Source organism: Rhinoraja longicauda, chromosome 6 (assembly GCF_053455715.1).
Source record: "Rhinoraja longicauda isolate Sanriku21f chromosome 6, sRhiLon1.1, whole genome shotgun sequence".
NCBI classification, from domain to species: Eukaryota; Metazoa; Chordata; class Chondrichthyes; order Rajiformes; family Arhynchobatidae; genus Rhinoraja; species Rhinoraja longicauda.
In genome coordinates this window covers 61,062,428-61,288,128 of record NC_135958.1, presented here as the reverse complement: position 1 = coordinate 61,288,128, position 225,701 = coordinate 61,062,428, and the positions used below count along the sequence as shown (strand labels likewise).

Below are 225,701 nucleotides of genomic sequence, written 5' to 3'. Positions count from 1 at the left end.
TTTATACTTAGAACCAAGAAAATTTGAATTGGTGAATTGATTAGTTAAAAACCCTTGACAGCCACCAAAATGACCAATGCTGCCTGACGTGGTACCTATGTGAATCCAATTCAAATAGACAGTGTTGGAGTAGATGACCGGATCAGGCAGCATCTCTGGAGAAAAAGGATGGGTGATGTTTCAGGTTGGGACCCAATGTAAGGGTTAATTCTGTAGAAATTCACCATTTTGTGCTAACTCTGGCAGACATTTTAAGCTGAATATGCTCTTTAAGCTGAATATGTTCCCGTGGGAAGTCGGCCTTCACGGTACCAGACACCTGCAGATAAGAAGTTGTTTCTCAGGGTTTAGAAGTTGTTTCTCATGGTTTATTGAGGACTGGACATTCCAATGTTCTGAACTAGATCCTATGGTGTCTCCTTATCGCACAACGGTGCCTCTCTAATCATCTTAGCTATGCAATTCCTCTTTACTCCTGTTTGATTCCCTAACAATTAAAAGAACTATACTATGGGAACTCTACTATGTTATTGTTAAGACTGGCTGATGTTATGTAACTGTTGAAAATTACTGAACTGTGGAAAATTACTGGATGTGCTTTTTGTGCTGCTTTGAGCTGTATAAATATTGCCTGTATTCGGGGTATTCTTTGAGAGGACAGAAGCAGGTGCTTGAGTGAACAACAGTGCACTCAGGTCTCTGTGTCTTCTCCCACCTTGGTGTTAAAGTAAAAAGTTTTAAACTGAGTCTTGTGTTCTTTGAATTATTTCATAGATAAGTCTAGGCGACTTTCACACCTTCTTCAGACAAGGGGGGGGGGGAGGTGAAGAGCTGGTATAAATCAGGACCTGATCTTTTCATTGGTTAGCTGATATGTGAAACAATGCAACCCTGTATATCGCACACAAAATGATGTAAATCTTACCATGAATGATAGAAATAAAAAGTGTTATCCTTGTTTATAAAGTTCATTTTTGAATGATGTAAAATTGAAGGGGGTTGATGCAATATACTGCTAACCCACAAATGTATCGTTACGAGATATTCACATTTGAAAAATCCATAAATCACAAAAAAAACAAGAAGGTGCCTATGTTACTTAACCAACTTATCGGTTGAATTTAAATATGACATTTTTACAGGTTGTAGGGTAGTGGGTAAGGATCGTGTTATTGCATGTAACTCATTTTTCACAAAAGTCAGGGTTAGCACTATATTGCACCGACCCCCTCAATTATATGCTAAATTCAAAACTAAACTATGGTAGCAATGTACATTATTAATGTCTAAAGCTAGCACTTCTGTATCAGTGTAGGTATATGCATTACATTTTATGACACTAATATAGAATGAAAAAATATTTTGACATGTGTTCATAGTTTTTTTTCTCCCAATATTAGGATTTCTGGAAATGTTTAATGTCACTGATTGGGTAGGCCCTAATGAAATGTATGCGAGAGAACAGTGATCGTGATAGGAACCATGTGCTGAGAAGTGTGTGCATGACTGATATTTGAGAGAGAAATAGAAAGAAAAAGGTTGTTAAACAAATAATTAGAGTAAATCACAAGAAACTAGAGATATATATATAGATGTGTGGATATATATATATATATATGGTTTATATGCATATATATATATATGCATATAAACCATAACGGTCGAATCACTTTTATGGTTTATGTACATCATATGAAAAATAAGACAAAGAGAGAAATAGAGCGTTGCTTTAAATAAAAATTGCTTCTGATCCAGAAGGAACTTTTGAGATCTATTTATCTCTATCTTGCCTCTCACACACAAACACACATTCATATATATTGTAGCGACCATAGGGATTGGTCCTGAGAGTCGAACCCTCGGATTGGCCAGCAAGGTCAGGTGGTGGTTTTGGCGCCCAAAACCAGTCAGTGGGAAGAGAACTTCGATGTGAACAGTTTGAGTTAATGGTTGTCTGTAATCTCGTTTGTTATCCTTTGTAATTGAATATTGCTGCCGCAATAAACTTCTTTAACAAAGTACAAGCCTCCAGACTCGCCATATTGGTGACCCCGACGTGATCTAGCCGATCATCTACCATGGAGGGACAAGACACCCCTGCTTTGGTTCTAACGCCCGGCGTACCGCAGCTAAACACGGTCAGCGTTCATCTTCCTCCGTTTTGGGCGCATCAACCACACCTTTGGTTTGCCCATGCTGAAGCACAGTTCCACCTGAAAAACATATCGGTGGATGAGACAAAGTATTATTACCTGGTCAGCGCCCTACTGCCGGAGACGTCCGCACGGGTGATGCAGTTCATCACCGCCACTCCGGCAGAGGGCAAGTACGAGGCGCTGAAGGTACTCATACTTCGAGCCTTCGGGTTTAGCAGGCATGATCGAGCTGAGAGGCTTATGCACCTACCGGATCTCGGAGATCGGCTGCCGTCCGCCCTCATGGCCGAAATGTTGGCGCTGGCAGGTGAGCACAAGGATTGCCTCATGTTCGAGCAGGCATTCCGAGAGCAACTTCCAGATGTTAGGCTTGTGCTCACGGATTGTTCTTTTAAGGACCCCGTGGCATACGCGGAGAAAGCTGATGTGCTCACGGCGGCGAAATCGAAAAAACACAGTTCGATCAACAGGGTCTCGGCACCATTGGGCAGCCCGCAGCGGCACCAAAATGGCGCCGCGACTCCCACCATTTCTCCGAAACTCCGCCAAAAAGATCCGCACAAGCGCGGCTGGTGTTATTATCATCTGAGATGGGGTGGAGAAGCCCGCAACTGCCGCTCGCCTTGCACTTTCTCGGGAAATGCCTCGGCCGATCGTACATAGAGGCAGTTGCGATTGGCCAGAACCGACGCCTCTACGTCAGAGATCGATTCACAGACACAGAGTTCTTGGTTGACACGGGAGCCATAGTCAGCATCGTACCGCCGACCGACCTCGAAACTCGATCGGGTAAGAGAGGGCCTACCCTCATCGCGGTTAACGGTAGCCCCATCCGCACGTATGGTGCGCGGGCAATGTCTCTGTCTTTCGGCACCCGCACGTACAAATGGTCGTTTATCGTCGCGGAAGTCGGTCAGGCGATCCTGGGCGCAGATTTCCTTTGGGCCTTTTCGCTAGTAGCCGATGTCCGAGGCAAAGGCCTTCGACCCTCCGCTAGCAGCGATGAGCCCGCTGCTCCACCGCCTGCCACCCCGCCCAGCCCGACTGTCCAGGCCGTTGTTGCGGCCTCCGACCCGTATGCTGCGGTCCTGGCTGAGTTTCCGGAGCTGCTCGTTCAGCGTTTCGACGCCCCTTCTGCAAAGCACGGCATTGTCCAGGAAGTTGCCGCCGGACAAACTGATGGTAGCGCGTGAAGAATTTCAGAAGATGGAACAAATGGGCATTGTCCGTCGGTCCGACAGCCCGTGGGCCTCTCCGTTGCATGCGTCTGCTCTTCCAGTGTCTCGCAGGCAAACCTGTCGAGTTGGAGTGGTCCGCGGCCGCTGAGTCGGCCTTTGAGGCAGCTAAAGTGTCTCTGGCAGACGCCACCATGCTCGTCCACCCAAGCGCCTCCGCCCACACGGCCCTGACGGTCGATGCGTCGGACGTGGCGGTGGGAGGGGTTTTGGAACAGCATGTAGATGGCAGTTGGCAGCCCTTGGTGTTTTTCAGCCGACAGCTTAATCCGGCTGAGCTGAAATATAGCGCCTTTGACCGAGAGCTTCTGGCTCTCTATTTAGCTGTCCGCCACTTTAGGTATTTTCTAGAAGGCCGCCCATTTGTGGCCTTTACTGACCACAAACCATTGACTTTTGCTTTTTCGAAAGTGGCCGACCCATGGTCGGCCCGTCAGCAGCGGCACCTGACTGCCATCTCAGAGTTTACCACCGATGTCCGTCACGTCGCGGGTAAGCTTAATGCCGTTGCTGATGCCCTGTCCAGGCCAGCCATTTCCCCAATTTCAGCGGTGGAATGCGAGGTGGATTTCCAGGAGCTTGCGGAGGCACAGCGCCTGGCAGACACTGCCTCAGCATACCAATCCACCACTTCGGGGTTGAAGTTGGCCCAAGTGGCTTGCGGGCCTGCGGGTACCAAAGTTTGGTGTGATGTTTCCCTTCCCCGCCCTAGGCCGGTGGTGCCGGCCGCCCTTCAGCGCCGGGTGTTTGATGCCATTCATGGGCTGGCGCACCCGTCCATTCGCTCCACCTCTGCCTTAGTAGCCGCTAGGTTTGTGTGGCATGGCCTGCGGAAGCAAGTAGCCGCTTGGGCCCGATCCTGTGTTCCCTGCCAGACCGCTAAAGTTCACCGACATGTCCAACCTCCGGTGCAGGAGTTTGCGGTCCCTGCGGTCCATTTTTTCCATATCCATGTTGATTTAGTTGGGCCTTTACCTTCCTCCAGGGGCTACACTCACCTACTCACGGTGGTTGACCGATTTACCCGTTGGCCGGAGGCCTTCCCGTTGTCCGACACCTCTTGTGCCCGGGCCCTCCATTGGGTGGCCCGTTTCGGTGTTCCGTCCGCCATTACCACCGACCGGGGGTCCCAGTTCACCTCTGCCCTTTGGGCTACGCTAGCGGAGCTGTACGGTTCCCGGTTGCAGCAGACCACGGCGTACCACCCACAGGCTAATGGGCTCGTGGAGAGGTTTCACAGGCAACTTAAGGCGGCCCTCAGTGCACGGCTGGGCGGCCCTGACTGGGTAGACCAGCTCCCCTGGGTCCTTTTGGGCATCCGTACTGCTCCTAAGCAGGATCTCGGAACTTCGTCCGCAGAACTGGTATATGGCTCGCCTCTCAGAGTGCCCGGGGATTTCCTTCCGGAGTCCTCTGGTCAGCAGCCCTCGGTTCCGTCGGTTTTAGCATCCCTCCGGGCGCGAGTGGGTTCCCTGGCTCTGGTTCCTACTTCGCGTCACGGGTGTTCCATGGTGCATGAACCGCCTGCCTTGAAGGACTGTGAATTTGTGTTTCTGCGTAGAGATGCCCATCGTTCCCCGTTGCACAGGGTCTATGAGGGACCGTTCCGCGTGCTGCGTAAAGGGACGGTCACCTTCACCTTGGATGTTGGGGGCAGGAGTGAGCTCGTCTCTGTGTCCAGGCTCAAACCTGCATACTTGGATCAGGACCGCCCTGTCCTGGTCGGTCAACCCCCTCGACGGGACCGTCCTCCTGCAATTCCCCATGATCCGGGACCCCCTGCTCCTGTGGTTCCTGCAGCCCCTCTCCTTACTCGTTCTGGTCGCGAAATCCGGCTCCCTACTAGGTTCCGTACCTCGGGTTCTGGGGGGGTCATGTAGCGACCATAGGGGTTGGTCCTGAGAGTCGAACCCTCGGATTGGCCAGCAATGTCAGGTGGTGGTTTTGGCGCCCAAAACCAGTCAGTGGGAAGAGAACTTCGATGTGAAGTTTGAGTTAATGGTTGTCTGTAATCTCGTTTGTTATCCTTTGTAATTGAATATTGCTGCCGCAATAAACTTCTTTAACAAAGTACAAGCCTCCAGACTCGCCATAATATATATATAATGTTAAATTTGTGCAGAGTGTGTGTTTGAGCAATACAAGAGAAACTGCACAAAAGAGGGGGCTGGGGAGGAAGGAGAAGGGAAATGGGCAGAAACAGTAAGAAATAATAAAATCAGAGAAATTAAGCAGGGGGGAAATATTTTAAAATAAAAATAACAAAAAAATGTGAGTTGATAGATGAGATATTTTCTGCATTTTAATGGTATATTATACTATATTAAATGGTATTTAATGGTATCATCACACATACTGTTCCAACACTGATTACACTGCGAGCCATGGCATAGCGACCGGCGGGTTTGCCTACTAAAATGGTGGCCGTTCCGGTCCTTTGCGTACTACACCAGTATCGGCCATTTTGACGGAGTGGTCCATCTTGCTCCTCTAATATCTTTGGGCACAACTGGGTTTACACAACCTTCATCGTGTTCTAGCGGAGCTCCCTGCGAGTGGCTGCCGGGCCACGAGGTGCCGCTGGGAGCCGCAGTTGTCGGCGGACGTCGCTGCCGGGGGTGGGAGCGGGAGCGGGGCCGGGTGTGAGGCGCCGCTGGCGGAACGAGCCCGGGAGAGGCGGCAGTGGGTCGGGGACTGGGCGGGTCTGGGTCGGCTTGACAGACGGCGGGCGGAGCGGGGCGGGGCTGAGTTGAGCTGAGGCGGGGCTGAGCTGAGCGGGGCGGGCTGGGCAGGGCCTGGTTGACAGGCTGCGCTCATCCAGCGGGCGGAGCCTTCAGCGAGGGGCGCTCTCCTAACGCCGGTGAACCGATCCCCGCCGCTCATGCAGACGGACACTGCGGCCGCGACCTGTGGCATGAGCCGGGCTGGGAGCTCGGTCCCGGCGCTGGGGTAACGGGGGCAGCCGCCCTCTCCTTTCACCCTCACCCCCTCCACAATCACATCGCAGCCCCCGCGGGCACGGCCACGGAATTACCGTCTCACTCTGCCCGGGAAACCTTTAGTTTTATTTTTGTTTTGGAACAATCAACAAGATGGGGAGAATACAGAGAGACGCAGCAATTTGGCAGCAGACCAAAGCACTTCTCTACAGAAACTTCCTCATCAAGTGGCGGAACAAGGATCAGACCTTGCAGGTAAAGTACATGTTCTCCAGGGATGCTGACCGGCTCGCTGTGGGTTACTCCAGCACTTTGTATCTTTCATTCTGTGAACCAGTATCTGCAGTTGCTTGTACCTACAGGTAAAGTGCTCGTCAAGTCAAGTCAAGTCAATTTTATTTGTATAGCACATTTAAAAACAACCCACCCACATGTGTTTGCATTTGTTGGCGTTGGATTCGCTTGATGTTACCCAGTTTATATCCCAAGGAGTGTTTACACCGATTGCCCATGTAACATATAGAATCAGAGGCTGCGGCTGGTGTCAACAGCTTCGTCAAGGAGTCGATGTCTTGTTTGTAAATTTCTGGAGATTACGGTGATAATATTAAAGTGTTATTGCATCTTGGACCCGGCTGCTCTCAAATAGTCTAAAATTACAGAGACTGTAGAAACTGGAGTCGTGAGCAAAACACAAAGTGTTGGGGGATCTCCAGTGGGCCAGGCAGCATTTGTGGAGGGAATGGACAGACGATATTTCGGGTAGGGAGCCTTTTTCAAACTGACCCGAAACGTCATTAGCCCATCCAATCCCTCCTCTCCCCCCCTCCTCCTCCTCCTCCAGCACTTTGTTTTGCTCAAACTATTGAAGAGCCCAATGTTCCTACTTTCAGGAGTAAGGCTTGACTAAGGCTAATAGGTGCAAAGTGACAGACATTTGAACGCCAAAGGAATGATTTGGAGGGGTAGATGAAGATTCCTTTTGAAAATTCAGAAAATGTGTAGCAATAATACTTGATAAAATAATTAGCAACATGCTGAGGGGAGATCGAGTGGAGGTGTGTAAATTAAGAGGTTTGGTAGGTGGGGCTTGTTTCCTTTGGCATTGAGTTTATGGTCTTAGATGGAGATTGAAACCACCAAAAAGACGATTGGAATTTGAAACTCGCTTCCCAGATGAATGACAGAAACCAATATTGTGTTTAAGGTTTGCCAGAACGAGGACCTCATGTTCAAATCAACGATTCAGTGGAAACTGGAAATGGGGTTAGTCTCAATAGGTATTCTTGTTGGAAGTATGGAGATAGTGGGTGGATTCTGATGCTGCAAATGTTAAACATTTCTATCTTGTTTGATCCGACTGGAATGGGTGTCTGTTCCTCTGTCCCGGCCTTTGCTCCCAGCATCCCTCCCTCCCCCACCCACGTAGATTAATGCTCTTGTGCTTATACCATTACTCAGCCTTGCTCACCACATCCTGGCCTGTTGGCTCAATCAGCAAATGGCTATCTTGGGTTATGTATGTTGCTGTTGAATATTTAATTCAACTTTGAATATTTGGCGCACGTGATTCCCAAGTGTAATCTGACCATATATTGCACTGTAAAAACAGTGCTTGTTATCAAAATGTAGTGTTTTGAACACTATAACTATGTCTTTTTACTTGGGGTCCAAAGAGTATTCTACTATCTTGATATCTCTAAACTGTCATGGCTTGATGTCTAGAATCATAGTCATCCAACACGGAAACAGGCCCTTCAGCCTAACTCATGCGCACCGACCGAGAGGCCCCATCTATGCTGGTCCCATTTGCCCACGTTTGACTCATATCTCTCTAAATCTTTCCTATCCACGTACCTGTCTAAATATGCTTTAAATATTGTTATTCTTCTAAAAGTTGTTGTTTCATAGACTTGAAACAGACTTAGGAATGATTACTGACATTTCCCAAAATCTGGAGGTACTCAGATTTGAAGATTGCAAAGGAGGGTAGGAAGAAATATTCCCATTTGACCCATGTGAGCCTTCTCCAATATTAATGCAAGAGCCAAGCTAATCTATTTAATCCTTGCTCCTTTAAACACTGGCTTCTGTGGATAGGTTTGATTATACCTGTCAGCATTTTGCACCTGACACATTTCATCTGTTGAACTCTGTCCCCTTGACTCCATGTAGAGTTCCCTTCAAATCAGCCATTTGAATACAGTATCCTTAAACAAAAGACGTTTTATAACAAAGGAACCTAACCAAATGAGACCAAGCCTGAGGAGGAAATATTAAGATGTATAGTCTGTGCTAGTTTCCAGGAAATGGCCATCATTACAGCAGGTGGCTCAAGCTTTTAGCTGCTTTAATAGCATTATTGAATGATGGTGGGAAAGCATTTGGGCCCAGCACTCCAGCACCGTCCTTGACTGAAGTGTTCAGTAGGTAGCAGGTGGCCTGCCCTATGCCCTTGTAAAGTTTCATGTTGAAATATTTATCCAACATCCTTATTGAAAATTATTGTTGAACTGTGTCCTGCCATCCCATCCGCAGTGTGTTCCAGATTGTTGTAACATGTTGTGGAAATTAGTTTCCTCCTTCCTGTTTCCTTTATTTATTTAACTGAAATCTGTAAATTCTGATAGTGACACTATGCAACGACAATAGTTTTTTCCGTATTTACTTCATTAAGATAATTTATGATTTTCGAACAGCTCTATCAATTCTTCTGTGCCCTGTAGAGAACACATAGGTCGTCTGTATAATTGATGTATTTCTTTCTTGGCATCTTTCAAGTAAATCTTCTAAGTGCCTTTTCTAAAGGCCTTACCATCCTAAAGTGTGGTTCTTAGCACTGAAGCCAAAAGTACAAGTGTGGCATAAAAAGTGTTTTCAAATGTTTTGGCACAGACCTAATGTTATATTCCACTTTCCTGCATTCATTGAACAACACCAGTTATTGATAATCTATTAAGTGCATATATTGGACTTGTTTTATAAAAATAGCATGTTTTTCTATTATGCTCTTTGATTCTGTGATCTTGAGTGGTAATTAACTGGTGAAATTATTATCCTTTACTGAACTATCTATGCTTTAGTTAGGTATACAGGTAGAAAGAAACAAACCAAACAGGTATACCTATTAACCTATTACCTGTCAGCTTTGGCCAACCCATCCTCCCTTCCAGCTTTCTTCACTTCTCCCTCACCACCACAATCAGTCTGAAGAAGGGTCCTGACCCACAACACCATCTATCCATATTCTCCAGCACTTTGTGTCTACTTAGGTATACAGGTAGTCCTGCCAGAATTTATGTTTTCATACCCAGAATTAGATATAACACCATTAATGAATCAAGGAACATCATTTGTATATAAGGCGATTTCCGTCGTGATTTAGAGAACCAATTAAAAGTAAGTTGGAAAATTGACAAGCAGAAAATGACATGTCTTGGAGGAAAAACAGTTTGGGGGGGGGGGGGTGGGGCGGACCTGTTTCCATGTAAACTGCTCTGTAACCATGTCTCTGGGGTGCAGTGGTCCTGGCATGGATTGGCAGTTTCACTGTAGCTGGCCATTGAATCTGACAATTTCTGAAAATCCTGCAGGGAAATTTTTTTAATTTTTATTGTGAGTCTGAAACACTCCGATCCCTAAATGCTTTTTCTCATCGGCTCATTTGTTTTTATAACACTATTTTCTTTAGCGTGACGTTTCTTAGGAACACAACTATCGTGTTATAACAGAACTACCTGTAATGCAAATATGTCCGAGGACATTGTGGGAAACCGAGAGCCCTGGTTGAAATTTACGAGTCGTCCTCAAATACAGGGGAGATGCCGGAAGACATTGCCGGTGGCAAATGTGCGTCTTTTCAGGAAGGGCTGCAGGGAAAATGCTGGGAACTATAGGCCGGTGAGCTTAACATCTGTGGTTGGAAAGTTACTAGAGGGTATTCTGAGGGATAGGTTATACAGGCATTTGGACGGGCAAGGGCTGATTAGGGATAGTCAGCATGGTTTTGTACGTGGGAGGTCGTGTCTCACAAATCTGATTGATTTTTTTGAAGACGTGACCAAAAAGGTCGATGGGGGCAGAGCTGTAGATATTGTATACATGGATTTCAGTAAGGCATTTGACAAGGTTCTGCATGGTAGGCCACTCTGGAAGGTTAGATCGTATGGGATCCAAGGAGAGATAGCTGAATTGATAGCAAATTGGCTCCATGGAAGAAAGTAGAGGGTGATGGTGGAAGTTTGCTTCTCGGACTGGATGCCTGTGACTAGTGGTGTGCCTCAGGGTTCGGTGCTGGGCCCGTTACTGTTTGTTATCTACATCAATGATTTGGATGAGAACATACAGGCTCAAGATTAGCAAATTTGCTGACGATACAAAAGTGGGTGATTTTGCAGGAAAGAACTGCAGTTGCTGGTTTAAATCGAAGGTAGACATCTGAAGAAGGGTCTTGACCTGAAACATCACGCATTCCTCTCCAGAGATGCTGCCTGTCCCGCTGAGTTACTCCAGCATTTTGTGTCTACCTTGGGTGGTTTTGCAGATAGTGAAGATGGTTGTGAAAGATTGCAGCAGGATCTGGATAGATTGGCCAGGTGGGTTGAGGAATGGTTGATGGAATTTAATGCCGAGAAGTGTGAGGTGTTGCATTTTGTAACACAGTAAATGGTAGGCCTTTGGGGAGTGTTGTACAGCAGAGGGATATAGGAGTGCAGGTGCATGGTTACTTGAAGGTCGAGTCGCAGGTAGATAAGGTGGTCAAAAAGGCTTTTGACACATTGGTCTTCATCAGTCAGAGTATAGAAGTTGGGAGGTCATGTTGCAGTTGTATAAGACGTTGATGCGTCCGCATTTAGAATATTGTGTTCAGTTCTGGGCACCATGTTATAGGAAAGATATTGTCACGCTTGAAATTGTTCAGAGAAGATTTACGAAGATGTTGCCAGGACTAGAGGGTGTGAGCTATAGGGAGAGGTTGAGTAGGCTGGGTCTCTATTCCTTGGATCACAGGAGAATGAGGGGTAATCTTATAGAGATGTATAAAACCATGAGAGGAATAGATCTGGTAGATGCACAGAGTCTCTTGCCCAGAGTAGGGAAATCGAGGACCAGAGGATATAGGTTCAAGGTGAAGGGGAAAAGGTGAATAGGAATCTGTGGGGTAACCTTTTCACACAAAGGGTGGTGGGCGTATGGAACAAGCTGCCAGATGAGGTAGTTGAGGCTGGGACTATCCCAACGTTTAAGAAACAGACAGGTACATGGATAGGACAGGTTTGGAGGGATAATAAGCGCAGGCAAGTGGGACTAATGTAGCTGGGACATGTTGGCCGGTATGGGCAAGTTGGGCCGAAGGGCTTGTTTCCACACTGTATTTCTCTATGACTCTATGTTCTTTGAACCTAAAAAGTGTGAAATGTGAATTGAAAATGTTAATGTAATGTCACTGTCAATTTAAATGTTAATCACATTGGCAGAATTCAATTTTTATTTTTAATCTGACAGATAAAATCAATTTTAGACTTCTTTGCATTGATCTAAATTTTCAGGATTGCATGAAATTAGAGGGCTGGCAGTTTGTTAATGATGGTATGCAATGAAAATCAACTGGCCAAATATGAAAAGCAAATGTAAATCAATATTGTAAACTTTGCCAAATTAACACTGGTTTAAAGGTATTGTGTTGTGTTCCTAGTTGAAAAGTACAAGTCTAACCCCCTGCTGTTGTGTGCTCTATTTTAAAAGACCAATTTATGATTGATTTTAATTTCTGATGGAAATCTTTTCACCAGTCTATGCAAGGTTAAATTGTTTGATGCTTGAATGTGAGCCGACGTTGATTCATTGAGCCACGATTAATGCTTCCTCCTTAGTCTGATATTTGACCGTAAAATCAGCTTTTGGAACTGTTTTTTTTTTCAAATGTCTTTTTATTTAATTTCCTTTCCAATTCCATACTTAAAAGTGGCCTCTTAAAACATAATAAGGTTGACAAATTGTTATTTCAGTTGTGCAATCTTCAAGCAATTCATTTTTTATTGAACTTTACCATCAGGAGGCACGAGGATAGCGGCAGTTAAGACGCCACCACCTGTATATTACCCTGCAAACTGCACACCATCCTGCCTTAGAAACGTGTTGTTGTTCTTGTGTCGCCTGTGAGTCAAAATCCTCGAACTTCCCCTCAGCTTCACTTCAAGTGCCTTCACCAGGACTGCAAGTGTTCTGTAGAAGGATGATACTGATCTTGCTCTCGACAGCCAAATCCCAAACTTGACTTTTGAAGAAAATTTGCTTGAGTTCAACAAATATTGCTTGATTCCCTCTAAAAATGTGGCAGGGAGAGAAAAGGGATCCTAGTAAAAGTACAGCGTCCATGGCAGACACAACATTTAACTGGGGGTGACTGTGGACTGACAAAGGCTCTGACACCATGGCAGAAAATCTGAACAGTGCCGAAGTAGGATTGGATGACTTTATGTATATGGAACCTGTCTCTTGCTGTCAAACGAAGGCATGTTTGCCATGCAAATCAAGTGTAAATTGGGTGGAAAGTTTCCCTCCGTTGACATGGTAATGCACTACTTTGACAATACCTGCTGGATTTCATGTATTTTTCTGGTACCTGCAAACAATTCCGCAACAATTAGTTCTGTGGTGCAGTGAAAGTATGTACTTCTGAATCAAATCCATACCACCATCATTTTACAGTCAGATCCATAGTTGAACCCATATTCAGGTTTGAATCTCAGTTTTCCCCATTACCAATCCACCGTCATGCCGTCATCCATTTGCCCAGCCACCTGCCTTTGCCTTTGCTCTGAGTACCAGCTCAGCGCTGCCTGTGGCAGTGACTGCTGGGCACTCTGTTGCAACATGCCAGTGCGAGAAACATCAGGCACAAACATGTTTGAAATGGGACCTTTGGCAAACTCTTCTTCATTCCGAGTATATACTTGGAACACTTCTGGCGGCTATTTCAGTTGTTCTATTCCTTCTGTTGATTGTAAGTAAATAGGAGCTTCATAAATTTAAGCAATAGAGTTTGAATGAAGCCTGGGTTGGAAGGTTTAACCAGAGTTGCACATAAGCTCAGAGAGGATGTTTCCTTTGGTGCAGAGTCTAAAATATGTATTATTGCAGCTATTTATGTTCTCTGAAAGGTGTGAATCTTGAGTTCTTGCAGTATACTGTATCTGAATTAATTATGTACTGGATATGCACATGGCTGAAATAGATTTAGATTTGCAAGGGAATCGAGGGTTAAGGCGATTGGACAGGGAGTGAAGCAGAGGCGAAAACTCGGATCAGCTGTGACTTTATTGAATAGCAAATATTATGCCAGCTCTACTCCTACTGAAAGCGAGTCTTGAGCTGACAGCAAGACATTGCATCTCTAAAACCTGTGATCTTTCTGTTATAGACCAATGAAGATTAGGAGAAGGGCCACAGGTGTAAACTCCTCAATGTGATTGCCCCCATATATCCTCTATACTCATGTTCTTACCAGCCAGTTCCTTTGGTGCCCACCACTGTTCTATGGCCTGGGCATGCACCCACTAGTGTAAGTGGACTGCTGACCCGTAACCTGCAGGCCAAAATCATAGTCATCCAGTTATAACACGATGGAAACAGGCCTTTCGGCCTAACTCGGCTATGCTGACCAAGATGCCCCATCTAGGTTGGTCCCATTTACCAGGTCCATATCCCTCTAAACTTTCCTATTCATGAATCTGTCTAAATGTCTTTTAAATGTTGTTATTGTATCTGCCTCAACTACTTCCTCTAATTCCTTGTTCCATAAACCCACTGCCCTCTGTGTGAAAAAGTTTGCCCGAATGTTCCTATTAAATCTTTCTCCTCTCACCTTAAACCTTTGCCCTCTAGATTTTAATTCCAACTACCTTGGGGAAAGAAAAAAACCTGTGCATTTACCCTTTCAAGTCAAGTCAAGTCAAGTCAAGTCAAATTTATTTGTCACATACACATACTCGATGTGCAGTGAAATGAAAGTGGCAATGCCTGCGGGTTGTGCACAAAAATAATTACAGTTACAGCATATAAATAAAGTTAATAAGTTACTAAACATAGCACAAAAAGTGTCGACAAAAATTTAGTCTCTGGGGTTATCAAAGTTGACAGTCCTGATGGCCTGTGGGAAGAAGCTCCGTCTCATCCTCTCCGTTTTCACAGCGTGACAGCGGAGGCGTTTGCCTGACCGTAGCATCTGGAACAGTCCGTTACTGGGGTGGCAGGGGTCCCTCATGATCTTGCTTGCTCTGGATCTGCACCTCCTGATGTATAGGTCCTGCAGGGGGACGAGTGTAGTTCCCATGGTGCGTTCTGCCGAACGCACTATTCTCTGCAGGGCCATCCTGTCCTGGGCAGAGCTGTTCCCAAACCAGACTGTAATGTTGCCGGACAGGATGCTCTCTACAGCCCCAGAGTAGAAGCAATGGAGGATCCTCAGCGACACTCTGAATTTCCTCAGTTGTCTAAGGTGGTAAAGGCGCTGCTTAGCCTTACCCACCAGTGCGGCAATGTGCGTTGCCCACGTCAGATCCTCTGAGATGCGGACTCCCAAGTATTTGAAATTGCTCACCCTATCCACAATAGACCCATTTATCTCCAGTGGCGTGTACGTCCTTGGATGTTTAGCCCTTCTGAAGTCCACAATCAGTTCCTTTGTTTTAGTGACATTCAAGAGGAGGCTATTGTCCTGACACCAGAGTGCCAGATCAGCCACCTCCTCCCGGTAGGCCTTCTCATCGTTGTTGGAGATCCGGCCCACCACCACAGTGTCATCAGCAAACTTGATGATGGAGTTTGAGCTGAACCTGGCCCTACAGTCATGTGTGTACAGGGAGTACAGTAGGGGGCTAAGGACGCAGCCCTGGGGGGATCCTATGTTCCTATATTCCTCTCATGATTTTACATACTTTTATAAAATTACCCCGCAGTCTCCTGTGTTCGAAGAAATACATTCCTTGCCTGATGAAGGCCAGCATTTTTCCATGTGCAAAACCATTTTCAGGGAACTATGTACTTGTAGTTCTGGATCACTCTGCTCTAAAGTGTCCCATGTGCATTCTTGTACCTGTTTTAACAATGAAAGGCTGCTGCTGGTTAAAATTCTCTCTTTGTCCACTCTTCTACAGGCATTTGTTGCTGTCTTAACAGGTTTGTGACAACCGTAATTCTAAAAAAAAGTCCACTTGCAAATTTGAAGTAGTAATTTTTAATTTTTTTCTTTTCAGGAGTTGCTGTTGCCGCTCTTTTTAGTTTTTGCCCTGGTTTGTTTAAGTGTACTGGTACCTCCACAATGGTTCCTAAAGACACGGATGAGTGAACCAGAAGATCTGGATGACTTTGTACCCCACAAGTACAGACTTGGATATACACCAGTGAACAACCGCACCACTGAAATCATGGCAGAAGTTGCCAGACTCCTTGGTGAGCATTAAATAAATTTCATGCCAAGAGGTATTTTTTTACTATATGTATTGAAAGTAGGGAGGCAAAATTGTATCTAATCTATCTCATGATTAAATAAATTGATGCTTAATCAAAAATGTAGTCTGTAGAGAACCTTTAACTGAGTTAATTCCTTTCTGAATTAATCCACCAGTTTGAATCCATTTCTCTGCAACAACTGTTGTACTTTTGGTAACAAATGTCTACCCAATGTGGTTAAAGGCAATGTGTTCCCACTGCTTTTGGTTGATCTTGTAGAAGTACTTTATTTGCCTCAATTAAAATTTATATCTATCTGAATTTTATTTTTGTACACAGTGATGAGCATGAATTATTGGGTAGGAAAATAACTGCAGATGCTGGTACAAATCGAAGGTATCATAAAATGCTGGAGTAACTCAGCAGGTCATGCAGCATCTAGGAGAGAGTGAATGGGTGACGTTTCGGGTCAAGACCCTTCTTCAGATTTATGTGAGTCTGAAGAATGGTCTTGACCCAAAACGTCACCCATTCCCTCTCTCCTAGATGCTGCCTGACCTGCTGAGTTACTCCAGCATTTTATGAATTATTGGGGATAACTGTAGGGGGGGGGGGGGGGGGGCGCAAACTCTCATCAGGAATTTTACTGTTAAAATATTTCTGGAGAGGAATGGCACTTTTGAATCTTTTAGTTGTACTTAGTTCGTTGTCAAAACTTTCTTGAGAATATAGTAATTTTGCTGACACAAGATTCTTCGACAGTGAGGACCCTATTGATTATTGTTCTTTGCAATCTGTTTGAAATATCGTTAATTGATTAAAAAGTAAAAGCTTCTCATTGCAGATACGATACCTCTTGGCTTCAGTAATGAGCAGAAAATGGAGGATGCTTGCTGTTCGCATGACTTAAGACCACTTGTGGGTGTTTCTTTCATCGGTCCTTTGTCGTATCAACTTCGTTTTCCCTATTATGTTGTTCCAAGTACTACAGAAAAGATTGACTACATTGATGAGAAAGGTAAAATGATTTAATCTATTTGTTTAGGGTGCTTAAAACTAAAATCTGAAACGAAGAACTATCTGCAGTTTACTCTAGTCACATTGCTATTTTCCAAATATTTCAGCTGCTTTACCATTGTTCTGAAGAGTGTAGATTTCTGGAAATGTTGTGGTCGCCTTTCTGTGAAATGTCTTTTGACATTTTCTTATGTTAAAGGCATCAAATAAAGTCTGGCTGTTGTAGAAGGATATGTCTTGAGGATCCAACTGTGACCTGTTCTACTACATCGAGGCAATGGCAAAGAATGATGAACTGGAGCAGACCTCCGTTATAAAAGTGTATGTGCATGGGAGATGAAACTGGAAATTGTAATAAAATCAAGAGGAAATAATTACCATGGATAACAGTAGAAAATGTTTAAGGTCACTGATGTGTAATGTTGAGAGATATGTTTGTTCTGGCATCATTCTGTAACCCGAATTACTCATAACCATCTTTTTCAGACTTATTCTGACTAGCATTATTTGTAGGTCATGATATGTAGCTGAAGCCTGCTTTTAATGTGCAAACCTAATAATTTTTGTTTGAAAGATATGTTTTTCCTGATATTTCCTTGGCTTTCTTTCATTACATAAGCATGGACTCCAACTAGTCCAAGTCTCCTGATGATGTTTGACCCATTTTGATTGATATGTTATTTCTGTACCTCTGTGTTTGCTTATGCTGTACACAACGGATGCTTTAAACTTTTTTTCCCCTGGGCTTTGGTATGGCTTCGCCTTATTTTTTAAAATAATTTACAGTGTTCTATTCGCATTGAAAGACATTATTCAAAATTAATGCAAAACACTCTTAAGATAGATGACAGCAGTATGACTATTACACTGCATAAAGATACCTTTCTGTTGTTAGGTTTATCAAACATCCTTATAGTGAAGTGTGATCTAGTTTGTTGCCAGATGTTCTTTGTGGTGTATATTCTGACTGAGTTCTGCTCTATGGGACGGTAGGGGCAGTTGATGGAAGCCGCTTGCTTGCTCCGTGAAAGAATGGCAGAATGACTTTTTTTTAAATCAGAATAATATCTATAAATAGCAGCATAAATACACCTGCAGTGGAGCATTAAATGCAAAGATGTACACAGGAACTCGGGTGCTTAGAAATGCATATTCCTTTCAGTTCACATTATGTGTACTGTGTTCAGTAGTTAAGCATTGTTGCGTTTGAAGAAATGTAATACCTGTAATCTCCTATGGTTAAAGTTGTTGGTTAAGTGCAGCCTGTTGTGACTGTCCTAACTCCAGCCAGATGGTATTATGTAGTATAGTTATCACAATAAGTAGAAAATTAATGATGGATTGATAGAGAAGCAGATTAGAGGACTGATTAAAACCGCTCCAGTTTGGCGTGAATCCATGACTTGTGTCACTGCATCAAATAAATTGTGAGCACAATTGGTTATGCCATGAACATGTCATTAAAGATTGGAAACACCATAAATATTAAACTTACCACTGAATAGGGAAATCTATGTTCAACATTTCTACTCGTGTGCTGTGTTACTTAAATTTTATCCACAATTTCTCTAGCTTAATTTGATTTTAAAGTGATAATTTTATGTTTTAATGTCTCAGGTCAGAGGGTTCATGTTTTCAGGAGATGTGCAGGCCAAGTTATTTTTACACAGTATGGTGGATGCCTTGAACACGCTAGCAGGAGCGGTGGTGGAGGCAGATATGATTGTGGCATTAAAGAGATTTTTAAACGCAGGGAATGGAGGGGTATAGAACACGTGCAGGCAGAGGAGATTAATTTTTCTTGGCATCATGTTCGGCACAGACATTGTGGGCAGAAGAGCCTGTTCATGTTCAATTAAATGCTCAGTGGAGTGAATCCCAGGAAAGCTGCAGGCCCCGATGGTGTGACGGGAAGAGTGCTGAGGGAATGTGCAGACCAATTATCTGAGGTCTTCACAAAAATCTTCAACCTGTCCCTTTTAAAATCCACCATCCCTCCCTGCCTGAAGTCCGCCACAATCATCCCACTGCCAAAAAAGTCTGTCATCAGCGGCCTTAACGACTACCGTCATCACAAAGTGCTTCGAGAGACTGGTCCTGCAGCACATCAAAGCCAGCCTCCCACCCACCTTCGACCCATACCAGTTTGCCTACAGAGCAAATAGGTCTACAGGGGATGCCATCGACACTGCTCTTCACACTGCACTGACCCACCTTGAACACCAGGGGAGCTATGTGAGGATGCTCTTCCTCGACTTCAGCTCTGCCTTTAACACGGTCATCCCGAGCAGACTGGTCACCAAACTTTCTGACCTTGGATTTTCCCAAACCATCTGCCAATGGATCAAGGACTTCCTGACCAACCGCCCCCAGACCGTCAAAATAGGCCCTCACCTCTCCTCCACCATTACACTGAGTGTTGAGCCCCATCCTTTACTCCCTCTACACTCACGACTGCGCCCCCACCCATCCCACCAACACCATCATCAAGTTCGCGGATGACACAACTGTGGTTGGACTCATCTCAGGAGGAGATGAGACAGCCTACAGGGATGAAATCCAAAGGCTGGCAGCATGGTGTTCAGTGAACAATCTTGTCCTGAACTCCTCCAAAACAAAGGAACTTATAATTGACTTCAGGAAAACCAGTGCAGAACACGACCCACTCTACATCAATGGGGTCTGTGTGGAAAGGGTACCCGCTTTCAGGTTCCTGGGTACGCACATCGCAGAGGATCTTACCTGGTCTACCAACACCATCACCACAGTGAAGAAGGCACAGCAGAGACTCCACTTCCTGAGGATCCTCAGGAAGACCAACCTGTAGGAGAAGCTCATGATGTCCTTCTATCGCTGCTCCATCGAGAGTGTGCTGGCATACTGTATAACCACATGGTATGCCAGCTGCTCAGAAAAGGACAGGAAGGCCCTTCAGAGGGTCATCACGACGGCCCAGAAGATCATCGGCTGCTCACTGCCCTCCCTGGAGCACCTGTTCAGCCTACGCTGCCTCAGTAGAGCAGGCAAAATAATAAAAGATTCATCCCACCCCGGCCACCGTCTGTTTGTTCATCTGCCCTCTGGTCGACGTTTCAGGTCGATCAAATCCCGAACAAACAGACTTAAGAACAGTTTTTACCCCAGGGCCATACGAGAACTGAACACTACTTTCTGCACTAGGCAACACTGTTAAAACTTTTGTACTTAATATAATTGTATTTATTTGTTTTTGCATTTATTGCATATATGTTTTTACGCACCGTCAGGATTGGCTATTTTTTTAATTTCGTTGTACTCGTTGCAATGACAATAAATGAATATTATTATTATTATTATTATTATTATTATGTTGTAATATTTTGCCAATATCCATGAAAAAAATCTAATCACTATGAAAAGTTCCACATTTCTGTAGTCTATATGTTGTATTTTTATATTTAATTTGTTATGGCTTAATTTCCCACAACCATTTGTTGATAACCATTTCTTGTGGTTAGTAATAGTTTCGAACTGACAGAATTCTCATTCTACAACCTTTAATGAAGTGCAGTGAAACAAATGCTGTGAGAACAATGTTCTTGTACTTGTACATCTCTGATCATTTTCAAATTCATTTATCTCAGCAAGTTGTCGTTTGGATTCTGCCTCATTGGGTCAGCTGACAGACTGCCCTGGCGCCATGTACCTGTTGTCAGGATTTGCCACCATTCAAAAATATATTGATGTCGCTATTATTAAGGTATGTCTAAAATAGATGATTTATGTCAAATGCTTTGTACACATCACATCTAGCCAGAATAATCTATCCTTCAGAGCTGTAGAAAGTAATCATATCCTTTTAGGGAGAAAAATGTTCATTCCTAGTTCTATATTGATTTTAAGTAGCAGGAGTCAAAAGCCTTCCATGTTTGGCTACATGTAATAGGTGTTACTGACTGTACTGTTCCAAACGGCCCGAGCTTGCAATGGGCTATTAATCTGAAAACTCGTTCAATCATTCTGTTAATATGTTTATCTATTTATTTTTTAATCATAATTACAGACCCTCAAACAGGCTTAGAAAACCATTTTAAAAAACCAAGTAGCAGCCTGAACTGCCAAATATCTTCAGTATTTTCAACTTTTTTTATCAGTTTACTTTATCTCGAGATTCTTTTGCTATTTGGTCAAAAGGTATTTATCATGGTGTGACAAAAAAATTATTTTTCGTTTTTAAGTATGTAGACCATGTTCCTGGAAATGATTTATGTGTTGTTTTCTGCTTGGAGCCAACTGTATGTAATAGTGTATTAATATTTCCATAATATGATGTCCCTAAGTGCTTCAATGATGCATTGTGAAACAATTTTGACATTGAGCAGCATAAACTGTTTGAGCATATGGGCAAATGTTTGGTCTAAGATAACTTTTTCAAAAGACTATCCAAAACATGGAATAATGGAGATTCTGAAAGCAAACAAAATGTGTAGGAAGATAGACACAAAATGCTGGAGTAACACAGAAGGACAGGTAGCATCTCTGGAGAGAAGGAATGGGTGACGTTTCAGGTTGAGATGCTTCTTCAGACTGAACCAATCCAAAACGTCACCCATCTCTCCAGAGATGCTGCCTGTCCCGCTGAGTTTTTCCAGCAGTGTCTATCTTCTGAAAGCAAACTTCAGACTTTGGCACGCTTGAGAGCTATAGGAATGACTGTCAGTGGTGTAGTGTTTATAATCGGAGGCATTGTGGCCAGAATTACAAGAGTCGATGTTTCAGCTTTGCAGGGTTGGAATAAATGACAAAGATGGCAATTAAAGTTTGGGATTGTAAGTGGTTGGAGATTGTTGATGTAGGTATTTGTGTTGGGTGATTGGAATGGTGTGATTAGATTGTGGAGTGGAAGAGGGAATTTTGTACTTTACCCGTGTTCTATATCTGACTTACTCAGATGGGCACAGATACAAAATAAACCAACTCATAGATCTGGTGAGTCTATCGAACAAGTCGGTTTAATAAAGGCCTCAGCGATGTACATCAGGAAGCAGTGTGAGCAAGCTCAAACTACCTCAAAATCCTACATTAACTGTAGGATTCTTATAATTTTTTTACAACAACGTGAAAGTTAGGCATATCGGTGACATGGTTGAGAATTTCAGTGCTGGATAATGTTAAATTTACACTCTTAGAGTCGTGGTATGGATAAGTTGGTTAGGCTTAGGTCAGGAACAGACATGACTTTGAGGTTGCGCAGTTTGGTCAGACAACAAGTGGTTTAAAGTAGTGACTGGAGAACATGTTTTATGGCAAGGATCAAATACGATGGTTTTTATTTGGAGGAAATTTCTGCCCACCAGCATTGAATAAGTGGCGTGCGGTATAACGATTTAAAGTCTATGAGAGGATTGAGAGAACTAGATGGATGTGAGATCTGATGCTGTGGTTTTGGGTCTCATGAAATCCAGGATGTTTGTTAAGTTCAAACTAATATGTTATTGGAATTTGTTGATGTGAGAGTTTGCAAATTTATAAGAAATAGGAGGGGGCAAAGGATGGATTATTTGATGCAGGAGTAATGATGTGATACATGGAAGTGGACCACTGGCAAGTGATTCTCTGAACATATTGGGTACTTGTGATTGTAACTGGGTGAGTGTAAACCAGCTGGGCAATGACTGAAGGCACCTCGGCAAGTCCAGAGTCAAGGATCAAGAAGGACAAGGGCATCTAGTTTATTGTTGCCAGAATCAAATAGGTGTTTCATAACGAGCAAGGCAAGCATTCTGATCAAACATTGAGATGCTCTGTCCTTCCAAAAGGGTAAGTTTGTGAACTCAAACTGGTGTCGTAGAGAATCAACCAAAGCTGTTATGTGCAATCAGAATTATTATTGCCATTATTGAACACGGAATGCCTTTTTAATATTGGTATCAGTGATCATTATTTGGAATTTGTCTTGATGATAGAACTTGGAGGTTTGAAGTTTAAAAAAAACTTTTGTGGTTGCAAGTAGACTTTTGACAATTTTTCATTTTGTTCTGACAAATCTTTGGAAAAAACATCAGTGTGAATGTTGTTTCTCAGCAATGGAAATGTTCCCACGCAGTCCTTGTAACTTAAAGCCTCCAAACTGATCCAATGTGGTATTATGATACTAGCTGTTCTTACAAAATAAATAATACTCCCATGTTTGGATATGTTTTTTTAGACTTAATAATGAAACATAGCATACCTGTGTAAATTAAGACATCATTATTATTTTGCTTTCATTAAACATTATTGTAGAAAAAGATGTGAAATAAAAGTAATATGTTGCTGAAATAAATTCCAGTTCTTTCACATGATGTTATTCAGCATTGCTCTGTTGGCTGAGATATACGCAGGTTATTAAGCAATCAGCTTTTGACCATTGTGTAGATTAACCATAGGTTAACCGTGGAAAATGCGGTGATGTATTTACCTCATCATATCTTGCTGGGATGTACAGTGATTTACAAAAAAACAACTCTTGATATTTGCCACATTATTATTAATTGCATTTTAGCAGCTTCAAATGTAATCAGGAATCTTATCTAATAGAGATTTCTGCTTTCAGACACAAACCAACTACTCTGTGTGGAAGGATATCATGCCTCTGCAAGTACAGATGATGGGGTTACCAAGTCACATTGGTGCAGACATCTTTTCCCATCTTGTCACTTCACTCTACTTTGTTATTGCTTTTGTGCCATTTGTCAATTTTCTGCTGATTAATCTTGTAACAGAAAAAAAGGAGGTGAAAGAGGTGATGAAGGTGATGGGCCTATATGACTCTGCTTTCTGGTGAGCCTAAATATTGAATTCTTTTACCGGCTAGTTAAAGAAAATGTTATGTAAACTCAGTCACTGTCTTACAATGCATTGTCCTTGATATAATTATGTTTTTTATCAAATAAAAATAAAATAGTCACAAGTGTTCACCGAGGCAAGTCTGTATCAATTCTTACTAATCCAGAGTTCAGCCAGTGATAACTTAAGTAATCTTCACGGTAGGACTCTTGTGACCTTTGTAGGCAAGTTGATTTTGTTTTATGCAGATGTAAAAATGTAGAGATGCAGAAGACTTGCCAGGATCGAGGGCCTGAGGTGTAGGGAGAGGTTGGGCAGGCTAGGACTTTATTCCTTGCTGCTAAGAAGGCTGAGGAATCATCTTATAGACGCGCATAAAATTATGAGGACCACAGATAAGGTAAATGCACAGAGACCTTTATCTAGGGTAGGGGAATTAAGAACGAGATGGCATAGATTTAAGGTGAGAGGATTTAAGAGGAACCTGAAGGACTACTTTTTCACATGCAAGTTAGTGAGTATATGGAGCGAGCTGCCAAAGGAAATAGTTGAAGCAGGTAGAATAATAACACTTAAAATATGTTTGGATGGGTGCATGGATAGGCAAGGTTTGGAGGGATATGGGTCAAACAAGGGTAAATGGGACTAGCTGAGATGGACCATTCTGGTTGTTATGGACGAGTTGGGTCGAAGCCCCAAAGCTGTGTGACTGTTTGATTCAATGATTCTCTGCAGAATGAAATTTGTGGCAAAGCTCTGAATTAAAATTGAAACTCAAGAATTTTGAGAAAAACAAACCTCCAAGTTGAGTTTTGCAAAATGTATGGATGAAGAATATTTTTGGCAATGACCTTTTGCGAAGAACGTCTGGGGACAAGCTCTTTCCCATTTGCTGACTAACCGTACTTCTCTTCCATCAGGCTATCGTGGGGCTTCTTGTACATGATTTTAATCTTCATCCTGTCTTTGGTGATGGCAATCATAGCTACTCTGACATCTCTGTTTCCAAGAAGCAGCATACTGGTCATCTTTCCTTTGTTGTTTCTCTTTGGAATATCTATTGTAAGTTGCACTCTGGATATATACTGTTCAGTTTCCAAGTTTAAAGCAATAGCTAGGATTTAAATAAATGTCCACTCTTAATTTCCATACCATGTGCTAAAGTAATTTTAAAAGTTGCAAGATTCTATAGATATTCTGTCTTTCGCTGATTATTTCCAGCCACGAGATTCTTTGATGTTCAATTAATTTCCTGGTTGGTCTGTAGCTGTGTTTTGAATATTTCATTATCTATTATGAATAGATTTTTTTTTGATAATTATTTATAAGGCTCAAACTTAGTAAATAAAAATATGGTATTTTTGTGTTTATTAATACAAGATAGGAAACTGATAATGAATTATGAAGAATTTACAGGATATAAGCAGGCCTTTCAACTCAATATATCTCTGCCGATATTTATGCTGTAACATAACATCTTAATATCCTCTCAAGCGTGTCTATTATGCTTCCTTCAAATGCTCTGTGACATGAAGTTCAATATTCTAACTATAGCTTCAATAACATTTCTTCTGACTTCCTTCGTTCCATTTATTACTAATTCTGTATTTATGACCCTTGACTTTTTGATTTTTAAGAGGTTTACTACTTTGCTTAGAATATAGTAAAATGGGAATAGTAATCCATCCAGCCCCTCAGGATTGCCTCCTATGGCCAATACTCTATCTCAACACTGCAACGTCTGTCGTTCCACAGGCGACTTTGACACCGATAGTGCCCGGCCGATCCCTCTGCACTAAAAGCTAATTTTCTGAGTGGTTTGTGGCCTGCCTGGTCACCCTACCGACTGACCAACTGCTCCACACATGTACTGAAATGCATTTGCTATTCAAGCACTCATTCAGCAAGTTTATCAGATAATGAGTGGGAGATAACTCATTATTTGTCATTGAAAGCACTGCATACAACAAAATTATTATTGCCATTCCATTGGTGGCATTTAATTGTAATCATTCTCGATAATGAATATAATTGCCTCGTCTTTTCCCATTTTAAACTTTTGTTATTGGAATTGTTTTTGGAATTGGAAATTATTATTTCTTGAGTCTTGTGTCTGCATTGAATGTTGTGAATCATCACTTCCACCAGTGCGAGCCTGCACCATCATTTGATACTGTCCTATTACCTGTTTTGGAGTCACCTTACTATCCGTTCAATTGTTTGTCTCCCACTCATTATCAAAGCCCATTTGAAAATCAAATTATATTGTATTATTGTTTTTATTTTTTAAGTCATTTGGAATCATTGATCAAATGTTTACTCTTTTGATATCCTTGTTGACTATTTATATTCTGAATTTCTGTACGTTTGCATCTTTTAAGTGAAAAATTTATTATCCTTACAATATTCAATGTTAAGCATTTTGTTCTTAAGTTCTCTGTACCTGTTTAGCCTTTCTTATAAAAATATAGGAAACGTGTTGGTTGTTTTCTGTCATTCTTATATGTATTACCTCTTTCCTAGTTTTCTTTTGGTATATGTAACCATTTTCTATCTGTGGAAGATTTAATAGTTTATCAGCAAATGCATTGAAAGGGATAGAATCTATAGAATATGTAGCACGTTTTGTCTCTGCATATGCAACTATTTGTTAAACAAATCAATGTGATACAAAGAAAGTTACATATGAGAAGATGTCGCATCTAATAATTTGGACTTTTTTTTCCTCCCACAGATTCCCTTTTCATTCCTGCTGACTCCACTTTTTAAGAACCAGAAGGTTGCTGGCTTGGTTGGATCCCTGCTGCTGATGGGGTTTGGGTTATTTAGCCTGCTCACTGTGCTGGTCAGAGATTTTCCCGTGTCTGCAGTGTGGCTGCTTTGTCTGTTCTCCCCGAGTGCCTTAGGCATTGGAATCTCACAGGTACTCAGAAACACAGAAGTAGTTTATTTGGGAGGATGTAATTATTCTGCATTTGTTCTGTTGTTTTCTGCCTGTGGCCCATTGCATTATCCCGCTGCTTACACTAGAAATCAGATATAAATATTTAAGATGAGGCAAGCCCGTTAATGTGCTCTGTGTCATGTTGGTGCATTTATACAAGAGTTTGTTGTCTGCTTCATCTCCTGCACACCAGGCACATCGAAGGAGGTGCATTGGTATTGGTTTACTATTGTCACGTATGTATGAGATACAATGATAACGTTTGTGTTATCCAGGCAGATGAAACCATACATGAGTACACCAGGTAGTGAAACAGAAAAAATAAACAGAATGCAGAACGTACAGCTTTGGAGAAAGTGCAGATAGAACTAAGTGCAAGGGCTGCCACAAGGTAGTTTGGACCATTGGGATATTTATCCTTAGCATATGAGAGGGCGTTCAAGAGTCTGATAATAACGGGGATGAAACTGTTCCTGAATCTGATGGTAGACATTTTGAAGCTTTTGCATGTTCTGCCCAGTGGGAGAGGGGAGAAGAGAGAATATCTGAGGTGCAAGTTGTCCTTGATTATGTTAGCTGTTTTCCCACGGCAGCGCCAAGTATAGATGGAGTCTATTTTGGGGAGGGTGGTGGGGAAAGACTGGTTTGTGTGATGAGCTGTGGTGCATTCACAACTCTGGGCAAAGCAGTTGCCAAACCAAACCATGATGCGACCTCTCATTCTTCCCAGCCTGGAGAGTACAGACTTCAACTGCTTAATCTCTTTTCTTGACACATCCATCACCCCAAGATTCAATCCATAACCTGTCAGCACCAGTAGATGTTGCCCATAGAAAGTGAAGCCAAGTGGCCAGAGTGCATCAAATATTTCCTCCTAGTGAAGCTAATGACAATTATTCACTTGCATTTGTACAGTATCGGTTGTACCAGCAAGGTATTTATCTTTAATCTCCCCTGATGACTTGCTGGGAATTGATGTAGATGCAGATATTTCGCTCTCCGGCTGTGATTTGTGTTACATGTTGCATACTAATTTCTTCCTGGATTATATTTTAATGATCTTGTTTTGCCAGGTTGTTCTTCTTGAAGCCCTTGGTGAAGGTGCTCAGTTCTCGAATCTGTCAGCCAGCCCATTTCCCTTGTACATCCCTTTCTTCATGCTAATCCTCGACAGTTTCCTGTATATGGTTATTGCGGTATACCTTGATCAAGTCCTCCCGGGTATGTAAAATGAGATGAGGTAATATTTTGTTTGCTGACATGACTTGTAGAAATTGCTAAGAGAAAGTTAACATGTGAATAATTCACTTGTTGGTATATCGTTACTTGAGGTAAGTGGAGATCTTTGCTATTTATAGAAGAGAATCATACAGCACAGAAACTGACCCTTTCTAGTGACCATGATGACTATCTATGCTAATCCATTGCTTGCATTAGGCCCATACTGCTTTATGCCTTTCCTACCTAAGCAACCAACTTTTAAACATAATAATTGTATCTACCTCTGGTACCTCTTAGAAAACCACCACCTTCTATGTGGAAAAGCTTACCCCTCATATCTCCTTTATACCTTCCCTCTCATCTATGCGGGGGTAAAAGGCTGACATTTATCCCATATATGCCCCTTATAATTTTATAAACTTATTATGTCACCCCACAGCCTCCTATATTGTCATGAGTAAACAGGCAGCCTATCCAATCACTCCTGATAAACAGCAGCCTTTCATTTCAGGTGAAGTTCTTTTGCTCTCTATCCTTACTGAAGTGTTGATCAGAGCTGTGCACAAGACTCCATGCACTGTTTAACCAATGCTCTGTGCAGCTGCAACGTGACATCCAACTCTTAAACTCAATGCCTCAACCCGTGAAGGCAAAGCATATCAAATGTCTTCTTCACTACCCTATCCACCTATGTCAGCACTTTCAGTAGCCAACAGACTTATAACCCATGGTCCCTCAGCACATTGATGCTCCTTGGGCCCCAGCCATTTATTCCATATGTCCTATCCGAATTTCATTATGTCTCACTTGTCTGGACCATATTCTACCTGCCGTTCTTTTGCCCAACTTTCCAGTTAATATGTACCCCATAATATCCTCAGACAATCTTCTTTGCTATCCCTGTCTCCACAAATGTTCGTGTTGTCTGCATTGTTTACTCTACTCAGACCACCTACATTCTCATCCCAGCACTAATTTCCTGTATCTGACGTAAGATTCCTTTTTCCTGATCAAACCTTCAATATACTTCATTTATCAAGGTTCCATAAACTTTCCATTTTTGCTGCTTAGCTTCTTGCTGTGCTCAAGGATAATTGATTAAAGTTTGAAGCAAGAGAAATGTAACATCTCTAAGTTTACGGATGTAATGTAGCATCTCTAAATTTGTGTGCGACACAAAGCTGGGTGGCAGTGTGAGCTGCGAGGAGGATGCTATGTGGCTGCAAGGTGACTTGGATAGGTTGGGTGAGTGGGCAGAAGCATGGCAGATGCAGTATAATATGGATAAATGTGAGGTTATCCACTTTGGTCGCAAGAACACGAATGGTGTCAGATTAGGAGAAGGGGAGGTGCAACGAGACCTGGGTGTGTTTGTACATCAGTCACTGAAAGGAAGCATGCAGGTACAGCAGGCAGTGAACAAAGCCAATGGCATGTTGGTCTTCATTGCGAGAGGATTTGAGTTTAGGAGCAAGGAGGTCCTACTGCAGTTGTACATGGCCCTGATGAGACCGCACCAGGAGTATTGTGTGCAATTTTGGTCTCCTAATTTGAGGAAGGACATTATTGCTATTGAGGGAGTGCAGCGTAGGTTCACCAGGATGGCGGGACTGACATCTGATGAAAGAATGGTTCGACTGGGCTTATATTCACTGGAATTTAGAAGGATGCGAGGGAATCTTAAAGAAACACATAAAATTCTTCAGAGACTGGACAGGCTAGATGCAGGAAAAATGTTCCCGATGTTGGGGGAGTTCAGAACCAGGGGTCACAGTTTAATAATAAGGGGTAGGCCGTTTAGGACTGAGATGAGGAAAAACATTTTCAGCCTGAGTTGTAAATCAATGGAATTCTCTGTCACAGAAGGCAGTGGAAGCCAATTCACTGGATGTATTCAAGAGAGATATATACCTCTTAAGGCTAACAGAATCAAGGGATATGGGGAAAAAGCAGGAACTGGGTACTGATTCTGGATGATCAGCCAGGATCATATTGAATGGTGGTGCTGGCTCGAATGGCCTACTCCTGCACCTACTTTCTATATTTCAATGAGAAGCCTATTGCTGAAATCATTGTCCCTGCACAATCACCCTGGTATCTTGTAGGCCCTACCTCCACCTGGGTGTACTGGGAGAATGAAATGTGTTGTCCTACCATATTGAGTGCTGTACCAATAGCAGACTAACTGTCTCCATTTCCACATTCCTTGCAAGAATCCCACAGTAGTCTCTGCTACATTTGTTGTAAACTCCAGGATCCTGCACAACCTCAATCCTGATTGTTCATTGTCATGGGATTAATTTCCATTATACTCTTACACTAATTGAGTCAACTGAGTGTCAAACTATATCGCCAAATATTTTTTCAGGGATTTAAGGGTTTGCATAGTCTTCCCAGTCTCTGTCAATCATCCTATTTATCTTCCTACAGACTCAGACTAATTGCAAATTAACTAAAAGCAGGAACATTTGCCTTTATATCTGCAATAATTAATCCTCAATGAGACTCATTCTATTATTTTTGCTGCTCGTTCTCTGCAATCCCCACTTTGGGGTCAGTAAGGGGTCAGTCTGTTTGCTCACTTGGGGTTTCATTGAACTTCACCAACATTCTTGGGAGCAACTTGGCCGGTCTCCTGGATGCCCATGAAAGTGGTGCCACAGGTGGTCAGGGCAGTGAACAAGGTGATGGCACACTTGCCTTCATTGCCCAGGGACGTCATGTTACCGTTGTACATGTGGAGTACTGTATACAGTTCTGGTCGCCCTTCTATAGGAAGGATGTCATTAAACTGGAAAGTTTGCCATAAAGATTTATAAGGATATTACTATGTGTGGGATGGTTTGGATTATAAGGAGAGGTGATTTTCACGACAGGAGGCTGAGGAGTGATCGTATAGAGGTTTGTAAAATCATGAGGGGCATAGTAAGATGAATTGTCAGTTTTTCCCCTGGGTAGGGGAGACTAAAATTAGAAGGCAGGTTTAAGATGAGATGGGAATGAATTAAAAGAGACCTTGGGGACAATATTTTGACACAGAGGGTGGTGTGAGCATGGAACAAGCTGCCAGAGGAAGTGGAAGAAGTAGCTATGCTTATGATATATAAAAGAATTTGGCTAGGCGCAGGCAAGTGGGATGAGCTTGGTCAGGGAACTTGGCTGGCATGAATGAGTTGGGCTGCAGGGCCTGTTTCTCTGCTGTGTAGCTCTATAATTAGTTCAAAATTCCTCCTTCAGACGGTTTATATTCTTTGTAGAAATTAACAAATAGTCAGGACTGCAATTTTCAAACAGCTAATTTTCAGTGTTGGTGACCGATCCTGAAAAAAAATTGCAGATACCTTTTAAAGACATGATCTCACATCAAAAACAGATTAACCAGATAATATGTAAACATACTTCCACATAAACTGACTGGATTTACTTAGTTTATGAATACGCAAACGGTCCATTGGTTTTGGGAATCTGTTCCAAAAGGCCCAGGCTAATAACCCCTCAGGCCCTCACTGCAGGACCCCTGCTTCTGCCACAGTTACTCGCCTGAATGGCACTGAAAGGCCAAAGCTTTCATTTGCCAGAGTCTACGCTTGGATCTCCCATTACTGTTCATCTTCTGCGATTGCATTTGATTTTCTGGCTACCATCCACTTAAAAAGCTGTACAATGTAAATCCAATTGTACAAAAGAATCAATTCTATTAGTACACTCTCTTAAATCAAATCTCAAGTAAAACATGCAATCTGAAATTGCAAGCCTAAAAATGTAATTTTGAAAAGATACATTTGTCAAGAGTTTAATTGTCATGTGTACCAGCAACGGAACAATAAAATTCTTGCTTGCTGCAGTTTAATTGATCAGTTAATGCAAAAAAACATAAATATAATATAAAAAATACAATAAATTAATAATCCTACTGTTAAGTAACCACAATAATGCTAAAGTCTAGTACAATCAAAGACAGTCCATAGGAGATTGTAGATGCTGAGGTAGTGGTTAGGTGCTGTGCATTGTTCAAGAGCCTGATGGTTGTTGGAAAGAAGCTGTTTTTGAACTTGGCATTCATAGTTATCAGGCTCCTTCCTGTTCCTTCTCCCCATGGATTTTGAAGATTTGAGGAGCCCTTTTTTTGTTATCTTGATACCTCAAGTTTTGTTTGTAATCTTGTATTTCAGGATAGCTAAACATGAATAGGATAACTATATTTTCTAATCTATTGTACTGTTGTGTTTAGCTGTTGGTTTAATTCCTGTTTAACTAAGGGAACTGATCATTTCTAGAGGCAGCTGTTGAATACTGCAGAAATGGAATGTGCCACACGCATTGGGGAAATTACATTTTCAAATTTAATACTGGGACCTTTATTTTTCAGGTTCATCTTGTATTGTACTCTTTATTAAAATCTATGAAATCTTTAGAGAGACAATTGTGTTGTGTAGATGGTTAATCTTCCATGCTTGATATTGGAGAATAATAATTTATTCTGTCGGATTGGTAAACCAAGCTGCGAATCAACCCCAATGGATGCTTTGCATGGTGCATCTGCAGAAGTTGGTAAGAGTTGTTGCAGACATGCCTAACTTCCACAGTCTCCTGAATAAGTAAAGTATGCTTTTGGCTGTAGTTGGTCCAGGATAAATTGTTGATGATATTTACCTTCCAGATTTTGAAACTCTCGACCATCTCCACTTCATTGAATGTTTGCCGTTGTCATTTACAGAGGAAAAGTGTGGAATAACTTTTTAAAGAGGATACGCATATGATTAAATAGTGCTGGATTTCAAGATCTGTCATTTTCCTTGAAGTCCTCTGTTGCCTCAGAGATATTTAACGTTCTTTTTTGCTTAGGATTGCTTTATTATTGCTTTGTCACTCAGCAAGGCTTATCGTGTACTTAAGATTTTGTTGAGCATGTTTGTTGAGCATGTTGAATAGTATTTCCTACACAATATTTTTGTATTGCATTCAGTATTTATCATTAAAAATTCTCCTCCGTTCACTTTCTAGGTGAATATGGGCAACGCCAGCCTTTTTTCTATTTCCTTCGGCCTTCTTACTGGCTCCGTAAAGAGAAACATTACGATCAAATTGATTGTGAAAATGAATTTGGCCAAGGATCTGCATTCAGTGAGGTGGTGGAAGCAGTGCCTGCAGAGTTTAAAGGAAAAGAAGCAATCAGGTATGGACAGCAACCCACAGATGAGAGAGAATGAACAGTTAGCCGAGCTGGAGACAGCAGGAACATTTCTAGCTCTAAACATGCAATGTAATGGGTCAGCAGTGTATAGACTACACTTAAGCCATGTGATTCTATTTAGCACCAATGATTGAGAAATAATTCCTTCTGTTCTCTTCAACATATTGGGTTTCTGGGTTCAGATTGAACTGTGGCAGTCTGATGGTCATCAAGTCAGCACTGCTTGTTGTAGCTTCTACTGGGCATGGAAATGTGTTCAAAAATTAATACTAATTGTGGTATCATATATTCACTGGGAAATAAAAAAGCCAAGGTGTGGTCCACAAAAGATTGAAGTGACTATTTTAGATTGAGTTGTAAAACAAGACTTGGATGAATCAAATGTGATTGTTGTTTGAGTGATGGCAAATTCTCGCGGTGGGTTCAAGCAGCACCCACCTGTGGTGCAGAAGAATGAAAAAGTTAGTTAGATGTTAATTTCAAAGACTAAGTGGAATATCTAACACACTCGCTGGATAACGGATCAAGTAAACCCATTAGATAAACTGGTCATGTTATCATTTGACCTATAACTTTAGGAGAAAGAAACAAATTGACTTCCATTTAAATTCTTCAACAGTTTTAGGAAACCACCTTGAGCCAGTGGGTGAAATAAGCAGTTGAAAGTTAGATTTATGATAATCTGACGGAGAGGGGACGTGGGGTTAGGTGAGGTGAGGAGAGAGGAGGCTGCAGTGGCAACACTTGCTTCAGCCATTTGTATCGCAGGCTGTTTCTTTATATTTTTTTCATGTTTAGTTGATTGGTTGTTGCTCAGACATAAGAACAAAAAGGACTCTTTCAGCTTTGGCAAGGAAAAAATATATTTTTGATTAAATTGTACAGCACCTCAAAAATGTTGCTGTTGGTGCAGCCTCAGCCTTTATTGTACCATGCTCGAACCAATGTGCTTGTCTGCAGTAGAATGCTAGAACTGTTTTTCCAGGACTGCTTAGATTGTGCATGCAGCATTCGTGGAAATCTGGCATTCTGAATCACTATCTGGTATGTTTTTTGAAAAGGAAACTAATAGTTTGGCTAATAATTGTTGTAACATGATTTATTCTGTTATTATTATTCAAATATTGCCCAATGAGGTTGGAACCATCACATTAGTCATATCAATAACTGCATTGCAACTTGGAGACCAGTCTGGGACAGAGCTCCAATGACTCTTTAAGAATTAGCAATGCATCATTCAAATTCATTGGCATGCACAAGCACAATGAAAAATCTTGCTTGCAGCACCATCACAGACACACAGACTCGGACAAGCACTCAAAAAACAGATTATACATAAATTACACAAATTCTGAAAGAAAAGGGGACTGCAAAGAAAAAACAGTACATTTGTTCAACATAATTAAAAAATAAAATAAAAACAATTCCTCAGCAGTGCAAGAAGAGGGCAGCAGTATTCCATTGAATGAGGAATCGGTGTATTCTGTAGTCCAATAAGGAAATTATGTGTAGTAGCCGGTTGAAATATTGATGAGTGTGTGATGCTTTTCAGGTTGAATGATGTGCACAAGTGGTACAAGGGAAAGGAGAAGAAGGTGGAAGCTCTGAAAGGTCTGTGCTCCCATTGGCTTCCATGCTCTATATATTATTTCACTTGCTGATTCACTGCCCGTGTTGCTTCTGTTGAGGGATAACAATTATATAAAGTGGCATGTTTTTATATATCTTTGGGTGTGGCAATGTTTGTCAATGTATTTTCTGTAAAGATCATTGTTGCTTTTAACACTTGGTCAATTAAATTTAACATTTTACTTTGGATCCTCGGAGAAAATTTGATTAACAACTTTTTCCATCACTAATGGGGTGTGGTGTGGGTAACTTTTGTTTTTTAGCAAATTCAAGATGACTTTGTGAGACATTGAATTGCTCTAATTCAGTGGTGTGAAGAATATGCTTTTAAATTTAGATTTGAAGTTGAAATTTCCTCTTGCAATGTTTATATTGTCCACATTGCCATTGGATTCCTGTGTTGTGTGTCCCAAATAAGCAACAGTAGGTGAGTTGGCCTGGGGATGCAGTAATACAACTTTGCTGCTACAGTAGTCTGTAGCAGCAGCCATTGGTAACAATGAAGACGCAAGAATCTGCAGATGCTGGAACTTTAAACAAAGCACGAAGTGCCGGTGGAATTCACAGTGGGTCAGGCAGCGTCTATGGAGGGAATGGTCAGGCGAGATTTCGGGTTGGGTCCCTTGTCAATCTGAAGCCGAGTCCTGGCCTAAACTGCCATTTGTCCACGCTCTGCAAAGATGCTCCCTGACCCATTGAGTTCCCCCATGGTGACCAGATCCTTCTGGTATTAGTGCTTTTCTCAGTTAATGGCAAAATTAGTGTGGGGTAGGGAACTGCTTTTACATGGATTATGATGTGAAATGCACTGTCTGAGGGGGTGAAGACTGTGAATTTGAACAGAATGAGAGGAGAAAGAATGGGTCAATGAAACATAACAGTTAGATCTTGTAAAGAGTAGGATCTGGCAAGCTGGGAGAATTGGCCTCTGTGATGTCTTATTCTGCGAAATCCAAACATTGTGATTATCTGCTCAGTTGCCCTTTTTCAGGATCAGTGGGATGTGGGTTTCACGGACACAACCCGTGCCTTTGAGAAGTGGGGGGGAATCTACCTTATTCACCTGCTGCAATCCTTCTGCTAAACGTGTCCCCAAGTGTTGGATGGGGAGTCACAGGATTGGAACTCTGATAAAGGAATACTGATATAGTAACAAGTCAGGATGATATTTGACTTGGAGCGGAAGCCATGGTAAAGGTGTTTCCATGTTCCTGTTGCCCGTGCGAATGGATAGGAAAGGTTTAGAGGGCGATTGGCCAAATGCAGGCAGGTGGGATTGGCCCGATATGCCAACTTGGACATTGTAGGTCGAAGGGCCTGTTTCCTTTTTCTACGGCTCTATGCTTTCTTGATCGCAGTGGCAATGGGTTTGGGAAGTGCTGCAAACGTAGCCTTGCTGAGCAATGGCAATGATTTGGAAGTGGAGGGAAGAAATGTGCAGAGGAGTGAATCGTGATCTTGCTTATCTCATGGCTGGAAACTGAACAAAAGACTGGAAACATTGATTTTCTTTTAAGGCTACGAAGAAAAATCATTCCATTAGCATTCATGAGATGCATGCATTTTACATTTTATTTGCAGGTTTGTCGTTTGATATCTATCAAGATCAGATTACGGCACTGTTGGGCCACAGCGGAACTGGAAAGACAACATTAATTAACATTCTCGCGGGGCTGCGTCCTCTCTCAGATGGTAAGAAAGCAGTTGTGCATCACCAAGGGCGGCTTCAGAATCAATCAATCACCCGGTCGTTGTGTCTATGTCTGTGGAAATTAATAAAAGCATAACAGCTGTTAAGGCACAAGAAACTGCAGATGCTGGTTTCTTGAGCAAAATGCAAAGTGCTGGAGGAACTTAACAGGTCAGGCAGCCTCTGGAAGGCATGGACATTTCAGGTCGGGATCTTTCTTCAGACTGATATCTTAAGATGCATTCTCTACAATTGAACTGCATTTAATTAAGAGGAATGGGTTAAATGGTGTCATGGAAAAAATGTTTGGCTAATTGTCATACAATGCATTTCACAACCATGCTGCACAACTGTTCACTCTGCACAAACCTGTGTGAAGAAGTATTCCGACTTGAAACGTTGCGTGACCTGCTGAGTTACTCCAGCACTTTGTTTACTGCTCCGTTATCTTAGGAATGCTGATCTGGTTGAAAGTGAACAAGGGTGTGGGATGTGACTTAAACTGCAGGAGAAAAGCAAGTTGAGGAGTGACAAAGTGGACCCATTGGGCCCAGTCCTCATAGGGTTTCCATTGTGACTTGGGAAAATCGCGTTTCTTCTTTAATATAAATTGTTTTTTAAAAATAAATAAATAAATCTCAATGAAATAAATATGCTCTGTAAAATAAAGAGGCCGAGATGGATCCGAGGTGTTTTCCCAAAATGGGCGGCCAGGCGTGGAATGTCTCCCGGGGACGTGGGTGGGGGAGGGGGGACAGGGAAGGGGAGAGGGTGCTACTCACCTCGGCTCCGTGGCGCCAGCGCTGCAGCCAGAGCGAGCTGGGGACTCAAAGCCTCTCCTGTATTGGTCTAGAACCCTCCCCCATTCAATCCCCCTGATCCCCCCTCCTCTCCCCCCACTCACCCACTACATCCTCCCCTACCCCACCCCCATTGCCCTCCCCACCCCTACTCCCCCCCCCACGACTCCCCTTCCCACCCCTAGTACTCCCTCCCCTCCACCCGCCCCACTCCCCCCTCCCCCTCCACTGCTCCCCTCCCACCCCAACCCTCCCCCACTCACCAACCCCATCCCCTCTCAACATAAACGGGCCTCAACTGCGGAGGCGCGGAGCAACAACCGCGCACACAGCAACCCTAACAATCCGTGGACTCATTGGCGGCGAAAGCCACTTACCTGTGCCCCATGCGCGCAGCGTTGAGCGGCGGGAACGACGACGATCGGCGTAGACGGCGAAGGCAAACGGGAAGCGCCGCATTTTTTCCATCCAACTCAACGCCCATTCCTCGTTGGGTTCCCATCGTGACATGGGAAAATCGCGTTTGTTCTTTGAAATAAATGCCGTTTTATTCTTAAAATTAAAATAAATCCTACCTGGAATGTTTTTGCTTTTTATGGATAAAATCCTCTCTTGGAGATCCTTGAGACTGTGCCCCCGTTTAGCAGCAGCGCCAGCTCGACTGCAACAGCAGTTGCTTTGAGCGGGAAGAAACCACTGCCCCCCCCCCCCCCATGTGGGACCCGGACCAATTGGCGGTTGAGCGGGAGGTCGGAGCCAATCATTCAACCCGACATGAGGACCCGGGCCAATCGGGCATCGAGCGTGAAGTTGTAGCCAATCAATGGACTCCACGTGGGGTGACCGGCAGGAGCAAATCAGGACTTGCCGGCGAGCAATCAGAGTGGGGAGCGTTGGCGCTCCCCCCACGTGGGACCTGGAACAATCGGGCATCGAGCGGGAGGTTGGAGCCAATCAATGGACCCCACGTGTGCGTGAGCGGCAGGAGCAAATCGGGATGCGCCGATGACCAATCAGAGCGGGGAGTGTTGGCACTCCCCCCACATGGGCACCCGGGCCAATCGGGCGTCAAGCGTGAGGTCGGAGTTGAACACAAAATGGCAACCCTCCCCCAACTGCGCATGCGCCAGAGCTGAAGACAACATGGCAATCCTCCCCCAATTTCTAAATTTGCATGCAATAGAAAACTTGGAACTGGAGTGAATTGAGAGGATAGTGATCGCCTGAAAAGAGGATATGGACAGGCTGGAGACACAAAGAACTGCAGATGGTGGAATGTTGAGTAAAAAAACAAGAGTGTTGGAGGAACTCAGCGGTTCAGGCAGCGTCTGTGGAGGGAATGGACAGGCCTTATCCAGCACTGTTTTTCCAACTAAAGACAGGCTGATTGGGCAGTAGGTGGCATGTAGAAAAATACAAAATGTTACAATTTAGTAGAACGAATGGGCAAATGCAATAATAATCAGGCTTCATATCTGCATAAATAGTTACAAGTGGCAGAGCAGGATGAGAATGTGGTTAAAAAGAAAGCAGTCGTCATGGACCTTGATTTGTAACAAAACTGATTTGACTGCCTTGCCTGTTGTAAATGTAAGCACGGCATACAACGGAGAGATTTGCAAGCTCCTCTTCTGTCACGTCTCTATACGTTCCACGAGCTGTCCCATCCATGGGATGGCCAATAGGTCTTGAGCATCCCCAGGCCTGTTCTCAAAAGGATTGGTGTGTGTAATCATTCAGATGCAGATTATGGGATCACTGTCGGGGTTCAGGCTGCTGACCAGCGGCGGCACAGACCTCCTCTGTCTTATCCACTTGATTCCCACGGTGTGCTCCACTGGTTCTTGGCACTAACCCTGGGTTCCGAAACCAGGAACTCAAAGTCAGGCCTGTAACTCATCGAGGATCGAAGGATGGAAGGTTCTGTAGTCTGTGTCGTAGCGCTTTTTGAAACTGCTAGATATTTAATGGTTAAGTGCCTTCTTAGAAAGCTATGTTGGAGTGTCTAAAAGGCATTTAGACAGGTACATGGGGAGAAAAGGTTTAGAGGGATAAAGGGTCAAACGTGGGCTAATGGGACGAGCTCAAGTAGGCAACTTGGTGTAGATGAGGCAGGTTGAAGGGCCTGTTTCCATGTTATAAGACTGTCTCTATGGCTCCTGTTCTCATTCCATTTCCATAGTGATAAGCACTGTGCAATCTTACACTGGGATCTTTCCCCTCTCACTCCGTTGAGGGAGGGGGAGACTACAGTATAGAATCTATAGTAGAGTGAATAGTGGGTGGAGGATCCACAAGAGATGAGGTGTCAGGGAGTGGTGATGATCAGCTGCTGGGGGAGAGTGGGACAAGTGGTGTGGCAGCCACGATGATTACTCCAGGAATTACATTGTTTCAATGAAGACCAGAGCACGTTCAACAACTGGATCTCCCTACAGCAACTAAATAAAAGGCCGTCCATTAAACTGATGCAAATGCTGGCCTGAACCTTGCGGTTAAATCTTACTACATTGAAGCCTAGGCCTTGCATTTGTTCTTGAAAAATTAATTAGACAATTAAGGCCAGTTTTGTGTTGTCCATTGTTCAAAGCCACTGCATGTCCAACCTCTCTACGTGCCTCATAATCACGGAGGACTTGTAGTGTGCTTCTGTAGATAGTAGTCGGGTTTAAAATTTAAATTCTTTGATGTATAGTATGAAAAATATGGCTGGTGCAATTGAATGTCAAGGCCAATGTATTTATAGCTCCAAAATTATGAGTTATTAATTAGAATGCATTGAGAATTTGTTCACGTCCATATTATGTGCATTTTTCTTCCAATCTCGTAGGAAGTGCAACCGTTTATGGATACAGAGTTTCTGAATTGGATGAAATAATTCAAATCAGAAAGATGATTGGTGTTTGCCCACAATTTGATGTCCTGTTCTACAGTCTTACAGTGAAGGAACATTTGAAAATAGTTGCGATGATAAAGGGAATTGCAGCAAAAGAGATTGATAAAGAGGCAAGTCTTCAAAACACCATTTTTGATGCTTTTTCTTTTGTCAGCTGCATATATTCATTTTTTAATTATATGACCACGAATGTAAGGAATTAACCTAGTGAGTACATTTATACTTATTCTTGATAATGTAGTAATATTGGCTAGATACTTGTTTGAAATTAAAATCTGTATTTCAGAAGCATGGTGGGGAGGGGTGAGAAGAAATGTTGAATATACCACTGGAAAGACGATTGTCAAATTACTCCAAATTACAGTTCTCTGTCCTACACGGGTTTCTGAGTTGAATGATGTGCACAAAACAAAATATTGTCAGTCAGCAAAAATCAATGTCTTCAAAGTTTGTGTGTGCCTTTACAAATACCTAATTCTTTTGACTTTGAATTTCTTGTCCATGTTGAGGATTTAATTTCGTGAATTGAAACTTGTCATGACGTAACATGATGTAATTGTAAGGAAAAGATACTCTTCGACCAATTGGAAACTGGACACACAACATGCACAAACAAACATTTCCGTCACCTACAACGGGACCCCACTACTGGCCAAATCTTCCCATCCCCTCCCCTTTCTGCGTTCCGCAGAGACCGTTCCCTCCGTAACTCCCTGGTCCACTTGTCGCTTCCTACCCAAACCACCCCATCCCCGGGCACTTTCCCCTGCAACCGCAGGAGATGCAACACCTGTCCCTTTACCTCCCCTCTCAACTCCGAAACCACCCCATCCCCGGGCACTTTCCCCTGCAACCGCAGGAGATGCAACACCTGTCCCTTTACCTCCCCTCTCAACTCCGTCCAAGGACCCAAACAGTCTTTCCAGGTGAGACAGAGGTTCACCTGCACCTCCTCCAACCTCATCTATTGTATCCGCTGCTCTAGATGTCAACTTCTTTACATCGGCGAAACCAAGCGCAGGCTCGGCGATCGCTTCGCTCAACACCTTCGCTCAGTCCACCTTAACCAACCTGATCTCCCGGTGGCCGAGCACTTCAACTCCCCCTCCCACTTCCAGTATGACCTTTCTGTCATGGGCCTCCTCCAGTGCCATAGTGAGACCCACCGGAAATTGGAGGAACAGCACCTCATATTTCGCTTGGGCAGCTTGCAGCCCAGCGGTATGAACATTGACTTCTCCAACTTTAGATAGTTCCTCTGTCCCTCTCTTCCCCTCCCCCTTCCCAGTTCTCCCTCTATCTTCCTGTCTCTACCTATATCTGTCCTTTGTCCCGCCCCCCTGACATCAGTCTGAAGAAGGGTCTCGACCTGAAACGTCACCCATTCCTTCTCTCCTGAGGTGCCGCCTGACCTGCTGAGTTACTCCAGCATTTTGTGAAATAAATACCTTCGATTTGTACCAGCATCTGCAGTTATTTTCTTGCACAAACAAATGAATACTTTCCCAAACTTGAAATTTGTTTAGTTGTAGAAACAAAGAACTGTTATGTTGGTTTACACCAAAGATAGACACGAAGTGCTGGAGTAACTCAGCGGGTCAGGCAGCCTCTCTGGAGAAAAGGGATAGGTGATGTTTCGAGTCAGGACCCTTCTTCAGACTGAAAGTAGGTGGAGGAGGTGGGGCGGGGGAGGAAGTTGGAGGCGAGGGAAAAAAATATTTTAAAAAACTAAACTTGTTTAGTTGTTCATTTATAGTTGTGTGTATTTTACAGGGATTTTAAATATGGTGCAAGCCATGGATAATGCCAGTGTGAGACAACAGTGCTCCTCAGCAGTGATTGAGTGCCGTATCTTGTGTAGTTTTTTATGAATACATGCCTTCAAATAGGATTAGTTCTGTTGAAATGTAATCTTTACATGATTGCTTCAATCAGGTGTTGAATGTCATTAAAGAACTGGATATGGAAGCAATTATGGATGTCCGTGCAGAAAAACTCAGCGGTGGACAAAAGAGGAAGCTCTCAATGGGAATCGCCATTTTGGGGGATCCTAAGGTGAGGCACTGATGCAATCTGACTTTTATTTTGATAAGTGAGAAACTTCTGCATTGTGGTTTAGAAGTCGGTACAGTATTGTGTAAAATTGCTGCAAAATATTAGTTTTACAAAAAACTCCTCAAACCTATCACACACCTATTGTTCTTATCTCTGGCCTTTGTTCCAACCATCTGCCAATCTAAAAAGCCCTTGCCTGTGTCAACCTGTAACCTATCACGCTTTGCCGTGTCTCTCCCCTTTTCCCGTATTCTTAGCCTTCCCCCCTACAATTAGTCTGAAGAAATGTCCCAATGCAAACGTCACCGATCCATGTTCTCCAGAGATGCTGAATAATTATATTATTAATGGTAAAGATATTGCAATTTATTTTCTCATCAGTGCTTAAACATTTGTAATCATGAGGCAGAGCCCTGCTTCAGTTAGCTAATCCATTTTATATTTTTTTAGGTTTGGTAAAAGAGAATATCAAGTTATTAAGGTATTAAGCCCCTGTACAAAGTATTGTTCCTACATAGCAAAGTATTAATTTTACTCAGTCATACATCTTCAAAAGGCATTTGATAGTTGCTAAAATTGTGAATAACCATTCCAAAATTATATGCACAGCAGTTTCTTTTACCAGAATGTATATCATTGTTATTTGCTGAGAGGGAAGAATAGAGCTGTAAGGCAGCAAAACACCAGGTCCTTCATCACAACTTGTCTATGCCAATCAAATTGGCGGGCTGGGCCAGCTCCATTTACCTTCATTTGGCCCATATACCTCTAAACCCTTCCTTTGCATATATGTTGACTTCATCATAATCATACTTTATTAATCAAGTATGTTTTGCAACATACGAGGAATTTGATTTGCCATACAGTCATACCAATAAAAAGCAACAAGACACACAAAATACATTTTAACATAAACATCCACCACAGTGACTCCTCCACATTCCACACTGTGATGGAAAACGAAAGAAAAGTTCAATCTCTTCCCTTCTTTGTTCTCCCACGGTCGGGGGCCTCGAGCCTTCCGTTGATGGAACGATCTTGGCTCCCATAGCCAACGGTCAGGCCCTCTGCGTCGGGGCGATCAAGCTCCCACATCGGGGGATCTCAGCTCCCCAATGCCGGGCGATCGGAGCCCGGGTTGGGGCTAGTTGTGCTGCCCGGTGCCACCCGGTGAACTTCTGATTTAGTTTTAGGATATTAATTTCAGAAATTGAATTATAACCTTTTTATTTTGACTAATTTTCTGTACATTTTGTTTGGCAGTAAAATATTAACCTTAATGATCCTATTCATTTTTTTAAAAACGCATTGCAAAGTGAAACTTGTTTGTCTGCCAATTATTCACTTTATATAAAGAAGGTTAAATCCCTTGTGTCTGCGTGGCAGAGGCTAGGAATCCTCATCCTCAGAATAAATGGACGTGCCCTTAGAATGAAGACAAGGTGGAATTTCTTTAGTCAAAGGGTGGTGAATCTGTGGAATTCATTGTCACAAATGGCTTTGGAAGCCAGGTCATTTGGGTATTTTTACGGCGGGGATTGATAGTTTTGTGATTAATAAGGGCGTCAAAGACTACGGAGAGAAGGCAAGAGAATGGGGTTGAGAGGGAAAATAGATCAGCCATGATCAAATGGTGGAGCAGACTCGATAAACTGCAGGGCCTAACACTGCACCTGTGTCTTACGGTCTTATTTGAGCAAAGTTCTCGATAGGAATTTAAACCCAAAAAAATTAGGGCTTCGAAACGTGCAGCTTTATCTCTTCTGGAATACCTGGTGTGATATTTTAATTCAGTGTTCACCTTCTGTTTACCTAAAAGGTTTTAATTCTTGACGAACCAACTGCGGGGATGGACCCGTGTTCTCGGCAGCAGGTCTGGGACTTGCTGAAGAAAAGGAAAGCAGGAAGAGTGATACTACTGACCACTCATTTCATTGATGAAGCTGATATTCTGGCAGGTTTGTCATAGTGATACGGTTTGGTAAAGATCAGCTCACCAGCAAATTGATATTTTGCACTGCTTTGCAAAAAAAACTTTACTGAGAAATGAATTTTAACTCCCTACTTCCATTGTATTGAGAAAAAATTTGAAAACATAGTCAAGTCAAGTCTACTTTATTTGTCACATACAAGATGTGCAGTGAAATGAAAGTGGCAATGCCTGCGGAATGTGCTAAAACTACAAAACAGAATAGAATTTTTTTTATCACAAAAAATAAATTAATACAGTAAATTAGTCCCTGGTGATATGAGTTAACAGTCCTGATGGCCTGTGGGAAGAAACTCCGTCTCATCCTCTCTGTTTTCACAGCGTGACAGCGGAGGCGTTTGCCTGACCGTAGCAGCTGGAACAGTCCGTTGCTGGGGTGGTAGGGATCCCCCATAATGTTGCTGGCTCTGGATCTGCACCTCCTGATGTATAAGTCCTACAGGGGGGCGAGTGTAATTCCCATAGTGCGTTCAGCCGAACGCACTACTCTCCGCAGAGCTTTCCTGTCCTGGGCAGAGCTGTTCCCAAACCAGATTGAGATGTTGCCGGACAAGATGCTTTCTACAGCCCCAGAGTAGAAGCACTGAAGGATCCTCAGAGAAACTCTGAATTTCCTCAGCTGTCTGAGGTGGTAAAGGCACTGCCTTGCCTTACTCACCAGTGCGGCAATGTGTGTTGTCCATGGCAGATCCTCTGTGATGTGGACTCCCAGATATTTAAAGCTGCTCACCCTATCCACAGTAGACCCATTTATCTCCAGTGGCATGTACGTCCTCGGATGTTGAGCCCTTCTAAAGTCCACAATCAGCTCCTTCGTTTTTGTGACATTCAAGAGGAGGCTGCTGTCCTGACACCAGAGTGCCAGATCAGCCACCTCCTCCCAGTAGGCCTTCTCATCGTTATCGGAGATCAGGCCCACCACCACAGTGTCATCAGCAAACTTGATGATGGAGTTGGAGCTGAACCTGGCCACACAGTCATGTGTGTACAGGGAGTACAGTAGGGGGCTAAGGACGCAACCCTCGGGGGATCCTGTGTTCAGGGTGAGGGGGTTAGATATATGTCTCCCCATCTTGACCACTTGGGGCCTGGCGGTGAGAAAGTCCAGGACCCAGGCACACAGGGGAGTGTTAAGCCCCAGTTTCAGCAGCTTCTCAGCAAGTCTGTTGGGGACTATTGTATTGAAAGCTGAACTAAAATCAATGAACAGCCTCCTCACATAGCCCCCCTTCTGGCTGTCAAGATGAGAGAGAGAGGGGTGTGCAGAACCTGGGAGACCGCATCATCCGAGGTTCTGTTCGGACGGTATGCGAACTGCAGCGGGTCCATATTGCAAGGGAGGAAGGCATAGATGTGGTTCTTGATCAGCCTCTCGAAGCATTTCATGACCACTGAGGTGAGGGCCACCGGTCCGTAGTCATTCAAACAAGCTGGAGAGCCATTATTTGGCACTGGTACGATGATGGATCTTTTGGAGCATACAGGGACCACGGACTTGGCCAAGGAGAGGTTGAATATTGTGGTGAGCACTGGAGCAAGCTGAGTAGCACAAGACTTTAGTACTCGCCCAGATATACCATCTGGGCCCACAGCTTTCCTCGTATTCACACGCGTCAGAGCCCTCCTCACGTCGTGCTCGGACACCGAAAATGTATGCACGTCCCCAGCGGTGGATCCCCCTCCAGCCTCGCTAGCCAGCGCGCTGGCGGTGTTGTTTTTAGACGGCGAGCTAGGGGTAATGTTTCCTGTCTCGAATCGTGCGTAGAAGGAGTTCAAGTCATCAGCTAGGGAGGTGCCAGCACTTCCGGTTGAGGGGTGGCTGCACCGGTAGTTAGGTATAGTCCGTAGCCCCTGCCAAAGGCGTCTGGTGTCCTGCTGCTCCATCTGCAACTCCATCCTGTCCCTGTACGTAATTTTTGCGTCCTTCACCATCCTTCGCAGTCAGTAGGACTCTACCTTGTAGTCGTCCATATTGCCGGATGCCAGGCCGGAGTTGTAAGCAGCGGTGCGAGCATTCAAGGCAACGTGAATGTCCACCCAGAATTTTTGATTAGGAAAGATACTAACCCTTACCGTGGGGACGATGTTATTGGCTATTGTTGCAATGAAGTCTGTAACCGCTTCCGCGAACTCACTGACGTCTCTGGAACTTGCTTGGAATATATTCCAGTCGACATCGCTCAGTGCATCTTGCATCATGGCCTCTGAATGGTCAGCCCACCGCTTTACGTCCCTCGTCACTGCCGTTTCCCGTACTATCCGTTGTTTATACTCCGGCAGCAGGAAAATGGCAGTGTGGCCAGATTTTCCAAAAGGAGGGAGAGAAACGGCCGTATAGCCTTTCCTGAACGGCGTGTAGCAGTGGTCCAAAGTTCTTTCCCCCCTGGTGACACACGTGATGTGTTGGCAGAAGTTAGGCATGACCTTTTTGAGATTTGCCCTCTTAAAATCTCCAGCCACCACCACAGCCGCATCAGGGTTCTTGTTTTGGTGTCGACACAACACATCGTGTAGGGCCGATAGTGCCACGTCGGTGTCCGCATGCGGTGGAATATAGACAGCTGTGATGATCACCGAGCTGAACTCCTGGGGAAGGTAAAATGGATGGCATGAGATAGTCAGATGCTCCAGATCCGGCAAGCAGGAAGAAGAAAGCGTCTTAATATTCCTTGGGTTGCACCAGTTATTGTTGGTCATGAAGCAAACTCCTCCACCCTTGGATTTCCCGGATTCTTCCGTTCTGTCCGCACGGAAAACAGTGAAAGACTCGGTTGGGCAGATCACCTGATCCAGCACCAGGGGGGTCAGCCATGTCTCGGTCAGACCGAAGATGTTGCAGTCTCTTGTGTCCCGCTGGAATCCGATCCTCGCCCTGAAGTCATCCAGCTTGTTCTCCAGGGACTAGACGTTCACCAGAAGGATGCTGGGCAGAGGTGGACGGAAGGCTTGGGCTCTCAGCCTATTCCGAATCCCCCCCCCCCCCCCCGCCTGCCTCGATGTTTTCTCCGACTTGTTCTCGGAGCCACGCTCCCATTGTTTTTGCTGCGGCGCGCTCTCTTGATCTCTATCGGCCACGCTGGATCGTTGAGTAGTGTCTAATAAATCTTCGGTTACGCTAAAGTTTAGTTTTATGAGAGTTTTCCAGTCGTACGTTATTAGTGCTAATGTGTTAGTAATTTAAAGTAAATGTAAAATGAACATACAAGTTAAAAAAACGCACAGTCTCCGCGGAGCTACCACGACGGCGACTGGACTCGGCCGCACCATCTTCCTCTCATAGTGTACCTTGAGAAATGGAAAAAAGCACAAGGAACTGCAGAAGCTGGAATCATGAGCTAAACACAAAGTGCTAGAGGAACTTGGGATCGGGCCAGGCAGTGTCTGTGGACGGAAAAGGTGGATCAATCTGAAGGGTCCCGACCTGAAACGTCCCCTGTCCATTCCCTCCACAGATGCCGTCTGACCCGCTGAGTTCCTCCAGCACTTTGCTGTTTACTTTTAGAAATGGTTTGGCAGCACATTTCTTAAACTCATGTATGTGTCGGTTAAACTCTTCATGATAGCTCCCTATTTATTTTTATTTAAATACTAATTTATTGTTAGCTCTGGTGAGACACACTGTGACCTTGTATTATTAATTCTTCTAAAAGGAAAGATTCATCGTAAAGCAAGCAATTCATTTTTATTTTGAGCAGTACAAAATTACTATCATATAAACCGATAGAAATTACATTTGTTTGTCTTTGTGCAGATCGTAAAGCTGTCATCTCACAAGGGCAACTTAAATGTGTTGGCTCCTCGCTGTTCCTAAAAGCAAAGTTTGGTGTGGGTTACAATCTCAGGTAATATAATTTGGGTGTAATTGTACGGCATTCGATCAAAAGTATCCTCCATTATTAACATTTAGAATTAAACTCTGATGCTTTTAGGCAACACCATTGAGTGAACAAATCATCATTTCCTTCTGAAGTGTTGTTTCGATGTATTAGTGTGTCAGAGATTTAGACAATATCGTGTTACACGACCGTAAAGCTGCCAATTGGAAAATTGTTAACAAAAATGGAGCTATCTTTTTTTGTGCCAAATCTGTTTTTCAGCTCGAGGCTGTACATTTTAGTAATTGATTGCACTTTTAAGTTTCATATTAGGATCAAAAACAAGGAAAATGTGATTATGTGTGTATAATAACATTGGACTCAAGTTTAAAAGTAGATGCGACTGGTTTGAGATACAGCGAGGTCCACAGTCTCAGTGAACTTTATGGTTGGAATGCAAATGCATATGGGTTTTTGTAAAAAAAAAAAAAGGTGATGAAACAAAACAAAGTTTTAAAAAATCAGTTTGTGTAGAAGGGGGAACTTTGTGCCATAGATGTTTTTGCTGATACTGGTATCTCGAATGGAATAATTCCTTCATGGATCACTTCACTGTCAGACACAAAGAGTACAGAACTTTATTGTCGTTCGGTACCGAGATACCGAACGAAATTACATTTCCAGCAGTCACAGAACACAGCAAAAAAGAAAAGAACACAGGACACACGCCCCCAACACAAACATCCATCACAGTGACTCCAAACACCCCCTCACTGTGATGGAAGGCAACAAAACTTCCACTCTCTTCCCCCCACGCCCACGGACAGGCAGCTGCTCAAAATCAAAGCTTCCTGGCTTGACTGAAGTGGGAAAAGCATGATCTGTAACTTCAGGCAGCTGAAGTTGCTTTGAAGTTGCCACACTCCAAGAATGGTCATTAGATCAGGGTCAGAGTTTCAATTTCCCATCATGCTCTGTGGTATCAGGGAGCTTTAAATTCGGCAATGCAATTGTTCACGGTCTCTCCAGTTGTTAATGTCACCAAAACAAAACTAGTAGAAAGGGAAATCCTCTCGAAGGACATCAGAGAATTATGAAAGATGTATATGGAATACTGTCTTCACGAACTGGGGAATTTTGAAGAACGCATAGTTTTCCTGGATTTTCCTTGCATTTTGTTTCCATTTTCTGATGAACACCATCACTATAGCTTATTTAAAGTGAGTATAGGTCATTCAGCTCCTGCATCTGCTCCACAGTTCAATAAGACCATGGCTGGTGGTTTAGTGACACACGCCTGCACCAACCACATATCCCTTGATTAAAATCAGGATATGCAAGTCATCACAATTAGGAACTGGGATATCATAAAGTGGTATGGCTGGAGGCAACCGAGGGGGGAGGAGCCACGCAAGTCCTCCTATGTGCAGGGAATAAGCAAACTGGATTCATGCTTAGTATAGCTGGAAAAACTAGGCCTTTGTGGCCTTGTAGGGTCGAAAATAACAAAGGTTCAGTATCTGTGTGAGGAAGTGTCTCTCGTTTCCTCCATGAACGACCAATCAATTATTTTGAGATTGTGACTCCAGTTCTTGACCCCTTGGAGAGGAACACACTGTCCCTTCACCTGCTCTTCAAGGCTTTAAGCATTTTATGCTTCAATAAAACACTTCTCATTCTTCAAAATAACGTGAACCTAGTCTGCTTAATCCCTGCACATAGTTGGATGTGCCATCCCTGGTTAATATCCTCAAACTGACACCTTCGACTTGCGTTGCCACCCATTCCATGGCGGAGTCAGGAGGGGACGTTGCAATCACTTTGCTGTGTTCCTTACAAAAGTGGCAATCCCGTGGGTGTCGCTCTCGATGTAGGCGGCCAGGGTATCACCAGGGATCTTCAGGTGGGAGCTGTCACTTTCGTGAGTCTCTTGGAGCAGGATTACAGTGACTTTGTGGGTCTGTAGCAGATGTTCAATGATGGTGGTCTTTGCCTTGGTGAGGCCTTCCGCATTCAGCTGCAGCAGGGTGATGCCATCCGGTTCAACATCCATAGGTGCCCGCCCTAAGAAGGGCGCATGCTCCGGGTTGGCGCCAAGCTGCAGCGACTGAGGTTGCATTTGGGCTGCAATGTATCAATGTCATCAATGTATACAAGCCACCTTCTACTGTTAATCCGAGTTCTTTACCTTCAGCGTGAATAACATGCATATACTGGATGAGTACAACAGATTTATTCCACAATGGGGTTCTTCCCGTTAGTATCTCCAGATAAAATGCTAGTGTCTGAAAAGATCTCAACTGGGGAGAGGGAATGAACAACTTTTCCACGATTGTTTACTTTTTATACAGAAAGGAAAAAGGGGTGTAACAGATAAAATCAAGGACCAATTACAATTCTAATACAATTCCCATGGTTACAGAGAAAACAAACCATTAATACAAGTCACATGCTTAGAAAACAAACCATTAATATAGGTCGCATGCTTTCGGGGAAACGCATCAATTTACCTAGAGTGGATTCGAAACTTTTCCTACTTTCACATGCACCCATATAAGGAGTTATTGAGAAATAAACTTTTAATCTACTCCCGCAGCTGCACGACCTTGCTCTAACTGTTTTAATACACAAGCTAACACTATCAGACAAGGGAGTAATTTAAGAACAAAGAACCCCTATACGCCTCTGCCAACTCCCTATCACTCCTAGAGGGACAAACACATTCCATTCCCAATGATAACATTTCTGCCACAAGCATCCATCTTACTGCTTTCTACTGAAAATAAGCATTCATTTTATATTAGCTAAAACAACAACAAAAGAAACCATCTACAACAAAATATCAATATCTCTAATTAACTATATCAGCTAATAGCATAGATTCTCACTACCAGGCTTCACAAGGACTCCATCCCCGCCTTTGGCTGGCCCTGCGTGTACGCTGGAGACTTTAATTGCCACAGCACCACCTGGGGCTACTGTTCAACTAACCCAGATGGCGCTGCACTAGAAGACTGGGCCTCAGCTACTGGTGTTCAACTCCTGTACGACCCAAAACAACCGGACAGCTTCTGCTCTGGCAGGTGGAACACCACTACCAACCCTGACTTGGCTTTTGCAAACCTGAATGGACCATCCCCACACCGTATCACCCTGGATCACTTCCCGAAATCACAACATCGTCCATCTCTGAATATTCCGGACAACCCCAACCAAACCTGCGAAGAGGTGGAATTTTTGCAAAGGCCAGGTGGGACCAGTTCACAAGTCTGGTGGACCTCTCGATCGATAGCCTTCCCACCCCCACCAACCCGAACAATGCCTACTCAGCCCTCTGCAAACTCCTCATCAGGGCAGCAAAGAGTTCCATTCCTCGTGGCTATCATCGCCGGTACATCCCCACATGGGACGAAGAGTGTGACGCATGCTACCACGCATTCCTGTACGCTGAACCTGGCGAAGAGGCTGCCTCCAAGGCTGCGGAACTGACACACTGCCTTGACAAGAAGCGCAGAGAGCGGTGGGAAGAGACAATCCAAGGAATCGACTTCACACACTCCAGTAGGGTGGCGTGGAAGACCTTCAATCGCCTCACCGGTCAAAGTACCCAGCTAAAGCATTGCCCTGTCACGGCCAACTCCATCGCCCACCAGTTCCTGGCCAATGGCCACTCCAAAGACGCGGACAAGAACCATACTCGTTTTGTCAAACAGGAATCCACTAATCTTTGGAAAGCTCCAGGCACTGATGGGCACCTGTCAGCACCCTTTTCCTCTGCAGAACTTTCTGTCATCTCTCAACTGAAATGAGGAAAAGCTCAGGGTCCTGATAACATCCCCCCAGAATTCCTGAAACACTGTGGTCCTAAATGCCTGGCCTGACTCCGTGAGTTTTACTCCTCTTGCCTCATTGGTCAGTCCATTCTGAAGATCTGGCGGAAAGCCACCGTCATTGCGCTACCAAAACCGAACAAGCCTGTGGACAACCCAAGGAAATATCGGACCATCTCTCTCCTCTGTGTCCCGTACAAGCTCCTCGAACGGTTTCTCCTGGCCCGGCTCGATCCAATCGTTTACCCTCAACTACCTGCTGAACAAGTCGGATTTCGGCGTGGACGCTGCACCACCCACCAAATAGTCAAGCTGACCAATAACATCGAAGACAGTTTCGAAAAGGGTGACAAGGCGGGCATCACACTGGTGGACCTCACCGCCACCTATGATGCTGTGTGGCACCAGGGCTTGATCTTGAAGCTCCTCCAAACCATCCCTGATCGTCATTTAGTGCAGTTCCTTGCCAACATCCTTGCCAACCGCAGTTTTGTACTCAAGACCATCGACAGACAATCTAGCCGACTGCGACGCCTAAGAAACGGAGTCCCCCAAGGCTCGGTACTGGTCCCCATGCTCTTCAATCTCTATATCAGCGATCTGCCACGCACGACCTCGCGCTAGTATGGATACGCAGATGACTTGACCCTACTGCGCTCGGACAAGAGTTGGTCAAATGTTGAGGATTTGCTCTCGGCGGATATGGAACTTGTCGCGGGCTACCTTAAGACCTGGAGACTAAAACTGAGTATGGCAAAAACCACCACAACGGCCTTTCACCTGAACAACAAGGAAGCTCAACGCCAGCTAACCGTCACCCTCAATGGGTCACCCCTACCCTACAACCCATTTCCTACATACCTCAGGGTGAAACTAGATCGGCAGCTGACCTACAAGCAACACCTTGAAGCTCTCCGTGCTAAAGTCTCGGCACGGAACAACCTCCTGCGTTGCTTGGCCGGATCGTCATGGGGCCCCAGGACATCTACTCTTCGAACCAGTGCTCTTGCACTCGTGTACAGCGCCAGCATGGTGCCGCAGCGCTCATACCAGCAAGCTAGACGCCACCCTCAACGACACCATGCGGATCATCACTGGCTGCCTACACCCTACTCCGATGGATATCCTGCCGGTGCTCACAGGTATCGCACCCGCCAAGCTTCGCAGAGAGTTCTTCACTCATAGGCTGGTGTGCAAGGCCCCATCGGACGCCAAACATCCTTTGCACTACCTTGCCCTGGATTCACAGCAACTGGGACCTCAACGCCTGTCATCTCGTCACCCTTTCTCCCGTCATACAGCGATCCTGTGTGGCACCGGTTTCAACATACTAGGAGCATGGAGAACCAGCTGGGAACAGACATCGCGACCTCCTCAATTCACTGTCGCACCGAACTCCACAGCCCCACCCGGCTTGGTCATGCCTCGCAAAGAGTGGGTCGCCCTGAACCGGCTCCACACGGGGGTCGGCCGGTTCAATGCCAACATGCATCGTTGGGGGTTGCGTTCATCAGCAGCCTGCGTGTGTGGAGCAGACCAGCAAACAGCGCAGCATGTCATTTTGACTGCACTGTCCTCCGTCCCCCTGGTGGAGGGGTAGACCTCACGGCCCTTGACAACAGCACATTGCACTGGCTACTGCGCCTGGAGGCCGTTACATAATTTCTGCTGCCTCAAACGCAAGAAGAAGAAGAAGCTCCTCAAACTCATTATGTACCACGTCTAAGGGATTTACAACTTTTCTGTTGTGCGATGCCTAGAATTGTTGACAATAATCTAAGGGATGCCTAATTAATAAAAAAGTAGCATTGCCTCTTTATTCCTGAAATCATGATTGTTCTTCTTGCTATGTTTTCAAATTAATTTTATAGGGATTAATTTTCATTAGTTGGTACAATTAGTCATCATCAAAGAGTAGGAAAGAACTGCAGATGCTGATTTAAATTGAAGGTAGACACAAAATGCTGGAATAACTCAGCGGGACAGGCAGCATTTCTGGAGAGGAACAGATGATGTTTCGGGTTGAGATCAATCTGAAGAAGGGTCTCGACCCGAAACGTCACCCATTACTTCTCTCCAGAGATGCTGCCTGTCCCGCTGAGTTACTCCAGCATTTTGTGTCTACCTAGTCATCAATCACTGTTCCAGAAAATCTTGCCAATAAATTTGAATGCATCCACATCTCGATCTTGGATCAAATTACCTGTAACACTTCTTACTTTGAACAGAATGTCTGTGAATGAATCCTGCTATTCTGATAAAGTGACGTCGTTAATTAAGCACCACATCCCTAAAGCCGAGTTTTCACAGCTGCATGATCTGGAACTAGCCTATGTCCTACCTCTTCAGGATGTTAACAAGTTTGCAGGTATAGTGGAACCATGTCACTTTCATTCTTTGATCTGTAAAATCTGCTATCTTTAACAAATAGTGATTCACCAGGATGTTGCTGTTTTATAGGGAGAGGTTGGATAGGGTGGGACGTTTGTCTTTGGTGCTTAGGAGACTGAGAGGTGACGTTAATGAGGTGTACAACATCACAAGGGGCATGGATAAAGTGAAAGTGCTCAGTCTTTTTCCCAGGATAGAGGATTCTTAAGCTAGAGGGCATTAACAAGAGGGGATCTGTATGTCGAATGAGCTGCTAGAGGAAGCTATAGAAGTGGATACATTTACAACTTTTGGGCAGATATATGAATAGCAAAGGTATGGGCCAAATGCAGGCAAATGTGATTTGCCCAGAATGCCAACTTGGTCAGCATGGACAGGATGGGCCAATAGGCCTGTTTCCAACTCTTGGAGAAGACTGTTCCATATTGACTTGGTAGCTCTCCTCCCAAGCTTCAAAGGCATGATTTTATACTGCAGTACTGCACCCTTGCTTAGACTACTCATTGTGAGCATTTTTCTTCAGGGCTATTTGAAGATTTGGACAGCCGTACCAATTTGGGAATCAACAGCTATGGCGTGTCCATGACTTCTTTAGAAGAGGTTTTCCTGAAATTAGAATCGGAATCTGAAATGGATCAAACAGGTAAATAAAATCTTGCGGTAGCATGAGGAACTCTAACCGGCCATAGTGTAATCTCCAAAATACCTTTCAAACACTTTGTACTTTCAAACACTTTCCACTGACAATAAATATTGCAAGAGATTGTTTTCATGTTCTTTGGTGTATAGTGTTTGAGTTTACTTGTATTTTTTCAGATTACACTGTTTTTACCAGGGATCCAGCACCTGATGTGATGCCTGAAGAGGATGTTTGCATTGATTCAATTGATCATCAACTCCTGACCTTTCCAGAAACTAATTCAGCAATGTTGTCCGGCACTGCTCTGTGGGAACAGCAGTTCCGTACTGTAACCTGGTTACGATTTATGAATTTTCGTCGAGAACGCAGCACACTTCTTTACATGTAAGCACCTTCCTCCTGGTAGTCACAAAATCAAGGATGATTTACGCCCATATTGGTTTTATGGGTTCTGAGGTGAATGTAGGAACTGCAGACTATTACACAAACGTCTGACCAATCGGTTAGGCAGGTGGGTGGTTGGGGACACGGTGTACATCATCTGGGAAGTTTTGAGCCCCTCTCTTTTCCAGCATTTTCCTCCCCTTCCCCCACCCTGAAGAAGGGTCCCGACTCGAATCTTAGCTTGTCCATTCCCTCCACATGTGCGGACTGACCTGCTGAGTTCCTCCAGAACTTTGTTATTACTCAAAATTCCAGCATCTGCAGTATCTTACGTCTCCAATAATTCAGCATCCGTGGCACTGTGGTAGCGCTGGAGTAACAGATAGTACCCAAAGACACGTGTTTCAGATTTTTAACATGTTAACCTGGTGATTTTAAAAGGAATGGGAAACATAGAAGCACTCCAGACTCTGGCACTGACTACAAACCTCCCCATGTTCCTGGCCCCCGGTGTTCCAGACTCACAACCCTGGCACTGGCTGCACACCAGGCTCACCATCTGGTCCATGCTCCGATCTCTGACCCCCCCACCCTCCACACTCCCTTCCCCCCCACCACACACCCCGACTCTCCCACTCCAGCTCTAGTTCCAGACCAATGTGAGAGTGAGATGAAGCAAGATCTCCAAACCATTGGATCTTGGACTGCCAGAGTTTGACTGTACCATTCTTTGTCTCCTCTGTAAACTGCTCTGTAGGGCACATTTATTAGTGTTTTCCTTCCACCTGTTTTTGATTGAGACACGTCACTGATGTTCCATCAGCATTTATGATCTTGCAAATAGGATGCTCAATTTCCCAGCCTCATGTCTGTTTAATAGTCTTAGAAGTGTCATGTTGTGACTTGGTGTGGCATTGAAACCGTCAGCGTAATGTTTATTGTCATAAACATTCTGAGATTTCGGAAATGAGTTCGTTTCTCCAGTGTGGAGATTTACTTTTAAAATAATTTTAGAAGTAAAATTTAAAATAAATAGGAACTGCTTTAGACCTAGCATGTATTGGAAAGAGTTGAATAATGTCTTTCAATACTTTTGCAGCCTTTACATTATTGGCCTTCTAATATCCATCGTGGTTATGATGGCGTTAATAAATGGTACACTTAGTCGGAAGGATATTGCAGTGGAGCTCTCCCCGGAGTTGATTCTTCTACAACGAGGACATAAACAGCAGAAGCATACCACAAGCCTCCTCCTGAAAAACTCCACAGGTGAGATGTAGGCAGTAGTAATATCTCTTGCACAAAACTTTCAGTAAGCAAATCATTAGTTGAATTGATTCCTGGCCACAAAATTCTAAATGTTCTACCTTATCAATAAACTTTATTGTAAATGCACCCTTTTAAAAATGTTTTTTAGCCTTTGCACATTATCACAATTAAACTCCAATAAGCTGCAATCCAACCATTTGGAAATCTATTGGTTTGATATCTGGTTACCTGGTAATGTTTGCTGCTCTCCTTCCACCTACCTGCTCTCCTTCCACTCCCCTTTAACCTACCGTTTCACTGGAAATTTTATTTTAATCCTGTATGATATCTTAAAACAAAAGTGAATTTAAAGATGTACAGGGGTATTATTAGGGAATAACAACCAATAGACTGGAAAAAATGCTAATTCAAACAGCACCAAAGACCAGGACTTGCAGGGTTGCCAGAGCTTTCTGTAACTAGCCTCCAATGCAGCTGAGCACAACTGCTCAAAATAATCTTAGATTGTTTAACTTGTCTCTGCTTAAATTTACATCACTATTCTAGTACCTTGGGCTTCACGTTTAGATGCATAGTGGTTATAAAGGAGTAAAGATCAAATTGTAATCTCTGAATATAATGAAAGAAAATTGTGACAAAATGTTGAAATATTTAAAGGTATTTTGAGGTAGCAGGTATCTGTTTAAAGTATCCAAGGAACAATCAAACAAAAACTTGGGATCTTTGTTTTTTTTTTAAATACCCCTTTATTATATTTCTATGCCCATAATTAATACTAAATAATCATTTTACTTTGTTTTTATTTTAATTCAGACAGTGGTATTGATAAACTTATCCATGGTTTGGAAGCTCAGAAAGTGACGGTGGAGTTGTTCAATAATTTCACAGACGCCACTCCACACAATGCAGCATTAAATGTGTCGTATCCAGAAGAGGTAATCAACTTCAAAATAACTCGTCAATGGGTTTGTTGCATTTGAGCCATGACGTAACTGTACTGAATGGGAATGTTGTTGAAAGACTTCCTTGAGGTGACACATATGTATTTTATGGTTGTTGCCCCTCAATTTGAACAAGACAAATTAAACCAGGTTTAAATATGCACAGCATGCGTTTCCGTTGAAATTGTACTGAAACAGGTCATGTTATAATGAAAAATAATCTCTTCCCTTGCATTCCTTCTATGACATGCCACTTGTGAAATTCGTCAGATCAACTTTATTGCACAGGTACAGTGAGGTACAGGTAGAATAAAAAGCTAGCTTGCAGATGCCTCACTGCCACAAACACACAAAAATATAAATTATACATAAATGATACAAATTCTGCAAGACCGTAAAAAGAAAAAGACTGCAAAAGCAACATGTTGGTGCAAAACTCATTTAGAAAATGTGTTAATGCACTAGGTGGTCTGTGGTGTTTATTTCACAAAATGCTGAAGTAACTCAGCAGGTCAGGCAGCATCTCAGGAGAGAAGGAATGGGTGACGTTTCGGGTCGAGACCCTTCTTCAGACTGTGGTCTGTGGTGTTCTGTTGAGGTAGTTTAGGATTATGGAGGGCAGTTCAAGAACGTGATGGTTGTAGGAAGTGGTGTAGGGCTTCAGGCTTCTGTACCTCCTGCCTGATGCGAGAAGAGGGCACGGCCTGGATGGTGGGGATCCTTGTTGATAGATGCCGCCTTCTTGAGGCACCGCCTCGTGTAGATGCTTTTGATGGTGGGGTGAGCTTTGCCTGATCTGAGTCCTCCACTCACTGCAGCCACTTGTGTTCCTGTGAATTGGAATTGCTGTACCAGGCCACGATGCAACCAGTCAAGATACTTTCTGCACTGCATCGGTATAAGTCCATGAGAGAATTCGGTGATATGCCAAATCTCTTAAAACGTCTAAGAAAGAGGAAGTGCTGGCACGCCTAATTCATGATTACATCTGTGTGACGGGCTCAGGACAGGTCATCCAAGATGGTAATGCCCATGAACTTGAAGCTGCTAACTCTCCACCACCAACCAGCCGATGAAAGCTGGCACGTGGCCTCCCAATTTCCCATTTTGGAGTCAATGATAAGTTCCATGGTTTTGTTGTCACTGAGTGAGAGGTTATTGTTGCAGCACCACTCAACCAGGTGAGTTATCTCTCTTCATCACCACACTGGCTCAACATCTCCCATGACTTGGCCAGCACTAAAGGTGTTGGCGGTAAATGTATGGATGGTATTGGTTCTGCGCTTAGTCACACTGTCATGGGTGTACAGTGAGTAGAGCAAGGGACAAAGTATGTGGCATTGAGGTGCTCTTGTGTTGATGGTTAGAGAGGAGGAGATGTTGTGAATCCGCTCTGAGATCTGCTGATGAGGAGGTCAAGGATCTAGTTAGACACAAAAAGCTGGAGTAACTCAGTGGGTCAGACAGCTCCCTCTGGAGAAAAGGAATAGGTGATGTTTTGGGTCGAGACCCTTCTTCAGATCTAGTTACAGAGGAAGATACAGAGACCCAGGTCTTGGAGGTTGGTAATGATATTGGAGTGATGATGGTGTTAAACTGATTGTAGTCGATGAACAGCAGCCTGACGTATGTATTCCTGTTATTCACATGGTCCAGAGCAGAGCAAGTATTTTGACTAAGGCTATCACAAAATGTTGGAGTAACTCAGCGGGTCAAGCAGCATCTCTGGAGAGAAGGAATGGGCGACGTTTCGGGTCGAGACCCTTCTTCAGACTGATGTCGGGGGGGAGGAACAAAGAAAGGATATAGGTGGAGACAGGAAGACAGAGGGGAAGGGGAAGAGAGGGACAGAGGAGCTATCTAAAGTTAGAGAAGTCAATGTTCATACTGCTGGGCTGTAAGCTGCTCAAGCGAAATATGAGGTGCTGTTCCTCCAATTTGCGGTGGGCCTCACTATGACACTGGAGGAGACCCATGACAGAAAGGTCAGACTGGGAGTGGGAGGGGGAGTTGAAATGCTCAGCCACCGGGAGATCAGGTTGATTAAGGCAGACTGAGCAAACGTGTTGAGCGAAACGATCACCGAACCTGCGTTTGGTCTCGCCGATGTAGAGAAGTTGACATCTGGAACAGCGGCTGCAATAGATGAGGTTGGAGGAGGTGCAGGTGAACCTCTGCCTCACCTGGAAACTGTTTGGGTCCTTGGATGGAGTCGAGGGGGGATGTAAAGGGACAGGTGTTGCATCTCCTGCGGTTGCAGGGGAAAGTGCCTGGGGAGAGGGTGGTTTGGGTAGGAAGGGACGAGTGGACCAGGGAGTTACGGAGGGAACGGTCTCTACGGAAAGCAGAAAGGGGAGGAGATGGGAAGATGTGGTCAGTAGTGTGATCCCGTTGGAGGTAACGGAAATGTTGGAGGATAATTTGTTGTATACGCTGGCTGATGGGGTGGAAGGTGAGGACAAGGGGGACTCTATCCTTGTCACGAATGAGGGGAGGGGGAGCACGAGTGGAGCTGCGGAATATAGAGGAGGCCCTAGTGAGAGCCTCATCTATAATGGAAGAGGGGAAGCCCTATTTCCTAAAGAATGAGGACATCTCTGATGCCCTAGTGTGAAACACCTCATCCTGGGCGCAGATGTGACATTAGCGGAGGAATTGGGAGTAGGGGTTAGACTTTTTGCAGGAGACAGGGTGGGAAGAAGTGTAGTCCAGAAAGCTGTGGGAGTCAGTGGGTTTGTAGTAGATGTCGGTCACTAGTCTGTCTCCTGTGATGGAGATGGTGAGATCCAGAAACGGTAGGGAGATGTCGGAGATAGTCGAAGTGTATTTAAGAGCAGGATGGAAATTAGTGGTGAAATGTATGAAGTCAGTGAGTTCTGCATGGGTACAAGAGGTAGCACCAATGCAGTCGTCAATGTAGCGGAGGTAGAGTTTGGGGATGGGGCCGGTGTACATCTGGAACAGGGATTATTCAATGTACCCGACAGAGGCAGGCATAGCTAGGGCCCATGCGAGTGCCCATAGCTATGCCTCGGGTTTGAAGGAAGTGGGAGGAGTCAAAGGAGAAGTTGTTGAGGGTAAGAACCAGATCTGCTAGGCGGAGGAGAGTGTTAGTAGATAGAGATTGGCTGGTTCTACGGTTGAGGAAGAAACGGAGGGCTTCAAGATCATCCTTGTGGGGGACGGAGGTGTAGTGACTGGACATCCATGGTAAAGATGAGGGAGTGGGGGCCTGGGAACCGGAAGTTATTGAGGAGATGGAGAGCAAGTGAGGTGTCTTGGACATAGGTGGGGAGGGATTTGACCAGGGGAGGATAGGATGTAATCAAGGTAGGTGGAAATTAACTCGGACTTGACTGAGGCTAATAATTTTGAGTTTTCCCATTGTGATTAAAGTACACATTTGCTTGTCATCTTTGTCTATATTGGATCTGTGGATAATACGTAAGAGAGCAGGTAAAATTGGTATTTCTTCTCAACAGGTGTGTAGGTATATCGTTCACATATGTGGCAGTGGGGTAAATGGAGGGGAGAGAAGGTGCAGCACTGACTCGTCACTTTGTCACTTGTGTGATTGGAAAATGTTCTTGCAATTTATTCCTTTTTTAAAATGACTGTGTAAAGGTTAAAATTGACTGCTGAATGAATCGGAGAAATAATTATAAATAATGGCCCAGAATTTGCTCTTCACGTTGCTTTTGATATTTAATTTGTTTTGTGAGTCACCATGTGCTGTCTGTATAAATAACAGTGGGGTGTTCACACATGAGGTCCATATGACATGATAGTCAGGTTTTCCTGATAACCGCCCCACATTGAAACTGGTGCCAAGTACAGGCGGTCACTGATGGCCAGTGTGGGCACAGGCACACAATAACGACACAAGCGATTACTGCTGGTCTGGGCACGAGCAGTCACTGTGGGCACGGGCGGTTAAGGATGGTCTGGGCACGAGCAGTCACGGTGGGCAAGGGTGGTTTTGGCTGGTCTGGGCACGAGCAGTCACGGTGGGCAAGGGGGGTTACGGCTAGTCTGGGCACGAGCAGTCACGGTGGGCACGGGCGGTTACGGCTGGTCTGGGCATGAGAGGACCACTGTGGGCACAGGTGGTTTCGGCTGGTCTGGGCACGAGCAGTCACGGTGGGTACGGGCGGTGACGGCTGGTCTGGGCACGAGCAGTCACGGTGGGCACGGGCGGTTACGGCTAGTTGGTCATGAGCAGTCATGGTGGGCACGGGCGGTTACGGCTGGTCTGGGCAAAGGTGCTGACAAAGGGCACAGGTGGTTACTGCCGGTCACTGTGGGCACAGGCAGTCACTGGTAGTCTGGGCATGAGGGGGCCACTGTGGGCACGGGCGGTCACTGCCTGTCTCAGTACAGTGCAGGTTCTTGCATTTGTTACAGCTAAAACAGCAGGATTGTTCCAGGCATCTCTATAGGGGCATGGTGCTGTGTACCCAACACTCCCAGTTACTGGTGGGTATAGATTGCATGCTGTGGTGATCGGGTTTGGCCTGGTGGAGGTGGATCCAGGAAGGTCTGAGGGACCTAATTGGTGAAGGAGCATGTGTGAAGGAGGTGTGCTCGCTATGCAGAACACCACCAGGTTTAGAGCTGCCATCCCTTGGCAGGAAATTGCTCAGGAGGTCTCGGGAAGAGCAGTGTAAGAATGCTTGCACGGGCCAATTCTTGTGGCCACTCAGTCTGCCGTTGCCACTTTCAGTGTCCACTGTTACGTGGGAAATCGTGGCTGCCGTGTCACAAGAATGTCTCGAGTGTGGGATCCTGGTTGACCTATCTAACGAATGAGATGCAGCAAAGATCAGCAGCAGCAGCTGAAATGATCCTAAGGTTTGGAAATTAGAACCCATCAGGGGGAAAATCTCACCACAAAATATATTTCGCTTGTTGCACTGCCTTTTGTTATTTTAGAGGAGAGATACACAGAGATACACATTCATGCAAATCCATCAAAACGTTAATTCATCAATTGGTTCTAACACAACGTGTGCATCATTGCTCTGCGCTGGCTGGATCAACTGGTCAACTGCATTGTGTTTTGGGAGAGAGGGACAGATAATGGTATATTGAGCCATGTTTTTATAATAATCTTCTTTTGTTTCCTGTTCAGGGGCAATATGCATTCACTGCAGTGTTCAACAGCACCATGGTCCATTCGCTGCCTGTCTTGATTAACTTGATCAGTAACGCTGTCCTCATTAGTGTGAATGGATCTGGGGGGATTCGAACCTGGAGCAAGCCATTCCACTTAGTAAGTTAAACACAGCAGTTAGGAGCATGTAGCTCCTCGACTCAGCTCTGTCATTCATTCAGCTCTCAGCTAATCTAATCTTCCTTCAATGCTACTTTCCTTTCTGTTTCGACATAACCCTTGATGCACCTGGAATTTGATTATCTTTATGACCCTTGAATACGTTCACTGACGTAGACTTCACAGCACCCTGGGGTATTCAAAGGGTATGACTGTGATAGAAGAGATTCCTCTTTGTGTTTGTCATCAATGGATAACCTATTACCTTGAAACAATGCCCCCTTGTTCTGGATAACCCCATGACTGGTAACTGCCTCTCGGCAGATGTTTCCCCTGCCCAGCTGATGTGACCGTGCATTCACCTCTGACCGCGCGGTCATCAGATGAGGCTCAGCTGCCCTTGCACACTGGTTTATTTAAACAGATGCATGGAAACATGCAGGTACAGAGTCTGGGATGATGGAAAGCACAGAAATCTCTGATAAGTTTATCCGAACCATAGTTACCTATGACTATCATCTAATTCTGAAGGTGCACCTGATTGAAGAGCGTTTTCTTGATCAATGCAGAAATGTTGATCGAGGTAAGACCCCTGCCTCCAGTCAGTATTCAATCATAGCAAATAATCTGCTGGATTCAATCAATGTTTTATTTATCCAGAGGTTATTTGCATTCAACTTTTAGTTGCTGTGTTTTGTCTGGTGAGCATTTGCCCTTAAAAACTGATCACCTTGTCTTGCATTCCTGCCCTGCTTACTTGCTTTAAGAATACGTTTGTGCTGCTTCATCTTCTCTTATACATCCTGTACATATTCCATAGTCTGGCCATCTAGAGACAACAGGTCATCGCCATGGACGTTACTATCAAGTAAGCTACAACTTTGTGGCAATGTTATTTTTAAGAGAACATTCTTAAACTGCCATGCTTGTTAGCTCAATTGTAGAAACTGGATCTAACTTGTTTAATAGGACAGGGACAACATATTTTACACCAATTGTATTACTACCCTAAGCACCATAACATTTTCTATAACTCTACACGAGTTCCCATCATGTTATGTTTCAGTAAAGTCATTTCTAAATCCCTCTGAGTTAGGGTCTAACCTGCTGAATTTGTTTTCAGAAGACAATTCTTCATCCTTAGGCTCAGCTTAGTGAACCTTAACTGTGCTTCCAATGTAAGAGTATCCTTTAATAAGGATTGTCTCCTTTCAAACTCCATCCCCTGTGCAATAAAGTTCAATTGTTCTACTTCTATTCCCCGTTGCTTGCTGTGTCCCCATTTTAACCTGATGTTACATAAACGAGAACACCAGATCCATCGATACAACCACATTCTCATCTCTTCCATGTAAGTAATGTCTTGTTTTCCTATGCTGTTGATGTGGATAGCACCTTGCAGTTCTCCATATTGTACAGCAAACCTTGCACTTAATCTCTCTGTATTACCTTGCTAGCCCTTTGTGGCCTCCTCATAACCATGTTCCCATCTACCTTTGCATTGTTGGCTAAATTACCTTGCTTTTATTTATCAGTCGTGTAAATAGTTGAGGCCCCAACACAGAACCTAGTGACCCCACCAGCTATAACTTGCCAAGATGGATGGAGAGAAATAGAGACTCTCTTTTACCTTGATTCTTTCCTCGTTTTCTAGCCAGTCTTTGAGGCACATTCATATTTGTTGATGTGTTACCCCCAATATGTCATGTGTTGTACACTAATTTTCTATGTGGCACCTTATTGAATGCCTTTTGGAAATCCAAATACACATGTCAACTGTTTCCTCTTTATCTACCCAACTAATTATATCTACAAAGAACCCAAACAGTTTGTCAAATGTTTCTTTTTCATGAAGCCATGATAACTCTGCTAGATTTTCTACATGTCCTTCTACAGTACATATAATAATAATAATAATAATAATAATATAATAAGCATTTATTTTATATAGCGCCTTATCAGGTGCTCAAAGCGCTTTACAAAAACAATCAACATAAAAACAAACAGACAAACTATCCTAACGGAAAAGCGGCGAATAAACAACGCCAGCGTCCTCTCACGTCAGGGTCCGGCAGTAGACAACAAAAAGCACAGGACACACAGATACAATTTTTACACAAACAGCCATCACAGTGATTGCTCTAGGCACACCCTCACTGTGATGGAAGGCAAAGAAAAGTCTTATCTCCTCCTCATTCTTCTCCCGTGGTGCCACGAGGTGATCGAGGCTCCCAACTTTTTGAAGCCCCCACCGGGCGATGGAAAGTCCCAGGGCCGAGCCGAGCAGGCCGATGAAAGTCATGAGCCCCCACTGGGCGATGGAAAGTCCCAGGGCCGAGCCGAGCAGGCCGATGAAGGTCCTGAGCCCCCACTGGGCGATGGAAAGTGCTGCGGCCGGGCCACGCAGGGCGATGAAGGGCCTGCGAGCGGGTCAATCAAACCTCGCGCTTCGGGGCGGTCGAAGCTGCTACGGCTGGAGCTCCCAAAAACCGGTCGCCAGCCAGGGACCTGCGAACTCCCGATGTTGCGGTCTGCAGGGCCCACGGCCGAAGCCTCCGAGATGGTAAGTCCAGGCCTGCGACCGGAGTCTTCAAGGTCGATCCCAGCTGGAGGCCGCCGACTCCACGATGTTAGGCCGTAGCGCGAACGGAGATACGACACGGTAAAGGTCGCATCTCCGTTGAGGAAGAGATTAGAAAAAAGGTTTCCCCCAACCCCCCCACCACCCCCCCACATACACAGAGTTAAAAATAGAACAAAACGTACATTAAACGATGACAATAGACAAAAAACAAAAAAAAGACAGAGAGACTGCCGGTGAGCTGCAGCTGCAGAACACAGCCACGCCCCTATCTTTGAGTAAAAGGTCTATATTTCTCTCCTTTCGTGAATGGGCACATTCCAAAACTCTGGGGTAAGCCAAACAGTTGTCGCCCTTGATTCCTGCTCCTGGGACGTTTCCTTCAGCAATAATCATTTAAAATCACTCTCCTTTTTTTGCCCTCTGATTTTTCTGCTAATACTGTAATACCTTCAGTGTATTTGAAGGTCTATGCCAAGTCTGTCATCTCTTTATTTCCTTTTACTGGTTCATGTCCTCTCAGGGAACATTTTCACTATAGTCAGTCTATTTTTATATATTTAGAGAATTTGTTAATGTTTTTCATTTCTTGCTAGTTTTGTTTAGTCTCTTCCTTTTTTTTTGGTCATTCTTTGCTATCCTTGTGTGCTACATCAATTTTCTCTTGAATCTAACAAGAAAATAAAACAAAAAGGGAACTATTTCCTGTATTCTGTACTGTCGTGTCGGTGCCTCTCTTTTCCAAGTCCACTTTAACTGTTTTAGCCTGCACATCTTATTCATTAGTTTCAAGTTTAGGACACTTGTTCATGATTATGAAGTGGATGTTAAGATGTTGATTTGCAGTAAATGTCTGCATTGGTTTTTTTGCAGACATTTGTGCAGCCGATACACGGCGCTATTAGCTGCTCTACATCATTCTAGTTTTTTACTTTTCCGAGGTGCCATTACACCATTTCAGAGCACATCATCTCAGAGAAAGTCTGTATAACTAGAACTGCTGGTCAAGTAGTTTCTGTAGATAAATTATTGATCATATCCTTTGAAGCATACCTACGTATTGTATTTCTGGCTAATAATTGTGGCATAAGTTCTCCTTGAACTAAGTGTGAATGCTTTACTTTTGCTTGCTATTTTAGACGCTGACTGACGCTGACTTTAAAGAGAAGGTTTATATGGCCTTGGCAGTGTTGGGATTCCTTTCAGTGGCATTGCCTGGGTGTTACACCATGGATAATTCACGAGACCGTGAGGTAAACTGCTGATTCCTTTGGTTACAAAATGTATTAGTTTGCACTGTTGAAACATGGGAATGTAATTCCAAACTCTGAGAAAATATTGCTGGGGGGGGGCAGGAAACTGAAGTAATTGTAGAAGCCGTTGGTGAACTTGCATCAATTTGACTTCCTCAGTCAAGTACTCGTACATTTTATTATTGAGTTAATTGCATTATTGATCTAGGAGTCAAAGTCCCAAAATAAAGGCCAGGCATGCAGTATAGTCAGTCATGCAGCACGGAAACAGCCCAACTCGTTCATGCCAACCAAGATGCTCCATCTAAGTTAGTCCCATTTGGCCCATATCTTTCTAAACTTTTTCCAATGATATACCTGTCTAAATGTCTTAGAAATGTTGTTATTGTACCTGTCTCAACTATTTCCTCTGGCAACTCATTCCATATACCCACCAGCCTCTGTGTGAATACGTTGCCCCTCATGTTCCTATTAAATCTTTCCCCTCTCACCTTAAACCTGCATCCTTTGGTTCTTGATTCCCCTGTCCTGTGTTTGGATATAAGGACAGTCAATGAATATGACATTTGCGCAGGGATGTGTGGCCAAGATAAAAGATCAACTGTGTTCTCAATACCTTGTGAAGAACGCGAGGTGCCAAATGGTGCACTGCTTCTACCTCTTATGTTCAGCACTGTGATGCAGTGGGTAGTGCTGTGGTTTCTTTCGGCTGCACCAATTTTCCTCAACTCCCAAAGATAGGCAGGCTAATGGCTTAATTGGCAAATATCAATCACTCCGATGTTGATGGCTGGTGAGAGAATTATGCAGGGGGTGCTGATTGACATGGGTGAAGGCTGAGGTTTCCGAGGTGGATTGTTTGGGGAGCTGGCGTAGCTGCAAATGTCACAAGAAATTAGCACATGATGCTGACAGGAAGTTGTATCATTTGATCAAAAACAATGGGGCCATGTTACTGTCAAACATTTTTCATGTTGATACAGTTACAAGACATTTATCTTTGTACTTTGTTCTCAGTGTAGCAATGAAACCCAGGCTGAAGCTGTATTGTTTATGAATCAATAGGGTGTGGTTTGATGGTGAAGATACATAGGTGGTGAAGAGGAGGGGAGGGCGGGAGTGGGGGGAAAGGGGGGTAGGGCGGGAGTCGGGGGGAAAGGGGGAGTAGGGGGGAGTCGGGAGTGGGAGTGGAGGGAGGAGGGTTGGAGTGGGGGGGAGGGCAGTGGGGGTGGTGTGGAGGGTAGTGGGGGGTGGGGGGGCATGGACTGTTGTGATTTGCTGTTGAAGATCACTGGAGCAAGTATGTCTTCATTGAATTTAGGTCTGTGCAGTTTTAAATGAAACTCTTCATATCTTAGTCATACATTTTGTGTAAGGAAAAAGCAAAATAGAGAAAACAAAAAAAAACAATTTTTTCTTTGTGTTGTGAAAAGTATCTCTGTTCAATAACCTTTCTATAAATAGCAGAATATACCCATGATAGGCCTGACATTGTACACGTAGTCCAAGAACTACAGACTGTTGGAAATAATAGTCGTTTTTCACACATGAAGAGTAGCGCAACGCGTATGCGCATTTGCCCTGCATACTTTTTTTTGCTGAAAAGTTGCATTACGCGCCATATTATGTATTTTGGTGTAAAATTCTGAATTTTGGACATCACAATTCTGAATTTGTAAAATCAAATGTTGGGAGGTCTGCATTACAGTCAAGGTGTTTGCTCGGTGATTAAATTAAATAAATAATGAAGTCACAATGAAAGAAATTGAGAACCAAACTAGAGACCATTGGAGAGATGACACACTTGTGCAAGATCCATCCAGTTAGAATAACTTTAGGAAGAAAAAAACAGCAATGATTGGGTTCAGGTGAATATTGTGAGTGATTTATGAAAAGAATTGGTCTGATGACTGCCACTTTGAATTTAAGTTACATGTGGAGAAACTCAAGCTGGTTTCTATTTGCAGATTAAATCTCGCTCTCTGCTCCGGATATCTGGTCTGTTTCCTTCTGCCTATTGGTGTGGTTATGCGTTGGTGGATATCCCCGCGTATTTCATCTTACTTGTGTTCATGCTTGGCTTTGTGATTGCATTTAATTCCACGTTCTTGTTTCATCTGGGTGCTATAATTTCAATGGTAAGTAATATCATTAGTACGGTCATTTTAGTTTTGTAAATTAACTAATAAATTGAACAGGCCAAATAGTCATATCAAATGTAATATTATTGAAAACTGAAATGTTCACTTAAAATGAGTTAAAATTAAAATAAGCAATTTATGTGGATTGGACATAACTCAATAGGTAATGAGTTGAGAGTTTGCAGTGGGAAAATGGATGAGGCATTTGGTTAAATCAATAAACTCTTTAAAGTTTTGCATTAATATAAAAATTGATACTGAAACAAATTAATGTATTGTTCACACAATGGATTGTGCTCACGGAGATTGATAACACCTGTAAATGGGATGTGTGCTTTATTATTACTGGAGAGTGACAGGTATTGACATAAAATAGTATTAGACTAAATATATTTTCAATTTTAAAGTTAAAACATCCAATAATCTAAATTAACCAATAATAAATTAATTAGGCAACCTGATTGATTTATGGATATCCATAAGGAAACTTGCTGTCCCCTTTCATTTTCACATCCCCGAGCCCATGGTGCAAAATGAACATAGAAACATAGAAAATAGTTGGAGGAGGAGGCCATTCGGCCCTTCGAGCCAGCACTGCCATTCATTGTGATCATGGCTGATCATCCACAATCAGTAACCTGCGCCCAACTTCTCCCCATATCCCTTGATTCCAATAGCCCCCAGAGCTCTATCTAACATGATGCCTAGGCCAGTGACAGAGAGCATTTGAAAGCAGGGTGTGGGCAGGGAAGGGCAGTGGTTGTAGAGGTGAATGGTGCAGTCCTTCAAGGGGCAACGTTCAAGGCCAGTTCACATCTCACTAACCCCTGCAGACAGCCCTGTGGGAGTCAAATCTGAAGGGTGTATAGGGACAGTATTGGCTGCCAAAAGAGATGCATGGAAATTATAAATACAAGGATCTGCAGATGCTGGTTTACAAAAAAAGACAAAGTGCTGGAGTAACTTAGCGGGTCAAGCAGCATCTCTGGAGCATCTCTGGATAGGTGACGTTTTGGGTTGGGACCCATCTTCAGACTGAAAAATCACCTATCCATGTTCTCCAGAGATCTGCCTGATCCGCTGAATTACCCCAGCACTTTGTATTGCATGGAAATTGGCCCAGGCAAAATGCATAGGTGAGATAAGGGACAAGTTAGAGTCCACAGTCAGGAGGTTGGACATTGACAAAGGTTTATACAGTAGAGGCCCCTGATATCCCCGTTGCTGTAAGTAAGCATTTCATTTGTTCCATTTTGAGTCACATGGCAATAAAACACTCCTGATACTCAGAGGACTATACTGGGATGAAGCTGGCACACAACCAGCTTGTTTGACAGGAATTATTTAAAACTACCAGGTGCCCAGTGTGGTTAATATGGTGTAAGGAGGCTGACAAAATGGTTCTCCCATTCAAAATTCATGCCCTTGCTGGAAACATTTCTGGTTGGAACAGTACTAATATTCTCACACAGGCAAAACATCACTGCTGCTAATTTCTCCATTAACCCATATGATTTGGTCTCACCATATCACAGAGTTGTTCCTTCCATTCCTCCCACCACTACTGCAACATAAAATTACTTTCATCTCTATCCCAGTTCTGATCTGAAACGTCCACTCTGTTGTTCTTTTCGTACATGCTGTCTCATACTGAAGAAGGGTCCCGACCCAAAATATCGTCTGTCCATTCCCCCCTGAAATGCTGCATGACCTGCAGAGTTCCTCCAGCACTTTGTGTTTTGCTCTGGTTTCCAGCGTCTGCAGTTCCTTGTGTTTCCATCTGTTTGACTGCCTGGTATCCAGTGTTTTTTGTTTTTATTTCATTGTAAATGATCAATATTCTCTGAAAGGCCACTGCTAATCTCTCAGAGAAATTCAGTTTCCAGTAGTACAATGAGATGCACTTAAGTAATATAGAAATTCCATAATATAATTTTGTGAGTTTTATTTCTGGTGACTCAAGTCCATCAGGGTATTAGATGTCTCTTGGGTTCACTTTGACGCTAATTGAATTGTCTGGGAGAGTCTGACCTTGCATGGACTTGGATATTGATGCATAGATGAACACTGGCCTGCACGGCACACCGAGCCACTGTCTCCGCTTCTCTGATCTCTCTTGTTTTCCAGATGCTGTGTCTGATTGGCTGGGCCCCAGCGATGACCCTCTTCTGCTATGCTTATTCCTTCAGGTTTGATCGGATACAGTCTTCTCGAGACTTTTTTATGATCTCGTCAGTCATGGTAAGTTCAGCCTTGGAACAAAACAAGAACAGTGGCTGGGAGCGTGTTGCTTCTGGTGAAAGAAGAAAGTCTCCCTTAAAGAGTAATGATCTCAGGATAGGTGTCTGTCTAATTCAATGATATCTGAGGTGTCCAGCAGTAATTATGTCTGCAAGCTGCAGGTCACATGAAAGAATCACCACAATCACCAAACACGAAGCAAAATATTCAGTTATTATTTTAAACATGATTCAAAGATGGAAAATATATGTTTGACACAGCACGTAGCTTAATTTGCCATGGCAAGCGTGTAGTACAGAGTGGAGGCAAATAGTCTGCTCGGCAATTGTAATCAGCTAGAAATTGATCCCCTTCACTCCCCCATTTGCCTACATTTATTTTTTCTCTTGTGTATCCAGCTATCATCCACCTGCCTGTCCCTCAACCATCTCCCTCCAACACCTGGCTCCGTCAGCCGACATTCCCCACCCCCCACCAAACTTGGTCCCACCCATCACCCTCCAGCCTCTGTCTCACCCCTTGCTCTCACTTACATAGACTGAATGTCTCCCCTCTACACTCTCAGTCCTGATGCAGGGTCTTGAGTTGAAACACTGATCATTCCTTAGTCTCCACAGATGCTGCTTGACCCGCTGAGTTCTTCCAAAAGTTTATCTTTTGCTCCAGATTCCAGCATCTGCCACCTCTTGTTTCTCCAGTTAACTTCAGCTTACTGACTTAAAATATTTGGGTGCAGAGTAAACAAGTCTGTGGGTTCTACTAATGCATGGCACATGACTGAGAAATGTGGAACTTGGTGGTGGAGGCACTACTATTAATAATTAAGGCCGGCCAGGCAATATGTTGCAACAGCTGTTTGTGGGAACTGATGGTAGCCGTTATGTTCCACAATAAGGATACCCCAGTAAATGTCCTACAGTTTGGGTCATTGATTGTAGAGAAATAGAGCTATGGAGCATAGAAATGGGCCCTACGACCCAGCTGGTCCATGCTGTAGAGAACACTGCTGGAGTAACTCAGTAGATCAGGCTGCGTCTCTGGAGAACATGGATAGATGACGCTGGACAAATTGTCATTCTTATTTGGTCCCAAGATTCTGTTGCTGAGATGCATCACCAAGGTGTGGTAGACAATTGCCTCGGGGCCCTTGGTCCAGGAGATTATCAACTTGCGTTGAGTGTTGTAAAATTGGCCAGTCATGAGGGATTGGAGAATGTGACTCCAAATAAGGCGAGGTGGTGGGAAGGTTGAGCCTCGTGGTGTTCGAGCATCCGCCGTCCCTCCACCTGCTTTGCGGACTGTGTGGATGAGAAACCACTTCACCCAGAAGGCTGTGAATCATTAGATACCTCTTCCTTCTAGGTTCAGTTTGCTCAGTCGTTTCAAGGCTGAGGTCATTAGATGTTTGGATATGAAGGGAATTAAGTGAAAAACCCTCTTTTGGTCAAGTACAAGGCTTCTGGCTATACGTTAAAACATTACCCGAAAAGTCATCTGCCTATTCTGTGAATGCAGACACGATTCTGAATCTCCCTACGGAAATTTCTCCTCCTGCCTGAATCGCCAATGCCTTACTTTAGGAGTTATCCCTAGTTTTAGAAACCCTAGTCAGGAGAAGCAGCAATTCTACGTCCTCCTTGACAAGTTGCTTAAAAAGCTGCACATTTCAAAGAAAGCAACCTCATTCCTCTAAATGTAAGAAATCATAGGCTGAGTCAGTACGTACACAAAGCCCGTCACTTCAGGAATCCATCCAGTGACTCTCTCACCTTCCCACATCAGAGTCTGAGAGTTTGTGAAGCAATAATGCCAACAGTAGGCAATTTAAAATCCCTCTCAGAATACGCAATAAAGCAAACATTTTCAGGACTGTTTGGAGCACGATAATAAAGATGTCAAGTTCATGAATTTGGCTTATTTCCTTGATCAGGTGAACAGGGTGCAAAATATAGCCTGAACCAGGGGTCTGAATCACTGTTAGCAACGATGAGATTTACAAGTTACAGTCGGTTTCGATATTTAGATTTAGATTTTTGCTATTATTAAAACCACAAAATCCAGGCCAAAATTTGACACCAATTTTATCATTTCCGATGTTTCAATAAAACTATGTTTATTAATCTTTCTTTGGGGTTTCAAAGTTGTATGTTGACCTTTTATTAATTGGATAGTGACCGAACTTATCAAAAATATATTTTCATGCTGTTTTGTTACTCTGCATTTGTGTTTTCTTGTAGATCAATATAGCTTCAGTCAGTCTGGTGTTCATAGTCCGGCTCATACTGAAAGAGACTGCTGCCACTATACTGCACTGCATATTCTCCGTCTTTATTCCTCCTTATGTAATTACAGGATGCTTATACTTCACAGCCAAAGTAAGAGTTATTTTACGTGACCTATGTCAATGTGTAATAGAACTGTTACTTATTAAATATGTGCTCTCTCCCTGCAATGCCAAGGTTCTGCTGATATTCCCTCATTGTGCAGAAAGCATAACTTCCCCACAATGAGGGAAGACTCACAATACCTCTGTCCATCGCACCATCAGCAAGGACTCAAAATATCTAGGCACGCTTCTGACCTTGGCCATCGGGAAGATTAATCATGTTCATTGTTTTGTGTTGCACAAGCCCATTGAGTGGAACCACCCTTGGGGAGAGAAACTGGCCTTCTGAATGACGAGGCAGGTGCAAGGGAAACAATGCCAAGTGCTGCACTCTGGACTGTTACAAATTACACTGTCTAGCAGGCTTTCCTTTCTTCAGTGAGAGCATTGGTGTTCCCCACCTGTGACTGATCCCAGCTGATGATAATGATACTTTATTGTTACTTGTACCTAGCAGTAAAATTCTTTGCATGCAAAGTGCACAAAGACACCGACACAGTTACAAAAAATACTCATCCCTTCTTCCCCCCCTCCCCCCGCGCCAGGCCCCCCGTAGCTCGGTGGCTTCCCCACGCCGGGTCCCACTTTGTTCCCGGCGACGTGGCCCCTCGTCCTCGACCCTGAGGCTCCGTCCTCGGTTCGACTCCATTCGAGACTCTGATCCGACCTCGAGGCACCGACCCGACCTCATCCTCAGCCCAACCTCGGGGCACTGACTCGTCCTTGGCCTGACCCGACCTCATCCTCAGCCCAACCTCAGGGCAGTGACTCGTCCTTGGCCTGACCCGACCTCATCCTCAGCCCAACCTCAGGGCAGTGACTCGTCCTTGGCCTGACCCGACCTCATCCTCAGCCCAACCTCGGGGCACTGACTCGTCCTTGGCCTGACCCGACCTCATCCTCAGCCCAACCTCAGGGCAGTGACTCGTCCTTGGCCTGACCCGACCTCATCCTCAGCCCAACCTCAGGGCAGTGACTCGTCCTTGGCCTGACCCGACCTCATCCTCAGCTCAACTTGACCTCTGGGCTTCAAGTCAATTTCAGGGCTCCGACCCGACCACTTCGCTTCAACCACTTCACTCCGCGCTGGCTTCTCCATCAGCTGCAGCGCCCTGTGAGGCGAGTCCTCCGTGGTCTGACCGCGGCGGGCGTGGTGGCCTGCTCATAGGGAAATTGAAAACACCATTAGAGCCACCTCCTTCAAACTGAGCTCATTGGACCTAGACAGGGAAAATATAAATAGAAAATGTGTCTTTTGAGAAACTGGTTCTGACCATAGATAGAAGGAGTGGTGTGAGAATTATCACAATGTTCTAGTTTTATAGAAGTTGATGTCATGATGTTAAAACAGTGATAAGTACTTGGGAAGAAAGTCCTTTCAAAATAGCCCTGTAGGAAAAGAGCAGGATCTTTTCAAGATGAAGGAAAATGGTTTGTACATTTTGCTTTTTGTGTTCCTCAATCTACATTTTAAAGAATGAAACAGAACTTGCATCATAAATTTTAAAAATGGTGCATTAAGATGTACATCACGAGAACCAAGTGGTAAAACTAAAGTGCAAGGGCCCTTATAACCTGCATTCAAATTAATGATTTGATTTTGCCTTCAATTACAAAATTAGGTATGTTTTTAAATCGTTGACAGCAGTATTGCAATTGTACATTTTTTTTAAACCCTCATGCTTGATAGTCAATAGTCAATTTATTTGTCACATACACATAAACGTGCAGTGAAATGAAAAATTACCCGCAGTTCAACAATAAGACCAATAAGAATAATCAATAAAAATGCAATAACACATACAATCATAAATCAACACCAAACAAAAGAAACATCCATCACAGTGAGTCTCCTCCAGTCCCCTCCTCACTGTGATGGAAGGCCAGAATGTATTTTTCTATTCCCCTGCCGTCTTCTCCCGCGGTCAGGCTGTTGGAGTTGCCACGTCGGGGCTCCCGACATTGAAGCCCCCGCCAGGCGGAGAAAAACCCGCGACCTATTTCAGGCCGCGCCAGACGGTGAAAGGTCCGCTGCGGGCCGACCCAAGCCCCACGATTCGGGGCGGGCGAAGACGCTGTCGCTGCCGCTGCCGGAGTGATAGTGTTAGAAGCAGGAAATAATAATTGAAACATGGCTGACAGAAACTTTATTTGGACCTGGGCGAAAAGATCTTTGTTGTGTATAAATGATAAAGATGAGCTGTGAAAATGAGCGCTAGATAAGCTTGGGAACAGTGTTTTGGTAAAGCCCAAAATGGCTTGTTGCTGAATGGTCTTTCTATTAGTCTCTTTTATTGTGCAGTATCTGATGACTACACTTAATAAACAATTGGATTTTAACCTTTGCATTTAGTTTTGGTGCATGTATTGAATTATTGATTCCAGTTATGCTACACGTCTTTAAATTGCCAACCTCAACGTTCTCTGATGCAACTTGAATACACAGGTATTTCTGGATCATAAGGATGAGCCCAACCCAACATTAGGAACATACCTGCAATGGGAAAATAATATCCTGATAACTATCATCTCAGTAGGTATTACTTTCTAACCATTGATATGAATACAATTGTCAAATACAAGTTTGTTTTTTACAAGTTGGGTAGAAGTGTAGAGTAATTCAGCATGAAAACAAGTTCTTCGGCCCCAAGTTCTTCTGACCAAGACGCCCATGTAAGCTCGTCCCTGTTTCCACATTTGGCCCATATCGCACTAAACCTTTCCCTATCCATGTACCTGCCCAAGTGTCTTCTTAATGTTGTTATTGTACATGTCTCAACTACTCCCTCTGGCAGGCTGCATACTCACCATTTTCTGAGAAAACATTGCCCCTCAAGTTCCCCTCTCATCTTAAGCCTATGCCCTCTAGTTCTTGATTCCCCTACCCTGAGAAAAAGTCTCTGTGATTCAACTCTCTCTATTTCCCTCGTGATTCTGTACACCTCTAACTTAATATACCTGTAAATATATAATGAAAATGAGAGAGAGTGCTGGGAATTCTTGCTTTCAGAAACATGGATATTTAAAGGGAGAGTTATTTTAGATAGTTTACCAGCACACTAGTAATGGGAGAGACCGTGTAATTTGAGCAAGTGTGGTCTCCTTTGAATAATCCTGTGACTTTCTTCCCTACTGTAATTCATAAGTGAAGGCTTTTGTGTGGAGATTGATCCTTGCTTAGATCATTGGACAGTGGTTTCTGGTTGGGAGTGATAAGGTAATGTTAGCTCCAGGAAGATAGACAATAGTCATACTGACAAGGCTCACCTGATGCATATATCACTATGACATGAATATTAATCAGTGCAGCTATGTACTATTTTCTCCAAGCTTATGTTTTTGCATCGTTACAAAATCAATGAGATAATACAACAAATTGTGGTTTTACTTACTGTTTAGATTAAACCATTTTGTTTTGTGTTTTAGCCATACATTCAGTGTATAGTTCTACTATTTGTACTACGGCGACTGGAACAGATTCATGGAGGAAAGGCAATTCGAGCAGATAAATGTTGCAGGTTTGTCAACTTCATGGACTTAATAAATAGCCAAATCAAAACTGGTGACCAATCTGTTCCTGAAATACAAAAGACCTGATCTAGATATGAACCATATGGATGGCAAGTGAATCAGGGCTTGGGTGAGACCAGAATATTGTTTGGAATGGGAATCTGTGTGACATCCATGGAATGGGAATCTGAATTGGTTTGACACCAATGGAATGGGAATCTGTGGCCATGAGGCAGAGGTTTCAATTGGACCCTTCGTTTTCATGGACCTCTGGAGGGTGGAAAGCAAAATTTAGCTTGAACGTATTTTTTGTGAAAATTAAAAATATGGTAGTCTAATGTCTCCAAATGTTTAAATATTTATTTTGGTTTCTGGAAAACATGTGATCACAGTTCAATTTGGATTCTATTCCTTTTTCAAGGTAAAATTAATTTAGCATCATTCTTATTTTTTAAAGAAGAAAATGTTTCTTTCATTTTAGAATTCTTCCTTCAAAAAGGAAATTCAAACTCAACACAGAAGAACCCGAGAATGAGGATGATGATGTCAAAGTGGAGAGGGCGAGGGTTCGAGAGGCTTTAACCTGTCAGAGCTGCGAGGAGGTATTATGCCCATTACACCGTGAGGTAACATGGTTGTCTTTCTGAGAAAGGATCCCAAACCGAAATATCCCCTAGCCATTCCCTCCAGTGATGCTGCCTGACCCGCTGTGTTTCTCCGGCACTTTGTGTTTTGCTCGAAATATCATCATCTGCACTTTCTTGTGTCTCCTTGGTTTTGTTTTAGATGCTCAAACTCACATTTGTTTGTGGATTTTGAAAATTAGATATTATTGTTCAGAATATCCTTTTTTGTAAATGTTTTTGCTGGAGAATTACAACAACTATTTGCAACCAGCTTTGATTAGCACAGACAGAAACAGAGTCCCACTTTGCAGTCGCCACTTCAGTCACAGCTGTGTTTCAGAAAGCATGCTGCAACCGAAACCACATTACTTTTGAGAATTTTATTTTGACTCAAATATATTTACAGGCTGCAGAATGTCAAATCTGCCAGGAAACAGCAAGTTTTGCTTTATGAAACATGTGTAGGTTGATGATTTTATGGTATCGTGTTGCAGTCTTTATGAATGCAGCTGAAAATATGTATCACAAAATATAAACATTATTTGGTGTCACAAACTAAAGAATCTGACTTTTGACAAAATGACAAATTCAATTGTTATCTACTACTCGGTACATTAATAAATTAAAATTAGATATTCAAAACCTTTTAAGATATTTCATTTACTTACAAAAAATTCTTCATTTTAATAGCATCTTTAAAGTTTCAGTTAGTGTAAAGTCCAGAAATATAATTAATTTGCCCGTTTGTAGGATAGTTTTTAATCTGGCAAAATTGATTTGTTTTTAAATTCTTTCTGTGCTGGAAGTAATTTACATTGATTATTTTGTGGATTTAATTTTGCATCATTTTGACCATACCTAAAATATGTGATGGGCAAGATTAAAATGCCAGTGAATTTCTGAATGGCTTACTCATCTCGGATTTAGCGACAGATTTTCTTACTGTGCTGTGAACAATAATTTTGCTTTTACAAGAGAACTTTTTTTTAAACTCCTTTAGTGATGCATCCTTCCCTGGTTTTAACCCTATTCCAGAAATCCACCTTTTGATCTCATTCATAATAAGTATTCATGACCCTTTGTTAACCACTTTATGATATAGTTTTACATGAATATAACAACACAAATATAGTAACATTTGCACTTAGATAAAATTCAAAGTTTTGCTACAAGTAGTTTTTCTACCATTGATGTCAAATATAAGTTGTGCCTTGACACTTGTGGTGATAAAATACCTCAAGGCAAAACATTTTTTGTTGTGTCAATCAGGGATTTGAAGTAACATTACCATCTGGTTTAGATAAAGCGAGGTGCTGATACTTTGACTGTGTCTCGTTGCTGGCTTAATCGAGTGCATGCTTCACTCCAGTCATAGCACAGGAACCAGTGCTACTTCCTCAAAGACAGTGCGGTCGGCTGTATCACAAGAAAATGTCCCCATCAGACGTAGCTCCATTCATCACTCAAAAACTGCTTGTTTCAAACTTATAACTTTCCCTTTTGACCAGTGTGTGTCTGATGCAGGATCTGTAAATGGTCATGAGAGCTGTCAGTAAAGCTCTCACTGGCAAGCTGTCAGGCCTTGTTCTATTGCAGATGTAAAATTGGAGATAGTGCAGAATAATTAAAAATTGACAAATGCTATTTATAATTGGCAGGAGAAGCCAGGATTGGCCTTTAACTTTCTTTCAACTATCACATTGCCAAAAGAGCAACATGTTGATAGGTATTGTCATCTGTTGGATGAGTAATCTCCCCACCTGCGTAAAGCCGCTTTCAGCATCACAAGGTGGAACTAATTCTGACCATCGTGCTTGTTGATTTATTGGGATGTCCACAGCTGGTTTTTTAAAAAAGATTATTTTTATTGCTTTTTCGAATAGCATACAAAAACAGCTGTTTAATATGTAATATTCTCATTCAGGTGTTTGCATCAATCCAAGGACTGCCCCACCTTATTTTTGCAAACAACCCTTTGAGAATTTAACAGTCCGAGGCCTTTTTGGTTCCTTACTGTCTTCATTCAATCCCCATTGGCACTGGACCTTCCAGATGACCGGTGCTCAATTTAGGGATTTTCTCCTTAATACCAACCACCCTTGGTTCTTGTTCCCACCCAGTCTTTCCATCCTGCCATAAACTTTCCTTCTATCTTAGCAATTTTGTCTTATTGCACTAAAGCAAAGTTTATTTATACAAGCAACATTCTCTAAATGTTAATTGGTGTTGACAACGACAGAGGCAATTGGCAATGTCAGAGACAATTGGCAATGTCAGAGAAAATGTTTTTGTTGCAATGAATGTGAAAATGTTGATATGAAGATGCTTATGTCCTGATTTTCTTAAGTGGCTGATGGATTTACTCCAGTGACAGTTTGGAATGTGGGTGGCAAGGGATGTCTGTTTGCAAGTATAAGCAGGACATTTTAATTAAGAAATTTATGAAATTTTCTCCTTTTTTAATTATGTAGAAACCAGCGATTGTGGTCAATAACATGCGTAAAGTTTACTCGGGAAAGCTGCCGACCTGCAAATGGTTTTCAAAGAAGAAAAGTAAAAACACTGTGGCAATCAAAAATGTTTCCTTTTGTGTAAGGAAAGGTAAATATATTTTATTGGCCATGATGGTTTAAATGGTCAAATATAGATGGCAAACAGCAAAACATAATAACACAATTGAATGAAATGCATGTAGTTGGCAGATTACAGACCAATTGGATTTATCTTACCTCTTCCCGCCACACCTCGCACCCAGGTTTTTAACCTTTTATATAACCTGACGTGTTTGTTATTCAATTAAATAACTTGTCTTTATCTCTCCCTCCCCTGTATCCATCTATCACTTGCCAGGCTCTACCCCATCTCCACCTCTTTTCCAGCTTCGTCCTCCCTACCATTTCAGTCTGAAGAAGGGTCCTGACCCGAAAGGTCATCTGTCCATTTCCCTCCACAGATGCTGCCTGACCTGCTGAGTTCCTCCAGCACATTGTGGGTTACTTGTCTGTATCTCTCCCTTGTCGCAGAGGAGTGGTTACTTTGCCCACTGAAACCCTCATTACTCATTTCTGTATTTGCATAACGTGACCACAGATTCTAATTATGAAAGAATGAAAAATACTGCTTATTTTTTGCCATCTCTAACTGTTTGAAAGTGCATAAGGATTACTCCACACATGCTGTCACACTACAGCAGCTGCAAAAAGTGTTTTGGCATCTCTTCCAAAATACTCAGTACTTGTATCAATAGTTAAATAAAGTACTGCAGTAAAAGTTTCCCTTGCATGAAAGACTTTCTGCTTGATGTATTTTTATCCAGGTGAGGTTCTGGGATTACTGGGCCCAAATGGTGCTGGGAAAAGCACGACTATATCCGTGTTAACGGGAGACCTGGAACCATCCGCCGGCCAGGTATGTTGTTGACTACAACATGACGTGTATAAAATATGCTGAGCACATTACAACCCTGCAGTTTCTTTTTCATTTGTAGTTTTAACGCTCCAAAATAAAGTGGATCAGTATTGCCACAAAGGTAAAGAACCCCGGTTTTGCCGCACTGCTCAATGACTAATTGAAACAATGAATATCAATCATTGGACTGGGAGAGGCATTGCTTGCCACCAGCACCTAACGAGACAGACCTTCCGTTGTTCTGACACTGTGGCCTGCCTACCTCAGACCATTTAGTTTGTCCCAGCTAGGTGTGCCATCCAAGCTGCCTCATCGGCAGCTGCAGTCACAGGTCAGCATTGAAACTAAACATAGCCATGGACAAGGAAAGGCAATTTATTAACACTTTTCATTAAAGAATGTCCGAATGTGTTTAACAGCTAATGGACTGTACTCGTTCTTGGAGATCAATCTGCAACAAATATCTGAGAGAAGAATGCTTTAGTCTTTCTTCCCCGGCTAAGTTGAGCCTTTTCGCTAATCCTTCCCCTATTCGTGCATCTGTGCGCTGCAGTTGAATTACTGACAGTGCTGCACCTCTTCCTTCGTCATTCCCCAGTATTTACTAGTGGTAAGGTACCTTTCCCAGTAATCATATTATTGTACATCCTACCAGAGCAACATCCTTTATTCAGGATATTCATTCTGCAGACTTGTGACGAAGGAGATTACCAATTAAAACTTCAGTAGCGACTTGCTGCATTTATGTAAAGTGACCGCAAGCAATCCTTCAGACCCGAAACGTCACCCATTCCTTCTCTCCAAAGATGCTGCCTGTCCCGCTGAGTACATTTTGTGCCTATCTTTGGGTCAAATATATCTTCTGATGTATGATCATCTGGCGTCTCGAGCATCTCACAACAAATTATCCATTACCACAACCACGAGCCAGTCTCTTCCCATCCCCTTCCACCCCACCATCCTCTCCGCTACCAACCAAAATCATCAAAAGTCTTTCAAAGTGTATTAATCAGTGACTTAATGGTATAACTCATCAAGTAGAATTTTAGCAAAATACAAAGTGCTGGAGGAACTCAGAGGGTCAGCTGGCATCTCTGGAGGGATCCCAACTCAAAACGTCCAAAGAATGGTCCTGACCCAAAATGTCGTCCATCCATTCCTTCCTCAAATGCTGCCTGACCCGCTGAGTTCCTCTAGCAATTTGTGTTGTGCTCAAGATTCCAGCATCTGCAGTTGCTTGTGTCTCCAAACAGAACTTTAGGTCAGTTACACTTCAGAGCAACATTAGTTCCATGTCAGAACATAACTTTAACATGGTTCTTTTATAGGTGTTGATGGGTGATTATTCAGCTGATGGTTTGCAGAGAGAAAGCTCTGCAGAGACCATTGGCTACTGTGCACAGGTAAACCCACTCTGGTCTAAGATTACTGTGCAAGAACATATGGAGATATATGCAGCTATCAAGGGACTTACTAAAAAAGATGCAGCAAGTGCTATTAAACGGTAAGGAAACATCAGAAGATCAAAGTGAACCTGTGACTCATTTCAAGAATTAATCATCGGTGATTGTTTTTCAATATACTTTTTAGAGTTTGCTGCAGTAGGTTGTATGTGAATTACAAATGAAGCAGTGATGAAGATAGAACCTAGGTAAGGATGTTGTGTTTGAGTTGCTATTCAACATATTTGAAAGCAGGAATAATTTTGTCTTTTAATTGCTGGCAGCATTGTAAAAGCACTTGAACTGAAGGAGCATCTTCAGAAACCAACGAAGCAAGTCTCCACTGGAATAAAGAGAAAAGTATGTGTGTGCTGGTGGTTTGAATGTGCCTTATCTTGAATGAATGTGACCTTGTCCTGTATCAAGGTGGCTGAGTCTGGAACACACTGCCATCTGGACAAATACTACACCAATGGGTTCCCTACTTCACCAATGGAGGAATTGGCCATCTTTAGAACGTTTTTTTAAAGAAACTTATTAAAAAGCTGTTTAACAATGTAGTTTGTTGTGAGATGTTAGAGGAATTCTCAGAGCTGCAGGTTACTCTCCAGGCCAGAGAGAATATCCACGTGAGAATCACACCAGTGATACAAACGATATCTGAGGGGTTTGAAGGAGAAACATTGCACGTTCCTGTTGAACATGTTTCTGACTGAATGGGAACTAAATAAATTAGTTTTCAGTTTGAGAGATTTCACCTGAATTTTTACAATGTAAATTTAAAACCTTGGCACTTTTCTACATGTAAGGCAGTGTCTGGTGAGTGGAAAGTAGGATGACTATTTTGAGTTAATGACATTCGTTATTTGAACCCTGCTACATCTATATTCCTACATTGCATTGACTTCTAATCCACTTTTTGATTTTTTCAACGTGTTTATTTTACATTTCCTCGCATCTGCTATGTTTTCTTTCATTCTCTGAGACTGGGCGTCAAATGCAAAACAATGCATTTCATTACCCATGCTCACATAGATTCCCAATAAAACAATGAGGGGTTCCCTAAATCACTTAAAATATGTGCTTTGTGTAAGTTTGTGAAATTGTGACCCATTTAGTTAGCTGTTGTACCTCTTTGAGATCTTAGATATAGGAGCACATTCAGCGTTATGACTATTGCCACCGATAATTAAATTGCCCATTAATAAGAATGTGCTCTAAATTAACGTGTTTTTTTTCTTATTTTGAAGTTGTGCTTTGCACTGTGTATGCTGGGCAATCCTCAGATTGTGTTAATGGATGAACCATCCACCGGTATGGATCCTAAAGCTAAACAGTTCATGTGGTAAGTAACAAAATGATTCTACTTTAAAAGTAATCTAGTGCACTTTGTTGGCAATGGAGACCGACTATGTAGGGCTGGTCCAGCTGTTCCAGGAACAACTGCTGATCCTTGCCTTTACCTCAGGACAGCTGACCAAAGCAGCACATTAAACGCTGGCCTTCCACCAGCTGCCAAATCAGCTCTTCCACACCCAGAGCTTAATTTCCTGGCCACTGAAGCAGGGACCACCTCCCTCTTCAGCAGTTCCCCTAGATGTTTTAAGGAACTTGGAACATTTGCTAGTGAGGGGCCTCTGCTGGAGGAGCTCAGTGGCTCAGGCAGCATCGGTTGAGGGAAATGGATGGCCGATGTTTTAAGTTGAGACCCCTCCTCTGGACTGAAAAGAAAGCAAACCAGTATAACGAGGATTGGTGGGCAAGATCTGGTGCATGGTAGGTGGATCCAGCTATTTGGCCCACACCTCTTCCCATCTTTTCTCCTGTCGTCCCCTTCCTCGTCTCCCTGCTGCATCTGTTCTCGAGATGAGGCCTTCCACTCCAGGACAGCACTTATTTGAGATGGAGTTGGTTAACTCCTCAGCTCAGAGATGGACAATGAGAGGACCAGATGGACATCTGACACAGGTTCCCCAGTGCACCAACCATCTGCTGACACTGGGACCACGGGCTTGCCCCAAGAACGCTCCAGCAGGCTAGTCGTAAACAATGAGTGATACCTGTTGCATCTCCAGTGCACTTTGCTGGTCGTCCTGCCTTTAATATTTATTGCACATCATTTGATACTCTTGAAACAATTTACTGCTGCCCTTGAGATTATGGATATAGCTAGATTTCCCATAATTTGAAAGTGGAATCTGTTGCAACAATTTCAAATTCTTGCCTTTTTAAATCTTTACTTTAACTTATTTTAGTTCTGGTAAATTTGTACAAAAAATTCAAAATAGTACTAAAGGCACAATATACAAATACAGGAACTGGTGTAGATGTATGTTATAAAGCTATAGGTAGAAAGTACAAATTCACAGATAAACATGATAAGTGAATTGTGAGAAATAACATTTTATACATGTTATATTGCTGATTAGTACCAGTTTATGATGTGTTTATAGGTAGCTGAGATTGCCTGAATTTTACTCGTTGCTACGTACTGAAACTGAATAGAGTGAAGATGCGATAATGTTGCTTCAGAATCAGCATTAAAACGTATACAGTTTTAAAACAAAAGCGTTAGTAAGACAGTGAAATATGGATTATCTTAGGTGTACATGGGTGCATTGGCTTTATTCAGCACCTAAGGAGCAGATATGGAGGGGATAATCACTGGAAATGAAACTGCCATTTTCTTCCTGGTTTGTTGGATTCTTAAAGAAAATTAATTTTTATGGAATTTTTTAATAAAAATTAATTAATTTTCTAACTAACACAATTTTATGACTTGCACAATGTGTCCGGTGAATGCTGAATTTGTAAGTGAAGTTAAATATGAGACTATTTTTGTATGTATTTCAGGAGAGCAATTCGTGCTGCGTTTAAGGACCGACAGCGCGGCGCCATTCTCACCACCCACTACATGGAGGAAGCTGAGGCTCTCTGTGATCGCGTGGCGATCATGGTGTCGGGACAACTGAGGTACTTCCTTTGTGAAACAGTCTTTCTAGTGTAGACGATAGATCACGCGTTAAGTAATGTATGTAGAATCTGCAGGTGTTTAATGGCATCAGTCGTGCAGTTTTTATTTTAATTTGGTTTTGGTGCCAATCTGATTACAAAATTGCACCGGAAAGGTGGCAAATGAGTATTGATGTTGGTGTTCATTGCGTGCTTGGACAATGTAGAGAGCTGTTCTCTTTCAAGTAGCTTGACAAAAGATGCTTGATATTGTAGTGGGTGCGATCACCGCGGAAATCAGGCCAGACGCCAGGTGAGTAGTAGATAACTTTATTTCCTAAGGCACACAAACACCGCACTCAAGAACTCGTGAGTCAACACACCCAAAACCTTTTATAGTCCCAGACCACCTGACCCAAGGGAACTGACCCAGGAAGTGACCTAATCCCTCCCGTCCACTGAATGCCGAGTGGAATGACCAAGGGAGTGGCCTAGCCCCCGGGCGCCCCCACAGGACCCCCCCCCCCAAGAAACGAAGGCACGAAACGGACGGAGGACGGACGAAACGGCCAGCCCCCGTGCGCGCCACGGCGGGCGCAGGAACCGGAACCACCCCGCCAGGGGAAGGCACCCGCGGGAACTCCGGTGGTGAGGGCCGGGACGCGGGACGACCCCGAGGGCGAGTGCGCCAGTAGAACCGGCTGGCTAACGTCCACGTGCGCTGGCTTCAGCCGCGAAAGAGAGACCGTCTCAGGACGACCCCCCAAGTCCAACACGAAGGTGGCAGAGCCCCGCTCAAGCACTTTGAACGGTCCCTCATAAGGCCGCTGAAGGGGTGTCCGGTGGGCATCCCGACGCAGGAAAACAAAAGGACAGTCCTGCAGGGCGGAAGGGACATGTGACCGCACCGAACCGTGGCGAGACGTCGGCACTGGCGCCAGCGAGCCCACCGTCTCCCGAAGGCGTTGCAGGGCGGCCGAGGGCTGTTCTGCCTGACCCTGGGCGGAGGGAACGAACTCCCCGGGCACCGTCAGCGGAGCCCCGTACACCAATTCCGCCGAGGAGGTGGCCAAGTCCTCCTTGGGGGCGGTGCGGACACCCAGTAAAACCCACGGCAACGCGTCAACCCAGTCCAGGCCAACGAGCCGGGCCTTCAGAGCGGCCTTGAGCTGGCGGTGGAAACGCTCCACCTGGCCGTTCACCTGCGGATGGTACGCTGTGATGCGGTGCAGGTTAACCCCCAGCAGTTGGGCCATGGATGACCACAGCTCGGAGGTGAATTGCGGCCCCCTGTCGGACGTAATGTCGAGCGGAACCCCAAACCTGGCAATCCAATTTGCCGCCAAGGCACGGGCATAAGTAGAGGCACACGTGTCCGGCAGTGGAACTGCCTCCGGCCACCGCGTGAAACGGTCCACCATTGTCAGGAGGTAGGTGAATCCCCGAGAAGGCGGCAGCGGCCCCACGATGTCCACATGGATGTGGTCAAAACGGTGGCGAGGGACGGGGAATTCCTGGAGCGGCGCACGCACATGCCGCTGTACTTTTGCAGTTTGGCACGGGATGCAGGTGCGCGCCCAATGTCCAACCTGCTTGCGTAACCCGTGCCAAACGAAACGGGAAGCCACGAGGGTCGTCGTCGCCCGAATGGAAGGGTGGGACAGCCCATGGAGCACCTCGAACACCCGGCGCCGCCAGGCAGCCGGCACGATTGGGCGTGGCTGCCCGGTGGACACATCGCAAAGCAGCGTCGCGCCCCCAGTGCCACAGGGAACGTCCTCCAACCTCAGGCCCGAAACGGCGGTACGGTAGGCGGACATCTCATTATCGGACAACTGTGCCGCCGCCAGGGCTGAGTAGTCGATGCCATCGGCCACTTGCCGGACGCCGTGGACCGCGGGTCGAGACAAGGCGTCGGCCACCCGGTTGTCTTTACCCCCGATGAAACGGATGGAGGTAGTGTATTCCGAGACGTAAGCCAGCTGCCGCTGCTGGCGAGCTGACCACGGGTCGGACACCTTGGCGAACGCAAAGGTGAGGGGCTTGTGGTCCGTGTACGCGGTGAAAGTCCGCCCCTCGAGAAAATAGCGGAAGTGGCGGACCGCAAGGTAAAGGGCAAGGAGCTCGCGGTCAAAAGCACTGTAGTTCCGTTGTGCGCCGCTGAGGTGCCTACTGAAAAAAGCGAGAGGCTTCCAACACCCATCCGTGTGCTGTTCGAGCACCGCCCCAACCGCTACTTCCGAAGCGTCGACCGTCAGGCTGGTTGGTGCATCAGCCCGTGGATGCACGAGCATCGTGGCCGCAGCCAAGGCTTCCTTGGCGTGTTGGAACGCCGCCACCGCATCGTCGGTCTATTCGTCCTCCCTGCGCTTGCCCGCCATGAGGTGGAACAGCGGGCGCATGATCTGGGCTGCAGACGGCACAAATCGGTGGTAAAAGGCCACCATCCCCACGAACTCCTGGAGGCCCCGCACGGTGGTCGGGCGTGGAAACTGGCGCACCGCGTCTACCTTGTTCAGGAGCGGCAGCGCCTCGTGCGGGGTCACGTGGTAGCCCAGGAACTCGTTGGATGACACCCCGAAACGGCATTTGGTGATGTTGATGGCAAGCCCATGATCGCTAAGGCGGTGGCATAGCTGGCGGAGATGGGCAAAATGCTCCAGTCTCGAGCGGCTCGCCACCAAAATGTCATCAAGGTACACGAACACGAATTCCAGGCCACGGCACACACAGTCCATAAGCCGCTGAAAGGCTTGCGCAGCGTTCTTGAGTCCAAACGGCATGCGGAGGAATTCGAAAAGGCCAAATGGCGTCACGATTGCCGTCTTGGGGACGTCGTCGGGGTGGACTGGAATCTGGTTATAGCCACGCACCAGGTCGACCTTGGAAAATACCGTGGCGCCAGCCAGGTGTGCATTAAAATCCTGAATGTGAGGGACCGGATACCTGTCAGCGATTGTGGCATCGTTAAGCCGGCGGTAATCCCCACAAGGACGCCAACCACCGTCTGCCTTGGGGACCATATGGAGCGGGGACGCCCACGGGCTGTCTGAGCGGCGCACGACCCCCAGTGACTCCATAAGGCGGAACTCCTCCCGAGCGAGACGGAGCTTGTCCGGTGGAAGACGCCGCGCCCGGGCGTACAAGGGCGGGCCAGCAGTGGTTATATGGTGCGGAGTGGAACCGGGGGTCCAGAATATCGGGGAATTCGGCCAGAATTCGTGAGAACGCGGCGTCCACGGACGACAGGGGCCCATCAGGACGCACGACCGGGTCACCCAAGCGGAGGAAAATGGGATGCAGAGTGACAGAGTGCACTAAACGCTGCCGCTTAATGTCCACGAGCAGGGAATGTGCCCGTAGGAAATCCGCGCCCAGCAGCGGCTGGGACACATCCGCGATCACGAATGGCCACGAGAAGCTGCTGGCCCCGAAGTTGAGGGAGATCGTGCGCACCCCATACAATCGGATCAAAGTCCCGTTGGCTGCGGCGAGGAGGGGACCGCGGTTGCCACTGCAAAGGTCAGCACGCGAAGGGGGAACAACGCTCACCTCCGCCCCGGTGTCCACAAAGAAACGAGCCCCGGAGCAGCGGTCCCACGCAAACACACGATGAATCTGGCCAGCCGCCGAAGCAATCACTGACGGCCGGCCTCTGCGTTTCCCGGGAACGAACAGGGCTGCTGGCATTGACGGGCCAAAGGGCCCCACCGCCGATGGAAGTAGCACCAGCCCCCTCTGCTGGCTTCCGTGAAAACGGGCGGCTGTGCGGGCCGATCCGACCACCAGCGACCTCCGGTGGCGTATGGAGGAACTGCCGGCAGGCTGCGCGCGGCCCCTGGGTCCGACCACCAGCGACCTCCGGTGGCGGGTGGGGGAACTGCAGGCGGGCCGTGCGAAAAAGACGTGCCGCCGGCTGGGTGAGCTGCTGAAGCCGGATACCGTCGGGAAGGCTGTCGGGGAGCGGTAGTGATGCGGGCGATCGAGGCTCCTACCTGCGGGTAGTCGTCGGCCGTCGGATTGGCTTCCAACGCGTCGAGGGCCAGGTGACGGGCCATCAAGAGCTCATCGGCGCGCCTGCCCAATGCCTGCATGTTGGTGAACGGGTCGTGGAGGAGCTGCTGGCGGAGATCGGACGGCAGCAGCATCAGGTAAACATGTTTGAAGAGGAAACCGGGCTCGTAGTCACCCAGCAGTGCCAGCATGTCGGCCAGTAGTACCGACGGGCGGCGGTCACCCAGGCCCGGCATTCGGAGGATCCGGGTTGCCCGCTCGGCCTCGCAGAGGCCGAACTGCTGATGGAGGAAGGCCTTAAGGGCCACGTACTTATCGGTCGCCGGGGGGTCGCGGAGGAAGGGTCGGACCAGGCGCGCGGTGGCCGGGTCGAGGGCGCTGACCACATGAAAGTACTTAGTAGCGTCGGCAGTTATGCCCCGCAGGGCGAACTGTGCCTGGGCCTGGTCAAACCAGAAGTCGGGGTCCTCGGTCCACAATGGAGGCAGCCACACCGACACGGCGTGGAGAGCGGCGCAGGCGGCAGGGTCCAGAGGGGGCTGACTGGAAGAGTCGGGTAGTAGCACGTTCGGGTCCATCGCGACTTGCGAAGGAAAATCGGGGTCACCAGTGTAGTGGGTGCGGTCACCGCGGAAATCAGGCCAGACGCCAGGTGAGTAGTAGATAACTTTATTTCCTAAGGCACACAAACACCGCACTCAAGAACTCGTGAGTCGACACACCCAAAACCTTTTATAGTCCCAGACCACCTGACCCAAGGGAACTGACCCAGGAAGTGACCTAATCCCTCCCGTCCACTGAATGCCGAGTGGAATGACCAAGGGAGTGGCCTAGCCCCCGGGCGCCGCCACAATATTAGACTATTATTATTGTCCATCTTTTAATAATTTCTGATTCTGGTAGTTGTCATAAATCTCACCTTAAATTGATAAAGCGCTTATAGTTGGTCATGTTCTTGCAAGCACTATAATTTGTCGGTTAACATTTATGTACCTTTATTTACTTGAAATTTATAAATTGCTAAAACATAGATAGCAACATTGAATACTGGTAATTGTATGTGTACATAACTAACTGTAAAAAAAAGATTACTGCTGAACCTGAATTTGTGGTGTCAGTTGGTGGATGCTATGGGGTGTGAAAGTATTTGAAGAGATGTTATATTGCTGATTAGTGCTGGTTTATAATGTGTTTCTATGTAGCTGAGATTGCCTTAATTCTACTAGCTCTAACTTGTACCAAAACTGAACTGAATGAAGATGTGATGCTGCTATTGCGTCAAAATCAGTGTTTAGTAGTGTTAAAACATATACAAGAGTTGGTAGGACAAGTGAAATGTGGATTATCTTGTTTGCAAACAGGTGTATTGGCTCCATTCAGCATTTAAAGAGCAAATATGGTGGCGGATATACACTGGAAATGAAACTGAAAGATGAGACAAACGAATCGCAACAAAAATCTCAGATTCATGCAAAAATAATGCAGATCTTTCCCCATGCTTCTCAACAAGAAAGGTAAAATGATCATTGTGTCTTATTTGCTTTGTTACATCCTGCTACTTTCTGAGTTTAATGATACAACTTTATTGCACTATTGTATTACATTTTAATGCAATGTTATGTATTGAAAGCTGTAAATTGGATATAATTTTAAATTGGTACCAGTGAACAGGGGTTTGCATCGCACGGCAACATTATCTATTTGAATCGCACTGGTGGCAGAAATTTGTAACATTTTAATACTCTTGCAAAGTATACACTTATAAAATTAAGATTCAGAGTTAAAATGTCACAAGATCCAAAATTATATGTATGTATTAACTGAGTTTATCTGTGTTAGTGTTTATGGACATTTCTTGATGTTAATGGGAGTAAGTTACTGAGGAATAATATCAGAAGATAAAAATATGTCTGGTCCTATTTAAAGTTAAAGATACTGGTTTTGGAGAATTATTTTTACACCATCTATTGTGCACGTCACAACACTTGCCTGAGAATATAAATATTCTACTTTTCCCACATACCACCGAAATGTTTTGTTAAATTTAGTTGCAGTTGTTAATTTGGTTTGTTTATTCTGCAGCATTCCAAAACCAGGAACAAATTACTTGATATATGTTTATACTTAATGGTGAACATCTACCTCCCAGTTGTTTAGTGGGTCAGAATGATTAACTTAACCTCTGATCATCATTTGATGTGGAAAACAAAAAAGTTTTTATATTTGGATGTGATTCTCAAATATGTTTTCATGTTTATTGTGATGACCCAAATTAAGCTTTTAGTTACCTTGTATCCCAATTTATTTGGCTGTTGTATATTACATTATGCTGTTTGCCATTTGTAAGCAATACAGTGTTTATATCTACGTAGTATCCCAATGCAATTTGTGACATTGAACTGGTTTTGGAATGCTCCAACTACCTAGCTGTGGTCTAGAGACTATCTTCCCTCTGCTCTCTCAGTCCTGATGCAGAGACTCAACATCATCCATCCCTTTGCCTCCACAGATGCTGCTCTACCTGCCAAGTTCTTCCAGCAGTTTGTTTATTGAAGCACTGGAATTAGTCCTTCCTTTCAGTAATGCTGGACCTTTTTAGAAAGCATTAGACAATGAATAGTCACAGAGAGGAAGGAAATATACACCATAGTGTGAGAATGTTAAATTGCAAATACACTTGCACACAATGATAACTCTTCCAAAATGTTAAATATATTCAACATAGTTTGGCTAGGATGAAAATTGTAATCATTCACTTACTGTTAAATATCCATCTGTCCAGAACACTTCTGTAGAATTCACATTTTCTCTTCTAAATACTTGCATTTCAGTTTTGTTGCAATGATGGCGTACAAAATTCCCAAAGGCGATGTAAGCTCTCTGTCAAAAGCATTTTCTCAACTTGAAGAAGGTAAAACCCATTTATTTGCCTTTAGTGATGACATGTTAGCAATAACTTTGAAATGAGTGCAAGAAATGGATCCATTGAATAAAGATGGCCGGTATATCTTCAAATTCTAGGTGTGCTCAGTTACTTTGTCAAAATCGCCTGGGGGGGTTGTTAGAAAAGAATGGAAATGTAAAGGAGGAATTGTCCTCATTCTTCTGGGGTGTTTGGTTAAATTTTGTTGCAGTTGCCAATTTGGTTTGTGAATTAGCCTAAAAGGGACTTTTGCTTTGGCTGAGAGGATTGAGATCCAACTAGATGTTATTTTGCAAGGAGAGTAGTTTCTCTCAGTTGATGACTTGAAGGAGGATTCTTGGATCTGATTCTTTATTAGAATGAGTAAGAGTTGGGTTAAGACTTGTTTTTTGTTTCCTTTTTGAGGTGGAGGGTTGATTTGGCGATGGATTTTTGCTGGAACAATTTATGGGAAAGTTTTCAAAAGGCAAATGTGGATTCACATATGAAATATATTTCAGATGATTCCATATGAAACATATGATGTTTTCCCCTTGTGATGATTCTTAAGTTGTTTCAGATCCTGGGTATTTACTGGTGAGGTGCAGTGTAGTGGGATAGAGAAAGACAGAAAGCAAAGAGCAAATCCTGATATATTTGAGGTCTCCAGGCAACCACATCAATTTAATAGTATTTTCTAATGAAGTTGAAACTTTGTCATGAAATTTTACATGTTGTTAGAAAAACAGAAAAGGGCCATTAAAATTACAAGGATTTTTATAGAGTTAACAACAATCTTGGATATTTTGCTTTGTGTCTGTTTTTAGTGTGGTTAATAAATACCATAAATTAAAATGTTTTAAATGACCATGTATCAATCTTCCTTCGCAGATTCACATTCCAATTCCTATTATAGTAGCACTTCAGAAATTATTACAATTAACTTCTGATAGCTCTAAAACTCATTTGAAGTTTCTCACTGTTAATAGTTTATAGTATCTTTGAATGTTGTGTCTGGATAACGTATCCCCAAAAAATGTGATAATTATGTTTAGTGTCTGTCTTACTTTCTGTGTAACTGTTACTAATTGCTCTATCTCATTAATTATGCATTGGTTTTTACACTAAATGCCCTTCAGGTACTTTACACAAATGTGTAACATCGCCTTTCATGGGAGCCATTTTTCATTTGGATTACTTTATAAACTTGAATTTCTTGCACCTCTGTGTTGTAAGACACAAAGTTGACCAATCTCTTCAGGTATTTCCTTCAACATCCACTTTAACACTATCTTTACCAGGGATAGGATCAGAGGAGACCAGTTTAACTTGGCATAGTGTTAGGCACGGATACTGTGGGCCAAAGGGCCTGTTCCTGTGCTGAACTGTTCTATGTTCTTAATCTTCTTAAAATCGGATCTTTCAATTGATCTAAATGGATAAATGCCTTCCTACAGTTTTAGCTGAGAAAAATATTGATATCTTTACTCATTCTACCATTCTAACGCACATCTTCCGCAAAACAATTTATAAACATTTCCTTGTCCAATTGCCATCGAGTTGGGGTTGCGTTTGGAGATTGAGAGAGATGTTTTTCTCAGTCTCAGCAAGCACTGGTCAGGCCATGCAACTCTCAGTCTTTAATCATTTTGTTTGTTGAAGGTCAGGCACTTTGCTTATTTGCCTGAAATGTACTTGTCATTTTTTTCAAATTAAATTATTTATAAATTTGGCCTTGCATGTATTTTGCATTATTTTGTTTGAAATAATCTGTCAGATGACAACATATCAAATTGCCCTGTTTCTGGTAACTTAAGATGCACTGCCTTTTGCTAGCTATGATTAAATGCCCTTTTTAATATAACTTATTCATAGTAAATGCACTAGGTGACTGTTATATAATTTTGAAATGGTAAATGTGAGTGCTAATATTATTCTACAGCTGATTGTCTGTTTTGCATGTAAAGCAAAAAAGAATGTAAAGCTGAAAGGATTGTTTTGAGTTGTTTAATGAAAATATGACAAAAAACTGGGATCTTTATTATAAATTTGGCATGTACTCGAGCATAGATGCAAGCATTTCAGATGTTATTAAAACAAAAACTGTTCACAGAGAGATTGCAGCTTTTCTCCTTTGTTGATTTGAAATACTATACTTCGACATGACTGCAGCTAGAATTTCACTGAGGTCCACTTAAACTTATCTTTAGTGATTAATTCATAAACAAAGTATGAAAAATTGAACACTCTCTCATTGAATGTGCATGTCCAACAATTTAAAAATATGTAAAAGTGCGGGAGTAACTCAGCGGGTCAGGCAGTAGCTCTGGAGAAGGTTTGGGTCCCTCCATGTTGTCCAAAGATGCTACCTGACCCACTGAGTTAGTCCAACACTTTGTGTCTTTTATTATAAACCAGCATCTGCAGTTCCTTGTGTGTCCAATAACAAATATATCTTTGTTTGCAGCTAAACACAGTTATAACATCGTAGAATATAGTTTCTCACAGTCAACACTGGAACAGGTAAAGTGAATTTGTCCCACATTATACATAAAGGTTACAAGATCATTTTACAATTTCTGCTTTCACAAATAATCTGAATCATTTTCCTATTAAGTTATGAATTGTGAGCACAGGGAGAGCTAATGGGGAGAAAAATACACAGCTCTTAATGGAAGAGTGAAATTACATTGCTTTGTATGTCTTACATGTTCTTGCTATTGAGGGCGTGCAGCGTAGGTTCACTAGGTTAATTCCTGGAATGGCGGGACTGTCGTATGTTGAAAGACTGGAGCGACTAGACTTGTATACGCTGGAATTTAGAAGGATGAGAGGGGATCTTATTGAAACATATAAGATTATTAAGGGATTGGACACAGAGGCAGGAAACATGTTCCCAATGTTGGGGGAGTCCAGAACCAGGGGCCACAGTTTAAGAATAACGGGTAGGCCATTTAGAATGGAGATGAGGAAAGACTTTTTCAGTCAGAGAGTTGTAAATCTGTGGAATTCTCTGCCTCAGAAGGCAGTAGAGGCCAATTCTCTGGATACTTTCAAGAGACTGTTAGAGAGAGCTCTTAAAGATAGCAGAGTCAGGGGGTTTGGGGAGAAGGCAGGAACGGGGTACTGATTGTGAATGATCAGCCATGATCACATTGAATGGCGGTGCTGGCTCGAAGGGCCGAATGGCCTACTCCTGCACCTATTGTCTATTGTCCCTTATGTGTCATGTAATACTGAAAAAAATTCCTTGTATGGCTTTAGGTTTTTATGCAGTTTGCTAAAGAACAAGAAAATAATGAAGAGGATTATAAAGTACTGAATACAAGCTTTCGGTGGCAGCAACTTCAACAAAACGAGTGTTAAAAATGATTCAGAGTTGCTCTTCTGCCTTATGACAAGAAAACCTCTTTATGGTATTAGGTTGATGTTTATTAAATTAAATTTCCTGATTGTTGAAGCCAAGAATATTTGGGATGAGAATACTTCACCAACTAAGGCGTGCGATTAAAACAATCGTTTCAGATGTCTGGCAAGTAATATTCATTCTGTCCAAGTGATGTAATCAGAAGGTGACCGCAAAGGAAAGTACACTGCGACATCAAAAAACTCTGAACCTGGAAGTGCTTTATTTATTTTCATTTAAGTGTTGTTACGATCTTAATACATTTATATATGACAACCTGCATGTTTATTGTGCCAGAGATGTTCTCTCATATGATAAAATAATATTTTCTAATATACAAGCCTTTGCTGTTTGTACCCTTTGCTGCAGCAATAATTCTCCACAAGGTGCATTGCACGAGGTACTTTTTTCTCAGAATTACCTTTGGCTGATACTCCCACATTTCAAATCCAAATCAGACGAATCATCATGAATTTGTTTTTATTACTTTGCGTGGTCTAAAGTTGACATAGATCTAACTTGGCATACAACAAACAAAAGTGATATTTCATTTCATTTTTTTAACTATAAATTAGAACATTTGTTTCTAGGGTAATATTAATAATCGCAGATAATATTGTGTACATAATACCTCTCGGTAATTCTTCAACAAACTTTCTAGGTTAAAAAGGAATGGATATTGGTCTGCATTATTATACATAAATTCAAATTTTACAGGTCAAATTTGTAACAATTTTACAATGTATTTTTTCTACACCACATAGCTACGAAGCAAATCATTCAGACCAAATTTAAGTGTACGTACTTTCATAAATTATAACTTTTATTATTTCTGCTTTAGTTAGTATGTAGAAACTTAACCTGCTCGGCCAAAGGTGTATGAAAAAAAATCTTGTTTAGTGATGGTTAGATATTGATGAATTATTGATCTCAATCCATCTACCAGAATGTACGTACAACAAGGCAAGGCTGTGTAGCAGTGTATAATGTGTTGTAATCGCAAGTTGAATGAGGGGTTTTAAAACGCAAAGCCATGCTGCCCATCCTATTTTGTTAATACAAACAGTTAGTGTTCACAGTCAGATGGTGAAAAGATTCATTGCTGTTTACCAAAACAGTTGATACTCCTTTAGTGACAGCTTTAAGCAACCATCCTGATGTTAACTTCACAAAAAATACAGCACAATATAAATTATGGCTGTTGATTCATTTAGAAAAGAACAATGTTTTAGCTTCAGCAATCATACCTGAATTTGGAGTATTCAGCTATAATTTTTTTTTAATAAGGACCAACTGATACATCACAGATCATTAAGATTTTGTGATCACCTTGCACACACCTTTTGTATTTTGGTGTTTTATGCCTTTTGTAATTTATAATTTTAATTTTTAAGTTAATTCAAATGAGCAGTGTTTTGTGAAACTTTGGTTTTAATTTTGTAATTGAATGTGCAGCTATTTCTTTCTTGCTAATAGCTGCCGGCTGATATGGAAAATATTAAACATAAATGTTTCAAGCCAATTGAGCCTGAGAACACCAAGGTGTTTCTGAACAATGTGATTAAAGTTAGTGCTACGAAGGAACAGTGTGTACTGTAATTGTTCATTCTTAAAAGATGGTAATATAATGAGGGGTTGCATTCTTCTAAACTAATATAAGCTATTGAGTTTTATATGCCTTAAAATATTTGGACGGTACCAGTTCTATGACTTGGCTAACTTGTTGAATGGATTGAACACATACCTGAAAAAATAGCTGAATTTACTTTTTTAAGTACACCATTTTAGTATTTTTGTTCCTGCTGACAAATAGTTTCAAAGTGATGCCATCAACTTTATTTCGCAGAATATTAGGTTGAATTTATAATTGGAAAGGTTTGGATCTCGTTGTAGTACCTGGATTTGTGGAAGTTGTCAGAATTGGATAGGCATTGATTTTCTGTGTCAATCTATGATGTTCAAATAGTTGCAATATGATTTTCCAGTAGGTGCAGCGGGATAGGCCTCACTTTGTAGTTTTATCTTTATATGTTGTGCAGGTTATAGATTTGGCCTCATTCTCGTTGCCTCCATTTACCGATAGCAGTTGTTTTTTGTTTGTAAACAAATCTGAAATAAAAACAGAAAATGCTGTAAAAGCAGCAGGTTAGGCAGCATCTGTGGAGAGATAAGCAGCATTAAAATTTAAAGTCATAGACTTAACTGCAATTTTACAGCATTTCTGTTTTCCTTGTTTTGATATTATGTTAGTTTTTATGATATTTCTAGCTCTATTTGGTTTACTACTCTTCCATTATGAATCGAGGTTACCGCTGTGTGATTTTATTTAAAGAGAGAGAGATCGGATCTTAAGATGTTTGAATTTCAAGTACGAGGAAAAGACAGGTGAAGGAATGGGCATACTTAATATAGTTAACAAATCTTGAGGTTTAATGTTAAATTTATCAGCAAACCTGATGGAGGTTGTTTTTATTGATGTCTTATTGCAAATGGGTTTCATGCATATAAATAGTTCTGCTTATTTCCATGTTCAGAGTACTATTTTCAGCTTTTATTGCAGATTCTTAGAATTCCAATGGATGAATTTAATTCTTTATAGTGTGGAATGTGATAGTTTAGGATTCACAGTTTGCGATCTATCCATTTTTCTGTATTTAAAGTGGTATCAGGGCCATCAAGATAAGATAATTTTAGACTTTGTTAGTACCTGGTGATAATCAAAAATCACATTTAATTTTGATACCTCATTTTAATCATTGTGTTTATTATAAAGCTATTTGACAGGTAAACAATTTGGGTTTTTTTGCAGTTGTACTTGCAGAATTCGATCTTATGTCATTTAAAAGTTGAACAGTGTTTAAACAGCAGGTGTCACATAATTTAAAATATTCCAGGTATAATAACAAAATTGACTTTTTTCAAAATAGGTCATCGCAAAAGTTAGATAATATGCAAGATAGGTTTTTATTAAAGTATTGAGTGTTAAAAGAAGGTTCATATCAAAGATGAATTCAAGAAGTACAGGGAATGGGGAAAGTATGTAGTGTTTGCTTAACTGAGGGAACTACACCAGAGTATGTTGCAATTGTGCATCTATGGAACAAGAGCATGTTGCAAACAACTAAACCTGATATTCAGATCTACAATTTGGAACATTCATTATCTAGAACAATTAATTCAGCTGTATGTATTTGTATTGCATGTTGTTAAATAATTGTAAATAAAATAACAGCACTCAAATGTTGCACAATACATTTTTATTGACCACCTGAGCACCAGCGTCACAGAACAAGATACAAGGTGCTGCCAGTGTTAGTGAAAACAAACCACTCTCCCTATTCTGTCCGAAGCGTGCTAATCTGAAAGCTACTCTCTCTACAGATTTTTCCAAGAGTTTGTGAGTGGGGGAAAAAGGCCATCGGTTGTGAAGAGAAAACTGCTCCCCTTGTTATAACTTACTGTTGCATTGCTGGCATGGACGCCGCTCGATCATACTCATGCAGAGTAGGAACTGTGCCTTAGGGCCACCATGCCAAGAGCAACAGGCAGAACCCACCTACACTTATCCCATTTATCAATGTTAATGCCCTCGCTTTCTGTGCCTTTGTCTGATATTTCACTGTTGTGAGAATACCTATTACCAACTTGGGCAGTGTGTTTCACCTTTCTCTGATCCCTTCTTTTACCCCATACCCTAAACCTATCTACTTTTTAGACATTCCTACTATGGGGAATGTTTCAAACAATCTGTAAATAGGCCTTTCACTAATTAGTATGCATATAAATATCAATCCTCTGCTTCCTCCACGCCAAAGAAAATGACCAACCTATCCAGATCTCCTCACATCTGAGATCTCCCAGCACAGGCTTCCATCCAGTAAAATAAAAACAGAAAAACGCTGCAAGCACCCAATAGATCATCTATGTGAATCTCCACAGCACCCTCTTGAGACCAATTACATTCATATCATTTGGCAGCCAGAACTGCATACACTACTCCAGCTGTGGCCTAACCAATGTTTTATAAAGATAAGCCATATCTGCCCTGGCCTTGTGACCAGAATTCTATTAGCTTTAAAATAGTTATGGAGATAGGATTAATCCTAAAAATCTGAAAATATGGCAAGGCTAATTTTGATTAATCAAAATTAATCAGTAAGCGGCGTACTAATTCAAACCATGCTAGGCTGGGAGAGTTGCAGGACCAGAGGCCCGGGGGAGTTAGAGGACCGAGGGAGTTGCAGGACCAGAGAGCGAGACCTGAGAGTTTTAACTGCATTTATAAAATTACATTTACAAGCTTTGGGATGACATTAATCAAATATACATGGAGCAATTCACAAAAGGGATTAGAAAATTACACCATTTAAACTAACATTTGCAGAATAGGCTGCTCAGTTATGAATCAACACCTTGAATTATCGACTCACTCTCCCCACTGCCCCTATCAACCTCCCTCATGTGGTTCCATTGCACAACTTCCTGTCTTATCAGATTCCATAACCTGTAGCTGCCTCCAGTTATCACCTTCCAGCCTCTGTTGCTATCTGCACACTTCCCTCTGCTACCCGACCCCATCTGCTAATCAAACCCTTCTCACCTAAATCCATCTGTTTTGCATGCCAGCTCTTGTTCTACCCTTAGTCCTCTTATTCTGACTATATCCCCTCTACACTTTAAGACCAGATGAAAGGTCTCGAGCCGAAACATCAACTGTCCATTTTCTCCACGGATGCTGCCTGTTCTGCTGAGTTCTTCCAACAGCTTTTGTTTTTTGCTTCACATTTTCACTCCTCCCCTCTGCTGCCTCAACATAGTCATAGTGATACAGTGTGGAAACAGGCCCAACTCGCCCACACCGGCCAACAATGTCCCAGCTACCCTAGTCCCACTTGCCAGCGCTTGGTCCATATCCCTCAAACTATCATGTCTATATATCTGTCTGTTTCTTAAACGATGGGATAGTCCCAGCCTCAACTACCTCCTCTGGTAGTTTGTTCCATACACCTACGACCCGTTGTGTGAAAAAGTTACCCCTCAGATTCCTATTAAATCTTTTCCCCTTCACCTTGAACCTACGACCTCTGGTCCTCTACTCTGGGCAAAAGACTGTGCATCTACCCGATCTATTCCTCTCATGATTTTGTATACCTCTATATCTCCTCATCCTCCCGCGCTCCATGGAATAGAGACCCAACTTACTCAACCTCTCCCTGTAGCTCACACCCTCTAGTCCTGGCAACATCCTCGTAATACTTTTCTGAACGCTTTCAAGCTTCACAATATCTTTCCCATAACATGGTGACGAGAACTGAACACAATATTCTAAATGCATTCTCACCAACTTCTTGTTAGGTCTAAACATATTTTAGCTTGTCATGTACTTAAAACATATATTTTCACAATATAGTTTGTATTTTGCCTTGCCAACAGTCTGTCCTTTCTATTTGTTATTTGTAGTACGTGTTAAAAGGAATGTTTTTGTGTTCCTTGGTTTGTTTTATGTGGGGGTTGGGGAAAACGTTTTTTTCAATCTCACCTCGACGGAGATGCAATTTTTTTCCGTATCGTATCTCCGTCCCCACTGCGGCCTAACATCGAGGAGTTGGCGGCCCTTCCTGGAGACCGATGGGTGCTCCAAGCCGCGGGACAAACATCGCGGAGCTTGCGATCCCTTTGCCGGGGATCGCAGCTCCAACAGCAGGGCATGTGGACTTTAACATTATGAAGCCCGCGGTCTCTGGTTAGAAGAGGCCGAATCAGGAGCTCCATGCCGCGGAGAGTCTCAACCGCCCCGACGCTGGAGTTTCGATCATCCTGACGGGGGCTTTGATCATCCCGACTGCGGATGTTTGACTGACCCAACCGCGGGAGAACAGAGAGGAAGAAGCTTGAACTTTATTGCCTTCCATCACAGTGCGGAATGTAGAATCCACTGTGATGGATGTTTATGTTAATTTTTATGTGGTTGTGTGCCTTGTTGCTTTTCACTTAGTATGGCTGTATGGTAACTCAACTTTCACTGTATCTTAATTGGTACTTGTGACAATAAACTGACCTTGAAACCTTGTATTTAAAAGAGAAAGTGAATTGCCTTGAAAAGGCCATCAATCACATTAGTGAAGTTTCAACTACAGACGCCACTGGTGTTACCATCTGTTGAAGGGCAAAGTGTAATGAGAAACGTTGTCCACTCCAACTTCCAAAGTCATCTGACAAATGACAGATCAATACAGAGCCCTCGTTCGAACAAACCCTGTTTGAAAGCGGGTCCATTGAGATCTTTAACTGCATCCATTCAAGTAGGGGCACCTATGCTGCTGGGCCTCCATGATTCAACCATTGGTCCATCACCCACCACCACTTTCCTATTCTTCACTCGTGCTCAGCGATTCACGGTTCTCATTCTCAGTCTTTATGCCTCCCAGAGATGTTTGTGTGTTGCTTATTGCTTCATCTGGGGTTGTTTATAATTGATATTGTGCTCTTCCCCTGACAGAAAATGCAATTCATTGTGATCTCTTTATACTTAGAAGAAAGAAGAAAGAAAGATGATGCATTATGACTACTTGAATGCTACACCATCACATATACTAAACCTGGCTGCACTCAAGGGAAAAAGATATGTTAATTTTAGATTCTGTACAAAATTTTTTAATTACTAATGTTTCTTGGAATTGTACCATTGTCCGCAGGTGATGATCTTCACGACTCTTTTCCCAATATAACTTATAATTTTCAAATTATGTCAATATTTTGACAGCTGGGGTTTATTACCTGTCCCCTGGAAAGCGTTTTCCCGTAACAAAAATCAATCTAAGACAATATTAACTAGGAAACTACAATGTTTTGGTCATTAATAACACGGAAAGAACTGGCAATTAACCCCATGTGTGTGTTCTGACATTCAAGGAAGACTGGAAAAAAAAGTCAAAATGTTTATCAATTGCTGTACGCCATTAAAATCTATTACAGTTACCTGTCAAAAGACTAAAGGTCAATGACATAGGAGATTAGTGGGCAAAATTAGAGCACATAGTATTGGGGGTAGGGTACTGACATGGATAGAAAATTGGTTGACAGACAGAAACCAAAGAGTGGGGATAAATGGGTCCCTTTCAGAATAGCAGGCAGTGACTAGTGGGGTACCGCAAGGCTCAGTGCTGGGACCGCAGCTATTTACAATATACATTAATGACTTGGATGAAGGGATTAAAAGTACCATTAGCAATGATACAAAGCTGGGTGGTAGTGTGAACTGTGAGGCAGATGCTATGAGGTTGCAGGGTGACTTGGACAGGTTGTGTGAATGGGCGGATGCATGGCAGATGTAGTTTAATGTGGATAAGTGTGAGGTTATCCACTTTGGTGGTAAGAATAGGAAGGCAGATTATTATCTGAATGGTGTCAAGTTAGGAAAAGGGGACGTACAACGAGATCTGGGTGTCCTAGTGCATCAGTCACTGAAAGGAAGCATGCAGGTACAGCAGGCAGTGAAGAAAGCCAATGGAATATTGGCCTTCATAACAAGAGGAGTTTAGTATAGGAGCAAAGAGGTCCTTCTGCAGTTGTACAGGGCCCTATTGAGACCGCACCTGGAGTACTGTGTGCAGTTTTGGTCTCCAAATTTGAGGAAGGATATTCTTGCTATTGAGGGCGTGCAGTGTAGGTTTACTAGGTTAATTCCTGGAATGGCGGGACTGTCATATGTTGAAAGACTGGAGCGACTAGGCTTGTATACACTGGAATTTAGAAGGATGAGAGGGGATCTTATCGAAACATATAAGATTATTAAGGGGTTGGGCACGTTAGAGGAAACATGTTCCCAATGTTGGGGGAGTCCAGAACCAGAGGCCACAGTTTAAGAATAAGGGGTAGGCCATTTAGAACGGAGATGAGGAAAACCTTTTTCAGTCAGAGTTGTAAATCTGTGGATTCTCTGCCTCAGAAGGCAGTGGAGGCCAATTCTCTGAATGCATTCAAGAGAGAGCTAGATAGAGCTCTTAAGGATAGTGGAGTCAGGGGGTATGGGGAGAAGGCAGGAACGGGATACCGATTGAGAATGATCAGCCATGATCACATTGAATGGTGGTGCTGGCTCGAAGGGCCGAATGTCCTTCTCCTGCACCTATTGTCTATTCAGCAGCTACATTTCATACAAAGGAAATTAAAGCATGCAAATACACTCTCGGGCTGGTTGCTCTGTTTTAAATATTAGTTTCAAGTCAATTTACAAATGAATTCCAATTATTAATGATGGGATTTAAAAAAAATCAATATAGGAGTAGACAGCAACATTGGGCAATATAAATGTGCATTATGCCAAGCCTACGCATATTGAAGCGGTAATCAAATTGCCCCTTGGCCTTTCAGCTTCCGAGAGAATACACCTTATCTTATTTAATCTCTTGTGGAGCCCTCTACATATTGTCAAAGGAAGCTCTCCAGAATAAATTTGATAATATCCACCCCATCTAGACCTTTTGCACTATGACATTCCCAGTTAAAAAAGTTAAAATATTCTACTATGACAACCTTATCAGACCTGTAGCTGCATGCAATCTCTTGGCATATTTGCTCTTCTAATTCCGATTGTACACCCCCAACAAGGTGATCATTCCCTTTCTTCTTCCTCAGCTCCACCCGTATAGCCTCACTAGGCGAACCTTCTGTAATGTCACCTCTGACCTCTGTCAAAGTCTCTGGGCGTTGGAGCCAATGCTCCAGCCTGCCAAGCTATTCGATGGGCACTACAGTCAGGTTGACTTGAGGCAACCAGCGCAGTGCAGACCAGGTGTTGTCTTCCTGCCTCCATCCCACACCATTCCAAGCTGCACGATGGGCACAACATGTTGCTGAGGGAAACTCCTGAACACATTTGACAAAATCCACCCCATCTAAACTTTTTGCACTTTAACATTCCTAGTCAATATTGGGTTGACTGAGCCAGCAGCGTGGTGCATGCCGGGTGTTGTAGTCCATGTTCCAACTGGCCATTCTAAGTTGCTCGATGGACAGTACAGTTGTGTAGGAAGGAACGACAGACGCTGGTTTACACTGAAGATAGATAAAATGCTGGAGTAACTCAGCGGGACAGGCAGCATCAATGGAGAGAAGGAATGGGTGACGTTTAGGGTCGAGACCCTTCAGACAGAGCCAGGGGAGAGGGAGGCTAGAAATATGGTGGGGTAAACAGTGAAAGCGACAGATCACAGCAGACGATAAGAAAAATGTGTAGAATGATTCATTATTGGCTGAGGGGAAAGTGACAAGGGCGCATACAAACAGTAACATTCAGAAAGACAGTGAAACTAGTGTGGGGGAGTGAGGGGAAGCAGGGGTTACTTGAAATTGGAGAAATCAATGTTGATACCGCTGGGTTTTAAGCTGCCCAAGCAAAATATGAGGCACTCTTTGGGTTGATTCGGAGTGGCCAGCGTGGTGCAGGCCAGGTGGTGTAGTCCTGCCTCCATGCAGCAGCGTTCCAAGCTACACGATGGGTACCACATATTGCCGATGGAAACTCTCCTGAACATATTTGACAACATCCACTCATCTAAACTTGTTGCACTGTCGCATTCCTAGTCAATATTAGGTTGACTCTGAGCGGGCAGCGCGGTGCAGGCCGGGTGTTGTAGTCCTCGATCCTATTGGCGTCGTTCTAAGCTGCACGATGGGCACTACAGTTGCGTGGCTCGGAGCGACCAGCGCGGTGCAGGCCGGGTGTTGTAGTCCCCATTCCTATTGGCGCCGTTCTAAGCTGCACGATGAACACTACAGTTGCGTAGCTCGGAGCGACCATCGCGGTGCAGGCCGGGTATTGTAGTCCCAGTTTCCATCCAACACCATTCTCAGTGGCATGAAGCACACTACAGCCACCAGAATGCCTTTCGCCATCGGCCGACTGTCGAAACCGCCCCGCGGTGCTGCTGCGCTGCCTGGAGACGGCGGCTGTGTGGAGGCGAGCGGCGGGGGTCAGGAAAGCCCGGGGTAAATGCACATTATCCTGATCACAAACACTCGCTGACAGCCCTCTCCCCCTCCCCCTCACCTACCTGAGACAAAAGCAACACAGGTCGCCGGCGAGTGAATTGATGCCCAGTGACGGCGGAGGCGATGGGCTGCATTGAGGCGCTGCCCCGCACTCGGGTCCTGACCCGCCGGCCCATGGCCTCCTGCTGAAGCTGCCCGCATCGTGCTGCTCGCCGTGCCGTGCGGCTGTTCAGAACCAGTGTGTGAGGGTAAAGTATCCGTGACCGTGTGCGCCGACCGGCCTCGGCTCCCCAGGCGCGGGCAAACTTGTTCTGGATACTCACAAAATACTGGAGTAACTCAGCGGGTCAGGCAACATCTCTGGAGAACATGGAATAGGTGACTAAAGTCAGTCTGCAGAAGGGAAGGGTTCCGACCCGAAACATCACCTATTCCTTTCCTCCAGAGATGCTGCCTGACCCCCTGGGTGGGATACTCCAGCGCTATTTTCGGTATAAACCAGCATCTGTAGTTCCTGATTTTTTTTTTATCTGATTTTTTTTTCTGGATCCGGTTATTTGATGTATTTACTTGATTCAATTGTTGGGTAGTTTTTTATCAATGTGAAAATGGGTTTCGTCCCAAAAAGTCGCCTCACCACGTTCTCCAGATATGCTGCCTGACCTTTATGTCGGTTTGGGATAGTTTTTAAACCATAGGCTGTTGTGCCTAGTCTGCTTGTGACAAGTAGACTTTGCGTTGACAGATCTTCTCTTTTCTCCCAACTGATGAAACAAACTCTGAACTATTTTCATCTGATCTGCTGCCTGGGGCTTCCAATGTCCACGTGACTTTGCATTTCTTATTCTTTATTGATCATAAATTAGTTTCCTCTTCATTACGGTGTGTGTTTGCCTTTGGGTTTTTTTTTGGCGCCGTTAAGACCGCTATTATCAGCTCAAAAGCCACACAACTTAACCCATTGCGTCCTGGTTCAATTCAACCTATACCATTCGATCCCGTGTACGTGAAGTACGAAAGAAACCGAAGATTAAAAATCTGTATTCCTTCAAAATGTGTGAAAGGTGCGTGTCGTTATATTGGCACGGGGGCGTATTCAGGAAAGGTTAAATATACTAAAGGGTTTAACAATTCATATTTTGACGATTGGAGTTGCAATTGTCAGGCTTTCTTTTGTGTCCTTAACTGGAGTAAATATTTCCTCGCTTCATCCCTTCCATACACCCTATCCACCGATCCGACCCTTTCCCAAGCAACGGAACTCGATTGTTAATAAATCTGTTGTTACATTTCATAAAGAAATTCATTTTAGAGGTCACATCCATAACATAACGAAGTGCACCTCTTCCAACCTTTAGTGTAAGAAACTAACTGCAGATGCTGGTACAAATCGAAGGTATTTATTCACAAAATGCTGGAGTAACTCAGCAGGTCAGGCAGCATCTCAGGAGAGAAGGAAAGGGTCTCGACCTTCCAACCTTTTGATCACTATTGTTACAATGCCAACGGATATATTAGATCCTGATTAAATAACACCTTGATTTTAACATGTTCAGCCTAGTCTTCATGTTCTCGTATGTTCTCTTTTCCTTTCTCTGTATGCACTTCCTTTCTCAGTAATTTTCTCTAACCCGATGATTATCTGTATGATCCTCCAATCACTCCTCCTGCAAAGCACCTTGGTATAATTTGAATACATTATAGATATTAAATACCACAAGTATATGTTCAAGATATTCCTCACTAGAGCCCTATACAATTCCAGTAACATGTCTTTACAAGTAGTTCCTAATTACTTGCTAAATCAATGAACTTTAAATGATTTGTGCATAAGAACAGCCACATTTCTCTGACAGCTCACCCCTTTCAACCTCTCATCACTTAGAACATATGTTGCCAGTTTTTTTCTAAAGTGGATAACCTGACATTTCTATGCACGTTATATTCCATCCATCATGTCAGCTCCATATTAACCCATTAATTTTATTTTCTACATATTAACCAATCTTCAATCAACTTCACTTTATTACCTACAACAATTGTTTTTGTAATTTTGATTCATAAGATCATGTGGCACCTTATTTGAAGGCATCCTGGAAGTCCAAATATAACTATGCACTGTTTCCTGTGTTCTGCTTGTTACAACCTTAAACAAACTAACTGATCAAACATAATTTCGTTTTTATAAGTCTGTCTTAATTCTGCACATTCTTAATGCTTTGAAAGATCTCCATCTCTGCTTCCTATATAATAAATTCAGGCATTGGTACCTAAAAAAGTAAGAAGATGATTAAGGAAAAGGTTCATACGTGGAAGCATAGGATATCAGGAAGATTCTTAACATTTTTGTGACGGTCTCCACAGAAGAAAGAGATGCTCCCAGTACTGCCATTTCCTGCATAACGTTCCTGAGAATTCTCCGTAAACTTTTTTTTCCGTAAATCAGAAACAAACAATTTCAATCGTGTCAGCCTAACATGAACATTTATGTATTGTATAGAACAGAAGGTGCTGGAGTAAGTCAGTGGGTCAGGCAGCATCTCTGGAGAACATGGATAGGTGACATTTTGATTTGGAGCACTTATTCAGACCTGAAACGTCACCTATTCATGTCCTGCAGAGACCTGCTGAGTTACTCCAGCACTTTGTGTTCTACGCAAGGTTCCAGCATCTGCAATTATTGGTGTCAATACTTATTTATTGTCTTCCCCTGCGGTTACAATAGTGCAGAATCAGAAAGTCCCACATCCAGTGGGTAGTTTCAATAACCTGAAAGTATCAATGAATGTTAATTGATTGATAAAGTATTTTACAAGTCAAAGTAGACGAGATTGCTTTGTCAGTTGACAAAGCAAATTTCTTAAGTGGCCTCCCAATGTGAACCAAAAGCTGTGTTCTTAAAGGCAATGGTGTCTGTCTGATTACTGTGGGGAGGTTAACAGTTTTATTTTTAAAGACTAGTTGTTTTTTGAATTAACTAGCTGCTACCCCATTCCATAATTGCTGAAAATATTTGTATTTCTGTGACAAATTTTCCCATTTTGAAAAATTCTTTAAACATTTATAGGGGAATTTGCCTACAGTCAGGTGTACTGTGATGTGGAAGTTTTGTTATCAGTAGAGTTTCATAAGGCTTGTTATTTGATCTCTTGATTTATTTAAAATATGATTTAGACTAAAATGTAGGAGTGTGATAAAGAGGTTTGGAGGTGTTACATAATGCTATGCGTTGAAGGGCAAATACTTTGATTACAGGACGATGCAGATGGTCACTTGGACAGAAAAAAATGGCAATAAAATCTTAATTCAGAGAAATGAAGTAATGGACGGGAATGCAATGAAGCAAGGCAATAAATGGATGAATATTGAATTTTGTTTAAAAATAAGAGTCTTTCTCCATGTTAAATGCAGCTGCACCTTGTTGAATGATCATTCTATCCATAAAGCCTATCAATAAAGTTTGTTCATTTGGATATTTTCTGCCTTTTGTGAAGTTCATCAGTTATTTATAAACCAGTTTGTCCACAAATTTTGAACAATTGCACATACACGATCTGACCCATGAGACAAATGGTCAGATTCTACGGCACAAGTAGTTGGATAATGACAGAAGTATTCTGTGGCACTTTTGCCATTCCAAAGACACAGGTCTGCAGGTTAATTGGCTTGGTTAAATTGTCCCTAGTGTCTGTAGGGTAGTGTTCATGTGCGGGGATCACTGGTCGGCCCGGACTTGGTAGGCCGAAGGGCCTGTTTCCGACGCTGTATCTGTAAACTAAACTAAACTATTACACAGAAATATGCAAGGCATGTGATGATTATTTTGCCCAGCCAATTTAGATTTTTTGGTTCTACCCTCTAGTGCTAAGAATTGTTTAATTTTCCCCTTTTCTTACGATGATGAAAAATCTGCATGAGATGGAACTAATTCTAGTCATCTCTATCCTACTGATAATATCCTTGTATTGTTTGTCTTTTTTTACAGAAGAATGTTATATTGAAGAAGCAATTTCCACGGACAGATTTCCACAATGGAAGATTTCAAGAGAACTTATCTTCGCCTCTGTAAAGAATGTTGTATTGAACCCCTGGACTGCATTTTGAATCAGTTGAACGAAACTTGTGATGGAAACGTAAAAAAAAGGCTGGATCTTTCCACACAGTCTCTCTCTGTTGACACCTGTGCAGTACTGGGAAAGGTTTTAATGAATGACATAGTGTTCACAGAAATAATGCTTTGTGACTGCATGATGAATGAAGAAGGTATGACGTTTAACTAACCAAATCGGGGAGGGCGGAGCAAGATTGTACATATTTTCTAATCTGGAAATTCATTCAAAATATAGCAATATTGAAATCTAGTTTATCAATAACAAATGTGTTTCATTAAAGTTTAGGCATTACAATATTTGGGTTATTTCTTTAATCTCTTGTGTGTTATTAATTTGTCCAGAAGTAACATGCATTATTCCTGTGTGCCTGATGTATTTGGCACATTCTTTCTACTAAAAAGGTACAGGAATTCAAATAGTTCCTTATCAAACCTGTGAATACCACCACGGTGCTTGAAACCATTTCCTGGGAGCAGGGAGTTCACTATGTAAGATGTGAATTTGCCTGAAGAGGACCCTCTTGCAGCAACTTCCGGAGGGAATGTGGTTGACAGGCCCTTTTGCATATGGCATGGCGTCACTGTCATTAATTGTGTGGCGGAGATATACTTGCACATCCACATATGTTTTTGACAACTGGCAAAGATATACATCTAGTATTAACTAGCTAACAATATAGTATCATCATCATCGAAAGCTCTGAAAGAATTAGAATGTTTCTGAAGTTGACAACATTCAAAAACTATTAGGAATCACATTGTTTAACTTTTTTTTTTTTAAATTTTAAAGTCAAAAGAGAATATAAATCAGCCCGATTTTACCTCTCACAGCCATCCTCCTTGTAGAAATGAATGGAGACTTTGAACCTACACCAAATGCAGCAGACAGATTCAACTAAACTTTTTAAAAATTAAAGTAATTACTATGTAGAAATGTAATAACCTTATCTATAGAACAAATTTACAAATAATAAAATGTGTGGAAACATAAACAGAGTTAACTTTTCGGATCAAGTTCTGATGAAAAGACTTAGACCCAAATTGTTATTTTGTTTCTGTCACCAACAGATGCCTGAAATTCCAGTATTTAATATTGAAATGCAGATTTATTATAATCTAAAGGGGTGATGGAACAAACTGTGTCCTCTGGTTGCTTATTTGCTCTATGGTAGGACTACTGGCGTGAGAGCCCTGTTTCCCAACAACTATATGCCATCAAGGCTACCATTTATATTGCCTGGCAGTATCCTACCCCTTGCAGCTTTTAACATTAATTCTGCACTGATGTTATAGAGGATTGAGGTTATGTAAATGGTCATTCAATAAAGGTGACCATTAAAAACCCTTTTAATATTTAGTATGCTGTATGTGGAATAATAATTTTAAAAGTAAATATTAGAAAATTAATTGATGAGCCCTAAAACCATCTCAACTTTTCATTATTGGTAAAGAGTGAAATCGCTGTTAATTAACTTTTTGGAATCTGACGTTTTATGCTTGGATATTGTACTCCCTGGTTCATGGAAGTGGCTAAATATATTAAAATAATTATGTTTTTCCCTTTCTTGGTAATATTTTCCATCTGCATGTAAAATACCTAGTGGAAAATCGTGACATCATAATGAAAGAGAAGTAGAAGAACGTTTTCCACCCGACGCATTTAAGTTTTGTTCCAGCAGTGACTTGTCTACTTGCTCCCATTAGTTACTGGAGGTACATTACCCATGAAAGTGTGAGGAGGAATGGCACATTTTCTTTTTTTGAAAAGTTACAACTTTCCACAATCATTAGAGATGTATGGTAAATGGGCAATTTATATGAATAGATATATTCACCAAGAGAATGGTCAAATGTTTTTCTTTTGTAGACATGTAATAGTGATACTAAGCATCTCTCGAGAGATTTTTAATAATCTTTGTTTTCTCAGGTGCTAGGCATCTGTTGTGTGGACTATCTGCGAACACAGTGATTCAAACCTTAGACCTTAAGGTAGAGTAATAGACATTGAAGTTCACACTTAGTCAATTCAAAAGTGAAATATAGACACTTTTTGATCAAAAATACATTTAATGATAATGGTGTTTTAATGATGCATTATCTTATCTTTTTCTTAATCCCCAGAATAGTAAATGTTCAGTGATAAATTTCAACAAATAATTTAATTGCCCTATTTCACCTTCTGATTTTGTTTAATTCTTTCCTTGTAACAAAAAAAGATGTTTATTATGATGCAGTTTTGATGTGAGCAGCTAAATGGAACAAAATGAAGAAGGATTTAATAAAGCAATAAACTTTTAAATTCTGTAAATTTGGTGAGTTCTAAAGGTCTTTGTAAAGGCAAGACTAGCTTCCCCCTAGGTTATTGTTAACCGCATGCTTGGTTATGTCCATTTTCCAAGATTCAGTTCTGCTGAAATTAAAATTCTTTTTGTTGTGTCATTCATGAAATTTAAATTTCAGTTACTCTAATGAACAAGTTTATTTAAAAAGAAAAAGTAGTCATATAGTCTATCAGACGTTTATTAGTTTAAACCTTCAATCAAAGAACATTGTTAACCTGCTCTGAACGCAACTTGTAAAATTTCAATTTTTATCAAATACATTATATGTACTTTGATGTTGAACACTTCAAAATATGTTCCAGAATTTGAATCAAAGTAGTGTTTTTAATATAAAGCAGTGCCTGCATTTTTCCACGTGTTCATTCTTAAAATTCATTGCCGTAACACTACAACACATGTCTGCAAGCCATGCCTGTTGTGTCTTGGTTTGCTTGGTTCTTGTTGCATATAATTCAGTTGAGAGCTTTACTCTACATTTTATCTCCAAGGGTAATAATCTGCGAGCAGCTGCGGCTGAAGCACTGGGAAAGCTGTTGCGACAAAACAAGTCTCTCAAGAGGTAAGAATGGCTTTTCAGATCAGCAGCAAACAGGTGCTTTCCAAATCAAATGGTTATATGAAAGCCTTGGTATTAATCAGTGTTCTGTAGTTTTTGCAAGTCCAATCTAGTTTTAATGAAGTCCTTCCCCTCACCCACTACAAGTACTGAGTGTGTAGGAAAGAACTGCAGATGCTGGTTTAAATCGAAGGTGGACACAAAATGCTGGAGTAACTCAGCGAGTCAGGTAGCATCTCTGGAGAGAAGGAATGGGTGACGTTTCGGGTCGAGACCCTTCTTCAGACTGATGTCGGGGCAAGTACTGAGTGCGCGTCCTAATCAACCAAGGCCAGGTTTTCTTTCATGAAAATGAGTTACAGAAGCAGATGAATAATACGATACGATAGAACTTTATTCAACAGTCACAACACACAACAAGGTACCCGAAAACTTGAAATTAAACATGAAAACAAGAAGAAAAAGACAAGCAACTATTGGCTGGCTGCTGTGTGCACAGCGCCTTAACCCGAACTAACAAATAAGCAACAAACGCAGGCTTATCCCCAGGGCAAAGAATTCTAAAACTAGAGTAGCCCTCCCCCACGGTCCCTCCACGCCGGGTCCTCCATTGTTCTTCACGGCGGTACCCCCACGCCAGGTCCCCATTGTCTTCCCCCCCCTTCACGCTCATCGACAGCTGATTGCAGATCAATAGTGAGGCTCCACCACCACCGAGGCTCTTGTTGCCGCCGAGGCCCCACCGCTGTCCAGGTCGCGGCTCACGCTGCCACCAAGGCTCCCATCACCATCCTTCGACCCAGACAGGCCTCACCACCCAGCTTCACCGCAGTCCCCTTGGAGGCCTGTGGGGCGAGTCGGGTCTACCGGGGTGCGTTCCGGTCGGCGGCGCAGTTGTTTACATACGTTCCCTTTTACTATACAGATGACCCCCCCCCCTTATAATATGGCCATTTGGGTAATGGAAATTCACCCTTAAAGGGTTCTCAAATCACAGCCCAAAATTTTTGAGACACGGAATTTACATGAATAGAAAATAAATAAATTGATGGATTTTTTTCAATTCTCATTTCTTGATACATGTGCAGATTATGCAGGGAAATTGTGGTATGGCCTGTTTTCTAGGAACATGAAACCTTCCTCCCACCCCACGTGTTTTCTAATAGAATATGGTTATAAAAGTGTTAACAGAAGCAATTGTTTGTTATTTTCAATAGCCACCCACTGTGAAACTGACGACTATTGTCTAAAGGGTCAGTGGTGTCAGGGAGGTTATATGGAAACAATATTTTTTCCCGAGACTTTTTTACACCACATATTTTTTTTATGCATGACAATTTCTAAAGTAGCCATTAAGTGATTTTCTAGTTTCCAATCAAAATCCCATTATAACCAATTCGGCCACGTAATAAAAATAGTTTTTGCCTAATTCATCAATTGTGTTATATTGCGGTATGAAAACACATTATGGCAGAACTACCGTGCTTGTGGCTGGAGATATAATTACCTCCATATGTCAGGTGTAAGGTCTTTTCGAGTCCAATTGCCATTTTAAAGACTTCTTTCGTATATGGTATTCCTGTTAGGTTGATATTGGAATGGAATGCTATTGGAATGTGGGAAGAAGGATTTGGCAACTTCTGTGAAGGAGTGAAAGCCACCAAGCACCTTAAACATGTAGACCTACGCAATAATCAGATCAACCACCAGGGTGCGGGAGAGTTAGCACTGGCCTTAAGACACAATGATACACTGGAGGAGCTGGGTGAGTAAGGGAATACTTGACAAAATAATTTTAACTAGTTAAAACATTGTAACGCTTGTTGGAGCACTTGTAAATTTAGATTACATTTGTGTTCAAAACCATTAACCTACATGTTTACCAATTCATAACTTAGTTGTCCAATACTTGGAATACTTTCTCTGGGGTGTAGCTGAGGGGAGACTAGATAGAATTTTATAAAATTATGAGAGGCGTAGATAGGGTAAACAGTCAGAACCTGTTTCCCAGGATAGAAATGTCACTAGAGGAGATCGCTACATGGTCAGAGGGAGAAAGTTTAAAGGAGATGTGCAAGGGCTGTACACAGACAGTGGTGGGTGCCTGGAAAGCTTTGCCTGGGGTGGTGGTGGAAGCCCACTAGATAGTGTCATTTACGAAGCTTTTAGATTGACATTTGGATTTGCAGGGAATGGAGGGATGGGGAGCACATACAGGCAGAATGGATTCATTTACAGTGCCCTCCATAATGTTTGGGACAAAGACCCATCATTTATTTATTTGCCTCTGTACTCCACAATTTGAGATTTGTAATAGAAAACATCACATGTGGTTAAAGTCCACATTGTCAGATTTTAATAAAAAACATTTTTATACATTTTGGTTTCACCATGTAGAAATTACAGCAGTGTCTATACATAGTCCCCCTCCCCATCATGTTCGGCTTTGACATTGTGAGCGGTCGGGTGTGTTCCTGTGCTGCACTGGTGCGTGTTCTATGTTCTGCTAGCCCCCTTCCCAGACAAGTTAATAAACTCTGCAAGCTGCCGATAGCCCTCACACTGACGTCATTATCCGATTAAATGTTAGGGCTGCCAAAGTTTGCCAATTATTTATGTATTACTTTCCTGCAGATCTTCGGTGGAATAATGTTGGCCTAATAGGTGGGCGAGCATTACTCAGTGCATTGCAACAAAACAAATCCTTGGTGCGGCTAGAGCTTGCTGGAAACAATATTCCCAGTGACGTCTTGAAAGCCATAGGTAAGATGAAATTGGATTTTACGATTTTACTGCAGAAATATATGAATGCTGGAGAGTTGTAAATCACTTGAGTGCAAAATAAGTGATTTAACGCATTTAATTATTAGATGGTTAAGTCATTAGTGTGGTACATTGGCATGTGCTTTGATACCAAGCATAAAGTGAAGAAATAATTAAAAATCAGCAAGAGCTTTAGATCATTTTAACTTAATTCTCTCTTGCACGAAATGGAAGGTGCTGTGTTATAACTTCACTTTTAATGCTTCATTTGGAAAATTGTCAGGCCTTTTCAAGCTAACGCATTGTGTGCTCAGGAAATAGGTTATATTTGGAATCATCTTGTTCTATTTGTGTAAATTAGCCATGCATTAGCACAGTTACTGTTGAGTTTGTCAAAAACTGACAAATGATGTATATCAGAACATTATCAAGAGCAGGAGTAAGGACGGCACTTGAGCTTGTTTCACTATTCAGTATTTCTTCACACTTGCTAATCATGGTGGATGTACAATCATGGTGCACAAGTGAGATACTCTGCAGCATCTGTCATTTGGAGATTGTCTGATGCACTGTATCTTTGACATAGGTTTGCGTTTAGACTTATTCTTGCCATGTGAAAATTGGAGGTAACTAAACTGAACACAGGAAGAATGTAAGGGAGGTTTTCACATCGCCATTTAAACCATGTGTGGACTCCAGTGGCAGAAGTTTCAGTTATAAAAATAAGATGGGTGTAGTGGATCAGCAATCATTACACTCCTGTTCTGACAACTTTTTTAATATGTTTTCTATATATTGATCAGGGATAAATACATGTGCACATGCGTATTTCTTTCGAGTCGTGCATTCACATAGAGATCAATGAGAAGGAAAATGGGACACGACCTATATTGGGTTGATCCATTGTAAGCTGATTCACACCTCCAGTTAACTTGGAAAATTCTTCTAAATATCCTACACTATATTACATTTGTACTGCAAAAGGGAAAATTGATATTCCTTTGTTGTGCATTTCATAAATTTGGGATATCCCAAATGTAGTGTAGTTTAGTTGTCACGTGTACCAGGTACAGTGAAAAACATTTTTTGTTTGTGCTATCCAGTTAGCGAAAAGACTATATATGATTACAGACAAAACATGATTACAATCATTCCGTTCACAGTGTACAGATACAATTATTTTGAAATGTTAAACTATACTTGATGTAGTCTGTTTGAATTTGCTGCCTAATGATGTTTGTGTGAACTAACAGAGCAAGCAATAGATCACACCTCGGAATGCAAGACAACCAAGAGGGAAAACAGAGTTCGGTCAAAAGTCCTCAGCAATGAGATCCAGTGCCTGAAAACAGAAAAAAATAAACAGGTATATCTATCATATTGCACTCCTTTATCTATATTAATGGCACAATTTGAATTTAAATTCAGGTGAACAACTAATTTTAGATTTGCCACATGTCAGAGCTTCCTGCACTTCAAACAACTGTAAATTAGAGTGAAAGTGAGAGATACAGTTAGATGTTATGGTTGGACAGAACAAGTAGCCTTTGTTGCATCCTTAAGCACCAACAACTAGAGTGTTATCATATCATATCATATATATACAGCCGGAAACAGGCCTTTTCGGCCCACCAAGTCCGCGCCGCCCAGCGATCCCCGTACATTAACACTATCCTACACCCACTAGGGACAATTTTTACATTTACCCAGCCAATTAACCTACATACCTGTACGTCTTTGGAGTGTGGGAGGAAACCGAAGATCTCGGAGAAAACCCACGCAGGTCACGGGGAGAACGTACAAACTCCTTACAGTGCAGCACCCGTAGTCAGGATCGAACCTGAGTCTCCGGCGCTGCATTCGCTGTAAAGCAGCAACTCTACCGCTGCGCCACCGTTCTGTGACTAATGAATTTTACTTATTGCAACAAAAGTAATTTGAGTTTGTTAGGTTTTAAGTGTGTATCATTGGCCTTGTTCCTTGAAACTGAAATGCTCTCAGGGGTTGAGTGAAGTACCCTTATAATCTTTTGTGAGTTTGACATAGCTCTTGTGTATTAATATTTGAATAGCAAAAAGTCAGCATTTTATGATTTCATGCTGTTTGAACAAATAATGTGACTTATTTTGGTTGGAGAAAGTCCATGTAACAGATTCAACTTAGATACAAATCATTTAAATACATTTTGGGTATAAAAGTAATACAGATTGGAACAATAACGTCTGCAAAATGGAATGTTTTCATCAGACAATTGGCAAACTACCCAAAACACATGTACCTGGGGGCTTCGGTGTTGTAAGGCAAATAATTGTTTGTCTTTGAAAATCAAACTGATATGTCAGTCTTTCCCATTTGAACAAATCTTGTTGGGGTGGGCACAGTGGCATCGTAAGTGGTACAGCTGCCACACAGCTCCAGTGATCCAGGTTTGATTCTGATCTCCGGTGCTGTCAGTATGAAGTTTGTGTATTCTCCGTGTGAGCCTGGTTCCCGATGCTAACCAAGCTCCTGCCAGAAAGTCAGGCTCACGTTTCCCACCAGATGTCAAATGGCCCCGAAATGGATTAAACCTATTTTTGATTCCAAAGATTTTTCTTTTTCAGCATTGTTCTTGATCAAGGTTTTGTTTTATTTTTTGTGGTTTAATTTGAATCTTTAAGTAAATCTATCCAAAACCATAGTGTAATATTTACTGCTTCTTTCACTGAACTGAGAATTTCATTGAAATTGCCACGTTAATTTGAATTGTAGAAAGTGAAAATTTTCCTTCAATCTATTAAAATGCTTTTGTTCAAAGACTATATGAACAAATGTGCACTGTGTTACATAGCTTTCAAGAATAGTGGGAAGCTTCTGATAGATTTTGCTTGATTGGAAATTAATCTGGATGAGTCAACATTCTAAAGGGCAGGTGTGTTTGGGACTGTGAATTCAGGATGTCAAGTGCATACTTATTAGTTTGTGAGTAATGAATGGAATCAAAAAGAAATTCGCTTTCCATTGACCCAGATCCTCTGTTATTAACATGTCATTGTGGCTATCTGGTGGTTGGATCCTACTGTGTTAATAAAGATGTATTTCTATTTTGGGGCTTTCAAAGCACTGGGATTGAACTTTCTTTTTAAAATGTTGGCATGTATTTATACATGTATGGTATACAAGAATTGGCAGTTAAAAAATTAAGCTGCCCTAATAATCTTGTGACATTGGGATTGCTGAATAGCTGTATTTAAAGTTACAGATGACTTTTATATTTAACAGTGATAGATAAGTAAATAACTTATTGTATCTAATTAATTATTCACAATATCCCTCTGAAAATTTCAGAAAATAAAGAAAATGTTATAGCCTTATAACACACAACATATAAAGAAAATCACATTGATTGCATTTGGAATGTGTTTCGAGCAACACATTTTCTGGTCCCAGCGGCTTTTCAGAACCAGCAACTGTTGAGAAATAAAACTATCAAGTCAGTCTATCAAACCAGCCCTAGAAATATTAGTAGTAATTCTAATACTCCCTGGTAACAGCTTGTGGGGAGTCTGTGGTCTTATTTATAAAGCAAAACTTGGACACCTATGATTTAATTTGGTATTTATATTTTTGAAGAATTGGGATTGACAGTCATTGTTTAATTGTTGCTGCTGATCAATTAAATTAATAGACAATAGACAATAGGCCATTCATCCTTTCGAGCCAGCACCACCATTCAATGTGATCATGGCTAATCATTCTTAATCAGTACCCCGTTCCTGCCTTCTCCCCATACCCCCTGACTCCGCTATCCTTAAGAGCTCTATCTAGCTCTCCCTTGAATGCATTCAGAGAATTGGTCTCCACTGCCTTCTGAGGCAGTGAATTCCACAGATTTACAACTCTCTGACTGAAAATGTTTTTCCTCATCTCCGTTCTAAATGGCCTACCCCTTATTCTTAAACTGTGGCCCCTGGTTCTGGCCCCCCAACATTGGGCACATGTTTCCTGCCTCTAATGTGTCCAACCCCTTAATCTTATATGTTTTGATAAGATCCCCTCTCATCCTTCTAAATTCCAGTGTATACAAGCCTAACCGCTCCAGTCTTTCAACATATGACAGTCCCGCCATTCCAGGAATTAACCTAGTAAACCTACGCTGCACGCCCTAAATTGTGCAATTTAGAGGATTAAACCCATCAACCTTATGATTTTATTTTGACCATGATGACCAGGGCAGCACTGAAGAACAGTGGGTGGCCTTCAGAGATGCAATCTACTCCATCGCCCTCGAACACCTCGGGCCAGCATCCTGCAGAAACCAGGACTGGTTCAACGAGAACGATGAAGAGATACAGGCACTGCTATCAGAGAAACACCACCTGTTCAGAGCACACCAGAACGACCTCACGTCACAAGGGAAGAAAGATGCCTTTGCCAGCGCAAGACAAAAAGTACAGAAGAAACTCCGTGAGATGCAGGAACTGTCGACATGATATTTGCTGCACGCCAACTCCAGGAAAAATGCCAAGAGCAGCACAGCGACCTGTTCGTGACCTTCGTCGATCTGACAAAGGCCTTCGACACTGTCAGCAGAGATGGCTTGTGGAAGATAATGCAGAAGTTTGGCTGTCCCAGCAAGTTCATCACGATTGTCCAGCAGTTCCATGATGGCATGATGGCGAAAGTGCTAGATGATGGAGTCGAGTCGGAAGCCTTTCCAGTGACAAACGGCGTGAAGCAAGGTTGTGTTCTTGCCTCTACACTCTTCAGCATGGTCTTCTCTGCCATGCTGACTAATGCCTTCCGTGACTGCCAGGATGGAATACACATCATGTACAGGACTGACAGCAGGCTGTTCAACCTCAGGCGCCTGCAAGCTGTTACGAAGGTGAAGGAGACCATCATCAAAGATGTCTTGTTTGCTGATGACTGCGACCTTAACGCCAGCACAGAGCAGAAGATGCAGCATGAAATGGACTGCTTCTCACAGGCCTGTGACAGCTTTGGTCTCTCCATAAGCACCAAAAAGACTGAGGTTATGTACCAGCCCGCGCCTGGAAAGCCCTACCAGGAACCACACATCACGGTGAGGGGGCAGAATCTACAGGCAGCCGACAGCTTTACCTATCTGGGTAGTACACTCTCGCGAGTGGTGAACATTGACGCTGAGGTCAACAACAGGATTGCCAAGGCCAGCACTGCCTTAGGGTGACTCCGTGAGAATGTTTGGAAGCGGAGTGGACTCAGCCTTACCACCAAGCTGATGGTCTACCGTGCAGTGGTACTCACCACTCTTCTCTATGCCAGTGAGACCTGGACTGTCTACAGCAGACATGCCAAACAGCTCAACCATTTTCACTTGAGCTGCCTACGCAGACTCCTTCTCATCAGGTGGCAGGCCAAAATTCCCGTCACAGAGGTCTTGGAACGGGCCGGAATCCCCAGCGTCCACACCCTCCTACGGAAAGCCCAAGCCAGATGGGCAGGCCATGTCGTCAGAATGCCCGAGAGTCGACTGCCAAAACAGCTTCTGTATGGAGAACTGTGTCAGGGCAAGCGCTCAGTAGGAGGACAGAGGAAACGGTTTAAGAACTGCCTCAAAGTGTCCCTCAAAGACTTGGACATCAACCTCAGCACTTGGGAGACTCTTGCTCTGGACCGTCCAACCTGGCCCGGGCTACCTCCACTTCAGCTGCAGCACCCATCCACTTGTGTCCTACGTGTGGGCGTGCCTTCCGGGCCCGGATTGGCCTCACCAGTCACTTCCGGACCCACAGTCACCAATCCTCCAACTGAAAAGTGAAGTCATGGTCATCTTCGAACCCAAAGGACGAACAACAACATTTTGTGTATATCTGACAGTGCATACGGATTATATAATCAATCATCTCTGGCTAATCATTATTCAATATATTTTGGCAGAACCATGGAGAAAGACTCACAATAACAGCATCCACCTGTCTGTTACTTATATGATTCCAATGTTTTTCTGTCACCAACATACCCAGAAGTCTATTTCAGTTCATTAAGAAGATTATGAACTTTGTTATCTCTAACGTAAATTGCCCTTTCACTAGTCAGCTACCTTGTGGACTTGTCCTTCTAAGATTTATTTTCTTTTGGAATTCCAATCTACCTTCTCAGCACTGCACCACCTGATTTATCTCTGTAATGCAACCTGTCAAGTTGCCTTTTTCAAGTATTTCTTCAAAATGCATTGCATCAATGCATTGCATCAAAGCTTGACATATTTCTGAATTGCATAACCAGCTTTGTGCGTGAAAGAGTATATTTAAAGATGCAAAGTTGCTTTATTAAGATTTGTATGCATCAGGGTTTACAAAATTCAGTTTTTTAAAGTTTGATTTGATCTTCTGAGTAAGTGCTTCATTTAGATTGTAATTAGTACTACAATTTTGTTCTCTAACTTGTTTGTAGTACCTCAACTTGATGGGTGTAATTGATCAACAAAAGGATGAATTGTGCCGAACCAACAGGTTAGTGAGATCTTGGTGTGAACTGTTAATTAAGTATTCTTGATATTTGGGTTTTCACTTGTTGTCCTTCCGAATGGGCATAATTATATCAGAGAATTCTCATTTTGTGCAAAAGTGGGGGAGAAAATGAAACACAAAAAAGGTTGTCTTTTGTGTTAAAGTTAGCTTTAAAAAAAGTCAGACTTCACATTTCTTTCGGTGTAAATTTCTGTACCAAGCTATGCTTTTAAAAAAAGATAATTAAAGTTGAAATGGAATATGGGTTAATATTAAGCACATATACCTATTAACAAAATAGAAAGCAATGAAGTTTTATTATTTTGATAAGAAAGGCATGGAAATTATCTTTTTTTTGCATAGTGTCTGAAGTGGGGTTTTTAAATAATAGTTTTGCATTGCTTATCACAATCTGAAATTCACAGGGTAGGGGAAAACATTATCAGGCATGGGTTTAAGGTGAGAGGGGAAAGATTTAATAAAAATCTGAGGGGTAACTTTTTGACACAGAAGGTGGTGGGTATATGAAACAGGCTGCCAGAGGAAGTAGTTGAGTCAAGTACAATAACAACATTTAAAAGACATTAGGACAGGTACGTGGATTGGAAAGGTTTAGAGGGATATGAGCTAAACGTGGGCAAATGGAACTAGCTTAGATGAGGCACCTTGTTTGGTATGGATAATTTGGGCCTTCTTCCATGTTGCATGGCTCCATGGGTCTGAAATAACATCTAAATCTCGCAGGCTTTTATAAATATTCATTGGGGGATGAAGAGATGTTCACTAAATGTCAATTAATATCTTTGAGTAATCTTACAATAAAGTTTGGTCACCCTTTAAATCTGCCGCTGATGTTTAGATTCAGAATTTTTGGGTGTTCATTTTGTGATTTTTAAAATTAACTTTCTCTTCAGGACTTCCACTGTACAAGTTGGACATTTACAAGAAGCATTAAATGAGAGGAGTTCTATCGTCAATTCTTTGCGGGCAAAGTAAAAATTGCTTTTTATTTCTTTCTGGAAACCCATGCAGTTGAGATTTTAAGTTTTCCAAATTTAGATTGTAACCCAGCAGTGTAAAATGTAATTGCATTTTATGAATTTAGTCATTATTGGACATGTTGTTCCTGTTCAGCCTTTCCCTGGAACTCGGTGTGTTGCTTTTGATGTGAAAGGACCAAATATAGATACAGACCTTCTCCATTCTGTCTGAAAGTGTATGTTTGGGTTACCCAGCTCCATTTTCACAACCTGTCTAACAAGTAGTTTGTTTCAATCATTGCAATAAAATTCCTTTATAAAATTTAAGTTTTAATATTTTTGAAATTTAAAAATAATTCTGCTCTCAATTTGCTTCCCTTTTGGATTAGTTCACTGTGTTGTTGCATATGACTTTCAGACTTCTACATTCAGTTAGGTTAATGACATTTTTAGTTATCCAATCTAATTTTTGTTTTGACTAATAATTAGCAAACTCTGAAAGGAAAATCAAATATTGCTTTAAAATACAAAGACCGAGAATGAGAAAGGCCATTCTAGCATGGAATATCTTTCTGTACATTACTTTTCACACCACGACATTTGAGATTAATTTAAGTAACATAACTGTTTTGTTTTGGTTGTCTTACTTGGATGATTGCATTCCTCGAATAAGATATTTTCAGATGCTCCCTACATTTATTTTGCATTGAATTTCTCTCTTACCTTCAATTCCTAATTTGTTAAACATTCATGATTGGAACTGGAATTCACTTTTACATAATTTTGTAACTTTGAGGCCTTTTCCTTCTCCATCCCCATTACTTAGTCAGTCTTGCTTGTAAAACTTAAGCTGTGAATAATGATTATAAAATCTTCTTTTATTACACTTGGGATTAGTTTTGTTGCTATTTTCTTTACGCATTGTCGTGCATGTGATGAAATCTGAACATGTTTTTGTGCAGAGTGATGGCTGCAATGTGCTGAATCTACATCAGCGATGTTGATGGCCTGGCTACAAACACCCATATAAAATACTCGTGTTTATAGTGTCTATTAAAATTTCCACCAAGATGTCCCAAGGTGCATTTGAAGTATCATTAACGTAATGTGTGTGTTCATTTACTCATAACATCTACCACAGTGACCAATTCATCTGCTTTTGTGACTTGGTGAAGGATGAATATTGATATGGTGACATGAGATGTTTTATGTCTAAATTGCCAATGTGGTCTCGGTTTAAAATTCAATCCAAAAGATTTTTAATTTGGATCGAATTTTAAACTGTGATCCCACTTATACCCTAAGAGTATCCAACACATACAATGTCACCATATCAAGTTTCCAAAAGAGACTGCTGAAGTACATCAGTCCTCCTATATGGTATTTTTATGCACCTGTTTCGTGACTAGAAAGAGAACTCGGAAGCTTCTGATTCCAAGATTGCAGGACGCCAATTGAGCGGCAGCTATCAATTATCTGTAGCATTCCCACCCTTTTTACAATTGATATGCTCCATTGTTGGGACATGGAAAGGAATTTGTCTACAATTGCTGCTAGAATATTTTTTTGCATAGCAAATTGAGTTCCAAACATTTATATTCTTTAATTATCATTTGTCTTGTGCCTGTCGGCTGCTAACTAATTGCATTCATTTTACCATCCCCTCTTTTGTTTCTGTTTCCATAAGGATTTTGTTTTCTTCTGTTCTAGACTACAAATGTCAGAAGCAGCTTTAACATTGTCAGAACAAAAGACAAATACCCTGAAAGAATTCTTGGAGAAGGCAAGATTGGAAAATTTTGAGTTGAAAGAAAAGCATACAAAGGAGCTTAAAAATGAGCAAGAGGTAATAATGGATTTTGTCTTCACAAAAATCATTCAATGATACGCATTGCCTCACTGGACAATGGGTCCTCTGCATCAAGGGTGGATCAATGCAGGCCGCCAGGAGCCCTGGGGAATGTTCTCTGTGGGGTTTTGTGTATTAACTAACATCTGCAGTTCCTTGGTTCTACAGTCTAAGTACAGGGATGGGCTCCTCAGTGTAACGCTGATGTATCATGCAATCCAGTTCTCAGCATGAGTCACTTGGATCCATACAATTCTGGGACTGGTACCTGCGAACTTCTGAGTGCACAGACTTCCTTCCTATCTTGTGTAGGAAGGAACTGCAGATGCTGGTTTACATCAGTCTGAAGAAAGGTCTCAACCTGAAACATCACCCATTCCTTCCTTCCAGAGATGCCGCCTGTCCCCGCTGAGTTACCCCAGTATTTTGTGTCTATCCATCTTGCATCCTTAATTTAAGATTTTATATTTTGGGTGTCCATTAATGTCATACCGGTTCTGTCTTGATGATCTGGTCAAAACTGCTACATCACTGCAGTCATGTTGTTGAAATAATTAACCACCTTGTAGCGCTACTGTTTAGTTTGGTTTACTTTAGTTTATTATTGTCACGTGTACCGAGGTACAGTGGAAAGCTTTTTCTTGCGTACTCTTCGTCTTCTGCATTTTAAATTGCATTGTACTTAGACAGCCTGAGCAAAGCTGAAGACTGCAGCTTGAAAACTACTTTGAATTTGTTGTTTAGGAATGTACACAACATTTATCATTGGGCAGTGTGAGTTCTTCGTGTTCTGTCAATGACACCAGATGTTGAGTATCCTTACGGTTGTAATGATGACAAGTAAAAAAAAAAAAACTATGAATGTATTTGTGCTTACAGAATTATTCATGTACTGAACAAAAAATGTTTTTCCCCCCATCAGGTATTGTGTAATCGAGAGGCAAAGTTGACCAGAGAACTAAATACAACAAACCTTAAAACCATGGAACTCAAAAACAAGGTAGTTCTGGTATCTTCATTAATTAGGTGCCATCTCTAGGCACAGACAATGATTCCACTCACACATTGTCTCCAACTGAAATGTTTAGTTTTTTTTAAAACAGTGTCTTCGGCACAACAAATCCTCGCCAACCAATGATCACCCATACACTAGTTCTATTCTATATACTGGGGATAATTTGCAGGGAACAGTCAACTTACAACCCTGCATGTCTTTGGAATGTGAGACGAAACCAAAGCACCTGCTTTAAAGTGTTAAACAACTGAAACCATTGTAAAATTATGTTCTCATTTGCCTCTAAGTACAGAGTTGTACATTTTAACAACAGGATTTGGTAACACTTAATCACCAAAATGCAGATGTATTACCTGCTACACTACTCAACAAAATGTCCTCTTTAGGATGTAAACTGTGCTATCAATTTGGCCTTGTTGGATTTGTTTAATTTGTCACATGTACCGAAGTACAGTGAAAAGCTTTAGTTTGTGTGCTATCCAGTCAAATAAATGACTTTATATGATTACAATCAAGCCGTCCACCATGTATAGATAAAGGGAACATATGGTGCAAGATAATTCAAAGGTCTCCAAGATAATTCAAAGGTCTCCAATAAGGTAGATCAGAAGTCAGGACTGCACTCTAGCTGATGAGAGGATGGGTTAGTTGCCTGATAACAGCTGGGAAGAAACTCTCGCTAAATCTGGAAGTATACATTTTTCAAACTTCTGTACTTCTTGCCTGATGGGAGAGAGGAGAAGAGGGAATGACCGGGATGAGACTGGTTCTTGATTATGCTGGTAGCCTTGCCGAGGCAGCGTGAAGTGTAGATGGAGTCAATGGAAGGGAGGTTAGTTTGCGTGATGGTCTGGGATAGGTCCACAACTCCCTGCAATGGATGGAGCTATTCCCAAACCAGGCTGTTAACCTCTACAGGTTTGGCATACCTCCCAAGGAAATAGAGTTGATGTGCTTTCTTTTTCATAGCTACGATGTGGCTGATCCAGAACAAATTACTGGTGATAATTATTCCTAGGAACTTGAAGCTTTCAACCATTTCTACTTCGGCGCTATCAATGTAGACTGGGGAGTGTGTACTGCATTTCAGAGTTCCAATGGCTTCCTGCTCTTTGACCTCACCCTCACGGGTGCTTTGAGTTATTGACCATTATGTTCAACTTTATAAAATCAGGTAACATGGACACTAATTCATGCTTTGTATTTAGTTGCATTTCAATCTTGTCTAATATGAACGTATGCATGTCATGTGAATTGATTGTTATGTGTAGCATTATAAAATGCTTCCCAGAAGTCCAGGTTGGTAATATCTACTGCCTCAATCTGTTGCTACAAATTTGTAACCTTCTCAAAGAAGCACGGGGGAGGCTGTTCTGAATTAGGTTGCTTGTCATGTGGGTAATATTGTGATTAAGGTGGTCATTGCTAAAACGATATTAATTTCTCGGTTTATAGTTTAGTTTTGTTTATCTAATTTAAGAATAGGTTTTTAATTACATTTATGAGCAATTCCAGTATGCAGTGATGGTATGTCAATTGTCTATTTCCTAAACATGTACCAGATGCTATTTTCTGCATGTGTCAAATAGATAGATGAATTGGAACGACGGAGTAAAGGCCAGCAAGATCAGATCTGCCATCTGAAACAAGAATTGACCAACGTGACTGCAGACATGAAACAGAAAGTAGCGCAAACTGAAGGTAATATAACAGTCACTTTTCTTGTGAAATAAATAATAGCAGGTCCTGGTGGACATCGAGTAGCCATCCCAGACAGCATTTTCTTACTGGCTTTTGGGATTCCTTCCCTTTCCTCCCATAATGGGGAAGGAGCAGTCAGGGTGCTGTTGAGAGCTCGAGCACATGTCAGGAGCATACCCAGGCAGAAGGGATGCATACACTATCCACCTGCCCTTCCAGTCAGTCACCTGCTCCATTTGAGAAAGAGTGTTTAGTTCTTACATTGACTTCCTCTACCATCTCAGAACTACAAAACCAACGTGGAGAAAAGTCATCCTGAATGGTCGGGACTGCCTAAAGAAGAACATAAGATTGTCAGATGTGATCTGTATTCAGTCCTTGATTTAGTATCCAAGTTCTCCACTGCTGGATTGAATGGTGAATCCAGAGGAGATCAGTTCTGCCAACATCTGACTTCCAGCTTGCGTGACTTGTGCAGTTCAAAGCGCAGGGCAGAAAGTGAGCTCAATTTGGCCCCATATTCAGCAATTGCATTTTATTTTATGTCATCTTTACTTGTACAATAGCATTAGCTTGAAGAATGGGGGGGGGGGGGGGGGGGGGGGAATCATCTCCAAACGTTTTAGTGATCTCTTGCAGGTTTAGTTGAAAGTTTTGTTGCTCAGTGGTTGCACTTCAATGCAATTACTTATTCATGGTTTTACAGTGGCATAAGGAATGTAAATTGCTGAACTAGAAGTGCAAGTATTGCAAAACTGGTTCAAGGTTAATAAGTGGTTGAAATCTATGGATAATACCTTCACAAACGGCAATTAAATGTGAATTTAACAGATTCTTGAAATCTGTCTGAATATCGTTTGAAAGCTAACACAGTGTTTACAAGCAATGGACCATTTTTTTTTAAAGTCCAAGATGAAAATGTAATAATGGAAAAGGAGGATATTCTTACACACAAATATTTCTAGAATCTGCTTGAGTTTATTTCTACAACTTTGCTCTCAATCCTTAAAAGTTGGTTACTGATTGCTGTTTTATTTCCGTTTTGAACTGTCAGAGCGCCTAGAAGCTGAGAAGAAGAGATATAAACAGGTGCTGGATGATGCAGATGCAATACGGCAGAAAGAGGTAATGTGGCTCTGAGCCCTTTGCAATTTAACAAAAAATCCATCGTATCCTCCTTGTATCTTTACCCCAACTTTTTGCACTATTCTCCCAGAACTTGAACATTCATTAATGAAAATGGTTGATTCGTGTTCTCACATCTAATCTGGTGACAATCTTACCTCTAAAATCCTCTCTCAACTTTTGTCTTTTGGAAACAAACTTAGTTTCTCCATTGACCTTTCTGGCTTAAATCCCTCATCCCCTGAAGCATATCTTTTCTGCTCCTTCTCGAAAGCCTTCAAATCCTGCCTATGATATGATGAATAGAGCCAGTTGGGGCCAAATGAGCATTTTGGACAGTGTAATTTCCCTGCTTTTGTACTCTGCATCTTTCTTCTGGAAGCCCAGGGCCCCAAAATATAACTTGCCACTTGCACGGATTTATACAGATGTATACACCCAGACCCCCCCCCTCCCCGTTACAGCACTTGCATCAGAAATGTCTATTTATTGTTTTTCCTTTATCCTTCAGCTAAAGTGCATCACATCACACTGCTCTAGACTGCATTTCATGTCAATTACCTGCTCATTCTGCCAAACTTATCCATTTTATCTTGCATGCTGCTGTTGTGATCCTCCCTATTTGCCACACCTTCCAAGCTTTGAATCACCCACTGATTTGAAATTTTTAACCTGAATACGGTACACTTTTTCGGTGACTGCATGGGCCAGTACAGTGTACCAGCACCTGAAAAAAAGTATAAAAAGGAAATGTTCACATTTTTAATATTACATAATGATTATTAAAGTTTAAAAATAAAATATATTAATTAAATTAGGTGGTCAGGCCTTTAAGCAGCTTACAGGATGGCAATCTGCCATGAACATCACAGCAAGGAACGATGTGCCTCGTGGCACCTTTCTGTTTACAAAAATGCACTGTATACCCATATCTAAAAAAATCTCTGGTGTCAGTCCAGTTTTCTGTCCATGATGTTACTGATCCTTGAATTCCATGGGCTGCAATTTTGCTAATCAACCTTTAGTCTGGGATTATACCAAAGCCACACAACCTCCTTGAGTACTGAGGAGAGGGGTGGAAAGTGGAGGAGAGTGAGAATTGAGATGATTATCATTTGCATTCAGTTTGGGATAAGACGCACTTTGTAGAAAAACAAACTTTGTTCCAAATTAAAATGACTGCATTTTATTTCAATTCAGTGTGACTAGATTGTTGTAGTGTACTAGTAGTCACTCCTATCAAGGTCCAAGCAGCAGAGCATGGTCTCCAAGCATATTAGACTTTTTTGTCATTGAACTAAGACCTTACTCTGCTAAGACCATATGATAACAGGCATGCAATGTCCACGTCATATTGAAATAATTCGTCCAATTGGTCTTGCATTCCTTAAAACGGCATGAAAGAAAAAGCCCTGAAGGGCTGCCTAAGCGTTTTGTGTGTCAAGTGCTGAGATTGAGTATGGCGTCCAGCAGATGGCAGCAGAAAGCAATTACTAGCTAAAACTGGTCAATGGGTTCAAACTTAAAAGGGAATCGCAAATGTTAAAATTCTAAAACTTCTTATGCCCATGAAGTGAAAATAAGAAACCTTGAGAACAACGATAATTGTCCTGGGGAATAGAGGTGAAAAATAAGAGTTAGGCAGACAATTGTTGAAGTATGATGAAAGAATGGGTCGACTGGGCTTGTATTCGCTGGAATTTAGAAGGATGAGAGGGGATCTTTTTGGAACATGGAAAATTCTTAGAGGTTTGGACAGGGTAGATGCAGGAAAAATGTTCCCGATGTTGGGGGAGTCCAGAATCAGGGGCCACAGTTTAAAAATAAGGGGTAGGCCATTTAAGACTGAGATGAGGAAAAACGTTTTCACCCAGAGTTGTGAATCTGTGGAATTCTCTGCCACAGAAGGCAGTAGAGGCCAATTCAATTGATGTTTTCAAGAGAAAGTTAGATTTAGGTCTTAGGGCTAAAGGAATCGAGGGATTTGGGGAAAAAGCCGGAACGGAGTACTGATTTTGGATAATCAGCCATGATCATATTGAATGATGCTGTTGACTCGAAGGGCTGAATGGCCTACTCCTAGCACATTTTTATGTTTGTTTCTATGTAAATCTTGCTCAGAAATCCATAAAATACCTAAAAACAAGGTCGTCTCTGAAAGTTTACGTTCTGGGTTTTTAATTTTCCATGTTCTGCCAAATATGAGCTGAAGTACAGTTCATTAATTCCCTTTCAAAGTTTGAAGTAGTTGTATAACTTTAGATAATATATACATTTTTTATATTAGACATTATTTAGAAGGAAGTGAAAAATATGACATTGTTTACACTCTAGATGTTTGACTATTGCAAAACTTAAAATATGGAGCAGGACTGTTTTTTTTGTATTCAACAAAGTGTACATGTACACGATCAATATGTCATCTTGCCAGAAAACAACATAATGACGTTTAACATTTTTGTGGTGCCAGTACGCACAGAAAATGGGTATAAAATTCATCGTTGGTCAGCGATACGAAACAGGTGCTCGATTAGCACCCACCTCTTGCGTTCCAACGGTGAGAGGCAGGAACACGGGAAGGAATTGAATTGAATATTGGTAGAGGAGTACAAAGCGCGGCAGATACTCTGGAACCTGTTAAAGTTTAGCAAACAAAGACAAATGATAACCCCAAAACATCTGATCAGGGAATATTTAATTGTGTTTATTTTAATCTGACCAGATGAACCACATGAAACAACACCTGGATGAGACACAGCGGTCGCTGCAGGAAAGGATTCACAAACTTGAAGAAGTTAAACTTCAGCTGGAAGAAGTGAGTGAACACACTGGCTGAGTATTAGAGTTGGTACAATTATAACATAGCAATACCTCACCTCATCAGCTTTAGACTAGAAATACAGTGCAGAAACAGTCCCTTTGGCCGACCGCGTTTGCGCCAACCAGCGATTACCCTGTGCACTAGCACTATCCTATGCACGAGGGACAATTTAGATTTTTTTTACTGAAGCCAATTAACCTACAAACCTGCACGGCTTTGGAATGTGGGAGGAAAACGGCGCATCCGGAGAAAACCCACGCGGTCACAGGGAGAACGTGCAAACTCCGTACTGATAGCACCTGTAGTCACGATCAAACCCGGGTCTGTGGCAGCAACTCCACTGCTGCGCCACTGTGCCGCCCCAAACAACGGAAATTGTGACGCCATGAAATGTATTGTATGGTTGCAAATAATTCACTGGGGTGCAACAGATGGGGTTATCAATGATTATAAGCCTTTCCTTCAGCTTTGTAACTCTTTAAGACATATGTTAGATCTTCGTCTGGAAGTTAAAACTACATGTAAAAACTATCTTTTGCACATCTTGAGCTTAGGAAGCAATTAAGATATTTCTGTGTGCATACTTTGCAAATTAATTGAGCTATTAAAATTGTTCTAATAATAATTTATAGGTGCTGTTTCCCAACTAGCCAGGTGGATGGATAACAGTGTGATTTAAATAGGCCTTTGTAACATGGTGAATTGGCCTATTTCTCCTGTAAGCTCACAACCTTATGAGATGACTCTACTCCAGTCGTTACCATTTGAATTTAATCATTCCAAGCTCTGATGAACTTGGAATTGCAGAATCATTTTAGGAAAATTCGGTTGGCATTTTAAAATAAAACAAGACACAAAGTGCTGGAGTAACTCAGCAGGCCAGGCAACATCTCTGGAGAACATAGATAGGTGACGTTTTGGGTCGGCACCTTTCTTCAAACTGGTATTATTAAATGTCGGCTATGATTATCAAAGATCACTTCAAAATATAGTTTTGTGTAATAATTCTTGAATGTCTAACTTTTTGTTTTCTTTGTGGTGACAGGAGTTAAGCCGGACAAAGGCAGCTGCGATAACTGACCGGGCACAAGCTGAAGAGGAGCAGATAAAAGTACGGAACCACGCACGATTGGAAGAGGTAATGAATGTGAAAAATATTCTTTATTTGAAAACTCTGAGGATTTTCTACATTTTATTTGTAATCTCCATTCCCACCCCATTTCCTCTGACCACTCTGACCCTGTTCATCTGCACCGCCAGGCTGAGTATGCTGATAATAGACAATAGGTGCAGGAGTAGGCCATTCGGCCCTTCGAGCCAGCACCACCATTCAATGTGATCATGGCTGATCATTCTCAATCAGTACCCCGTTCCTGCCTTCTCCCCATACCTCCTGACTCCACTATCCTTAAGAACTCTCTCTTGAATGCATTCAGAGAATTGGCCTCCACTGCCTTCTGAGGCAGAGAATTCCACAGATTCCACTGAAAATGTTTTTCCTCGTCTCCGTTCTAAATGGCCTACCCCTTATTCTTAAACTGCGGCCCCTGGTTCTGGACTCCCCCAACATTGGGAACATGTTTCCTGCCTCTAACATGTTCAACCCCTTAATAATCTTATATGTTTCGATAAGATCCCCTCTCATCCTTCTAAATTCCAGTGTATACAAGCCTAGTCGCTCCATTCTTTCAACTTAGCAATAACTTAATTTCAAGTGTTTATATTTCATACCAGGGAAACGACTATACAGTGTTCTCCATCATAGAAACATAGAAAATAGGTGTAGGAGGAGGCCATTCGGCCCTTCGAGCCAGCACCGCCATTCATTGTGATCATGGCTGATCATCCATAATCAGTAACCCGTGCCTGCCTTCTCCACATATCCCTTGGTTCCACTAGCCCCTAGAGCTCTATCTAGCTCTCTCTTAAATCCATCCAGTGATTTGGTCTCCACTGCCCTCTGTAGCAGAGAATTCCACAAATTCACAACTCTCTGGATGAAAAAGTTCCTTCTCATCTCAGGTTTAAATGGCCTCCCCTTTATTCTAAGACTGTGGCCCCTGATTCTGGACTCCCCCAACATTGGGAACATTTTTACTGCATCTAGCTTTTATAATTTTATATGTCTCTACAAGATCCCCTCTCATCCTTCTAAACTCCAGTGAATACAAGCCTAGTCTTTTCAATCTTTCCTCGTATGACAGTCCTGCCATCCCAAGGATCAATCTCGTGAGCCTTCGCTGCACTCTCAATTACAAGGATGTCCTTCCTCAAATTAGGAGACCAAAACTGTACACAATACTCCAGATGTGGTCTTACCAGGGCCCTATACAATAAATAAATTATGTTTGGGACATAATTTATTTATTTGGCTCTGTACCCCACAATTTGAGATTTGTAATAGAAAAGAATTACATGTGGTTAAAGTGCAAATTGTCAGATTTTATTAAAGGGTAGTTTTTATACATTTTGGTTTCACCATGTAGAAATTACAGCTATGTTTATAAATAGTCCCATTCCCCCCCCCCCCCAATTTCAGAGTACCATAATGTTTGGGACACATGGCTTCACAGGTGTTTGTAATTGCTCAGGTGTGTTTAAATGCCTCCTTAATGCAGGTATTAAGCACCTTGTCTTTCCTCCAGTCTTTCCATCACCTTTGGAAACTTTTATTGCTGTTTATCAACATGAGGACCAAAGTTGTGCCAATGAAAGGCAAAGAAGCCATCATGAGACTGAGAAACAAGAATGAAACTGTTAGAGACATCAGCCAAACCTTAGGCATACCAAAATCAACTGTTTGGAACATCATTAAGAAGAAAACGAGCACTGGTGAGCTTACTAATCGCAAAGGGACTGGCAGGCCAAGGAAGACCTCCACAGAAGAATTCTCTCGATAATAAAGGAAAATCCCCAAACAGCTGTCCGACAGATCAGAAACACTTTTCAGGAGTCAGGTGTGGATTTGTCAATGACCACTGTTCTCAGAAGACTTCATGAACAGAAATACAGAGGCTACACTGCAAGATGTAAACCACTGGTTAGCGGCAAAAATAGGATGGCCAGATCACAGTTTGCAAAGAAGTACTTAAAAGAGCAATCACAGTTCTGGAAAAAGGTCTTGTGGGCAGATGAGACGAAGATTAACTTATATCAGAGTGATGGCAAGAGCAAAGTATAGAGGAGAGAAGGAACTGCCCAAGATCCAAAGCATACCATCTCATCTGTGAAACACAATGGTGGGGGTGTTATGACTTGGGCATGTATGGCTGCTGAAGGTACTGGCCTCACTTATCTTCATTGATGTTACAACTGCTGATGGTAGGGGCATAATGAATTCTGAAGTGTCTAGACACATCCTATCTGCTCACGTTCAAACAAATACCTCAAAACTCATTGGCTGGCGGTTCATTCTACAGCAAGACAATGATCCAAACAGACTGCTAAAGCAACAAAGGAGTATTTCAAAGCTAAAAAATGGTCAATTCTTGAGTGGCCAAGTCAACTCTCTGTTAGGAGTAGAGGTCCTTCTGCAGTTGTATAAGGCCCTGGTAAGACCACATGTGGAGTATTGTGTACAGTTTTGGTCTCCTAATTTGAGGAAGGACATCCTTGTAACTGAGGCAGTGCAGCATAAGTTCACGAGATTGATCCCTGGGATGGCGGGACTGTCATATGAGGAAAGATTGAAAAGACTAGGCATGTATTCACTGGAGTTTAGAAGGATGAGAGGGGATTTTGGGGAGGCCATTTAAAACTGAGGTGAGAAGGAACTTTTTCACCCAGAGAGTTGTGAATTTGTGGAATTCTTTGCCACAGAGGGCAGTGGAGGCCAAATCACTGGATGAATTTAAGAGAGAGTTAGATAGAGCTCTGGGGGCTAGTGGAATCTAGGGATATGGCGAGAAGTTCTATTTCATAAAGTTAAAGAATGGAGCTTTTACATACATATTATGTGTCCCACAAAACAAGCATAAGCTAAAGATGGCTGCAATACAGGCCTGGCAGAGCATTACCAGAGAAGACACCCAGCAACTGGTGATCTCCATGAATCACAGACTTCAAGCAGTCATTGCATGCAAAGGATATGCAACAAAATATTAAACATAACTACTTTCATTTACAAGACATTGCTGTGTCCCAAACATTATGGTGCCCTGAAATGGGGGGGACTATATATAAACCCTGCTGTCATTTCTACTTGGTGAAACCAAAATGTATAAAAATACCCTTTATTAAAATCTGACATTTTGCACTTTGACCACATTTGATTTTTTTTTCTATTACAAATCTCAAATTATGGAATACAGAGGCAAATAAATAAATGATGGGTCTTTGGTCCAAACATTATGGAGGGCACTGTAAATGCATTACGTTTGTTCAAACCAAATCTCTAGGTCTCGGGGTATGTATGTGGGTTTGGATAAATAACTAGTTAAGAATCGAGAATCTAATTGTCATATGTACTGCTAACAGAACAATTACATTTTTGGTTGCTAAAGCGCAATGTAATAACAGACAAAGAAATATATAATAATTAGTCAGTTAATTCAGCATACCCTCAGTTCCACATTGTTGGATTAAGCTTGTTATTTAACTGGCACAGTACATGTAAGATAAGCCATGAAAGTGCACTGTATCTGCTCTGCATCTGGATTTAAACTCCAATACGTCATCCTACAGTAGTATAATTTAGTGCAATGAACCCAAAGGAAGGAAGCAAAGGCATTATTTTATAAAAATCCATTTCTGCCGTTAATGCCTTTATTAAGTTATAGGAAAATAATTAATATTATCTGTTGGTAAGAAGAACAATTAATTTCTGTGAGGCAACAACAAAGTTCAAGGGCAACACTGGCTATAATTAATTAATATCTAAAAGAAAGATGTATAATGCTATAAGTATGTGGATTGGAATTTTTTTTATTGCTCATCAATTTTGTTTCATTTATTCAGCAACAGAAATTAGTTCACTTGGAAGAGAAGCTACATCACCTTAATCAGTCGCGTGATGAATTCCAAAATCGTTGTACTGCCCAGAAGCAAACCATCACTGAGCTACAAGGAAAGAACAATAAGTATACATTTGAAATTGAAAGTTTAAAGCGCCGAATCGAAGAACTAAATCAGGTACTTAGAATCCTGATTCAATGGCACATACTGATTCCTTCCGCCAGGTGCCACTGAAAAGTAATTTAAGGTTATCGTTTCTTTTTCACGTAATGATAACTAAAACACGTTTACTCAAAGGGATTATTTAAAGCTGAAGAAATTTCAATTTCTCATTTAATCACTTCCTAATATCCACCTAATATTTTGATGTTAATTTTATGACTTAATTGCAAAGCCACTTCATACATTATGATTTTTTTTTTTTAATTATAAAATATTTTTATTAAGCTTGCAATAATGAGTGGATGTGGAAAGGTTGTTTCTCCTGGTGGGAGAGTCTAGGACCAGAGTTCATAGCCTCTGAATTAAAGGGCGCTCTTTTAGAAAGGAGGTGAGGAAGAACTTCTTTAGTCAGAGGGAGTTAATCTGTGGAACTCATTGCCACAGAGGGTTGTGGAGGTCAAGTCAGTGGATATTTTTAAGGCAGAGATAGACAAATTCTTGATTAGAACAGCTGAGAAGGGTTATGGAGAGATGGCAGGAAAATGGGATTAGGAGGCAGAGATCAGCCTTGATTGAATGGCGGAGTAGACTCAATGGGCCAAATGGCCTAATTCTACTCCTAAAACGTGTGAACTTGTGCAATGCATTTGTCCCTTAACAAATTTACATTTTCAAGAAATCAATTTAAGCTTTTTTAGCTATTGAAGGATTGTTTTATTCCATTGACGACAACTGCCCAATCTGTAATTACCATATGAATTTCTGTGACAAGGATAAATTACACAAAACTTTGGAGAAAATTTAATTTACCAATCTAGAAAGAAACAATTGGGGGTAATTTGATTCAATTTAAATTAAAGTATACTAGAAAAGATGAAGTTAGTTATTATTTCATAAGTGATAAGGGAAGCAGCAAAATGAAACTGAAATGTGAAAGGGCACAAAGGTATTATAGTTTTTAAAAAGCTGATTTTTTTTGTGCTCAAAATCTATGAGTATGAACCAGTTAGTGGCTAATTGGAGTGCTATTTTTAGCTACTGAAAGCCATGCTGTGTTTTTAGCTGAAGGGTCCTGAAAAAATACAGTACCACATAAATAATGAAAAGAACGGGGTAAAATATTTTGAGTAGATAACTGAAACAGGAAACAATTAAAGATTGAATAAAGACCAGTATACAAAATGACAATTCTAGGCCAATTGTTGTCTTTGGTGTAAAGACTTAAAATACATAACAAGGTATCATAACCCCCTAGAAGGTGCAGAAAGTGGTAGTAGCTGCTGCTGCACAGCTCCATTAATCAGGTTTAATCCTGACCTGTGTAGCATTTATATGTTCTCCCAACGACCTGTTTGATCTCCTATATTCCAAAGAAATTACCCCTACTGTAGGTTGGTGGCAGGAAATTCAGGAGGAGTTACAAAGTCATATAGCACAGAGACAGCCCCTTTGCCCAACTTGTCCATGCCAACCAACATGTCCCTTCTAAGTTAGTCCCATTTGGCCCATATCCCTCCAAACCTTTCCTATTCATCTACCTGTCCAAATGCCTTTTAAATGTTGTCATTGGACCTACCTCAACTACTTTATCTGACAATTTATTCCATATACCCACCACCTTCTGTGCAAAATTAATATTTTGAAGTGGTGCTGCTGAATTGCTTTTAAGTTCTATCTACACATGTTTTTGTCTGAGATTGAGATGAATGGAGATAACTGTAGGCATTCAGTACATCTCGATCTCTTCCACCCATCAGTCCATTTCCTGTCTATTTTAATATTATTTCAGTCTACCCTATGAATAATTAACTCTCTGCAGAGAAAGCATGTTATGTGTCCAGTATGTAAAAGCTCCATTCTTTAACTTTATGAAATAGAACTTGAATGTTAAAGTTTTAACACTCACACCCCAATACTCAGGAGCTATCCGGCAAGGATCAAGTGAAGGTTGCAGAGGTAAATAATGTACGAGTGGAGCTCCAAGAACAAATTGGCCATCTACAGGCAGAGAGAGCAGCAAGGGAAGGACTCAAAGAGAAGATTTCTGCCTTAGAGAGGCAATTGAAAGGTATGTGAGTAGGTATTAACTGAGCAACGTGTCAAACTACTTCCTGTTCTTGTAAATTGTCTCTGGTAAACAGTTCAGAATGTCTCTTAACATAGAGAAATACAGGACAGGAAGAGACCTTTTGGCTCACGATGACTGTGAACATGATGCCAAGATAAACTAATCTCATTCATGCACAATCCATTTCCTGCATATCCATGTGCCTTTCTAAAAGCATATCTTAATTTACCCTAAAATCACTTTTTTGATCAAAGCAAATTGTTTTCAGCTACTTGGATGGATTGAGTTTATTTTAAGGTGATTAAATAATTAATGTCAACTGTCTGAAGACAATGAAGATAAAATAGACTCTGGCAATATGCAATAATGGCAACCCTGTACCTGGATCAGAGGGTTTCAGCTAAAGGGAGAGGTAGGATAGTCTTGGATTGTTTTCTCTGGAATGTCAGAGGTTGAGAGGAGACTTAATAGAAGTATATAAAATTATGAGAGGCATAGATAGGGTAGACAGTCAGAACCTTTTTCCCCCAGCGTGGAAATGTCCAACACTAGAGGGCATAGATATAAGGTGAGAGGGGGGGAAGTCTATGAGAGATGTGTGGAGCAAGTTTTTTCCCTGAGAATGGTGAGTGTCTGGAAGGCATTTACTAAAGGTGGTGGTGGAGGCAGATACAAGAGTGGCATTTAAGAGGCTTTTAGATAGGCACATGGAAGTGCAGGGAATGGAGAGATATGGATCATGTGCAGACAGATGAGATCAGTTTAACTATGCATCATGTTTGGCACAAACATTGTGGGCTGATGGGACTGCTCCTGTTCTAAATTGATCAATTATTTCAACTTTGCTAAGTTGATCTTTTATCTTTTTAATATGAACAAGTAAATCTCAGAATAGAAACAAAATATTTTAACCCACTATCAATACTAAAACAAGGATGTCTAATACAGGGCTGAATATTTTAATAAATAGCAGCCGTTATTTTAAACTAGCCCCAAAGTTTGGCCTTACTAGGGGCCCAACCCCAATTTAATTAAACACAAAATTCTCCTGTTTCATTACAGTACAGTCAAGTAACCATCGAGAAACCTTGCTGGATAAAGATGGTGAAATTTCCTGCCTATTCGAAAAAATCCGTCTGAAAGACAACGAGATAATTCGGATGAAGGAAGATGAAGCACAACGAGCCAGCTACCTACACAATGCCATCCTCTCCTATGTGCAAGGTTCTCCCCTCGGCACCCAGTGTACAAAGAAATGAAATGTTACAGCAGGAGAAACAGAAATGTGGGCAACTTGTACAGAGAGCCAGATGGTTTTTTTTCAAATTTTGGATTGTAAATTGATGCATAGTTGCAAATCCTTTGGAGAAATATTTACATTTTTGGTACAGACTAACTCAATCCACATGGAGAGAGATGGCAGATGATGTTTTCAATGCTGTGTGTCAACAGAAGAAAGGTTCTAAATGAGATGATTTAAGGTGTAAAACAAATTTTGCTGGTAGACAATCAAGTCTGAGAAAAGATACAAGCCTGAAAAATTATAGCCTTTATTTGATTAATGTAATTGTAAATATGTTTGTGGTGATTCATGTATAGATTATCAGAGATTAGTTTGCTTCATGGAAGATTTAAGTAATTGGCTTGCTAAAAATGATGTGCAATGTCTGTTTTGGGGTTCTTTTATGTTTACGTTGGATAATGCTGCAGTTTGCTTCTTTCACTAAACCTTTATTTTATATTTTGACATCTTGAAGTCAGAATTTGAAATTCTTAACACTATTAATGTTCACTGAATCTCTGGTGGATGATGAATATTCTATCCAAGCATCTTGGACTGAACAGAAACTGATATAATGTTGAACTTTACAAATTCTGTGCCTTCATCCATAAAAATCTCCTACGGACATTATTTGCACGAAGTGGAATTTTGAAAACTGGTGTAAAACTAGTTCCACGTGCAGATGTGACCGTGAATGTACAAGAGAATGGATTGGTACCTCACCTTTGAAGTCTCTTGCATCGGCTGTTGTTACTCCATAATTATGTAGAACCAGGGCATCCCCTATGGTAAATTTAATTTGTCCTGTTGAGAGGAGTGGTGAGGTCGAAAACGTTACTGGTGTACTACAACGTACGGTCATTTGGGCAAGTGAGAAAGTGGGTGCACATTTTGATGAGAACATTTCCAAAGAAAATTATGTAAAATGTTACATCAACATCTGATAACATTGAGTTGTAAAGTTTCTCAATGTCTGGACCTTAATCTACATGAGTCAATGCATATAGTCTGTTTTGCTTGGTGTAATTATATGGAAGAGAACAGGGCCATGGCTAGATGCTTGAAGGTTTCCTCAATTAATAGCAAGGAGTTGGAAAGAAAACCCAAAAGGGAGATGTTCTGAGTACATCTGGAGAGTTAAATAAGAATGGACCCAAGTGAGAGCAAAAAAAATTCAGCAGGTCAAGCAACGTTTGTGAAGGCAAAAGATGTAAGTCAATGTTTTGGGTCAATCCCCTGCATCAAGGCTAAGACAGAAGAAGAAAGGTTGGCAGACTACACCAGCACACAAGGGGATGGGACAAAGGATGGTAGGTGATTCATGGAAACTCTTGGGAAGGGATGATGGGTAGAGGGAACCAGATAGGGTGGGACGGAGACTGGTAGGTAATGGATAGAATCAGATAGGGCGGGATGATGGCCAGATGGAATCAGGTGAGGGGAGGGGGTAGCAAAGATGAAAAAAGGAAGACAAAAACTAGATGGACAAGTGAGTGTGTGAGTGGAGGGCACAGGGGGTAATTATGGGCACTCACAAGGGCCTGTCTTGTTGACTCCGGAGCAATCCATATTCCAAAACTATTCAAGCACCACCCCCCACAGCATCGGTAATTACATAAGTAATGCTTCCTGTACTTGTACCAAACTTGTCGATTTCATCACCTTTGTCACCAATTTCCACACTCAAATTCACCTGGATCATTTCTGATACTTTTTCTAAATCTCTCGCTCTCCATCTCAGGAGACAGACCTGCCACCAAACACCTCTATGAACCGACCGATTCCCAAAGCTACTTCAACTATACCTCCTCCCACCCTGCCTCCTGTAAGGATGCCATCCATATTTTCCTTCAGAGTCTCTATCTCCGGCAATATCTGTTCTCGAGATGAAAATGCGTTATTGTTCTTAAAGCTGCTTGGGCTATCGACCTACTCGTGAAAACAGGATATATTTTTTCATATCCATGTTAGACCTTCTTTTGGTGGTCTGAGTTGCAATCCCAAATGACACAAGGTGTTTTTTGTGCCAATGGTGTACGGTGTCAAAACTTTGTGCAGCATCTGATCCCAGGAGGCTGCTGCTTGCACTTCGAGAGGGTTGTTGTTTACCCGGTACTCCCTTCTACGTTGCTGCCTATGCTTATGTCCAGAGTAACCTTCCGTGGACATTAAGAGGAGATATTTGGGCCGTTTTACCTTATTGGTCCAGAAAGAGAATGTCGATAGTGAGACCCCCCCCCCCCCCACATGATAAAGCTGGAAATATATTTTCCAAATGTTTTATAACAAATTATTTTCAGATACTTCATTGTCATCATTCTCTTTGATCCATTTACCTCTGGCACCGATGACAAAGCCAAAGTATTCTTTGATTTTGCCCTTTGTTTCTGTTAATATCTGGTCTGTTAGGTGTTGGTATAGGTGGGTATATGGAACGAGCTGCGAGAGGAAGTGGAGAGGTGATTACAATGACAACGTTTCAAGGGCATTTAGAAAGGTACATGAATAGGAAAGCTTTTAGAGGCATTTGGGCTAAACAGTCAAATTGGACTACTTGTAGTGGACACGGTGCTGTCCCGTCCAAGAACGAGGCAGCAGACCCAGTTTATCCGACACCACTTTATTTCACTGCACCACTTACTCTCTCTCCACTCACTCTTGTATCTGCCGCCCGCGCAAAAAACACCCATACCCCCCACCCCTCGGGGCACCTCGTGACCTCTGACGAGCCGAAGGTTATGTACCTCGTATGGCTCACCACCAGGAGCCGCTACATGACCCCCCACCAGAACCAGAGACCAAAAACGGACGGGCAGCTGAACGAGGCGGCCGGACCTTGTACGCATGTCCCCGCGCAAAAGGGGCCTGCCCTGTAAGGACAAATTAAGTTGGACCCGAGATGGCGGATGCCCCCGACTACGAGGCTGGGCCTCCCGTACTGGCTCGCTCAGGTACAAATGGGCCAGTTTCAAGCGAGCCACCGATACCGTCATGTGCAGACCCCCCATGTCCAATACAAAAGTCGTGGGCCCATGTCGCAGCACCTGAAAAGGACCTTCATACGGGGGCGGCAAGGGCGACCAGTGTGCATCGCGCCGAAGGAAAACATACGAGCTGTCGGCGAGAGCCGGAGGCACATATGATGGAGTGACCCCAAGCTGAGACCTTGGGACAGGGGACAGGGCGCCGATCCTCTCCCGCAGACGGTCCAACATGGAGGACGGTGACTCCTGGGGGCCGCCCATGGTTGGAATAAATTCCCCGGGCACGGTAAACGGAAAGCCGTAAACCAATTCAGCCGATGAAGATTGCAAGTCTTCCTTAGGGGCGGTGCGGATCCCCAACAGGACCCACGGCAACTCGTCCATCCAGCCGGGACCGGTGAGGCAAGCCTTCAAAGCATCCTTAAGACGGCGGTGGAAACGTTCCACCAACCCATTGGACTGAGGATGGTAAGCCGTCGAGTGGTGGAGCCGAGTCCCCAACAGGCGAGCCCTTGCGGACCACAGTTCTGACGTGAACTGGGCACCCCAGTTGGACGAGATGTCGAGCGGTACCCCGAAACGGGCAATCCAATAGGCCACCAGGGCACATGCACAGGACAAGGCCGAGGTGTCAATGAGCGGGATGGCCTCTGGCCACCGCGTGAAGCGGTCCACCACCGTAAGTAGATGTGAGATGCCACGGGACGAAGGCAGCGGCCTCACGATATCCACGTGAATATGATCGAAACGCCGGCGAGGCACTGCGAAGTCTTGAACCGGCACCCGGATGTGCCGCTGAACCTTCGATGTTTGACATGCATTGCACGTCCGGGCCCAATGACCGACCTGCTTCCTCGACCCATGCCACACGGATTTGGCAGCAACCAACGCCACCGTCACCCGAATAGATGGGTGGGCCAAACCGTGAATGGTGTCGAAAACCCGACGGCGCCAGGCCGCCTGAACAACAGGCCACGGCTACCCTGTGGCGGTGTCACCGGCGAGACCCAAAGGAACGTCCTCGAGCACCAGACCCGTGATGGCAGTTCGGTACGCCTTCATCTCCTCGTCTGCCAGCTGCGCTGCCGCCAAAGCAGAATAATCAATTCCCGGGGCCATGTCGAGAGCGGCTACCACCGCCGGGCGGGACAAGGCGACCGCGACCAGGTTACTTTTCCCGGCGATGTGGCGGATGTCCGTGGTAAACTCCGAGATTGCCGTGAGTTGGCGCTGCTGTCGAGCGGATCAGGGATCCGCAACCATAGCGAAAGTGAGGGGCTTATGGTCGGTAAAGGCGATGAAGTCTCAGCCCTCCAGGAAATACCGAAAATGCCTAACCGCCAGGTGTAAGGCGAGCAGCTCCCGGCCGAATGTGCTGTACTTACACTCTGCCGGGCTAAGCTGGCGGCTGAAAAAGGCAAGAGGCCACCAATGACCATCAAAAGACTGCTCCAACACGCCACCGACCGCAGAGTCCGAGGCATCCACGGTTAGTGCTGTAGGGGGGTCAACACGTGGATGCACTAACATCGTCGCCTGAGCCAATGCTTCTTTCGCCCCTTCAAAAGCCGCCACGGTGACGTCGGTCCACTGCACGTCCCGCCCGCCGCTTACCCGACAACAGCTGGAATAGGGGCCGCAGTATCCTTGCCGCCGACGCCACAAATCGGTGGTAAAATTGAACCGTGCCCACAAACTCCTGCAGGCCCCGCACTGTGGACGGCCGTGGAAACCGGCGAAAGGCCTCCGCACCGCACCATGCTGGTAAGGGCACCGCACCGTGCTGCGTCGCACGGTGGCCCAGGAAATCGACAGCTCGGAGGCCAAACCGGCACTTATCTGGGTTGCTCACAAGCCCAAATTCGTTGAGTCGCTGACTCAATAGACGGAGGTGGGTGCAATGCTCCTGCCGTGAACGACTCGCCACCAGGATGTCACCCATGTAAATGAAGATGAAATCGAGCCCCCCGCCCCACGGTGTCCATCAGGCGTTGGAATGCCTGCGTGGCGTTCTTAAGGCCAAAGGGCGTACACAGGAATTCGAACAATCCGAAAGGGGTGATGATGGTGGTCTTCTGTACATCCTCCGGTCGCACGGGGATCTGATGGTAACCCCTGACCAAGTCGATCAGCGCCAGCCAGATGGGCAGAGGTCCTGAATGTGCGGGATGGGATACAATTGTGGCGTCATTCAGGCGGCGGTAGTTGCCACAAGGCCTCCAACCGCTGTTGAGCGTTGAACAATTCCCACGGCTTCCATCTTTCGAAACTCTGCTTTGGCAATCTGGAGTTTGTCGGGGGCCAGTCTGCGGGCATGAAGCGGTGGCCCCGAAGTGAGAATATGGTGATGAACCCCATGCTTCGGGTTGGTTGAGTTGAATTGAGGGGTCAGGATTGCTGGGAAGTCGGCCAAAATCTGGGCGTAGATGTTATCCACCGCAGCCACCGGGTTGCGGACTCGCACAGCGGACGCAGGAGGGCATAAGGGGATTGCTTCAAGCGTAGAAGCATGGACAAGGTGTTGACCCCTCGCGTCCACCAACAGAGATTGCGCCCGGAGGAAATCCGCGCCCAACAGTGGCTGGGATACGTCCACCACGTCAAATGTCCAGGAAAAGTGGCAAGCGCCAAAGATCAGGGGAATGGTGCGGACGCTATACGACGGTATGGGGCTGCCATTAGCGGCGGTCAACGAGGGCCCCCGCTTGCCAGCAGATGTGTCCATCTCGGACGGGGGCACAACGCTGACTTCGGCCCCTGTATCCACTAGAAATCTTTGGCCCGACCGCCGGTCCCAGGCGTAAAGGCGGTGAATCTTGCCGACCGCCGCGGTGATCACCGGCAGCCGGCCCCAGCTTTTCCAGGAAACGAACAAGGCAGGCGGCATTGGCGGGCCGCCGAGCCCCAGCGCTGATGGTAGAAACACCATGCTCCTCCACGGGCTTCTCCGGTAGGCTCAGAGGGCTCCGTGGATCCTGCTTTCCAGAGTCGCTGCCAGACATTTGAACTTGGTTGGATCAAATACCTTTACATTGTTCAAAACTTGTTCTCCCCCTGCCACTCCCTCTCAGCCTGTTCTCTCCATTCAAATGAATTATATCAACTCTTATCAACAAAATCACCGGAAAAAAATCCCCGATAAAAAAAGATGGAGAATTTGTTCTAAATTCACAAACTGCTGTTGGCTCCTTTTTGAGTCCAATGTCACAACACAGTCTGGAAATTAGTGAAAAGCTGCAACTAAGTTCATAATCTCTGTATTTGCATGGAAACCTTAAACACGATAGAGAATTGCTGGTGCTTCCATTGAACTGCTAGCATTTCCACAATCCAACCCATATACTTAAGTAGGAATTTAATTAAATGGACTGAGTCCTACTTTTTTTTGCCCTGTGAAAACTCAATGTTTTGAGTTCAGTTTTTAATATTTTAAAGCATAGAAATTACTAATTTAAAAGTTAACAATTCCTTCCCAAACTGAAATAAGATTCACTTGAGGAAAATACAAGTTACAGCATTTATTTTAATTTAAATGATTCCAATATGCAGTAGTTTTTTTCTGCAGGTGTGTTGTAAGCTGTTTAAAACATCTTTGCCCATGGCAGTCAATTACATCTAATGTATGATTATTAATTTCTATAATTATCCATTTTAGCATAAATATAGGTTGGACGTAATGTTATCCTCACTTTTCAAATATCCTTGTATTCAACACAGGATAGAAAATTGTACTTTTAATCAAGGATCCTTTTCATGCCCCCGGCCCAACTGGTTTTACTGTGCAGTTTGGTTTTGTTGACCTTTGCAGTTTGAGTACTTGTGTTGTTGCAGTTAGTAGTTTATTTCCGCTCGTGGTTGCTCATTTATTACCCTCTGAGAAGTACTAATATAAAACTGGCAGATGTGTTTCATATATATCTGCTATGAATAGTGTTGAGTACAAGGTGAGATATCACTCACTATTTTGCAAAAAACTGCTCTAATTCTTCTGTCGCTGTTCTCTAAGACGCCTTGCTATGAGCGGTCTGATATTTTTAATTTATCTCAGGCAGTGACTCTGTGTTGCATCATGAAATCCTTGCTGTAAACACTGGACCTGTACCGAGACTGTCATGACCAGGTGCATCTGCCCTGGGTATACAAGGTTGGCTTCCAGCTCATTACAAGTGATCCCTTTTCAGACACCAAAAGGGAACATCGTCTATTCTATCAATGTCCCCCCCCCCCCCCCCCCCAACCTCTTATTGGCATCTTAAAATGTATATGAATGACCTGAAATAGATGTTTCTCTCTGAAGATCCTGTCTGACTTGCTGAGTATTTTATTTTCTGAAGTTAGTATGTTAACTTTACTAACATGGGTAAAGTTACTGCTAGTTCAGTAATAACAGGTATAACAGGTATAACAGAGCTTTATTTGTCGTTCGGTACCGAAGTACCGAACGAAACTACATAGCAGTCATAGAAAAAAAGAAAAAAAAGAACACAAGACACATAACCCCAACACAAACGTCCATCACAGTGACTCCAAACACCCCCTCACTGTGATGGAGGCAACAAAACTTCCACTCTCTTCCCCACGCCCACGGACAGACAGCTCGTCCCCGACCGACCCGCACAGTCCCTGCACCGGGCGCTGAAACGTCTCGCGGCCGAACCGGGCGATGAAAGGCCCGCGACCAATTGGTATAAAACAATTTGCAAATGAAATGAAATAAAGGATGCAATCACCACATTGATGTAAGCCGGCAGTGCCGGTATGTGATGGGAAAATGTATTTGCTATTCTTCACTTTGTTTTAAATCCCTTTGTTGAAGTTTTTATTCTGCTGCAGATTTTGCTGTTAGATGCGTTTGTGAATTTTAGTAGGAAATCTCTTCACTTTCAATGCTCGTCGAGAGATTTTGAGGGTACTAATGACATTGTTTCAATGTGCAGGAATCCATATACCTGAAAGTGAAGCACGTAACAGATAATTAAGCATTTGTACTAACCTCTAATCTTGATGCATCTCTAGTTTACATCCATAGTCAAACGTCACGGCAAGCAAGGAGAAGCGACAGGAGTTACAATTAGCTTTATAGGTGGAGACATTTCCTCTATCTTTTATAGGAAGCCTGTGACCGACTTTATGCCCATTTTTCATTTATTTTTGGAACATTTATAGTCTCGCATATATATGTTTTATCACCATGGGACAGAAGCTTTATGTGAAATACAATCAACTCTCCTTGAAAAGATATTAATGCTGAAAGGACTGCTTTGCAACTGAATAACCTTTAAGCCAAAAGATGTCTGAACAGAGTAAGATTTGCTGGAAGTAAATGCTGATTTATTTGATGGGTTGACTAAAACAATGGACATTTGTTAGTAAATGATTCAGCTGAATCTTATGTTCACTATTTTATTACTCATGTTTTTTATACGTCAGACCACAGTGGGAACAAATGTTTTCTAAACCAAAGTTTAATCTAATTATTGATTCAAATTTATTGAAATCAAAACTATTGTGCACAGCGTTAGAAAAGAAATTGGCCTTAATGACTTTTTCAATTCATCACCTAATTTCATATATAATTAAAGGAACCTTAGTAAAAATAAATAAGGCCATTTTTTTACAGCATCAAACTAAGTTTTCTATCTACAACCTGGGCCTGAAACATTGGGTGACTCACTGATACCCCTTTGTGACATTATTTGTGTTCAGCCCCATGTACTGAGGCATATTCAGGGTGTAAACTTATTTCAGACCCCAAGTCAATAGTCACTCATCATTCCAATCCTTCATGACGGTAATGAAGCTGTTTTTATATATAAAACTAAATTTACATTAATTTTGTGGTTTTAATATTTATTTTATGCAATATATTTACTGTGTTTTGTAATTTATTTTGAGAAAAAATTAAAGTATATTTTTGTTTTGCTTAAAGCATTGTCTTTTTTTTAAATGGGACACTTAGCTGACCTTGAAAGTGACCCTCGCTGCCTTACAAAAGATCCTAATTCTCTGCTGATGCAAATGGTGAAAAAAATCTCATCACTTTCAGCTAACAATGTAAAAGGTTAAGATTAAAGCTGTTTACACAATAGTTTCCTCTTTTAATTAGATAAACTCTCTTTATCCAGTACAAAATCTGAACTGGTCGGCAGTGTGTCTCCCAATGGAACGCACACAAATATTGTAATAGAATAAATGCTTGATTAAACTATTAGAAGTTTTAGCTGAGCAATCAGCTCTGCATATACTTTATTAAATCTCCACATTTTGTGCAGTAATTTCCCCTTGCAGCACACTGCATTTGCACATGACTCCAGCAATGTGGCTTTTGTGCAAAGCTTATGCTTAGAACTGCACAAGGACCTCTTGAAGACAAATATACTCTTCATAGCTGAGTTCACAATGACTGGACAGGTAAGGTTTATAGAGATGAGTGTCACATGTGGGCAAATGGGACTGGCCTAGATGGGCATCTTGGCTGGCAGGGACGAGTTGGGCGGTTTCTGTGCTCTATGACTCTTTGACTTGCTTATTTCTGAGTAAACCATTATCACAATTTGGATTATATGAAGGTGGAGTGTCTGAAGAAGGGTCTCGACCCGAAACGTCACCCGTTCCTTCTCTCCAGAGATGCTGCCTGTCCCGCTGAGTTACTCCAGCTTTTTGTGTCTATCTGAAGGTGCTTTTCCTCTTGTTTATTACTTAAACCAATAATGCTATAGTCTGAATTATTAGTTGATACAGTGAAAGTTTGTCTGTGAGTGATGGAACAACTGACTTTAATTAACAGAAACACATTGAATTTAATGTACACATTTCAATTAAAGTTTATTTTCCCAAATAAATTCTGCACAAACTTGAACAACTTGAATCTGTTGGCTCAAATTTTATGCAAGACTGCTGCCAAATTTTCCATATTGAGTGTAACTATTGTTTGCAATGTTGGACAGCTGCACATTTTTATTATGTTCAAATATGCTGTGTTGATATAAATCAGATCAATGGTGAGTGTTACAAAGAGTTGCAAGTAAATCAAGACTCAAAGATTCTGTGTGGAGAGAGCAAAAGCAATAAGGTTGTTATGTTGCTAAGCTCTTGCAAAGTTAATGTATTGTTAAATACATTCCAAAACATGTTTATGCAGTAAGACAAAATTTGCTACGAGTCACTGTGAAAGGGGGTTGCTGACTATAAAACCTTGTCACAAGGAGATTTTAAAGAGGGCTGGAGGATTCACTACCCCTGCCAAAGGAATCAATAGGTAGACAGACTGTGATTTATAGACTGAATTACAGGATTAAAACTGGTGTTTGGAGTGTAGTTATCTAGATTGAGAGGGAGATGGAGATGACAACATTCATTCAAGCAATGGGTGGGATCAAGGGTGTGGAAGAAATTGAATACAAGGATGAGAATTTTGAAATAGTAATATTACTAAACTGGGAGATGTAGGTCAACAAATTATCTGAAGAAAGGTCCTGACCAAAAATGTCATCTGTTAATTTCCCTCCACAGATGCTGCCTGACCCGCTAAGCTACTCCAACACTTGGTCTTGTGTCTCCACAAACACACGCAATGGATACAAGGGACTTGATGTTAGTTCAAATACAAGCAGCAGAGTTTTGAGTGAGCTTCAGTCTATAAAGAACAAAACCAACTGTAAATTGGAATAGCCAAGTCTGGAGGTATCCAGGCATTGATAAGGGTTTTGGCAAAATAAGAGTGTTGTGTAAATGGACAGCCTGGGTGATGGCAGAGATAGGTCATCAGAAGGGGCTGAAATGCAACACTATGCTTACAAACCTGCTCATCCTTGCAGTTGCTGGGGGGAACAGTTTGTGTTATTAATTGAAGACTCAATTTAATCCTTCCAATGTTCAGTTGGAAGAAATTTTTGCTCATCATTACTGTCTGTAAGACAAATGGTTTCTAGATGATCAAATTGGTCGAGTGTTGGGAGCTGGTTTGGGCATCAGTTCTTCTGCAAGGTCTGGGGGCGGGTTTGGAAGTAACTCTGGTCTCGGTTATCCAGCTCTGCATGGGCAGGGACATTTTGCAACAATACAGAGTGCGAACATTCAGATTAGAGTTGAGAAAAAGAAATCTGCAAATATTTCATTGTTTAAGATTTCTTTAAACATTTAAAATGCAGTGAAGTAGGAGTTTGACATAATAGATAAATATTTTAACTTGAATTGAGAAAAGGAACACCCTTTCTATCCAGTTTATAAAACTTGAATATCGAGACGTCGGTACCATAAGATAATATCAACATTGGTGGAAACCCTTCATTAGAAATTCATCATCCCTGTTGTAATTTCAGATATGAAACCTGATACATTCAACAATGACGGAGCAAGAGTTGGCAAACCGCCATCTAGATAACTTAAACGCTGTTTCCCAGAAGTAGTAAAGTTTAGCGGCAACAAGGTGCTCGTCCCTCACTGAACAGGAGGTTGTAACTTGAAATCAAATTCTAAACTGCGCACTACCTATCCCTCTAACAAAGGCGTATAGAAAAGCAGATCACCTTGTGTACATCAGTAATGAATCTGAATACGTTTGAAAAGGTTTAACGTGTGATACCAAACTTGAGTGGTGCTTTGATAAGCCCTGCAAGTATCATGAAGTCGTTAATACATTTGCAATGCTGAACATGGGAACATTCCAAGGCACACACAGTGTCTTTGACACCAGGCCAACAGCTGCAATGTTATGGCTCCATCAGATACAGCAACACTCACAATCATACTTGGCAATACAACTCCTTGGGAATGCTTTTTTTCACCAAAGGAAGGAATAATTTGATATGTTGTAAACGTAAGTTACTTATCAAGTCCCTTTGGTCTGTTCAGCTATTTAATTAGATTGTTGTTGATCAATGTTTCAATAGACAATAGACAATAGGTGCAGGAGTAGGCCATTCAGCCCTTCAAGCCAGCACCGCCATTCAATGCGATCATGGCTGATCACTCTCAATCAGTACCCCGTTCCTGCCTTCTCCCCATACCCCCTCACTCCGCTATCCTTAAGAGCTCTATCCAGCTCTCTCTTGAAAGCATCCAACGAACTGGCCTCCACTGCCTTCTGAGGCAGAGAATTCCACACCTTCACCACTCTCTGACTGAAAAAGTTCTTCCTCATCTCCGTTCTAAATGGCCTACCCCTTATTCTTAAACTGTGGCCCCTTGTTCTGGACTCCCCCAACATTGGGAACATGTTTCCTGCCTCTAATGTGTCCAATCCCCTAATTATCTTATATGTTTCAATAAGATCCCCCCTCATCCTTCTAAATTCCAGTGTATACAAGCCCAATCGCTCCAGCCTTTCAACATACGACAGTCCCGCCATTCCGGGAATTAACCTAGTGAACCTATGCTGCACGCCCTCCATAGCAAGAATATCCTTCCTCAAATTTGGAGACCAAAACAGCACACAGTACTCCAGGTGCGGTCTCACCAGGGCCCGGTACAACTGTAGAAGGACCTCTTTGCTCCTATACTCAACTCCTCTTGTTATGAAGGCCAACATTCCATTGGCTTTCTTCACTGCCTGCTGTATCTGCATGCTTCCTTTCATTGACTGATGCACTAGGACACCCAGATCTCGTTGAACTCCCCCTCCTCCTAACTTGACACCATTCAGATAATAATCTGCCTTTCTATTCTTACTTCCAAAGTGAATAACCTCACACTTATCTACATTAAACTGCATCTGCCATGTATCCGCCCACTCACACAACCTGTCCAAGTCACCCTGCAGCCTTATTGCATCTTCCTCACAATTCACACTACCCCCCAGCTTAGTATCATCTGCAAATTTGCTAATGGTACTTTTAATCCCTTCGTCTAAGTCATTAATGTATATCGTAAATAGCTGGGGTCCCAGCACCGAACCTTGCGGTACCCCACTGGTCACTGCTTGCCATTCCGAAAGGGACCCATTTATCCCCACTCTTTGCTTTCTGTCTGTCAACCAATTTTCTATCCATGTCAGTACCCTACCCCCAATACCATGTGCCCTAATTTTGCCCACTAATCTCCTATGTGGGACCTTGTCGAAGGCTTTCTGAAAGTCGAGGTACACCACATCCACTGACTCTCCCCTGTCAATTTTCCTAGTTACATCCTCAAAAAATTCCAGTAGATTTGTCAAGCATGATTTCCCCTTCGTAAATCCATGCTGACTCGGAATGATCCTGTTACTGATATCCAAATGCTCAGCAATTTCGTCTTTTATAATTGACTCCAGTATCTTCCCCACCACTGATGTCAGACTAACTGGTCTATAATTACCCGTTTTCTCTCTCCCTCCTTTCTTAAAAAGTGGGATAACATTTGCTATCCTCCAATCCACAGGAACTGATCCTGAATCTATAGAACATTGAAAAATGATCTCCAATGCTTCCACTATTTCTAGAGCCACCTCCTTAAGTACCCTGGGATGCAGACCATCAGGCCCTGGGGATTTATCAGCCTTCAGTCCCATCAGTCTACCCAAAGCCATTTCCTGCCTAATGTGGATTTCCTTCAGTTCCTCCATCATCCTAGGTTCTCCGGCCCCTAGAACATTTGGGAGATTGTGTGTATCTTCCTCAGTGAAGACAGATCCAAAGTAACGGTTTAACTCGTCTGCCATTTCTTTGTTCCCCATAATAAATTCCCCTGCTTCTGTCTTCAAGGGACCCACATTTGCCTTGACTATTTTTTTCCTCTTCACGTACCTAAAAAAACTTTTGCTATCCTCCTTTATATTATTGGCTAGTTTACCCTCGTACCTCATCTTTTCTCCCCGTATTGCCTTTTTAGTTAACTTTTGTTGCTCTTTAAAAGAGTCCCAATCCTCTGTCTTCCCACTCTTCTTTGCTATGTTATACTTCCTCTCCTTAATTTTTATGCTGTCCCTGACTTCCCTTGTCAGCCACAGGTGTCTCTTACTCCCCTTAGAGTCTTTCCACCTCTTTGGAATAAATTGATCCTGCAACCTCTGCATTATTCCCAAGAATACCTGCCATTGCTGTTCTACCGTCTTCCCTGCTAGGGCCTCCTTCCAGTCAATTTTGGCCAGCTCATGCCTCTGTAATCCCCTTTGCTATACTGTAATACTGACACTTCCGATTTTCCCTTCTGCCTTTCCATTTGCAGAGTAAAACTTATCATGTTGTGATCATTGCCTCCTAATGGCTCTTTTACCTCTAGTCCCCTTATCAGATCAGGATCATTACACAACACTAAATCCAGAATTGCCTTCTCCCTGGTAGGCTCCAGTACAAGCTGTTCTAAGAATCCATCTTGAAGGCACTCTACAAACTCTCTTTCCTGGGGTCCATTTCCAACCTGATTTTCCCAGTCTACCTGCATGTTGAAATCTCCCATAACCACCGTAGTAAACTTCATTTACTTTCAAAGCTTTCTTTAGCAAAAGGTAAATCTTTCTTGATAATGTCCTAAACCCTTTAGTGCAGAAAACTCCAAACTTTACTCTCCTTTGAGGGGAAAAAAACTTTTCTGCATTTATTCCTGAGAGTCCTGCAATTAGCCTTTCTTGGTCTTGATTTACCCAACCAGAGGAAATAACATCACTGTATCTACCCTGCTGAATCTTGCCATGAACAATTAAATCACTTGCAATTTTCTAGCCTACTCCACCCAGCTATCTGCCAGTTAACCCTCGCCCCCCCCTCATCTGTATCCACCTATCACTTGCCAGGCTTCGTCCCACCCCTACCTCTCTTTTCTATTTTTTCTTCCCCCTACTCCATCCTTCTGAAGGATCCTGACCTGAAACATCGTCTGTCCATTCCCTCCACAGATGCTGCCTGAACCATTGAGATCCTTCAGGACATTTTGCTTTGCTCACGATTCCACCATTTCTAGCCTCTTGTGGCAAATCTGTGCAGTTGGCTCTACCAGGGACAGTGCAACCATTCTTGAGTCACAGTGCCCTTCAATTGAGTTTTAATGTTAAAATTAGACCAAGTGGACCCGTTGGGCCCAAACCTCTCCTGCATTGGTGCAGCACCCTCTCCTCCCCCCTCTTCCCCCTCTCTCCTTCCCCCCTCCCCCTTCCATCTCCCCCCATTCCATCCCCTTCAAGCCCCCTTATTCTCCCTCCTCTCCCCTTCCCTCTCTCCCCCTCCATCCCTCCCTCTCTCCCCCATCCCTCCCTCTCTCCCCCATCCCTCCCTCCTCTCTCCTCCCTCTCCCCATCCCTCCCTCCTCTCCCCCCTCTCCCTCCCTCTCTCCCCCCTCCCTCTCTCCCCCTCCCTCTCTCCCCCTCCCTCTCTCCCCCTCCCTCTCTCCCCCTCCCTCTCTCCCCCTCCCTCTCTCCCCCTCCCTCTCTCCCCCTCCCTCTCTCCCCCCTCCCTCTCTCCCCCCTCCCTCTCCCCCCCTCCCCCCTCCCTCTCTCCCCCCTCCCTCTCTCCCCCCTCCCTCTCTCCCCCCTCCCTCCTTCCCCCCCTCCCTCCTCCCCCCCCCTCCCTCCTCGATTGTATTTACTGATGGTATATCGGATGTTTGGATAGCATGCAAAACAAAGCTTTTCACTGTACCTCAGTGCATGTGACAATAATAAACCTAAACCTTTTGCTGCCCTTCTAGCTGGTAGAGGGTGTAGATTTGGATGGTGCTGTCGGAGGAGTTGCTGCAGTATTCCTGTGGAAGTTACAAGCTGCAGCATTGTTATAGATGAGGTGCAGGACTGATGGTTTATCGGGCCGGGATCCTTCTTCAGATTAAATGGGGTGGGGGAGAGAGCTGTGGGGGAAAAAAGGTGGGTCGGGACAAAGCCTGGCAAGTGATAGCTGGACATGGGTGAGGACGGGCCAAACGCAAGCAAATGGGACCAGCTTTCCTAGAGTCATAGAGAGTGGAACTAACTTCCCCACAACATTTTGGTCAGCAGGTTGGGCCGAAGGGCCTGTTTCTGTGCTGTGGGACTCTACGACCTGGCCCTTGCACTTGTCTCCGCAGGTGTCCAGGAGATCTCAGACAGTAGGCGCATTCCCAATCTCGTTGAACCCCTTGTACAATGACAATAAAGACGTATTGTATTGTAGAGCTGCAGCATTCCATGAGCTGGCATTGTATCTACACAGACGCTGTCTGACCCGCTGAATAATCCCACACCCTTTATTATTTTGTACTTGCAGCGCCTCGGCTTTGCAAAGGTCACGATGCAACTAGGTTTCAGTGAAGCCCCAGCGGGGGACTCCCTCGGGGGCGGGTTTGTCCCCATTCCGTATCGCGGGGGAGGTTCCGTATCGCGGGGGTGGTGCCCAGCCCGGGCCCGCCCGCCCGCTCGGTGATTTCCGTGGCTCCGGCGGAGATTGCCGAAGCGGCGCTCGGGTGCCTCGCTACATCTCTGCAGACTCGCTACATCGCTGCAGCAGATACAGTGTAGCGAGGCTCGGAGCCTGGTGCACCCGCGGCCGCAGACTCACTCCCTCCCTCCCTCCCCGGCCGCCGTCTCCTTTCTCCCCCCTCAATTTAAAAAAAAACTCCCAACTTGATCTACAGGAGAGGCATTCGCTGCAAATCTCTCCCGATGCAAGCCATCAAGTGCGTGGTGGTGGGGGACGGGTAAGTGAAGATGGGGCTCATGATGTGTCTGAATGCACCACCGGGAGAATCTGTTGTGTAAAAATATTTATTGCAGGGATGGAGGTTCGCTGCATTTGTCTTTGCGCTGTCCCAGTCTGGAGAGGTGTGATTTAAAGCGACGCGACGGGGTGTCTTTTATATTTCATTTCTGCATGAGGTCGCGTATCTCTCAACAGAGGGAGTTTCCCTCGCTCGGGGCGAGGGGGCTCTGGCTCGGACCTCTAACCTCGCCCGCTCCTACCCCCTCCCCACCCCCCCCCCCCCCCTGAACCTCTCCCCTCTCCCCTCCCCACACACACCGCGGTTTATTCATCAGGTCATATAAGTGGGGCAAACCTCTCACTGACGACAGCCTACACATATAAAATATATATATTTATATTAAAGAATGGAGAGAGGGGGGTTAAAATGGATGAACAGGTCGAAAGTTTTATTGTGGCACAGAAAAAATGCATTCCTCTCGGCCGCATAATGAACAAGTGAGGTTGTGAGTGATTGCTGGTGGGTGTAATGAAAGCACAATGGGCAGAGCTGGCTGCTGGGAGGCTGGGTACACAAGGCACAGGCAGCAGGCAGGGAGCTCTACTGACAAGATGGCTGGTGATATGATACTGGCATACCTCTCTTGTACAGCACTCTGTGCCAGACCAGCTTATCTGAGATGGGTGCACCCACTGCCCAGTCGGCCGATGCCAGTGTGATCAAGTTGTTGGGTGTTTTACGCAGGGTGTTGCACCAGGTTATCACTCTGCACTGATGAGATGCTGTGGTAATGTGCAGGTCACTGGGCAGAGTCCTGAATTGTATCCTTGCCTCGTACCACCGGATGGCAGTTAGAGTATTGTTGGTACATTAAGCACAGCTTGGCTGGCAGATAGTTCAGGAAATGATGGTAAACACTGCAAAGGCTGAGTGAGTTCATTATTCGACAATGATTTTGATTTTTAAAAAGAAGCAAATCATCGGCATAAGATGGACACAGCAATGAATATTTCAAAGATGTTAAGATTTCTGAATATAAATCTTCAGATTTAATTTTCATTTGCTGGGTGGAATGACTGCCACGCTAATCTCATCGTCTCACCAGGCCGTCAACTGGAACAGTTTACGTGCAGACAAGGATACGGGAATTTATTCCATGCCTTATCTCATTTAAAGGTGTGTACGTAATAAAATTTCAGCAACTTTTGTTCTGCAGCTGAATGTGGCTGGCTGGCATTTTGTGCCGACAGAGGTGTTGTGAGCAGCAATGGGAACAAGGCCGTCTGATTAGATGGATAAGAAGGAAATGTAGATGCTGGTTTACACTGAAGGTGACAAAAAATGCTAGAGTAACTCAACTCTGGCAGCCTGGCAGCATCTCTGGATACCTCGATTTTCTCTCTCCACTTACTCTCAGTATGAAGAAGAGTTTCAACTCGAAAAGTCGCCTATCCCATTTCTCCAGAGATGCTGCCTGACCCGCTGAGTTCCTCCTGCATTTTGTGTCTATCTTGTGTTTGATTAGATTGTGCTGCCAGTGGTTGAATACAGCCACTGCTCGCTTCAAACCATAGCCGTAGGATCTCCAACATTAGTCTGGAAAGCCAAAACAGGAAGACCTTCCACCAACCAAACCAGATGACAGATGGAAAAAAAACATGCAAAGAATTGGGTTTGAGGATGTTGCAGGGAGCCATGGAAATTTCAGGATTTGCCTAGAACAGTGCTGGATGATGAAACCTATGATTATGGGTGATCACTTGCTTGTTCCCGTAGCCTCCAGTCGTTGAGCTTCTGGCAGAGTAATTGCAGCCTGTCGAACCTTGGAGACCAGAGGGCTGGTAAAGACTTCTTGGATTCTGCAAATTATTGGCTGCTAAATGTATGCTGTCGGGTTTTGCTTTGAACGGTGAACAATGACTGGATTTTCAGAATGTAGGTCATTTTCTTTTATTATCTGCATCATAATGTACAAATAATTCATTTTATGCATTTGGACATCTGCGTTTGTGTTATGGGATTGGACTGAGCTCCGGTTTAAGTTGTTATAGGTTGCAGGTATGTCTTAAGTGTGGGGAAGGATTGTAAAATATCCAGTAGTAATAAGCACAGTAGTAATTTTTCAGAAACTGTTCTGGTGTTGAGATCAGTGGTGGTGGGGTAGATGGCTTTCAACAGTATTGGAAGAAAAAGAGACAAGGAGCTGGAGTAACTCAGCAGGTTAGGCAGCACCTCCGGAGAACATGGATAGGTAATGTTTCGGGTGTGGAACCTTTCTCAAACTGTTTATTGAAATTGTGTGCGTCTCCCAACAAGTTGTTACCAACCAAGTAGTCACACGTAATCTGTTGATCTGGTCAGCACAGGGAAAGACTGACAAACTTGAGTTAAGTTCTTGTTTTATTTTATGCACCTTCTGACAAATGTCAGTCCTTTGGTGTTTCAGAAACTGCAAGTTTTATTTTAAGGGTACCTTGCACTATTCAGCCAGGTTATTCCTGTTATGACGCAGTTTGTGAACTAAAGTTTTATTGCCCAGCAGTTTCAATCACTGAGGTGCCTTCATGTTGGACATTGACTTCAGTTTTTCACACTCTTTGTTGTAATGGGTCAAATATTACCCCCGACATCTCTCTCAACAACCCTCTGCAGGAATGAATTTTTTTTTTTTAAAGTCCAAATTCCTGCAATCCCACTCCTTGCGGAGAGTTTTAGCAACTAATACTTGAAACAAGTTTTGCATGACTGCCATCACTGATGTACATCATGTCCCTCACTTAGTTTAGATTAGAGATAAAGAGCAGAAACGGGCACTTCAGCCCACCGAGTCCATGCCCACCTGTATACTAGCTCTATCCTACACACCTGGGACAAATTACAGAAGCCAATTAACCTACAAATCTGCACGTCTTTGGAAACCCGTGTCTCTGACATTGTAAGGCATCATCTTTATTGCTGCGCCATTGTGCTGCCCAAATGTCACAGAGAAGTTTGCCGATGTTGGGCGGTACAGCGGGAAATGGATGAATGAGTCATAAGAATGTGTATTACTGTGGCTGCTGGTTGTAAAATGGTAGCAAGGGAGCAGGTCCCGTGGGGGCCAATGCACGTGCATCTTGGACTTGTTCCAGAAATAGCGTCCAGCTGTGATGACAACATTTTGCTCTTCCTTTGCATAGTTGAGTCGTACATGGGTTAGACATCATGACATTGGATACGGTACAAGGAAACAAATGTTCTAATTTAATTAAGTTTCGAGATACAGGTCCTTCGGCACACCGAGTCTGTGCCGACCTAGCAATCGCCCCTTATATTAACACTATCGTACACACTAGGGACAATTTACAATTTTTACCAAAGCTAATTAACCTACAAACCTGCAAGTTTTTGGAGTGTGGGAGGAAACTGGAGCACCTGGAGAAACCCTGCACAGTCACATGGAGAATGTACAAATTCTATGCAGACACTACCCATAGCCTATACATTCAAAATAAATGTAAAATATTCCGTTAGATGATATGTCATTCGTACTCCACATGGTGAAAGTTTGAGGAAGTATTTAATCCAGTGTTGGAAAATGATAAGACTTGTAATCCATTTCAAATCCTTATTTCCTAGTATAGTATATTAAGTACATGTGTTCTGTAATGTATAGAATATAATCTCTGGAGTGATTGTGTTGTACATAGTTTCTGCCGTCAGTCTGGGATGCTGTGTTAGTCCAGTGATTCTGATTTAAGATGCACCTGTGTCATTTTGAGTATCTGACGGGAGGTGATTCCTGTAATGCAACGTGGCATTCTATGTCCACTTCACCCTGAAGCACCACACTGCATTATACAATATTGCAAACTGATGAGTAATATGTAAATTTTGCAAGACAGAAATTGTAAATGTCTTGTGCACATCTTTATAAGTCGAGATACAAACGGACATGTTCCACAGTCCGTGAACATTTCCAAATTCCACGGCTCATTGCCCTGTCATTTAGTAGATCTTTGGGAAGTGCACCATGATGGTACAACAACAAGCAGCCGCTGTACTGAGGCTAGGGCATCACTGGAAGTACGGGGAGTCTGAAATGGAAGCTGAAATGTGAGCAGTGGGTCTGCCAAATATTGAAGGGGAGTAGGCAAGGGAATGTTTAAGTTAGAAAAGTCATTGGAATTTATCAACTGTATGCATCTCATACATTATTATCAAATAGACGCCTGCATAAGTAGGTACAAAGTGTTGGAGTAACTCAGCGGGTCAGGCAGCATCTCTGGAGAATATGGATCGGTGACATTTCGAGTCAAGACCCTTCTTCATTCAGACTGATGGTCACATCCCGAAACATCACCTATCCACCTTCTCCTGAGATGCTGTGGGACCTGCTAAATTACTTCTGCACCTTGAGTCTTTTGTAAACCAGAGCTTGCTGTTACTTGTTTCTGCGTAAGTAGGTATTGTGGAAAAATTCTCTTGCTGATGTTAGTAGGTTTTCAATGTTCATCGTACCGAGTGTGTAACCTGCACACCCAGAAAGTTTGTGGACACCTGTTTGATTTGCCAGATTACATGACTGAACTTTGAACTGGGTCAGTCCGAGGCTTTCGCTGTTGGCTGAATGAATGGTCCAACAAATGCAAGTTCCTTATCATGAGCATAGACAGTTTTGGGCGGAAGGTGCTGGCTGTGATTTTGTGACTGGTTAGGGCTCTATCAACATTATACCTGCAGGATATAGTTCACTGAAGTCAATGGATGCCACCTGTCTTGCTGGAGAATTTATAAACATGTTGGATCTTAAAGAATAAGATTATAAATATGTTGGATCTTGGAGAATAAGAAGAATTTCCGTCATGTTGTAAATACCCCACAGGAGGCTATTCGACTCAATGAGTTCAGACTCTTAGAGAAACACCATGGAAACAGACCCTTTGACCCACCAGGTTCACGCCGACCATTGATCACCCGTTCACACTAATTTTACGTTATCCCACTTTCTCTATCCACTCCCTACACATTACAGGCAATTTACAGAGGCAAATTAACCTACAAACCCGCACGTCTTTGGGATGTGGGAGGAAACCAGAGCACCCGGAGGAAACCAATGAGGTTACAGGGAGAAAGTGCAAACTCCGCGCATACAGCACCCAAGGTCAGGATCGAACCTGGGTCTCTGGCACTGTGATGTTCGTATTCCGTTTAGCTTATTTTCCTTAATGTCTATCCAGTTTTGTTTTGAAATCATTGGTCATCTATGCCTCTGCCTCTCTCGAAGACTACAGGTGTCTGATATTGCTGCTCATTTCAGGTTCATGAATCTGAAGACGGGTCCCAAACTGAAATGTCACATATCCATGTTCTCCAGAGATGCTGCCCTACCCACTGAGTTTTTGTTTGTAAACCAGCATCTCCAGCTCCGTGTGTCTCTGGTTTTCACTGCTCATTGCCTTTCTCCCCACACCTAACCATTACCATTTGGCCATAGCCTTGTATCTTTGTATCATCGGCTAAAGAGGACAGTTTCTCTTTGCCCATTTTATCTAAAGCTGTCATAAATCTGACCACCTTTATTATTTCCCTCAACCTTTACAAAAACCAAGAGAACTCCAGCTTCCTTAATCTAAACCTTTGGTTCCAACCCTTCATTCTGCTGTATCTCTGGACCCTCTCGTGAACTATCTTGATGTGTGGTAACGCAATATGGATGCTGTTCTCTAGATGGGACCCAGTGAGAGATTTAAATAATGCCTATATCTTCCTTATTATTGTACGCACTTCCTCTAACAAAGAAGCACATGGTCCAAATGTTTTCCCATTAACATCAGTGTGTTCTGCCCCTTTCAAACCGCACTGCACATGAATTCTAACAACTGTTGTGCATTTGTTCAGAACTGTCATTAAATCCATCCTCCTGCCCATTGCCAAAATACATCACCTTGCACTTCTCAGTACTAAGTTTCATCTGTTACTTGTATGCACAGTTGTTAGTCTATCTTTTGCCCTTTTGTTGGTTGATTTCATTATTTGCCTTCCATCCACGTTTGATGCCACAGCGATTTCAAATCTTTCCTCTATATTCCAACATACGTTCTTTGCATCAATAAAAGCACATAATAGTTGTCCTAACCCTTGGGAAAATCACCTTCCAGTCTGATAGAACATTTGGAGATGCAAGGAACTGCAGATGTTAGAATCTTGAACAGAACACCAAGTACTGGAATGGCACTCAGCTGGGCAGGCAGCATCTGTGCAAGACATGGATAGGCAACATTTTGGATCGGAATCCTTCTTCAGACTGATTGTAGAGGGGGGGGGGGGGAGAGAAACAAACTGGCTGCAGTAGGGATAGAGATTTCTCTTCACCCCGCCATTGCAATCAGTATAGATAGGTAGGTTCTAACCAGAAACGCCGCCTATCCAAGTCCTCCGCTGATGCTGCCTGACCTGTTGGGTTACTCCAGCACTTGGTGTTCCACTCTGATGAATCATTGGCCTCTGTTCACTGCCTTGTACCTTTGTCTTTCTGTGGTGTTCTGGAATGTCCGGGCAAGCCTTGTACTGACTCACTACAAAGGCACGGCATGTGTTGGACCCTGTGTGATGGGGTCTGTGTCCCGCAAATGTCAACATGTCACGTACGTGATTCAAAAATTGAATTTCTATCCAATTTGATTAGTGGCTGCCTCATCTCTGCAGTTCACTGGCCATGCGCCCTGCCATCTCAGTAATCTGAGATCAGAATCACGGTTTCTGCCTTACTGCAATCAGCTCTGTGCTAAATTGAATTCTATTTGTAGAGTTTGCCTCCTGTATCCTTGCGCTGGGCCATGAGGGTTGTTGTAAACTAAACCCGGTATGGATACCCAACTACAAGCAAACTGGGTTACTTGAAAACCTTAGTTGGCAATTTTATCCATTGGTTGCCATAATTCATACACGACTTGTTCATCTAAATCTGCATGTGTGCTTAACAACCCTTCCAGCTACTGCTTGCTTGGTTTATTCCTCGTCAAACCATCTGTGCTGTATTCACTGTTGCCACATTTCCTGCAGCAATCGAGAACCGAGCAGAAAAAAATCTCTGTTGAATCCCAGCCACCTCACCAATCAGTCGTGCCTACACTACCGGGCCATGCAGAACTGACCATAACTCTGGGTGGGGAATTGTCTGTGATGTAGCTACTCTCTACTGTGTGGGATTACTCTTCATTGTGTCACCAATTATATTGGCCACCACTTCTCATGTAAGAGAAAAGGATTACGTGAAGACTAAATGGCACACAATTTGCATTCCATTTCAATTCATTGAGAGGGTCAGTGGTATTATGTTTCTTGTGCTTAGCAAGGTAAAAGGGGTAGCTGTTAAAATGATAAACGTGCCTGGGAAGAAACAAGGTTAGATGCTGGCAACAAGGGTAGTACAGAATTCACAGAGAGAGAGAGAGATTCAGCCAGGATCTGTGCTTCTGATCATTAACTGGTGACATGATGTAGTTTGTGGAGAATTATTGTCTGAGGAGTGATGGCCATTTGATTCAATACCTTGCTAACGTCAAGTGCCTGGGCTGATGCAGAGAGAATTTCTATGTATGCCTGTCATACAAAGCCCAGCATTCGTAAAATAAGAATGTCCCTCTAAAGTGTTCGAGTTCAAGCTGAGAATTATGTGTGCCTCACAGCTCGTGAAATATATTTGTGTCACATTGACTCGATGGAGGAAAATGTATCAGTCTTGCTCGGGATATACATTTTTAAATGATGCCTTGCCAGGAGAGCAAATTCAAAGGGAATTTTTATTGCCTACTGCAGTGGGCTTGGCGATGAAGCTGGGAAATGTGCTTTAGTTTTGTCTGCAGGTTTCCTGCTTTGTCATTACATCATCGGCAGCCAATGAGCGGCGTGGTGTGAGATAGCCCCTCTCTGCCGGAGATGTGTCGTCCGCACCAAGCAGGGCAGCATGCAGCTTCCCGACAAAGAGCTAGGGCTTGCAGTTACTTAGCAACCTGCAAGTGGCTGATGTTTCACATTGTTCAGGGTTTGGGTTGTTAAATTCCTACATGACGGGCACGTTATTTAAGATGTTGTAATTGAGGTCATTGTAAAATTTTGCTGTGAAACGAATGGAACTGCAGAATTAATTCACAGGACGTATCGAAATATATTGTCTTCCTTACAGGGATAAAAAAATAACAAGATCTTTTTAACAACAATTTTATGTTTAGGAATTTGATGTGAACTGCATTGTGTTCTTTTAAATAAAGATTTGGCCATCTTTACAAAATTACCTGAACACACAATAACAATAATGAAGCCTGCTTCTTATGTCCATTGTGCCTTCATGCCAAATTCCTAAATTTTATGTTACAGTTATGAGATGGAGCTGTCATTTAAGCAATTCCACCATGTATGGATAATTTGCAACATTTAGAAGTAGTTGAGGTGCATTTCCTTTTAAAATGGCATTTTGATTGTTATTTCCTTTGAATTGCTTGATTTTAATAACAGTAATATACGATCACATTCTGATGGTGTATTACCCAATGATCATTAAAGCAATGATCTGTTTTATGCTTCAAAGGCTATCAACAAATCCCCCATCTCTGGCAACCCGCAAGCTGCATTTACCCAGTAATATTCTGAAAGACAAAAGAGAATGCAGGAGTTTATTTTTATTCCATCTATTTATGTATATATTTGCTAGCCAATTATCTCACAGAAAGAGGAATGATGCAGTGCCATTTTATGATATTCTGGTGTTGGAGAGGTGGAAGATCTGTGTGCTGTGGATTCTTGTGGAATTATAAAGTAATGGGGGGGAGATCCAATTTGCATTGTTAATTCTGCTCCCAGCTTGCTGGAATTTATGTTCTGTTCAGGACTGAGCTGTACATCTTCCTCGTAACTTGACCAGACCCTACATGAGCTGGTAGCTGTTGTCTACCGTTTTATTTTGGCAATAGCATCCTTAGAGTGGTCAGATCGCCAATAAACCACTGTGGTTGCTGTGTTATGGGTATCGGGTGAATATTCTTTAATTGCAGGCAATGTTAGAGGAGTTGCCATTTTGCAGAATCTACAACATAACGCCTGCTTCTTAATCAGTCTTTGGTTCTTTTCAAATTGGAATTGAAGTCGAGGAATGGATTGGAATATTGCCCTTTAACCCTGAGGATGTGGTGTGAAACCTGTCCAATAGGGTGAGATTAAAGTGGTCTGCATTTATTGATCCTTGGGTGGTGTGAGTTTGCAGCGATTAATGCAGTTCCCTTGGTTATTAATCTCGTACATTGTCAGAAATTGAGCACTAATTGATCGTAATCCTCACTGGACGTGAGGGTAGGGGCTCGAGTCTCCATGGCTGGTGATTCAGCAGAGGACAGGGGAACTTGGCGTTGTTCAGTCTGCCCTTGAATACAGAGAGGGTGTACATTTGAGCATCGTCTACCAACAACAGTCGACACCCTGGTCACACTCCCATCTCAGGAAGAAAGTACAAGGAACCTGACCTCCATGTCCAACAACAGCTTGTGCCCAGCAACCACCAGGCTCCTGAACACTGCACAACACCAACCTCAGCAAATATGATCTTCTGTGGTCTGTGTCTATGGTTGTGCTTTTCATTAATATGGTCTGGTTACCCAGTATTACCGATGATTAATCCATAAATGTTTGTATATTTGTTTGTTATTGTATTTATAGGACTATTAAGTTGCTGCAAGTATGAATTTCATTGTTCCATTGCCACCACATATGACAATTAAATACTCTTGACTCTTGATCCCGGTTCTAATTAGCCTCCATGTACTGACCAAGAGAAATGCACGTGTTGGTCGGGGTGTGTGCGTGTGTGTGTGTAGAGCAAGAAAATACTTTGTGTTGAGATGACACTGATGCCCAATGACCATCTTCTTCCAATGAATTCAAGAAAACTGTCTGTGATGTTACTGAATATCCAGTTTGCTGTAACCTCCTTTGGGGGAGAGGGATGAGTGATCAACTCCCATGACCATAACACGTAAATAAAGCCTGCCCCTCTGCTGCCCGGCACAAACTAATGGAACTGAGGTGCCACAATGCTGGGAACTGTTTTCTGCACTCTGTATCTTCCCCTTTGCTCTACCTATTGCACATGAGTTTGACAAGATTGGATTGATGTTTAGTATATCTGATCGGTTTGGGTAGCATGCAAAACAAAGCTTTTCACTGTACCTCAGTACACATGACAATAATAATAAACCTAAACCTTAAACAGGTGCTGTCATGTTTGACAGTTTGGTCATTCCAGACCTTATAGTTGTAGGAATAAAAAGGGTAAATGCACAGTCTTTTACCCAGAATAGGGGAATCAAGAACCAGAGTCTCAACCAAGACATAGGTTTAAGGTGAGAGGGGAAATATTTAATAGGGACCGGAGGGGCAACTTTTTCACACAGAGGGTGATGGGTATATGGAACGAGCTGCCAGAGGACATAGTTGAGGTGGGTACTATAACAACATTCAATAGACATTAGAACAGGTGCATGGATAGGAAAGGTTTAGAGGGCAATGGGCCAAATGCACACAGGTAGGACTAGTGTAGATGGAACATCTTGGTCGACATTGGATGAGTTGGACCGGGGGGCCTGTTTCTGTGCTGTATGCCTATGACATCAATGGTGTGACTTCATGTACGCTGGAGAACCAGCATTCCTGACGATCCCGTCAGGCTGCGCGGTCAGAACCTTCCAACTGGCCGTTGCCACACCCCAGCAGCAAGCCTGGCTCACCCGCCATGGAACCCAGGTACCCCCTGGAGTGGGAGCCTTGTCCGAGGCTCGTCTCCTGCTCGTCCCTGAGGACCGGGAATCAGAAAGGAGGGTGGAGGAAGTCTGTAACAGCAGCAGACACTGGGACAAAGGGCTGGTCAGAAGATACAGGATCTTACCTTCCACGTTCTCATGGTCGGCTGCGGGCGGCGCCCTCACGGCAGAAAAGGTTGAAGGTGGCTGGCAAGGAGAGGGACGATGGTTTGCAGGACGTCCCGGCAAAGGCGATGGCTGCAACGGGCCTTTAAGGCCAGCTGTAGCTGGGACATTGGAAATGGTGCCAAAGCTTGACGACTCTTGCATATGGTCTCAGTGGGCTGTTTCTATACACTGTGTACTTCATCTGTGATTGTACTTATGTATGGCGCTAATTTTACTGAACTGAGTGCAAAAAAGGAATTTCACTGTAACTTGGTACACCTGATAAAAAGGAACCATTGAACCATTGTGTTGTCTGATAGTGCAGTGCAGTCGCCTTCAGGGCTGGACATCAAAGGCATTCAGATAATCGGCCACTTCCACATCAGCCACGTCTCATTTCCAGCACCTCTTTTTAATGTTCCTTTTCTCAACTAGCCATTCAATAGTACAGCCCGGAAACAGGCCATTCAGCCCACCATGTTGATGCTGTCCATCAAGCAGCCATCTATACAGTATAACAGTATAACAGTATAACAGAACTTTATTGTCATTTGGTATAAATACCGAACGAAATTTCAGCAGTCACAAGACACCGCAAAAAAGAAAAGAACACAGGACACACGACCCCAACACAAACATCCATCACAGTGACTCCAAACACCCCCTCACTGTGATGGAAGGCAACAAAACTTCCACTCTCTTCCCCCCCGCGCCCACGGACAGGCAGCTCGACCCCTACCGAGGCAACCGACACGCACAGCCCCCGCAAGGGGATGGAAGGCCCCGCGGCCGAGCCGCACCGGGCACTGAAACGTCCCGCGGCCGAGCCGCGCCGGCGATGTTAAGTCCAGCGGCCGAGCACTACCAAACTCTCTCCGCTTCTGGTTTTTCAGACGGGTCATCTCCTCCTTTCGACCTTCCCTGGTGCCACCACTCTCAATCTCGTCGTGTCTCCATCCTGTCACACACCACCCCCTCCTTTCCTGCTCGCCCCACCACCCTGACTTCCTCTTTCTCTCTGATTTAAGACTTATTTCATTTCCTGTTTATCTTCCTAGTACTGATGAAAGATTATCATCGAGTCACAGTCATACAGTATAGGAACAGGCCCTTCAGCCCAACTTGTCCATGTTAACCAAGATGTCCCACCAATAATATTAGCTGTTTCTGCCAATGAAGATGTGGTCAGCATTTTCTGTTTGATTTCAGATATTTAACATCTGCATAATTTTAATTTTGGTGACCATTTCTAGCCCTTCAAGTCTGAATGTCCCAAACAATATTTATGAATATTTAACGCCTTGCTCGGGGTAACAAGCCAGTCTTTTCCCACGATTTATCTTTTCCCATTTGCTGTGTTCTGTATCTACAATGCAATGTTTTTGTAAAGAAATATCTATTTCTTTCTTCAAACATTCAGTGGATTCATGGGCCTTTTATCTTTAGTGTTTGAGCAGGACTAGAATGTAGAATCTGCCACTGTGGACTGCTCTGGGTAATGTAAAAATGATCATACAAAGCTTCAACATTTAGAGTCATAACGCTGTACAGCATGGAAACAAGCCCATCGGCACACTTTGTCCATGCCATCCAAGTTGGCATACTGGACTAGTCCCTTTTGCTTACATTTGGCCCATAGCCCTCAACTCTTCCTATCCATATATATGTCCAAATTTCTTTCAAAAGTCATAATTATATTTGCTTATTTAGCTTCCACTGGCAGCTCATTCCAGAAACAGACTACCCCAAAGGTTGTCCCTGAGGTCCCTCTTACATCTCTCTCCTCTCACCTTTGCTAGTTTTAGAATCCTCTACCCTGAAAACAAAACTGTGAGTGTTCACTTTATCCATGTCCCTCACGATCTTGTGCACCTCAATAAGGTCACCCCTCAGCCTTCCACGCTCCAAAGAAAATAGTCCCAATCTATCCAACATCTATATACTAAAACTCGTTTGTTTGTTTGATCCTGAACTACAGCCAAACCGTTTCACGATAGTGCGACAATTTTAGGCCCACTTTACTCACCGTCGTCCCTTTGATGCTAATGGAAGAAGTTTCATTGAAATTGGTGTTATATCTTTTAAGTTGTTCACATTTTAAAGTTTAAAGCTATCTCCTAGGGAGAGGGGTGGAGGGAGGGGGAGAAGGGAGGATAAGGGGGGATGAGGGGGGTGGAATGGGGGAGGGGGATAGGGTGGAGGGGGTGGAGGGAGTGGGGGAGGGGGAGGGGGGAAGAGAGGGGAGGGGGAAGAGAGGGGAGGGGGGGAGGAGAGGGTGCTGCACCAATGCAGGAGAGGTTTGGGCCCATTTGGTCTAGTCTCCCTATAAATTAGAAATAGAAATAAGGAACTGCAGATACTGGTTTAGAAAAAAAAAGTGCTGGAGTAACTCAGGCAGCATCTCTGGAGAAAGTGGACAGGTGATGTTTCAAGTTGAGACCCTTCTTCAGACTGATCCATATAACACAAGCCCAGGCAACATGTTGATGAATCTCTTCTGCATCCATTCCAACTTAATGACATCCTTCCTGTAGTTGGGCGACCAGAACTCAGTACTCCCAAGTGTGGCCTTGTCCAGCTGCATCCTGATACCCCACCTTTTGGAGTCCACACCTTTCCCATTGAAGGCCAGCGTGCCAAACGCCTTCTTAACCGCCCTTCCATTTCATGCAGTTGATTTGACTGATGACTAATTTCCAAAATGAGTTGACTTGCTTAGGCTTGGAATGCAGTTGATAGTAAATGACATCACATTCAGCTTAATTTTCAATGATCAGACATACTTCTTTGGGATCACAGGTGTTGGAAATCTGAACTCTCAATGCAACTAATCCTTGCTTCTTTGGGATAGTGCAGGAGAAATTCAGGTTGCATATTAATAATAAAGTAAATGATCGACTGAATTGTCTATAGTTTATGTACTAAATGCAAACTGGAAATGTAGTGCAGCAGCTTTTAAATTTGAGCAGTCAAGCACACAGAACAGGGACAGGATTCATTTGTACAGGTACACAGATAGGAAAGGTTTAGAGGGCTATGGGCCAAATGTGGGCAGGTGGAACTAGTGTAGATTGAGCATCTTGGTCCGCATTAGCAAGTTGGGCTGAAGGGGCTGTTTCCGTGCTGTATGACTCTCTAAGCAGCTTCCGAGTCAGCATGGATTTACGAAGGGGAAATCATGCTTGACAAATCTACTGGAATTTTTTGAGGATGTAACTAGGAAAATTGACAAGGATGTGGTGTACCTCGACTTTCAGAAAGCCTTCGACAAGGTCCCACATAGGAGATTAGTGGGCAAAATTAGGGCACATGGTATTGGGGGTAGGGTACTGACATGGATAGAAAATTGGTTGACAGACAGAAAGCAAAGAGTGGGGATAAATGGGTCCCTTTCGGAATGGCCGGCAGTGACCAGTGGGGTACCGCAAGGTTCGGTGCTGGGACCCCAGCTATTTACGATATACATTAATGACTTAGACGAAGGGATTAAAAGTACCATTAGCAAATTTGCAGATGATACTAAGTTGGGGGGTAGTGTGAATTGTGAGGAAAATGCAATAAGGCTGCAGGGTGACTTGGACAGGTTGTGTGAGTGGGCGGATACATGGCAGATGCAGTTTAATGTAGATAAGTGTGAGGTTATTCACTTTGGAAGTAAGAATAGAAAGGCAGATTATTATCTGAATGGTGTCAAGTTAGGAGGAGGGGGAGTTCAACGAGATCTGGGTGTCCTAGTGCATCAGTCAATGAAAGGAAGCATGCAGGTACAGCAGGCAGTGAAGAAAGCCAATGGAATGTTGGCCTTCGTAACAAGAGGAGTTGAGTATAGGAGCAAAGAGGTCCTTCTACAGTTGTACCGGGCCCTGGTGAGACCGCACCTGGAGTACTGTGTGCAGTTTTGGTCTCCAAATTTGAGGAAGGATATTCTTGCTATGGAGGGCGTGCAGCGTAGGTTCACTAGGTTAATTCCCGGAATGGCGGGAATGTCATATGTTGAAAGGCTGAAGCGATTGGGCTTGTATACACTGGAATTTAGAAGGATGAGGGGGGATCTTATTGAAACATATAAGATAATTAGGGGATTGGACACATTAGAGGCAGATAACATGTTCCCAATGTTGGGGGAGTCCAGAACAAGGGGCCACAGTTTAAGAATAAGGGGTAGGCCATTTAGAACGGAGATGAGGAAGAACTTTTTCAGTCAGAGGGTGGTGAAGGTGTGGAATTCTCTGCCTCAGAAGGCAGTGGAGGCCAGTTCGTTGGATGCTTTCAAGAGAGAGCTGGATAGAGCTCTTAAGGATAGGGGAGTGAGGGGGTATGGGGAGAAGGCAGGAACGGGGTACTGATTGAGAGTGATCAGCCATGATCGCATTGAATGGCGGTGCTGGCTCGAAGGGCTGAATGGCCTACTCCTGCACCTATTGTCTATTGTCTATTGTCAGAAAGCAGTCTCTGAATGAACAGGATGACTTGATGTTGGTCATAGATGTGATGGGTTACTAAATGTGGAAGATGACTTATCAGAAGAGTCCCAACCCGAAACATCACCTGATGTTCTCCAGAAATGCTGCCTGACTCGCTGAGTTATTGCAGCACTTTGAGTCCTTTTGTGTAAACCAGCATCTGCGGTTCCTTCTTTCTGAATTATCAGCCTGTATGTTTGATTAGTTTAGTTTATTATCGTCATGTGTACCGAGGTACAGTGAAAAGCTTTTGTTTGTGTTCTATCCAAAGAAGACTATACATGATTACTATCAAACCGTCCAAAGTGTACAGATAAAGAATAAAGAGTACAACATATAGTGCAGGATAAAGGCTGATTAAGTCAAGTCAAGTCAATTTTATTTGTATAGCACATTTAAAAACAACCCACGTTGACCAAAGTGCTGTACATCAGATCAGGTACTAAGGAAACGAACATACAATGGCACACAAACATAACAGCACATAAACAGTTTACAGCGCCCCCTCAGAGGGCCTCAAACGCTAGGGAGTAGAAATAGGTTTTGATTAAAGATAGTTTGAATGGATTTCTAACTGTTTGCAATTATTGGTCTAGGACCAGAGGGATGTTTCTATTAGTGGGAGAGTGTAGGACCAGAGGTCAGCCTCAGAATAAAAGGATGTATCTTTAGAAAGGAGATGGGGCATTTCTTTAGTCAGAGAGTGGTGACTGTGGAATTCATTGCCACAGAAGGCTGTGGAGGCCAAGTCAATGGATATTTTTAAGGCAGAGATTGAGAGATTCTTGATTAGTACGGGTGTCAGGGGTTATGGGGAGGAGGCAAGGGAATGAAGTTGAGACGGAAAGATAGATCAGCCATGATTGAATGGTGGAGTAGACTTGATGGGCCGAATGGCCTAATTCTGCTGCTATAACTAATGGATTTAAGTCTTTCATTTTTTTTATCTTAAGGCAGTGTCTTTGCTGTTTTGCAGGGCTGTAGGTAAGACATGCCTCCTCATCAGCTACACCACCAATGCATTCCCTGGAGAGTACATCCCAACAGTGTAAGTAACCAATCCAGTGCTCTGTCTCCGTGGTGCCTCCACTGTCCCTGCTTTAAATTCTAATGCTTTAATTTTGTAGATTCGACAACTATTCGGCGAATGTAATGGTAGATGGGAAACCAGTGAATCTGGGACTGTGGGACACAGCAGGTCAGGAGGACTACGATCGACTGCGACCTCTCTCTTATCCACAAACGGTATGCTGGCTTTCTTTGTAACGCACTTTACATTCTATTGCTGAGATTTGTTCCTTTTGTTGGACTTTATAAATTACAAATCCTCCTTTACTATCCAAATGAGGGGAATTGATAGGGTGAATGCACAGTCATTTACCCAGGGTGGGGGAATCAAGAAGCAGTGGACAGGGGTTTAAGGTGAGAGGGTACAGATTTAATAGGAAGCTGAGGGGCAACTTTTTCACACAGAGGGTGGTGGGTATATTGGAACGAGCTGCCAGAGGAAAGCACAAAATGCTGGTGTAACTCAGTGGGTCAGGCAGCATCTCTGGAGAAGGACCCTTCTTCAAACTGATTGTAAGTGGTGGTGGGGGGAGAGAAAGCTGGAAGAGAGGAGGAGCAGGACAAAGCCTGGCAGGTAACAGGTAGCTACAGGTGAGGGGAGTTTTTTTTTATGGTTGGACAAAGGCCAGAGATGAAAAGGTGAAGGTGTGAGACAAAAAGATTGAGGAGTTGTGAATTGTGAGGCTAGAGGAAAGAATGTAGGTGGAATGGGAGGGAGAGGGGAGAAATAGATGTGTCTCGTTGGGGCATGGGGGGGGGGGAGAAAGTGGTGATGGGGAAGTGGGGGAACTGTCAGAGGAGGTAGTTGAGGCATGTACAATATATTTTTTAAGACACTTTGGACGGGGACGTGGATAGGAAAGGTTTAGAGGGATATGAGCCATGGGTGGGCAAATGCTTAGATGGAGCATGGGGACTAGCATAAATGAGTTGGCCAAAGGGCCTGTTTCCATGCTGCATGATCTAGGGATTCTAAATGACACTGTCTACTGCCTTTACAAAATTTAGTTTATGAACCCTAATTAGCCATCTCCCTGAAGGAGATGTTAACATCTGCACTTCTCAAATTCTTAAAGACCACCATAGAATTCACTAATTTACACAATAAAGGACACTTCTCTAGACCCTCCCCCCCCACCTCCTGTAGTAATTCTACACACAGTGCACACGCTACACACACACGTGCACACATGTACGCGTTTATTGATTTATCACAAATCTTTTGCAAATCCATATATTGCGTGTACTGCATTTGTCATTCCAAGAATTTATGTATGCGTGTGTGTGTGTGTCTGTGTGTCTGTCTCTGCGTTTGATGTTTTCAGTCTCTTCCCTGACCTTTAATGTATTTTGCAGTTACCCAATCACATCCTGGGAACTGGCTTGCATAAATGTGATGAGTTTCACACCTGCTTCCATATCCCTGTCCCTTTCTATTAAAAAAATGTCTTTAATCTCTGCTAACCATGTCACCTTCTGTGTCAATTTCATTAATAACGAGTTGTGTAAATGTCTGGGTAATGGTGACATGGCCTCAAGTAACCTGTTCCTTCCCTCCATCTTGTTCACAGGATGTATTTTTGATCTGCTTTTCACTCGTGAGTCCAGCGTCCTTTGAAAACGTCAGAGCAAAGGTAATATTCGCTTTTGGAATTGTTAGGTCTGCACAGTGGTGCAGCGGGTAGAGCTGCTGCCTCACAGTGCCAGAGACCCGGGTTTGATCCAGACCTTGGGTGCTGTCTATGTGGAGTTTGCACATTCTCCCTGTGAGTGCATGGGTTTCCTCCGGGTGCTCCGGATTCGGTCCACACCCCAAACACGTGCGGGTTTGTAGCTTAATTGGCCGTTGAAAATTGGCCCTAATGTTTAGGCAGTGGATGCAAAAGTGGGATAACATAGGACTAGTGTGAAAGGGTGGTCGATGGTAAACATGGACTGGAAGGACCAAAGGGCCTATTTCCGTGCTGTATCTCTAAACTAAACTCGGACAAAGCTAGCACAAGCGATATCTCTGCTGGTACACGGCCTATTCAGGCTGGCCTGGACTCCCAGATTGTGAGGGATGTTGTGGGTGGCGGTGGTAGGGACCTACACAAACTTTGTTCTCTTCACTAATTCTCTCTTATACTTTTTGCAGCAGTTCATTGTGCAGGGTTAATATTTTTAGGTTTTCCAAAACTTGCAAAAGGAAACTGTTCATAGAGTAAAGCCTCGTTATAACAGATCCGTTATTGCCGATTGACCACTACAACCGAATAAGTGATTCTCAATGTATAAGAGTGGCATGGTAGTGCAGCGGTAGAGTTGCTGCCTTGCAGCGCCAGAGACCTAGTTCGATCTCGACTACGGGTGCTGTCTGTACGGAATTTGTACGTTCTCTCCATGACCGCATGGGTTTTCCCTGAGATCTTCGGTTTCCTCCCACACTCCAAAGACCTACAGGTTTGTAGGTTAGTTGGCTTGGTGTATGTTTAAATTGTCACTAATGTCTGGGATAGTGTTAATGTGCGGGGATTGCTGGTCGGCATGGACTCGGTGGGCCAAAGGGCCTATTTCCGCGCTGTATCTGTAAACTAAACTAAAAGTAGTGGAAACAAATAACTGCAGTTGCTGGTTAATACACAAAAGGACACAAAGTGCTGGAGTAACTCAGCAGATCGGCCAGCATCTCTCGAGAATACGGATAGGTGACTTTTCGGGTCGAGACCATTCTTCAGACTCTCAGTCCGAAACTGGTCCTTGTTAGTTGATGGCCCCAGCCTGCTGGTGGCCGGGGGAGAGGTGGGGGATTGGCAGAGTCAATGGTTGTGGGCTGCGGGCAGCCAGAGTGCAGGTAAGTGTCGGTGGTAGCGGCTGCAGGCGTGGCCTGGAAGCAGCGGTGGAAGCGATGTGGACAGGTGTTGGCGTCAGCAGATGTCGGTAAGTCCGTCTGCTGCAACCAAAATCCATTAAAAAGACTGTTAAAACAAGGGTTTACTGTATCTTCTCCCAATGCCTATCCATGATGTCTTGACCAAGATGGTGCTCAGTTGATTGGTAGCACAGATTTCTTCCTCCTTAGGGAAGGTAAAGCCTTTTATCCCTACCATTGTAATGTTGGTTGAAATCTGGAACCAAAATGTTGCGGGTTGAGGGACAGAACTACTTTGGTCTTGACATCTGGAAAAGTCCACACAGAGAGCAGCCGAGGTCGGGGTCGAACCTGGGTATCTGGCACTGTGAGGCAGCAGCTCTACCATCTGTGCCACCCTCGGACAGATTTTGGTGTATTCTCCACGAGTGGCTCCACAAAGCACAAAGTTGATATTTGCAATGAAATAGCAATTAGATTGAGTTGCATATGTGAAAGCCCAGAATAGAAAATGTGTTTGAAGTGTCTGTCCTCCAAATAATTGGTCTCTGTTAACTTCCCCGCAGTGGTACCCAGAGGTTCGTCATCACTGTCCCAACACGCCGATAATCCTGGTGGGAACAAAGCTGGATCTGCGAGATGACAAGGACACCATTGAGCGGCTGCGGGATAAAAAGCTGGCTCCCATCACGTACCCACAGGGGCTGGCCATGGCCAGGGAGATCGGTAAGTGGTGCTGAGGGCCCCGAGAGGTGTGGGGCACCATGAGAACATTGCCAGTTCAACACACACCTTGGGCTAATGTTGACCTCATGGGGTCAATGCACTGGCCACATTGACACAATCTAGTGGTCACACTGACACAATCTAGTGGCCACACTGACACAATCTAGTGGCCACACTGACACAATCTAGAGGCCACACTGACAAAATCTAGCGGTCACACTGACACAATCTAGTGGCCACACTGGCACAATCTAGTGGCCACACTGGCACAATCTAGCGGCCAGACTGACAAAATCTAGCGGCCACACTGACACAATCTAGCGGTCACACTGACACAATCTAGCGGTCACATTGGGTCAATGCACTGGCCACATTGACACAATGCACTGGCCACATTGAAATGAAAATGTTGCCTCAAGACCATTACACACAAAGATGTTTCCTTCCAGATTGATAAATGCCTTCATCTTTTGATGCCATTCTGTCCAGCCCTCTGACTGTGACCATTAACAAACCAAAGCAGTGGAAATGAATCAGGGGACTGATGCTAAAAAACATTCAATCTTTACAAAATCTGAGCTATAATCTTGTTATCAAAAATCTAACGTGGTGTGATATCTAACTTAGTCCTTCTGCTGTTATTTTTGTTTATTCTCAGCAGTCTCTGCAGCAATACGATCAACTTTCCTGTGTATTGATCAAGGAATTCTTCGAAAAGGTTTTGCAGGGATATTCAGATGATGTGTTTGATTGTTTCGTTGTCTTTTTATTATGTATAGGCTGTGATTGCATTGCCTGTTTTAAGAGGAAGGTATATATCAGTGCAGATAAACTTCTGCACGGGTGATAAGACACATAAAGCTGGAGTAACTCAGCGGGACAGGCAGCATCTCTGGAGAGAAGGAATGGGTGACGTTTCGGGTCGAGACCCTTCTTCAGGCTTTTTGTGTCTATCTTCGGTTTAAACCAGCATCTGCAGTTCCTCCCCACACATTCTGTAAGGATGATCCAGTTTAGTGGATAAACAGTGTGGTTGCTACAATTAGCACCCACCTATCAAGGCTTTTAAGATATCTTTGTTATTCAGGGGAACAGAATTATCAATTATGGGATGGTAAATCTCTATAAACAATCAAGCAACTCAATTAATTCTACAGCCATTCACCCATTGCTTATACCTGAGATATTAAGTCTTTGCCAATGGATGTACTGAACATTTCTATCATATTCCACTCTTATTTCCAGTATTGGTGCAGCGGCTCTCTTTTCACTGTAACAAAAAAGTTATCAGGCAAATATCAAAGGAAAATTGCCTGATTATGTAGAGATTTCCAATTCCTGAATTGATAATTCTGTTCCCCTGTCAAACAAAATATCTCAAAAGCCTTGACAGATGAGTGCTATTTGTAATAAACCGACCGTTCATCCACTAAACTGGATCAAAGGATTTGATTATTTTTTTTAAACGCTCTACTCTTTCAGAACTTGGCCAACTAATGAAGAACGGTGTGTGACCTGAAGTCTCCTGCATCAAAAATTCCAGTTTAATAACTATTTTTAATATTTAGAAATGTAGCCATAATAAAAATAATTCATCAGTCCGAAGAAGGGTCTCGACCCAAAACGTCACCCATTCCTTCTCTCCTAGATGCTGCCTGACCTGCTGAGTTACTCCAGCATTTTGTGTGCCTTAAAATAATTCAAAGTTGGCATCTGATTTAAAAAAAACGTTGATTATCTTGAACCCATTTTGTGTTTATTATTGAGGCAAGACTCAGAGGGAATGGCTTTGTTGCAGAAGTGTTTCTGTATATTGATGTTCCAACGAGCTGCTGTGCCAATTGCTGTTTTCTCAGCTTACACACGGGGTTTTGTTTTCCTGCAACGCACTTGGATGCAAGTCTGCAGTTCTTTTGTTGCGTGACTGTCTTGCAGCTTTAGCCAATCGGATGCAATGCTCAAACTTCCAGCTAAGTAAGGATTAACAAAAATCAGGAGCTGTACCACGACTGTGGGAGCCACGGTGAAATGGCCTTTCATGTCACAGCTCAATGATATCAATGCAAACTGCAGCATTAGGATGGCCAGGCTCTGTCCCATTTACCAGGTAGAAGCAGGTGGCAGCCAAACAATGGGTGGCACAGTGGTGCAACGGGTAGAGTCCCTGCCTCACAGCGCCAGAGACCAGGTTCGATCCAGACTCGGTGGTGGGAAGGAAGTGTACATGCTGTAGATCTCTAGCTGTACTGTTCCACCGGGCTGGTGAGATGTTGATCTTATCACCAGGGCTGCCGTAGCCAGAGAGGTTGCAGTATTGACTGCTGGCAGTAATCTGTGACCACATGGTAGCAGCAGGATATCCTTGCCCAGTCTCAGACTAAGTATTAATGTCAGCACATTGTACTCTGGCTCAGGCCATTGATTGCAAAGACTATATTCAAGATTGTCTTGAGTTGGTGCAACGCCATCTAGCTCCAATACGTATGTCAGATGTCAATACGTAAGTCTGAAGAAGGGTCACGACCTGAAACGTCACCCAGCCTTTTCTCCAGAGATGCTGCCTGAGCCGCTGAATTACTCCAGCACTTTGTGTCTGTCTTTGGTATAAGCCAGCTTCTGCAGTTCTTTGTTTCTCCAATACATATGTAACAGACAAAAGGTAAGTTAGTAAGGGACTAGAATACCAGGCCTCGACACTGTTGCATCGAGAAAGAAAAGGTGAGGGTGTGAAATAACCCACATTCTTATTTGTGTAAACGATCTTTTGCGATGAATTATCAGGGATGTATCGTTTGTCACTGCCTTTAATGACTAGTATTGGGTTCCTGCCGTGACAATAAGGACTGTGCTTTCTGCTGGAGGAGGTCTGTCAGGCTGAAAGAAGCCTTTGTTGCAGTGGCTGGGAGAATGCCGTGTGCCCTCCATTCTGCTCCGTGTGCAGTGTTGACTTTTATTGTCAGTTCGTGAGAAAATGAAGAAATCTTCCACGTCCAAACCCCCTGGGAGAGGCTGCCAGAACCGAGCGACTTTGTGTTTTCTTGTTTGTGTCAGCTACTACCCTCATTAAATTCACCCTCCCCCACCTAAACCAAGCCCAAATAATACTCTCACCGCCGCCTTTTGAGCATCAGCCTATGTGTGTGAAAGGCATTTAGATGAAATGGATAGTTTGACATCACCTGTCAAGACCCATGCAGTGAAGGCTACCAGCCCTCGAGTCACTTCACCATTTTAGTTTAGTTTATTGTCACGTGTACCGAGGCACAATGAAAAGCTTTTATTGTGTGCTAACGTCAGCGGAAAGATTATACATGATTACAATCGAGCCATCCATTGTGTATAGATATATGATAAGGTTTAGTGCAAGATAAAGTCCAGTAAAGTGCGATTAAAGATAGTCTGAGGATCTCCAATGAAGTAACTAGTAGCTTGGGACTGCTCTCTAGTTGTTGATAGAATAGTGCAGTTGCCTGATAACAGCTGGGAAGAAACTGTCCCTGAATATGGGGCTCTGCGTTTTCACATTTCTGATGGATTGGCCTGGGTGACACTCGTCCTTGATTATGCTGGAGGCCTTGCCGAGGCAGTGTGAAGTGTAGATAGAGCCAATGGAAGGGAGGTTGGTTTGGGTGATGGGTCTGCGCTGCGTCCACAATTCTCTGCAATTTCCTGTGGTCTTGGACGGAGCTGTTCCTAAACCATGCTGTGATGCATCCTGATAAAAATGCTTTCTACGGAGCAACTGTAGAAGTTGGTGAGAGTTGTTTGGGGCGTTATGCTGAACTTCCTAAGCCTTCTCAGGAAGTAGAGGCATTGGTGTGCTTTATTGGCCATTGCTTCATTATGGGTGAAGGTGGTGATATTTACTCCTAGTGATTTTTGCCCGCACCGTGTGTCCAAACTTGTTCTGAATTTAAAATCAACAACTTGGCAGAAGTTATCATTTTGGCATTTCAAACTTTTATCCTCCTTTGAAAAAAGCTTACAACCCTACCGTATGAGCATTGAATTCTCCAACTTTAACCCCCCACCGCTCTTCTCTGTGCCCTACCCAGGTACATACTCATTTCACCCACTAACCCACTCCTCTCCCACCTATATCCCTCCACCTGGCTTCACATTTCACTTCTCTCCTTATTTGTCTCCTAGGTGGGTTTCCTCCTAAGTCCCAGAGATGTGTGGGTCTGTAGGTTAATTGACCTCTAAATTGTCCCTAGTGCTGGGAGCGGATGCAAAAGTGGTATAAAAGAACTAGTGGCAACTGGTGATCAACGGTCAGCATGAATTCGGTCGGCCGAAGGGCCTATTTCCCCTTCAATCATTCAAAAGCAAACAAAAAAACTAAACTTTAAAAGAAATTCACTGGTATCTGCTCTGAGGGTTAGAAGGACTGTAATTTATCGTGACTTGTTTGTACATGACCTTGCCCACCTGGAAACTGACCAATAGGACTCGCCAATGAATAACTGGCACAGTGAGTTTGGACAGCTGATAGAGGGCGGCATGGTGGCGCAGCGGTAGAGTTACTGCCATACAGCGCCAGAGACCCGGGTTCAATCCTGACTACAGCTGCTGTCTGTATGGAGTGTGTATGTTCTCCCGGTGACCATGTGGGTTTTCTCCGGGTGCTCCAGTTTCCTTCCTCATTCCAATAATGTATAGATTTGTAGGTTAATTGGCTTTGGTAACAGTGTAAATTGTCCCTAGTGTGCAGGATAGTGCGAGTGTGCGGGGTGATCGCTGGTTGGTATGTTCAGCTGTGTTTCTCGCCTGCAGGTGCTGTGAAGTACCTGGAATGCTCCGCTCTCACACAGCGGGGTCTCAAGACGGTCTTCGATGAAGCCATTCGTGCCGTGCTGTGTCCACCACCCGTGAAAAAACGTCGAAAGAAGTGCACCGTCTTCTAGAGAGAGGCTGTCCAAGAACCATACCTTCATGGCAACGCAATCTGCTGGTACTTTATCCAAATCGTGGTCCTGTGTGGAATGAGACTGCAGGAGAGAGTTTTCTTGTCGCCTCTTGTCGGAACAGCTAGCCTTGAGCGTCAAGTCCTGAAGTCAGTAATTACTCTCTTAGCAATGTGTTGGATTTTTATGTGAGGCAATGTGACTGTCTTCATGAGTGGACTCCATTTTGTTTTCAGCTGCAGTATCCCCACTTTTGGTAGTTTTATCCAACTCAACGCAGTGATTGCCAAATTTCTTCTTCCATTGTGGAAACAGTATTAATGGGTCATTTCATCTTTGTGAGCTTAACTTTCTGATTTGTAATGTGAAGCTGTGGACTGCTTGCAGGGTTATGCTTCAGACTCTGTCTCTTGTCCATCTACTTTGTCTACTCCTTCACTGACAGGCAGTGTGATCCCTCATCAGTAGCTCCTTACATGTTAACTGCCAATATTGGGACTGTCCAGTACTGTGGGACAGTGGTTCTGAGCATTGTTCTCTGCCCCTTCACATCACACTGACAAATATCGATGTCTGCATTGCCATTTATCATGCTGACATTTTAAACAATTTGTTTTGGATGAATATTTAATATTTGAGCCCCTCTGAGCACACAGAAGTCCGTGAATATTTCAGTGTAAGTGAACATTTTTGCACATAATTTTTGGCTTTTGTTTGTAACCATACCTCTCATTACAGGAAATCAAAACGAGGGATACTGCGGTGTTAATTATTGTAGACATACTTTTGACCTTCCTGTAAGAAGCTCTGGTTAATATGGGATCACTGAATGCAGCATGGGTAACAAAGGGTGGTGGGAGGGGGTGGGGTAAAAGCTTGTGTATGTGAAAGACTTGTGTGATAAAGGCTTTCTGCTGGTTATGTAAAGTCGGTGTTTAACTGTTGTATTCATTAACTGTATGGCCACCCGAGCAGACTGTGTTAAGACCGATACCAAGGAGGGTTTCTCCATTGTACGTGGAAAGTGCAGATGCTGTTTCCAGCCACACACGTGGCCACCACTTGCTGCAGCTGGCACTAACAAACCTGTTCTGCCAAAATCCATCTTCTCTTCATTTGTGTATTACTGGCCTGCATGATTTCAACCCCAATATTTTATTCTAATATAACATCCTAGCCTCAGGAGAGATCTGGGTCTCCTGGCAATGTCTGTTTTTATTTTTGTCTTGTTTTCTGTGATTTCTTAAATGCATTCATACAAGTCTGAGAATTTCTAATGATACATTCTCAAGGTGCAACCTCTTGAACTAAAATTGTGTTTTAAAATGAATTTCATTAAATATTGTAGTATCCTCATTACTTTGATTGTTTTATTTATGACAAGTGTAATAATTGTGTTTTGATGTTTTAAGAATCACCTAAGCCATCCCTTGATACTTTGGTCTTGGTTCTAAAGGGCACACAATAGATGAACACAGCATGAGACCCAGCTTTGATCCTGGCTATGGGTGGTGTCAGTGTGAAGCTTGTATGTTCTCCCTGTGACTGCATGGGTTTTCTCCAGGTGCTCGAATTTCTCCCACACTCCAAAGATGTACAGGTTAATTGGTTTCAGTAAAAAAAAAGTTGTAAATTGACCCTAGTGTGCAGAATAGTACTAGTGTACAGGGTGATCACAAGTTGGTGGGCCGAAGGGCCTGTTTCTGCTCAGTATCGCTAAAGTCTAAACACGGCACAGAATGAATGCCCTTTGACCCATGTGTATGCTATCAAGTACAGGTTAAAAAAAAGACACAAAGTACTGGAGTAGCTCAGCAGGTCAGGCAGCATCTCTGCAGAACATGGATAGGCAATGTTTTGGGTGGGAGAGGGCAGGACAAAGCGTGGTAGGTAATATGTGGATACCGGCGATGGTTTCTTTTGATAGGCAGGTGGATGGATGAGGGCTAGAGATGATTAAAAAGAAGGTATGAGACAAAATTATAGAAGAGTTGCAAATTTTGAAGCTCTTTTCTAAACTAAGCTAACTCAACCCTGTAGAATTGCCTTTAGTTAGCCAAAGATAAACGCACCAAAGTGCCTTGTATTCTGGTTTGTCCTTCAGTCTCCACTTTCCACATCTCACCACACGTATCAATTTAATTAAAATTGGCGAATTTAATGTTGCATCATGACGTTGCCCTGGAGACACAAGGAACTGCAGATGCTGGCTTCTTGAGCAAAACACCAAAGTGCGAGAGCAAACCAGCGGGTCAGTCAGCATCTGCGGAGGGAATAGACACGTGACATTTTGGTTTGGGACCCTTCAGACTTTGACTTTACCATAGTGGTGTAGGATGGTACAGTGTGGAACAATGGAAAAAGTCAACTAATCCTTCCCAACTTCCCAACATTGCTTTATAATTTGTGCTTGTGTCAGCAATGGAGATTTTTGCAAATATCAATGAATTAAAAAGTAAAAGATAATGCTACTTGTCCTGAATAGTGAAAGAAATAGATGACCCAAAAGTCTGGGAAGATTTAAGAAAGTAACATTATTATAAATGTAACACTTTCTTCTTTTACGTTATCTGATAACAGAGAGGAAAGAGCACATAAGCAAGTGATTGGGGCTAGAAATCTATGAGTCAGGAAAATTAATGAAGACCAGTTCGGTGGCCAGAAATGCAAGTCAAGGCACTAAAAATGCAAAGATGAGCTCAGCATTGATAGATGAAAGGGGTGTTAAGTGGATGCAAGAACTGGATTTATGAGAAGTGTGTAGAGAGCAGGGGCAAGTAATCAATGTAAAATGGTAGCACAGCAATAAATCAAAGTATGTGGATGAAAGACTCAGGTAAATTGAAACGTGGGAAAAGGAGCCTGAAGAGCAAACCAGAATACAAGGCATTTGGGTTAGAATAATTAAAAGCTATGCTACAGGGTTGAGTTCGCTTAGTTTAAAAAAGGGATTCATTTGACTCTTGGAACCAATTAGTGTGCTGGAGATGAGGCTTCTGCATTACAGATTTTTAAAAAACAAGTGAATCTCCAGTAAAACAAAAAACACAAAGTGCTGGAGTAACATAGCGGGCCAGGCAGCAGCACTGGAGAACATCAGTCCCTTACAGGTCCCGACCCTAAACGTCACCCATCCATCTTCTCCAGAGAAGCTGTCAGTCCAGCACCGTGTCTTTTATTGTAAACCAGCACCTGCAGTTCCTTGTTTCTGAATCTCCTGTAAACCCCTTGCTCCTTACCTTTAACTGGTGCCTCTGATGTGACACATCTCTGCCACTGCGATAGTTTCTTACCGTTCAGAATTTGTATATCTCACGTCCCTCTGCTCCAAACAAGGGAAGCTGATTCAGATCCCCACATGAAGGATTTTTAACAATGAGTATAAGCAAAGGTAAGGACAATTGAGATAAATGTAAATGCAGCAATTCAAGGTCAGAAAGCAGGTGCTGGAATTTTAAAAATCTGTTGTGTTCTGGTATAAGTCTGCTCATTATACACGTAGAACATGGAACAGCACCGATCAGGCCCTTCTGCCCACAATGTCAGTGCCAAACATGATGCCAAGACCATCACTTATCTACCTGCACATAACCCATACTGCTCCATTCTCTGCAATATCCATGGGCCTATCCAAAAGCCTTTCAAATGCCACAAACATATCTGCCTCAAACACCACCCTAGCAGCACATTCCAGGCACTCACCACGCGCCATGTAATAAACATGACCCACACCTTTAAACTTTGTCCCTCTCACCTTAAAGCTACACCCTCTAGTATTTCAATTTCTATCCTCAGAAAAACACCTGACTGCCAACACTATCTATGCATTCTCATAATCTTATATACTTGTATCAAGTCTACCCACAGAAAACAACACAAATCTGTTCCTCCCCCTGTAGCTAATGCTCCCTAATCCAAGCATCATTCTGGTAAACCTCTGCACCATCTCCATTGCTTCCACGTCCTTCATGTAATGGGGCGACCAGAACTGCACGTAATACTCCAAATGCAGCCTAAGCAATGTCCTATAAAGGCATCATGTCTTCCTGACTCTTATGCTCAATGCCCTGATCTATGAAAGCAAGCATACCATGTGCCTTCTTTACTATTAGGTACATGTTAAAACATTACCCGAAACATGGTCTGTCCATTCCCTCCAGATTATGTGTGACCTGCTGAGTTCCTCTTGCACTTAGTTCTGAACATATCTCGCACTAGTCTTTATCCCATTCTCGTAAATCAACAAAATAAATGTTTACTACCATTTTTGTGCTGTATTGGGTGTCATTTTACTACTGATTTTAACAGACATTAAAAATTTCACAGAAATATCATGCAACAAATTAAGCTGTTTATTTCCTTCTGCTAAAGAGCTCCCACTGTGCCTGAACTGCCCGGATCTCTCTCTACTCCCCAGCATTATTTAGATTCTTAGTTCCAGCATGGCTTTTATCTTCCTTGTCAAGAGTCATACAGCATGAAAACATGTCCTTCGGCCCAACTTGCCCATGCCGACTAATATATAGCATCTCCACTGGTCCCACCTGCCTGCGTTTGGCCCTCTAACCCTATCCTATCTAGGTACTTGTCCAAATGCTTTTTAAACGTTGTGATAGTACCTGCCTCAATGACCTCCACAGGCAGCTCATTCCATATACGTACCACACTTTGTGTGAAAAAGTTGCCCCTCAGGTTCCTATTAAATCTTTCCCCCCTCACCTTAAACCTGTCCTTTGGTTCTGGAATCCACTAAGCTGGGTAAACGCCTGTGCATTTACCTTATCTATTTCCCTCGTGATTTTATACACCTCTAAGATCACCCCTCATCCTCTGCGCTCCAAGGAATAAAATCCTAGCCTGCTCAACCTCTCCCTGTAGCTCAGGCCCTCGAGTCCTGGCAACATCCTCGTAAATTTCAGCACAACTTTCCAGCTTGACTATCCAATTCATGTCTATATGCCCTTATCTATCACTACTCCTCTGCTCACGATCACACTGCCAGCTCTTATGTGCAGTGACTGGAAACTCCAGCGCTCTCACCATACATTGTCTGACCCAGGTATCTGCTGCAGTCTTCCCTCAGAATCCCAGCATCTGCAGTTTGCTTTCAGACAACGCCCGCTATTAGAACCGTATTCGGAACAAAACTGCATCAGACAAGTTCACCAACAGTTTATTTATCAACATGTTTAATTAACTTTTTATAAACGATACCTACTGCTAACACTTTATAGAATCACAAATCCTTCACCAAAGACAGAGACGGGACATTAACCCAGCAGTAACTATACACGAGGAAACGCCACGTTCTGAAGCCCATGCCGACTAATACTATAGATTCCCCAGGAAGAATCAGTTGATTGCAAAGAATAGGCTTCATATAATTCGAGACCAATTACAACCGGCTTTTACAAACCCTTCATTTACCCAAATCACCTCAGGAGGCAAGAAACCCGCCGTCCACAGGTAGAGCGGTTCCTGTGATCATAGCGCTCTTGTCACTGAGGAGGAAGATTATTGTGTTCACCACATCTTCAACTTCTGCAAAAGAGGAATGAGGAGGCAGCTGAGCGTCAGTCTAGAATATATGTAGAGTGGCACGTATACACTCAACATGCGCCCATCGAGTGGAGATGGGCTGGGGCAGAGTCTACCATCTACCTCATTGGAGACCCTTGGACTATATTTAATCGGACTTTATCTTGCACTAAACATTATTCCCTACATCCTGTATCTACAGTGTGGTCCAGTGTAATCATGTGTAGTCTTTCTGCTGACTGGATAACATGCAACAAAAGAGCTTTTCACTGTATCTCGGTACATGTGCCAATAAACTAAACATAAAAAGAGATTCTACAGGGAAGAACTAAACAATTCTGTGCCATGCGAGTGTTACTGTGTGCAAAGGGAAGGGAGCCATTGACTGACTCCCCACAGCAGTGAGAATGTGTGCCCCAAACACAAGGTGGCGATCTCTACCTCACCTCCCAACAGTTGCATGTTGGCCATAACCAGTGTCTGCACTGTTCCTTCTCATTTCTTTTTGTTGCAGTCATTGCAATGTTTCTCCTCATCTTGCTGTCCTGAATAGGTTTAGGTTTAGTATTGTCATGTGTACTGAGGTACAGTGAAGAGCATTGTTTTACATGCTGTCCAATCGGATCAGGCAATACTATACATAAATACAATCAAGTCAAAGTACAATGGGTAGAGCAGAGGTCACTGGAATCGGTGCACTACAGTGCTGAGCATAATAGTTCTCGGCAGTGTAATGGACCAGTTCCAGAGACAAAGTCCAATATCTGCAATGGGGCTGAGGTGAATCGGACAGTGCCCTCGCTTATGGAAGGACCATTCAAAAGCCTAATAACAGAAGGGAAGAAGCTGTTCCTGAGTCTGGTGGTGCACACTTTCAAGCTTCTGTATCTACTGCCTGATGGGAGTGGGGAGAGGGGGAATCGGTTTATTATTGTCACATATGCTGAGATACAGTGAAAAATTGTAGGTTGATTGGCTACAGTAAAAAAAATTATAAATTGTCCCTAGTGTGTAGGATAGTATTAGTGCATGGGGTGATCGTTGGTTGGCGCGGACCAAAGGGCATGTTTCACGCTGTATCTTTAAAGTCTTAACGGTGGGCGGAAGGGCCTGGTTCCACGCCTCACCTGCAAACCTGCCCAGTGGGATGCGGGACAACATTCCTGACGCCTTTGCCGGGTCACTCCACCCGATCCGGCCCATGGCCGTCATCACCACAGTGGGGTTCACTGTGTTCACTCGTATCTGTGCCAAGTACAAACAAACATGCCGCTCCATTACTACAAACGGTAGGTGTTTTGGCAACATCCTCACTGTTAACACTCCACAAACCTGTTTACACCAAGTCAGCCCAGACACTAATTGTACTGGCCAAACAAAGCAGTCTGAAGCCAAGTCTGTGTAGTTCAATAACATTGCTACATCACCCGTTTATCAGTGCAGCCAATTATTATAAGTAGGCCATGCAAAGTTGGTGCCGTTACTATTAATCCTCCTCGTCACTTCAAAAGAAAAATCAATTCTAAGACAGATGTAGTCCCACATGCCATCTGCTGGTGAATGCTTGCTAAAGTACATCCCAAACTGGTGCACTAATACAGCTCAACGGCACCAACAAGAATGGTGCAATATTTATGCATATTGCCTACATCATATTTTCATCTGGATCCCAACATAGTACGAAACACTTTAAAAGTAATTTCAGTGAAACCTAAAGTAATAAAGCATTAGATACAAGGAACTGGAGATGCTGGTTTATAAAAAAGATCCAAAGTGCTGGAGCAATTCAGACGGTCAGACAGCATCTGTGGAGAACACGGGTTGGTGATGCTTCGGATCAGACGAAGGGTCCCGATCCCAAACGTAGCCTATCCATGTTCTCCAGAGATGCTGCCTGACCCACTGAGTTACTTCAGCACTTGGTGTCATTTTTTGTAAAGGAGCATCTGCAGTTCCTTATGTTTCCAAATGCTGGAAGAACGCAGCAGGTCAGGAAGCACCTGTGGAGGGAATGGACAGATGACGTTTCAGGTCGGGACCCTTCTTCTGAAGAAGGATCTCAAATCAAGTGTGTGTTCATACTGTTAATCAATTCTGGTTGGATTTTACTTCATCTTTTGAAGAACTATTGATGGCATCAAAGGGTCAATCCCATGTTCAGTGTGGGTGTGTGGACATGAAGTGCTTACCTTGTGTGGTCCCAGTTCAAGTGCCATCACTTTAGTCAGCATGTCCACAGCAGCTTTCGTGGCACCTGATAAAGCCAAGACAAACAAGAAACATGAGAGGTGACGAGTGTGCAATCAATACACCAATGAGGAACTGCATTCAGTTTCTGAAGGTATGGCATTGTTTTATAGTAGTTTAGAGATACACTATGGAAACAGGCCCTTCGGCCCACTGAGTCTGTGCCGACTTGTGATCACCCATCACCCATACACTAGTTCTATCCTACACACAAGGGACAATTTACAGAGGCCAATTAACCTAGAAACCTGCACATTTTTGGAATGCGAGAGAAAACTTCGTCTGTAGGGAGTTTGTACATTCTCCCCGTGACTTGCTTGGTTTTCTTCGAGATCTTCGGTTTCCTCCCACACTCCAAAGACGTACAGGTATGTAGGTTCATTGGCTGTGCAAATGTAAAAATTGTCCCTAGTGGGTGTAGGATAGTGTTAGTGTGCGGGGATCGCTGGGCGGCGCGGACCCGGTGGGCCGAAGGGCCTGTTTCTGCGCTGTATCTCTAAATCTAAAACAAAATCTAAAACTGGAGCAACTGGAAGAAACCCACATGGTCACTGGGAGAGTGTACAAACAAACAGCGCAGAGACAGCACCTGCAGTCAGGATCGAACCCAGGTCTCTGGCGCTGAGAGTCAGCAACTCTACTGCTGCCCACTGTGCCATCCTTGAGGGTACCACAACTGAGAAACACCATGGCCAAAGTCTGTGGCCAATTGTATACGGTATACGACTACGGTCAAGCTTGGAAATATTGAAAGGCCATTTAATGGAAAAGAAGATTTATCAAAATTCTCAAGTTCACCCATGGAATGTCATTCGGGTCTGAAAGCTGCCTCTATCAAACTGTATTTAGTAGATGGCAACACTTCATTGGAAAGTCAAAAACTGATATAAAGCTTAAGTAATGATTGCTGGCAATAGTTAAATAGATCACCGTAGGTTCCTGAACTGCACTTTGGAAACACTTGGATTTGTGTTAAGATCACGAGCCAGGTGGAGGTTGCAGAAGAATGCTTTTGCACACAGGGGATCAGGAGAAGCAAGGAGCAGATCATATTGTTTAGTTTAATTTATTAACGCAGGGTGGAAACAGGCCTTTCGGCCCATCAAGTCCAGGTCGACCATCGATTGCCCTTTCACACTAGTTCTGTTATCCTATTTTATCATCCACTTGCTACACTAGGGGCAATTTACAGATGCCAATTAACCTACAAACCTGCACTGCTTTGGGATGTGGGATAAAAGCAGAGCACACAGAGAAAACCCACAGTGAGAACGTGCAAACTCCGCACAGACAACACCCGAGGTCAGGATCGATCCCGGGGTCTCTGGCGCTGTAAGGCAGCAGCTCTACCAGCTGTGCCACTGTGCTGCCCACTTAGTTATTGGGCACCAGCATAATCATTGAAGGCCTGTCGTGAAGATGCTCTTCAAATCATTTTAATAAGCAAAGTGAGAAATCTATTTCCACGCAAGGTTTATTGACGAGGACACAGACCTCATTGTCATGCGTTTTTACTTATCTTCCTTATCGCACACTATTCCACATCGACTGACAACAGAAGGCAGCATTGCAACATCTGTGCTACCACACATTACTCAATGCAACACAATTTCTAGAATGCTCATCCTCAACAATGGTGGAGACAAGAAACTGCAGATACTGGAATTGAGCAAAACTCCCAGTGCTGGAAGAACTCAGCGGGTCAGGCAGCATATGTGGAGGAAATTAGATGATGTTTTGGATTGGGACCCTTCATACCGATGGTGTGGAATGGGAGGGGAAGGTAGCGCCTCTCTCATCCAGCTTTCTTCCCCATGTCCATCAGTCTGAGGAAGGGTCCCGACCCGAAGTGTTGTCTGTCTGTTCCCTCCACAGATGCTGCCTGACCCACTGAGTTCCTCCAGTAACCACAGGAATATCCAAAATTTAAAAAAACACAGAAAGTATGAATATAGAATGGGCAAGAACACAAGGTACTTTACATTGGACTTGTACATCAAACAATCACCCAGAACATGAGTATAAGGTGAACTCACAGTACACGGTGTGATCTTTCAGCGCACACTGGGAGGCCTGACTGGAGAGATTCACAATGGCCCCGCCGGCCCCACGGCACTTCATCCCTTTTGCAATCATCTTAAAAACATTACAAAATGATTACTGAACTTATCACTATCAATAAATCTTTGCTTCAATGTAGCAAAGGTTCGCCTGAAGGCAACTTGCTAATAACAATCAGTGATCTGCTAAAACTAAGTGCCCTGGATACAGGGTGTAAATGGGATTAGTGTTGGTTTATTATTGCCTGGTGCACCAAGACACAGGGAAAAGCTTTTGTTGGTGCGTTATCCAGTCAAATCAGATCATATTGTACCCAAGTACAGTCAAACAATGCACAGGTACAAGGTGGTGAAAAGACAGATACCAAAGTGCAGAATACAGTGTCGACCAACGTCAACCTGCCACTGATTCAGACCCACAGGCCGCAAATCCCTCATACATCAAGGATAGGTCACTTGCTTTGCAGACAACATTTTAGAATGGCACAGATTATGCATTTAAGTAGTTAACCATGGTGGTAAAACAATTTTCACTTCAAATTAGGCAACACCAATCATTCAAGATCCAACTGTATAAAAGTTGGGATGTGTAGGAAGGAACTGCAGATGCTGGTTTACACAAAATGCTGGAGTAACTCAGCGGGACAGGCAGCATCCCTGGAGAGAAGGAATGAGTGACGTTTTGGGTCGAGCCCCCTTGTTATGTTACAGGTGTACAAGACGTTGAGAAGCCACATTTGACGGTGAACGGTGTTCAGTTTTGGTCACCCTGTCAAAGGAAGGATGTTGTTAAGCTGGAAAGAGTGCAGAGAGGATTTACAAGGATGTTGCCAGGATTTGAGGGCCCGAACTATAGGGAGAGGTTGGGTAGAATAGGACTTTATTCCTTGGAGCGCAGGAGGATGAGGGGTGATCTTACAGTGTGACTTTTTTTCTACAGAGTGGGAAATCAAGAACAAGATTACATAGATTTAAGGTGAGAGGGAAAAGATTTAACAGGAAACTGAGACATAAACCTTTTTCACATGGAGTGTGTTGTGTGTATGGAATGAGCTGCCATAGGAGGTAATTGAGGCAGGTACTATAACATTTAAAAGACATTTAAACAGGTATACAGAGAGGAAGGTTTAGAGGGATCCGGACCAGGTGTGGGAAAATGGACCTGGATTAGATGGGACATCTTGGTTGGTATGGACAAATTGGGCGCCAAGGCCATTGCTGTATAATTCCATGCTGTTCCAAGCTGTATTATTCTAAATGAATGCATGCCCAGTGATATTCTTACCTGTGAAACATGCAGCATAGCTTTCACATTAATGTCAAATGATCTGCAAAGTCAAAGCAAAACAAAGTAATTAACGAGATAATGAAGCAATCAGCCTAATATTCTACACCGACTGTGGGCTCCGCAGAGCTGCAGGGTCCCTGTTCTACTCTCCCCACTAATCTTGTCAGTTGTCGCCACATTTGGAAAGTTTGTTGTTGAAACGGAGCTCCCAGGAGGGACAGCACGCACGCTGACGACTGCTCCTCGATGCTCATTCCGTTTGCAACCCTCAAGTTGGCGGTGAGTGGCCTGGAGGCTCTTGTCCTGCCCCCTGGTGTACAAAGGCTGAACGGTGGCCGTGTGAGGCAAAGCATGAGGCATTCATGGGCCAAAGTCGAGGAGGCATGGGAGTGGGTTGGTTGGAGGAGTGGGCCGCTGGAGGCCCAGCAGCAGCCTGGGGCTCCATTAGATCGGACGCGGCCTGCAGTGGCACGGAGCAGCAGAGCATCGGTGGAGAACATCAATAACATCACCAGGCCATGCCGACCACTGCAACTCAGACCCAGTGCCGCCGCGAGGACAATGGACCTTTAAGACCAAGATAAGTTTCTAATATTTTATTGTTTAGGAAGGAACTACAGATGCTGGTTTACACACAAAGATAGACACAAAATGCTGGAGTAACTCAGCAAGACAGGCAGCATCTCTGGAGAGATGGAGTCTGAAGGGTCTTGACCCGCAATGTCACCCATTCCTTCCCTACAGAGATGCTGCCTGTCCTGCTGAGTTACTTCAGCATCTTGTTTCTAGCATTTTATTACTCACTTATCAATTGCGCACTGGGTTATCTCCAGGAACGGCTCCAACAAGGCACAGGCTGCATTGTTCACCAGGAGGTCAACACGGCCGATGTCCTTCAGTGCCTTCTCTGTGGCCTCCCAGTTACTCAGGTCAGCACAGATTGTCAGTATCTTGGGACACTAAAAGATAAACAAACACCTTTGCTTTATATAAACTGTGATAACATTCTTGATAACAGAACCCAGAACAGTACAGCACAGGAAAAGGCCCTTCGGCCCAGTGTCCATGCCAGACACCTTGCTAAGGTAAATTAATCTCCTCTGCGTGCACATGATCCATGCCCCTCCATACCTGGCATATCTGTGTGCTTATCTAAAACCCTCAAACGCCACTATTGTATCTGCCACTACTTAAACTCCACTATTTAGTTTAGCTCAACAACAGAAAATGCAGGAATGTTCAGGGTATAAAGCGACAAAGATAAAAAGAGGAAGGAGAAAACTAAAATTGCAAGTTAATCATTTGTAGACCCAAATCTAAACTATGGTTATTAATTTATTGTATTATTGCTTATTCTATATTATCTACGTATTATTGCATTTACAGGCCTGTAAAGTTGCAGCAATTAAGAATTTAATTGTTCCATTGCTGATACATATGACAATTAAACTTGATTGTAAGAAGGAACTGCAGATGCTGGTTTAAACCAAAGATAAGACACAAAAAGCTGGAGTAACTCAGCGGGACAGGCAGCATCTCTGGAGAGAAGGAATGGGTGACGTTTTGGGTCAAGCCCAGACTCATTTGAAGAAGGGTCTCGACCCGAAACATCACCAATTCCTTCCCTCCAGAGATGCTGCCTGTTCCGCTGAGTTACTCCAGCTTTTTGTGTCTATCTTCTGACAATTAAACTCTCTTTAATTGAACTGGGTTCCTGGCTGTGCTGATGTCTCGTAGTTTCCATGAGTGGCTCAGGTGGTCAAACACTTCATGCATGCATAGGAGGTGGTAAAAAGTCGCTTACGGGGCTGCAGGCTCACAGCGCTAGATACTTGGGTTCAATCCTGACCTTGGGTGTTGGCTGTGTGCAGTTTGCACGTTCTCCCAGGTGCTCCGTTTTCCTCCCTTAACCCAAAGACGTGCGGGTTTGTAGATTAACAGGACTTTATATTTCTCCTTATATGCAAGGAATGGATGCAAAAGTGGGATAACATAGTGTGAAAGGGTGATCAATGGTTCACATGGACTCGGTGGGCCGAAGGCCCGGTTTCCACCTGTACTTTTAATCAATCAATCAATCAATCAAGTATCTTGCCTGTAGTTAAATTCTGTTTTACATTCAGGCTAATTCACAGCACTATTTTAATAAAAAAATGAACTGCAAATGCTGGTTTGTACCAAAGATAGACACCAAATGCTGGGGTAACTCAGCGGGTCAGGCAGCATCTCTGGAGAAAATGAATAGGTGAAATTTTGGTTTGGGACCCTTCTGAAAAAGAAGTGTGTTTTCGACCCGAAACATCATCTATCCATGTTCTCCAGAGATGCTACATGACCCGCTGAGTTACTCCAGCGCTTTGAGCCTATAATTCACAGCATTATTCAATTCATCAGGATTCAGAAACTGTTCTGGGCAGAAGGTCAGGAGAAACACTGTACAGGAAGGAAATGCAGATGCTGAATTACACTGAAGATAAACACAAAATGCTGGAATAACTCAGCGGGTCAGGCAGGATCTCTGGAGAAAAGGAATAGGTGACATTCAAGGTCGAGACCCTTCCTCTGACTGGTGTTCTGAAGAAGGGTCTCAACCCGAAATATCACCTATTCATGTTTTTCTGAGATGCTGCCTGACCCTCGGAGTTACTCCAGCATTTTGTGTCTATGTAAGAGGAAACACTCTTGGAATTGACCAACCTCTTGCACAAGGCTGTCCAGATCAGACTGTGTCCTGGTCAATGCAACCACTTCAGCTCCACATGCCAGCAGAGCTTTGGCAGTCGCTCTCCCGATCCCTGCAGCACAAACATGGACTTTAGCCTCTGTTCCCCACTTCAGGACCCAAAGTCCAAGTGTTCCATCAACCTTACCCTCTCAGAACGAGAAAGAGGACTTTAAAGTTCAATGCAGTCCCTCCTCCACACCCCCAACAACAGCCCACCCCCTCTCGAGGCAACTAACCCCCTCCCCACAGACCACCGTCACTCCATAGGTTACCTCCCACCCTCCATTCCCCACCCTTTCCCGCCTCCCACTCCTTCCAATTGACACGCTAAACCCCCACCCAAAGCACAACCCCCCCACCCCCACCCAAAGCACATCCCCCCCACCCTCACCCCCACCCAAAGCACAACCCCCCCACCCTCACCCAAAGCACAACCCCCCCCCCACCCTCACACAAAGCACAACCCCCCCCCCACCAGACACTTCCCACCCAAAGAACCACCCCTCCCCACTCAACCAAAGGACAACCTCTTCCCCTCCCGCCCCCTTAGTCTAAAGCACCCTCTTACCCCCCCACACCCAGCACCCAAAAGCCACCCTTCTCTCCTCCCTCACCCAAGGCCCCTCTCTCCCCACCCATAAGAACACCTCCACAGACACCACCCTCTCCCCACCCCCCCCCCCGGGACTCCGCACCTTTGCCGGCGCCTGTCACCAGGGCCCGTTTGCCGGCCAGACTGATCTCCATGACACGGGGCCGCAGCTCGCAGCTCGCAGCTCCCGCTCCCGCCCGGAGTGACCTCCCCTCAACCCTCCCCCTGCAGGCGGCGTCGGCCCGCCCCGGGAGTGACCGGGACACCTCACTGCCGGCCCCCTCCCACTACTCGCCCCCCCCCCTCCCCACCACTCGCCCCCCCCCCTCCACTCGCCCCCCCCTCCCCACTACTCGCCCCCCCCCTCCACTCGCCCCCCCCCTCCACTCGCCCCCCCCTCCCCACCACTCGCCCCCCCCTCCCCACCACTCGCCCCCCCCTCCCCACCACTCGCCCCCCCCACCACTCGTGCCCCACTCCACTCGCCCCTCCCCCCTCCCCACCACTCGCCCCTCCCCCCTCCCCACCACTCGCCCCCCCTCCCCACCACTCGCCCCCCCCTCCCCACCACTCCCCCTCCCCACCACTCGCCCCCCCCACCACTCGCCCCCCCCACCACTCGCGCCCCACCACTCGCCCCCCCCCCCCCCACCACTCGCCCCCCCCTCCCCACCACTCGCCCCCCCCCCCTCCCCACCACTCGCGCCCCACCACTCGCTAAACCGAGTGACCTCAGCTCCAAGAGGCTGATCTCTGATCCTGAAACCCACGTCCTCAGGGTTCTCTAGCTAAGGGAAGGTCACTTTGCAAATATCCTACCAATCAGATGTTTTGAACCATGCGGCCCCACGCAGAGTGGTACCACATCACTGAGGCAACCTTTTTTTCTGAAGTTGAAAATAATGTTAAAAGTTTCAGTAATCTTTGTTTTGTATTGGGTAAATGTCTGTAGGAGTCATTCCTAACATTCCTAGTATGTAATTGGACTAGGCCAATGGAAATGACAGGTGTATAACTAATTATGACAGAAATACCAAAAATGGTTTAATTCAATCATTTCTTTATTTTTTTTCCTTTTAACAAATGGTGTACATCTTAGACAGAGAGATACCTGGACAAAGCAGTCAAGACATCTGTATATTAAATGGAGACACGAGAAGGGTCCCGACCCGAAACATCGTTTGTCCATTCCCTCCACAGATGCTGCCTGATCTGCTGAGTTCCCCCAGTATTTCATGCCCACATTTTCATTAAAGTTTGCATTAGTGTGAATTTATAAAATTTAAAAATCTCCAGTTTTTAATTATTGGAATTAATATTATGATAGATAAAAATAATTTTGGCCTTTGCAGCTGTAAACATGCATGGTTGCAGGAGAGTAATTTTACATTTAGACAGTAATACTGAGCGTTGGCAAGTATTTCTGAAACCACACTGAATATTTCCACATTATACAAAGAGAGTCAAAATGATCAACGGCAAGACTCCTCAATCCAACGGCCAGAGACAACTTCACCTGTGGGAGCTGTGGGAGGTCTGTCAAGGATAGGCCTAGTCAGTCACAGCAGGGAATGCAACCACAGATTAAACATTTCCCTCTCCAACAGGACATCAAAACCACACCATCATCTCTCGCAGACGGATGAATGCTAACCACCTGTACTTCATAAAGGAACAGCACATGTTGAGGTGAACCTTTGCTAAACCAATCCAAGTCAGTGCTTTTCTCCAGAATTGTTTGGTTTACCAGGTTCACCATCTTGGTGAATAACTGTGTATCCAGTTTCATTGTTAATTCCTGTAGTGAGATTGTGTCACATTGCTGGCCATCATTAATTACTACATCACACAGCCCTGCTTATCCCAGTGATTCATTCTGCAGACAGTCCATTGAAATACGTTGATCAATAGACTCTGTTTCACTGGGGCTGGTTTCCAGTTAAAGTCTGCATAATGTTTTCAGACATTAAAAAGTGATGACAATTTTTTGTTTTGTTTTTATTCAACTCTGGGAAGATACAGCATTGTAGAAAACTCCCAAACTATTATTTTTCTAATTTATAAACTACAATGATACTTTGATTTGAATAGCTGAACCCAGATCAACATTAAAAATTGCAATCCTAAAAGCAAGCTGCAGATTAAGAAAAGCGTGTAATGTGCTTTGCATTGCAAAATGCACTTTCATTTCTCAAAGCATCTGATTTCTTCACAGTCATTCTAATATTACAAATATTTATTTACAAAGCCAAAGAACTCAGAACTCCTGGAGACCCAATCCTGGTGGCTACGTTGGAGTTATGTTCCCTGGAGTTATCCAAACCTTCTATGCAGGGAATTGAGAGATGTGAATCAAGTAGACAGATGAGTTGAGTTTAATTTGACATTATGCTCAGCACAGATATTGTGGGCTGAAGGGGCCTGTTCCTGTGCTGTACCATTCTATGTTCTGTAAGCTTCAAAATTCGTGCCAAGAAGCTCCATCACTTCACTGTCCGTCTCTGTTCCTCAAGAACATCCACCATGGAATATCAGCACCCTTAATTGGGTTTTGTCCCATGTAGAGATTTTGATCATTAAACTCAATTCTTTGCAAATGGCACAGAACCTCTGGAACAAGATCTCCATAATTTCCTTGGAAAGTCCACCAGGAGACTGAGATTCAGGCCTCCTCCTCAATGTTCCCTTTTATAATTTTCCCCTTTTATTTAAATGTAAACACAGTGTACATTCATTACATCCTCAGTCAAACTTTACAATGGCCCTCGAAACTGGAACTGGACATTAGAATCTCTAGTGTCAATCAGACTTTATCAGAACGTACTGCTGTTGGAATTAAACATTAATCTCATAATTGTATGTTAATGATAATCTTTAGTAATTGACAAGTCCACCACATAAATATCTTGGTAGAAGAATTCTGGGGTTCGGAAGATGTAGTGTTTAGGACAGCTCAGAGAGTAAAGCATACAGACTGTTCATTTTTCTCCAATTAACTTCCTGATCGGCAGACCTTGGTCGATTAGAATTGGTCAGAACATTTCCTCCACCCTGGCCCTCCACATTGGTGCTTCTCAGGGTTGTGTGCTCAGTCCCTGCTCGGCTCCTTGTACACCGATGGGCGTGCAGCCAAGTACAACGCCAACTCTATCTTTAAGCCTGCCGACGACACCACTGTTGTCAACCAGACTTACACCAGTGATGGGACAAAGTACAGGAAAGAGATCGAGAGCCTAGTGTCAGGGTGATAACCTAGCCCTTAACTTTAGCAAGCCGAAAGAGTTGGTTGTTGACCTCAGGAAGCAAAGGGGGTGAACCCACCCCTACCCTCAGCAACAGGGCTGCTATAGAGATGGTCAACAGCTGTACGTTCCTGGGCATCCACATCACCAGCAACCAAACCTGGTCCCTTCACACTGGAGCGGTGATCAAGAAAGTACATCCGTACGTTCACTCTTTGGAGCCTGAGAAGATTTGACATGTCCACAAGGATTCTCTCGAAAATCTCCAGATGCACTTGAGAGAGTATTCTAATAAGAATAAAGAGTATTTTGGATGCTTTAGTGTATCTACAACAAAGTACACTTTAGAAAGTGTTCTGACAAGATGCATCTCAGCCCTGGTTTGGCAACTGCTCATATCTGGACCGCCTGAATGTGCAGAGAGTGGTGAGCATAGTCCAGTCTCGGCACTTCCTTCCATATTCACGGTGCGGGTCATCAGGCAGGCTGGAAGTATCGTCAAGGATGCTGCCACCCTGGCCATTCCCCCTTCTCAGGTGTACCCCCTGGGAGAAGATACAGGAGCTAGAAAACTTGGACATCCAGACAAGAACAGCCTCTTTCCCACTGCCATCCGACTCCTGAAGCATTCACGTCTTTCACACCCTCTTCCCTGAGGTTCTGCCACATACTCTTACTCTTAACTCCACCTCATTCAGTTATCCCGTTATTACACTTTAATATTCTTTTAAACCTCAGATTTTGCACTACAATCTTGCCTCATTCTGCTGTTTTGTACTTCATCATTAGTATTTATTGTTATATTTATTACTAGTTTGCTTTGTGTGGTTCATGTCAATGAGGAATTTGATTGCACCCGAGTGTACATGAGAATAAACTAATGTAACCACATTTTTTGGAATCAGTGATAACACTGTAATTAACATACAAAAGGTTAAATTTGTTTCAACACACCTGTTAGGAGCACAAATAAAAGTGAGATTCGGATGCACAGACACTGAAGGGATTACAACACTCTCCAGCTACATGTGGCATCAGTTTCTCGTTTGTGTATTCAATGCAAATATTTCCAGTGTTTCCAGCTGCACCATAATCACATTTATAGGATTACGTAATGCAGGCAAATGCCAGAATATGAAATGTTCCCTTTATTCAAAATGAAGCTGTTTAACACAGCGGCAGCTTTCTAGCCCAAGCTGTGAACTCCGGCCTAGTACTTTACTGAAACCGAGTAGACGCTGCAATCCCCAAGCATTGAAGTCCGTATATTTGTGGGCTACAGCTGGGGAAGAGGTGTACTTACTGATGGTACAGGCTCGCAGCAGGGGTGTAGCATTCAAGGAGAGTCACTGTCAGAGTCAGACATAAGTGGACTTCTACTCGTGGTTGGAAAGTGGAAGTCAATATTGCTCCATCAAGATGCTCTTCGACCCAGAGGTGGAAGTTCTGGTTCGATGACAGTGGACTGATGCCAGGAGTGGTGCGATTAAACTACCCGCATCGTGAAGGAACAAGGGTGGTCAGATGACCAAACAACTGTGATTGAAGGCACAAAAGACTGCAGAAATTTGGAGCAAAAAAACAAACTGCTGGAGCAACTCAGTGGATCAGGCAACAACTATGAGGGCAAAGGAGGAAGGGTCCCAATCCAAAATATCACCAACCCATGTTCTCCAGAGATGCTGCCTGACCTGCTGAGTTACTCCAGCACTTTACCTTTTTCTGATTAACTGATATAACCACTGGAGATGAGAATTTAAAAACTGGAGAAACCTCTGAAAAATTTAGAATATTATCATTCCGCATACATAGTCCTTTCTCTTAATCATTTCAAGGTGGAAAGTAAGCAATTACTTTACTTGCAATTTCAGAAATCATAGTATATCCAAAAAAGAAATTCAGTTTGAACAATTCCACCCTCACTGAACTGAAGTCATTCCAGAGGGAAATAATTGTTCAGTGTGGATTAGTCATACTTTGTTTTAAACAGATAATTAAAAAAAAGGTTTTGTCTTTGGCTCGACAGGTAAAACAGAGAACTAAACAAGTTATTTAGGATTGCAGTGGTAACGTAATACTGTACTGGTAGTGTGAACACATTTAATTAGGAAGCAAGACTATTTTTTTCCCAGAGTAATCACATCATTTTACCTGACCATTCAGTAACTAAAATCATGTTTGGCTCAGTACAAATTTAGGTCCACATTTGAACTGAATGCTACCTTGTCATTCTGCTCATTTCAGCGACTCAGTGGCAAATGTCCCTCAAATTATGACACTGTTTGGCCCCGTGAAGCCACAGTGATCTGCACCACTAGGAAACCACCATCTCATGGAGATGTAACTGCTACAACAATGCATCCCTGCAAATACAGAGTTTGACTGCTGACTGCAGAGTACTGCATAACCAAGACTGCAGAGAACCGCATAAACAACATAGCCAACTTGAAATTCTTGAACATATTGCACACAGCAAACACACAGAGCGAACAGTCTACATTTCCAATGTGACCAGGTTGGCAAAGTTCTTCGTCATATTGCTGCAGATATCTGTGTACCCAGCAAACAGAAATGTGAAGAGTGGTGATCTTTAGTGACTCCAAGTTATTGCATGAGATCAAATTTCAAGACATCACACACAGAAGAGTAGGTTCGGTTTTGATGCGATATCTTTCACACTTTGGCACTCAGCTTTCTCACGATTCATTTCGGAGACAGTCCACATATCCAATGGACAGAAATGACATTTTGCCTCTGGCAGTTCAAGATTTGTTTGTTTTTTTAAAGTTATTTTGCAGAACATGTGCAGCTCATCCAGGAATGATCTCTGGTCTAATCACTGCATTACATCTGCCGCAGCGTCACACCTTTCCTTCCCATTAAAAGGAGGCCCTTTATTCCCCCTCCCCGGAGGTTTCTCCGAAAGAAAACCAGCTGATGGAAAAAAAGAGGCACAACTCTTTCTGTTGATCACTGTCCATCTTCTGGGGGACACCAGACATCGTGATAGAGAAGACAATGTATAGATTTGAACCTGGAGCAAAACAAGTAAATCAAGAGTTAGGAGTATTTTCAAGTCAAGTCAAGTCAAATTTATTTGTCACATACACATACTCGATGTGCAGTGAAATGAAAGTGGCAATGCCTGCGGGTTGTGCACAAAAATAATTACAGTTACAATAAATAAAGTTAATAAGTTACTAAACATAGCACCAAAAAGAGTCGACAAAAATTTAGTCTCTGGGGTTATCAAAGTTGACAGTCCTGATGGCCTGTGGGAAGAAGCTCCGTCTCATCCTCTCCGTTTTCACAGCGTGACAGCGGAGGCGTTTGCCTGACCGTAGCATCTGGAACAGTCCGTTACTGGGGTGGCAGGGGTCCCTCATGATCTTGCTTGCTCTGGATCTGCACCTCCTGATGTATAGGTCCTGCAGGGGGACGAGTGTAGTTCCCATGGTGCGTTCTGCCGAACGCACTACTCTCTGCAGGGCCATCCTGTCCTGGGCAGAGCTGTTCCCAAACCAGACTGTAATGTTGCCGGACAGGATGCTCTCTACAGCCCCAGAGAAGAAGCAATGAAGGATCCTCTGCGACACTCTGAATTTCCTCAGTTGTCTAAGGTGGTAAAGGCGCTGCTTAGCCTTACCCACCAGTGCGGCAATGTGCGTTGCCCACGTCAGATCCTCTGCGATGCGGACTCCCAAGTATTTGAAACTGCTCACCCTATCCACAATAGACCCATTTATCTCCAGTGGCGTGTACGTCCTTGGATGTTTAGCCCTTCTGAAGTCCACAATCAGCTCCTTTGTTTTAGTGACATTCAAGAGGAGGCTATTGTCCTGACACCAGAGTGCCAGATCAGCCACCTCCTCCCGGTAGGCCTTCTCATCGTTGTTGGAGATCCGGCCCACCACCACAGTGTCATCAGCAAACTTGATGATGGAGTTTGAGCTGAACCTGGCCCTACAGTCATGTGTGTACAGGGAGTACAATAGGGGGCTAAGGACACAGCCCTGGGGGGATCCTATGTTCAGGGTGAGGGAGCTAGATGTGTGTTCCCCCATCCTGACCACTTGGGGCCTGGCAGTGAGAAAGTCCAGGACCCAGGCACACAGAGGGGTGCTAAGCCCCAGTTCCAGCAGCTTCTCAACCAGTCTGCTGGGGACTATTGTGTTGAATGCTGAACTAAAGTCAATGAACAGCATCCTCACATAGCCCCCCTGGCATATCTACCTAAACGGAACAATGAAATTCTTACTTGCAGGCCCACTTATAACTGGATTCTAATTGGAGACAGACTTTTTTCTTTATGCACACACACTAAGAGCAGATAGTAAAGTTGTGGAGCTGCACACGGCCAAATGGCTTCATATACTGACTGTAATTGGAAAGTCCCTTAACAGAAAGCACACTATTATAATTCTATTATATTAAAAGAAAGCAGAGCTGGGTTGCATCACAGCTTGGTTTGGAAACAGCTTTGCCCAAGACCGTTAGAAATTGTAGGGAGTTGTGGGTGTTGCTCAGTCCATCACACAGACCAGACTCCCCACCACTAACTCCATCCACACTTCCCGCTGCCCAAAGAAAGCAACCAACATAATCAAAGACTTGTCCCGCCCCAGTCATTCCTTCTTCAAGGCAAAAGATACAGAAGCTTGAAAGCACACACCACCAGTCTCAGGATATAAGAGGAGTCACGGTACCTTGAAGGGTCCTCGACCAGGCTGAAGGGGCCCTGGACTCTCAGCACGTTCCGCTTCATGTCTGAATTCCCGTAACTCAAGGTAACCTGAAACAGTTATGATTAACAAGTTAGGTATCATGTACAGAAACCTTGGAAAAGGGAATTAAGATTATCTTTGGTCATAAGAAATTATCTTTGGTTATTAGGTGGTAGAGCCGTTGCCTCCCAACACCAGAGACCTGGGTTCAATCCTGACCTTGGGTGCTGTCTATTTGGAGTCTGCACGTTCTCACTGTGACCTTGTGGATTTCCTCCGAGTGCTCCGGTATACTCCCACATCCCAGGGCTGTAGGTTAATTGGCCTCTGACCTGAAACGTCACCTGTCCATGTTTTCCAGGGATGCTGCCTGATCTGCTGAGTTACTCCAGCAGTTTGTGCTTTTCCTTTGTATGTTTAGACTTGCTTCTGAAACTGTCATTAGTCAAATCATCTGTTGTCATTTACTGCTTGGGCTCGTGATGACTGCCCACGTGAGTGAAAGTCTGGTGCCACATGCAAAACCCAGAGCATTTTTTGACAAAAGCATCTTTTTGGCTTTGCAGTGCACATATCCTTCCTTGCTGTTGGTGTCAATGCAGCTTATTGAACGAGCATTTGCATCCTGACCAACAGCAAGGAAGGCCTGACCGCCTAATTTAATTCATACATCTCGTTTTTTTAAACTTTATTAATCTTTTTGCAACATTAAAAATTTGAAAAACTATTTTTTAAACTTTTAAGAGGTGTCAAGTCAGCATGTTGTATCATCACAAAAAAAGGTACTGCCAACACCTACAATTGCTTTTATAGTTTAATTTAATTTATTGTCACGTGTACTCAGTTAATTTTAGGTTAATTTAGTTTAGTTTAGCGATACAGCGCGGAAACAGGCCCTTCGGCCCACCAGCAATCCCCGCACACTAATACTATCCTACACACACTAGGGACAATTTGCATTTATACCAAGCTAATTAACCTACAAACCTGTACGTCTTTGGAGCGTGGAAGGAAACCTGTGCACCCGGAGAAAACCCACGCAGATCACGGGGAGAATGTACAAACTCCGTACAGATAGCACCCGTAGTCAGGATCGAACCCGGGTCTCTGGTGCTGTAAAGCAACAACTCTACAGCTGTGCCACCATGCTGCTCTGTTTTGTGCTAACCAGTCACCAGTGGAAAGAAAATACATGATTGTAATCGTGGAGGAAAGAGGAAGGTAGGGTGAAATTCGGGTAACTAACCTGTTTGAGGATGGTGGGAGCAGGGAGCTGCTGCAGGTTTTCCAGGTGGGAGTGGAACAGGTCACTGTGGATCATCTTCACCTCCAACAGACCCTCGACGATGTAGCCGATCGTACAGTCGTCTGGCAAGCGGATCTTCTCCGCTGTGCTGATAAAGTTCCCAAAACTGTTAAACAAAACGGAAATGTGGTTTTTATACCAATTGTGACTTTCATCCACACTTACAATCAAAACACATTGATTTTTAGAACCAAGAGAATCAGCTCAAATTTAGCTTTGAAGAGTGTATCTCAAATCAGATGACAGTACAGTAATACCCATTATCGTTTCTTATTTCTAAACTAATATTGGTAATTTGCGTAGAAGTCATCCATTTTGACCAGTTCTAATGATGGCAGGAGAAAAGATGAGAGAACATAGAACAGTACCGCACCGGAACAGGCCCTTCGGCCCGCAATGTCTGTGCTGAACGTGATGCCAGGGCAAATTCTTATCAGCCTGCACTTAATCCATATCCCTCTACTCCCTTTAAATCCACGTGCCTATCCAAAAGCCTCTTAAACACCACTATATCTTCTGTGAATAGGTTAGATGCAAAGTCTTTTGAGTTGAACACATTCCCTGTTATATGGCTTCCTGGATTTGAAGTTAATTGCTAATAATGAACGTTACAATAGTAAATGGTTTGGGTTAGATGTCATTGTGTACCAATCGATTTGTGAACATAAATCAGCTTCTGATGGTAAAAAAAATAACACCATGACTGGTCCGCTGGAAGGAGATGTGAATCAGTCAGCTGCAGAATTCAAGAAGGAACCTGGTCCAGCAAAGTTCAACAATCCAGAGAAAATGCTTGGATGTGGTTAACTGGATACCAAATAACATGGATGTGACTGTCGTCAGCAGACAAAAAAGATCTATATTAGTTTATTTTTAGGGCACACACAGTCTACAGGCCAACAGAATACAGCTGTGAATTTGAAGGGGGGGGAGAGAGGAGGTGTGCGTGCGGGGAGGTGTGCGTGCGTGTGTGCAGGCAACATGTTTTTCAGCTGATTTTGAGTCAGCATTGAGCCAAGCAATATCTGCTTCAACGCTCAGTGGTGTGGGAGAAGCTTGGCTTTTATACAATCAAACTCTGCACCTCAAGACCAAATAGTAAACAGCTTTCATACCTTTTAGTCTGACTGAAATTTATCAATTCATTAATCCAGATGATTTTTTTTAATTTCATGTCAATCAGATATAGAAAACATTTAGTGATCATCGACGTGCAATGTTCACAGAAATGTTCAAGGAGCTGCAGATACAGGAATCCTGAGTAAAACGCAAAGTACTGGAGGAACTCAGCGGGTCAGGCAGCATCTGTGGAGGGAATGGACATACGACGTTTTGGATCAGTCTGAAGAAGGTCCACTGGAGATAAATGGGTCTATTGTGGATAGGGTGAGCAGTTTCAAATACTTGGGAGTCCGCATCGCAGAGGATCTGACGTGGGCAACGCACATTGCCGCACTGGTGGGTAAGGCTAAGCAGCGCCTTTACCACCTTAGACAACTGAGGAAATTCAGAGTGTCGCTGAAGATCCTTCATTGCTTCTACTCTGGGGCTGTAGAGAGCATCCTGTCCGGCAACATTACAGTCTGGTTTGGGAACAGCTCTGCCCAGGACAGGATGGCCCTGCAGAGTAGTGCGTTCGGCAGAACGCACCATGGGAACTACACTCATCCCCCTGCAGGACCTATACATCAGGAGGTGCAGATCCAGAGCAAGCAAGATCATGAGGGACCCCTGCCACCCCAGTAACGGACTGTTCCAGATGCTACGGTCAGGCAAACGCCTCCGCTGTCACGCTGTGAAAACGGAGAGGATGAGACGGAGCTTCTTCCCACAGGCCATCAGGACTGTCAACTTTGATAACCCCAGAGACTAAATTTTTGTCGACACTTTTTGTGCTATGTTTAGTAACTTATTAACTTTATTTATATGCTGTAACTGTAATTCTTTTTGTGCACAACCCGCAGGCATTGCCACTTTCATTTCACTGCACATCGAGTATGTGTATGTGACAAATAAATTTGACTTGACTTGACTTGACTTGGCCGAAATGTCGTCTGTATATTCCCTCCACAGATGCTGCCTGACTTGCTGAGTTCCTCCAGCATGTTACTTTTTTGTTGACGCAAGTCATTTACTGAGATAAAGATCTATAAATGTTGAAAATCATGGTTGTAAGTGATGTATTTTTGATGTGTCACAAGTAGTTATTCAGTTTCAGTTTCATCCTTAGTTCCTGAGAAAATCTACACTTGAAGTGTGTGTGCAGAATGCACAAATGGTGCAATGGAATTAATTGAGTGTGTACTTGGGGAGTTCAACTCAGTCCACTTCCCAGCAAGTTTGCAAAAGGTTCAGTAACAAGAGGAATTAACGTTTAATATATAAACTAAACTTACCAATGCCATAATAAAATACAGTACCAGGTCATTCAGCCTTTTAAACCCATCCTATCCTGAAGAGATTGAGCAAGCAGTGGGGAATTTGTGGAATTCATTGCCACAGAAGGCTGTGAAGGCCAAGTCAATTAACACTTTTAAGGCAAACTGATAGATTCTTGATTAGTAAGGGTGTCACGGGTTATGGGGGAGAAGGCCGGAGAATGGGGTTGACAGCGAAAGAGAGATCAGCCATGATTGAATGATGGAGTAGACTTGATGGGCTGAATGACTTAATTTTGCTCCTATCACATGAGCTTATGAAGCAGGGACTTGAGATTTTACATTCCATCTGAAGGATATAACATTAACCAACAGGCCAGTTGTTTTTTTTTTTGCACTGCACAGGAATCTGATTCAAAACAAGTGTTTAGAATCTGAAGTCAGTTGGAACCAGGGCGTTTGGAAACAGAGCCGGGTCCAATATCAATGAGTTTATCTGGCACAGTCACAATAGAGTGTTTCTTCAGCTGCAATCAGATTGGCCCCATTAATTATAAGAAGATTTACATTTTACATTGTGCGTCTGAGTATCCAGAGTAATTACCAGTGGCATTATGACCATAGAGTATCCAGAGTAATTACCAGTGGCACTAAACAGATAGATACTGGCCTTAAAATTACAATTTTAAACACAAGTAAAGGAAATGGCTACTGGGAATCGAGGGAAAACTTGGCAGATAAAGCAGAACGACTGATGCATGCACCAAACTAAATAGTCAATGGATAAACAGTTAAAGACAGTACCTGGCCCAGGGACTCATTTTCAATGCCAGCCCACGGCTGATGCAGAAGCCAGCACCGCCTGTAGCAAACCAAAACTTCACAGAGGTCTAAAGGACACAAAGACCATGACTAGTCCATGCCATTCATAAAAATAGCCAAAGAAATGATCACATTATGTCATATTCTCATGAAACCATCCAGTCGCACATAAGGGGATTAGACATGATGAACACACAGAGTTTTTTTGCCCAGAGTTTGGGAATCAAGAAGCTATGGGCATAGGAACCTGAGGGGCAACTTTTTTTACACAGTAAATGCTGGGCATATGGAATGAGCTGCCAGAGGAAGTAGTTGAGGCAACACGTAGAAGCAACAGCAACATTTAGAAGACATAGGAAAGGATTAGAGAGATGTGGGCTAAATGCAGGTGGGTGGGACAAGTGTAGATGGAGCATCTTGGTTGTCATGTGAAAGTTAGGCCGATGGGCCTGTTTCCATGCTGTATGATGCTATGACTCCCTATGACTCTAAATGGAACTGGCTTACATGAGGCATCTTGGTCGTCATGGGCAAGTTGAGCTGAAGTTGTTTCCGTGCTGCATAACTATGACTCGAAATGTGGTTATCTCCCGTGCCAGAATCATAGGTGGAATGATCAGGACATCCCTGACAATCCAACTTTTCAAAACTTGGAGAAAAAAATGATAAGATAAACAGTACTGCTTGTAAACACGGATATCTGGGTCACTGCCCTTCCCCAAAGGAAATATCTTGGGTATGTGAGCATGTTGGAATGAGAAAGAAGATGCTGGAAGAAATAAATGCCAGTAAATAATGTAATACTGGAGATATTGGTGAGCTGAACAACCGATAAATCCCAACGACGGGCCACAATGGCACAGCGGTAGAGTTGCCACCTTACAGTGCCAGAGACCCAGGTTTGATCCTGACCATGAGTGCTGTCTGTACCGAGTTTGCATGTTCTTGTTGTAACCGCCTGAGTTTTCTCCAAATGCTTCGGTCCCCTCCCTCGTTCCGAAGGCGTGCGGGTTTGTAAGTTAATTGGCTTCTGCAAATTGTCCCTAGTGTGTATCTTCATCCCACCGAGTTCATGCTGACCATCAACTACCCAGACACAGGGGGAAGGTGTAAACTCCAGAGACAGCACCCGAGATCAGGTTCAAACCCTGGTCTCTGGTGTTGTGATGCAGCAGCTCTATCAGTTGCACCACGGTGCCGCCCTTATGTCTTCTGCTGTTAGGTTTCATTAATTCTTCACATTGGTGTAAATTAGGAACACTTACCGACCCACCACTCCTTACCCTCTCCAAAGCTTCAACAGGGTGATCGAGGCTTGGTCTGCCAATATAAACATCTTGGGTGTGCGAATATGTGGACAACAGGTGGACCAGATTGCGAATATTTACATAATTATCATCATCAAAGTGGCAAAACCATCTAGAAAACAAATCATATAACAGAAAATTAATATTTTAGTCAACGCCAAACTAAATGGAAATCTTTCGCATGACCGCATGATGGTGCTGTGTCCAACAACTCCAGCGACCTGGGTTCATCCTGATGTCTGTTGTTGTCCGCATGGGGTTTGCATGTTCACCGTGACCGCGTGAATGGATGTTCCAATCTTCTCCCACATCCCAAAATATACTAGTTGGTCGTACACCAGGGACATTTAAACATTATTACATGGCTGCCAATAAACTGCATTCACAAAAATACACTTACAAACATAAATATTACATTTGACGATTTTCTGAAACTGATGCTCATTATATTCCTAAAATATGTTGAATGCACCTTCCTACTGAAGGAGCCTTTCCAATCATCAGTCTTGTATCAAATTGAAATCTTTAACTTTTTATAAAGGATGTGGTTAGTTTAGTTTAGAGACACAGCATGGAAACAGGCCCTTCGGCCCACCGAGTCCACAACGACCATCCATCATTCATTCACATTAGTTCTATGTTATCCCACTTCCTTATTCATTCCCTACACCCAGGGGCAATTTACAGAGTGCAATTAACCTACAAATCTGCATATCACTGGGACGTGGGAGGAAACTGGAGCACCCGGAGGAAACCTGGTCACAGGGAGAACGTGCAAACTCCACATAAACAGCACCCAAGGTCAGGATCGAATCCAGGGTCTCTGGTGCTGCGAGGCAGCAGCTCTACCTGCTGCGCCACTGTGCTGCCCTAACGTCTCAATTTCAGAAACACTGCAGTAATGCAATCTGCCATGCTGATAAGCAGATCTTTGGAATAAAGACGTTAATTGTTTTCTTTTGGATAGGAAATAGCCAAGCCACCCAAAACATTGCAGAGAATTGATATTGCTGTAAAAACAATCCTGAGATAAAAAGGAAGTTAAAAATTACAGGAAAAAAATGTCAATATAGAAGAGAACTTATGGAATCTGGGACCGCAGACTCAAAACTAATAAATGGTCAATTAGATATAAAAGACATATAAAAGTCAGAACATAATGATGCAGCTGTACAAGTTGTTAGTGAGTCCATACTGGGAGTGCAGTTGTGGTCGTCCACATATAGAGAGAGTGTGTGATTAATGGAAAAGAGCAGAGAAGAGATTCACTGTGATGTTACCTGGGTTGCAAGCTTGTTAAAGGGAAAGGTTGGATAGGCTGGGACTTCTTTCTTTGGAGCATAGGAGGCTGAGGGGTGACCTTATTGAGGTGTACAAGATCATGAGGGGGCATGGATAAAGTGAATGCTCACAGTATTTTTCTGAGGATAGAGGATTCTAAAATTAAAGGGCATGGGCTTAAGGTGTGAGGGGAGAGATTTAACAGGGACCGTAAATGCAACTTTTTCACCCAGAGGGTAGTCTATTTCTGGAATAAGCTGTCGGAAGCTGAAGAAGTGAATACAATTAGGAGTCTTAAAAGACATTTGGACAGATATGTGGATGGAAAGGGATTGGAGGCCTATGGACCAAACACAGCAAAATGGGATGTCCAATATGCCAATTTGGTCAGCATGGACGATGCGGGCCGAAAGGCCTATGTCCGTACTGTATAACTCCATGACTCTATAAATACACAATTATATATTAATAACTTTCTCAGCATGCTTACTTTTTTTTAGATTCAATGAATTTGTCATACTCCACAGACATCTTACAGCAAAGTGCTTGGCGTGTATATGCAGCAGAGCAGTTAGTATTGATCATGTTGCATCCTAAACAAAGAGAAAGAAGAGCAGAGTTGGTTTTGCATTTGAAAAACATCCATAACATCTATTTACTTGCAGACACAAGAAACTGCAGATGCTGCAATCTTGAGCAAAAAAAGTGCTGGAGAAACTCAGCAGGTTAGGCAGCATCTGTGAAGGAATGGGAGATGATAACCCTTCTTCAGACCCTTCAATTACCTATGCAGAGAGTCTGAAGAGGAGCCCCAACCAGAAACATTGTATATTCATTTGCTCCTCATATGCTGCCTGACCTGCTGAGTTCCTCTAGCATTTTGCTCAAGAGAGTCTGAAGAAGGATCCTGACCAGAAACATTGCCTGTCCATTCCCTCCACAGCAAAATATTGGCATACTTAAGCACATCCCCGATTAGAAAAGGTCTCCTGAGCCCGCATGGAAGAGGCATTATGTTTTGGCGCCAATTTCAAAGTCCAATCTGTGCTCTAGGTCTTTGAGCTGTGCCTGATCCAGGCAAGCCCAAGGCTGCTGCGGGCGTCCAGCCATTGCTGTCCTTAGGCGTGACACCCCTCTTCTCACCCGCCCACTTTTGTGCCCCAGAACAGCCTCCCGCAGCTGATCTTGAGGGCGTGGTAGGCCAGACTCCAGTCTCCTTTCCTACCAGCCTCGCTCCTCGCATCCACTATCATTACTGGCTCCATCCTCCCAGCTCTGGTCTTTGGGGGAACCAGCATGGGCCACTCAGCGGGCTTCCCTCTGCAGGCTGCAGTCCACTGGGTCCTCCTCACACTAGTTGTATGTTATACAAACATACAAACTCTGTACAGACACCACCCATGGTCAGGATCAAACCTGCCTCTTGCATGCGGGCTCAGTAGACTATGTACACTTTGCTAATCGGGGATACGCTTAGGTATGCCAATACTTCACTGGACTATATGTAAGAAAAAGATTTCACTGTGCGTTTACACATGTGACACTAAAAACATTGAATCATTGAACGGGTGATCGATGGTCGGCATCAAAGAGCCTGTTTCCATGCTGTATCTTTTGATCAATTCAATTTCAATCAAATATCATAATTTCATGTTACAAGGCATTACCCAAATTAAATGCACAAATTCAGATCCGTCACAAAATAATTTGCTTATTGTATTTTGCCAGTGGCAGTCATGGAATACAAACTGTAATGGTGCATGAAGAGTTTCTGGAGAATTCTAACTAATTTGTTGATAAACTCAATGATTGGGTCTATTGAATCACTCAGTGCAACCGAGCACAAGGCTGGGGGGCATCCACTCTCCTTCCAAGTGGAGTAAGCCACATCAGGACCTCCAGGACTTGGTTAATGTCCGCACAATACTTTTACTTCTGTACTCACCAGCCTTTGCCCGCAACTCTTTGTCCTCACCATCCGTGAATATAAATGTCTGGCGAAAAGAAAGAAGAGTATTAAAGGAAGACAGACTCAAAATTCTGGAGTAGCTCAGCGGGACAGGCAGCATCTCTTGTAAGAGTATTAATACACTTAAGAGTATTAAGGGGCTGTCTCGTATATTTAATTCAACCTTGGTTAATTAGTTTGCACCACCAAATTCAACTGTTTCATGGTATGGATAAGTTTATATTTTAAATATAAAACTTACTGAAATGTGTAATTTGTCTGTTTGAACATCGATTAGAAAAACTACAAGTAAAATACATTTGGAGACAAGAGACTGCATTCGCTGGAAACTTGAGCAAAACACAACGTACAAAACAAACTGTCCACCACACAAGTGATTATCTAGAGGCTACAGGAAAGCTATGGAACTGATGTGCTACAATGTTGAGAACTATTCTGCACTCTGTATCTTCCCCTTTGCTCTACCTATTGTACTTGAGTTTGACTTGATGGTATTTCTGTATAGTATATTTGATCTGTTTGGATAGCATGCAAAACAAAGCTTTTCACTGCACCTTGGTACACATGGTAACTTTAGCTGAAACCTAAATGTTTGAAGGATGCCTTCTTGAAGAAGCACAGTGCATTAACGAACTGGACTCCTTGGCCCATGACTGCTTGAAATTGAGAAGGGCCGATAAGGATGGATTGGGAACAGTATGTCCATTAATCAATCCACACAGAAACCAAATGTAAATAGCAGAATGTTGCAAGACAATGTCCCCCTGTACCTGCCCCAACAAGACACCTCCTCTGGCATAGTCTGTGGATCCCATATTACCCCCATCCGACCCCGCAGAGCTGGAGTGGAAGTAAGCCATCCTTGACACATAGGGACACATAGGGGACAAGAACAAAGACATCACAATTTCCAGGAGTCATAAAAACTTGATTCCAGAAAAAAAGTAGAAAACGTAATTACAGATGAATTTTGCATATTGCACTTCAGTCAATGACATTTCAGGGAGTTTTATATAAAACATTGCTGGGGAGAATTAAAATCCTGCCCACGTACAAGGAGGATTTCCCATCAGGATGGCACAGTGGTGCAGTGGTATTGTTGGCTTATAGCACCACAGACCCAGGTTCGATCCTGACTATGGGTGCTGTCTGTACGGAGCTTGTACGTTCTCCCTGTGACCATGTGGGTTTTCGTCGGGTGTTGTTGTTTCCTCCCACACTCCAAAGATGTACAGCTTTGTAGGTTAATTGGCTTTAGTAAAAAAAAAATGTAAATTGTCCCTGGTGTGTAGGATAGTGTTAGCGTACGGGGTGATCGCTAGTCGGTACGGACTCGGTGGGCCAAAAGGCCTGGTTCCGTGCTGTATCTCTAAAGTCTAAAGCCAAAGCGTCTGTAGATGCGTGCAAACATGGTTTACCCTAAATTAATCCAATGTTCAACAGCACATTTACAGCGTGACTGTGCAAACAGATTCCTAGCCCTTCATTCCCACAGCATGTGTAACCGAAGAATAGCTCCAAAGATTAATGGGTGGCACAGCAGATGTACGAGTGTATACGCTAGATCAAACAGATGCTTGGCTCATTCCTTTCCGGAGATAAAACACAGCCTCTAAATTATAATTAATACAAATTCAAACCAGGTCAACACCTCAAGTAAACCACCAGTCTCTTCTGACCTGTTTCAAACAATTTGTTAATCACACTGCGGGAAAAAAAACCCATCTCTTCGAACATAATTAAAATCTTGATATGCTGAAACATGAGATTTTGATGGGGGTTTGACAAGAAAAATACTAAGAGAATGTAGGTGAATCTAAAATTGAGGGCATTGTCTTCAATTAAGGAGTAGGTCCTTTAAGACTGAGAAGAGAAGGAATTTCTTCTCTCAGAAGGCCCTGAATCTTTGGAATTTTCTACCCCAGAGACTCTTGAAAACACAAGTTCTGAATATACTCAAGGTTTAAGTGTTTACACTGCGGGATTATGAAAAAACAGGGAGGAAAATGGCACTGGAGCCAAGATCAGACAAGCATGTTCTTATTGAATGGCAGAGAAGGAAGGAGGGACCAAATGGCTTACTATTTCTACTTATTATGTGCAATACATCAACATGAATGACTCCCATAAGAAGGCAAGTGCAGTGTGAACTGGATACCTGAGAAACACAAAGAAAAGCATTTGTTCATAAAAGAATAATTACTCAGAGCTAATATTAAATTGGAATATTATGAACTGTGAAGTATAGTTAAAACATGATTAACCAAATCTATCCATTCCCATAACAAATGATTTTACAACACAGTGGCGCAGCAGTAGAGTTGCTGCCTCAGTGCCAGAGACCCGAGTTCAATGCTGAGTACGGGTGCGACGGAGGTTGTACGTTCTCCCCATGATCTGCGTGGGTTTTCTCCAGATGCTCCATTTTCCTCCCATATTCCAAAAATGTTCAGGTTTGTAGATTAATTGGCTTCTGTAAATTGTCCCTAGTATGTAGGATAGAACTATTGTGAACGGGTGATCGTGGATGGCACAGACTCAGAGGGCCTGTTTCCACGATGTATCTCAAAAATAAAATAAAATAAAGCCCGAGAGTCAATCTACCACCACCATTTTAGAATTAAACAAAGCTTTGGTGGGAACATGCACGAATGTATTCTGAAGAAGGGTCTCGACCCAAAACGTCACCCATTTCTTCTCTCTAGAGATACTGCCTGACCTGCTGAGTTAATCCAGCTTTTTGTGTCTACCTGAACGTATTTATCTTCTGTGGTGGCGTGGTGGTTCTGACACTATATTGCTTTGACATGACTTACATCGTAGTCATGTAGCACAGGAACAGGCCCTTTGATCCAACTTGTCCATGCCAACCAAGGTGCCCCATCTAAGCTAGTCCCATTTGCCTGTATTTGGCCTATATAGACAATAGGTGCAGGAGTAGGCCATTCAGCCCTTCGAGCCAGCACCGCCATTCAATGCGATCATGGCTGATCACTCTCAATCAGTACCCCGTTCCTGCCTTCTCCCCATACCCCCTCACTCCGCTATCCTTAAGAGCTCTATCCAGCTCTCTCTTGAAAGCATCCACCGAACTGGCCTCCACTGCCTTCTGAGGCAGAGAATTCAACACCTTCACCACTCTCTGACTGAAAAAGTTCTTCCTCATCTCCGTTCTAAATGGCCTACCCCTTATTCTTAAACTGTGGCCCCTTGTTCTGGACTCCCCCAACATTGGGAACATGTTTCCTGCCTCTAATGTGTCCAATCCCCTAATTATCTTATAAGTTTCAATAAGATCCCCCCTCATCCTTCTAAATTCCAGTGTATACAAGCCTAATTGCTCCAGCCTTTCAACATACGACAGTCCCGGCATTCCGGGAATCAACCTAGTGAACCTACGCTGCACGCCCTCAATAGCAAGAATATCCTTCCTCAAATTTGGAGACCAAAACTGCACACAGTACTCCAGGTGCGGTCTCACCAGGGCCCGGTACAACTGTAGAAGGACCTCTTTGCTCCTATACTCAACTCCTCTTGTTACGAAGGCCAACATTCCATTGGCTTTCTTCACTGCCTGCTGTACCTGCATGCTTCCTTTCAGTGACTGATGCACTAGGACACCCAGATCTCGTTGAACATCCCCTCTTCCTAACTTGACACCATTCAGATAATAATCTGCCTTTCTATTCTCACTTCCAAAGTGAATAACCTCACACTTATCTACATTAAACTGCATCTGCCATGTATCCGTCCACTCACACAACCTGTCCAAGTCACCCTGCAGCCTTATTGCATCTTCCTCACAATTCACACTACCCCCCAGCTTAGTATCATCTGCAAATTTGCTAATGGTACTTTTAATCCCTTCATCTAAGTCATTAATGTATATCGTAAATAGCTGGGGTCCCAGCACCGAACCTTGCGGTACCCCACTGGTCACTGCCTGCCATTCCGAAAGGGCCCCATTTATCCCCACTCTTTGCTTTCTGTCTGTCAACCAATTTTCTATCCATGTCAGTACCCTACCCCCAATACCATGTGCTCTAATTTTGCCCACTAATCTCCTATGTGGGACCTTGTCGAAGGCTTTCTGAAAGTCGAGGTACACCACATCCACTGACTCTCCCCTGTCAATTTTCCTAGTTACATCCTTCTAAACCTTTCCTATCCATCATTCCTATCCTCTTTAGTAATTTCGGACTCCAGTGCATTACAGACTGTGACGATTCTAAAATGCCGTGCGAGCCATTTGCCTTGAAGGCAGCGAGAAGCTGGCAAGGAACATCAACTATTCCCTGTACCCGTTCACAAAAGTCTGACTGCAGCCAGGACTGCCCATTCCCTGGTCCTTCAGCAGCGCAAATCTGTTTGTTGCTTTTTAATTTTTGGTGCAGTTTGATGACATCTAGTTTGTTTCTTTCTTTCCTTTCAGCTGGCGCTGGATATTTTGGGGGCTTGAAGATTATTTACAGGCTATAAAAAGCACAATTAACTGAAATTAGTCATTTCTCTCTCTCTATCTCCCCCTCTCTCACAACTTCCCTCTCTCTCTCACAATCTACTCTCTCTCTCTCTCTCTCTCTCTCTCTCTCACAATCTCCCCCTTTTGCTTTCATTTGGCTTTTTTAAACAGCTAAAACTTTATGGAAATCAAAGAAAAACTGAAGATGCTAGAATTCTGGAATAAAAGCAGAAAATGGTGGAAATAGAAGATCCAGCGATATTTGTGGAATGAGAAACTGGTCTTAGCCCCATTGCAGGCCTAAGAACCTTCGTCAGAGATGTCACTGAAATGGCAGAGAGTAAGTCAGTGATATCTCCTTTAATTTACAGATCACACATTGGGATAAAAGTGCCTTGCTGCTGATCGAGTGTGTGATTCACTAGAATTCACATGACATCAAAATCTGGCACAGGATAAATGTGTTGTTTATTTGGTGTTTATTTTCCTCAGTTCCTTGAACTTTGTCAAGAGTTTCAGTGTCATGTCAATGGATGCAGGGGCAATATTTGCCATTGCCATGGCCAATCTACAGTGAAGATTTCTGCCAGATTGCGTTAACACACAATTACATTAATATTAACAGTTTATGAAGGAAACACAAGAAACTGCAGATGCTGGAATCTTCAGCAAAGCACAGAGTGCTGGAGCAACTTCCTGTGGAGGGAGAGGACAGGTGATGTTTCAGGTCAGGAACCTTCTTCAGACTGATTTCAGGTTGGGTCTCCTTCAGACTGACAAACATTGCCTGTCAATTCCCTCCACAGATGCTGTCTGACTCACTGAGTTCCTCCAGCGCTTTGTGTTTTTGGAACTATTTATGAAGATTGGTGATAATGTTACGCAGTTTTCTTTCACTCCCTCACTGTTTAAGTTGCATCACAGCTTGGTTTGGGAACAGCTCCATCCAAGGCCACAAGAAATTGCAACAAATTGTGGACACAGCCCAGACCATCACACAAACCACCCTCCCTTCCATTGACTCCATTTATACCTCGTGTTGCCTTGGCAAGGCCAGCAGCATATTCAAGGACGAGTCACATCCTGGCCACTCCCTATTCTCCCATCAGGCAAGTGTGAAAACGTGCACCTCCAGATTTAGAGACAGTTTCTTCCCAGCTGTTATCAGGCAACTGAACAATCCAACCCTTGACGAGAGAGCAGTCCTGAACTACTATCCACCTCATTGGAGACTCTTGGCCTATCTTTCATCGGATTTTATTGGTTTTACCTTGCACTAAACGTTATTCCCTTATCATGTATCTGTACACTGTGAATGGCTCGATTGTAATCATGTGTTGTCTTTCCGCTGTCTGTTTAGCACACAACACACACGCTTTTCACTGTACCTGTGACAATAAACTGAAACTGAAGACTGAAACTGAAACTAAATGCATTCCCTTGAAGTGTAGTAACAAGAAACTCAAGTTAATAATAACAGCAAATTAAAATGAACCTCTTACTAATAGAAAAAAAACTTTTCATTTAGATTCATGGGTAAAACTTAGAAAGCATCAAACTAAAATTGAACAGCAGATTGGAATGCAACCACATAACCTACTGGGTTCTGATGAAGAGATGACTCAAATAATTAACTTTGCTGATTCATCTGCGGTTCAGTTCCAGTGGTTCCTCTTCATGTTGCTGCTCTTCAGTTTTTCTTCATTTCTCAGTTGACTGATTCATACAACTGATTCAACATGATTCTCACCCAATTGCCTAATTTTTAAACTTTATTTTCATTATTGATTCCAATACGTTATGATTACATCTTCCTAATATGGTCCTCTCCCGATTCTTTATTAAAGAGGTGGTTTCAGCATTGCAACAGGGTTGTCGACTAGGAGCAGCTAATGTTCTCATAAGTTTCGCCAGGCCTGAATACAGCAACTATAGGTTAGAAATCACCCCTTCGGCTTACTTTTAACACTGTTGTACTTTTAACACTTTTGATCTCTTTATGTTTTATGGATTCTGGCCACTCAATTTTTACTCCTGCTTTATGAAACTTGGAAATTTTAAGCATGCAATCAAAGTATGCCATTCAATCACAAATGAATCACAAATGAACCTACTCATTAGGCAGATACTGTAACAGCATTTAAAATACACTTGTATAGGTAGATAGACACAAAAACCTGGAGTAACTCATCAGGACAAGCAGCATCTCTGGAGAGAAGGAATGGGTGACATTTCGGGTAGATGGAGAGGAAAGGTTCAAAGATATATGGCCAAATGTGGGCAAGGTTAGATGGGACATCTCGATCGGCATTGGCAAGATGCGCCGAAGCGCCTGTTTCTGTGCTGTATGACTATCGCTCATCCAATTCATCAATTGTGGTATTGCATCCAGTGGATGCAATTGTGGTATTAGAAACTGCATCTACAAAGCTTCATAGAACTGAACTCCACTCTGTGTCAATTGCTAAATCCAAACTCAAGCCCACTTATCCTTCATGCTCGACATGTTCTCCTTATGGATTAGCAAACCAAAGGAGCCACAACTAATGCTTCTCTGATTAAAACAATACTTAAACCATTGAACCACATCATAAACCTATCTGCCCTTTTGAATGATTTTCTGGAATGTGATTAAATTAGGAATGAGTTCACCTTCTCCACTGTGCTACTTTACTGTGCTACTGGTGTCAATCTTGTTCACAGAACTTTAATCTGTCTGTTTATCCTCCAGTCTTCAGCAAACTAACATCTGGTGTTGATTTAAAAAAGGAACCAGAGGGATTAGCGTGGAGGTTGGAGGGAGGACAAAGTAATGAGCAGAGAAAAACTTAGAACAATGAGGCATTTTAAAAATCACAGCACAAACCACTTTACAGGCCCTGCATCCAGTTTAACAATGGTGAGTGTTTCATAATGTAGATCTGGGGCTGTGAAGGCTTCAGAATTAAAAAAACAAAATCGGTTTTGAGTTTGGAAATCCTTTACTTGTGCTTAACTTAGTTACAAAGAGCCTCACACAGCTTGCAATTCTATGCTTCATTTGGGTACAATATTCTGAAACTAGTGCTCCAATGGACTGCAAAACCTCATGTTGCTCAAAGCTTAAAATGTTATTTGGTTGCTCTACAGAAAGGCTCCTCGACATAAAGCAACTGAAGTAAAAGCTTCAGGGTTGGGAATCTCCAGGAAAGAAGTGGTGTCAGCAACATAATCTTCAATCACAGAGAGATGGCACAGGTGGTGCAGTGGTAGAAGTGCCAGAGACCCAGTTTCAATCCTGGCATGGGTTTTCTCCGGGTTCTTCGGTTTCCTCCCATACTCCAAAGACCTACAGGGGTTTTGTAGCTTAATTGGCTTCTGTAAATTATAAATTGTCCCTAGTGCACAGGACAATGTTAGTGTACGGGGTGATCGCTGGTTGGCGAGTACTCAATGGACCAAATTGATAAACTCGACTAGAAATGTTGTTTCTACTGAAGCATTTCTGCGTAACTTCGCATTGAAAGTTATCCCCACAAAAAGTTTAATTATTGAATATTTTAAAGAAAGCTTCTTCTCACTTGAAAATATTTTTGTAACCTTTGACAAGTTCAAAAACTCACAAGTTAAGTATAGCCTCAGCCATATGCAGGACAAGTTTAGTTTAGTTTAGAGATACAGTGTGGAAACAGGACCTTTGGCCCAGAGTCCACGCCAACCAGCGATCCCCGCATACTAACGCTATACTACACACACGAGGGACAATTTACAATTATACCAAGCCAATTAGCTGACAAACCTGTATGTCTTTGGAGTGTAGAAGAAAACCAGAGATCCTGGAGAAAACCCATGCGATCATGGGGAGAACGTACAAAGTCCATACAGACATTTCACTGCACATCTTGTATGTGTATGTGACAAATAAACTTGACTTGACTTGACTCGGGTCTCTGGCGCTGTGAGGCAGCAGCTCTACCACTGCGCCACTGAGCAACCCTGATAGATTTCTGGTGAGGAATTGCAATATTTAAAACTGCTGGAAAAGCAGTTTGCCTTCATCGAACAGGACAGTACAAGGGATGGGACATCATGTAATAGTAGTATAGGACAATGAGGACACTGTATCTGGAATACTGTGTACAGTTCTAGTCGCTATGCTACAAGAAGGATGTGATTACATTTAGCTTTTAGTTTAGTTTAGAGAAACAACGTGCAAACAAGCCCTTCAGCCCACTGAGTCCATGCCGACCAGTGATCACCCTGTACACTAACACTAACAGAAGGGTCTCGAACCGAAACATCACCCATTCCTTCTAACCAGAGATGCTGCCTGTCCCGCTGAGTTGCTCCAGCACTTTGAGTCTATCTTCGGTGTAATCCAGCATCTGCAGTTCCTTCCTACACACTAACACTATCCTGCACACAAGAGACAATTTATAGAAGCCAATTAACCTACAAACTTGCATGTTTTTGGAATGTGGGAGGAAACCGGAGCACCCAGAGAAAATCCACAGGGAGAGCATTCAAACATCATATAGACATCACCTGTAGTCAGGATGGACCCTGGGTCTCTGGCGAGGTCAGGGAGCTACTCTACCGCTGCGCCACTGTGCAAGTTAGAGAGGTGCAGAAAACATTCAGAAGGATGTTGCCAGGACAGGAGGGCTGGCAATGTTTTCCTAGAAACAAAGGCCAAGGGGTGACCCTATAGTAGTTTATAAACTCATGAGACATAGATAAGGTGCTTGGTCGTAATCTTTTTCCCAGGGCTGGGGGAGACATAACACAAGAGGGTATAAGTTTAAGGTGAGAGGGGGAATATTTAAAGGGGGCCCGAGGAAATTTTATTTTCCACTCAGAGGGTGGTAGGTATATGGACAGGCTGTTGTGGATATGGTAGGGGCGAGTACAATTACAACAGTAACCAGGTTTATGAATAGGAAAGATTTAGAGGGATATAGGCCAAATGCAGGCGAATTCAGGAAGGTATCGATCGGTATTGATGAGTTGGGCCGAAGGGCCTGTTTCCATGCTGTATAATCTATGACTCTCTAAATGATCATGTGCTAATATTTATATTGATTCAAAATGAAGCTGATGCAAATCACATATTGAATAGTGTTTTTATTTTTTTGCTCTTAGATAGTAAATGGCTCAAAATACGAGGCTTGCTCCTTGTTTTCTGAGGTTCTTGTTTCATAGAGTCATAGAGCTGTACAATACAGAAACTGGCCCTTAGGCCTGCCTTGTCCAAGTTGGAATACTGGGGTAATCCCATAGCCCTCAAAACCCTTTCGATCCATATATCTGGCCAAATGACTTTTAAAAAGTTTTAATTGTATCCACTCCTATAGCTTCCTCTGTGGTTCATTCCAAAAACAGATTACCCTCTGAATGAAAAGATTGCTCTTGAGGGCCCTCTTAAAACTCTTCCTTCCCACCTTAAGCCTATGCCCTATGCTTAGAGACTGGTAGAAAGACTGTCAGCAATTGCCATGCTGTATCTATTGATAGAAACAAGGGATTTTTATTGGCTTCACCTCAAGGCTTGGGATGGAGGTGGAATCGGAGAGATTACCCACTATTCTACTAGGGACGGGCACTGTGGCGTAGCAGGTAGAGCCACTGCCTCACAGCGCCAATATTGATCTCGGGTGTCTGTGTGGAGTTTGCACGTTCTCCCTGTGACCGCCTGGGCTACCTCCGGGTGCTCTAATTTCCTCCCACATCTCAAAGATGTGCGGGTTTGTAGGTTAATTAGCCTCTGTAAATTGCCCCTAATGTGTAGGGCATGAATGAAAAGTAGGATAACATAGAACAAGAACAAACAGATAATCGATGGTCGGCGCAGACTCGGTAGGCTAAAAGTTTAGTTTAGAGATACAGCATGGAAACAGGCCCTTCGGCCCACCATCCATGCTGACCAGCAATCCCGCACACTAACACTATCCTGCACACACAAGGGCCAATTTACAATTTTTACCGAAGCCAATTAACCTACAAACCTGCACATCTTTGGAGTGTGGGAGTAAACCAGAGCTCCCGGAGAAAATACACACAGGCCACGGGGAGAACGTACAAACTCCGTACAGACAGCATCTGTAGTCAGGATTGAACCCAGATCTCTGGAGCTGCGAGGCAGCAGCTCCACCGCTGCGCCACCTTGTCGCTAAAAGGCCTGTTTCCATGCTGTATCTTTCAAACAATCAATCAAACAATATTGATGATGAACACAAAGTGCTGGCGTAACAGTGCACCCAGGCAGCATCTCTGGAGAAAAGAGATGGATGATAATATTGCACAATATTGATCGCTATGAAGTGATCCCTGTTAGGAGAGGGATGCCAGAGAAGGTGAGATGACAGAAGGCTCAAGGTCTGAGATTAAAGTTATAAAGTCACACAGCATGAAAACAGGCCCTTCGGCCCAACTCGTCAATGCCGATTAAGATGCCCCATCTACACTAGAACCATTTGCCCGCGATTGGCCCACACTCTTCTACATCTTTCCTATCCATGTACCTGCTCAAGTGTCCTTAAAATGCAGTTATAGTATCAACATACATTATTAAGCATCATCAGGGGAGAGATTTTGAACTTCATATGAAGTCCTGGGCCAGTCCTCACCTGGTTCTGGACCAGAGATATCCAGGTCTGAAAGAGCAGATCCAATCTGGCCTTGTGGTACTTCCGTGTGGTTTTCACCGCAATAAAGATGTCACCGAGTTTCACGCTGTGTTTGCCAGAGCCGGGGCGGTGAAGGGGGGTGTCCCATAGCAGCAGGGCTGCCTCCTCCTCTGGTGTAACCCCAGCCCTCTCTCTCCATGGTGGCTCCTTCTCCTTCAGGCCGCTCTGGGGTGCCTGCTCGGCCACTTGGTGCAGGGCTGGGGCAGTGCTGGGACTCCCGGCGGAGGTCGCAGCCGGTCCCTGCCCGTGCAAGGAGCTCCTGAGCTGGGTGGCATTGCCGGACCTCCAGGGGATGGAGACCAGCAGGTCCTGGCGTGCCCATTGCTGCAGCCCCACCAACAGCAGCAGCGAGGTGCAGAGAGTGAGGGCGAGCAGGAAGCAGAGCCGGGCGTTGGCAGAGCCGTGGAAACGCATGGTCCGAACTTAACCCAAGCCCCCGCGGGCGAAGGAGCCGAAGCCCGGACCCATCGCCGAGCCGTGCCGTGCCGTGCCGAGCCCAGGCTGTCACCACTGCCAGTGGGCTGCTCCCCTTGCAGACGAACCCAGCCAGCGAACAAGAGTCCACAAGCTGCGGGCGTGTTCAGCCCTTGCGTTACATTTGATCGCCACCTCAGGCGGAGGACTAGCTTGTTCCAAGTCTGTTTCCACACTGCAGTCTGCAGTCATTCAGCAGGTCAGGCAGCATCTCTGGAGAACATGCACAGGCAACATTTGGGGTCGGGACCCTTTTTCAGACCCTTTATTCCGAGTCTGTTTTACACAGAAAAACATAGAAAGTGCTGGAGAACATGGATAGGATTCGTTTCTTCACACCCTTCTGCAGTTCCTTGTGTCCACATCTCTAGTCTAAAGACTACAACCTCCAAATAGGCTCTGAACAATATAGATTTGGGGGAATTACTTTTAACTTAGCACTATTATTGTCTATACATTTTATTGAAATTTTCTTGTGGACATACGTCAATAAAACACTTTTGACTCTCGGTTTTACACAAAAGAAACACACAAAGTTTTGAAGTAATTCAGCGGGTCAGACAACATCCCTGGATAAATAAATAGGCAACATTTCTGCAGACCCATCTTCCGCAGTTCCTAGCATCTACACCTCTATGTTTTACACAGTGCAGTCTGATTTTCACTTTCTACTGCACGGTTTACATTTATGGCCAAGCAATCAACTATTCTACATTATAACCTGTTGATTAACTTTACAATTTTCTCCCCCAAATTAACTTAGAAACCAATTTTGAATTTGGCTGAATTACCCTGGGTAAAAGATTTATCCTATCTATTCCCGTCATGATGTTATACACCTCTATGAGATCAGCCCTCAACCTCCTGCGCTCCAAAAAATAAAGTCCATGCCTGCCCAACCTCTGCCTATAGCTCAGGTCCTGTTATTTTTATTTGATTCATGTACAAGAAGTTCCCCAGACTCTTTAAATACCAACATTTTGCTAATTCTCATCTTTAAAAAAATATTCAGCATTTTAATCTTCCTATTAAAGTGGATCCGTTCTATTCCATCTCTCATAAACAGTCATAGCAATGTTCATTAATCCTTTACAAATTTATTGTGCTTTCCATATATATATGATGCTGCCCTTTGCCAAATGACTAATATAATTTTACAAATGTTCTTTCCATGTCCACATGAGCAAGAAGAATGCAAGAGGATGCAAGAAGCATCCTCTCCACATCTGCATTTCTGGACTCCAGATGGTTCATTATCCAGGTCTATAGTTAAACTGTTGAGCGATTTTTGAGATAATTCCACAAGAGTACAAGGTGTAATTTCCAGGAACAAAGGAGGCTAGAGAGTGGTAAACATTGCTCGATCCATCATGGGTATTCCCCACCATCGAGGGGCCTCAAAAAAGCAGCCAATATCATCAAAGACCCACACCACCCCGGCTATGCTCTCAACTCGCTGCTACCATCGCATCGGGAAAAG

General features: G+C 43.3%; 5 protein-coding genes across 8 annotated transcripts; 3 read left to right on the top strand and 2 right to left on the bottom strand.

Moving 5' to 3' along the window:
* The first annotated feature begins 6,173 nt into the window (after positions 1 to 6,173).
* Positions 6,174 to 98,655, top strand: abca5 (ATP-binding cassette, sub-family A (ABC1), member 5). The gene is made up of 38 exons (XM_078401116.1): positions 6,174 to 6,585; positions 15,588 to 15,783; positions 16,628 to 16,801; positions 20,424 to 20,539; positions 23,375 to 23,601; positions 24,528 to 24,669; positions 26,342 to 26,530; positions 27,625 to 27,772; positions 32,777 to 32,948; positions 34,519 to 34,577; positions 36,177 to 36,287; positions 39,916 to 40,091; positions 41,917 to 42,036; positions 43,856 to 43,994; positions 47,778 to 47,868; positions 53,900 to 54,039; positions 54,586 to 54,705; positions 54,879 to 55,086; positions 56,186 to 56,355; positions 57,169 to 57,290; positions 62,428 to 62,568; positions 66,289 to 66,402; positions 68,370 to 68,540; positions 70,671 to 70,784; positions 73,022 to 73,159; positions 75,617 to 75,703; positions 76,597 to 76,688; positions 77,162 to 77,282; positions 79,778 to 79,907; positions 80,623 to 80,714; positions 82,043 to 82,218; positions 82,441 to 82,516; positions 83,407 to 83,501; positions 85,010 to 85,129; positions 90,484 to 90,636; positions 91,954 to 92,033; positions 94,492 to 94,547; positions 95,289 to 98,655. The coding sequence occupies exons 1-38, from the start codon at positions 6,484 to 6,486 to the stop codon at positions 95,388 to 95,390; spliced, it is 4,980 nt and encodes a 1,659-aa protein (XP_078257242.1). The 5' UTR covers positions 6,174 to 6,483; the 3' UTR covers positions 95,391 to 98,655.
* Positions 98,656 to 105,363: 6,708 nt separating this feature from the next.
* Positions 105,364 to 145,992, top strand: lrrc45 (leucine rich repeat containing 45). 3 transcript variants are annotated; one of them, XM_078401113.1, is made up of 18 exons: positions 105,364 to 105,420; positions 109,409 to 109,686; positions 111,462 to 111,523; positions 112,365 to 112,435; positions 114,019 to 114,197; positions 115,067 to 115,195; positions 116,449 to 116,561; positions 121,613 to 121,671; positions 122,583 to 122,660; positions 124,359 to 124,494; positions 125,420 to 125,497; positions 127,102 to 127,213; positions 128,268 to 128,338; positions 131,061 to 131,153; positions 132,205 to 132,297; positions 136,116 to 136,289; positions 138,195 to 138,342; positions 139,405 to 145,992. In XM_078401113.1, the coding sequence occupies exons 2-18, from the start codon at positions 109,455 to 109,457 to the stop codon at positions 139,599 to 139,601; spliced, it is 2,025 nt and encodes a 674-aa protein (XP_078257239.1). In that variant the 5' UTR covers positions 105,364 to 105,420; positions 109,409 to 109,454; the 3' UTR covers positions 139,602 to 145,992. The 3 variants fall into 3 exon arrangements, with proteins under 3 accessions (XP_078257239.1, XP_078257241.1, XP_078257240.1); XM_078401115.1 differs by lacking the exon at positions 105,364 to 105,420 and adding an exon at positions 105,644 to 105,671; XM_078401114.1 differs by lacking the exon at positions 105,364 to 105,420 and adding an exon at positions 106,384 to 106,487.
* A 9,881-nt stretch (positions 145,993 to 155,873) lies between these two features.
* rac3a (Rac family small GTPase 3a) lies at positions 155,874 to 182,497 on the top strand. Its single transcript, XM_078401112.1, has 6 exons — positions 155,874 to 156,186; positions 172,566 to 172,637; positions 172,717 to 172,834; positions 174,229 to 174,291; positions 176,075 to 176,234; positions 181,011 to 182,497. The coding sequence occupies exons 1-6, from the start codon at positions 156,152 to 156,154 to the stop codon at positions 181,139 to 181,141; spliced, it is 579 nt and encodes a 192-aa protein (XP_078257238.1). The 5' UTR covers positions 155,874 to 156,151; the 3' UTR covers positions 181,142 to 182,497.
* Positions 182,498 to 186,302: 3,805 nt separating this feature from the next.
* On the bottom strand, positions 186,303 to 195,798 carry dcxr (dicarbonyl/L-xylulose reductase). Its single transcript, XM_078401835.1, has 8 exons — positions 195,695 to 195,798; positions 194,972 to 195,069; positions 193,079 to 193,233; positions 192,272 to 192,314; positions 190,963 to 191,062; positions 188,869 to 188,933; positions 187,807 to 187,924; positions 186,303 to 186,682 (listed from the first exon to the last, which is right to left on the bottom strand). The coding sequence occupies exons 1-8, from the start codon at positions 195,744 to 195,746 to the stop codon at positions 186,579 to 186,581; spliced, it is 735 nt and encodes a 244-aa protein (XP_078257961.1). The 5' UTR covers positions 195,747 to 195,798; the 3' UTR covers positions 186,303 to 186,578.
* Positions 195,799 to 196,652: 854 nt separating this feature from the next.
* On the bottom strand, positions 196,653 to 224,312 carry rfng (RFNG O-fucosylpeptide 3-beta-N-acetylglucosaminyltransferase). 2 transcript variants are annotated; one of them, XM_078401110.1, is made up of 8 exons: positions 223,688 to 224,312; positions 212,597 to 212,645; positions 211,142 to 211,244; positions 209,329 to 209,482; positions 208,046 to 208,131; positions 204,804 to 204,969; positions 203,540 to 203,625; positions 196,653 to 201,867 (listed from the first exon to the last, which is right to left on the bottom strand). In XM_078401110.1, exons 1-8 carry the CDS (start codon positions 224,159 to 224,161, stop codon positions 201,804 to 201,806), a joined length of 1,182 nt encoding a protein of 393 aa, XP_078257236.1. In that variant the 5' UTR covers positions 224,162 to 224,312; the 3' UTR covers positions 196,653 to 201,803. The 2 variants fall into 2 exon arrangements, with proteins under 2 accessions (XP_078257236.1, XP_078257237.1); XM_078401111.1 differs by having other exon boundaries at positions 209,347 to 209,482.
* Between the last annotated feature and the right edge of the window lie 1,389 nt (positions 224,313 to 225,701).

Coding starts and splice junctions, on each gene's coding strand:
- dcxr (XM_078401835.1), bottom strand. CDS start 195,746: ATGGAGATCAGTCTGGCCGGCAAACGGGCCCTGGTGACAGGCGCCGGC. Junction 193,234..194,971: donor TGGACAGCCTTGTGCAAGAG/GTTGGTCAATTC, acceptor TTTATCTTTTAG/TGTCCCAAGATACTGACAAT. Junction 187,925..188,868: donor TTGAACTGGGACCACACAAG/GTAAGCACTTCA, acceptor TACTTGGCACAG/ATACGAGTGAACACAGTGAA.
- abca5 (XM_078401116.1), top strand. CDS start 6,484: ATGGGGAGAATACAGAGAGACGCAGCAATTTGGCAGCAGACCAAAGCA. Junction 6,586..15,587: donor ACAAGGATCAGACCTTGCAG/GTAAAGTACATG, acceptor TTTTCTTTTCAG/GAGTTGCTGTTGCCGCTCTT. Junction 70,785..73,021: donor TTATGATCTCGTCAGTCATG/GTAAGTTCAGCC, acceptor GTTTTCTTGTAG/ATCAATATAGCTTCAGTCAG.
- rac3a (XM_078401112.1), top strand. CDS start 156,152: ATGCAAGCCATCAAGTGCGTGGTGGTGGGGGACGG. Junction 172,835..174,228: donor CTCTCTCTTATCCACAAACG/GTATGCTGGCTT, acceptor TCTTGTTCACAG/GATGTATTTTTGATCTGCTT. Junction 176,235..181,010: donor GGCCATGGCCAGGGAGATCG/GTAAGTGGTGCT, acceptor TCTCGCCTGCAG/GTGCTGTGAAGTACCTGGAA.
- rfng (XM_078401110.1), bottom strand. CDS start 224,161: ATGCGTTTCCACGGCTCTGCCAACGCCCGGCTCTGCTTCCTGCTCGCC. Junction 212,646..223,687: donor TATCTCTGGTCCAGAACCAG/GTGAGGACTGGC, acceptor TCTTTTCGCCAG/ACATTTATATTCACGGATGG. Junction 201,868..203,539: donor CTGGTCGAGGACCCTTCAAG/GTACCGTGACTC, acceptor GTTTTGCTCCAG/GTTCAAATCTATACATTGTC.
- lrrc45 (XM_078401113.1), top strand. CDS start 109,455: ATGGAAGATTTCAAGAGAACTTATCTTCGCCTCTGTAAAGAATGTTGT. Junction 125,498..127,101: donor CCATGGAACTCAAAAACAAG/GTAGTTCTGGTA, acceptor TGTGTCAAATAG/ATAGATGAATTGGAACGACG. Junction 128,339..131,060: donor ATGCAATACGGCAGAAAGAG/GTAATGTGGCTC, acceptor TAATCTGACCAG/ATGAACCACATGAAACAACA.